Source organism: Osmia lignaria, chromosome 3 (genome assembly GCF_051020975.1).
Source record: "Osmia lignaria lignaria isolate PbOS001 chromosome 3, iyOsmLign1, whole genome shotgun sequence".
Lineage (NCBI taxonomy): Eukaryota > Metazoa > Arthropoda > Insecta > Hymenoptera > Megachilidae > Osmia > Osmia lignaria.
Genome location: NC_135034.1, coordinates 11,614,987 through 11,824,931, shown reverse-complemented (window position 1 = coordinate 11,824,931; position 209,945 = coordinate 11,614,987). Strand labels below are relative to the sequence as shown.

The following is a 209,945-nucleotide window of genomic DNA, read 5'->3' as shown; positions in this document are numbered from 1 at the left end:
TTTAACATGGTGAAACATTAACGTGACTCGGTTTAATTAAATTTGATATGTTCTCGTGATACCGAGCTATCGTTTCGATTCAACGAGATCGCTAAAGCATACGTCGAAATGTAATACCTATTCATTTACCTCTGTTCAGCTACAGATGATGCGATAATGCAAAATCATACGTTTCGCTAATTACCCCTGTGCGATAGATATCCGATACAAGACCTACAAATGAAAATGATAAACAATAATTTATTCGTAGAAAATAACGTGTATATTAAATGTCAATAGTTTTACTTTTCGTATATGCTGAAAGATAAAAATGAAAATAAAAAAGATCGTATTGCTTTTCAAATAATACATAATGTGTTGTTACGCGTTATCTGATGCTGAAGACACATCAGCGCCATCTGCTTTTATACATTGAACAAATAATCTGGTAATGTCGGTAAAGATATCTTTCTGTGATTACTATACGTTTTATCAGGGCCGGCCCTGAAATTTCGGGGGCCCGAGAAAAAGGGCCCCTTCATATATATGACATAAAAAAAGTAGCTCAAATAAAATTTATAAAATTAACATTAAAGCTTGTATAACTAATTTAGATTTGCATTTACATCGATTAATATTCAAGTAAACATTACTCTTAGACGCAAAATCAGTGACGACTAGTAGCTAAAATTAGTGGGGGTGCTGCTCCAAAAAATTTTTAGCCTTTGTTTAAAAAACTGCAGCTTCTTATGTGCGCATGCGCACACAGTCAAACGCCACGCCGCTGGAACTGTGATGCGCAGTTCCATACAAAGATTTTTGTATCTTTTTCATAAACTGGGGGATGGCTACTGATATTAAGTTTAAGGGTTATATATTGTACAAGTATAAAGAAAAAATTAAATAAAAAATTTTAAGTGGAAAAGGGGGTGCTGCGGTTCTACAGTTCACCATAAGGTGCTGCCTATATGCGAGCCGCCACTGCGCAAAATTGTCCTATATGGGGGCCCTGGACCTTGGGGGCCCTAGGCGGCCGCCTAGTCTCCCTAGGCCCAGGGCCGACCCTGCGTTTTCTACACGTTAAAGAATAAACGATGAGATACATTTAATAAATGTTTAAATATTTTATGCTCAATTAAAAAACTGAAAAGAATATTTAAGATCGAAAAGTGAAAACTGAGCATAGTATACACATATAAGAAATGTACATTAGGATACATTCATTTTTAATTTCCGAGCACGCATAAATCAAGGCAAATGTCAATTCAATGACCTTAAACTCCGATAATTACATTAGCGCAACATGAATAAACAGCATGATATAGCGATCAAAATTAAATGCTCACAAAGATACATCGTTAATGGATCAAATGATTATGATTCATAAATAAGTATAAAGAGTATAAAAACTCGTGACAGATATGTTTAGATAAATCATAGCTATACCGCTGTAAGTGGTTGCATATATTTTTGAAATTCTTTCTAAACGACGAATCACTTTTTCCATACGTGTGTCATTCAGGAAAACTATTGTACAGTATTTATCTAATATTTTATAAATTTTCCAACGAAAAACAATTATTAAATTTTAAAATGTACCTTCATTTCGACAGAAAATCAAGACTCGTTGAACAACACGTGTAACATTTCCGGTTGATTAAGTATGAAGTAAAGATGCACGTCATCTACCATTAAATTCCCTCTCTTGATATTATTCTCGCTATCCTGTCGTTTCATGCTGTTCAAAAAGGAAGGAATGAAGGTATGATGTGCTTGCTTTAAGAGGGAAATTAATTTCAGACGGTAATTCAAAGCCAGGGTATCGACAAACCTAATGTCAATTGCAAAATTAATCGATTCCCTCTCTGTCCCTCTTTCACTCATTTCCCGTAGAAATACGAGTGGGGTTGGCAGGTCGTTGTTCCTAGTCAAGATCATAAGATCCCTATTCCCGGCATTTCGCAATGCTGGCGTAATGCCTGACCTCCGCTTCCAATTCTTCAGAATTCGACGTGTTGCACTCATCACTCAATCACGCATTGACTACGTGAACAAACGCTTTCAAACATACGAGTGACACGTACCATATCTATGCCATATCGATTTCCCATTGTCCTGTACAGGCATTCAACACGCGTCCACCATTGTTGTATTATGACAATTAGTGGTCAAATATTACAATAAAGTATTTAGAATTATATTTACCATCGTTTAGAAAACAAACCATTTACTCGTTATCAATAAAACAAATTGCTCGCAGAGACTCAGAATGCCAGAATGTGATATATTTAAATAATTTGACGAGTAGTTAGTGTCAAAAGAAACTAGTTTTTTTTCAAACACTGTTCTGCCGGTATTCGAAAGAGCCCCATCTCTTGGTTTTCTCTTAACCTAACAAGTTGTACACCTTGAATACATATACATAACGTATATACGTATGTACAAATCGAGTTATAAACTCGCAGAAAAGAAATTCATTGCCCGGTCTGCTTCAGTAATCTCGAGTTTGTGTTATTTTGTGATTGGCAGTATTTGCTATAGTATTACGTAGGTTAAAAAAAAGCTCACACATTAAAAATATCACCTTATCTATTTATTTTACGCATTAATTAGATCTAACGTATCTTCAATTTAAATATTCTTACGAAAGCAATTGAGAACGCTAGTACGCATGCGCCATCATGTCGCCGGTGCTACTTCACTGTTAATCGTTATTCCCCGGTGTTTTATGTTACAAGTGTTATTTATGCGAATAATAAGTTCAAATCAACTGTGATTAACAAAAAAAGAAGTGGAGATCACAAGGCAAGGTATGCATTCAATAAAACGAGAAACAGTTTTTGCATATATGTGCATGATACACACGTTCTCACGTGACAAGAGGTATGAATGCGAAGTTATTACGATCAATTCTTTCATTTCTTTTTCAACGTTTGTTATCGCGTTTACAGTATATCTGATATCGTGTATAATAAGATCGCGAGACATTGTTAATTATTTCAAGATATTTCTGTAGTTTGAAAATATTAAATTTATTAGATATGCGCAGTTAATGAATAATCAATAAACACGTGTCGGATATGACACATCCAATATGATCACCGTGTTATCAAATACATATACTCAAACAACATATCTAGAAAGGAAAAGATAATATCATATTTTTTTGTTAACCTTAAAATACCCATATACGCATTAATACAGATTAATTTTATCAATAAATATGTTTTAGTGCGACGTATTTTTAAAAAGGGTTAGTTGAAGTGCGCATGCGCATGAAGTGTATACATTTTCAAGATTTCTCTTTTGAACCCTTAATTTTTCCTGAGTGAATGAAGCACATAATACACGAATGAAGAGTGAATTATTAAACTAACGAACAGATTGTGCGTTTGTTAATCAACGAGGAAACGAACAGTCAACAACAGGTAAATTTAACTTTTCGAATAAAGAGGTTAGAAAACCTCGGATCAAAACAGATCAGATTTTTGTCACGTTTACTTTTTCTTAACGGATAACGAAGCCGTACATATGTACAAGGAGGGGGATGATGCGTGTACATACAAGGCATACATACTCTAGCACGATCATATGTGAAAACGAAAAAGGAGGGAGAGAAACATAACACCCCGAGGAGACGCGCATCGCAAGCAAATACGACGCAGAAAGAACGAGAGTGCGCGTCAGTAGGTTTTACCCTGACCTCGGTCAGACAGACACGGTTTAATTTAACCGGGTCTCAGCAAACTCACAGTTCAATCTATCTTTGTCCAGTGACACGTACGAAACATCGCGACGCTCGTGATTTAACCTCATTCAGATCTGTGGAAGGAAGGATACACCATTTCCCGTGGTACGTAGAGTAAATTTTCAGTTAATAGGTCGAATTCTAAATACACCGCCGTGAATAGCGGTATTCGCGATTCCGATCAACTCGTACGCAAACCAAAGTTTTGCGGCGAATCGTTGAAATTCTTCACGTTACCGGGACCGCAAATTTTTTATTCAATGAATATTCATCCGACACTGTTCGCTGTGAAGTTCATGTAAACGTGTATTTGCGTTTTTAATACGATTTTCTGCATAGAATTTCCACAGTGCTTCAAGGTTTAACTTCATGAATTGGTAATATTGAAGAGGAACGAAATACACGTATCAAGCATGTAGCGTGATTGTATCATTTTACGAAGAAAGTAAATACGGTAAAGTGCGGCGATTTAAAGTAATAATTACCGAAAGTTTGCTGTTCTATTATCTTTAGCTCCAGCGTCGTTATTTGATTCGTGAAGAGCCATTATCTCATGAGAGATATAAAAGAGATTTGAATCAGGTGATAAAATAATTTATATGTATCCATTGATAAATGAATATATCTGTTGTTCATAAGGAAAAAATGGCTTAATTTAACTTTAACACATTATTTACATTTTTAATCATTCGCACATGATCACAAGATATTTAAACTTCCCTTAGGTAAACATTGAATACATTATATCTATAAAAAGATATACACTTTCCATGCGGATACGACCTGTCTAGAAAGAACTGGAATTACAAGTTGCACGAGGAGTACCGTATCGTCGTTTACATAATCGTGTCTCATGCGAAGAGATTAGAGTGCAAGCATAGCGTATCTTGATCACGGGGTACGTGATCGACGACGTGTTACCGACTCGGCCGGATAAAAAAAAAGATCGTCTTGCGAAACTCCGGCCTTGATGAACTTTTGGCAAAAAGAAGAACCGGATCGTTCCTTTTAAAAGCCAGTCAGATTTTCTCATAGATTCAGCTTCGAAGAGTTCTCTCTCCACCCTCGGTGTTTGAAATACCGAGGGCGAAAGCTGGCGTACATAAAGATGACGATATTTGGAAAAAAGTATGAATGTCTCCGCCCGAAGTCTGAATGCAAATGATTCGATCCCCTCTGCATGCATCGTTGCCATTGGAAATGGGGGGGAGGAAGGTTTTCTGGCTCGAATGGAATATCAAAAACGAAGGATCCGCGGCGCCAAAGGCGAGGAGACAGCGGGAAATACAACGAGGAATCGAAAGGAGAAAAATACTCTTTCGTTCCTTTGGAGGATGGTAATGGACCCAGCCGACGGGGAATCGTACGCGGAAAGGTGAAGAAACGAGAGCAGCGGAGCGTGCGATACGTATCGTTCTGGCGGAAAGCCTTCTCGAAGTTGACTACTGGCCAGAGGCGTCACTTTTCTTTGTACGCGACACCGTTGCCCGGCACGAAAACTTCCACGAATGTTATTCACCGCCGTAATGAAGACAATTGTGCTCGGGATTGAATGCCGTCGAAATTAGTTCCATTAAACCCCCGCGTTTGATCGGTGGTCCGACGATAATGGATTGACATATACGTTTGTAGGAATCACGGCCAGGTTTCCACTATGTTATTGAAAGTTGAAACCTTCGTAGTATAATTCTAATAACGAAATTATATAATGTATTATGATAGATAATCTATTCGGAGTTTGTTTCTTCTTTCAAGAGGAACGTTACCGCTCGAACAGGCGCGCCGTTTAAACTCGTGTCTCGTGCAATGGACAACGAATGCGACGATAATAACAGTTTCAAAAGAAAAGGACATTTTAAATGCCGCTTCGGTCTGTCGTTAGAAAAAGAGAAGATACTTGAAAACAACAGGAGAGAACAGCGAAGAACGCTTTACGGAAACGATTAACGATTCTGGCTCAACGACCTGTGGCGCCGTGTATTGTTGCACAAAATTACCGACCGCCAATTGCGAAGACCGTTCCTAACTGACAATTGCTCCACTTGCTTTAAACCATTAGTACTCGCCAGTTATCTTGTTGGTAATACACTACAATGAGCATCGTCGTCGTCGTAACTGGACGAAGTAAATGCCCGACGGTGGTGTTTTCTCTCATTCGCTGCATCGTATTCAATCGCAATTTGTATACTTCACGTGACGAGGCTACTAAAGCAATTGTTCACCGGCTCGTTTATTCATTAACTACTCGTCGATAATGGTCACGCCGGTGTTCGTAATTTGACCTCCAATTAAATTAGAAAATGAGCGTTTTTGTTCAGGTTCCAGCTGTAACTTGTTTACCTCTGAAATGTCACGTATGCGTTTCTTGTTTCATAAATATGGAGTGACTTTTAGACAGAATGAAAAACATTTTATAGGACAAGTCAAATATAGAATTTGTTAGATATAGGGACTATTCTATCAGTAATTTAGCTAATTAACATTAGATTGCCGGACAAATAGATTCGTCAAAATAGGTATAGTACATTTTGTGAGGGGAACAAATTAGTATTTCTATACATTTCATAATTCAATTAAAAACCAACATATGTTTTAAAAAAAATTATTTCAGTTTTTCTATATATGTATATAGCAATAAAATCGTAAATGGGTCAAATAAACTCGCTCCGGCAATCTAGTGTTAAACATTTGCCGATTGTAAAAGAATCCATATATTCATGAATGATAAGCAGGTCTGTTAATATCTCGCGTAAACTGTTGACGCGACATTTGACATGAGTTTTTTTTATCTTCAAGATAATACGACTAGAGATGGTAAAATAAAAATCTAGAATATACGTACTGCTATTTTTAATCGCACGTGCCGTTTGGTCAGACACTTACGTTGCAATAATCATAAGCTAAGCAATAGTACTGGTGTTAAAGAAATTTGCATACATATACTACTACGCTGCCATCCATGACATACTGGAGCGAAGCGATTGATTTGCAGTAAAAGTAACTTTAACAAAGTTGGGACACAATGTAGTAATTAAAAGTAGTATTTAATTGTTGATAATGTGACCATTCCTCAAGGACACCACTGATCTCTGATTTTATCGGCTTGCAAAGAATGGTCAAAATTGATAATCTAGATTTTCAGTTAAAAAGTCCAAAAAATCCATCGTTTAATAGCGTAGCTTCGCTCTAACAAGCTGTTTCATGATTAATGATTGTAAATAGATTTTTCTATTGTAAAATTAAAATTCTGATCCATGCAATGTTCTTTTCCAGATATCGAACGCAGCCCAAGATGCTAGGGCTGCTGTTACTAGTGGCACTTGGGGCATCGACGCTCGCTTATAACGGCGAACTGGTGGAGCAGGAGTGCCCCGTGGACTGCCATTGCCATTATTTTCGCGTCAACTGGGTGACCGACTGTTCCGAAAGCAATTTGACCAGCATCCCTTACGAGGAGCTTAGCCCTAATGTCTACATTCTCGATATGAATGGTAACAACATCGTGCAGGTCGGTCCGTTTCCCCATGCGATCAAGCTGAGACGTCTCCAGGTGGCGCATAACAGATTGACCGAACTGAAATACGAATCTTTCGCCGGATTAACTTATCTATTGGAAGCGGATTTCTCGTACAACGCGATCACTCATGTCGATCCGGAGGCATTCAGGTGAGGAAGCTCTCGGATATAACTCTGATTGCACTATGATAAATACTGATAAGCAGACTGATAACGTGAAAGGTAGAAAAGAATGGTGGACAAAAAAACTTTAGGAACATATTCTTAATGCTTAGAGAAGAAAAATAAGTTATATTAATATAGGGTTTCTGAGTTATTCAAGCTTTTATGCCACATCGTCCGCGAGCATCTCGATGGAATGTTTCTTGATAAATGGATAGGTAGAGGTGGACCAATTGCTTGGCCTCCACGCTCGCCAGATTTAAACCCATTGGACTTCATTCTGTGGGGTTATGTAAAGTCTTTAGTGTATTCGTCTGCGATAAATTATGTAGAAACTCTCCGCGACTGAATTGTGGCAGCTTTTCAGATACGCGCCACGCCAGGAATTTGGGAGCGTGTTCGAAGCTGAATGAAACGACGAGCTGAGGCTTGCATTGGGACAGTTGGTGGACACAAGAATTGTGGCACAAAAACTTGAATAACTAATTATCTTCTCTATGCATTAGAAAGCTATTCCTAAAATTTTGCCCTCCATTTACGAAACACCCTGTAGAATTTAAAGAATTTTGTAAAATAATCACGTGCTTGATCCTTCAACAGAGATAATCCAGGTTTCATTACCCTGGAACTGCAGCACAACCCGTTGGAAGAGGTGAAGAGTTACTTTTTAAATTCTCGCACCCTGCTCTACCTTGATTTGAATTCCTGCGGTATCCACCAGCTGAATACGCAATTTTTCGACCACACGACGAACCTGAACAAGCTCGACCTGTCCCACAATCCGCTCGGTAGCATAGAACCGGGCCCGTTCGATCATCTCACCAATTTGGAGTACCTCAAGCTGAACGCGTGCAACCTGACCCACATATCCTCGGACGCGTTTGCTCATTTGGAAAATTTACGCGAGCTGGAGATGGCGGAGAACGATCTGCGTTCGTTGAGCTGGACGAACGTGTTGGCCCCGTTGGTCCGACTGGAATACCTGAACATCAGAAACACCGGTATCACAAATTTGCCAGGCGACGCCTTCGCTAAAAACCTGTATCTCCGACAGTTAGTATTGGCAGATAATGAATTATGGCATTTGGACGTGGGAAATACTTTGGGCCACAATCTGCACAGTCTTCAATCGTTGGATCTCTCGAATTGCAACCTGCAGGATCGTTTGTCAGAGGAAGCGTTCAGGAACTCGAGCAAATTGCGCGTGCTGAACCTGAGCGGTAACCCAATGTTCGCTGCTGACCTAACCGTCGTCCTACGCCACTTGCCGAAGCTTCACAAACTTTCATTAAGCAACTGCAGCCTACGACGTCTGCCGAACGCGTTCCACGTGTTCGAGCACCTGGAGGAACTCGATATATCTCACAATCCTCTGTCGGATGCTTTCGTCAGCCTCTTGAACCCGCTCGAGTCGTTGGAATACTTAGACATGTCCTACTGTGACCTGGGTTACGTTGGAAACATGACTTTCTCTCACATGACGTCTCTGAAGAAACTGATCCTCTCAGGAAACAAATTGCATACTCTCGAAGAGGGATTGTTCGCGAATCTGACGAGATTGGAGAGTCTAGAATTGAACAACTGCGATTTGAAGATTCCCGTCGATCCAAAGGTGTTCGGCGATCGTACGAGTACGGATATAATCGAGCTGAAGCTCAGTGGAAATCCATTGGAGGTACCAGAGGATGGCGCTCTCCTTCCTGAACAATTATCCAATCTAGAGATTCTCGATCTTAGCAATTGCAACCTGGTGCATCTGAACGAGAATCTGTTCGAGAGAACGAAGAACATCACCCAGTTGAACCTATCCGGTAACAACATATCCGGCGCTGAGAATCTGGCGTGCTTGAAGAAGCTGCGCGCGTTGGAGCATCTGCAACTCAGCAACAACAATCTCACCAGCGTCGCTCCGAAAGTGTTCAGATCGAATCCACGTCTACTCAGCGTGAATCTCCTAGGGAATCCGTTCGTGTGTAACTGCACGATCGCCGACATGTGGAACTGGGCGGTACAGATCAAGAACGACCTCCACGTGTTGGTAGGCAGCCAACCGGCCAACTTCGAGACCGGTGCGGCGAAATTAAGGAAGAGCCTGACCTGCACTTACGACGAGGAAACCCATCGCAAGGTCTTGGAGAAAGCGCGCGAGAGCGGTGTTCAGCGTAGACTTAGAAAGGGTGACCTCATTCCCACTCGTACCTGGGCGAAATACGTTCGCGAGTCGAATTGCGGTCGTAGTTCATGATATAAGGTATACAGATTTCAACATCCGATACTGAACGTCTATAACGACAAGCCGCGTAGACTGAGAGCAGATCTTTAAACGTGTCTTGTCGATGACGAAGCGTACCACCCCGCATACAAAACACATACAGCACAGGTACACGCGACGAGCTCCGCGATATTGTCGGAGTGTAACTTCATTAAAATATCCCCGGCATTCAAAACATATGTGTATATCCTTCCTTCAATAGCTATACGATTTTATTTTTGTAGTAGAGATTACGATTTGGCGGTAGTACGCGCACGCTAAACATCGGGATGTTGAAATATTTTCTAACTTCGATTAACGGTACACACGTTAAGGACACGCGATCCATCGGGTTCTCTTTCTTTCTATTCTGAGCGAATCATTATCTTCGTAGAATCGATGGCGACGTCGCGCGTCCGTCTATCGTACGTGTTTCATTGTAATCAATCATTTTCATCCGCTTATGTTTATAAAACATTTGTATCATCGTGTAACGAAACGCTTAGATGCTCGAATGAAATTCGAGAATAGAATTTACAGTCTCTCGGATGGTTAACGCGTTGATTGTAACGGAAGGTGCTACGTTTTCAATGCTCGTCGGAACAATCAAAGATTAATGAATGTAAATCAACCTGATTCATACTCCGTCGACGTTTCTACGTTTGAGAATGTTAAAATGATGTTGGAAATGTTTTCGTTCTCTAAACGCAGATTCGATGCAGTCCAGGTTCAAGATTTTTCATTGTTCCGACGACGATAGCTTCGTATTTTCAATTAATCTCGTTAATTTACCTCGTCGACGAAATCAGTGCTATTCTCTTTCGCTCGGGAAAGTGCTCGTTCGTGCAAACATGCGGATACTAAAATTTAACGGAGTATGCAAACAGACGCGACGTTCTTGATTGTAATTGACGACGGTAGAACAAGGCTAGACGAGAGAGAAGAGACTGGGAAATTTACGTTAACGGTTGTCTTTAGATTCGCTGCTTCTCGCGTCCATGACGAAGTTATGAAGTTACCGAAAGTTGGACCTTCGTCGTACCTAACTGAATGTAGATTTAACGTTAAAACGAACACGGAGTCGCGTTAATTCTCAGAAGCGTGTGCTCGTGGTTAACAAAGAAACTTGCTCGCATGCTCGTGTATACATTGTACCCGTTATTTTTGTTATTACATATATACGAGCATGCGTTACATTAAGTTATGGACGTCGCCAGGTATATCCTTCTCTTTAAAAATTCATTAGTTCAAATTATTAATCCTTCACTGAGTAGAGATTAATCCTTCACTTTTTTATTTGTATTTCACAATTTTATTCATGTGATATACTTACATACTCTTTAAGGATCTAATTAATCTCACTCTATTACATTGTTACCAGTTAAGGATAGCTACTCTTATTATATTTACAAATTCTTCATCGTTTATTCGTTGTACTAGGTATATTTATTGGGTTCGAACGTTTATGTATATTTATTAAGTCTAAAGCATTTTTTGTTATTTCACTAATTAGCGATACGAGCCATAAAATTAGGTTTGCCTTTTATGCTCTTAAGAATGAGATTCTGTATCTCCCTCTTTAAACCAGAAAGTGTTCTCTGGCGGTGTTCATGTATAAATTAGGATACCCTTATGGTACTTTGATTTTCATTCTTGGACTATGCCGGGTTAGACAGTTTTTTATTTTTATGTTCGCAGTACATGTACGTTGTGTTTCTTGAAAGTACGGGTAGGTGAATCGGATTTTCAGTTTCGTTGTCACTGTTAGGGGAAACATGAATTAGATCAAGTGCCGATACGATTTCACTACATTCATGAAATGTATAAGACTGTATTTAATAAAGGAGTCATTTTTCTTGGTAAATTGAGCAAAGTGAATAATAAGCTCGATTGAAAAATCGGTTGTTAAAATAATTCATTGTGCCTAGTCGTATGACGTCGGTTTCGCGCCATTTTGATTCAAATAAAATGGAGTGAAACAAGGACAGACATTAAAATGCGAGAAAGAGGCTCTTATGCGGTTTTCCGGTCTGGTGTGGAGCAGTCGCTCTCTCTCGGTCTCTCGGTAGCCAATGCAGAGGGAGCCGTTTTCCATTCGCTTTCGACGTCGTTTCTATTATTATAAGATAACCAAATTGTAATGAAGTATTTAATATGGAAGTGTAAGTGCCTCTTTGTTTTTTTTTTATATTCATAGCAATTTTATTAATTAGAAATTGATTATAAATAATTCAAAATTTTATTTCAGTCTTAAAGAATGTTCAGCATATTTAAGCAATTATGAAGTTTTGGATATTTTGCAAAATATAAAGGCAAATAAAAAACAAAAAATGAAACAAAACCAGCTAGCAACAATAACTTATCAAACTGTAAGATATTTAGAAGAGACTCCGTGCAAGAATCAATCACCTGAGAAAATAAAAAATTTTCTGAAAGCAACGGAGCCTTTTAAGTTAACAAAGTGTGAAAAACTAACTCTTTTAAATTTATGTCCTAAAACACCACTGGAAATTCAATTGGTAATTTACTGATGATAAAAAAGTATAACATTACACGGTATAATTGAATGTATATTGTGCTTTTGTAGATTGTGGAGGACAGCGAAGATCGTTTGACAGAAGAAGAAGTAATGTCCCTGCTTCAGGTAGTGGCAACTTATTTAGGTGACGATCAGTTGGATGATAAAGATGGGTAACATGTTCTTGCACTGTAACTTTACACTTCTTAAAACAATTTATATGATATGTACATATTATATGTTATGTACATTTTATTTGTAATAAACGGAAATAGAAATAGTATAATATTAAATATAGCAGGTAAAATTGGCCCATTATCTTTTCTGATCTCCAAGATCATCTATAGAATCTTCGTCGATCTAAAAACATTAAATGGTGAAAATCATATGCTTTTTTATCCCCATTCAAAACAGCTATTACCCTTACCTGTGGCCACTTATCTGGAATCACTTCAAACAAGTCATCTTTTACATCTCCTTGTATAACTATCTCATCATCCCCTGTTACGCTTGAGCCACATGCAAAGTAATAACCAAAAAATTTGGCAGCTACTTTTAAATCTATATCTGAGAATTAAAAGCAAACTTTTGATTTAACAGCTGTGGGATTCTAGAAAAGGGTTTTAGAAAAATAAATTCTAGTAAATAAGTATTACCAAAAGTACTAAGACCAGTTACAACTGTGACCGATTTCTTTTTTCCTCTAGGTGCTCTAGATACAGTTACTAATTTTGGAACGTCTTCCTTTTTCTTTGTTTTGAGCATACCTTTACCACCACGTTTTTGTCGTTTCTTTTCATCTTCGCCTCCACCTGCCTCCGTGGTATTATCTTCCACTTCTCATTACATGAAATCATATAAAAGATGACAATATCTTGGTTTGTATAAAATTTCTATAAACGAATAATATAATTACCCAATTTAACTTTCTCAAATTCTGTTGGTAAATTTCTTTCTAGCCATTGCTTACATTTTTCATATTCTGGATAATATTCACAGTACTGTGACATAAATGGTGTTGATGATGTTCAAAGAATCCAAATACTTACACATTGTCGTACAACAGAAATTTGAAATATCGATTGTCTGATGTTGTCTTACCTCGATAGGAAGAGAACAATTTCCACAATATTGTACTTGAATCGGATAAGTGACATTAGGATCCGGTCCGAGACGCAAGTCTGGTTGTTCTTCTGCCGACATTCTTAGACGCTTAACCTTACTTTCTTATATATTACCTTATCTTAAAATCTTAATTGTTTCTTTAATTTATTCAACTCAGTCTTACGTCTTTCAGTACAGTATCTCTTTATCGTCCTGTAATATATCTTGATAATGAGATACAAACTGTTACCTATTCAAATGTATACTGCATAGGTTAAAAATTCGTTACCTAGTAAGTTTCGTTCCATCGTGTCCAAAATGTCCCCGATATTTAACAATCGTTACCAACCTGAAGGTGCTGCGATAAGAGCTAACTTCAGAACGAACTTTATCATCTGATACATCGGCATCGACCAATTACAAACGCTCACCGGATAGCAAGGGGTGGATCACGTGAGAAGAAGAACCAATCAAAGGTTCTCGTTTGATAAACTGCTAGAAGGAAAGACCAATCGTGTACATTAGACTTTGCACTTCGTCGAAACGCACGTGCGGTAGAGAAAAGCGGCTCAGAGTGTTTCAGAGTTAGTGTGCTTCCTCGTGAAAGGAGTTGGAACGTCGTTTTCGAACGAAATTCTGAGAGGTGTGCGTGCGGTGTTACTGTGGTTAATAAAGAACTGACGGTTTAAACGGGAGCCTTGTGAAACTTTATAAGGGATTGTCAGAGAAAGATGACATTGGGAGCACAAATCGAGGCCTCCACGGAAAATGGGAGTATGAAAATCCCTCTGTTGAACGGCAACGAGGATCAAACAGCTACTGGTTAGTAACGTAATGTGATTTTATAAACTGAACGCCCTGAATTTTTCATCTCTTTAAAGATTAGACGGTACGGTTGCTGGCGTTATGTAATGATTCGGTCAAGTTACCGTGTGTTTCGTTCATTTTAATCTGTGCCTTAACGATGCCGCCTAGGCTAAAAGCCGGGCCCTCGGTGTTATGTAACGCGCGAATTGCGCGAATCTATGTACCGCAGGGTCATGCGAGCCACGAGCTTCAGACGAGAGAAATTAGCAGAAGACGCAATGTCTATCTAGCAGACGAATTTTCACCCTTCTTACACTAATTATCACGAGCAATCACGCTTTCAATCCTGTCGATATTATTGCCGCGGGTTTTGCAAATAATTGCACAAGAACGCATGAACATATAGTTTGACGTGCTTCTTCTTCTTCTGAAGACGCACCTTCAAATCGATTCGAGTACGATTTCCATTTAATCGTTTTATAATTTTTATTATCTATCTTATACTTCATTTCTTGGAGGCACGTGATCAGTTTCTCATCAGGTGATGAAATCGTGTAACCTGTCCTGTTTAACTACTCGCTTCATTATGCATCTCTTTAGGATGTTAACATTTCATGTGTCTTTAAGATATCGATGCTAAACGTGTGCGTTTATTATTTTGTGTAATTTTTTTAATAGGCAATGTTATAATTGAATTGATAATTAAATTTAGTTGTGCATTATTGTACTGTTTTTTTTTGGATGAAATTGTACAGTATAATAAGAAGTCGATACATAATATCTGCCAACAATAAGAATTATGTAAATTACATTGCACAATCGTGTGTCTGTTTTGTGTAAAACGATAGTTCTGATTCAGTGCTGCTTCTACAGCCCCCTTTTCAAAGTCCAACGGTCGGTGGAAAACAAATATCTTAATTCGAGTGGAACCCGGTCAATTATCGGGGGATGTGTTATTCATCACCGTCAATTCACTAACCCGTCACGTTAATTTGTTCTTCTTTTAGAACTCTTAAAAAAAAAAAAAAAAACGAAATGAAAGAAAACACGTGCATGTTAATGACCCCGCGCGCATAGGCGTAACTACGGAGAACTTGAAAACAAATTTTTCATGACTGAATTATTTTGTAATCTATACATGTAATTTTTGGGGCCGGCCCTGAGATTAAGGGGCTTCGACGCGAGCTCCGAAAAAGGGCCCCTTCACATATATGACATAAAAAAAAGTAGCTCAAATAAAATTTATAAAATTATCATTAAAGCTTGTATAACTAATTTAGATTTGCACTTACATCGATTAATATGAATATTATCCAAATTAGCAATTCTCAAATTAGCAATTTCCCTATTAGAAATTCCCCAATCACCATTTTCCAAATTATTAGTTTCCAAGTGACCAATTTCTCTATTAGCAATTTCTAAACCACCATTTTCCAAATTATCAGCTTCCAAATTACCAATTTCTCTATTAGTAGACATTACTCTTCTTGCATTCTTAGACGTAAAGTCGTCTTATGGGGGGGCCTTGCGGGGCCCTTATGCGGCCGCCTAGACTGCCTATGTCTTGGGCCGGCCCTAATAATTTTTTAAATAATTATTATGATAATTGTTTATTAATTGACATTTTTTAATAATTAGGCTATATATATATAGAAAAAAAAGTGAAAGTAAAAAATAAAAAAGTTTTTGAATTTCATTGAATAAAGAATGGCGTTTTATGAAAGAGTCACGTGTTTCGAAAGAACAATAGTAAATTACAAAGAATTATTGATAACAGGGGTTATCGGTCTTCGTTTTGACGTTATGTTGTGTTCCTTGCGCTTTGCTTTGACTCCGATGTACTAAAAACGATATTTTATACATACTGTAATATCTCGTATGATTTTGAAACACGGTTCGATTTCGTAAGTTAAGCCTCCACGTAAGTTCAATGTTATTAGAAACATATTGTCGTATTGTAAGAAATGTAAAACTATTTTACATAATTTTTTAAATAATTTTTTCGGTTAATGTCTACAATTGGGGCCTCAACGAGAAATCAATTAAAAAGAGGTAAATTCTATGTATTTTTGTCCCTCGAATCCAAAACTGATGATAAAATTTGGGGGTCGCTTGTATTTTTAAAGATATGAGAAAAAATATAAACGACCCCTAAACTTTATCAACAGTTTTGGATTCGAGAGGCAAAAATACATAGAATTTACCTCTTTTCAATTGATTTCTCGTTGGGGCCCTAATTGTAGAAATATACCATTTTTTCTTACACATTTATTACCTTACCTTTGAAAGAATTAAACTAGTTCACCTTGAGTTAATATCTGCCGTGTAGGTTTAGTAAATCGTTAATCAATTTACTAACAGATGGTCATCGTACAAAACGACTTCGTAATTTGTCGAGCTTTCTTACAGAAGGCGTGATAGTGATAATGAGACGAACACATAATTAACATTCAACCCTGCCGGTAAATTCGAATGAACCCATCTGTGCGGTACTGAACTCGGTTATTTGTATTTCGATTCGAATAGTTTGGTTATGTGTACGAAACGCAATATTCAAAAGATCGCACTTCGTTGTTGCGCGATTTTATTTAACCAGTAAATAATAAAACGTTTCTTTACGTTATAGGCTGAAAAATGTCTGTTTTCAACAACAATTCAAAATATATATGATCTATCCTTTTCTAGAATAATTAAGATTTAAAGATTTGAGATAAAATTGATTCATAAATTTTAAAATTTAACACTACGATAGATAAATTTATAAAACAGATTATTGCGTAGATCTAATTAATAGCGTTGAACATTTAAAAACGTTTCCGTCTTATTTCGAGTACTTCCGGGTATTCGTAATTATGACGTTTATTAGTTTTTAAAATTAAAACGTTTTAAAATTAGATAACGATGACTCGAAATGTATTTCTCTTTTATTCTCTTTTTTAACACATTTTTGTCTACTTATCTCTAGGTTATTTTCAGCGTTACTTTTCTTATCTTTCGTTTGGATAAAACTTAGTAGAGAACAGCTTTGAATCGGAATAGTAAGAATGTACAATAAGAACAAGATAAAGCGATTCCTTTACAAGATAAATCGATGTAAATTTTGATGTATGGATGTGAATATACATATATGTATATTCACCGACAAAGGTGCGAAGGGTTTAATTTTATAACCTAAAACCTTTATTATTATTAAGACTAGAAAATTGTTTGTAGATCAGAATCTTTGTAAAAAAGGTAAAAATATAAATAATCTACTGTTTGTTATCATGAAATTTTTCGAATTTCTTTCGATCTTGATACCGCTGGGTGAACGTCCTCTAACAAGTCAATAGAATTTTGATTGGCGACAACTCGGCGATCAATCGATAATCGATACCAACATCAAAGCGGCAAACACTGCGACAATCGAAAGATTCTATTCAATTTAAATCCACTGTTAGTAATATTGCAATTATGCAGTACACAATTCTAGAATTATTTATATATACATTAGGTGTACAAATTAATTCGGTGACTTTAGTATTAAGCCCTCCTAATTAATATTTTTAATTTGAATATTTTCCCGCGGTTTTGAACATTTGAAATATTTATTATAAAGTGTTGTATACACTAGTGGAATTAATTTTGGACACTTAAATTTTTACTAAATTTGTTAAAATTATTTAATATAATAATCATTTATATTTTGTATTCTAATAATTGTTTTCTAATTTTAGAATACTTTTAATATACAATAAAAATTACAAATTCAACACATCAAAGGAGGTAGAAAAAAATTAATATTTCCTTGGATATCCTTTCATCCTGCGACGTTTCGTGTTGCCAAGCGCAAAAACAAAAATAACAACACAGTTTAGATTTTTTTAAATAAAAATTTTAAAACATTTACAAACCAAATCATGTGCAAATAGTAATAGATTATTGTAATATTATAGATTACAATAAAAATACTACAATATCAATTTAGCATAGCAAAATATACATTTTTTGCAAAAATATGAAATAAAGAATATTTTTATTCATAGTGTCCAGAATGAATTTCACCGGTGTACGAAGGCCGCTAAAGATCAAGGTCCCGCAGGTGTGAACTATTTGAAATATGTTCGAGCACTCACCACCATGATAGAAACACAATGAACACTGGTAAACGGTTCGCTAGTTAAACCATAATTAATAACGTAACACGTCGAAGATCGACGTTCACCAGGAATGGATGTATATTGCAAACATGAGATCGATAAAAATAGTACGGCATTTAAGTGCGAACTATTTACATTGCCGTTTATTTATAAATGCATTGGTGGATGCAAGTGGTAGACCCACGGATGTCCATTGCCGTCTCTAGTCAGAAATGCTCCCCATTTCTACAGAAACATCTTTTACTTACATTTCTCCTTATGTAATGAAAGCGATAAATAATATTGATGTTATTACTAAAAGAAAAATACTAAACACAATATAAAATTTCCCTTTTCGTTACGCTTATTGAAATAAAAATAAATAACCTTGATTTGTCTGCTTTATGATAAATATAGAATTGTAATTAAGGTTGTGAATTTAGTTACTTTACTGGTTTAACATCGATCAGTAATTGGCATCATTGTTTAATATTTTCATAAGTGTTTGATGATTTATAATAACTTCTGTCATTAGAACAGTTAAACAATATTGATAATTTAATAATTCACATAAGTAATTAGAAAATTATCTATTTCAATAATTATCGCTCGTTAAATTGCAGGTATGAATTCTTTATATGATAACGAAAATATTTTTACAATTTATCTAAATTATTCGGTAAGGTAATCTTTGTACTTTAGTCGACTTAATGTATACATATATCACTGAAAACGGTTAGATAAAGTTGTAAGAAATCTAAAAAATTTAACGTTTCTGCAGAGTTTAATAAATTTGTCTCTTTAGATATGAAGGAAACCGCGGAGGAGACCGGAAGTACGAGCACAGCCTCGAAAAACGTTGTCGAGAAGGGTGAAGTGGAAGCGACGAAAGAAAAAGGCGACGAGAATGAAAAGGAAAAGGAAAAGGAAAAGGACGAGGAAAAGGATAAGAAGAACGATAAGAGTGAGAAGGATGGAGATGGTGATAAGGATGGTAACAGCGAGCAAGAAATTGTTTTTATTCAAGACATGGGATTCACTGTTAAAATAGTTAGTCCAGGTGCTGAACCCTTTGATATACAAGTTTCCAGTATGGAGCTGGTACAGGTAACTGATTGATATACCTTCAAATACTTCTGATTCTATTCAAATTGAAATAAAACGCAAGGTATGTGATTTTTTTATGGTTTCTTTATTTTAACACAAAGTCTACTGTATGACATTAATTATCAATTACAATATTATTTAAATGTCCTCCTCCTCCTTTTTCATTATATTTTCACACAAGTGGAATTCAATTTCATCCTTAGCTCGTCAATAGTAAACTTCACTTTCCATAAACCCCATAAATCATCCGATCTTGGTGAAAAATTACTCGTTCGTTAAATTTGGTCAAACGCATCAAGCTCGGAAAAAAAGCGGAGAATGATATTGTTTTTCATAATTAATGTCATAAAATAGACTTTGTATTAAAATAAATTAACCATTAGTACTATGCGTTTTATTTCAATTTGAAGATGCGACGCTCAATTTGAATAACCCTATACAAAAGCGATAGAAATAAACATTTATATTATTTTACAGGAGATCCATCAGTTGCTGATGGACCGCGAGGACACCTGCCACCGTACATGTTTCTCCCTACAGCTGGACGGCAACACCTTGGATAACTTTGCCGAATTGAAGAATATCGAAGGTCTGAAAGAAGGTTCGGTGATTAAAGTAGTAGAGGAACCATACACGATGCGGGAAGCTCGTATACACGTGCGACACGTTCGTGATCTGTTGAAGTCTGTGGATCCTGCGGACGCTTACAACGGCGTCGAGTGTGCCAGTTTATCGTTCCTAAACGTCGTCACGAACGGCGACATCCTCGAGAAGAAAAAGAGCAGGGCGGATTCGGTCGACTGTACTCCACCTGATTACATTATACCCGGCTGTAAAGATAGACCGTTACTACCTCTACAACCGCAAGCCAAAGAGCAGAAGTGTCCTCCTTGTTTAAAAGTAAGGGCTCGTTGATTCAAAGTCGTTCCCTATCTTGGTTTATTTTATAAAAACAATTAATTTATTGCAGGTTTTAACGACTTCCGGATGGAATCCACCACCGGGCCACAGAAAGCTTCACGGTGATTTGTTATACTTACACGTTGTAACGTTAGAGGATAAGCAATACTATTTGACTGCGTGCGCCAGAGGATTCTTTGTCAATCAGTCAACAAAAGAGGTGTTTAATCCAAAACCAGCGACCCCGAGTCATCTGTGTCACAGCTTAATTGAACTACTGAATCAGCTTAGCCCGGCATTTAAACGGGGTTTCGCTGCTATGCAAAGGCGAAGAACCCAACGGCATCCATTTGAAAGAGTTGCCACACCGTATCAACTCTATGCGTGGTCCGCGCCTCAGATTGAACACACGATTGACGCGATACGCGCCGAAGATAGTATGCTTCGTTTTTCTAATTATTTATCTAGATTTAAATGTAATAAAATAATACATCGTTTATTTATGTACAGCTTTCTCCTCCAAGTTGGGCTACGAGGAGCACATCCCTGGACAAACTAGAGACTGGAACGAGGAGTTACAGACAACAAGAGAGCTGCCACGTAAAAATTTACCAGAAAGACTGCTTAGGGAACGCGCTATTTTCAAAGTACATCCACCTTATTCGATTTTGTATTAGATGTACAAATTAATTCGGTGCCTTTTCTTTATTTTAATTAAAGATTTATTTTTAAAAAGCCATAGTAATTATTGGAATAATCGTTATTATTATTATGTTGTCATTTGTCAAATATTCAAATTAAATACATTAATTAAGCAGGCGTAATACTAAAGGCACCGAATTAATTTGTACACCTAATATATTATAATACTTGCTTTTTTATTAATTTAATTTATCATTCAGGTTCATAGTGATTTCGTTGCGGCTGCAACTCGAGGAGCAGTAGCCGTGATAGACGGTAATGTGATGGCAATAAATCCAGGGGAAGAGGCAAAAATGCAGATGTTCATTTGGAACAATATCTTCTTCTCGCTTGGATTCGACGTTAGAGATCATTACAAAGAGTTAGGCGGTGATGCTGCTGCTTTTGTCGCGCCTCGTAATGATCTTCAAGGTGTCAGAGTATACGCTGCCGTTGACTTACCTGGTCTTTATACACTCGGTACCGTTGTAATCGATTATAGGTTTGTACGCTATATTAGATACACGCGTTCCTTTCGTCACATTATTTGTACGACGTGGATATTTTGTAGCGGATCATTTATACTTGTTCGATGTTCAATATTGAATGGATGTTAAGTTTTCGTGGTAATCACTCGTAATTCCTCTGCATAGAGGATATCGTGTCACCGCTCAGTCGATCATCCCAGGAATCTTGGAACGCGAGCAGGAGCAATCTGTTGTTTATGGTTCCGTAGATTTTGGTAAAACGGTTCTCACGCATCCCAAGTACCTTGAATTGGTTAGTTCTTCACTATAACAATATTAACCCTTTGCACTCGTATTTATATTTGAGAAGGCTACCGATCAACTCAGAATTTTCTATCATATTCGATCAAAATGAAAACATTTTTATGGGAACATATTAAAATTTAACTAGTTTAATAGAAAAAATTAGAAAAATATATGTATAATAATAAAATGTAGGATGGCGACATAGGAGTGGAAAGGGTTAAACCCTCTATTGCATGAATTTTTATGACGAGTTGTAAAAAATATATATGCCTGTTAGTCTACTTAAAAATGAGTATAGTCATGAAATAAATAACAAAATTTTATTAGAAAATTGTGCAATGTTCCCACTTGGAACCAAGTCAGAGTCTTCAATATTGTTTACTTAATTTACTATAGAACATTTGAAATTTAAATGCAATAGAGGGTTAATTAATATGTAAGAAACATTTGTCAATTATGTTTCATGATCTATTGTATATTTCATAGTTGAACAAAACTGGTCAACAATTAAAAATTCTTCCACATAAAGTAATCAACGATGCCGGTGAAGAAATTGAACTTTGCAGTAGCGTGGAATGCAAAGGAATCATCGGTAATGATTCTCGACATTACGTGCTGGATTTGTTACGGACTTTCCCTCCTGATGTTAATTTCCTTAAATGTAAGTTGATATATTCAACAACATAGTCGAAGTTCATTTTTATTACTACATTTTATTGCACTTATTCTTTATAGTGGAAGGCGTCGAGCTAAGCAAAGAAGCTAGAGCTTTAGGTTTTCCAATCGAGCACAAGCATAAATTAGCTTGCCTTCGTCAGGAACTGATTGATTCCTTTGTTGAAGCTAGATACGTCCAATTCATTAAGCACGCCGCTGTTCATCTTCAACAATTAACGTCTGCGAGAAGAGTGCAGAAGGAGAAGGAAACTATTGTTAAGGCAAGAACAAATTTCTCATCTTCCTTAACATCTTTCAGTAGAAACAATATTATAATTTAATCTCCCATTAATTTTAGGAAGGTAAAAAAGAAGAATCAAATGTCGTTGCAGTGGATAGTAATAAGGAAGATTCTACTCATGCGTTAATTGAAACAGACGAGGCCAAAAAGATTGTGGAGAGTATTACTGATTCCATTACTGGTGGAGAGAAACAAGAATGTACGTGGTATAATTGATATATTATTTTGCCATAAGATGTACATACCTAAATTTATTAATTTCTTTCTATTTCTTATTTCGGGTTTTACGTCGCATTGACCTTCGAATCATTAGCGACAACTAGGACCTGTTTCCTTAGTGGTAGATGTTAATGTCTTTTAGGTAGTTTAGGGTATTTTCTACGTGTTTCTCTATTATTATTAAAACTTCAGTCTTCAGATTCTATATTTTTGTCTTTGGATGTTGTATCTTCTGCATTCAAATAGTAGGTGGTTGATAGTGATGATTTTCTGTTTTTTTAATTAGGTGAGGTCATAAAATAAATAATAAAATTTTATTAGAAAATTGTGCAATGTTCCCACCTAATTAATTAGGTGTGTGAGTTTTTGTACGCTATGTTAGATACACAAAATATTCTACGATATTAGAATAGATTTTGATCTATTTTAAAAATCTATATTTACTATAAAAATATTTTACTATATCAGTGACCTATTCTAAGCCTTAATTTCCTTATTTTAGTGGAAGAGAGTACGAAGGAAATAGTTCGAAGAGCTGCCGCAGCTGTTGGAAGTTTGCGAGAAGCTGAATTCGACGTTAGATTTAATCCAGACGTATTTTCGCCGGGTGTAAAACATCCAGATCCAAATGGTCCTGCGTTAAAGAAACAGAAACAGTTGGTGCAAGATGCTGCCGACTTTTTATTGACTGTACAAATTCCTACTTTTGTAAGTGTTACTAAAGAACATATTTGCTCTGATATATGTATATACACATACTTCAGTGAAATTTTTCTGTTATAGATTCGAGAGTGTTTGGATCACACAGCTGCTGCGATGGACGGTAGTACATTAGTGGAAGCTTTGCACGGTAAAGGTATCAATGTACGGTATCTTGGTAAATTGGCTGCCATGTTAGCTAACGTTCCACAGTTACAGTATCTTAAACGTATCGTTGTTTCGGAACTTATTTTACGTTCAGCAAAACACATCTTCACGTTTTACATGCAGGTGCGTTGATTAAATTAGAACAGCTTTTATTAAGCTCAGGTGCAAGGTAATTTAATATCCTTTTGTTTCAGGGTACAGAATTAATGAGCCTATCTGCAGCAATTAGTCATTTCTTGAATTGCTTATTGTCTTCAGCACAAATCATTCATCCGCAACAGAATCTAGAAGAGGTACGATCGCTACTAGTAGAGGATATTAACCCATTAACTGCCAAATTTTTATTTTTGATATTCTTGTTTAACATTTTATTTAACATAATCCTATTGCTAGTGATAAAAATATGTATATATATACATTAAAATCCTCATCTGGGGATCGTTGTAGCAAATGGGTTAATTCGTTCCATTCGTTGTGTACATTCAATTATCGAAACGAAGGGTATCAATAAAGGAAATAATTTTCTAGGTGAAAATTTATATAATTACCGGTTTCAGCTTCAGAGTAAAACTGCCAAGCGACGCAACAAAAGGAAAGGTAGAAATAATGGTCCGCAGCAGTCCGAGGTGGAATGGGCTTCCTTAACACCAAAGTCTCTCTGGCAACAAATTAAAGCGGATCTGAAAAGTTACTACGATTGGGAAACACCGTGCCCGGAGTCATTGGACGCTACGATAGAGAATTTTCATCTTCAGAAAATCTCTCTGCTGCGCAACTTCTGTATAAAGACTGGTATTCAAATATTGTTACGCGAATACAACTTTGAAAATAAGAACAGAGCGACGTTCTTCGAAGAAGATATCCTCAGTATATTCCCTGTTGTTAAACATATCAATCCTAGGGTAAGTAAAAATACCGCTCTAAAAATTTCTTGTCTTATTATTTCTTTTTATTTATTTTTAATTTTTCTAGGCAAGCGATGCGTACAATTTCTACACGACAGGTCAAAGTAAAATTCAGCAAGGTTATTTGAAAGATGGATATGAATTGATCAGTGAGGCATTAAATCTCTTAAATAATGTTTACGGTGCTATGCATCCTGAAATCGCGCAGTGTCTTAGAATGCTTGCGCGATTAAATTACATAATGGGTGAACATGGAGAAGCTCTTGCTACTCAACAAAAAGCAGTTCTTATGTCGGAAAGAGTTAATGGAATTGATCACCCATATACCATTACAGAATATGTAAGTACCAGATACAACAATTTTGATTGAGCCAGCAACCTGTATCATTATACTAACATTACCCTTAATAATTGTTGAAAGATTCATCTAGCTCTATACTCCTTTGCCAATGGTCAAGTGTCTGTGTCATTGAGGTTACTATACAGGGCACGATATTTGGCGTTATTAGTTTGCGGTGAAGATCATCCAGAAGTAGCGCTTCTTGATGTGAGTATAAGTATACCGGGTGTCTCATAAACACCTTGTCTAACATATAATATATAAATCATTAATGTTTATTATTTATACAGAGTAACATTTCGCTGATACTTCACGCCGTTGGAGAATACGAATTATCGCTCCGCTTTTTGGAGCATGCTTTAGCTCTGAATCTCCGATACCATGGCCCAAGGTCTCTGAAAGTAGCTGTCTCTTATCATCTCGTTGCCAGAACTCAGTCTTGTATGGGTGATTTTCGTGCGGCATTAAACAACGAGAAAGAAACTTACGCTATATACAAGCAACAATTAGGCGAGGATCACGAGAAGACCAAAGAAAGTAGTGACTGTTTGCGACACCTTACCCAGCAGGCCGTTGTTTTACAAAAGAAGATGAACGAAATTTATACCGGTAAATCCGGTGTCAGTCTGCCACCGATTCAGGTACAACCACCCAGTATGGGATCCGTGCTCGACATGTTGAACGTGATCAACGGTATTCTGTTCGTTCAAATCAGTCAACAGGATATTGAAAACTTTAAAGCTGAAATAGAGAAACGACAGAAAGAACAGACGCCTGACGGCGAAACCAAGGCGCTTCAAAATGGAGGCAAGAAAGAAAATAAGAAGGAGGACAAGGATAATAATAAGAAAGAAGAAAAAGAGAATAGAAAAAATGAGAAAGAATGTAAGAAAGATGAGAAAGAGAATAAGAAAATAGAAAAGAAGGTTGATGCGCAGAAAATAGAATTGAAGAAACTTGAAGAAAACAAGACAACGTTAGAACCAGTGGCCGCAGAAAGCTGAGCTCATTCTAAGTCGCTAATGATGATACTTAGTAGTTTTTTTTTTTCTGAATCCTAGTCTTTTCCTGCCCGCGCGTCCAGTCTTTGCAGGAGTAACGCGAGTACGGTATACATAATAAATTGATTGGGATTAAAACGAATATGGCAGTGATTGTTCGATGAGGATCGTTATTTGATGTATCGTATATACATTTATGAAAAAAAAAAAAAAAAGTGCTATCAGAATTGAACTTTTACAGTGTGGCGATTATTGACAATATATGCGTGAAATTTTCGAGAGCTAGATTTTTTAACGCTTACGATGCTCGATTATGATACGCCAAGTTACAGAAATTCATTTGACTGATTTACGACTGCATATATTCACTAATATAAAATTAATTCTTCACTTGTGTAAATAATTCTGAACAAAGAATTCATTGCCTTAGCAGACGTGTTTACCATAACGTTGCTCATAGTTTGATTAATTACAGATTTAACGAACAAACGGGGTATGTTTTTGAAAGGATTAAAAGACAATTTGTGTCGCCTATATCGTCGCATCTTTTTCTAAAGGCTCAATTAATTCTATATCGAGAAAATTATTACACTTCCATCGATCGACGAGATAATTAGCGTTTGTTCCAGCGTATTGCACAAGTGTTGCTAAATTGAAATGGTATGCAACGTACCGACAGAGTTATAATGATCATGAAACGAATAATCGATTTTATTATTATAGAATATAAGTCAATTGTTCTTTTTTTTTTGTACCTCTTTAATAGGCTATTTTGTTAGTACACATATGAGATCATTGTTTGTGCCATCTAAACATTACTGTCACTTTCCCATTCTAGTTGCCATCAGTAAGTCCAGTGGAATTGTTGAAGTACTAAATAATTGGAATTTATAACAAACAATATTAAAATACACGAAGGTCGACATGGAATAACAAGAACAATTCATACAATTTTATTATCATTTTTATATCATATACATCACGTAAAAAGCTTTCTTTCATCTGTCATTATTTTATCGTCATCGTATGCGAGGATCCGAATCTGAAAAAGAATTTAAATTTTACAGATTCTTAATTACCGTTTGTATGAAAAAAAAGAGGATATTTTATAAACAAATGGTGGCAGCAAAAGCATGGTATAATGACAGATGCGTTGTTGCATTCACGAACATAAATAAAGTTATCAAAAGCAGCTCATTAGTCAACATATTATAGAAGTAGCGTCAATTTACTAATTACTAATAGAGAAATACCGCAGTTAGTCTTAGTGTTATACAAATGAAAATCAACTGTTACCGAAATGTTAGTCTACAATTTTTTGTTGTTTAATCATAAAATTTTATTAAATAGCATTTGTTGTACGGAGGATATTAAGGGCAAACACCCCACATCAAGATTTTATTATATAATTGAATGATTGAGTTGAAAACATCAGTGGTTTGTTAATATTTTGTTTTAAATATGAAATTATTTTGTGTTCTAATTGTTATACGTATAACAATAATAGTAATAATGAAAGATGAATAAATGGAAAAGCTGTGTAGTTTCTGTTTAACAAGTTTATATAATTTATAACATGGAAATATCATATTGCACTTGTTAGCCAAAATGTATGATAAAAAAAATGCTAGTTAATAAGGACTATTGATTATAAATAAAGTTAAATACTTGATTTACATATATTTTACCTGTTACATAATTTCATAGAATTTACACATGCAATTAGCCATTTTACATGGAATATTAATAGCCTAAACAGATTCCACACTGCTTTCAAATGATTTTTCGCTTTCTTGCGAATTAGCATCATTACTTGCACCACTTTTTAATCTCTTCCTTTTCTTTTTATTAGGTCTTGCGCACTGCTTTTGAAAATACTCCCTGACGTCTAATTTGTTTATTAAGTACTGTTTAAATGTTTCTAAAGCATTTATTCCACCAGTTCCTTTTTCAAAAATCATAGATATTTTTAGATCATCATTTTCAGGTTCTTCATGCTCTATCGGTTCAACAAAAAAGCTACATATTAACAGAGGTTCTTTCATATCCACGTTTTCTGCTGACAATTGAACCTGTTTTTGTGCAGTGGTATTATCTTTTGTATTATTTTCAATTAATTCTTCTGAACAATTTTTTGTAAGATCATTTGATGTATTTGTATCTTCTCTGTCATGATCTCTAGATTTGTTCATTTGTCTCTGAGCTAATCGACGCTTTCTACGTGCATGCGACCATGTATCATTTTCCGCAATTAACTGACATGACCACCCATTGAAATCGTTAATAGGTAAGTTTAATTCCTTGATTTTTACCTGCATGTTAAACAACATATATTAAGATGTTAAGCTTAGCACAATATATTATATTTAAATATATATGTTACATTTATTTCTTCCATTGTTTCTTCTAAAATGTTGATTACATGGTCAAAGGAAGAAAATTTATGTTGCATAGGGAACTGTATTTCAGTTGGACGCCTCTCTCTTAATAACTTTGCAATGTAATCTCCACTTTTTCTAATAACAGGTGCAGTTGTCAGGTCAATAACATCTTTTGGTAGAAATGACCATGCCAATCCCCATCTATTAACAAACATATTAGTATATATACATTTGTGAACAAGTAGAATATTTGTAATAAGTGTTTACCGTTTTGTGTGACCTTGACAAAATTCCGTCCACGTTGCATTCTCTATATTCTTTTTCTTTAAAAATTTCAACAAAAATAATAAATTGCTTCTTCTTCCAAACATTGTAGTATAAATTTTGATTTTTTCTTTCGTCTCTATACTCTCATTAATCATCTGTGTTACAAATTCTCTTTCGCCACCCTGAACTGTAAGTTCACCACTGTTTCCAGTTGGAGCATTTCTTGGTGGTAATCTTTTTGGCACTTTATCTGGTGCTTCCTCTATTTTGAAAAAAGGTGGATTACACATTGAGAAATGGTATACTTGATCTTTGTCAACTGCACCTTTCAAAATTGTTTTTTCATCTACCTTTAGTACTGTAAAAAATATATTAATTTAAAATTAAAGTATAAGTTGAATAAGTTGTAGATAATCTGTGATATAATTATACTTTTTATTAAATGTTGCAACTTATTATTTTCAATCTGATGATTGGCTGTTTGTATGCTGGTTTCATCTACTTCTGTTCCAATCATTTGATTTCCATACATTTTTGCAAACAACAAAGGGTAAATACAAACTGCTCCTGTACCAATGTCTATTCCTATAATTTCTTCCATGCCATGAAAAGAAGCATGTTTCATTAAATCTTCAATCCATAAAATATAGTTCAAACGCAATGGCAATGTAGGTACTAATTTCTTTGGAGGTATTTTCACTTCTAGATTAAAATCATGTTTTAATAATACTTCTGTGAGTACTCGTAAACTCTCTTCATTCTTGAAGTCAATCTTCACTTTACCTGCTATATCCTAAAAGTTGAATAAACAGATTACATTTGATACTTGATTTTAACAGTATTAATATTGTTATTCAATTTAATATCTTACTATATTTGCAACATTAAGAAATTCAGGATATTGTAATGCAAGTTCTTTGAAGTCTGGTACTTTTTTATATTTATTCCTTGGATGCATAAATTTTCTTAATGACATCTTAAGAATTTATTTGTTTATATTATTGTAACTTTAATAAATAACTTCAGACATTATAAATTGTACAAAATATATTTAAATATATATTGTCATAGTTTTGTTTATTATATCAGCTGATGAGGATAACCACTGGGATTATGCGCATTAAAGAAAATGAATTTTATAATGCGTTATTTACTGATTGTTACAAGTATTTGATTAAAAACTATTTTCACATTATTTTCAATGATACTTTACATTAAAAAACATTCAAAGTTATATTTTTAATGCTAAAATCATATTGATATCTGCTCCTTCGTCAATTCTTATATTTACATATATATAAATACGTGATAATGTAAACATTTGTATATTTAATTGTACAGTACATGGAGCATACGATTAATTTCCAATGTTATCGAATAATATTGCTATTTATTACAAATTGTTTACATAATAATAAAAATATTATTTTTATGGAAATATCCCTAGGATGTAAATGCATTAACTAGTAACTTTTCATTGTAATTTAACGGGTAGGTTCAATGATTATATTTTTAGAATTAACATTAGTTAATGGTTTTTGTTGCAAATTTATTCAACTGTCTAAGGTTCAAAATAAAACAAAATATAATTTCAATATATAAGAAGAGAAAAAAATTTCTTGAAACTGCTGTATAGTAGTGGGAATGTTGGCAGCAGTGCGCGTGCTCAAATCTATCGTGATGACAATTTTAAGTGGTGACAGCCGCGTATGTGCCTCGTTGCCCTCGGAGCAGTGTTATAACCGATTTTGCTCGCACGAAACTGAATTTTTTGACTTAGTGCGTGATTCATTTCGCAAGCAACATATGGAATATTAATCTAACCAAAGGTACGTGGTACACAGTACTTTTAGTAGATTTCAGAAACAGATGGTTGTCGGTGAATCGTTTCGCCTGACAGTTTGTTAATATGCACAAGTAGCCACTCTGACAGTTTTCCTTTTTTCGTCGTCATATTGTTAGGCACCTGTTACTGATCTTTCATTTCTCGTTCTTTTCAATCGAATCTCAACATCTCGTTAACGATTTATGTTTTGTTCACGTGAAAATAGGCGTGATATTAGTAAATTGTGTGCGAAATAAGAATTAATGATGTCACATTGAAAATATTTATTTCTTCTGTTATGAATTCCAATTTGTATAGATGGCATTCTGTTTAGAATCTCTTCATCTTTCGTAAAATTTTTTATAATTTAAAACTGTAAAATAAAATAACATTACTTATGCTTGAAATTAAAAATACTTTTATTGATAAATAGATAAAAGATTAAATAACTTATGATCCTTGATCATATTATAGTACATGTAATTTTTTAGAATTTATAGTATCATGAACCTCCTATTTGCAATATGATCGACAAATACATATTTGTTATGATTATACCATGTTGCGTGCCAGACAAATAGTCTGTAGTATCAATCATACAATTTACATCGTACAATTTAATTATCAATATCAGGCATTTAGGGACCATGTTCGGTTTGTGTTAAGCTAATTAAATAATACCATTTTGTAACGTGTTTCCTTATTTCAAACTCAAAAATTAAGTAGAAATTATATTTCAGACCGTTTGATGAAACAAATGTACAGTTAGCTAGAAAAGAGTAAAAGGTGCAAGGAATTATTTAACACCTTGCTGCTTCTTTCGCAGATTCAATTCAATGTAGCCGCAAACTAGTTCAAAGTAGCAACATTAAAATCTCCATGCTAGACTGAAAGGAAATTTTTCTCATGAAAGTGCAGCTGCATGGACAATGCATTTCACTGAAAATGCTGTTGCTAAAATAGTAGAAAGCATTTTTGAATCATCGCGTTCCATGACAGAGGAATGTGCAGCCCATTAGATTCTTTTTTCGTTTCCCTCGATCGCTTTGTTTCCACATGCATTTGGACGATTGCTTTCCACGTATACGCGCGATATACGTAGTCGCGTATTGTGCAACTGTAACGGTAAAGCGATCCGTCATTCATTCTTACGGAATAATTAAAAAAGCATATTGTTGTAAGCAATACGCGTATGCGCACAGGTCGACGAAGAGTCCAGAAAGCAACGTAACAAATTTTCTTTCGATACAATGTACACCGGTGAAAGGTGTCTAATTTTCGCGATATAATTATTAAAACAGTACACGTTCTTTCACACGTTAATTCAGCATAGAAATGATGACCGTATAACATTTCATCCTATCTAGTTATTTTTCTATTACTCGTTGGAGTTTTTGAAAATTATTCAAAATTTTTTTAATGCACTGTATTACCGACCAATTACCGACCGGCGGTAATCAATACCAATTTATTTTTATTTGATTTAAAAAAAATTAATCATCAAAATGTCACGCTTGATAAAGGGATATGTTTAAAAAAAAAAATTGACAATTTTATTATATATTTATGTGTAATTATTAAAAAAAGATAGAATTGTATTTTGGAATTACATAAATGTACCCAGAGTAACATGTTACGTAGGCGCGTCTAAAAGGGACGAATTCGATGTTATTTATAGTGAAGAGTATGTCATAAATGAAAGACATGTTTTTCTTCTTAAATTAATTAGCGTTTCAATCGTGTAATGAAACGTAACAAGTAGGGGGAACTCTTTACATACTCTTTGCGAATAAACAAATATTTACTGTTTAACCAGCAATCGAAATTTTTCTGTTTGCCTTCATAGAAGTGCTTTATTTACCCCTAGAACTTTTTTATTCAATATAGATAAAATTGTACGCGGAAGGGTCTACAATGAATACTGTTTTCATTCGTTCATCTCGTTCCCATACGATTCGAGACAATTATCAAACGAATATACTGTTTATTATTGATTTGTTCACCTCTATCAGCATATCTGATAAGGTGACTATATAATTCTTATACTCGTTTTATTTTGCATTATTATTTTTTTTGTATTATATTTTTTCCCGAATTTCTTTTTTTTCTTTTACTGTATTATTCTGCTTTGCATTAATCTGCATCAACGTGTTAACAATTTTAGTTGAACAATTGACTGCATTATACAGGGTGTCCCGTAACTAGTGGTACAAGCGAGTAGGGGGTGATTCTACGTGAAAAATTGAATCGAAAATGTAGAATAAAATTTTTTCATATGACGCTTTATTTTCGAAAAAAATAAGTTTGAAAATTTATCGAGTACACGTGTACTTGATTTAGCTTCAGTTCGCCGGATTTTACTATCTTACTGTTCCGAGTCATAAATTAGACGAATTCTGGAAATCTGTCCATCGATCCATTGACAACGTTTACGAATAAGAATGGAGGTGATCTACAATGAAATCCGTCGAGGTGAAGCTGGTTCAAGTGCACGCGTACTCGACAAATTTTCAAACTTATTTTTTTCGAAAATAAAGCGTCATGTGAAAAAATTTTATTCTACATTTTCGATTCAATTTTTCACCCCCTACTCGTTTGTACCACCAGTTATGGGACACCCTGTGTATCCATTCATAAAAAGGGCCATGCCCGTACATACCAATAAATAAATAAATCATACCGAATCAATGATTTCAAATAATTCTCTGTAAAAATTTCATCGCTTCTTCCGTATCGAATCAAGTCGCTGTTTTTTCTTCTTTTTTCTTTATTTACTCGTTACGAAAGAGAGAGGTCGATGCGCATGTGGAGCATCCTAGCCTGCGCGGGCTCCATCGACCCTCAAACCATTCCGTACTTTCCAGTACGCGTTTGGCGATCCTACTGTGCCAGTTAATCGAAAAAGGGAACGATAAAATCAACATCGATTGGCCAATTAACCGGTGGCCCTTGCCGGACGAGACTGTTCGCGATCGATCGGTATATCCGTGATATCTAATTGTATCAGTGAATTGTTCCGGTCCTCCACACCTGTCTCCTACCTTGTGCTTCGACTTAATTTCATCTTTTCATTTCATTCTGTAAGAAACTTCAATTTCAGAACCGTTCCGAACAAGTTCCTTAACCTTTGTGTACCGTTCGCGTACCGGGATCATAGATGAAATATAATTCTGTCGCTTTATCATTGAATAGTAATTGTCGTCAGGTGTATCAATTGATTTCCGGTTGGTAAGGTGTTGATATCTAACCTTTACAACAAAACGAATTATCTAGTATTTTTAACCGACTTCGATAAAGGAGGTTATTCAATTCGATCAGTATTTTTTTTTTTTTTTTTTTTTTTTTGTAAAATTAAATTATTTATTTATTTATTCATTTCTAAATGGGATTTATTTATATTTAATAATATTAAAATTATATTTAATATACAGAAAAATAACTAGATTCTGAATTTTATTCGGTAAGAAGATTGAAATAGAGAATTAGGTGAATAATATTTAATAATATATAAATTGTAATTAATATATAGAAAAATTACTAGATTCTGAATTTTATTCGGTAAGAAGATTGAAATAGAGAATTAGGTGAATAATATTATATTTAATAATATATAAATTATAACTAACCCATTTGCTACCACAATCCCCAGATGAGGATTTGAATATATATATATATATTTTTTTTTATCACTAGCAATAGGATTATGTTAAATAAAATGTTAAACAAGAATATCAAAAATAACAATTTGCCAGTTAATGGGTTAATATACAGAAAAATTGTTAGATTCTGAATTTTATTCGGTAAGAAGATTAAAATAGAGAATTAGGTGAACAGGGGTATGAGAAGATGCATCTTCCCGAGCTCTTTTGGGAAATCGTTCGAGTGCTGCACGGAATGGGGCCATAAATCTAGAGAAATGTAGTACCCAGAGATTCTATTTAAAATTATTTCTCAATATGTAAGTTGTTCAGCAAGTTCGAGTCATCGAGGGGCCGGAAACATTCCCGAGTACTTCTGAAGCGATCTACCATCGATATTTATAACAATCGCATCATTCCAATGTACAGGGTGTACCTTAAATAGTTTTCCATAGATTTCACGAACGGTTGTACTTCGATCCTTCGCATGGGTCACCAATGACCCACGGTATTCGTCAAACTTTCCAGTCGACGAAAAAAAAAATATTTTGCAATTTAATATGTTTACGTGAAATGGTGGAAAGTGAAACGAAAGTGTGGAGAATTGAATGCAATCATTCGAGAATTTTTGATACAAAATAATATGGTAAAAATCGAGTGAAAATTGGAAATGAGAGTCTGAAAGAACCGTTCAACTTTCAAGTATAAACTACGTCGATCTAAAAAGTAGCTGGGTTGAAGTAGCTAAAATAACTTGGAACGACTCAAGTGGAATACACTATCTTCTGAATAATTATGAACGCTATCTATAGTCCAATACCAGTTCTCTTATCACAGAACAAATTTCAGGTGGTGAGACATTTTTCTTGCCAGTGGCATCGCGTTTCCTAGTAATTTTAAAACAGTATGAATTTTTCTAAATAATTTTCAAAATTAACCGAGACGCATACGGTGCGTCACGTATAATGTACACGGGACGCATAAGGTGCGTCGTTGGTTATATAAATACAGGACGCATCCGGTGCGTCTAGTTCCATAATTTATAATTTTCGAGAATCTAATATACATTGTACGAAAATTTCGGGCAGACCCGTAATTTGTACACGTTGCAGGTGAATACGAAATGAAGGAACACCGTGGGTGGGAATCATGGATCGGTGATCACGCGTTTTTAACACTAGATTGCCGGATGTTGGGTATATACCTATTTTGCCTGCATATATGAACTTTTGGAACTAAGGAGTAGGGAGGGGGAAGGAATTGGTATTTGTATACAATATCAATCATAGTGTCCGTACGTCTAGTGAAAAAGCACTGACTTTGGGGTCCAAGTTTAACCGCAGCAAATATCATAAATCTAATTATTTAATAAAAGCGTTAAAATAATTAACATAATCATCTGATAAAAGCTTTAGAATATCCAATAATTTAGAATTTCAATCATTTATTTGAAATTACAAAATACACTAGACGGAACTGGATACTAAAAAATAGTAAGTAGATGGGATTTTTGGGTCATGATCGTGTCTCCTGGTTCGAAATTTTATCTCAATTTCAGTAATTTATTTGAAGTTACAAAATACACTAGACGAACGGACACTATGATTGATATTGTACATTTCATAATTCAATTAAAAACAAACATATGTTTTAAAAAAAATTATTAAAATTTTTCTATATATATATAGCAATAAAATCGTAAATGAGTCAAATAGACTCGCTCCGGCAATCTAGTGTTAACCTTTATTATCATTTATGAAATTCTCTTGAAACTATAATATAATTATTTCCTTCCTAAAATTTGCAGGCGGCAAATTCCTATACGAATAAAACAATGGTATCAATTCAATTTTACAGGTATTTATCGAGCGCGTTATCGTTCCCACTTTCGTGTACAGACGTTCGTACATACCTTAAATTCCGCGCTAATTCAGGCTACCGAGAACCGTAAATTATTCTATCCGATCGCTTGTGTATTTTCCTCGGCGCGTTGCGTTCGTTTGCTAATCCATTCGCACGCGCTAATTGCTCGCCTTTCTTCTTCATCTTCCATTATTTCTACGCGTTTCCTACACGAGCACGATGGAACGGTTGTTCGTGGAAAATCCTGGGGAATAAAATTATCTCGAATCTGTTTCAAGCAGAGAAATGAAAAGATGAAAAAACCCAGCGAATCCCATGTTCGAAGAAAGTATTTCCGCCTGAGCATCGAGCCTAGAACTGTTCTGCGAATGATCGTTGAAAAATTGCGCTCCGTGACGAGTGTTTCGCGGAAAAATCGAAAGTGATTACCGTGACTAGGTGTTTAGAAAAAAGAAATAAAAAATAAAAATCGAACTACGTTCTCGATCGTTCGCGACAGAAAAAGGAAAGGGTTTCTCGATGGTTCTTCGTGGTTTGCTGGCACCAGCGGCGGCGCGATGGACACGAAATAAAACATTGAAAAGGTAGTCTGAATACATTAAAATTGCTTTCAAAAAAGAAGAATTACATCTTCTTTTCAGTCCATTGGGAAAAGGTTAAAAAAGAAGAAAAAGGGAGAAATATATTCCTGTAACGAGGATTCGTCGTGGTCTTTCGAATCCATTTAATTGGCGATTCAATGATCACTCGTTCCCTCTAGAATCCATTAATTACATTGATACTTTGCTGAACGGACGGCAGGTTAACGCATCGACTCGTCAAAGTCGGTTCGTTAGTGAAATTTTTCGTTTCTCGCATTAATTATGATTGTTGAAGAGGTGAGAGGAGTGTATACCTTATCGTCGATCTCCCTTACCGCATCAGAAAAAAAAAAACAGTAATTAAATAATGAAATAGAAAATACTCGGTATCGTTCGCTTTCTTGTATCCGGAAACAAAAAAAAAAAAAATAGAATAGGAAAGCAAATTTTCTATTGCAACATTCGAAATTTGCAATTAAAAATTCGCCGTCCTGATTATTTGAAATGGGCTCCAAAAAGGGGGTGAAAAAAATACTCGGTATCGTTCGCTTTCTTCTATCCGGAAATTTGAAAAAATAAAATAAAATAGGAAAGCAAATTTTCGATTGCAACATTCGAATTTTGCAATTAAAAATTCGCCGCCCTGATTATCTGAAATGGGCTCGAAAAAGGGGGTGAAAATTTAATAAATAAATCAGAATTGATGATCTAGCGGTTCTTAGAAGAATCCGGGTATAAAGGTGTTAAAGCATTACTCATCGGTATGGAAGTAATTGATAAGTAACGAATGATTGAAATTGCAGGGGTCAAGAGAAGCAGCAGGCAGCCGGTCAATTAGGATTATCACGTTATGGACCGCAGGTGATGAGCGTGTTGTGTTTATGCACCACGGTACATCAGACCGGTCAGAGCAACAGGCAGGCTAGCAAGACACTTCCGAGCTCTCCGCCGCCGATTCAATCCGAGGAAGAGAGGATAAACTCGTCGCAGGAAATACCCACCGACGAGCTGGCTCTATTAGCTAAGCTGGAGGAAGCCAATAGGTGAATTATCGCTGTTGAGAACCGTTTACTCATCGTCCCTGCATGCGGCTAGTCGATCATGCTTTAGATATGTCCATGCTTTCACTTATGGTTCGTGTAATTCAAAGCTCAAAGTAATCGAGGAAGATTTGTGTTTATAAAATAACAAACTATACTCTTGTATAAGGCTTTAGATGTAAGATCCTTCAATTATTTTGAGCAAGCTGTAATCTATATTCAGTTGGCATTTGCTTGGATTTTTGTATCACAGAGTCGAGTGAAATTATTAATATTCGAGAAGAACAGTAAAGTACTTATTCATTCTAATGTATCTCATACGCTCATATCACTGAAAATAATTGTAACATAGAAATATGTGTCTCAGTAGAGTGATATGATTGATAACAGGCTTATCGAATCGGATGCAAAGTCGTTGAACTCGCTTCATAGCAATCACAGTAGGAAAGGTTCTGACACATCTCAGGTGTCGGTGGCGTCTGGGGGCAGCGGTGGAAACGGTGATGCTGCACCCCGACGCCACAACTCAGCCGATGGCGAGGAGAATACCTGGACCCTATGGGGTCATATCGTCGCTGATTGGGATTATCATTGGAAGAAGAGGAAAGAATTTGTCAAAGAATTAGTACGTCAAGGAATACCTCATCATTTCAGGTAACGAAACAATTTTTGAGAATGAGAATTATATTAATTGGAAACGGTTGTTGGAAAAATTGAAGAATTTCATTTTATAAGCATTGATAATTTCATCGTTGCAGAGGTATTGTTTGGCAACTATTAAGCGGTGCTCACGACTCTCCTGTGAAAAAGCAGTTCGCTGAGTATATCAAAGCCACGTCCGCCTGCGAAAGGATAATCAGGAGGGATATAGCCAGAACGTATCCTGAGCATGATTTCTTTAAGGAGAAAGACGGACTTGGTCAGGAGAGTTTGTTTAACGTTATGAAAGCGTATAGCCTTCACGATCGTGAAGTGGGATACTGTCAAGGTTCGGGATTTATTGTAGGATTACTCCTTATGCAGGTACACTTTAATGTTTGAGGAGAAAGAGAGAGAGAGAGAGATTGATAGAGAAACTGAAAGAATAAAAATGAATATACTTTGAAGACTGGATGTAGGTCACCGGTGTTTCATTTGATCAGACTTAAATAGGTATAAATTTGTTGTTGCAGCAAATGCCAGAGGAAGAAGCTTTCGCTGTACTGGTAGCGCTTATGCAAGAGTATCGTTTGCGAGACATGTTCAAGCCGAGTATGGCTGAATTAGGGGTGTGCATGTATCAGCTAGAACATTTAGTTGCTGACACGCATCCCGAGTTACACGCTCATTTCACGGCTCAAGGTTTTCACACGTCAATGTACGCATCGTCTTGGTTTCTTACGCTTTTTACCACGGCCCTCAGTCTACCGTTGGCCTGTCGCATTTTTGACGTCTTTCTGTCCGAAGGCATGGAAATTATTTTCAAAGTTGCGCTGGCCATGTTGCATTTAGGCAAGGAAGATTTGTTAAGCTTGGACATGGAGGGCATGTTGAAGGTAATTTTTATCAGCTTTACGTATTTTTCAATTCGATAAACAGGAACCTTATCAGATGATAAAAATGAAAAACCTGTGTTTTAATTTAATGTCTATGTTTCTAGAAGACACACTGTGTTTCCTATTCATTAATATTCACCAGTTCTTTCCGCCTGTAGTTCTTCCAGAAACAACTACCTGGAAGAGCCGAAAAAGACCCCGATGGCCTCATGAATCTTGCTTATGGTATGAAAATAAATCCGAAGAGAATGAAGAAGTTGGAGAAAGATTATACCGTGTTGAAAATGAAAGAGCAAGAGGAAATGGTCGAGCTTCGTAGGCTCAGGGCAGAGAATAGGTTACTTAGGCAAAGAACTGAACTTCTTGAAGCTGAATCCGCGGAACTGGCGGACAGATTGGTCAGGGGTCAAGTGTCGCGCGCCGAGGAGGAGGAAACTGCCTTTGTTGTACAAAGGGAATTAGCGGCTCTTCGACATACGCATCTTGAGACGAGTCATCAGCTCGAGCAGGCTCACGAGGAGCTGAGATCGTTGTCGCTTCTGTTAGAGGAAAACGTGACGTCGAAGCAGTCGTCCTTAGAAGAGATTCTATCGAAGCAGGAAGCGTTGTCGCAGAAAGAGGAAATGATTCAGTGTTTGCAAGAGGAATTAGTAAGGGTACGTTTGCACGAGGCGGAGAACGATGCCACGATAAGGGAGCTCAGAGCGAGAATACAAGAATTGGAGCAAGATAAAAAGACATTAAGAGAATCGACACCGGATAATTCTGTTGCTCATTTGCAAGAAGAATTGATTGCTGTGAAACTTAGAGAAGCCGAGGCTAATCTTTCCTTGAAGGTAATTCTTCTTCACACTTCTGTTCATTGTTTCTATCTGAAAATCCTTATTTAACATTCCTCGTTCTTTCCTTTAATTTTTTATTATTATTTGATTGTAGTTAATAAATTGATAATAATGTAAAAAATTTATTAGGATCTTCGGCAACGAGTAGTGGAATTAAGTTCTGCCTGGCAAAGGCATCTGCAAGAGCACCGTTCGGCTCAGAATCAACCAGCGAGCGATTCCACACCGAAGAAGCTATTGTTTTGGGAGAACAGGGGTCACGAGGTTCAGAAGTTTGAAGAGGACTTAATGACGACCCGGATTCGAGAGATGGAAGCTTTGACGGAGGTGAAGGAGCTTAGACTGAAAGTTATGGAGCTTGAAACTCAAGTGCAGGTCGCCACGAATCAGCTCCGTCGACAGGACGAAGGGGGGAAATTGATTAAAGAAGAATTGGAGTCTGCCTTAGCTAGGGAAAAGGAACTTACTGCCAAATTAAGGGAGCAACAGCACAAGTATTCTGATCTCGAGTCGAAGATGAAGGACGAAGCTATGATGGCTAGGATACGCGATGCAGAGCACGCGCAGCAAGTGGCTGAACTCACCCAGAAAATATCTCTTCTTGAATTAAAAGTACTATCTTTCGTTCTTACATAATCGAGTAAAAATCGTTTTGTATGTAAATTCTAATTGTTATTGTTTATTGCAGAACGAAGAGATGCACGCGGAAGGTGAGCTTAGGAATAATTTAGATGACAGTGAGAGAGTTAGGGAACTGCAGGATAAAGTTGCTGAATTAAAAGCTGAGGTATGTGGAAGTTGTATATTATATTTATGCTGCATTAATGAAAGCATTGCTTTGAAAATTGCAGTAAGGGGTGATTGGAAGAAATGTTATTAAATTTAAATGAATTTTTATTTTTTCCTTCATAAATAGAAAACAGGTTCAAATTTATCTTTGATTTTTCACTTCTTGCATGTGAAAATTAATATACTTAGGACAGTTATATTACTTCTGTAAGGTTTAACGCTAAGCTAATCAAACGTGAAATTATTCTAACCGTTCTGTGAAACGAACTGTATAGAAAGAAATGTTTCTTTTGTGTAAATTTGAGAAAATTAAGGTATCACTTTAGTAAATGAAATAATTAAGAATGCTTTCAATTATGCACAAGTATAATTACTTTTATAGACGTTTACAATCGTCAGTGACTTACATTGAATTACTTCAGTTAAAGTTGAAATTCATACATTTGTTTAATATTTAAGAAGGTAGAAGTAATTACGGTAGATCGTAAAAATGTAGCATTGTAAAATGACCATTTTACAGTAGTTCAAATTCCAGTTGTTACTCAATTCGCTATTTGATTGCAAGTTAGTAAATTTCGAGGCTTGTAGATTTACGTAACTATTGAAATTTTCGTATATTTTGAGATAGAAGTAATTCCAGTTGAAAGTTCATTATAGGATCTTGATTTTTTATTGCAATTCCTGCATATTCGTATAAATTGGAGACACAGAACCGCATAAATTCTATACAATTACTATTGTCATTGATACATACATAGGTTTTTCATTATCATATAAAGAGGAATAATTTAATTTATTTGTGAATAGTTATAATCCATCATATATTTTTTTTCTAAACGTATTTACACATTTGTCATAATGCACTTAATATTTTTTTATAACACTGTTTTTTATGAAGTGCTCACTAATTCATCTTAAAGATCATGTTTTAGGAATTCAACACTGTGGTTGCTCTCTTATACTGCACCATTAAGTCACATATCACAGAGGATTACGTTTTTAATGTGTTACTAATACATTTTCTTACCAATTACTTTGAATTATTTCAACAAGCTAAGTACAAAAAAAGGGTGTATATATAATACAAGCTGTTATTGTTCTGTCTGTTGAGTGTACAAAATTGCATCTGTGGTGGTAATATGTAAAATAAGCAAAAGATGTGATTTTTGCTTTTGTATTATTGTGACTCACAAAACTATGCACAAATTGCACCTCTTACTGCAATGTAACGCTAATTGTCACGCTAATGAACAATACTCTTTTTGTTAACAAAATTCGGATAAAAAGAGTTTATTAAGAAATAATTGGGCATAATTATAGCTTCTTCATTTTATAAGATTTTCATAACTAATACATTTCATACTTCTATTGTTTGTCATTAATGATTAATTATTGCGACGGAAAGCAAAACATGGTGGTCTCACTTATCACATGAACAAGTAACATATTCCTACAGAGGTACCTGTACACGTTAAGAATTCATCGCGTTTCATCATCAAAAGTACATTCCTAATTGTTTCTAATTTTATGTGTTCATTGTAATTTATAAAAATGACAAGTTATGTGAAAGATTATTTACATATCAAAGCTTTGAGGATGGCAAATTGAAAATTTGTAATGAAATATTGAATTCGCATCTTGAATAAAAATTCATCTAAATATCTTACAATATTATCAAATTTTCAATGTCTCATCATAAATCAAGCTTGCTATTTATTATACTAATTGTGCTTTAAGATCATTATATTAGATATTGGGAGTTAGCACAGCACGGAGTAATGATTTATTATGAAAAGGAAAATTTTAATTGACACCAAATATACCTTCAAAGATATCATTCGTTTGCCTTACCTACAAGGTGTTCAATAGAAATGCATTGTAATGTATGTTATCGAAGAAGATGTTGTTCAAGCAAAATCAGTTGTATTGAAAGATATGATGATGCAGTACTATTTGTGCTTGATTATAATTACTAATGGAATTCTTATTGTGTAAAGGTACCAAACACTAACACAATGAAACTAATTGTCTTGTAAAACTAACCCTCTATTGCTGTGTTATCTCTGTCTCCTTAGTTCCCTACGCCAATCACCAGCCCGGAGACTGAGCCTTGGCGCTGGCTCGAGTAAGTCTTTACCCATCCGTAAGCATTATTTTTTCCATTTCATTTACGTAGCATGACATCAATGTGGACTGTATCAAAGAATTGTATTTCTTCTCTACAATCTTGTGTCTATCAATAGATGTACTTGAAATATAATTTAGTTAAGTTCAAGTTGAAGAAGGAAAATTTAAATGTCTCTTAATGTCTCTCTTAAATCAGTTTAAATTGTATAATTTGTAAATATAATTGTACATAATCGCAGTTGCACTCAGTGTAAATTGTTACAGGTAGAATCATTCATCAAATTCATTATCCTTCTGAAGAATAATAATTTACGTAGTTCTAGTTGTACCCCATCACTATGTTCAACGTGCTTTATGATCTTACTAATTGTGTGCATTATAATCACTGCTCGCATGTATTGTTTTTGCTTTGTTCGCTTGTTCCATTCATAATATTGAAGGTAATTGAAGGTTTAATCAGTGTCCTGTAAGAAAAATTTTTCAAGATTGATCAAGCACAGTTAAATAGCAACCAATGTGCATGTTGCTGAGTACAATATTCAGGATGATTTTTCATCTGTGCATCATCATCTGGTTCATCGCTTTAAAGAAGAAGAATCAAAGTTTCGTTAAGAAATCTTACAATCCTGCAAGTAGTATTTGCCTGCATAATTGTGAAACTGTTCTCTCATCTCCTAATACTTTCCTTACAGTGAATAGATTAACAAACAGTTCAAATAAGCTACTACGTAGAGTTTCTCCTCAGGTTAGGAAGTAGTTGGACTATTCCGTATTGAACTAACTTAGAAAATTCTAAAGCACATTTCTTCTCTACCTGACAACGTACAAAATTATGAAGCGTTTTGTAGAAATTGTTATTTATGAAATCCACCGGCTATTACTGTATTTTCTATTTGTGTCACAGGTCATGAGATTAGAAAGCTGGAAACAACATTGGACAGGTGGACACGGTGGTCAAAATGTGAGAAGCTTTAGTGTTGAAACTGAAAGCGAGTTGGACGATCGGGATCTCCGAATTTGTTTACAGGATCATATCAATGCGACTACGCAGAATTCACCAGAGGTATAGAATTCCACGTATACCAGAAAATTAGGCAGCTAAGTGTCGTTAAAAAAAGAAAAAAAAAAACATACACACAAACACATACACACAAGTATTCCATTGTCAGACAAGATGGGACCGTTTTACTTTCGTGATCACGCTTTCGCTGTAGAAAGAACGACGAAGTACGCACATAGAATATTATAAATCGACAAACACATAGGGATAAACTAATTATGTTTTAGGTTTCGTGTAATATCACTATAGCTCGTGATGTATTAACAGCATATTAGCGTTTAAACTAGGTGTAATCTGGTGGTCATTAATAATCTACTCGATCTTTCGTTGTAATCAGACTTCGAGCAATTTGTAAAGCTGCTTTTTAACAATTTTTATATATAGAATAACGTCTTTTAAAGTATCTCTTAAAATAATTTTATTTACAATAGATGATCGGTAGTGTTCCAATATTATTTCATATTGAATTTCAAATTCATTACCAGTCTGAATGAATTAATTTTAATCAACGAAATAATTACCTATCGAAGTCTGCTTGCAATCGACAAATGCTAGATTAATTATTAACAATGTGACGCATAAACGACACGTTTTTATACGTATTACGCATTATGTGTATTTTTTGTAATTTAAACCAAATGTAATTCCATTTAAGGAATTGTATATTGAATAGATACTCGTCGTCGGTTAAATCGACGAGGTAGATTTGTCTTTTTCAATTATGAAGTAAAAATGAAGACGAGGAAGAAGTGTAGAAGAGAGTACTGAGTGTGTCTATTCAGACACACGTACATTAGAGTCTCGTTAACGAAATTATATAGTAGCAAGTTGATCCGGTTAGCGTTCTACGTGAAAGAAACTTAACGAACGAAGAGGAAAAAAAAAAATGCCACGCCTCAAGAAATTTCATAGTATTCTTCTTTGCGTAACTTTTAAATGGTCCAAGTAAAACAAAGAACTCGCGCTAGACAATTATTTATTATTTAAAAAGAGAAGAGAAATTTGTAACTCCGTTCTAAAGCTGTGCTAGCGAGAGTGAGGCGGTGTTCTTTAAATAAATTTACTAATTGCAGATTATTGAATGCGAAAGTGAAACCGAACAAGATAATCGGGAGTACTTGTAAAACTTAATAGCCCGGATAGCTCGTTCCTTAATAGTGACTTCCTAGGGACGTGATAATTACTTCCAACGTAAGTAGTTGCGCAGATCCAATCATCATTGCTTTGTTCTCGATTTCGTTCTTTTTTTTTCTCGTTTTTTTTCAGAGCTTACTCGAACCCTTAACGATCCATCCCTTAAACGTGCTCGTTGAGAATTCCAAATAGAATTCCAGGAAGTGTATTTACTTTTGAGATAAAAAGGGAACAGCTGGTTGATAAAAAAGGATGCGTTTCTATTTGCCTTTGACCAGTGCAATTAACACGTTATCTGCGGATCAAAAATGAAAAAACTAAGCACTGATAGAACAAGATAATAAATTTGCACTATTACTAATTCAATGAAACACTCCAAGGATACAGTGTTAATGAGTTGCTTGTTTTATAATGAATAGCAAAGTTCATTTCAATAGCTTTTTAAATTAAAAAAAAGAAATATATTAAAACGTATTGCGCTGAAAATAGATAATTATATGTCGCGAAGGATTAAGTAGGTAATTCTCTTCTTAATGTGAATTTTAAGCTACGCTCAAGCAACCTTTTTGTTTTATATTAAAAAAAGGTTCTCTTCAATAAGTACTTAGAAGTTTGCATATAATATATAGTTTAAAAGAGTTGTATTGTTCATTAGAGGATAGCAAATAAGATTGTGAAGAAGCAATATCTAGTAATACTTAAACATTTGTAAATGTGTGTTTAGCGTTGATTGCTTAATTTTAAATCAATTTTAAATGTAAAATTTTATTTATAAATAATGATTATATACGAAGTTTAGTGAAATGAAGAATCCTGCGTTTTATGATATTAATTTACAATTTTATATGCGACTAGTATACAAATTAATTTAACGTTGGAACGTTAAGGGTTGAATCGCGTACACAGTTATTCGCTTTGGCCTAAATTATGTCGATCTTTCTTTTATTGTAACACAATTGGCTCACGACGTGGCTAAATCGAGGAAACTCATTCTCGCACCAAACACCAGATAATTTTTGACGGTTAAACGAAATCTATTTCGCTTTCGTGCACGTTTGATCGAGAAAACAGCATGTAACACTTTAGTATACAATCGTAGAACTCTGTCGGTTCGGATCACCAGATGATTTTTTATGCTAAATAAGAAGACTAGGCAATTAGATTTTGCACATTCCCAACACGAACGACATTCGTTGTTGCAAAACAATAATTAACGATTCTTTCCATTTTAATGTAAAAGTCTGAATTTGACTTGCTTTCTGAATGAATCATTATTTTTGCGCCGACTCTCGATTTTCTTTGCCTATACATTGGATTGCTGCGTTTTAAAAAAATACAATTAATCAGTATATTGTTTCAATCATTGTAATGCGACTAAAATGAAGAGTAGAATTTATTATTAAACATCATGTAAAGATTGTAGTAGCAATTCAATGGTGTTCAGCAAATTAGTCGACGAGAGAATCAGTAAATGCTTTTACACGTTTTCGCAAGAAAATAAAATAAAATTTTAAGACGTCGTTGCGTAGAAAAATTATCGAAATTTGCCTATATAGAGGCGCGCTAATACAACGCTTACTGGCACAAGCTCAATATTTACTATTAAGAAAGGTTGAGTTTCTAATCTTTTCAGATATTTCTCCAGCGGTCGAAAGAAATATTTTTGTTCCCTCTATAAATAAGAAAAATAATAAGATAATTTCGGTACTGCCTGATAGTATATACACCAGTCGACTGGACTTAAGCGCAATGGCTAAAAGAAATTAAAAATCTGTCTATTGATTTTTAACCAATTATTCTATGTTGCTTCTGCGAATTTACATGTGCAATTTTATGTGCGAAATAAAAAAGAAATCAACGCAAACTATTGCGCTTAACTTAAGATTATTTTAATAATCAATTAAGGAAACATCGTAAAGGAATTAAACATTAATTATGTTTAACTGAAAGATCATTAAGGTGCAGTTTTATGTGTAAAAAAGCACCAAGATACAGCTTCTATATTGCAAATTATAAAATTGTAATATACTCACGTACACGCCAGTATTTTTATTTTAAATAATTGAATAATTATTGTGAAAAAAGAAAGATGTTTTCCTAATGCGAATTTCATTGTTTCTTGCGAACAGCAATCCATTTTAAATCGTTCCTTTTAAATTCTTACTTCAATAATCAGTATTTATAAAAGTGACGAATAGTTTCTTAAGTGAATTTTAATTTTAAGATCATTTTCCACGTATTTTCAGTATTTCTTATTTAAATTTTATTAAAACGAAAAAAAGTACAATGTAGTTTTTGCGTTTCGTGTATTTATTGAATTTGAAATTTTCCCGGGAATTAATCTCGCGCGTTCGATATTATCGTTCGATTGTCATTCGATTGCTTGACGGATGATCGCTAACTTCAGTCGTAAAAAAAACGCGGCACTTGAATGTACGGAATATTTTTCTTAAAATATGTAAATAACGATTATGTGGTATTATCACATTATTTATTTCTTCTTATGTGTTTCCATTTTAAGAAACTAACGTCAGTCTTTTAAGGTACGCCCATTTTTTACATTTTACAACGCTTAACTATATTTTGGTAAGAATCATTTCAAAGTGATTATACGTATTGTATGCATTTGGCGCATTTATTGTATTCGAGAACAAGCGGTCATAAGTGACGCGTTTATTAGTGATTTTTTCCAACTATTGTATACAAGGTTTTTCGATGGATAATGCGCACACTATGGACAACGATATGAATTTGTCACGAACGTTATGGGGAATATTATAACATCAGGAGTAAATAAATTTTTATTCACTTTTAAGGTATCTGTCTTTTTCCTGCATGGGCGAGCACGACAAAACCTACGGAAGGATTATAATGTATTGTATTCTACAAGGATTAACTGACCTGAAAGGATCGTTATTTTCCATTTTTTTTAATACGTAAGGAATAGAAAAATGCGATACAAAAGATTAAATGTATTAAATAATCCTTTTTATTTTGTGAATAATTAAGGTTACTTGAAATTTTCAGTTTTTATTCTTTCGATTATTCGTTTGCGCCTCGGAACAAGGGGACTTGGCCACCTCCTTACGGCTATTGATAGCTCCCAAGCGAAACGGTACCCCACGGGAAAGGTATAATCCCGCATATAAACTTAACAATCTCCGAACGATATTCCAAAGGAGGAAGAAGGACAAAAGGGGAGCAACAGCGTCAAAGAAAGCGATACATGGGTGAGCGCAAAGACAAAAGGAAAGAATAGGGACCATCTAGTGATTCGGGGAGAGTGCGCCCATGGGCGGCGCAACTTGTGGCAGGTAGTTTTCCAAATGGAGTCGATCAGTCAGAGAGTAGAAAAAAGTAATCCGTGAAAAGGGGTTCGTTGTTACGCCGGTCTGCTGCAACGTTGCCAGTTCCGTGCAAGTGAAAAGAGCGGTTGGCCGGGTTGGTTCAGGAGCGAAACTAGAATGCTATAGAGCCCTTTTTATAAACTATTTCGAAAGACAGGACAATTTTAATTAATACAAATTCAAGCATACCCAAAAGTACATCACATCACGCCAAGAACTATGAATAAAGATATTAAGAAAAAGTTAGGCACATACGCATAAAAACTAACATTAACGATTATGAAACATACTTGCTACAAATAACGATTGAAATCGATTAAATTGAAAAATTCATGTTTACTATCAGGGCGTTTCGTAGTTTGTCCTGGGGTACCTAAATACATAGTTGCGAGTTTGTCCGGTCCTCTTGAGGTGGCGGTGGCGGCAGTGTTGCCAAGCGAGACTAACCACGGCGAAGTGGAAGAGTCAGCTTATGGGGGTTCGCGGGAGGAAAGAAGAGAATTCGAAGGGAATTGGAGCGATAAAGAAAGGTTTTAAAGCGAGGAAGAAAGAAAGAGCAACACGCGGTCCGGGCAGGGGTGGCGGACCAATTAAATATGGCGACAACAGTGGGGTGTGGCGCTTACGCATGCGCAGCGTCGCTCTCGACTGGGGGGACAGCGAGCCACAGACAGAACGGGATAGCGGCTAGAAGGAACCGGCCGGCGAGCAGAGGGATTGAGGAGTACCCCGGCGTACGTTTGTGTTGTGCGCGCTCTCTTCGAGGATAATCTCTCAGTGTCGCACGAGAAGTTGTCCATCGACGTTTGTTCTACGCTCGATCGTACGAAACGTTTATTAGTTTTGACTGAGAACCGTAGACGCTGAATAACTTGTGAAAGAAAATAAATCAAGATGACGATGGCTACGGAGACAGAGAATACCGGACCAGAGAGCAAGGAGATTAAGGATGTAAAGGAGATGAAGGAGGCGCTGAAGGACGAAACGCCGCCGGACAATAAGCAAGAAGAGAAAGATGCGGCTAAGAAAGAAGAAAGTGGGAAAAAGGAGGAGGCTACCGACGCCGCGGCTGCTACGGCATCATCGGCACCGACCAAGGCTATCAGCGTGCATAAGACCAACTACGAGAAGGACGTTGTTTATCTCTATCAGTTCTCTCGAACGCCGCTCCTGCCCTCCATCTCGCCGTATTGTCTCAAGGTGGAAACATGGTTGCGACTGACCGGCATCAGATACGAGGTAAGATTTTCATTTGTTATTCGCTCGGTATCGATGCGTTCGAATTTCGAGTTTCTCGCAACAGGGAGAGACGAGAGATCGATGGAGTACAATGCTCCCAAAGTTGTACCCTACGCGTCGTGTTTCTTCCGGGTAAAACTGACAACGCGTCCTTTTAGTTCTACTCTTTTGCTGCATTTCAAAGTAAACCTTCGGTTCATTAATTACGCTAAGAATTGTATAGATGAAATTCTGCGTAGTAAACGAACGTATTATGTTAAAAAAAAAAGCTATAGAAGAGGTGGATCCTTTACCGATTATTTCAAAATGGCGACTCTTGTCAACCTCCGTGCGTCCAGAGCAATATTTAAACGTGCATTTAAACGTTTACCAATTACTTTTTGTTTAATTCTATGCATTCTGAATTATATTTTAATCGCTAATTCATTTTACAAACATTTTAATGATAAATGATTTCTGTAAAAATTTGATATAACCCCTCTGTACGATATCGATCTCTTTTCATAAAAACTCGAAGCAGACATTTGCATGTTTTTCTCGAATCATTGCTTTGAATTCGCGCATACGACGCTTTTATATTTTTCTTACATTTATAAGTTCATATTCTATTAAAACCAAGTATATCGTTCTTCCTCGGTTGAATACATCGATTCGGTAGCCTACTTTGAATTTCAGACGCAAATATTTATAGAAACCGTAGTGTTTACATCCGGGCATTTAGACAAGCGGTGATAACGTATCCAGGACTCTTTTGATGAGGGTAAAGCTTAAGCATGTAATCGCGCACGTAATAGCTAAACATACAAGTATCTCATTCCCATTATACACGGAACGTATAATCCGATGAAACATTATACCTAATATAGTACGTGCTTTCGAATCGAACAGTCCTAGTTCCTCCATCGTAGCTCCGTCATTTTTTGCCTAACCTCTAAAATCGTAACTGTACCAATAATTATACTGTACGAAACGATTTCTCCGTATCATAAAAATCATTATATCCGGTGCTAGAGTAAATGCAGCGGGATGACGGGGTACACGCGATCGAAAAGCATGAAAATACATTTTCTCGCGAAAGAGGTGAAAGGCCCGCCGGCATGCATTCCTACGGACTTTTAAAACGGGTTTTAGTGGTTGCGTGGGGGGCAAGGAAGGAGAGGCTATTGGAGGGCTTCCAAGTTGAACAGAGAGGAAAATGCCCCTGTACACACCGGAGCCCCTCGATCCTGCGCGTTCTGTTTTCAAGGGGGATGGAAGGACGCGGGTAGCCCCTTCGAGCTACGCTCACGCATACGTACACGCAGAGCGGGACTCGCGCGTCAACCAAAGGAGTTGGCGTTCCGCTGAACCATGTGTGTTTGTCTCGATGAACACAATGGATCGATCGATATCATGACCGAACAAACGCTCGCCAACCAGAGAACGATTTTTTTTACTCGGCAAATCGGTGCAATGCAGGTTGATAAGTTATGTTTTATCATAAACCTTATATATGAAATACACGCTTCAAAATACATTTGATAAAATTCTGATAGGGTTTATGTGTTCTGTTATAATAAACAATTTCCTCGATATCGATACTATGCTGCTATCGATAAATATCGACAATATCCTTATGGCCAATGGGAGCGATCGTAGCCTTAGATCCTCCGGCGCGCAAATTCAAATCCTCCCGGTGAAATCTTAAACTTATTCTCAATTAGTGTAAAATCAAATATTAGAAAGGTTCTTAAGAAAGTAAAAAAGAGAGGAATTCTTCTTTTACTCCTTTTTTTAAAGAGATATATGCGCCTGTTTACGCGCGTTTTTCCATCAATTTATTTATATCTCTGTTGGCTGCAAAGGGGCGATATTCGTCGCGGGTCGCGTACGTGTGGAATACGCGATAAATAATCAGAGTCGGGGCGCGGTATGAAAAAGCGCGTGCATGGCGTTGTTTTTTCTTTTCAGTGTTTGATGAAATTTATTTTAGAACAATGGATCGATGTCTGTTGATATAAAGGACAAACAAATATTAATTTTATTAAAAGAACGTGCGATAAATCTTTCGAGTTTGAAACTGAAGGAATTTTTTTTCTCAGTTCACGCAAACGTGGCTCGGAACGCATGGAATTTTATCCCATGGTGGTCGCCACTTTCGAAACGCTTTTGGAAGCTCCGTCGAGGTTAGACGCGTCGCCATTGGCGTTCTTTTTCATCTGGCCGCCCCGAACGTGGGGTCATCCACGACATCTGTTGAACATAACCGCTTTTCCCCGAAACGCGGAGTCATTGGGATAATGTTTGCCGAGGGTTCGAAAAGCAGATCTCGAAACGAGTCGATAGTGTTTTCTTATTCTTACTGCTTGTTCTTTCGCGATAACGGTTAGGTTGATGGCGTTTCCGACCGTCGATAACGATCTGTCGAAGAAAAAGTAAAGAACGTGCCTTTTCAACGCGGACCATTTTAGACACGGTCCGGACGAATTCGAACGAGTCCCCGCTCGTTTTCGGGCTATTTTTAGAGGGCCGATGAGCGATTGCACTTTATGTAATTCGTCCGTTGCGATTGTCGAGAGCGTTACCGACGCCTCCACTTCCGGTTCACCGTTCTCGATTACCCGAACGGTATGTAATTGGTTATTTCTTGTACACGCCCTAGGGACAAAATTTGTTTCTAGTAATATTACAATACTATACTCGCGAGTACAACGAGGGCTGCAATTTGTAAGATGGAACGATTGAAAAAGACCTCTCTTTGTACGCCGTGGTTCGTGCGAGCCTCGAACAATTATACGCTGATTGTATTTCCATAGAAAGAATCGCGCTAACCCTTTCGTAATGAGCGCTCGTTCGAATGGTAAAACGACAGAGCTGGAACAAAAGAGGTCACAGGTAATACAGAGGAAGTTCCTATTGAACTAATCATTACCAAGATAGGTATAAATAACGCGCGGAGTGGCCCGAATCAATTGGCCAACTTGACCAATTTCGCCCTCGGCATGCATGCCGAAATTTCCAAGAAATTCTTTTTGACCCTTTCAGATTCGTATTTTTATTTATATTTAGTACTCAAGTATCGGTAAGCGTTGCGTTCATTGGAAATATAAGTAATTATGGTTTTGTCGGGGGCTCGATAATTACAGTGTAGAAATCCAAGATGCAATCTTCGGTTATGATGCATTGTTACTTGTTTGTAGAAAGATTATATAGGGTGTGGCAGGTATTACAAACTAGTTTCTTAATTACTCTGTTAGATGAAGGGAGACAAAAATATAATATGTCATTAAGTGTATTTATTGATATAGGACGCATATGTTGCATCGTTGGTTAGGCCGTATGGATAGTACAAGACGTATATGGTGCGTCATTGGTTAGATCGTATGGATAGTGCAGTGAAAACTCGATAAATGTTTTCATGAGTCTATTTCATAAATACATTTTTATCCCTAAATTTATCGAATAGGGGTAGCTAACGAAACCTTCTATTTCATAAGTGTTTCAGTTTCTGATCATTTACGAAACAGTGGAAGCGTCCCGTTTGAGAATTAGCTACCTCCTATTCGATAAATGCACATCAGTCATAGTGTCCGTTCGTCTAGTGAAAAAGCACTGACTTTGGAGCCCAAGTTTAACCGCAGCAAATATAAATCTAATTATTTAATAAAAGCGTTAAAATAATTAACATGATTATCTGATAAAAGCTTTAGAATATTCAATAATTTATTTGTAATTACAAAATACACTAGACGAATGGACACTATGATTGATATCGTACACTGATGGTGACTTCAGTCACTCGTCCCACTAGACGGTGAATTTCGCATTCATTTTTTAACTTTGGTAAAGCGGAATATTATTACATTGTTATTTCTATAGTTGCCAATTGCTTGTATTTAATTTCTATTTTATTTTATATTACAAGATTATTATTTTATTTTTAATTTTTAAGTGCGTCTACATTACAATTGCCCCGTACCGGGACAGCGCATGCGCGAGCAAGTCCGCCCAGAAAGATTTCCCCCATATGATAATGAAATTTTTAGTAACAAAAAGTATAAAATAAAAAACTATATTCTGTGCATTAGTATGGTCATACTGACACGGGACATTTAAACAAAGACAATAAATTCCAGTTTCAGTTCCTCTTTCGAATTTAGCTACATTTCTACGTTCGACGTCGGCAGACCTTACAATCAAATTCGAAGAACGATTCTCCCATTCCGTAACTGTTGCGTAGCGGACCGGCAATAGTTACATTTATCGAGTTTTCACTGTACAAGGCGCATATGGTGTGTCGATAGATTGAAATACGTATATCGTTTAACGGCGTGTGTACATTACATGAATATTCATGTCGATAATGGCAGTCCTTGAAAGGATACCGGATTAGCATGCCATTGCGAAACAAAAGAAGAAGGAAGAGAGCACTTTCGAAGGTGTAGACACGGTCGCGCGACGAGTCGCTAACACGTAAATGTGGGTTAGGAAAAAATCTGAAACAAGAATTCTCTGTTTCATATATAACTTCTCACGCTTTCTTGCCAAGACGCGCGCTTTTCGGTGCGAAAGTTAGCGGGACACGGGAACGCGTGAAACTGTGCTAATTTATCGGCTGCTTCTCTCTTTTTCACCTCATTTTCTTTTTTTTTTTTTTTTTCGAACGTTCACAAGCGATCGTACGTGAAACGTTTCCGATCCCGAACACACTCGTTACTTTTCTTCTACTTCTTACGATAGAATTATAGTTTCACCCTTTCTCATAGGCCAAGGAAGAACACGTTTGAGCGGAAAGAACGTTTATTCCTTTACACATTTAGGGCACAGAATGATTTTTAAAAAATCTGAGATTCGGGGTTTTAGCCCTAAAACGAAAAAAAACGTTAAAGGGAAAAGGTGCCGAATGACGTCTCCGTGAATCCTGCGACGATGAGTAAGGCTGTGTCTTAAGATTTGGGAATCTAAAGTCAACTGACTTTTGCATAGCCTTACTATCGCCATGACTCATATTAGGGTCTTTCATTTAGAAAATAGTTATGATTCACGGAAACGCGTGTCATCCGACAAGGCATCCCTGGAGGGAATGACAATGTAAGAAAGGAAGCCCCTATATATAGGCCTCCGGCGGACCACCGCCCTCATTTGCGCGGGAAAATTTAAATTAGATGAAAAGTCGCGATTTTCGGAAATTTTAATTAACTATAACTTTTGTCCGATCTCGATGAAATTTTCAGCATACACATAACTTATCTGAATCTACGAAATACATATTTTAAATGTTCATTATAGACTCGATTTTTTTTTTCACGATTTCAACAAATTGCAATTTCTTAAAACGATGAAAACACATATTTTAGTGAATTAATTTTTATAGCTTCTCAAAAATCCTCGACTCAATGTCTACTCACTTTTGCCTCTCACTGTATATGCTAAATTTTATATTTTTAACTAGAAGTTACACTATTTTCTTTTTCACTATTTGTAATAGTAACATAGCAGTGTGATAAATAGGGCTAGTTAAAAACTCGTATACAGTGTTCGGTGAAACTGGAAACATAATTACAAACATTTGAACCGGTGTCGCTTGAAAAGCATCGAACATCGAAACTTTGTCGACGTGATACTTTTTCACTAACACAAGTCGAACAATGAGTATCGTCAATGCGCGAATAGCGGGTAACAACGGCGTGCACCATACGTGGCGCGCATGCCCCCATGAAGTTCGTCGGGCTGTACCATTTGTGCCCGGTACAATCGATTGTTTCCGACGTTTCTCCAGCGCGCTAAACTCGTTTCCGGTCCGATTTACTCGCGAACGGTATCCGCGATACATACCGGGCACGAGAGGTCGGCTATGAAAGCGATACATTATAATTACGTTTCAAACTCGCCCGTTGAATGACGACGGGGGAGATGGGGAAGGGGATGAAGATGAATCGCATTTGCGCTTTTCCAATGAACAGACAACTCGCACCGTGGTTCTTCTGTTCTACGGTGCTCCATCGAGCATATAAGTAGAATTATACTTTCGTGACGGAGCGCGGCGTAATGAGAGAAAGCAGATCTCGTTGGTGAATCCGATCGAGGTCGCGGATCGCGCGTCGGCAACCTTGCGGATTCTTTACGTTTTCAAAGAAAAAATAGGATTATCAGGGAAACTTTCTTTTCTTTTCTTTATAATAAAGTAATGAAGCTTTAAGCCGGTGACGCGCCTCGTGCGTCGTTATTGTTTTAATATCTCTTTTTTAAATTTGAACCACTTTTCTGAAACGGGGATTAAGTCTTTATTCTAAAATTTATTGGAATAAGTTTCCGAATGTTCCCACCAAAATTGAAAACTCAGGTTCGGTATATAACCTGAGTTGACTACCAGGAACCGATTAAAATTGGTTTCAGAGCTGGATGTCTTACCGTTTTTAAGATATCGTGGTAAGAAATTTTTGTACAATTTTGGGACTGCGCATGCGCTATTTGATACTGCGCATGCGCTATTCGATCCTGCGTATACACAGAATCTAACCTACTCAAACCTAACCTTACCATGGTATCTCGAAAACGGTAAGACATCCAGCTCTGAAACCAACTTTAATCGGTTTCTTGTAGTCAATTTAGGTTAATACCGAACCTGAGTTCTCAATTTTGGTGGGGCCATTCGGAAACACAGCCCTAAAATGTATTGTAACCTGGAGAGGTATCGCTTAGCGACCATAGGATGGAAAATGATGGTGTCGAAATTCTTTCTCAGAAGACACTGCAGAGGAAATAATCTAAAGCTCACAGTTATGGCATGGGTTGGGTCAAGATTTAACGAGCCATGGAACGAACCATGAGTCATGGGATCTAACTCTCTCTCTCTCGAGTATACTTTGTAAAGGAAAAAAGACTAAATGCTTTGATGGTATTGAGAGAGATCGCCGTTTGGACACCTTTTGCCGTGTTTATCGTCCGTCTGTGTTCAAGTGATTCTGATTAAGCTATCGTTGCAGTTCGGTTAAGTGCTTAGATTGAATGATTGGTATCGGCCGTTCGAATCGTTGAATCTATTTTGATACTCTGCAAATCATGGGACCGACCTTCGTTGCACCGATCGAATCGCGACCAAACTTGCCTCGAAATTACTGTAAATTCAGCTGGTAAATTGGTCCTTTGATTCCCGTTGGATCGTATTAGACTCGCGTTTGCTGGTATTAGCCAGCTGGGAAAAGCGTGTTAATTCGTCAATTACACCAGGTCTGGAGCGTACGAAATTGCGTTAATAAGACTTTCGTCCCGGGTAGCACGGTTGGCCTACCGTTCCGATCGGTTAACACGACCAGGTAGAGGGGAAAACGTGTGCGGCCACGCTTCACGCTTGAGGCAGGTCGGGCTCTTTAAATCACCGGAAACGCGCAGGTAGAGAAGATGTGGGTAAACCGTTCCCCTCCTTTGCCATCTCAGGCCTTTTAAAACAGTTTCATGGAAGTCACTCGGCACTGAAAACCCCCTGTACACACGTGTTACTAATCTTAACGGTTGTACACCTTGGAGGAAACATTTTGTACCGTTGGAATTTCTAAATGGTTACCCCTTGCTGGGACTAATTTTATAATACCCCTCAGTTATATTGTTATATCGTTACCATTCACTTGGGTAGTTTGAGCATTTTTGAAAAATGAAACGAAAAGCGATTATCTCTGAGCTGAAAAATATTCAGACCGCTTTTATTCGCCGTGGGTGGTATTCAATATATGCTTTCCGGCTGTTTCAACGCGTAACTCGATTCCCTCTATTGAGGCTAGCAAGCTTCAATAAGTAATTGACTTTTTCTTCAATTCACGACAATTATGCTGATAGAAATGTACGCTCGCGATCAAGTCACGCTTCTTTCCTAGGGAAAATAGAAGCTTAGTATAGAGGAAACAGGAATTTTTAAAATATTAATATTAAAAGTAATTTAGAAAAAATTGTAACATAAAATGACAAAATTTAGTATATGATTGAGAACTATGAATTCAAATTTTCGCACGTAAACGCTAAATGATAGGGTGGGACTCCTACTGGTGGAATTAATTCTGGACACTTTGAATAAATATAAAAATATAAAAACTATAATATTTTTATTGTAATCTATAATATTTTCACATGATTTGTAAATTAATTTAAAAAAATCTAAACTGTATAGTTATTTTTGTTTTTGCGCTTGGCAACACGAAACGTCGCAATGTGAAATAGCCAATCACAGGATGAAAGGATATCTAACGAAATATTAATTTAAAATTTTAAATTAGAAAACAATGATTAGAATATTAAATAATATGAATAAATGCGAAATTTAGTAAAAATTTAAAAGTCTCCAGAATTCCACTAGTGTATATTGTCCCTTCCCCTGCATTGTCATTCTCCTTTGGAATGCCTGAGGGAAAGGACGAGAACCCGGGATATAAACATATACGTATCTTAATGAAAAAAACCGAGACTATCGTAAATGTGTCGTGAGAAATACCATTGAAATTCCTCGGATGCTTTCGCGAATTTCATTTCGTTCATTAATACAGTAATCATTAATACAATGCGTAGATGAAAATTTCAGCGAAGCTGGGATGCATTTTAAACAGATATAAATTCAGTTGTGGCGCTTCAAGTATTCTTGGATTGATGAATTTACATGCATTAGGCGAATGCATTTTTCCCATGCCTATGCGTGCAAGACGATTGCCTTGTGCAGAATGCGACGTGCCTCGAACACCACTTTGCCGTTCTACGTCTTAAGTCATTCCTCTTTGTTCTTCGTTCAGGTATGCTTTAATAAGCGTTATAACTGAATTCCAACTCCTTTATCTTCATTACAGTACTTTCACCGGTACAAATTATCATTAACCCATCTATTCTATGCATCAAATGCAATTCTCTTTTTCACTTAATTTTCATAATTTTTATTTATTCAAAAAAGATAGTATTAAATTTTTTTTAATATTATTATACTATACCGTCCTTATCCATATAGAGAATTAAAAAATACAATTTATGATTTGATTAATGATCGATGATCGATGGATACGGATGCGTGCATACAGTCACGTGCGGAATTGATTTTGATACATATAAAGATTCAATCGGCGTAACAGATCGCGTATGGGAACGGTATCACGTTTAACACATGGAAAGTTGTTTTCCATCGTTGGTCGTCAATATCGCATTTATAGACGACGCGACGCGGTTTCCGTTCGAGGACTGTGTCCATTCGAAGACGCAATACACGATACAAACGTTCCTTCCTTTCATTGCTATATAAAGCATTCTCCGTTCAATTCCATTCGATTCGTCGATCGTGGCCGATCCGTTCAATCGAGCTGCTCGTTAGGTGAATACAGATTTACCTGTCGATTGCACCTTCTGCCTCGAATTCACGTAAGACCACGTGCAGGCACGTGCAGTCATTAACGCGTTCGCAAACCGTACTCTCGTCAATGACATACCGAGTGTCTCGTTGAAAATTAATCCTTTTGCTTTTGAAGTATGTTTCATTAACCCTTTGACTCATAGTGTATCAAGTTTTAGACCGGTGCCTATGGTAATAATGAATATTTTAAGATTTTTCATAATTATACACCGTGCACGTAAAGTATGCTCAATTCTTTTATTTTCTTATCGTTTAATGGAATGTAGTAGATCATTTGATGATTTCATCAAGTATAAACGAAGCATTGATCCGAAAATATTGATTGATTATCAAACATGTTATCCTAATGAGGCAGTTACAAATTAGCGAAACGTAACGTAATGCAATTAAACTGGTCGTTACACGAGATTTCTTATCGACTGAAACGATCAGAAAACAGACGGTAATTATTCATGCCGAGTGATTCACCGGAATGGTATATCCTGGAATCGAGACCAATGAAGCCTCGATTGTCGTTTCCCAAAGAGATAACGATAAAATTCCAGGGAAACGGTGTGATTTGATTTCTTAAATTCACGGTTTAAAAATAGATCCCATAAATTCGGAGGATGATAAAACGGAGTTGAATATTTTATATTTAGAGCAAGTTGGAATAAATCACAGATGATAAGAATACTTCTGAAAAACTATTTGGGTTATCGAGCATCGCGAGGCTCATTAGAGCTTCGAATGTTAAAAACAAATTACACTCGCTCGAGATTTATATTGTACAATAATTAAGATACATTTAAAAACCGAAGTCATTCGATATTTTTTATCATCAATAAATTAGAAGCTGTTTCATTGGTTCGTAACGCGATTTCGGAGTGAAAACATCGTCGCACCTGAGAAACAGAGCTGACTCATTCGGTATTTAAATCCAGAAAAAAAAAATGTCGCACCTGGTGGTGCACCATGCCGTCATTATAATTGGTAACATATTAAGTATATTTCCGAACGGAAAACTTGGATACGTGGAACGCAGTTGAAGAAACGGTAGCACACACCGGTCGATCGTTTCAAGTATACAACCTATTTTTATGTTTAAAAAACGATCGATAAATATCGATCGTTACTCGTATCATTCTTGAACCTCGCTCGACCTCGCTTATTAATTCGCGAAAGCATGCGTTCTTACACTTATGTACATAGTTCTTTTCTGCAAGGTTAGTAGCAGGATGATTTAGAATGCTTTTAGTGTAATTTTATATTTTTTAGTGACTTTTTAAAAAAAAAAATTTCTTTTGTTCGACGTGATTTTTTCTTTTGATGTCTTATTGTGTTTTTGTGTAGTAGAACTCTAGTGAATTTTTAGTAATTAGATATTACCGCTAGTTAGAACTCTAGTGAATTTTTAGGAATTAAATATAGCCGGGAGTTAGAACTTTAGTGAATTTTTAGAAATTAGATATTACCGCTAGTAACTTTTCTGTTTTCAGATATATAGGGTTTCTTGAATGTGTTCTTCTATAATTTATCCCCACTGAGTAATTTTTCTCCTCGATGAGTTCTTTTTCACTAGTTGCCTGTAATCCTTATTTCCGATGTCTTCTGAATATTATTTTCATTTGTTCATGTAAATGATACCCACCGAGTACATGAGCAAAAGCGAAGAGCTTTTAGTTATTTGATTTTCCGCGTATCGACGCGTATGAATTATTAAGAGCAGCGAGCATTTAGAATCTTACCGTCTCGCGAATGCTGTTCTAAACTAGAGAAATGCCTTGGATATCAGGCTTAAAAGCACTTACTCCTCAGTGAACGTGATAGAACGTACTGGAAGATATGTCTTTCCCGTTGAAAGAGGATTTCCGTTCTTCTAGCTTGAAACTTTTCCTGCTTTAATGGATGTATGGAGTTCCCTATAAGAATGTTCCGTTTAAGACGGTAAATGAGATAAGGGAGCTAAAAATGGTCGGTTTTAATTTTGAATGATGCAATGCCGGTTTCTTGAATATCGTGTTTGCCCGTACTAATCTTCTTATCGTGAAATTATTTTCCATGGTTATATCAGGGACGTCGGGTGCATGGGATAATGTTTACCAAGTTGATTCATTAATACATTAAATTATTAATGTGATATTCGAACCTGTTATTTTTTTTTTAATATCCATTTTTAGTTACATTTTGCCATATGGGGCATTAGAAACTAGTTATATGCTATGTCATTCATTCGTTCAGTCACTCATACCCGGTTAAGAGGAATCGTAAGTGGAAAAGTAATAGGGATGGTTTTTGCAGAGGGGGTAAAGTGGATGGTTATACTATTATGACGGGCGTGAGTTCAAATCCAAGAGAGGTCAACATTTTTTTCCCGCGATTTTTTCTGATAATTTTAATAATAATCGCGATATTAATATTATCATAAATATTAAATTAATGAAATTCCATTAATTACGAATGTCGCCAAGATGATAGGCGATCCATGACGCAGATCGGAGCAATCCCCCTGGCGAACGCGTCCGGGCGTATCTCGGTGGTTCGTATCGGAGCAGAAATAAAGTCGGTAAGAACGAATGCGGGGGCAACGATTTCTTAAAATAGCACCAAGACCTCTGGAGTCGCGATTGTACGTATCACTCGTAACAGGAACAAAGCGAAGCCGATCATTCTCCATCAGAGGCAGAAGGGAAGGGAAAAAAACGAGAATAGGTCATTTTGTCCAAGAAGGTTGATTAGGGAACGACCAATCGTCTTGCTCCAGAACGTTGTGGAATAATTTCAGTCACTTTTTCTTCGTGAAGAATGCAGGGTCGTTTAACCTTTGACTCGGCCCCTAACCCGGAACCACGTGCACGGAATTCGAAAGATTTTCAGCATCCGCTCGAAGGATGTTCGATCTTTCTTTTATCTGTTTACTCGGTCGATTGCGTAAATGAAAAAACTATGTTGTTTCTCGTCACGAATCAGATACGTGAAGAAAATAACACGAGGGAATGGGTTTATGTTTTTCTTTTTTACCGTTATCCATAATAGTTTTCTATTTTCTTAGCGTACGAATGAAAATAGCAAGGCTTATGATAATACGGATTGCTAAGAACTTTAATGACACTTGAAACGTTTCCATGCATGGAACATTGATCCTCTTTCAAACGAATGAATTAAAATTGTGATTGCTCTGTTAGACAGAAATATTCAGTTTTCTCATTCTCATTTTCCGAGTTAGACCGAGTAGGCCAGTTTGCTGGTACACATGCATCGCGCCGGCATACCACCGCAATGTACCCAATTTATCCCCTTTGCCGCGGGTCCTTAATTAATTAATCTTCCAATTGAACCTCATTACTGCTTATCTTATCGCGGTGGAACGCTTGAAAGACTTCACGGGGCTCGGGCTGACATTCCTCGAGCGCGAGAAATTCGTTTTGTCGTGTGGGTTCATTGCACCGTTTGAAGAATGAACTCTCTCGCAGCAATGTAGGTTTGCGTGCTCGGCTACGGAACGTCGTACGATGTTCTCTTTTTCTTGGAGGCTGCTAGTCGTATCGATCCTCGTACCACCGGTGGAAATGTTTTAGGTCGACGCGAAGTGTGCTTAACCATGTTTCACTACTCCACAGTAAAACGATATTTATTTATATATTTATTTCATTAAATAAATCAGCTCGTGTATATTTCAGAATAATTTACACGATATTAATATGAAAATAATATGATTTTTAATTATTATACATTATAAAATTAAGTATATAATTGAAAAGTACGAGAAACGAAGTAAACGTTGATTCAAATTTTCGCGCGTTAGCGCGAATGGCGGCGGTCCGCCGGGGGCCTATATACAGGGGCCGGTTTCGGTGCAACGCCAGTGCATCCCCGGTTGCCTAAGGGGAAGGATGGTAAGGGGGCCCGTCGTCGTTTTTGCCGGAGAAGCCTGATTCGATTACAAGTGTACATAGTACTTCTTAACTATTTTTCCTAAATTCCTCTAGTATCTAATTACCATGTTCAAGATGAATTGCGTCCGTATTCTCTCGTATTCTTCTTCGACAGCGGTTATCAAGGATACACGATGCCGTAATCGCATCTCGGAGGCGAAGTCGATATCGCGGCAGCCTTCGAACTAGCTTCCTTCGACTCTTCCATTGTCCGTATATCAACGGAGAATTATCTCGCCGTTTCATAAGACGTCTCACGCGGCATGAAGGAAGTTCATTGTTCGATGACTGACTGATCTATCGGACATAGTCAGAAAACTGTCGGCTTTCAGATAATTCTATTAAAGATGGGAGAAAAAAAGGATGCTTATCCGATTGGCCGGAGGAGGTTACTCTCTGGCACGAGCGTACAATTACATGTAAATTAGGGAATGTTTCCATGATAATACCGCCACCGATGATCTCATCCGATGAATGGATCGTTATCTTCTTGTTTGTAATATTCAGGCGGTTGTGAAAAATCGTGGGACGAACGGTATATCGGTTCGATTTTTCCGACGGAACACGGAAATGAAAGGAGGGGTTGGTTTGTGTCGTCGACGCGGAAACGTGCAAGGTGAACGCTATCTGGCCAAGACACGTGTTGAACTGCTGGCCGACATGTGCGCCGGCATCGAGTGTCGATACGTTCCGTTGTTGAGGTAGGCCGGCCACCGACCTCAACCGAGTTCTAGACTCTCGCGATCGACAGGATTTTTATCGCGCGTACGTGACGCTCTTCGAGGCTCCAATCAGAAAACACTGAATTCAAGTGGCCACTGCACGCGACAACAACGTCTTATCTAACCTCCCTTAATCCTTTCGCCGCAGGCTGGCCGTAAATCGGTCGGCAGAGTACATACCTCCTCTGCTACTGTGGTTAAAATTTAATTGTATGATTGTGGGTCGGAATTTCGAGTAGAGGAGAGGAGGGGGGAAGAATATGGTCGGACGAATGCAATCTTCTTCGAAGTTAATTTATGCTGATAGACTTTTCAGATTCGTCGTAAGTGATGCAGAGTGGACCGGCGTCCCACGTCCCCGCGTCTTGCGTAGGATTTTCTTCGTTCCCGATAGAAGGGATAATTGGTATGTAAGTGCAGTTTCGAGATTCACGGTCTTCCGTTCGGTAATGGATTCCGAATGCATTCCACGGGGAACAGCGAGGAATTTCAAAACGAGGAAACATTCCGCGTTATCCTACTTAATCCTGTTATACGAAACGAAGGAATTAACGGGTGCTGGGAGAGATTAAGTATAATAACGAGTTAGAAATTTCTACCTTTGAAACTCAACAAAATTTCATTCGATCATTCCCACTGGTTTATTTAACCTCGGAGGTGTCGGAGCTGGTTTTCAATCGTTCAAAGTATTAAGTGTAATAAGAGAATTGTCGAGTATTATCCTGTAGCCTCGACCTTTCGAAACGCCTGCGATGCTGACAACCGGTCGCACACCTTGTAATGGAGAGGACGATGAAAGTGGTCCCCCATTTCTCGTCATAACTCGTACACTAGGCTGCCTCCGCCTATCTAACCGTTAACAAATGACCCCATCGCTCGATTACGTCCACGGCAGAAGGAAAGAGAGAGATGCGTTTTCTGGACGCGACACGGAATCGTGTACCCCATAAATATTCCTAATGGCCACCCCGTCGAGATGTTCAGAAGCTGTAAAACGAGTGGCCCTTATTATCTCTCTCTCAACGGTGTTCACCCGCTGATTAACTTGATGGGATTAGAAAATTTCTCTTCACCCTGTACTCGGCAATTTAAACTTCAACGATGACTGTATAGTTTGACGAAATTTTCTATTCCATAAAGATATTTTTCTATGTATTTCACCGTCAGAATCGGGACGCATGAAATCAAGGCCACGGCTATTTTGCGCAACAAATTGTTCATTGTTCGCGAAATAGTAAAGAAAAACGGGCATTCTCGGATGGCCTATTGTCAGATACGCTGCGTAATTTCGCGTTTCCTCTTTCTGCCCGCTCCTTCTGGCGAACCAACGGATGGTTAACGAGGGGAACGAGCCTTTCGCGTTAAAACGACGATCTTAGTCTTTGCTCGTTGTTGTTGTTGTCGGTTAATACACCGATTTCCTGCCAGGGTACCCGGTTCAACCAATTTACCAGCAAACTGTGTGGAAATTTCTCCCCCATTGGCAGCCTGTTTGTTAATTTCCATCGATTTTAACAGCTTTAACCCAAGTACTGTTAATTTATTTTAAGTAAATGTTTGCTAATGAATGAAATCATCTATCGCTTTATAGGTAATTGAATATCAAAGTTGATTTGATCATTTCGAACGGTTACTCCCATCGCTAATCCGATAGAGGTCCTCTGGCAAGCTCTAAGTTCGTTGGACTTGGCAGTCACAGCTGCGTTTGCTTTCGTTTTCGGCTGATCGGTTCGCGCCAGCATTCCTTTATGACCACGCGTGTGCTAGCCTTGTAGTGAAACTATTTTCACGTGCAACCATTCACCTCTCGACGGTATTTTCATCGGGCCACCAACGCGTCCGCCATTGATACCGGCGGGAAACGGCGTTGCCCGTGGGCAACGCAACGCGTACGCCGAGGCGTTCGCGAACACGCTTTCCTCGATCAATAGAAATCGAACAATAGAAATATTGCTCCACACCGACATATTTATGCCCCCTTTCTGTTACTCCTTGTTTTGCGATCACGCATCGAATACAATGCCGAGTGCTCTATAGGGATACGTGGGTTACGCTGAAAGTTTTGAGGCTATCAAAATAAAGGGTTGGATAGAGTGAGAAAATCATTGGGAGATCAGGTGAAACGAGCGATAAGTCGGGGATAAAATTGTTCTCGAGATTGCTGCTCTGATATCTACTATTCCAGAGAGATATCTCTTGGGTATTGTACGATTGAACGGCCTAACCATACCTGGCAAGCGGATCGATCGCCGTGTACCGTAAGGTGTTCGACTGTTGATGACCAACCACGCGGAGAAAGTAAATGACAATAGAATATCCTCCCACCTCCTACTATTAAGATAAGCGTTTAAGTTGCGAAGGGTTAACGATCCCTCAGTGCAGCCTCTTTCCAATATCCTGTCCAAACATATTTGTTACTCGGACTGCGAAAAAGGAAACGGCAAGTGCTAGGAGAGATTGGTCCTCCGCGCTTAGGGCTGTGGCCAAAGCTCTCGGCCGCAGTTGAGGCCGGCGATGGAACAGTGAGCCAGCAGCAGCAGTAGCAGAGTAGCGCATCCCGTGTACGATCAATACGCAGCGCAAGCTGCGAGAGAGGCCACGACTACGTGAAAATACAGCAACGACTACCATGATCGTCACCGACGAAGACGATGACACGACTACTACCTCCATGACGAGCACTGCCTACGTACGATACCCCACGACATAACGGCGTGAAGCCTCAGGGAGAGGAGGAGGAGGAGGAGGAGGAATACGTTGCCAGGCGACGGAAGCTGCCTACCGCCAGAGTTCATCGTCCTCCAGCTTGTTTCTTCTCCCTTCCACCCACCCATTCACCCATCCACCCTCCGTTTATCCTTCTCCTTCTCTGCCTCCAACACTCGACTTTGTCTTGTTCTTGCTATTTCTTTCTCGTTTTTCAATGTTCAATCTTTCTCTCTCTCTCTCTCGTTTTAACCCCACGCGTTTCCCCCCCTCGCCCGTTTGCTGTTTTACCACTCCCGGATTCCCTCTCTGGCTTCTCTTTTTCATTCGCCTTCTCTTTCTCTTTCAATCTGTTCTCCTTTCTCTCTGTCTGTCTGTCTGTCTGCCCCCCCAATGGTTTCTCTCTCTCTCTCTCTCTCTCTCTCTCTCTCTCTCTCTCTCTCTGGGTTTCATGCTCTCCCCTCGTTATTCCCTGCTTCGTTTGGTGTTCTCAGGTTTTTCTAGCTCCTCTCGGTGATCCCTTTTTCTCCCTCGTATTCTGGCCAGCTTACTTGTTTCTTTCGGCTTTTTCGAAGTTTCTTTATACTGGCTTGCTAGATCCTCTGCTATCACTGTTTCATCGTATTGCGTTATGATTAACCTCACTTGTCTCGTGTTGTATTCATTCTACCCTGTTGTATCTATTTTTTAACCCTTGCTATTCGATACTGGCTACCCTTAGAGGAAAAGACGTATTTATTACTGTTATTAGTTATTTCAAAGCGAATTGGGATGAATATCCCTATATCGGCTTTTCTCCCTAGGGAAAGTTAACGTTGCTCGCCCCTGTACTCGTACTCGTACGCGCATGCGCAGAACGACTCAGCGGAAGGAGAGGGGCCAGCTGCCCCGCGGTAATTTGTTCTCCACCTATACCCCTCCGTCTCTGCTCGACTTTTCATCTTTTCGAATTGATACACGCTTCTCCGCGATATTCCGGTTCGCTCTCTTTCTCCCGGTTATTATGCGCTTTTGAATGCGCGTGGACGGACGGTTTTAACGATCGTCAGCGCGGGTTGCGAGCGACCGCGACGACATCTGCTTAAGCGTCACGACGCGGCGAATTAATCAGTAAATACCGACCGCTTCATCGATTTTACGCCACGGGATATTTAATTCTCTGCCATATCGGATTTTCACGCTTTGGTCAAGTCGTTGCACCCTTAGATATAGTACGGCTTCTCCGTTCCATCCACGCTTGATGCCTCTCGCGTTTTTTCCTTCTTTTCGCAACCCCTTTCGTTCTCGACCGGCGCACTATTTAAACACCGTTGTCAATAATATTCCAGTGAACGACTTATCTGTATCTCTTTATCTCTCCGACTTCTGCCCTTCCATACGAGTATCGTTTTTTCTTCGTTCGCTCCTACTTAGGTTAGACTCTTTCTTCTCCATGGAATTCGCATTGGTATACATCCTCTGTACTTCTTCGTCCCTCTCCCACAACTCCCCACCTTCTGTGTACCAGCCGTTCGTTACTTACCACTATCAGGGGGGCCGCTCGCATTGCAAAACAGCCGAGATGCACCTCCATCATCGTCGACGTGGTCGTTTCCATCATCGCTATTACCGCTAACACAGAGATGCATATACCCGTTCTCGGACCACCTCCTCGCTTTTCCGATCCTCCTATTCGACTTTACTTTCGTTTATTTCTGATTATGCCGCAACTGCATTCGACACCGCTGATTATTACCAGCGATGATGAGCTCTTTCCGAAGAGGTATTCCCACGTATATCGCGACATTGTTCCCCTTTTCGTGGGACCGGACTCGGTGCTACGCTCTCTTCGTGCATTATTGTTAGGATAATTCAGGTGATTTCTATAGGCGACTAACCGAACTCGACGCCGTTCCACTTGTCGATCGTGATTGACACGAAAAATGTTTCTCGGTACAGTAAAAGCTGGATATGCGCGAGAGAGAATATCCATTCTGCGTCCGTACACATCGTTTATATTCAGCTGAGGAGTCGATTCTATGTTGTTCTTTATTCTATTATTATTGTTAGCTTGTAAATTACTTTAATTTTCAATAGGAAGAAACTGTCCGGTTTGATGGAAATCGCGTGTTTTTCCTAATATTATAAAGCACCTAGTTCTGCAGCATATTCTGAATAAATAAATAAATAGTGTTTGGTACCATTTTAATCAGAAAAATCTCACAAATGCGTTAGGAATAGTTTTATTAGGAAAAGATCAAAAATAAAAAAATTGTATCATTGAATTAGTATTAACCACACCGATTTACGGTTGGGATCATATTACATGGCTTCCTCGTCGAGCGTCTCGGTCAGCCTAGGGTGATCCCCCCACATGGAGGGGATATACACCTTGCACTTATCCAGCCAATCTTTTCTTACACTTATCCAGCTTTTACTATATGTATACTGTTTTAGTTCCTACATTGATTTTCTTTTTGTAATCCTTATAGAAATGATAATTGTATACCATTAAGGTAGGGCTGATTGGACTGAATACTGCCATAAGTAAGCGAACAAGTATTTGACTTAAACTTTGCATAATTATAGAAAAGATCAAAATTAATAATGTTGCAAAGTTATGACGCATAGCTCTTGAAAATAAGGGAGAAATCCATGCTCAATTTTCTTTACAACTCAGCCGGTAATTCGGAACGAAATGTGTTAACAGATGGCTAGAAAGTTGCTTGTTTAATATGCTTTGGAGAAATCACGGTAATATTCTCATTGACAGTGTTTAACTTCGCTGTTGTAAACCGATCTTGAAGAAAGCGTACTACTTCCGGTGCTCCATTAGCCCCCTTATTACGGAACTAACACACATCCGAGAGGTTACAATATTTTATTTTCCTGTTATCTCGTATCATTTTCGTGGTACCTTGATTTCAGACAATTTATTCAACTTCCATGAAATTATATTGCTGCGTATTGACCTGAGATACGCGTGAAATCTTCGCACGCGTATATCGCCTTATCAATATTGCTTTGTAATTTGATGCAGCTGTAAAGGACACCGGATATCTTATTTGACTTATGATGTGCTGCTCGGTGTGTGGCACTGGCGCGTATAAATAGAGCGTGCAGGTGCATTTGTTGCACTCGATGCACCCGGGTTAAATGCTGTTTAACACTAGATTTACGGTCATTTCTTATATACCTGTCTCTACGAACAAGCGTCGCCAATTAATTTCCTGGCGACGCGGTTCTAAAACAAAAATTTGTAAAACGAATCGCGAAAAAAACCCCTGCTTTTTCGAAGCCCAAAAGCAGACTGGCCCCTGCGCGATGCAACTGGCTTCGTCAGGTATGTACACTTGGTCCATTTAACTAGGGGTTAAGTAACAAGCCCTCTGATTGGCGGAGTACGACAAGCGCAGCTATCTGATTGGTCCTAAGTGTTTGATCGGTAGGATTGCTTAAATACTGTAATTTCTGGGTTTTCCAGGAAACAAAGTACAATATCAATCTAGTGTCCGTTCGTCTAGTGAAAAAGCACTGACTTTGGAGTCCAAGTTTAACCCCAGCAAATATCATAAATCTAATTATTTAATAAAAGCGTTAAAATAATTAATATAATCATCATCTGATAAAAGCTTTAGAATATTCAATAATTTATTTGAAATTAGAAAATACACTAGACGGAACTGGACACTAAAAAATAGTAAGTAGATAGATTTTTTGGGGTCATGATCGTGTCTCCTGGTTCGAAATTTTATCTCAATTAGCGTCAGAATGATTAGTCAGAGAAACTGTAATAAAGGAAGGGAGAATTGTTTTTCTTCTATGTAAATTACGTTGTGGGGGGGAGTCGAACTCGAGCCAACTGCGTAGGAAGCGGGCGCCTCCACTACTACGCCATCGAAGCCCTGTCGGTGTTTTTCTACTTTTTCCACCTTTTTCTTTTCTCCCAGACCAGTGTGTATAGCATAGGCTTCGAAATCGAAGCATACAAGCGCGTTTGAGCATTACAGAATGATTTTAAGAAGATTATACCAAGAATGTTGTAGTCTTGCCTTTATCATCCTGAATATTTGTTCAAATAATGTCATTTAACTACATAAACGGTGTTTGTTTTGTTACAGAACGTGGATCACAAGCTGAAATTCCGTTCCAAGAAGGGCGCGCTGCCGTTCGTCGAGCTAAATGGCGAGGAGATCGCGGACAGCATTATCATTCTCCGCGAATTGAGCCAAAAATTCAATAAAGACCTAGACGCTGGCCTTACGTCCGAACAACGAAGCGTTTCCCATGCGATGATATCGATGATCGAGAATCATCTGGTTTGGGTAGTCACGTGTTGGCGCACCAAGAATTTCGATCAGGTCCTTAAGGGATACAAGGTGAACCTTCAGCACGTTCTCGGCAGCCGTATCCCCAATGGTATTCTAAACTTTCTCTTCAAGCTTACATACGGACGTAAGGTAAATCTTGCTTTCGAATTTCGTTTTTCTACAATTATTTACTTCATCGGTAGCATGTGGATCATTTGTAGCCATATCTAACTGAGATTTCTTGCAGGGCGCAAAGAAGGTGAAGGCTCAGGGCATGGGAATGCACACCCCTGAAGAGGTATCCCAATTTGGATGCGCTGATCTCAAGGTTCTTTCCGATATGCTTGCTGATAAACCCTTCTTCTTTGGAGATGAACCAACCACGGTATGCTTTTTGTACCTATCACAATTGTATTTATGTGTGAAAATATGGGATTCTGGTATTAGATTCCATCTAGCCTCTCCTTAGGTTATCTCAAAACCAAAGGCACGCTTATTTTTAGCTAAAGAAAGCCAACATTGCATCCAATTGTACATCCACGTGCAGCGATTCCTTCTATCTATAAGAGGAACTATCAGATGCCTCATAAGCCCTTACCAAACGAACATGTTTCTAATATATTTATTTTTTGAATTAGTTGGACGTCGTGGCGTTCGCGCACCTCGCCCAGATCCTCTACATCGACAAAGACACGCCGTACAGCCTACGGGACTACATGGCGGAGAACTGTCCGAATCTTGTTGGGCACTGTTCGCGCATGAAGGAGCGATGCTTCCCCGATTGGGATCAGATCTGTACGACTCTTGACATGAACACGCATTTACCAAAACCTGAGAAACAGGAAGAGAAGGAAGGTAAAGAGGAGGCGAAGGAGACGAAAGAGTCGAAGGAGGAGAAAGAGGGCGACAAAGAGAAAGCGGACAAGGAGGAGAAAGAGTTAGAGAAGGATAAGGAGGTTGACGAGAACAAAGAAAAGGAAAAAGAAGGGAAATAAGCTGTCTCGAGAGGAAAGGAAAAGTAAATAAGTCGTTCAAAGGGAAAGAAGATTTCAAACTTGTGGAAAATTGTGGGTGTGTGATCTGGTAAGAAACGGAGGGGGGGATAAGGGTGAGACGGAGAGGGTGAGTAAAGCATGAGAGGCGTGTATGAATGAACGTATTGAAAGGAAAAGAGTAAGTGCATAGAACGGATGAGAGTGTGCATGCGAATAGAGTACATGAGAGGCAAGAAGGAGGCGATCGAATGTATGTGTACGTGAAATAAAGAAAGCAAGTGGCGTAGATGCGACAAGCGTTTTTAAGATTAGAGCTCTCTACTTATACGTATAGATATATTAATAGGCTCATAATGTTAAATACTTCGTTTATATACGGTTCGTAACATGTTACGTCGTTTCTCATTGACACACCCGAAGCACACCCGGAATCGAACAATCTTTATCCGACCCATGGGCCCTTCGCCCTCCCTCCCTGGATAAACGAAGAAAAAAAAAAAAAAAAGTAAAAAAATAAACAGAACGGGGCTATCTCATAAGTCATTAGAATATCGTAGGTTTGCAATATATCAAATGCAATAGCCTGATGCGCGCAGGTGGTACGAGATCTTCGACGAGAACAGTGGCCAAAAGGATGAAAGAAAAGGAAAGGAATAAACGCGCCTCGGTGTATATCGGTAACAAAATAAGATGTACACACAGTGCGGTTTAGAAAGGAGCGAGATTATCGTTTATAATTGATGATGAACAAAAGAGCTCTGGACATTGATTCAGGCCTCATTTTGTGGTCGCTTCTTATTACCATTGGCTCTTACTGTGTAAAATGAGTTACGTACCTAGCGTTCCAAGTAACGTGTACCGTATACCACATCATGATCTTCGTTTAGTCGCGTTGCTGTTTAGTTGCATTAGACGAGAGCCCTCTGTTTAATAATTCAAATTACATGCACGTCATTTTCGAGTCACCAAGTTAAACGTGATAGATTAATAGTCACGTCAGAGAGGGAGATTAGTAACTATCTTTTTAATTGTCTCTTGTACATCATAATATCACCTGCTTCGTTCGCGTCAACCTCGAGGCGACACTGTTTTTACACTTGACGCAATGATTCATTAAAAATAATAAGTACACTTGTTCACAATGATAGGCGGGCCCGCGCATCTTCGGGTTGACTGGTTCTTCTGTTCTCTTTTTATTTCTTTTTTACCATTGACAACGTCCCGACGAGCGAAGACTCATCTGTGCGATTGCGGATCGACAGCAAATGATATATTTACGATGATTTGTACATTATTATATAGATATTTGTATTGCGTATACGCGGATGCAATCCGAGTTAGGGTGGCGTTCACCGAATCCGGTTAGGAAGCGATAGCGACGCATTTGAAAAGTCGCAGCCGCTTCGACCGTCTTTGTTTCTTCTTTTTCTTTTCATAAGAGCGAGACGAACCTTGGATTTAAAAGAGGGCGAGAAAAGAGGCACAGGCAAAAAAGCGTAAATCTTCTTGTGTGTCTGGGTTTCCTTTCGATCGTTCGAACCAATATATTCAATGAAATGGAAAAGAGAAAATGAAAAAAACGAACGAAACGCTGTGCTGTCCCGTGTATTAGTTCAACTTTTATTAGATGACTTTATGAAAAATTTTACAATGCGAGGAAAATGCGAAAAAAAAAAAATAAATAAATAAAATACAAAAGTGTCTTTCACGCATCGAAAAGAAAGAAGAAAAGAAAAAGTACATACAACTCAGACATTTTTTTATGTATAATGTTATATAATATCGAACGGGAATTGAACTGTTTTTGTACGAGGCCGCGCGTTTAATTAACAAACCGTGGTCGCAAAATAATTCCACGAGAAAAAAAAAAAATACGAGGATAATATAATTATATTTAAGTAGCTTACTTATAATTAAACGACGATTACGATTACATAAAGGACAAAAGGTAAAAAAAATAATAATAATAACACAAGTAAATAATTAGTGTGTGAAAGCTGTTTATACCTTAGGACAACGCATACGTTTACACCCGTGGTTACATATGATTAATATTATTATTATTGCGGATTATTATTATTATTATGAATTATTACAAGTACTAGTATAGATAATAATAATAATAATTATAATTAGTAAGGAAGGTTGAGAAAAAGAAAAGAAAAACACTTGGACAAGACCATAAACGTTGCAAGCACAGTAGGTAGGCACACATCCAATACAGTAAGGTTTATCGTAAGAGGAATATTAATAATAATAATTATAATATGACTGCTCGTTTTATGCTCGGCGCTATACATTTCATTGTCATTATTATATCACCATTTATTAACGATATACATACGAACAAATAAAATGTGTTTATAAATATAATGTGATCTTTACGAAATTTAATTGATCTTTATTGATTCACCTGGATTTTAAATATTTCTTTTAATTCCGTTAATATCGCACGTATGCGGTTGCATAGAAATTAAGATAGATTAAGAGTGATATTTTATTTTTAAAATATTAAATAAATCACGGTAAGTCATTCCATTTTTACATTATTTGATACTTAATTTTTAAATCATTCGAAGAAAACTATGCGATATTTATATTACCCGAGGATGATTTTTATATTTTATATCGCCGCATATGTTAATTTCATGTTACCTTGCACAAATTCAATCTTTATATTTCGCGGCTAAATTAAAATTTTTTAGCAGCGCCATCTAGCGGGCTGTGCACCTGAAGCTTGCTCCTGATACTAGGGTAGCAGAAAAGTAAAAGAGGTATGCGAAGTTACCGTGGGTCGTGGGTGGGGGACCCCCGCCCCACTCCATCATGGCGTCGCGTCGCTGCATAAATGGCAATACGCAATACATAATAATTAATTTCTCGTTATCTACGAATAATCTGTGTACTTTTATAATTTATTATTACAATATGCCGCTGTATTAATATCCAGTTAGAAGTTTTTAAACATTTGAACTGTAATTAAGTACTTATTGGTAAATTTAGAAAACCGCGTCATGAGGACGGCAACACATGATCGAGATTTTCGATGTTTATCGATTTCTCGTGACTAATTTATGCACATTTATAATTTTAGAATGATAATGGATGTATTAGCTACTTTCTAATATAGGTTTTGTTAATATTTTACTTCAGAATAATAACTTATTAGCAATTTTTGGAGGTAATGTCGCTCAACAATTTCCGGTGCGGCCAATCACCCCTAAGAAATATTAATAACTCAGCAAATACCACACAAATATGAATAAAACTTGCTGCAAATAATACATACAGGTCTAAAGAATGCAATACAAGCTTAAAAGTATGTAGAATTTGCTCGATAGTGTCGAAATATATTAATAAAGTGAACAGGAATGTATGAAGGTTAGCAACGTGCCGCTGTTCGATGTAGCGGTCACCGCAAAATCTATAATAACTCAATATTCCGATGTGAAATATCAGTGAAACCTATATAGGAAGATAGCTGCATGATTATTCTTTAATTTTAAATCATTAATATTCATGAATTAATTACGAGAAGGCAATAAACTGTCAAAAACCTCGGCTATGCACAGACGCCGATCGAGGCGCAGTCTCTAGATTTATTAATAAGTAATTAATTACAACCAAAATGCTTGCAAAAACTATATGTGAAAGTTATTACGGTTGTGTACTTTAAGAATAAATTGCAGAAGTGCAAAAATGGTTCGTATTTAGTGAGAAATTAATCGTTTCTCATGAAATATACAGGTTTCTGTAGGTAGGACGCCATTTTGAATTGGCTGTTTGACCGTATACCTCTTTGCTTTTCTGCTGCCCTGGTACCAGGAGCAAGCTTTGCGGCACCAACCGCTAGATGGTGCTGATAAAAATTAATTTCAGGCGCGAAATTCAAAATGACAAAAGATTGAATCCATGTAATAAGGTATGTTAGCATTTAATTGAATATAAATTATATTATAACTAACGAATAGAAAAAAGGTTCAGGTGAATAAATAAAGTATTTCAATAGAACAAAGATGTGATTGGACCAACTTTCTTTATTATCTAAAATTCTGAAGATGTACATAACAACAAACGATTGAAACGATCTCTGAGGATCATTTACAATGTAACATTTTATTTATAATTTGGCGGACAATGTTAATCTATAGCTGCATTCTTTTTAAAGCGTGACTGATATTTCAAGTGACTTACTTTATAGAAATTTTTTATCTTATTTATAAGAAGAATTTAGAAACATTAAATTTTTGAATGTGAGTTAGTATATATTTAAAGAATACAGCTAATAATACTTTTTTAAAATTATGCCTCCGTTCTTTAATAGTTCTACTCGGCATTTGGATATGTTTTATATTGCTATAATTTAATACTACAATCATATCCAGTCACTCAGTATCATTCAAACAGGCTCTTAATTTTTATTAGAATTACATTCAGAATAAACGTTAACTTACATTCTATGCATAGTTTGAAAGTTTTCTTGAAACAACTTTTTCTGAAATAACATTTGATTTATTAAGAATGTTTCAATAGATTTGTAACTTAATGATAGCAAGTACAGAGCTTGAAAGGAATTTTTAGATAGCAACTCGCTTCCTTTTTACATTCCATTAATCTTATATTTTGTAAGTCACTTTCCAAAATATAGATTTACATCTACACATGTAAAAATAGGCATAAGCAATTAATATAATTGTGCGTGTGGTCCCTACTGATCCAAAAATATTTTCAATTACATTCTCATGTTGCTATGGTGCTATTAATGCTGCAACTATTTTCGCAAGAACTTAAATCTTGTGTTCTATACGAAACCGACAATCTATGTTTAAAATACAACTAAAGTATACCGTTGAATATTTTACAAAATAAAATTACTCAATTGCTTTGTACGAAGTTTCAGCATAAACTATACACATGTATAATTTCAAGTCTCTGGAATTAACTATTATACATTTATTTTGGTAACTTCAATTACTATCAATCTAACTATAACGATGAACTCGATTTCAATATCAAGAACATGTTATTCGAGGTAGTACAATGAAGATCTTCAACTTTGTATACGTTTTAAAGTATCTTAAGTTCTTAAAGAAGTTAGAACTCGTCAAAAATTCATTAAGAGAATATTAAGTATGTTTGATTTTTAGATAAATTACTTCTGATTCTAAGATTCTTTTGAATTACCATTAGAAGTACCATTTCTTTTGATTTCCTTGCATCTCTTTAAAGTACCATATGGTAGAAGTGATTTATCACATTGCATCAACAGTGAAACATAAATATATTCAGGTATCAGCCATGAATCAAATGTCAGCCTCATACACAGGGTTCCAAATTTAGTCAATCGATCATAGCTTCTCGTTTATCACTCTCAAGTGAGAGATAAAAACAGTGAAACACAGATTTCAACATCTCTGTTAAAATGCTGTGCTGGCCGTGGCCGTGACGCTGGATTGCACGCCGGACTCAGAACTTTGACGTCCGGCGTGTGGCTATAGCTACGTGGATGCTGCTAGACTTATGGACGTTGACTCGGTGACAGCTGCCCGTGGCTTCACGTCCAACGAATCGTACAAAGGGAATTCACAGCAGAAGATAAACTTGAGGAATTGTGGCACCTCCATGTAGATTGACGGCGGTATCGGTATCAATGGCGACGTGGACTGCTTGTAAAAACGGTACTCGGCGTTGCTGGAAAACAGTCAATCATCATCAGACGAACGCTTAGTAATCCTTTGAAATAGTTACATGCAACATTTAAAGCAAACTATTTCTGTCAAACAAGACTCAAGCGTCTGAAGAGCGTTCAGTTACCAAGAAATCTGTAAATACATTAAACCAAACACTTACTCGCGATATCTCTCATCGGAAGCTCTTTCCAACAGAGGCATCCCAGACAAGAATAGAATAATAAACGTAGTGAAGATTGGAGAAGCTATAGCGACCCATTCGGCTCCTTCAATTACATTCAAAGATATCACAAAGATACCCCACCATACTATTATCTCCCCAAAGTAATTCGGGTGCCTAGACAATCGCCACAGCCCTAAAATAAAATACAAAGGATCTATTAACGAAAAGTGAACATTTCAATGTGTATATACTTGATAAACAGCTCGAGTATAATACCATCGTTGCACCATTTCCCATTATTTATAGGATCCTGTTTGAAAGAGAATTTTTGTAGATCAGCATATGTTTCAGCTAACAAGCCGGTCACGAAGAGACCTGTACCGGCGCTGTCGTACGGTGTCATAGTTTTAGGGGCAGGTGGAATTTTGTGTCGTGGTGAATTAATGATAATTACCGGGAGACTCACCACGTACACCCAAACAGCCTGAAAATATAATCATATTTAAATATATAGTTTCATCGGTGGAGTTTAATTATACTTAAATTATTATACCTGAAACGTCCAAAATACTGCAAAACGAATTACATTGCTACGACGATCTTCAAACCTTTTATCTCGTCCAATCTTAATAATCCGGTACAAGAGATATCCAGATAGGCGAACTCCCCACAGACAAACAAATACGGTGACCATAAGTTGCCTACTGTCATAAGGCTGACATGAAAAAAGGAAAAATTAATTTTACAGAAACATTAATTGATACCTGATGTTTCACTGTTGGTACTTATGAAACTTTCGTAAATAAACGATCATACGAAAATAAACGTTCACGGTGAAAATAACAGCGTTGCGATGTTTTACAATGAGAATTAGACGATACGCGTGCAGACATTTTTCGTGTGCGGATGCAGTTTATAATTAGAATACCTTGCCCACTTGGCCGAGAAAGAAAGTGAGAAGGGCGAGAATGATGAAGTTTGTGCCACCGGCAAAGTCCGTCAATTTGTCCAGCTGGAAGGTCGCCGCGATCGTGAAGAAGATAATTTGCATACCGACCGTGACGATCGCGCTCACCGCGAAGTGGTCCTCGTCTAAAATATCGACCGCCATTGATCCTCGTTGATTGCCCGCCCCACCGCTCGATGAACTATTTTCGAATCTGGAATCGTTAATTAAGCCGTTAATATTGCCAACGAATAGGAATTTATAATTACTCTTCAAAAATAAAAAAATAAAATTACGTCCTTCGTACGTTCCACAATAATCGATTCTGAAATCTCGAATAGTTTTATCCTCCATTTTGAATTTTTAGAATTTCATGAAAGGGATTTTAAGAACTTCACTTTTAGAAATTTTATATTTCTTTCTTTCTTTTACGATTAGAATAGCTTTCAAATAATCTCGTTGAGTTCTGGTGGTTATTTTCCCAGTAATACGTGCGCACTTTAGAAAATATTTATGGTGCTAGTAGTACAGGAAGAGGTTTAGTCAGGCTTAAGAAGATTGCACGTATGTATATTAATACTGAAACTTGACACCTGATATTTTTACGGTTCTATATTATTTCCCGTATAACAGACACCTTGATACTTCCCGTTTATCGATCATGCTGTACCGTGCATAATATAGTAGCTTTTTAAATAAGAATAATATATGAAAAATATTAACAATCATATTTTTCAATGAAAATCGTCTTCCCTATGTTCAGAAACATAACAAATATAATTTACAAATAAAATCGTGATTTATGAATTAAATCGCGTTAAATAATTTATTTAATTAAAAAATTATAAATTGGAGAAAATTTGCTTGTTAATATTTTTAAATATTTTAATATTTCTATTATTGTACACTTTTTAATTGTTGCTAGTGGAATCCCTTGTTTCCACGACAGAAAGCGTCGCAATGCAGTTCACATAATTCATTATTTTCTCAGGAGAGAGAGAAAATCTCATTTTCCTTTATTATCTATACTCATGTTATTTAAAATCCTTTTTTCGAATATAATCGCGATTATAAAGCACACTTTCAGTCATGAAAATTGAAAAACAAGCAACAAAAGAATTTGTTATTCAATACTTACCGTGTCTTGAAGCTCGCGACACGAAATTTTTGCATCGTACAATCACGAATTTAATTGTCAAACGACAATAAAGTAAACAACGAAGACAAATAAATAAATATTTAAAACATCACGAAATTACGGATTACCAAATTTATTACTGTACTAGAACCAATACTAAGTTGTATGCATTGCTATTGTCATTTTTCAAGATTAACATACAAATGTCAGCACTGTTCACAACTTCGATTCATCAATCAAAACATTAATTAAAATTCAATCAATTTCAAATTCTACATCGAACACGATGGACAGAACGAAAGTTACGTTAATCACAGTTAACAAAGATAGCGCAGAAATTATAACGAGATTGGCGTGTACACGGAGACACCTTGTTAATGCCACCCGAGCTACGCAAAGTGTATTGGTTAAGAAGTAACGATGATTTACCTCGAGAGAGAGGAGTCTCATTGCAGCAATTGACAATGCGGGTGGACTTGCTCGACGTTCCACCCGCGACGACACGCAGCGGCAGGACTACGAGGGGATTCAATGTCGAGTCTAAAACGAGAAACCCATGATCACGTGCTACGAGGTCGAACTGAGAGCGCATCGTCGTACAGACGCTCTTCTACCTCGGTCCTTTTCACGTCGCATTACGCGTCTTTCTCTGGTCCGCTAGTCTATGGTGTCTACCTATTGGATTTCTTGATTCAGACACTGATTAGCGCCTGAAGCAAGGTCCCCAGAGAATTATGATCTTTTATGCCCTTCGTAGCCTGCATAAATGCTGAAGCATTTGATTTTAATTTTCAGTAGGAAGATGTTATGGTATATTTGGGACATTTGTCATTAAAAAAATATGGGGCGTTAGGGATGTAACTTGATTTCATAGAAAAATACATTCTTTATTTAGGTATTGTTTATATTATAATTAGGATAATTGATGTTTATTATAGAGTTTTAATGAAAAGATGCTTTATTGATTTTTCAATGAAACGATCTTCTTCGTTAATTTATCCAGATCAATTCCTTTTCGCAAAGCGTTGCAAGCTGCGCCTTATTCAGCATGAAATCAATACGTATACGCGAGCGCGAATGAGTTTCCAGTTAAATGAAACATGGCGCATTACAAAATTGCTTTTTATTCGCATTGTACTATCGAATACAATGTGTTTCAAAGCTCTTTCAAAGATATTGAAGTTGATTCTCTTCGGGGATAAAGAGATGAACGTGAAAGGAATCAGTTTCATACATTGCTGTTGCTAATTGGGCTAAGAATAATTTATTTTAATATTGTACATTATATTATTGTAATAATTACTTTACAAACAATAATCAGTATGTATTATATTGATCGCATATTATGAACAACTCTTTTTTCGATATCTTTTTACAAATGTTATAAAATTCAGTTCGATGAAAATAAACGATTACAATGGTAATGTTTATGACCGCGCGTTCAATTTCTGCCCTGTTTCGCGATAAAAAGTGCATTGTTCAAGAGATCCATCTTATGAAAATGCAAGATACGAGCGGGGCTCGGATATCCTTAAATCAATTAAGAAACAATATTAAAAATATAGTAAGCCTTCTTGAATTACACTTCCCGTTGGAGTATTATTGGCTTAGGATTCGAATTTTCTTTTAATTATACCACGTGTTCTTCTTAGAATGCTCCAGTTCTTTTCATTAATTAAAAGTCACTTTTAATCTTAAGATCTTGTATATTTGCCCCAGATGTGAAGCATGAACACAGATGCAATGAAAAGCAGGGACATCACGAGCACTGGCACTGGTCCTCTATAAACATATGTATATATGTTATCAATCAAATGCTTTTAGCTTTCATGTCAAATTTGTCAATTTATTTTTATTGTATTTTATATTGTATTGTCTTTATACATAATATTAATGTTCCAAAAACAAAATCTTGTTTACTTACACTTTGATGCCAGGGGAGTCATCTGTATAAAACCTCCACATACCATCAGAACCAGCACCTGTGTTTCTGCTTCTGGTAGCAGTAGTTGTAGTAGTTTTTCTTTGCCTAACAGTACCGCTACCACTTGTTCTAGGTGCTATAACTTTGCTCGGTGATCTACCCGGGTATCCGACCGAGGTAGCACTTGGTGCGGCAGGCTTAGAAAAGTAAACAAAATATAACCATAAATACCAGGAAAGAATTTTTAATTTCAAATTTTACTAAAATACATACCATTGTTTATTATACACTTTGATTTTTAACTTAAATTCGTGAATGAGTACCAGATGATCACGGGAACCTTGCTCTATATTAACCTGTTGTTTCTCTTGAATGACGCGAAATAAAGATTTCGCTTTACTTCACTTTTTTAGTATTAATATGGTTGTATAAATATATTTAATATGAAAGAAGTATTGCAATAAAATCACTGTTAGAAATAGCGTTACGTTCTGACAACGTCTTCGAATTACTTAAAACGTTTACTGGCAGTATGAAGAAGAGTAGGAGGCGACGTGTCATCCATACACCATCCACGTAGTGTGTTCAAGACACGTCACCATGCGCCGTTAAATGCATAGGGAACGTCACATCGCTATGGCGCGTTTCCACGTAGTGTTTGAACATGGAAGAAATAAATACATAATTTCGAAATTAAAAACAATTAAATGAAATTCCATTATTTAAAATTTTTTCATTACTATGTACGTTCTCTCGTTGAACAAATAATCATTTTTAATTTCACTTGAAATATATAAAACTTTGTATAGGATATTGTAGGATATTTATTTAATATTTAACAAACAGAATTTCTTTTTCATATTTCGCTATATGACTCATCTTTTTGATAATAAATAACATAATTTTTTGTATCAGTAGAACTAATGCATGTAATTCGTCACACCGAAATTTTACACAAAAATCTTAAAGTACTAAGTGCATACATATTGGTTGCACACATAATAGTTTATAGTTTACAATTTTATTTAACTTTCCTCCTGTTAGTAGACTAGCTATAAAATTGTGATATATTTTAATATATCACAACTATCTCTTATGAATTGATTTGATATTTCAATTATGATTATGTTAGACATTTCAGGATATAAAAGAAAGTCATACATGTTACAGGAAATACAAATTTGTTTTTCTTATTCATTAGAACTTGTACAAATGCACTGGATAAAGTAAAAAGTTATAAAATACAAAATTTAATACTTCTATTGGTCTTAAAGTGTACAGTCTCAATGACTTTCATTTCACTTTAATAAAACTTCTCAAAATGCCCTTAAATGCAGTAGTTCAATGTATCTCAATACTTATTTGTGTAAATTATGTTTACTTATTAAAAGTATTGAAACAATGTTTATTGTATAATTGTTTCGTACAAATATTTATGATAGCATGCTGATATATTAGCGATAGAAAATTTTGTAAAAAGTATGTCGTGTATCTAAACTAGTGTAACTTCCATTTGCATTTTCATTATATTTTACAATACAGAAATACTTGAAGAATTAAAATATCTTGACTTTTATCCATATAATTATTTCTTTAATTCGAATCAATTAAGAAATACTTCTAAGTTTTTCATGTAAACAGATTTGCTTATGGAACTCGTTTTTTTGTATGTAAATACATACATAATGATGAGAAATATTCATATAGATTCTATGTAGCGTTTGGCACAAGTAATATTGATGAAAATTTTGATATACAACAGACGTTATAGAATTTGCATGTTTTTTAAGCACAATCATACATGGTTATCTGAGTTATTAGTTATCACGAATTATTAAAAAAACACTTACATACATTATCCTTATTAACAATAATGAACCATAACAGGGCTTTTATACACGTATATATTAATTTACTGTTTTAATACTCTATTTCTACTGCGATCAGAAATAGACACTATGTTTGCAAAGTAAATGTACGAGTTAACATTGTGTCTCTATTTCAACTGAAATTTTTAACACCCGTTGCTGACATACTTCATAAAATAAAATCATAAAAATTTTATTTCCTTGCGCGTGTAAAATTAACTGAAAAATACTTTACTATTGATGATAATCTAATACAATATTTGGTAGACATATAGTTAGAATAAATTGACTTTCTTAACATATAGAATGAAATAAATACTTTTCCTTAGACCAAATAGACAACTCATTTGGTAATTAACACGTTAAGCATCACCTTAGACTTTCCGTTTACGCCGCGTCCTTTAGGGTTGACTTGGGCCGTGGACTTTAGGATTATGCGACACCGCCGCGCGTGCATTCTTTAGCATTGTTCAGCATTGTTCAGCCTCGTTTTTCGTTTCCTTATCTTATGTTGTTAGCTCGCGCATCACACATGGCCTTCTCAACTTGACGGCAGAGTGCGGCGTGAACGGAACGCCAAGCAAAATAGGCTTGGCGTTTAACGTGTTAAGTACTGGTTACTCCTTTGCGGGCTACTAATAGATTTAATACTGGATGTTTCATAATATATGCTACTGCCTTTTTATGAGTTACCATTGTAAAGTCATATCCATTGCATTGTAAAATTTTATCATGCATACGGAGACCGCTCTTTGCTGCTGCTGATCCTTCATGTACTTCAGTTATATATATACCCTAAAACAATCCGTATAAATGATGCGAAACACATTTATATTAATATTACATTAACCTTTCTTACATTATCTGTATAGCCTTGCGGGCTTCTCCTGAAATCTTGATCAATTCCACCAGCAATTTTAAAACCACATTTTGTTACTTCCCCACCATTTTCATCAACTTCTGTTTCCTTGTGTAAAGTGATAGGTATCTGAAATGATAATATACATAGAATTAAAAAATTATCAAAGTTCTTCCATAGTAGATATTATCATGTAGATACAGTCACCTAGTTCAGAATAGAATTGTAATTAGGCATTAAGTTATTAAATTAATTATATGTTTCTGTATTTGCAAAACATGAGACTCTTAGAATTTATTTTAATTGAAATATACATACGCTTAAACATTCCATAGCAGTACCAGCCTGATGCTGAAAAGCCATTTTCGCGCACATAATGCTTTATCTCGTGCCTTCAAAGAATTCTGATTGTCAATTACTTCCGATGATTCAACGTGATCATCAATCGTACACACACTACATACGCCGCCTTAAAATAAAACGACTGAATAGGTGAACTTAAAAATTGATCATAAAACTTAATATAGGGTAATAAGAAAAGTTTATGTTCAATTTAAATATTTAATTATCTTATAACGCCATCAAAATCGCTGAGTTCAGCGAATTCAGCGTTCTAGCACGTTCTAGGCAGTTAAAACAATTTCGTTCTCACGTTGACCAATGACTATAGATCCAACAAGGACTTAATTATTTTGACAACCGACTTTCGAATCGAACTCGTTATTCATTTTACTGATTAATTAACGATCCGACTCGCTTTAGCGACTAACTATTCATTTGAGAAAATTTTTCTCGAATACCAAAGTGCCTCCTATGAATTAGGCATAATGCCTGCTGGCTCGAGGCACAGTATAAGCACAGTGGTATAAGCTCGACGGTAAGTACCCCCTGTGGCTCGGGGGAAGTAGAATACGGCCACGGTATCCCCTGCCTGTCGTAAGAGGCGACTAAAAGTGGGATGTAGCGAGTGAACTAAAAGTAATGCAAAGAGTGAGAGAGATATTGTAAAAGACAAAGCGAAAGAAAGAATGTACGGAGAGACATTAAGATTTAAAGAAAAGAGTTTAAAAATGCGCGAGAAAAAGGATTGGCGTAAGTAATTACTGCCAACCTTGTCCAAGCGCGGGGACGAAAGAGTTCGTTGGGCAAAAAGGAATAGTTAAGGTCCCTATAGTCATAGTACGCCGCCCTCGCAGCAATATCCCAAAATGAGGGAAAGGCTAAACTTTACTGTAGCGGATACAAAATTATCCACTTTTTTCTCATCAATCTAATAGTTTTCGATGCGTAGAATCCAAAAATGCAGGTTTTAACTGTCGAAATGCAGCGGTTTAAAAGTTATGAATGTGTAAAGTTTGACACTTTTAGTGCATTTGCTACGTTACTGCGACGCCATATTGGCTTCTGGTCCAATGAACGGTGTCGCTAGCTGCAGACAGCAGGTGCCGACCACTTTAGTGAGTGTAGTCAAACCGTAAATTTGATGTTGCCTGAGTTAGTTAGGTTTATATTTATTTTAGAGAGAGAGAAAGTACAGCCCATGCAGTTGCTTATTGCTTCTACTGTATCAATTTTATGAGTAATTTAAATACAGCTACTGATGGAATCCGTACCCAAAAAAATTTACTGTCCCCAAAAGTAAAGTTTAACTCCCATAATCACGACCCCTCGAGAACAAAGTCATGTATAGTCTTCCTCTATCTGTAGTCTGCTGTAACAGTGACTATAGATAATTGCTGTTTTTAGTCACTGTTGATACGCGTTTGTTTCAGTTGCGTTTGAAATTTAAAATCCACGATGGGTATTTCAGGATTAACTACATTCATAAGCAATGGCTCACATCGTTACTTAGAATATTACGAATTGCATGATACGTATTTGGTAATTGATGGTAACAATATTCGCTGTCAACTATATAATTCGTATGTGAAGTGTAATTGTGCCTTCGGCGGCGATTATGATAAGTATGCACAATGTGTATCAGATTTTTTTGATAATCTATTAAAATGTAATATAACACCATTGGTTTTATTCGATGGGGCTTATGAGAATAAAAAAATGAAAACTACTATAAGTAGAATAAAGCAAAAGATCCATAGAGCATCGTCTTTTTGCCCTCGCAGTCAAGAGAGAATGAAATTTTTCCCTCTATTTTTAACCAAAGTATTCAAAAATGTTTTGGAAGAAAAAAATATTCGTAACATGCAATGTTTATTTGAGGCTGATAATGCTATAGCCTCGGTGGCAAAAATTTTAAATTGTCCTGTACTCAGCTATGATTCTGACTTCTACATATTTGGATCATTATATATACCATTTAATACATTAGATAAATATGCAACCAAAAGTGGAACAGAAAAACGCTATATGATATGCTGTCAAATTTATAGAACTGAGCGCTTATTGAATTCTTTTAAAGGTTTAGATGAATCAATGTTACCACTGGCAGCGATACTCTTGGGTAATGATTATGTAAAACGTGGTACATTTAAAAACTTCTTTCGTCATTTAAAACTACATGGAGTATCAAGGAGTAAACATAACTACCAACAACGTCGTATACAAGAAACCTTCACTTGGTTAAGCAAATATACATTGGGTAAAGCTATTGCAGGAATTTTAAGTAGATTAATCAAGCCTATACGACAAAGAATACTGCACTTGATAGAGACTAGTATAAACAGTTACACAAATGCATCTACCGAAATACTTATTCCATTAGGTTTTTCAAAAGACTATGTTGCCCAAGTAAATAGCCATCATTTAAATAGAATTTTCAAATATGATGGTGATATTGATAGCTTAACATATATAGAAGAAATTGATGAAAAAGATGGCATTGACACAAGCGAAGAAGAGGAAGAAGAAGAAGAAAATGTTATAATGAATGAGTCTGAATCAATGTCCAGTAATGCACTTGTCAGTAATTTACCTGTATGGTTTATAAATGAACTTCTAATGGTTAAACACCCGCCATATTTTCTGGACTTAATACTTCGACGTGTATATATTTGTACTCCACAAATAGAGGACTGCAATTATCCTTCAACCGTTATGATATCTTCAAGAATTATTAACGTTATATTTGCACTTCTAAAATCAGCAGTAAACGATGAAATACGTTATATGAGCTATATAACCAGAGGTAAAAACGATTCGATAGCACGTTATGAATTAGAATGTACAGGAAGTATAGTTTCTTGTGCACTTCTATCTTTGGCTAATCTAAGAAACGTGCCATTAACTATTAGAAAAGAGATTTTTAATGATACATTAGAAGTTGCAGAACATATGGAACATATAAATGAATTTCCATCAGAATGGATATTATATATAATGTGTATAAAATATTGGATGAAACACCATGATCCTTGCACATTATTATACAGTTGTGCATACTCCCTATTTGTTTGTATGTTATTTCATGTAATAGACATAAAAATCGGGAAATGTAGAGTTGCAGCCAATTTTCAACGTAAATATAGTAAAAGGCTTCAGTATATAGAAGAGGAAAGAAAAGCAAATAGTTATAAACCAAATTATTCTATGGATGTTACAATTACTGAAGCCCTTAATGAAGTCGATCCTAATGATTGTATACTGGCAGCGCCTTTTTTCATTTCTCATTTTGAAATGGATACAAAATTGTATTCAAATCCAAAGAAATTTAATAAATTTATAGTTCACATATTTGCAGGGTTTCAAAATTGTTTAAAACACGGTATGGATTTGAATACACTTTTAGGAGAGCCTTATCCACCAACTAATATTGCTAATTTATATAATGGTACCTTACTGTACAATTTATCTACTAATTTTCAATCGCGGGATGATATTGAAAGATATATAAATACTATGTTTCATAAATCACCAAGCCTTTTAAGGGTCTTTAATATATTTTTGGTAAAAATAAAACTCTTGTTTCCGTTAATCCAGGAAGTTAAATCTCGCAAAAAGCACAGAAAGCATAAACGTCAAAAATTAAATGATAACTTGGATAAAGATGATTCGGAGTACTATAGTGCTGAGGAAGACTTAGCTGAAACAGAATTTCGTGATGTAAATAATCGATTTTGTTCATTTACTTCAAACTAAATACTTTTTATAAACTAAATACTTTACTGTAAATACTTTTTATATTTTATATAAAAGTTGAAACCCTACGAGTTGTATGTATATGCATATGTAAAATGTAACAATGCGAGGTACACTCGTAAGAATAAATTAAAGATCTATCGATGTACAAATTTGCATTCGAGTTATTTCATTTTATTATACTATTCCTATTTCTTCTTGGAAATAGAACGTTTCGGATTTTGATTTTTGCTTTGTGAAGCATTTGCTCTAGGATACTGGAAAGAATGTTTAATTAATTTCCATAATTGTAACATGCAATAAAATTTTAAATTACATTTTGATACATTTCCCAAAATGCAGTAAACATTGTTTTAAGTATATTTGCTTCTTCCCTCAGAGTAGGCAGGCAATAATCATCTTCTCCGTGTTTTATTATTAATCCAACATGAACAGCGCAATCCAATTTCTTTTTCAATTCTTCAGTGAATGTTTTCAAATTACTATCAATCGGGTAACGATGACGTAGATATTGACTGATAAGAGTTGAATTAACATAAACTTTGCGTAGTTGTAACTTTTTAACTGCTAAACGAATCATTTGCGGGGTTACTGAGATATGACTTCCTAATAAATTTTTAAATGTTATAGTTTATATAATATTTATGTGTTTCTAAAGAATAACCGTATAATTTTGCACTCATTCTTACGTGATTTGGGCGAATGATCATTATTAATACATTTTTTAGACGAATTAAACTTCTTTCTTTTACAATATTCTGAATCTGAGTACATTATTTTGTTATAAAATTATGAATCTTGAATTAATACTAAAATTTTTAAGTAATTGTTCTGTTAAAATGTATTTTAATTAAGAAAAAAAAAATGAATACTATTAATATGAAACTTTCTTTAAATATAAAATACATTATTTTGCGCAAAGTTCCTTATAATTTATTTGTATACATGCTATTTATTTGTCACAGTGTTACATCTTACAATATTAATAATAATTTGTTAATAAAAATAATGAGCCAAAATAATGCAGACATTCAAAAATACGTATTAAAAGTGCTACAAGGAAATATATTTTTAAAGACTATGTATACAATTCTTTTAAACGTATAAAATAACATTTAGCATTTAACATTTAACATTTGGAATTTATAACAATTTCTATAACCATTTTTTAAATACATATATCTTATTTTAATAGTTTGGTATTGTAATATTAAATCACAAAATATTTCAAATAGTTATAATATGATTTGTAATATAGAAAGAATTTGTGAAGTTAAATAAATTATAGTATAAAAATATCAGGTACTCTACGAAAAATATTTGAAAACGCATTAAACATTGCGGGATGTAATTTATTTCCACGTGTTAAAATTATTCCAAGTTTAAGAACAAATTATATCTATTCATAATAAAGGATAATTTTGCATACACGAAACTAAGTAACAAGAATAATTATAAATTTTTGTGCAAAATATACTTTTGGTACAAATATATCCCAGTAACCAATTAAAATTTGGTTCAAGTTTAGTAAAAAAATTATATAATAGAATTTAATCGTTTAAACTATTTAAAAAGTTTATTAGATTTATAGCTAATTGCAGTGCTCTAGGAAACAGGAATAACTGTATAAGAAAACCTGCTATAGACAATAAAAGAAATAGATCTATATTAATAATAAATGCAACTTTATATAAAAAAGAAATTGCTGTTTTTTGTTCTGTTAAATTATCACATTGTATTTCTCCTAACAAAATTATATTCTAAATATAACACATTAAAATGTTACCAAAACGTTGAATTTTATTATACATAATTCTTTTACTAAAAGCAAATATTGCTTACTATTGTTAAAATGTTAAAATTTTAACATACAAACATAAAAATCCAAATAAAATATTTGAATTGGCATGTCATTGTTGATACAAGTATTTTATACTGTCTATCTTAGTTTGATATGATATATCATAAAATTTGACAACTAAAATTATTTCTTCTTTCAAAGTACTTATTTTAAGATAGAATTATTATAACTTGACATACTTTTATTATAAGAAAAATTTAGAACATCGAATCAACGTATAATAAGTTTTAAAGTTATATGAAACAGCAAATTTTGTATATACAATAAGACATAATCAAACAATTTAAACTATTAAAACACAGAACATTATCAATACAGATCGTTTAAAATGATGCGATTATTATAAAGTATTGCAATCAATGTAAAGGAACAATAAAAATCAAACTAATAGTTTGTACCACAATTTTGGACGAAATTTTAGTTTAGCACTAATGGATAATCTTAATAGGAATTTTTCGTCACTTATAACTGGTTAATAATATTTCCAAGTTACAATCTGATTCTTGGTAACCGCTATAAGATTGATTCTGAAAGTGGAAACTGCAATTAGCTTTTTCTATGCTTGCCATAATTCAAGTATAGTTACTGTGTATAACAATAAATGTTATATTTTTAAAGTAGCCTTATTATTATCAATTACACTTAACTATTGAGCGCCTGTAATAAGGACTACAACATTATTAGAATCTTTGAATAAATATGTAATTATCTTTCGTGCATTAGCATATAAAGTAGTTATATACATGATAAGCTCAAAGAAATTGTAAATACAATCCCTTTACCTTGTATAGTTCATTGCTGTAGTGAGGACCGTTTTAACGAGGATTAAAAGCTTTACACTAATCACTAAAAAATAAATCTTTACATTTATACACTTAAAGAACATATTATATTACAAAGCATTAACTGAATCACTTTAAACTATAAAGATTGCACTGTAATTATGGATAATTCCTTAAAAGCCCTGATTCCTTTTTTTTTTGTATACTATTATTCAGTGATGTTCTACCAAAACAAGATACATCATTGCCCTCACCGAAAATACTTTTAAATTAGGTACTTCTAAGTTTAGGATTCTTTCCCTTAAAAGCTTTTTACATAAAAAAGCCGATAATTGAAATTGAGACAAGATAAATAACATGTACAATTTACACTACAATCTTATTATCGTATTTCTCAACCCCCGTTAGGTTTTTCATTCCATATTTTTACAAAATATTGAACGGAAAAAACAATTACGATAACAAGAATCGTATCTATGAAACTTTTTAGCATACTTATACTATGATGTTGATCACCTTGTTCTCTTTGTTTAATAGCAAGCTGTTCTAGTATATGTTGTATACGATTAAGTTTATCCCCGTATCCCAACATTTGTCTTTCTACGTCTTTAACAACATCCATTATCCTAAATAGAAAGTGATTTTTTTTCTTTACAAAAGAATTTGTCTTTACCACGTTACTATGTAATGTTATAAAATTTACCTTGCAGTAGAACGTTTCCTTTTACCTACTGATTGACTAGAATCTGAATGCACCTCAGCAGACGAACTTCCGGAATCGTGTGCTGTCTCTGTTAATGGTAAGTTACTGGATAATTGTCTTTTAGAAGATTTTAGTACGGAGAGTGAAGAACGAGATTCAGCTTGAAGAAGGGGAACCTTGAATATAAAACGATACATGTTAATCATATACAGTAAAACCTCTGTAAGTCGTCATCCGGATAAGCCGTCATTTTCCTTTTCTCGTCATTTTAAAATTTGCATGGTTTTTACTCCGCTTAAGTCGTCACTCCGTTTAAGTCGTCAAAATTTCTCGGTCCCTTGAGTGACGACTTATCGAGGTTTTACTGTATTTAGTTAATTAATATTTCTACTTCTGTACCTGTGATTGTGGGTCAGCAGACACGATACTACCAGTACGCATGATTGGCGTTTTATGTCTAGTTTTCGTACGAACTATATAATCTTGTTCATACTGAACAACATCATTTCTAGGATCCCATGGCCGAACATCCGCGTGTCGATATACCCAATTACCCGTTATAATATCCTATTGTAAATCCATCTCAATATTAGTTGAAAACTTATCTGTTAACTTGTAAACATAATATTCATTATTCAATACCTGAACAAAATATTTGGGAACCCATTCTAGTCCCTTAAGTTTTCGTTCTTTAGCACGTTCTCTCTGTGCTTCCTCTAATTGAGTTTTTGCTTCGGTAGCAGCTATTTGATCATCACCATTTATTGCTTGCGTAACATCATACCATAACTTCTCACTTTCCCATGGACCTTGATTTTCCAAGGGAACAGTATACTTTTTCAATCTCTTTTTACGCACCTCTGCAGTTGGATTAAAGAATACACTTTCTTGCTGTAAGATCAATTGATGCAGTAACTGATTTATTGCATATGTAATTAGAAATATTTGGATTCAACGTACTCCTGTTCTTTTGTCAGTAATTAGTATCTGACCGTCCCAGTAACCGGATATAGTAGCAAGAGTTTCTTTTCCTAGACGTATCCAACCTGCAACTTGATTCATTTGCTCTGCACCACCAAGAAATGGCTATCAAACAAGTAGCAAGTTATTTTAATATTCATATTCTTAAATTATATAATATAGCATGTTACCTTAAGCTTAAATTCTAATTCACTATGGTAACCCGTCTTCTCGCATTTTATTTGAACTTTTCCACCTAGTTCCATGGATAATGTACCCATTAGGATACCTTTGCAATGAGCATAAGGTATTGTCATTGTGTAATCTTCTCCTCTAGGTAACATTGTTAATATTGCAACGCCATCTAATACTGCTGAAGTTGAATTTCCTAAAGGAAGATTATATATTCTTAATTAATAAGACGGTCCAGTGTGTTTTATTTTCTATGTATTTACCATAAAATTTAGATTTAGCAATGATCGTAGCGCTTATAGTAAATCCATCTTGTCGATTTGTAACATAGAATCCTGATATAGGAGGATGATGAGATAACTGTGAAAGTAAAAGTTTCATAAAATAAATGTATTTATGATTACATAATGATAATAAAAATCTTACTTGTTCAGCTATATAGAAAGTTCTTGAACCATTAGGATGCTGCCAATAACAGCGGAATGTTTCACCTAAAAGTGGATTGTATGGCTTTTTCAAACCCTGAGGTTTCTTGTAAAATCCAGACAAGTACCATTGAACTACTCCCTTCATTCGTGTGAACGCATCGTCTTCTACTACTGCTCTGTAAAAACGAAAAACAAGATGGTAATTGTACTTAAATACATTTTAAAGTCAGTTTATATTTATACCCACTGAGACAATAAATCTGCATGATAATAAGAATCAGCCAACTTTTCCAAAAACGAACGAGGTTCTAAAATAAAGGTAGGTAAGACCACCTTTGATAAATCCATCCCTGGCCGAACTTGTTTCATTAAGAACCATATTAGAGACTTTTGTTCTTCTTGCAATTCTGTAACCACTTCTCCAGCCTGTATATTTCCCATGATCAAATTAAAGTTACACGAATAGAAATATTATAAAAAGAAGATATTGATTATTTTACCACTCCAAGAATTTCTTGTTCATTTGCAACATAAGGCGTTTCATTAATGGTTTCAGGTTGATCTTCTTTAGCCGATCCTTCGGACTCGCTATCCGAGGCACTGATTTCTGCATCAGCTGCTACTCCATTTTCTGGTTGGCTAATATCGTCCAGGTCTGTATGTGAGGATTGCATAGGATCTAGCGTTACTACATGTGCGGTATCATATTCAAGGACATGTATAGAAGGGACAGTCATACGCCGAGTAGAAGATGGAACAGATTTGGAAGTAGACTCAAAATGAGATATGTTAGAGTAAATATCTCTATCACCCAATGCATTTACAGAACTTGAAGATATAATTATTTCAGTATCTGTTGTAGGTGATGGAGATCTATCACGGAACTGTTTATCCCAGTATGCAATAGCGTGGTACAATTGTTGAAACATTGGAGTTGGCGAAGGGCAAACACTTTCAGGATTGTTTGTCGTACAAGGTGTAAGTGGTTGAGGACACGACAACAAACGCCTTTGAAGTATTGTAGGAGAACGCGGTGCATAATTAGATAAGCATACTGTGGATATCAAAAGCAAGTATTTAAGGTGACAAATGTCAGGAAGGGGGCAATAATAATATTGTAATTAATATCAATAGCATTCAAGAACAGAACTTAGCTAAGTAGTTTTGTAACTCTATTAAGGTTGATAATAGAGAAGAATTTAATATTTTACTTATTCAATGTGAAAATCATCTCATCTCTCACACCAACTGTTATTTTATATAGCTTACCATGCTCGTCAAAATGTTTTTCATAATCTGCTTCACTCCATTGAGTTTCATGGGTAGTAGTAGTATCATGTGGCAAAGCACGTGGTAATGCACTTGTCGAACGTACTATTAACGAGGAACAACGCAAGGATAGTTCAAGTGCATCTAACCAACATTTACCAGCAGCCTGCGAAGGAGCTCTAAAGATCAAGTAAGATGTTGGCAATGGTTGTACAACAGCACCTAAAAATATTGCTCGTATAAGGATATATTTCTTACTTAATTCACAAAGAATTTATTATTTACCAATGGATTCTTTTTCTGGGCCTCTTGGAGCCCATATCGATTGTTCTAAAGGATGAAATAATTTAAAACAAAATCCATCCTTTTTGCTTGGACGCTCTATCACTTGACATGTATTAAGCAAAACCGTTCCCACCCAATGATTGCTCTGCAATAATTATGTGGACATAACTTTGAATGAAACAAACAATTATTAAGTTAATAATGGATATAGATGAGCACTTTTGTTTTTGGGCTTTTGTACAGTAGTAGCAGGCCAGGTTTTAAAATACACCACAGTTTTGTCCAACTTTTTAACGTTCCACGAACTTTCAGCCAATCGCTCATAACAATGACAGTTGGATCCTTAAATGAACTTAAGAGTTCATTGGCAACTCTCTTCTTCTCCATTCGATAATTTTTTCTCTGAGCCTTGTAGGATTCTTTTCTTGTTAATTTACAGGAATCTAAAGACTACAAAATAGAATGGAAAATATGTTATAATTAGTAGTTCAAAATAACAAGGTAAATGGTTGAAAGTCATAAATTATGTACCTTATCAGATGCATTATCTGTTTTTTGATTAGTTTCACCCATTGCAGTTAGTCCTATAACACAAATTAATCAAACCATTTGCTTGAGTAACATTCAGGTAAATATTATCATCATACATATTAGCAAAATGGTAATATAACTCTGTTTATTAGAATGATGTTAATGAGAAACTTTATTCAGTCTTTCTTATTGAAATACCTTGTGAGATGATTAAAACAAACTTATTATTATTTAAGAAAGTATACGATAAAACATTGACGAATGAGATGCACCTAACTTTTTACAAGATACCAGTGATAATTTTGTATAATAAATATTCTTAACATAATCCATTATGCAGTTAGCAATTTTTTATATTATGAAAATTATTAACTCTTTCTTTATTACTATATTAAAAAGCTATACTTAATACTATATTATCATTCCTATTTAATGTAATCACAAATGAAATAGAAATCAGTAGACGAAATATATTATATTAATGTAATGTTTATACATTCTATGTATAATTATGGTATAAAAATATTGCTCACTTATGATTTACATTCACAGTATTATATTCAATGCATATATTCAGTAGCTTATCGCTGAAGAAAAACTAAACAATGTACAAAGATTACATTACAAAAATTACAGATTTCAATATTATGTGCATAATATAAGATAATTGTAAGCTGAACAAGAAATCAAAAATGCAGTTCTTTGTAACTAATCAACTACTTTCATAAGTAAAGATTAGTATCGATTCATATAAAAATGGAAAAGCACCTGACAAATTCTTAAATAATGTAATTATATTTATACCTGGAGAAAGTGGAGGCGCAGCAGTTGTTAAATTTACGCATGTTGCTATCGACTCTGTTGATGGAAGATTAGGTAATGCTGCAGATTGAACTTGACCACTGCTTCTTCGAAGTTGTTGATCCACTGGTTCTATATATTTAGTTTCTTTTCAGTCATGGTTATTATTTACTGATTTATTTACAGTTAGTCAAAGAATTATATTTTTCAACTTCATCTACTGTTACAAATTACAAATTTTTAATGTTCCAACTATGTACTATTTAACAGCAAATATACTAAAATTACACCATATTATATTACACCAATTATTAATATTAGTTCTTGATGACCATTATACAACACATAATTATATACAACATAGCTTCAAGTTTCAATTGAATTCATTCATATAATTACAGAAGCAAAGAAATTTTACAGTAAACAAATATGAATACATGCTATACAAATGAAAATATGTAACTTGATTACAAAACTCGCATACATTAGGTAAGATACATTACTGAAATACATGCAGATTACAAGAAATAGCTGTAGTAGTGAATTTATTTGGAAATACAAATACATGCACTAAGTATACTAGAGCGTAATAACTACACTTAGATGCACTAAAGTATTTCGTGCATATTCATACTTTTTATAACCTTCTCTAATTTATATGTACTTTTCTCTGAACACACTTATGGATACACGTAAATGTTGTATAGTACAATATAGTAAAAAGTGAATAATATGCTAACAGCATGAATGTATTATGTTAATCTAATACATCGAATAAAATGGTATTTTAATATATCTGATACTACGGAATATATTTTTGAGATACTGAAATAAGTAATATTGATAAATGTTATTTATAAATTGTTTAATAATGCTGAATGATGATACAACAAATGATTTGAAATAAAGGAATACTAATAGCACGTGTAACATGAAAATAGGATGTTATACATATGTATATACTCGTATCTACCCATTGATACTATAATTCTAATACTGATGCTTACTACTGTATACACATAATTCATGTTAATAAGCCTACCTAGCTTACTTGGTAATGTATCAGATCCACTGTCACTGATACCTTTAAATGGCAATTATTTACAGCATAAATACTTCAACAATTAACAAATTATTAAAATAACATCTTTAGTCAACAACATTTTACAAACATATACATATGTTTAAATATTATAAGTTAAATATAAATATATCAGAAATAATCACTAATACAGAAATAAAATTTCATAAAGGACATTACAAAAGAATTTTTGTGTGGTTGTATAATTAGCATTACATAAGTATGTATTAAACCAAAAATTGATTAACACCTTAGTACAATTGTTTCTGTCATTCACAAATAGCTTTTCCTTCAAAAAATATTAATCTTTAACAACATATAACAATTCAAACTTTAATAAATTGAATTATACTTACGATTACTAAGTGACCTGCTAACATTTGGTGGTGTCATAGTTTTGAAAGAATCAGAAGTACTTCCAACAGACACGGAGTAAGTTTCCGGTTGAGATCGATGTTCACCACCAGGTACCACAATTGGTTGAGAGCTCATTATGGATCTATCCTATTAAAAATGATTAATGAATAAAATGTAGCAAACGGTAATAAATCTCAATGTATTTCTAAGCAAAGAAAATATATATACAACATAAGATAAATTAATACACACAACGTCTGTAATTAATAATCACAATTTCAATACAAATTATATAAATCATGATAAAAGTGGCCTTCAAAATGCAGGTGATCAAAAAATGCTAGGTAATGATAATTAAATATCAAAGTCAATTTATATACACACATCTTTGGAAAACAAGTAACGTATACAGAGGATAGTAAAAATCAGTAAGTAGAAATAAAAATGTATAAATGTTGAATATGCAAACCAAGCCTATAATTTAGCTCTCTTCTAAGCATGCTATCCAAATTATAAAATAGTTTTGTCATCGTGGTAAATTATTTGATACAACGTATATGAGAAATATTATATAAAACATTTATAACTCACTTGATACCGACACAACTGTATACCCAGTCAATACTTGTGTATTACGAAGATTACGCTAAGAGAAATATCTTATAAATTATAGTGATCAAGAGAGCAAACATTGAATTCATTATCGCGTACGAGATCAAAATTTTTCAATCCAATGCACTTTATCAATTAAGCTATTTTTCACTGATGTAATTACAAATATTCGAAGCAAAAAAGCGATTATAGATGGACGTCAGGAGCACGACGGCGCGAGCGCGAAGTCCGATGTTCCATTGATCACTTACTGTTATAGCTTAATTATAAACATATGGATCTGCTAAGTTATTCACAGTGAAAAGGTACGATGAACAAAACTTTGCAAATGCATCTTTTATTACTGATGCATAAACAATGCAATCAATAACGCATAACGAAAGATACGTAGTTTTTGAAACAGCATGACCTTTTTACTATAGTACATAAGTATATAAGAATGCATTAGTGTGATCCAATAATTAATCAATGAAATATTTCATAAAAACAAAATTGTTACATTTTATATAAAAGCTTAAGATATATTTTCTTTCTATATATGCATGTAAGTGCCGAATTTTAGCCAAAATCAATTTTAGAAATTTGCGCGTGATCAAATAACGCCGCGATAGAACAAAATTATTGACGTAAATACGTAATGCATACACGTTGCTGATATTATTTCAAATATAAATAAATATTGTATTATTTTTTAACAGTACAGATTCACAAATTGAATAAATTTTATACTTTTGTTAATTCTTAATTTAAAAATCATAATTGTGAACTTATTTACCAGAACTTATTGATGCCCATGTGTACCTTCACATGTTACGTTGTAGAAATAAATAATGAAGAAATAAATTATGTATAAGTGGAATTAATCGTATTTCTTTTAACTTTGCAGAGAAATTAAAGAGATCGATATTCAAAATGGCACAGTCTCAACATGAAAAAGAAGAATTGTATGATTCTTATACAAAAGCTGCAGCTAGTATCATTTCTTATTATGGTAAGCTTTGTCAGGTTAGGTGATCAAACAGCCAGTGTTTATTACATATATATACATTCATGTATTTTGTGTAATTTTCAATTTTATCTTTATAGAAATGCCAGAGAGAAAGGAAAAATTAAAAGAACTAAGGGATATTGTGCAAAACAACTGTGTTCAAACTGAAAGATTAAAAGCAGCAAAAGATGTGAAAAAACGATTATTAGACTTATATGGTCTTGAGGATGATGACCATGGACAGACCGATACTGAACAAATTATCCAAGTAATTGTATTATCATTAGAATACTACAATGTTATCGCAAAAGTAAGAACATATTTTTTTAAATTTCAGGAATATAAAGAGGCCATATCAAAAATTAATGTGGATGTATCAAATGATAAAAAACTTATAGAATTTGATAAACATGTAGAAGCATTATCAGGTAAGCCACAACTTCCAATAGTATAAATTGATACTTTCATTTATTTTATAAGAAATATTTAATTTGTCTGTATTTCCTAAAAGATAAAGTAGAAGATGATGGTGACACAGATGCAGAAATGCAAATATCAGGAGGGTACATAAATGTAATTGATCCAATTACTAAAAAAAGGATTGTTGACCCTGTAAAAAATACTATATGTGGCCATACTTACGATCGAGATAGCATTACAGAAATATTGAAATGCAACAAGAAAACAAGGTATATATTTTATTTGGAAAATTCGCTATTAACAAATGATATTAATTATGTTGTTTTCATATTTGCAGGTGTCCTGTTGTGGGTTGCAAAAATAACGAATTCGTAAAACTATCGCACCTTCGTGTAGATATTGTAACAAAAACATATCTTGAAAAAAATCCTACATAATATTCACCAAATTAATTATATAAGTAGGCTACTATTGCAACAATATTTTTCTGATTAGACCATTGCAGTATGTTGGTGTTGCTCCAAGTTTAGTTTAAGTCCAAGAGTACAATTAAAAAACGTATCTCTTAAAATGGTATTAATACAATGTGATATGTATTACATAAGAATATTCATATGCATATTAAATAAAGGTATATCTTATTTTCTATCTTATTTCTAATTATACTTGAAATGAAATAAATAATGAAAGTGTATATGAAAACCATTAAAAAACTGAACAACTTCAAGTTATTACAGTTTTGTTTAATTTGTATCATCACCGATCGATGATGCCAACGCTTAGGCTATGTTTATACTCACGTTTGTATGGATAGCTTTAATTATCTCCACTGGAAAAGCTCGCCGTAGCGTTGACGGACTTAATTTGGACATTAGCAGTTGGAGCCCGTTTCTGTTCAAAGAACCAGATGAATTTCCAAATTACGATATAACACGTTGGGTGCGACGATTACATCTGCAACAGTGTGCCATCGTAGAAATCGGCGAAGGATTTTGTGCTGTAAGCAAAAGAAACACTTGTATCCTTGTTTTGGAATGATCGTGATAAAAGCCAAGTCATGGTGTGAAACACGCTTAGCATATGAGACGAATATTATAATCACACAAAGGGAAAGGCAAAAGTTGCGTGCAATACAAGTTCTATTTAATATTTAGTTGTTCGTCGAATTACGTAGCATACCTTCGGAATCAAAGGTTCTGGACAACTCTGGAGTTGGAGAATTCTTCCTGGGTATCTGTCCCTGTTTCACGCTCCACACCTGGAACTTGTGCTCATTTGAGCTGACCAGCCAAAGAAAAGGGGACTGTACTTTCAACGAGGCTACTCCACACTCAAACACTAGTGCAAGAGTTCACCGGCGATTTTGCGACGTGACATTACTTGTCGAAAATGCAACAAACTGTAACTGCTCTATAACGATAGCTGGCCAAGCGTTATATAAGACAAAAGGTTGTGGTCCACGCTTAACCACCGATTTCTATGCCATCGTAGCTGATTAGAAATTCAAATTAACAATATCATTTATAGGATTTCCTACGTGCTTTTTGAATCCGTTGCCGGAATCTCTGTGCTCGCCGCGCAACGTTTGCGGCATTGCTAGATGTTCCGGTACCACGATCAAAGGAATACATACTCCTCAATGCGCCACTAATTGCCATCAGAGACAGCCAGTAATGTTATTTGCTTTTAACATATATTGCTTTGATGGTATATTATCTACTTGGAATAATTCAATATAATTAGCTAGTATAAATTATTTTATTTTATTTTATTCAATTTCTAAGTTAACAAAAATTGTACGAAATTCGTGGGGCTTTCAGTTCTGCGAAGAGATCGGACCATGGACTTCAATTCCGACGGAAATTAACTCCCTATGGTCGCGCTGGTCTTCTCCGAAGTGCAACAACACGTGCGGCAATGGTTTCATGGTAGCCGTAGCATCGTGCCAAGATCAAGTAACGTAAATAAAAACGAAGACATCGACTCTAAAAATAACAATTCATTTATTAATTAAAAAGTATACATAATATTTTTGAATACTATATGATTTATTAAAATCTTATATGTTTCCCAGCGGAAAACCAGCCATAGATTGTATCGGTCCAGGATCATTTTGGTGAGCCACAAGTTATTCAAGGGAGTCTCCTTGAATAGTTTGACCATGACGAAAGGTGTGAACTTTTCCAGTTGCCCGGATAGCATCGGTAAATGTTACTGCGAGGTAAACATCGTCGATGGAATAATGAGAGCGGCCAGGTTCACAGAACCTTGCATTTCTACCGAAGGGTGTACCATAAGCGACGTTGGAACGTTCACTTTCGAAGGAGAACACGATCCTGGTAGCAGCATCGACTTCGAAGAAGCTTATGAAAACGATGATCGTGAAAGGTTTGAAGGTACTAAACTGTTCTGTTTACAGTGTCAAAGTAATCAATAAGAATAAGATTTTTATTTAATTAAGATATTATCAAATGAACTGAATTCTAACAAAATTACTTGAATTTCCAGATACGATTTACTACTCAGAATCGGTACGAGCAGGAAAGCGTCATCTCCTGCAAGCTTACAGTCACCGTTCCATGCTGGAATACGAGTCACGCGAAAATAGACCATCAAACGAAAACTTGAAGAACGAGCGTGGATATCGTTCCCTTCTCAGAAGCCGATTGAACGGTGATGCCGGCTACGACGCCCAAGTGCAAGAGGAGGATAACGAAGAGGACGAGGAGAAAGACGAGGACAACACCGACTACGACGAGAAGGCTGACGACGAGGAAGAGGACGAAGAAGAAGGAGACGAGACGGTGAACGACGATGAGGAGGCAGCTGACCATTACGATTACGGTTAGTACTTTAGGCGTAAATCTTTTCCTGGCTTTTCTAGATCGGCTTCAGAGGCTCCGCGAAGGGTCGTCGGAGCCCGAGGAAACATATTCGCGAGGCGAAGTCCGATTACGGGACGGTTGGCCACGAGGGTAGGCCAGAGGTCGACGAACTCGAGAAAGCGCCAATGGAGATCAGATCCGTTACGGAGGAGTGTGACGATGATACCACGGAACCGCTGCAGTATTACGATTACGGTGAGGAAACCGTCGAGGAGAGTAGCGTCGAAAATTCTTCGCTTCGTTAATGCCTTTCGCTTCTGTTAAACAAGAAAGATTTTAAGAAGTAGATATGAACAATGGAGGAAGGAAACATGATTTTTTTTATTATCATAAATCTGTAAAACTTGTCCAAGTTCAATTAATCTTTGTATACAATCGATATTCCTGTACAATTGTTGTTAAAAAAAGAAATTACCGTGTTCTTTTATAGATGCTGGAGGGAATGCAGTATTAAATATACGAGCTGCGTTTGCCTTGAAACTGGTAACAGTGAACATTTTACTCTGGTTCTCTTGGTATTAATGGAAAAACGTAATGTAGATGAAAGATAGCTATTTCCCTGGCCTTGAAAGAAGTATAATGATCTGGACAGAAGTTTCTTGATACGCTGGAAACTGCATAAATGAAGATACATTTCAATTCATTGGAATTATGAAACACAACGTATTTCTAATAAATACAATTACAAAACTAACGCGTAATTGCGATAAATATTTATGTTACTCAGAGACAATGACAATAGATTTATGTAATTTTTAAACAATGTGAATCAATGAAAATACAAGAAAGGAAAGAACTGTTACGTATAAAAGTCATTGGACTAAGCGATCTTCTAATTATTTTAAGGATCAATGTATAAAATTTCAATTATTAGCTTTCTTATGCTATTCCAGTGGAAAGGAACAATGAACAGGTTAATTGTAACGTTCATTCGTCTCGAGCATCGGAGCTGCACGCTTCAGACGGCTACTTTCACCGTTGATTTAAATTATCCGAGAAAGTGAACCCTTAAGTGTCTTACAATAGCTATTGTTATATGTATTTTTTTTTCTCCTTTGATTCTCGCTGATCGTTGAACGTTTCTTTTAATGTTAATTAACTTATCGCTTCAACAGAAACACGTAGAGAATGTTCGCTTGAATCATTTTTAACGCAGTTGCGCTCCCGTTGGAAAGCAATTATTTCTAAAAAAGTGCTATTCACCTGCAAGATATCGTTTGTCTGTTCAACTGTACGTTATGTACTAAAATATAATTAAAAGAAATGATTGATTACTCGTATACCTGTTTTATTTATTATAAAAACTATAATTTTCTAAATATTAATTCCAATTCTTTATTTTATTGCATTTCGTAGATAAAAATTGAATCAGCTTCATTTGAGATATTCCGTTATCAAAATTCGTTTCTCGATGTTGCAAAACGACTCCTAGTAGCTAGAGAACATGAAAGTAAAGAAGGTATCCGGGAATTAATTGATCAGCGCCATCTAGCGGAATGTGTTCCGAACTATCGATTTCTAATAGGAGACCAAGAGGTATACTAGGCACGCGCAGGGAAAAATCATTAATAACTCATTTTCTAGGAATAATTTATGAACTTTTATAATTTATTCATAAAGTACACGTTCGTAGCAACTTTCACATATAGATTTTGTCAGGATCCAGCGAGTAATTAATTAATTATAACAATTTTAATATCGACCGCTCTATCGACGCTTATTCGACGAAGGGATTTTTCACAGTTTCCTGCTTTCCGGCGATCAACTTCCGCATTTCAATGATCAAAGAATAAAGAATAGCACCGTAGCTTTCTTCTAGTATAGGTGTTATGAACCTCCTGTAAGTAATTAATTTATTATTAGCAAAATTTAGAGCGACCGTTTCTGTAGGATCGAGCCATCGTTTCTATAATTGTTCATAATTTATTAATTACTAGCAGGATCCTGACGAAATCTATATGTGAAAGTTGCTACGGGTATGTATTTTATGAATAAATTATAAAAGTTCATAAATTGTTCCTAGAAAATGAGTTATTAATGATTTTTCCATGCGCGTACATAGCATACCTCTTGGCATACCAACTTTCTTTCCTGCTCTCCTATTAGAAATAGTTAGTTCGCGCCCCGTCCGCTAGATGGCGCTGTTCCCATTTTTTCCTGCGCGCGCAATCCAATAGATTCAAAACTTGAATTCATACTACAGTGTCTTGAAATCAATTATGGTATCATATATTGATTTAAATGTTATTTATTGTTTAAATTACTTCATATTATATTTTTAATTATACACAGTTCAATTTTCAATACAAACAAAGATGAGTTGACCGAGAAAGAACCCAAAGGGCCCTTAATTAGACCTGATCGACTTAATTAAAACAATTTATACGATCATTAAACGTTTATTGGGGAACATACTGTACACATTGGACCATAAATATTTATTTACAATATTAAAAATGTCTAAAACTAATATTAAACGAACAATCTTCATTTAACACGCACTAAAAATCATATAAAGAATGATCTAACGATATTGTCGCAGCATTGTATTACTGTCAACGCGCACGAATGTCACGGTGAATAATGATCAACTCTGACTCGTTCCGATGCTTGAATGACTCGTTGAATATCGAATTAGGTAAAGTTACAAAAAGTCACGACATACTGTAATTTAAACCAGCACTTATTTTTGCGTTTCCTGAAATTGACCTATCGCTTCGAGTCAGGGCCGGCCCTGCTTAGAGTTAATTAAATTTTCTTTGGTGTTTTGCACTTTTGAAAATAAAAAAATGTATAATAAATGAAACACTATTCGATACATTGTTATTCGAATAAAAATTAGTATCTGAATCACAGATAAATTTTTTTACTTCATGAATAATAAACAATGAATATATAATTCGAATAGAAGTACATTAGATAACAAAAAATGCATAATTAATTATCATTCTCATATATCTTCTTCCAGACAATTAACATTCTCTCAGATTCCAATTGCAACGAAGGGAAAAGATTAAATTGCTTTCACTCGTCTGATTTAATTGTACTCTATTGTGTAATGTTCCGACATTTTATTCGATCATGCTACGATTACCAGCACAGGAAGACACGCGTTACCGTGTTCCACATATCAAGATGCAGAATCATTTGCCACATCTATCCGAGTTATCTCGTAATATTTAAAACAGGGGAAAAAAAAATTCAATAGGCGTTCCCCCAAGGTGCTTCGATAATTAATCGATAATTAACCGACATCTTGATAGCAACACCGTTATTTCCGTTCTTATATACCTTAGCAATTCATTCAGATATTTTCCGCTCTGACTCGAAAAGAAGCCGCTAGAAACAGTTTACGTATTTTATATATATCAATTAAAATTTGCAACACACTTAAATTTCAAAATGAAACTTTTGAAATTTTCGGCATCCTCCTGAGGTGGAGCTCGAAAATTCGTCATTGAAAATTAGAACACTTCAAACTGAAACCGTTTGAATTGAGACGGTAAGAGATTCGAGCAGCGTGTTGTTTCGATGAGCGCAGCAAATATTTGAACGAGCACGTAACATTTCCTAGACGGAGAGCGCGATACGACACACGAAAGCCGATTTAATGAATGACAGTGTTTGAGAGGCGTGTAACGTAACCCTGTTGCTCGTAAATTAGAAAATTAAAGTCACTTAGGGAAACTAGTTTCGACGGAATAAATTTCAGATAAGGTATGTACATACTATTTTCAACGACTTAGAACTTTCTAAACCACTCAAAGTTACCGGAACGTTCCTTCAACATTTCTTTGATATTCGCAATATCTGACCGTGCGATCATATTTGAATAAGAAAAATACCCTAACCTAACCTAACTTGAATTTTAACCGAACGACTCTATCGGTAGTATCCGCAGAAATATATGGTCGTTAACAAGTTGACTGGAACAGTGTGAGTATACTTGATTGTAAATGTAAACGGCAGCCAGCAGACGGTTCGAAATACTTTTGCATCCGCTTCATAGTAAACATACATTACGGTTGAATCGTTTGTAACAAGCACCATCGCCGTTCGCACCTTTCGCAACGATTTACGGCCTGCATCGTTCGTTACATAGCCAAAGAGTTGGTTCGGACGATTGATCGTTGTGCCGTAAGTAACGCGATATCCCGCAAGGAATGCTCGACGATACCTTTAAACGCGAAGCATTGCCGACAGTGTACGTAGAACTTGACCCCGCTGCGTCAATCCATCGCTGTTCGGTGTCAGTGACCTGCCTCAAAAAAAGAAACTAATTCCACCAGCCAGTGGCCCGTTACACACTCGTCGCACACACGACGACGACGACGACGACGACGACGACGACGACGACGACGAGACGGATTCTGCGATTTTCTCTCCCGTCTCTCCTACATATCCGTTTCGATCAAACTTGGCTGAAACGTAATCTCCTGTTTAACCCTTTGGCTGAGAAAGGTGTATTTATACGCTCTTACACATTCATCAATGTACAGAGTGTTCCATGCAACTGAGCTAAAGCTATAATAGCTTCAAAATGATGGAAGATGGAAAAAAGTATCGTTAGGTAATATCAGATGGCGCTGAACGGAGTGTCACGTGATGCGGTTGTTGATTCCGGAACTCCCGCCAATTGAAGGGTTAAGATTATGACTAATTGTAAGTAAAATCAGGTTTGATCAGTGATTACTAGTAAACGAGTAATCGATAATCGTGATTAATGAATGACAGAAGTAATCATTAATTTTTTATTATGAAACGATGCTAGAATATTACAAATTGTTTTGTAGGTTGACTGCATCATCGTTCGATATCTTGTTTACATTTGATGACAATATTTATCTCGAGAATTGAATTACACAATGTTTACAACTTATATGTAATCTTTTTGCTGATTGAGTGCTATATGTGAGTATTTTGTTTGGAAATTGATAATTTTGATTAACAAGACCATTACACATTGTGTTGATTACAATTATGTGGTTAAAGAGGATTTAGATACAATTCACTGTTCCCTTTTTTTATTTCCGGTTTATCAATTTATCAAACGGTGATTTTCTATTTTACACTTTGTTATAATAAATAGGAAATTTGTAACGGGTGTGCGAGTAATCTTCCGTTTGATGATATTCCTGGTACAAATCATCAGACGTATCAATTAAGTCAATATTGTAGGCCGTGTATATGGCAACGTTTGTAGTTATCTTTCAATTGCTCACAGATCCATTGAGCCGTGTATGCAAACCTATGTAAGTAAAATAACTGTAGTACGTGTTACTATGTACTAGAGCAAGTGACTACAAAAGTCTACTTGGCGATAACAACGAGGCGTTCGAACAAATAAGCGGCATTACATCAAAGCGGCATAACACGCTAACGGAAATGCAGTTTTTGCGCGTCTCTTTGTGTATCAATTTTAAATAAATCAAATGGAATTGATCATACAGGTGACATCTTTTTATTAGTAACAATAAGGACTAGATGAACGTAACGAAAGAGTTAAATTATCCGCATAGTTGCACCGGTGATTTTTTTCAGTGTTTACTCATCGACGCTAAGATATTTTAGTTGATGATTCGATTTAATCTTGTTGCAATCTCTTCTTCCGAATCATGCGTACCGATTTCCTTGCTCATGCATCAGAGGATCGCTTTGTCCCGGTAGTGAAAGAAACGAAAGTAATTGAAGCAACTACATATATCGATAAAAAGACAAGAGTCCTTCGTCTTTCGTGTTTCTTTGTAACGTTGAAATGTTAAATCGGTACAGGAGAAGAAGAGAAGAAACTGATCGGTAGCACAAGCCGGCTTTACGAACACGTCCGGGGGACCCCGCGTAACCAGCCTGTGATTGGTCGAGCCGTGTACCACGTGGCGTCGTAGCTCGGGTGGGGATTGGCTAGTACGTCTGCGCACCGCGGGCGAAAGCGGCGAGTTTTGTTCTAGTATTTACCCCGCGGTGTAAAGTTGGCTCTCGCGCTCTCCGGTGTCCTTAAGTCACGTTCCATTGTCCGCGTCGTTTGTCCAAGTGCATTTTTCTATCGTACAGTATTCACGGTTGTTCCCGGTCCTCGTGCGTTTCAGTGGTGAACACGCCGTACGAAATAGTGCGCCATGTTCGCGCCGCGAGTGGCGTGCGATGCACCGGCTAGCGTGGCAAGTGATGGGTTTTCATCGTGACGCAGTTAGTGTGTGCATTTAAACACCATCCTGGAGTTTATTCGTCGTGTGAATGTGTGGATAGTGTGTGATTTACGCGTTCCTGTCGTTAGGAAGGCAAAAGTCTAACGGTTGGAAAACAACGAGGCGAAAGCACGCTGTGGGACTGTGGAATGCACGCTGACAGGTATGTACCGCCACGCCGTCACACTTGGAATTCACCGAGCGGTTCTAACCTTCTTTCTCTCTTTCTTCATCCTTTAATATGTTACTTCCTTTCTCGCTTGTAATAACGCAACGCTTGCGTGTGTATTTACGCGATCGTCCACCTCTCTCTCTCGGTTTCTTCCCTTTCTATCCTCCTTTCCCTTCGCTTTTCTCTGTCTTGCTTCTTTCAATGACCTTCCTCGCGCCTGCGTTTGCGTCGTAGACGCTGCGCCACTTTTGACAGCTGTCATGGTCGAAACGCGTACAGTGTCGACTCGTTTCGTTTCATCGTACGTGAACGACCCCGGGGGGAAAGGCAGCATATTGTCGTTCATTGCTCCTCTTTATCCCCTTTTCACATATCGACATTGTTTTTACGTACGCGACCGTTGGATAGATCGCCCGTTGAGAATCGTCAGATATCGGCGTACGTGCCTTGTATAGTCATAATTTTATCGGTGGTCATTTCAAATAATCATAAATACTTTGTATACCACGCTCGAACGGAACAAAAGGTTATGCCAGAGCAATAGGTTTTAATCTATTTGTGACGTAAATCAGATATCTCTATTACTCGGATGGCTTGAACGATTTATCTTTTTTAATAAACGTTAATCACAGGAACGTTACTTCGAACACATCTCGCGGCGTGGTGCGCGTTATGTAAAGTGAAAGTAGCTACGGAAACATGTTAAAGGTTGCGATACGTAATGTAAAATGGTATATACATGTAAATTCAGGTTATTGAACGCTTGATTTCTCGTGCGTTGTCTTATCGAAAAAATTGCAAACTCTGTCACACGTGTGTGTTTAAAGCTGACGTTTTTTGCAAATAAAACTATCGCCGAATCGAATAAAAAAAAAAAAAAAAACAAGGTATTATATCAACAGAAGCAGCCGCTTTTAACGAGTTTGATTTTTTTCAATCTTCAGCTTCTTCATAAGACGTTCATTTAGCGGAAGCTATTGATGTTCCTTCTTTTACGTTTTATTAAATTAAGCGGTAAAAACCATCAGTTGTTTAGAACTGTTAAATAGATCTACTCGACGGTAAGCTTGTATCCTTTTCTTTGAAGTCGCCCGCCAAGGACGCCTGACAAATATGTATCATGAGAATGCCGCTTAACCAGAAATTATTGAAATTGAAACGTTCGTTTAGCCCTTGGACGTTCCTTTAAAAATTACACTCAGAAATAAATTCCCCAAAATGCAGTAATTTTAAAATAGCTGAAAATAGTGGAAAATAATTCCTATTCAAATATTAGATACTGCAATCTTTCCCGCGACAGTGATGCGCTATGTCGTATAATGCAAAGTGAACAATTTGTCGTCGCGCAAGCAATGACAAAGTACGATTAATATATTTGTTTGCGCATATCGAATTAGACCAACCAATCACATGATCGAAAGCACGGGTTCATTGCATAAGTTGTCTGACGCAGGAGCAGCGTCAATTTAAGAAAACGTGTTCCTTCTACCGCGGCACCGTTTTCCCATCACCATTCTAGATTCAGTTCCATTTAACCGCTCTGTGTACGCTTTGGTATCCTTGATCGCCACGCGTATCGCCATATCCGCGGCAACACTTTTCCCATCGGCTCGTCGTTAATTAATGTAATCGCGGTATTCAATTAAGAGATAGTTAACGCGTGTTCTTTACCAAGGAACAGAGAAAGATAGAAACACGATTATTCAAGCGAACAGGATAATAAAACGCAGCGGTAAAACGTAGGATATTTCGATTTCGAGCGGTTTATTGAAATTACGATCGTCCGTGTACCGTTCTTGGGAGCCGAGATAAATACGGCTACGATAAATAAGTATCTTCTTTTATTTTTCAACGGTACGAGGAGGTTTTCAGGAAGAAACGGACCAAGGATTCGTGGCAGGCCGACAACCTCCCGATCCTTATCCAATTACGTATGCGTAACTTCTTCGTAAGAATGCCCGGTCTCGTGTCGTTTAAATTCGCGTCCTCGAACAATATTTAACAAACGCCCCGGGTACTGATCTCTCTTCGTTTCTTCACGATATACTCGCACGGCTCGTATCCTTTCCCTCGTCTGTATATTTACCGGTATCTTCGGATACCCGAGGTCGATCGTTACACCCACGCACGCGTTACCTTCCCAGCCGCGAGTAACGTAAGTTTTTTTAATTAAACCACGGGGAACTGGAATTCAATGGGCGGCGAAAGCAAGTTGTTTCATGGTCGTATTATTGTTTAACGCAGCGACGAATTCGTTATGCAGGATTTCTTGATTGTGTTACTTTTACGAGATCTGATTAAACGTTCCACGCTTTTCTGATATGATTTTAAACGGGGGTTTGGTTATTTATGCGGCTCGCAGTATCAGATTCTATTCAAGGGTTTGGGAAAGATTATTGTCTTTGAAATATTAGGTTGGAATGTGTTGCATAGTCTAGATTGATTTCAGAATTGGAAGCTTGAAGTATGAAGAAAATAATCATATAAATGCTTTATTCGTGTCATTAATATAAAATGGCTGATTGCCAGTTGTAGTGAACACTAATGATATATCAATTTAAGGTGTAATTAAAATTGGGTATACTTTTGAAAGGCCCCATCACCCCAGGACACCCAAACTTCGGATTTATAGTAATTGAGGGACGAGAAATCGAATGAGACCATTTTCAGAACTGGCAAATAAACCGTTCTCGAGATATAAAGGGTATTCTAAAAGTGCGAAAACCCCTTATTATTTTGATAAGAACGCATTTCCACGCAAAATGACTAACCTAACCCTAACCCTAACCTAGGTAACCCTAACCTAGTACGAAAAACCTAGGTTAGGTTAGTCATTTTGCGTGGAAATGCGTTCTTATCAAGATAATAGGGGGTTTCCGCACTTTTAGAATATCCTGTATATCTCGAGAACGGTTTATTTTACATTTCTGAAAATGGTCTCATTCGATTTCTCGCCCCTCTATTACTATAAATCCGAAGTTTGGGTGTCCTGGGGTGATGGAGCCTTTCGGAAATTTCCCCTTAAAATTTGTTCATTGATTTTTCATTGAAACAAGAATAAATGAATCATAGCTTAACAAATGTTTTTTTAAATAACCGTACGTACCAATCCGCGTTTCTTCGCAACAGTTGCGCCATTAAATCCGCTACCAAAGGAGAAATAAACAATTCCAGGATGCGCAACAGTTTCATTCTTTACTGTACAGCAGAAAATTGCATCACTGAAATTACACGCGGCATGCTACCGCTTACGATATTCGTCGTGGAACGGGGTTCCTTTTAACAGTCATTAAATATATCAGCCATAAAACGCAACAGTTCGTTTTCCATAATTATTAACGATTCTCTCTCGGTTGGAATCCGTCTCGTTTACCGTTTGAAAGTACCTCGAAACGTCACGGTTCATAAACTTCTAACAAAGTCTTCGAGGATGCTTTCGATTCCGTACACGCAATCCACCGATTCGGCCTTTGCAAATCATGCGTCTCCTTTCTTACGTAATTTCACGTAACTTCCTTCCCTTTCTTTCTTTATCCGGCTACTTGCTTTTGTTCTTCTGGTAAAAGGAGAGGTCGTTCACCGCGGGTAATTCGAGGATTTGTATAACAAAATACAGTACCATTTCTGATGACAAAATGGTGATCTCTTGAACCAATGAATTCCTGAAGTTAAGACTTGCATTTTCAGATTCTACGGATCAAAAACTATGGATTAAAAGAAAAAAATGTGGAAAATTTGGTGTGCCCTAAAGTAAAGTCCAACCTAAAAATATTGTATTTTACGAATTTTTTGACCTAGGGCACCGTATCGAATGAAATTTGATTTTTAAATGTTATTTAATTTAATTTAGAATAAATTTCAATTTTTGAACCAAGGGGCCCCTCATAAGTCTGGGCCCTAGAAGTCTTAGTCCGTTCCTAAGAATATACAAACTTAAAGGGTGCGATATAATAAGTATGTAGAAGTGAAATGTGGCATGTTACAGAAAGAGGACACTTGGCGGCCGGAAGGGTTCGAGGGTAGAGCGATGAGGGCCATCGTGGAATTACGGAAAGAAGGTTTACAGTTCGGTGAAACGGTTAATGAGTGGAAATCACCGAACACGGCTGGCTACGTCTCTGTCTCCCCTGGCTGGAGATGAGCACGAAGGAGCTGAGCACGATGACAACCACGATGAGTACTACGAGCACTTTACGATCATCACCGAAGCTCGATGTCGCAGCCGAGGACGACGAAGAGCCACCGACCCCGTTCGAATCCCTGGACATGGACCTGGTGAACGGACCGAATCCATGGCTTCCGGCCTACGGTTTCCAGCTACAACATCGTACCCACTTCCAGTCTACACACGAGGATCTACGGGCTAATGGTTCGTACTGTTACCTGTTTCACTTTCTACAACCGTGACGGTGGTTTACACGTCCACTGTGTTAGGCTGGTCAATGATGAATTATTATTATTATACAAAGAACAGTGGAGGAGGATTAACAATCGAGCCGATCACAAATCCACTTTTTAATTCTGTTCAAATTTTAGTGACATAGAAAATTAATACTTCTTTATTGTGGTTCTTTTTCTCGAGTTAATCAATTGTTAATTCATTATTTATGATTCTATACAACAGCCTCCTCGTAACACTAGCAGAACGTCAATTTATTCATAGAACGAATCGTATATGAATCACAGTAGGTGAATATTTATTTCCAATAGTTCCATTCATCTTTTTCAACAACGCAGTTTCAGAATTGTTTTCTAATTTATCTGCAAGAAGATACAATTTATGTTCATGAATTTGAATTGTTAATTATAGGAGTACTTTTTTTGTAACGATTATCGATTGCAAATCAATGAAATATGTTTCTGATCGTTAATCTATTCATTATTAGATTAATTTGTCTGTAGAGCATTTAATTTTACACGGCTATAGGTAATGTGCTAATTGATACTGATTAGCTGAGTTGGTATAATGCATCAAACAGAGAATCTTTGATTGCTAATGACGAATTCCACGTGTCCTGTTCTGCGTCTACGCTCTGAATATCGTCAGCAGGTTGTATCGTTACCGTAATTTTCATCGGATAGAAAATAGCGCGGGTTTGCATACAAATCGCTTGTTAATGAGTGGACTTAATGCGAACTACTTTCTATAAACGTGGACGAGCATGTGAGAGTTAATGAAAAACATAGATTGGATGCACGGCCGTGTAATTTCCATTTGTTAGAAGGACAACTCGTGTAGCTGTTTTTCTGAAAACCATTCCCGGATTATCAGGGAAAATCCATTTAATATAAAGTAATATTAATTAAACCAATTAAAATTGAATTTCCAAATAGAATACTGCTTATTCATCCACTTTGAGATTAAATATTGGTGGGTCGTACACTGTTTCTTTCAGTTGTGTAACCTTTAGATGTAATTAAAAAGAATCCTAGAGTAGATCATCGTGTATTTTTGTGCAAGGTGATGGATTATTCACGTTGTATGGTTAGAGGCAACAGGCGACTGCAACAGGTGGTTTCCCTCCATCATGATGTTGCATAGCAGTGCATGCCTCTGCGCTTGTGCAAGACAAATTGCATTCCCGGAAGACGATTTCTTCTCACAATGACCATTACTGCTAATCTTCTTGTTTTCGTGTAAAATAGGCCAATAGGTGTATGTTAATTTTGTACTCGTAGATAGACTTGTCTCTTACGAAGGATAAAATCACCCTGGAGAAATTCTGGGTAAAATAGTGTTTGAAATAAAAAGAAAAATATTTTTAAAAATTATTTTCTTCGTGTTGAGGTTTTAATTGGCACTACAAATTTGATATAATCCAATGATAGAGAAAGAATTGAAGAATGGAGCAAACACTGAATTTTTCTCACATATTCGTTATTTAAATATTTATTAACATTTTTGCAAATTCTCAGGTATGAGGGGGTAGGGAAAAAAGTATGAGACCAGCTGTGAAATTTTGTAAAAAAATAAAGTAGCATCTGTGCCTAATTAGGCATGTGTTCTTCAAGATCAATTATTAATAAAATATTGGCAGTTCGTAGTATTCCTGTGAAACTGATATTTCTGTTCATTCAGGTTACTAACATTTGGTAGAGCGGATGATTATTGTCGACACTCTTACTTATATAAGTATATGGTACAAAAAAAAAAAAAAAAAACAAAAACACTTTGAGCAGGTAAACGTGTCGAGTGTTTGAGCAAGTTGTTGAAATGTTTCTTCTTCAACATTCTTCCAGGAACGTTGCAAAGATTCGTAATGTTTATGAACGCTTTGGTTTCTTGTAAGTCTCCTGGTAGAATTGATAAAACAAATAGAAATTGATGATTAGGTCCACTATTACTATTCCGGATATTATTTTAACGTCCTTGCAACCAGGAATGAATGCAGTCGTTAAGTATGCTAACAATATGACAAATTGCACCTGTTTGGGAAAGAAAAATAAAATAATTAAATTTCAATTAATAAAAGTCCAAGCATCTGCAATTATAATTAATACGTTATAATTTTTCTTCGATTGATTGAATGTAAATTATCATTTTTTTTGAAGGTTGTAAAAATTAATGATTAATCTTTGCTCTTCCCCCTTTTATTATCAATTATTTCATGCAGATGTTCCCTCTTAATTCTGGTGCAAAGTTCGGTTTAAATTAATTCCAATAATAACATCCAATTAATATAAATTGAAATTATTTTCGATGAGAAATATAAAACATTTTCTAAGTCAGGGGCACAGCCCCTCTTAGCCTCGCTAGAGCTAATCAATATTGTTTAATTACTTACCATTTGAATGATGGTGATGCCAGGTTTAATTACGTTAAGGTATCGTTGCACTCTTGGTCCGAACGTTGCCAAAAAATAATAAGTGTACATTATCACGTGTACTCCGCAATTGACCATCGGAACTGTAATCGCCATTCCATTGGGCGAGTATTTTACAAACACCCATGCAACAAACACTGTCGTTACATGATGATACAGATGTAAAAATGATATCTGTCGTTGTTTCTTCCTCAGCACGAACAACACCGTCTCGGTGTAGTCAAAGACCTTCAGGGCTAGCACGTACCATGATATATGGGCGAACTGTAAGAAAATCATTGGCACTTTCTTTTTGGTGTTCAGGAACAAAGAACGGGGTGCATAGATTAACTTTTTATCGGTGCATACTGTTTAACCTTTTAACTGAGGCCTGATTTAATTATTAGATTGTTGCATAATTAACAGATAGATTTCGAAACACGTCAAATTTGACACGTTTTCGTGACATAGAATTCACGGAAAATAGCACTTACGGTATAGAAATTTCGAGGATTATAGTTTGCTTTCGTTTGATTATATCGTTTGAAAGTATTGTTATTTTAATGAAATTATTCATATTCTTCCGTGGCACGAAAAATTGATAGATCCATTAACGATTTCAGGAAACAAACGATTGGAAATTGGATGTTCGTTAATGACCGATATTAAATTATAATTCGGTTGATTCACTGTTTGTTCCAAGGAATAAGGAAGGAAATTATAGGAGATTATAAAATAAAAATTTTTTAAACGGTTAAAATATAAAAATATACAGTGAATGAAAAAAAAAAAAAAAAGAGTTTGAAATAAAAGATACCATATTGAAAATAATATACTTTCGACCTCTGGCAATTAACGAATTATAATTATAATTATTTCAACAAAGCTAGCAAGGCCAATACTTTTTCGATTCACTGTATTTGTAAAATACGAATAAATAAATAAATACCTTCATAGATGCAGGTGTGATAGCCGGATCTATCGGTCTACAATAGATAAAGTAATCTCTGTACCATCCAGCCTCAAATATGTGATACACGATCATGCTGTTCGTCACAACTTGAAACAAGTTATACAATCTGATGAAGGTTTTAAAAGAGTATGGTTTTCTGTTTTCCATGTATCTTGGTCCACATTTTAGCACAAAGTACAAGTACGCGAATGTGATGAGAATTATAGGCACAGGAGAGCTTACCAAAAACCAGTCATTCGTTTTTATATCTACAAAGCGTTATAGAATTATTAAAGAGAAATAATTTTTTTTTTTATTTACTCTCGATATTATATACACGAAATTTCAAATCACTCACCGGCTTCTTCCGTATTTAAGTAATGGTACCAACTTGCTAAACTCATTTTTGCCCGTAGTCACTGTTAATCAGAAAACAGAAATGTTCACCTGACCGAATCACTGTGTTTATCGATGTGCGTTTGGGGCCAGTGCTGAAAACGATAGAAATACTACGTAAACCATTTACTCTTTATATACGTAGCTGTAATGACGTTGCTCGATGAATTTTGAACACGAATAACGTACATAGGTCGTGGGAATTCTGAGGCAGAAACATTTACTGTTTTATAAAATTGTTATAAGAAAATGTATATGTATTTGTTTCGATATTATACTTTTTATTATTTTTGTTCTTTAAACTTTTGCATCCTCTTGATTATCGGTATTTTTATTTCCTACAACGGCGAAATTGTTTTTGGACATCCAATACCAGTGAAATTATTAATTATTAATCGTAATTAGTAAACAGTAAGGAAATAATTTTGGAATATTTAATACACTTGAATTTATTATAAATTTACAGCAGTATTTATGATTAATTTTAATTAGTGATATCTTAGAATATCTAATGCATATGTATGGACTCAATTAGTCGAATAGTTATTAATTATATGTTATAATTGGTAATTAGTAGCGAGGCAATTATTTTAGAATATTTAATATTTTTAATAACAACTTTACGCGAACAATTTTTATGTATATGCGGTTGTTCGTTAGAAGCAGTTTGATCGTGATAGATCATAAAATAATATTACATGGTAAAAATTTTGTTAAAAATTTCGGTTTTCAGGGAAGAGATCATTGTTTTTCCTGTAACTGTACAACTTACGTCAACTGCACATTTTTTTTCATGTAAAATTAAATTGTTTTTTCGATAACAATTGTTATGCAATGTAATGTGACGAGTTTACAAATCATACTGTCTAATGTGATTTAGGTATTCCGCTTACCTTTGATAGGCATATCCGTCATTAAAGCCACGAAATTAAAATTTGCTACCTTCTTGATACATGAACGTCGCTTTTGAATGTACGTAGTGAGTTTAGGAAGAATATAAAATATTTTTATAACGTATACTAGCAGCTATTTTTTTCTTGAATAACGCTGCCATTAATAATTCATTTAGAAATTGTCCAAATTTTAAACTCGACGCTTTTTAATTTAATATGTTACTTGATTTTAATGTTCTTTTTTTTTTCTTTTGCATAGATTAATTCCTCCGATGATTTCGTATACAAATTATTAGAGAGCAGTATTAAAAAATTTTAAGTACCTCTAAGTAGGGTTTAATCGGTTTCTTTTTTACCAATACTTTTGCCAGGAAATATTGCAAATCTCAATATACGTAAAAGAGGAACATGCAATTTCATTTGTATTTTAAATCTCGTCAAAAGAATAGACGTAAGTAGTACATAATGATGCTCTATGTATAATTTTTCCGATACTATTACTGCATTTCCATATACGGAATTAACGAGTTATACGTGTTCTATATTATCCGATCTATCATCGGTGTGTAATATTTATCATTTATCTGATGTTGTTGTTTTCAAATTACATCTGTTCTGTTTCGATACCTTTGATTACGAGGTCAGTTTACATTGATTTCGGGTGTCGAACACTCATTGTATACATAGTATTCCCATTGTAAACAGATCCAGAGCGTGTCCTATGAATCATTTCGCCAGATATCTGACAGTAGTTTGGAAATGTGTGATAGGATAGTATCTCGTAGTGCGATAAGGTAGCGATATGATTGGAAAACGAAATTCGAAAGCGAAATCGAGTGAGAAAATTTTAATATCATTCGACGACGATGCCTGGGCAAAGTTAAATTTTCACTATCACTAATAGCAAACTGGGTCTGATTTTATATTGTTCTAAGTTCGAAAAAAAATCAGAAAAAATTCGGAGATATTCAGTAAAGCTTTTAATTTAACATACGCGTGACAATGAAGTGAAATCTTGAAACTTTCTTGAAATAAAATGAGAATTTCGCTTGTAACTCGTCGACCCGGTATGCCGATGAGAAAAGTGAACAGAAAGTTAATCAAAATCGTTGGGATAATTAAACTTTTATTGACAAATATGTTCCATCTATTTGCAGATACGGTGCTAGTGCAACAGGTGGATTTTTTAGAGACCATTCTAGAAGAAACATCCGACGATTTGCAAAGCGATTCTGACCGTAGCGGGACCACTTATTGGGTCGGTTCTGATTCCGAGACTGAAAGTGTGATACACATTAGAGCGAAGCAGAAATTAGCAGGTAAGAGATTCGTCTGGTATTAGATCTAATTTAGTTTCATGTGATCGGTTACGTATCTTGAATCGTCTGACAATAGGTCTAAAAATACTTGGTAGCTCTTGGACTAGGCTGTCTAATGTCAATTTGGCAACAAGTCCGAACATGGGCTAGATGCCCATGTGTCAGGTTACGTTATAAACAGCGTTCAATGATTTTTATACCTGCGACCGAGTTTTGACCTTAGGTATATTCAAAATATAGTTAAAGTTCGATAAGTACTCGGTTTGATCCATTGGATCACGGTGATCATCATCACCACTTGGGGGATGGATGAAATTATATTTGATGATACGATTACCATATAGTGACTGTGAGACGCGTGACATTAAAGTCTGGTGAACGGTATTTCGTTTCGGAATGCATCTTGTGAAATCTCATTCTTGCCCCACAACTGGTGTACAGTAGCTGCGAATATTATCCTCGATGGACCACTTTCTTTTTTCAATTTATTCTGCGATTCATTCATTTCTACGGAATCAGATTGTACAGTCAATAATTTATTCAAAATCTGTTCTATTATATAGTTACGGTTGCCACCTTCTTAAGGGAGAAATATACATTTTTTTTTTTGTTAATTTAATTTTATTTATTTTTTCAAGTATATCTGTTGTTAGTTTGTGCTTTTAGTATTAAATAAAATTTGACAACGTGGCTAATCGATCCCTGCAATATTGAATCTGTTAATATTACGGTTTATGTAAGCTTATCCCTTCGAGCACGCGAGCGTCGCGACATCCAAGCGTACACGGTTGCAGTTCTTCAGGCGCCTCTTCATCCTCGTTTCCTCTTTCCGCGATGTTCAATTTCTTAACGCTAGAATTACTAAAGGGGTCAAAATGACTTGTTTCAGGTTTCTTATTTTAAATTATAAAATTTATTAAAGCGATTTTTGATAGGTACAGAAAAATATAGCATATCAAAGAGAAGTGCAAAAAGCTGTTCGTCTTACAATTAGATCGTATACTTGTACTTTGAAGTGGATTTAAACCACTTGCTACGATAATTAGACGGTAACTTTATCCCAGACAATTAATCTTTATACTTGTTCTCGCTGGTTATCTTCTCACGAGTATCACTTCTTACCACTTACAGAATCGTTGATTACAGTTGTTAATCATGTGTTTTTATTTAATAGTAAAATTTTTTTTTTAATTTAACATTAAAATTATTTCATTGTGTTTACGATTCCATATACGATTCTTTTCCGTTTCATCTAATATTAGATCACCTTCAAACGTGATTCATATAGAATTACCATGGACTAGCTGTTGGATTCCACGTGTATATGATGATGCAAAAATAAACTGACAAGACAACAGGTCGTGTAGAGTAAATTCAATTGCTTCTGTTCAATCTGACGAGAATTTCAACTCTGATTGAATCTGAATCGGTTACTTCGTTTGTGAAATAAAGATAAATCGATCGTGACCTCGATCCTTCGTGTTATCGTTTGCCAAAAATTTCTGAAAATATTTCGCTCTTTCTTACACTTTTATTTTCATTGGAAAAACGAAAGAATTATGTATAAACAAAGGAATATTCCATCTAGCGGTAGAAGTTATAAATTTTTCATTAAGATTACCTACTCCTCTACTAATACAATATGTTATTAATAATTCATGTTAACGAAGATTAATGAATTGTACGATAATTTTGTAACGAGTGTTATATTTTCTCCCTTTTTATGATATCAAGTTCGTTTAGTATATCGATGTTGATTAAAAAATTCTCAGTGCATGTTTTTTAACAGCGAGAACGAATTATTGACATTACCATTGAAATTCCATTCTGAATTATACCTTTCCATAAACACACTGACATTAGACGTTGAATTTGTTTTTCTAACGGTTATTGTTGGTTAAGCTATTACAATTATCTAGGCTAAACTAACTTGTCTACTATTATTAGTATTTCAAGGTGAATCGTGGACGAAATGAAGAGAAAAATTGAAACCGTTAGAAAATCGTTAGAAATTCGATCATTGTTTCCTATAATTGATCACCAGCCATTTTATATTACGAAGACTAACGAAGGGTTTATGTGGTCATTTTGATTAAATTTGAAGCTTTAATTTGATACGGCATAAGTGGCATTTTATAATACTTTTCTGTCATGAAATCGTATTAGAATTTCTGTTCCCCCGCCATTTGGTTCTCAATTCTCGGCCCAGTTTACAAAGTCGAATCACGGAAGTGGGTCTTCGACAGAGAGGGGTCGGGCAATCTTCGATTTTACGCTTCCCTCCCCGTATGTTCCAGCCAGGAAGCCATGGTTCATTCAACCGGAAGCGACGTTTACGGCGTTACGCGGTCACCGGTTGTCGACTTCGTGACCGTCGTTCGACACGTGATTGACCACACGGCCCGTAACTGATAACTGCTGCTAATGGAAGCAGAATTTTTTTTTTTCTTCTTTCTGTCTTCAACATGATCTACCTGATACACCTGTCGCGGTTAATGCATTTCAATTTGCATTTTACCTTGGTCACGGTTCTTACTATGGGAATCAATCGCTTCTTATGAATGAAGAATCTCGTTAACCCTTTCGTTTCCAAAGAAATTTCAATTTCAAAGATAAAATTTAGAAAGTATCATAGAGGAAACTTGAATACAATACGGTTTGTCAAGAGTAGTACTTGAATGTTCTACTAGATAGTAGCACATATTCATTTCTTCTAATAGGAGTATCTAAATAAATATAGACTGTTATTTCACAAATTTGAAATTTTAATATTTAAAATTTTTATTTAAAGAACGATACTTTCTGTTACGTTTAAACTGTACTTATTAATCTATAGTTTTTAATTTTAGGAATCCAATGGTTAAACAAAGTTAAACGAAATATTAGGCAAATCGAAAAGAAAGAAAACCAAATATAATTTGATCGATTCGAAAGGATTCCGTGTACCAAACTGCAGGCAGCCTTTCAGAAAGTAGGTTTAGGCCAGCTGATCGTTATCAGCCGCGATCGTCTCGCTTTTACTCTCCCAATAGCGAAGCGAATCAAACACACGCCTACCGATGGATAGTATCCTTTCTGGTTACGCGCTGATCGTTCGTTTCTTGTTCGACTTTTCTCGGAAGACGACCGGCTGGATGGCAGCGGAAGCGACTGCAACTCGGTGGTGCCTAAGAAGAGGCGCCGGAAGTACAATGGTACCAGCGATCGCGATCATCAGGTGAGCTTGGAGGACGATTATCCAGCATCGCCCAGGTCGTCGAGATCATCCGCGTCGTCGAGATCGAGTTCCCTCTTACAATTCGAGTCTTTGGAGAGGACTTGTGCCACCTTGTCACCTTCCAGCTACAGTTTCGACTCTTTGGAATATCCTAACCGTTCGAATCCCTGTCATCCCGAGAACACGTCGCCGGACAGTCTGGAACAGGACTACGATAAGGTTCTGCCGAATGGATTCGGGAGTAGCGTAGATCATTTCTCGAGGATCAGGCCTTATCGTAGTTTCGAGAGTCTGGATACGTGCCAGAAGGAGGAGGGATTCGGCAATGGGGGTCTGACTAATGGATTCACACCGTTGTACCTGAAACGAAATACGGATCTGTCCAGGACCAGAAACAATAGGCATTGTCCAAGGTAAGAAGGATTTTGTTTTCTAACATTCGAAGGTAATTGTGTACAAAAGGATGAAAAATAAAATTTCATTTCATTTAACGCCCCTACACGATGATTAGATTAGAAGAATTTCAGAATAGTTTAAAAACAAGTGGGCGACGTAATAAATAATATTAAAATTATGTAGTTGGATGAACTTTTGAACAGCTTTTATAACTTAAAAGCTGCGTGCAAGCGTAAACAAGGGCGCAGAAGTAAGAGATTGTTTAAAGGTATGTATTATTAACCCCCTGTTATATTTTCAATTTATGTAGTTGTTCGTAATCGTGATTATGGTCACGATAGAAAATCTTTTCGTTGCGTTATTATTGGAACAGCTATGTAAAAGTATAAAGGGGTGCAGAATGCCTAAATTTTCTGAAATTTCTGATAAACAATATACGATGAAACTAGCTAAATTGTCGCCAGACGTTCGCATTGTTCTTATAGAATACTACGTTTGAGAGAAAGAATATTTCGCGATTGTTGTGCGACGAAGGTCTTTGGATTTCCTTGGCAACGACTCTCGGACTTTGAGCTTGCTACATGACCCTCGTTTTTTGGCCAACTTACCGCAATCACGACCCTGAATATAGACCTCCTTGACTTTTACTATTAATCTAGAAAAGATACGAAATTATGCGGATTCATTTTCATCTCTTTCTTTCTTTTTTTTTTATACCTTCGAAAAATTTCTCTGTTCTTCATACGATACAGGGACTTTTGGCACGAAGACGACGACGACGAATACGAGGACGAAGAAGAGCTGGACGAAGATCTGTACGAGAATGATCGAACGTTAAACGAGAATCGAACGAGTTGCGAGATGGACGATCGTCTGACGGTGTTCGGCGATTCGGTATGCAATTACGCCACATCGATGGACTATAGAAACACGATCGATCTGCGCGAGATCGGGATCGAATCGAAGAGGGACGCCCTATTGGATCTGAAGTCTGGCCAGGCAGCCGTGTCGAGTTCCTTTCGTCTGTTGCAGACCAGGTTAAATATAGCCGGTGGTATGGCGCACGCTCGCAACAACATGGTCGCCGATCATCATCCTCGTAATCATCATCATCATCATTATCATCATCAACAGCATCAAGAAGAGGAGCAGGAAGAGGAGCAGCAGCGGTACGGTTACGAGGAGCACGAGCCGCGGCAGCACCAACGTCAAGGGTGGAGCAAGGAGGAGTGCTTTAATTTTAGATTCACGGATAAATCTCAAAGCGCGCCCAGTCTGCCTAGCACCGTCGACCAGTCCGCACACGGTTTCTGCTCGTTAACTGGTTACTCTTCCTCCTCAAGGGTTACATCTTTCGTTTCCACCTCGAATCTATTCGAGAATTACACGAGAGTAGCGAGCGTGCCGGTCGACCTGAATCTCTGCGGTGTTTCCTTGCTGCACGAGGATGATGATAGGCGGCAGTCAGCTCGAGTGAGTCTGCACGATCACGAAATGGCGGAGGTGGAGAAACGGTTGGACAGCGTGGAGGAGGAGGAGGTGGAGACGAAGGGTGGTTCGTTGACCAGTTCGGTGAGGACACAAGCACCTCAGGGTGTGATCGTTGACGGTAAAATGGTCGACGTGAAAGGGGACGCGAAGCTGGTGGATAAGGATGGTACGAAACCGAGGGAGAAGAAACAAATCACATCGACGGTGAAGACGCAGGATCGTGGAAATTGCGTGCTCGACATTGCCATGGCGATCGAGAACGATGTGGATGCCGCGATCGACGATGCGATGAAACAATTCAAGCGAGACGTGATAGAAGCTAACGTATCGAACGGTAATGGCATTCAGAGAACGCCATCGGGTAGACCTCGAAAGGTGAAGAACACAGCCAGCTACGAATTGGCTCAGCAATTTGAGGTCGACGAGCGAAGCTTTCGTGCTAGCATGTTGCGCAAGGAGATCGGTAATGAAAACGAGAAAAGCCCGAAATCGCCTAGGAGCAGCGGCAAGAAACGAGTATTGAACAACGCCAGTTACGAGTTGGCCCAGCAGTGCGATTACATAAAGGCATTGCAGACGTCGAGGGGCGCTTTCCAGAGGATGGACGCATGCGACGAACTGGAGGAATCCGGCCGATCCTCGCGGCTCTGGGTCACCGACATAGTGCAACAGATGAGCAGCCATTCGACGTCGAATTTGACCAATCACTACGTCGAGCCTTCTCCGGACACGAGGAAGTATTCCAAGTCAACGGAGAACCTTACCGCTCAATTTTCCACGGGACCGTTCACCAGGATCCCGATCGATCAGCTGGGCCAACGATTGAAACAGCAGCAGCAGCAGCAGGACGAAACGATCCTGAGTCAGATAAAAAAAAACTCGGATCCATTTTCAGTTTATGGAGAAGATCCTAACGCACGTGCCTTAGTAAACGACGAGATAGATTATCCCTGCTTGGAAACCAAACCCATAGGAACTTTCAGCCCGGAGGGGGGCGTAAAACCTCAGCGATCCACCCAAGTACACGAGAACCTATCCAAAGACGAATCACATCGAATCACCGTATCGAACTCGTTCCACGATCACCGGAAGGATCCGGATCCGAGCAGCGTGGCGGACAATTCAAAGAAATGTTTCATCGGTGACTTTTATCCGGATAAGATCGTGCGGTTGCAGTCGCAACAGGAGGAGGAGGAGGTGGTGGTTGAGAGAAATGGCGGGAAGGATGAAAATTCATGGCCCCCGTGGAACAGGAACACCGGCGAACGTCTATGGAGGGTCATAGTGGAAAAGCAGGTCGCCGAGAAGGAATCTTCCACGGAGAAGGTTTCATACGAGCAAGAGGGGGAGGGTAAAGTGAAAGAAAGAGAATCAGAAGAAGAGGAGAGGAAGAGGAAAGAAGCGAGGGGACAGACTGTCCACGTTGTTCGTTCCCCACCACCCAGCGGTAGCAGCGGTAACAGCGACCGACTGGAACCCAGTGAACGGAGTGGGAATCCAGCTGTGGCCGTGGCAGTTGATACGAATGATCGCGGTGATCGCGACAAACGCGACGAGGAGAACGCTCCGTCAACAACAACCGCGACGCCGGTGGTCAGGGTAGACGAGGCGACCATGTCGACTACCAGCACGACGAAAAGAGGGTTCGTCGCGGCTCCGTCGAAAAAGGAACTACCACCGACGAAATTTCAAAGGAACACGATCGTCGACTCGTCGTCCGCGACCATGGCCAAGGAGGAGAGAAAGAAAGGCGGACTAGGTGGCTTTCTTCAACGTTTCTCCAGGCTACGGTTCAGTGGTAGGTCGAAAGTGCCGCGGTCCGAGGTGCAGAAAAAAAGTGACACACACGGCCAAGTGAATCGCGCGAACGTGATCGAGGAAAATAGTAAAAAGGAGCCGGATTATATCATCATTCCGTTGCATCCACCGGAAGATGAGAAACGGAAGGAGGGTCAGGTGCACGCGGAGAGCAGAACCGATTCGGATAACAACAGGACCGTCGGTGATGTACAGAGAAGTTCTTCCAATATCAGGTGAGTCACGATTATTATCCTCATTATGTAAGATTTAATCATCCTCGGACGGCGGACCATGGAGAGAGCCCATTAATGTATTTCATTAATTCATTATGAAAATAATGAAAAGTGTTCTTTTCAAAATTATTCTTCCAATATATGAAATTCTTTTGTAAGAAAATTATAAATTTAACTTTAGATTAATATCTTTCTTTGACCCAGGCTACGCTGTTCGAGGGTTAACGTACCGGGGTGTCCGTAAAATTCGTAGCGAAATTGAACGATGACATCGAGGTAAAATCTTAATGAAATCGCGTATGGTATTATGCGATGTTTACAGGATATCAGAAATTTTAATTCATAATTATGCAAAATTGCAATTGCACTTTTCTGAGGTTTAATTAAGGATGTGCTTTTGCTGAACACCCGGTCATTAGTAGCGATGCGGCGCTGAAAGTGTTAAAAGGTATGCTAACGCAGATTCGTGAAACGAGCTTAGAGTATAATTACCATTGCTACGCGCCGCATACATTACGAATAATTAAAGACAATTTAACATAGGCTTTAGTTGAAAATAACAAAAACAAAAACGATAATTTACATAAAGGGGATGAAACATCGATCGATTGATCTTATCCTCTTTCTTTATCAGGGAAAACGTTTGTCGGTTTCGTTTTATCGTTGTTTACCGCAGAATATCGTGCTATGCTCCGGTAACGTTGACTTTGACCTTAGTAATTGTTTACACGGTTTCAAGCTACTGTTATAGAACTCTTACCGTGAATCACTCGGTTTACACAGCTTTCTACGGTTTCCTTATAAACATTTGCCTTCCGATCGATGGCGAAAGGCGTTGGTAAAATTTCGAATTTACTATCCCTTCTCCCTCCCTTTTGTTCGATATTTTAAACACCATAGAGAGCAATCGTTGGACGAAGGTCCGCGCTACGAATTCTGTATAATTGACTCGATACATTGATATTACGCAAGGTATGAAAAGAAAGGTTCAATTGAAAAATGGAGCAATCGTATTTTAAATAATTGCAATTATATCGTGTCTTACTACGTATAGTTTTTTTTTTTTTTTTATTATTCAAGGGGGAAATAGATATTCAGGTATATGTGCAACAATAAAGCAAAACCTATTCTATAGATTCATCGAATAAAAAAACAAAAAGGAAGAAAAAAAATGTTGTCTTACATAATTGCCGGATTATGAAAGGCACACAGAGTATGTATCAGTTGTCTGTTTACGCGGTATCGCTCGAGATTATTCGAACGACAGTGAACCCTCTGTTTCATAGTTATTCAACGAACTAAGTATTCCGCTTAAATGAACGAGTCTTTTATTTATCGAATGCTACTGAATTTCATATTTTATACTGCTAGTATTTCATCCATTCTCTGTAAATTCAGCCTACGGTCATTGATGAATCTTGACTAATTAAAAAAACAAATTATAATAAAACAGAAGTATGCCAAAATTATTAAACTATTTTGGAAGCAAATTGAGCCTTTCATAAGGCAAAATAAAAATTTTAAAATTTTAGTGCCAAAACACATAATAAATTTCTTTATTCCGTTTCTTTTCTTTCTTTTTTTTTTTTTTGGAGTTAATTGATTTGACAAATGAGCGGCCCAATTATGCTCGAGGCTGTACGCCGAACGTTCGCCATATTGGTACCGGAAATCGGCCAGTCGTCTTGAATATTCGCGGTTCGTCGATCCGTATGATCGATTTCGTAAACAACTCAGACGATTTTTCGTTGCCCGTGAATTTATTTCAAAACCATCGTTCGTTCGCGCGTCTGAAAGCAACGAGGTCAGTGATACCGAGGAGGAGGCTTTCGTAATGGCGGCCAGAGTCGACCAACAGCTGCCAGTCCCGCGTTTACACCCACTCCTCTCGATCATCCGTTCGTTTCGCTTCGATTTCGTTCCAGCTGCGTTTAATTCTGCTTTCATCGCGTCCTACGTGTAAACACGCGCGTTACAAATCCGTCCGCCTTTTATGGATCGTTTTCTAACGTCCCCTTCTAGCGGAGGGAGTCTTGATCTAAGAATCAGGCTAGGGAGGTGAACAGTTTTTTACTAGGGAAAGAATATTTAGGGAAAATCCATGGAGAGTTTAGGGAAATTTTAGGACCCTAAGAATAGCCTAATCAATTATGATCCATATATATTTAGGAGTTACGTGCCTTTGAGGGGTTAAATAAGAAGGAAAATTTTCTTTTCTCTTTATCAAGGTGATCGAACAACATAGATCCTCGTATCGGTGTTATAGTTAGTTTGGGTTACAGTGTGTCCGTCCCTGTCCTACCCTTTGTACATTCTCTGCATTCCGCGTCTAATTCCATTCTAATCAGGCTTCACGTTCATCCGATCGATAGGATTTCACTCTCGTTCGCATTTGTCCCGATCGTCGGCCCCGTGGATCGTTCTCTTCCCTCGTACATGCACGCTCTCGGGGAACCAGTTCGCCTCTCTTCTTAATTGAATTTCACTCTCGCCCCGTTCCGCATTCGTTTCCACGTAATTCGACCTAATTGCATTCCGTAACGGCAACACGCTGTTGTTTAACGTTTAGCGTACACCTACCTTCGAACCGAAGAACGCTGACTAGGATAGCAATTGATACGTGTATCCTGTCTGATAGTCGGGATGTTGCAAGTAATAGAGCTGGAGATTGAACCCTGAGAGGGAGAAAATTAGAAGAATCTATTTTAGTTTGTAGTATCATAGGTCCTTGATTGTTGTAGGCTTCCTTTAGTTAAAGAGAAATTTAGTTAGAGAAAGGTATATTTCATCCCTTTCCTGTACTTAGAAAAATTCTTAATGGCTACTTACAAGGGAACATCGGAAACGATGAAACTTTGCATAAATATTTATTAGACCTGTTTATGAAGATAATTGTAATTCGTTGGTGCCCGTTTTTCACTTTGAGGGAGATATCAGCCCTTTCTATATACGTGCTTATAAATCGTAAACAACAAAAGATATAAAAAAATAATTGAAATAAAAGTTATACCGTTGACTGCGTGAAGTTTTTCAAAACCGAGGGGGAGGGGGAATTCAATTTTGCAAAAAGGATGATTTAAAAAAAAGAACTTACACACAGCTTTATAGACCTCAAGAAAAGGTATAACTTTTATTTCAATTATTTTTTTATATCTTTTGTTGTTTACGATTTATAAGCAATCGTAAAAAGGGTTGATATCTCCCTCAAAGTGAAAAACGAGCACCAACGAATTACAGTTATGTTTATAAACAGGTCTAATAAATATTTATGCAAAGTTTCATCAAAATCGGAGTGTATCAGTCCCCGATGTTCTCTTGTTAGTAGTTTCGATTTTTGAATTAGAAAACTTAAAACAATAGTAAAGTTTAATAGGTTTTATAAATAGAAAAACATTTAATATAAATCTTGGGGTTGGATTTGACATCGGCGTCAATTAATCTTAATCTCTCCCGCGACCCTTACCAGTTAACGATTCATTTCCTTTTAATTCGACGATCGCTTGTGGCTCGCCTGTACCCTAAAGGATTTTAGAGAACGATTTTAGATTATTTCTTTAGTAAAATTGCTGTGCTGTTTAAGATCGAAAAATTATTAATTTCCAGACGTTTTATTTTTCCACTACTGCCTCTTCACGTTCAAAGATCCCGCTCCATATGGCCGCGTTTTTATTTGCATCCACCCTCGCGCGTTATCCAACGATTCACATTTGGTTTCTTAGAACGACGAACGTATCTGATCCCCCGCGGCCTTACTTTTTATAAACATTCGCGTTTTATCGCATGAAATTTCGTTGAATCAGCTCCGCGTCGGCTCTTCTTTGCCCGAGGAGCAAATCACTGCTTTGATTCCACTGAATTATTTTCAACAGTGAACGCGATTGCAAATAGAAAAATTCATGAATTTAATGCTTAAGATTTACATAAATGTTTCAGTGATATTTTTAATATAACATCGCCGGTGATTTATTACAGCAAACGTTAAAGGAATTATTTCTAATACAGTAGGTTTTTTTTTGGAACTAATTGATTTAGCAAATTAGTGGTGAAACTTCACCCTCTTCGAAGCAACTTACCATGTTTCAGTGATATTCTTAATATAAAATGCCCGGTGATTTATTACAGCAAACGTTAAAGGAATTATTTCTAATACAGTAGATTTTTTTTTGGAACTAATTGATTTAGCAAATTAGCGGTGAAACTTCACCCTCTTCGAAGCAACTTACCATGTTTCAGTGATATTCTTAATATAAAATGCCCGGTGATTTATTACAGCAAACGTTAAAGTAATTATTTCTAATACAGTAGATTATTTTTTGGAACTAATTGATTTAGCAAATTAGCGGTGAAACTTCACCCCCTTCGAAGCAACTTACCATGTTTCAGTGATATTCTTAATATAAAATGCCCGGTGATTTATTACAGCAAACGTTAAAGTAATTATTTCTAATACAGTAGGTTTTTTTTTTTGGAACTAATTGATTTAGCAAATTAGCGGTGAAACTTCACCCCCTTCGGAGCAACTTACCACCGTGCGAATCCATGTCATCCATATCATAGAATTCGTCATTTTCTCGTACGTTCCAAGCTCTATTCTTTGCACGGTTAAAATCTAAAGTTGTACAATAAGTAGTAATAGTACGTTCGTTGTATACGAAACAAGAGGAATCATCCCACGGCTGTTTACTCGCACGAGGGTCGAGGCGTGTTGAAGTTGGATGAATCATCTCGAGCTATGAATCGTAATTTAAGAAGCGACCTTTGCCGCGTTTTATCGTCCTGGAATTGTTCCGATCCACCGCGAGTACTATGAATTTTTCGCTTTTAAAGAGTCAGGGAAAACGGGGTCGTCGTCGCGTTCCAGTAATAGTTCCTCTTCGTTTTCAACGTGGCGAACGAACGTTAGTATATTTAGAGGTGTGACTTCAACGTTGAATTTTATCGTGCTGTTAAGTAATCCTGACGTGTCGCTGTTTTTCTGTTACCGTTGAAGCGAACCTGATGCCACTCTAACGTTGTGTAATGTCTACATTACGGAACGACGTTCAAGATCGTGGAAAAGGGTGGGCCAGTATTATTACCGCCTTGAATTATTTTAGAAACCATAATAATTTGAAGAATATGTTTTTAATAATATCAACATTCACTGTACATTATTTTCGACTTAAAAATAAGTCTATCTCAAACTCAAGAATCGGTAGTTCTAGAGTTAGGGTATACTTCCGAAAGGCCCCATCACCCCGGGACAACCAAACTTCGGATTTATAGTAATTGAGGGACGAGAAATCGAATGAGACCATTTTTAGAAATGGCAAATAAACCGTTCTCGAGATATACAGGGTATTCTAAAAGTGCGGAAACCCCCTATTATCTTGATAAGAACGCATTTTCACGGAAAATGACTAACCTAACCTAGGTTAGGGTTAAGGTTAGGGTTAGGAAAATGACTAACCTAACCTAGGTTAGGGTTAGGCTTAGGGTTAGGTTAGTCATTTTCCGTGAAAATGCGTTCTTATCAAGATAATAGGATGTTTTCGCACTTTTAGAATACCCTGTATATCTCGAGAACGGTTTATTTGCCAGTTCTGAAAATTTCTCGTCCCTCAATTACTATAAATCCGAAGTTTGGTTGTCCTGGGGTGATGATGCCTTTCGAAAGTTTCCCTTAATGTTAATAGTACTTCAAATTCCACTCTTAAATTTCTTAAATTGAAAAGGAAAGAAAAGTGATAAGTGCATAGGAAGATTAAAGGGCCAGAATGTTGTCGATGGTTTTACATAACGAGTAAAAACAGAAGCAAACGGTTTGCTTGAAGAATTGTACGAGCGGTTAGCCGCGTACTCGGACCACCACGAACGACTTCCGGACTGGTGTTGGAATGAAATAAGACTAATAAGGCTACTCAAGCCTACACCTACATACATACGGGGGGTATATTTAACCGTAGGCTTGCGAACCACTGCATGCCTCGAGTTCATGGCATCGTGCAACGCAGAAATATAATTCTCTTCTTGTTTCTCGATCATCGACGATTCGATTCGAGACGATATACAACCTCGCCAACAGCTTCCGATACGAAATTTAATTACCATGTATCGGATTGATCCATAAGCTGCGTCGTTTTCTTATTCTATATTTTTTATTTTTCACCGTTAGATAATTATTCTGATATTTCAGACGATTCCTCATGATTTCTGATCATTTTTGATAATCGTTTTTAGAATTTTTCCAAAATTCGTATGTATTTCTTTAGAAAATTTAACAAAGACTAAATATATTTTTCCTATCAAAGATTATCGCATAGACGGCCTATTTTGAAACAAAAGAGCCTGGTAAAGTTTAGACGAACTGTAATCAACGCTGTCAATTTGAAATGCAGATAATTAGATCAATCGAGCTCGAGTTTGACATAGATTAATGTTATTCGACAAACTCGAGGCGAGGATATGTTTCATCGGTGAAAATACTGATGTTTCACGGTGTCTTCAGGGTATTTCCAGACTTGATGATTTCGAAAGCGTTTCACTCGCGGATAGCCTAATTTTAGAGGAGGTAGCCGACGAATCTCCATCATTGTTCCAACTACGTTTATAAACATGATCTCACGTCTCGTTGCAACGGGAATGAAAATTGCAGCAAACGTTCGCTGAGTTACGCATGCACGCTTTTGCATCGTAATTCAATGTATTCCTCTTTCCTCATCGTTCTTTGTTTTATTTCACTGAATACTTATATATTTTATAAACGATAAATATGCTTTCAAAGTAACTTACTCGATTTCAGTGAACATTCACAACTATCCCAGTGGAAATGTCTACATGTAGCACATCGCGCTATAATTATAATTATTCAGATAACTTCGAGGAGTGTTTTATCGCGCTAGCCATTTTAATCGCGGGGAGGAAACGCCACGATGCAGATAAATCTATGTTTGAACCTTCTCTGATCGTAGGAGTCAGAGATTATCAGATCCCCTTGAACCAGACATTTTTCGTTCTGAAAATATCGAGGTAAAGTTGTATCTCGAAATTTTCATAAGCTATTTTCGCAAGTACTTTTGACAACGACGAGAAATTTCTTATTTCATTTCTGTTTCTAATTTTCATAAAAAAATTCCCCGTTGGAAAATTTTCGATTTCCTCGATTATAATCGCCATAGTATCCAGTGATCGAACGAACATAATCGTCTACAGTAGCTAAAGGGTTTAAGCAATCACGTACTCGTTACGTAAATTTCCTGCTAGTTGAAACATATAAGCCCGGTGTCTAACGTAATAAGATCCATTAGAAGAAACTTACAGTATGTAAATGATCTTTACGAACCTCTTCCTCTTCTCTCAATGAAAACTCTGTGCCTATCCATTGCGATATTTCTATCCATACATATCTATCGACGTAACTGGTAAATCGAAGGAAGTTCGATCGAGCGAGCACCGCCTACGGCTACGAAATCGTCGCTCTTTGATTTTTCTTCGACAGACAGAAAAGGACTAGAAAGACTACACGAGAAGGGACGATTGAGAGCAATTGAGAGGATCGTTCGATTCGGATCTGTCTGACTTGAAGCACCCATTCCATCGTGTACGAGGGCGGTGACCAGCTGCAGATGTTTAAGTGCTTCCTCGGATTCGTCTGTAAAAAATTTACTACCTTCAAAGCATCGCAACACTTGTTGCCGAACTATTCTGAAATGTTCCATTGAAAATGTGTAAAAATTACGGGAGTTGATTATTTTTATTTATGAAATCTCCACTGATTTATGCATCAATGTCGCGTGTTTAACATGTTTATACGATTTCACGGATACCTCGATGCTCATCCTTGGTATAGTTGTATAATCGCGGGGCAAACAAGCACTTAGGAGTTCACTAGCTTCCGCGTTTTCTTCGGGTTGTAACGGGAGCCGCGTGATTGACGATCGAATCGCGTGAAAGCTGCTCCGCAAATTCATCGGCTCGGGAACACTAGCATCTAGAAAAGATTCTTGCAGCTCGGTGAAGTTCAAAGCCGAATAGATAAATGCATCTTGTTGCGTCGATTTGCATTCTGATAAATTATCGGCATTGTTACTTCGTAGGCTAGTGTATACAGTGGTTGATCCCTAAAAATTTGAACGGCGGACCATGGAGAGAGCCTCGATTCTAATTGACTTTTGTACTTCATATTATTAATTTGACAGTGTTTCTTTAAAAATTTGAATTAAAATTAAAAAATATTCTTGTCATGATTGATCCAGGCTCTAAAAGACACCTGCGCCTATTCTTAATTCCCAAACTGAAACATAAAATGAAGTGCAGCTCGGTGAAGTTCAAAGCCGAATAGATAAATGCATCTTGTTGCGTCGATTTGCATTCTGATAAATTATCGGCATTGTTACTTCGTAGGCTAGTGTATACAGTGGTTGATCCCTAAAAATTTGAACGGCGGACCATGGAGAGAGCCTCGATTCTAATTGACTTTTGTACTTCATATTATTAATTTGACAGTGTTTCTTTAAAAATTTGAATTAAAATTAAAAAATATCCTTGTCATGATTGATCCAGGCTCTAATAGACACCTTGCGCCTATTCTTAATTCCCAAATTGAAACATAAAATGAAGTGCAGCTCGGTGAAGTTCAAAGCCGAATAGATAAATGCATCTTGTTGCATCGATTTGCATTCTGATAAATTATCGGCATTGTTACTCCGTAGGCTAGTGTATACAGTGGTTGATCCCTAAAAATTTGAACGGCGGACCATGGAGAGAGCCTCGATTCTAATTGACTTTTGTACTTCATATTATTAATTAGACACTGTTTCTTTAAAAATTTGAATTAAAATTAAAAAATATTCTTGTCATGATTGATCCAGGGTCTAATAAACACCTTGCGCCTATTCTTAATTCCCAAAATGAAGCATTTAGGGCATTGACGAACCCGATTAATCTTTCAATTAATCTATTAACTTATTTAACAACTCTTTTATTGTTCTAATCGTGAGTGACCCAACATCGTCACGAGCGATTAGGACTGGTGGCAGCGGTAATACCGCCCTCAACCGCGTATTATTAACCACAATTTTATTAATTATTAATTTTTTCATTTACTTTGTACGTCGCGCGCCGTATCTCGCTCGCGACGTAACAAAATTTCTGGAGATTTCAAAAAGCCCTCGATATCTTATCGAACAGAATCTCGAGGGAGAAAGATAGTAATAAAATAGGGAAGCTAACGAGTGAATTGGTTTTTGCAGTGCGAACGGGAGGGCGCCAGTGTCCAGCAAACCACCCCTGCCTCCGCAGCCACCCCGCGTCGGGGCGCTGAGTTCGAGAACGTCGACGGGCGCGTCGTCGTCGTCGGCGACGATGTGTTCGTCGCGCCGACGCGCGGCCACGGACCTTGGAAATCCGGCGGCCATCGAGATGGCGAAAGCCCGTACGATGCAGGCCGCCCAGGAGCGCCCGGTCGGCCTGCTCGAGACCGACCTCGACGAGGCCGTGCCGTCGACCACCAGCACCGCCTCCACCAACGCCACCGGCAAGAAGACCAGAAGCCTGCTAAATCTGAATCACAGCTCGACCGTTCCGAGACCGAGGGCAGAGCACGCCCTCCACGTACCCCAGTCGCCTGTCGCCGCTTCGCACAGGAGCCCCCGCGACGACGACCCCGCGTCCACCATAAACCAACGTCCACACAAATCCATGGAGTTCCTCCTCGACAAGGAGAATCTGCATTTCGTCAAGGTAAGTCGTTTTACCAAAGGAAACTATATTCAATATTCTTCAAATGTTTTTCATTTATATACTCGATACAACCGTTTCATCGTCCACCACTGATCGAGGATTAATTAAAGTAGACATTTCAATATCCCCGAGGGTTTCCTTTTAATTCCGTATAGTTATTGAAATTTTATCCTCCGCGTCAAAGTGCTACGCAGCACGGAGTGAACATTCAAAGGGTTAATTTGCGACTCGCAAGCGACACTTGTCGAGGGTCTACGACGGTCGATTGCTACTCTAGGGATCACTTCCTGTAAGAGAAGTTGATTACTTTAAGGGGAATTGGCGTTTTCTTGGCTTACGGGGAGAGAGTGAGTTGCGGCTGCAAGGGTTTCTCGAGTGCAAGGGGTTAATTAACGAATCGTTTGATCGACTTTTAGTCGAACCGTGTTCCGTAGCATATGGTGACGTCGTGACGCAGAGTTTTTCGGTGGACGAGTATAATAGTATGCCGGTGGATTGTTCCTTTTTATTTCGAACGGTGTTTGTCTGCGCACGATACTAATTGTGTATACTGATTTTCGCGGGTTATTTTTGTCGAGAGTGCTAATTGTACCGTACATGTTCATCGAATGGTCGGTTTAATTAAGGCCGAGGAACGAGAGTGTTAATCGATCGAAACACTGTTGTTTTAATAATTTTCAGTTCGATAGATTTGATGCGAGGTTAAAAGTAGATTTTCTAATTAAATAAATAACGAAATTGAAGAATTTATTTTTGAATCGTGATACCTCGTGAAATGGAAAGTGTGCCGAGACCACGTCGAAATATTGATAAACGATATTTATGTTTATTTAATCATCGGGTAACCTTTTAAATAATATAAATCTTGGGTAATACCGTATTAGAAAAGAAAATCGATCTGATTTTATAAATAATTAGAGTCGGTGTAGAAAGTATTTGTACATGGATCACTTTCAAACAACATTTCACGAAATTGCAGCCTATTAACTAACTTCTCTGAGAAAAGTTAGAAGCGTAGTCGTGTTCATCAAACTTTAAGCTTTAAATTGTTACACGATACGTACTGTTTTGCAATACTTTTATGTCATCAAATCCTATTAGACTTTGCACATTTCGAAATCAGTCATTGTCTGCTCTAACTGGCAATCAGCCATTTTATATTAAGAACCCTAATTAAACGTCTACGTAGTCATTTTCATCGAGCTTCAAGCTTCAAATCGATGTATCATGGATGTTATTCTTCGATACTTTTCTGTCATCAAATCATGAAAGACTATACATATTTCCAAAATAACGATCCGATACTTTCCCATAAAATTATATTCAAATTCTGATATATCAATTTGAAGTTTAAATTCAAATAAAAATTGCTACGTAAAAGTTTCATCGATATTCTTCATCCAAATTGATATATTTAAAATCATTTTAACACCTGAATGTACCTGTTTCACATAAAAAATTCGATGGTTCCATTAAATTCAAGTTGGAGGAAGGTGTAATAGCCCAACATACGATAGATTGAATATACACGGATGGTGGAATAAATTATAAAGGACGTTCGGGAAGCCGAATGAGGTCTTCATCGCGATCGCAGCTCGATCGAACGTGTTGCTTTTCAGGTTTCTCTCGTCTCCCTTCAGCTCGCGATTTTCTTTCCTCTTTTGATATATTTTCGATCCGTCCGATTTAATGACCGTCGGTGGTATCTCCTTAAGACATTCATTTGCGTTATAAGCCGATGGCTGCGTAGGAAAATTAATCGGCATTAGATGATTATCGGCTTAAACGTCTCTTAAGCTGATCATCTTAACGAAATTATACCGTGAGATGGAGTATGAATGTATTTTTAATCCACCGTTACTAAGCGCTAAATAACGATAACGAAATGGCACGTTAGATATTTTTGTATCTGAAAGGTTTTCATTCAATTTAATACAAAAGCTTCGATAATAATTTGATCAAAATTAAAATTATTTTTCCCGATTTTTATATCGCTTAAGTTGAAACGTGTATGCACCTGAAAAATGCATGCTTATTTTTCCTTTCCTTTTGCATTGGCCATGCAACGAATATCCGATGCAACAAGGTCAATCGAATGTATAAGTCCCGCGGCTGTATAATTTATCGTTCGGTACGCAGGAACTTTTGAATCGGTCAGACGTTTCGACGAAGTCGTCGCCGTCAGATAATCGGTAGATATCTAACATTTGCATTTTACATACGCCTGCCTACGCTGCAAGTTGAATTTCACATGGATATCGAGCGACAGAGGTAACTCGAATTTCTCTTATCGATGAAAGAACAGTGAGAACTTTCACGATCCCGTCGTTTATCCCGCCGCTTACCATCGATCAATCGTACATCTATTAGAATTAATAGCTACGGGCATGTTCGATGACTTTCGATACCTCTTCCCGCGGTGATCAATTTGAATTGGTGAATCGAAGAACCGTGCAGCCTGAAAACTAGCCATTTTTCGAACAAAGAGACAGAAAATTTGATTTCCAAAAGATTTTCCAAAATTATACAAACTTCTCTTCGTTTCTATAATCATCTGTTTATCGATCGAGAGATGCGTTTCAGAGGACTAAATGAATTTCTTGCTAATGAACAATAATAGCCTGTGATAGGAAACAGAGGCCAATAGTGTCACGCTTTCTCTGCGCGTCGCTTCGTCAGCCAGGAACTCTATTATGCTTGTTCATGAAAAGATAGGTGGATCGATCTAGAGACGATGATGCTGTCGTCGGTATAATTACTGCCACGACCTCGATCTTCTCTTTCTCTCCCTTTCTCAATATTTCTTTTATTTTATTTTTTTTTTTCACGTGTCTTTCTTGCTCTTTTCCTGTCGCTTTACGTTCAGCCGATCTTGCTGGCGTCGTTAAGGTCGGTTGCGTTTAACAAGATCGACCGATCGGCTCGGTCTCGTTTCATTTTCTATTTTCTTCAACTCCGATAAACGGCTATACCTGTGTCTGTGTATCCTATATCTCGTTTCGCGGTAGATAAACACGATTTCCAACTGGTGGGATTCGTTCGACCCGTACCTCGATCCTTTTTTATTTCGTTCGTTTTCTTTCGGGAACAGGGACCAAGCTTCTTTCGAAAGTGTCTTAGCTGGTCGAAGCAATCTAGGTGAATTATTCAAGTTTCGAGTTTCAGAGAAATTGGATGGTATTTTTTTAACTTTACAGAAGTTTCCAACAAATTAGAGTTCACTGCTGTCCTTGCAGTTTCTTTGTTGGATAGTTCTTCTTTCTAACCTGATTCCAATTTTTTTTTTTTTTCTAATTTTCTATGAATTGGGTCATTACTCGACGTAGTGTAAGCGCGAGGTGTGTTTAATAAGGGTCGATAGTTGTAAGGTTACGCTTCACGGGACAGTCCAGTCGATACGATGAGCACCCATCGTGGGAGCGAGTCGAGTCGATCATTCGATTCAAGGCTCTCCCCAGCGGAATCATTGGCCTTTGAAACCTTCTTTTGCATATCCTACACGTCGCGTCTCTTTTTTCATTTTAATTAAAATTTTCTTCGAAAGAATTTTCAAAGTTTCAGTCCGAATAATTTCAATCGATCTGTATAAATATCTGTCGCGTTCTAAATTCATCGTCAGAACGAAATCGACCCACGTGTGCACGCTAGGCAAAACGACGAAGAAAGGAAGCACTTTCATTTCGAATTCATCTGTCGGAGTGGGTCCTCGTTTACCACCGTGTGCTGTCCCTTTCACACGCCTCGATTTATGCTCTTCCTCTTGAAATCCAGCTACCGCGAGCCGGCTTTTGTTCTAATTAGTCCAGCGAAGAATTTCAATTTACTCGTTCGATCGTCGCGCGTAGTACTCTTTGAAAATGCGTCGACGAGACGCGTGTAATTAAAGCGCAGCCCTGATGCATTCTCCTCTGCAACTTTTCCACGTGAATCTGTGATGCACTTTGATTCCTTCTTTTCATCCCTGTCTGTTATCGTCGGACGAAACGTTATCAGTTACGTTACCGAGCTTTTCTCCGTGCTTTCAGAATAGATTCCGAGTCTAACGCGTCTTTTTTTTTTACTTCATCACGCAATTTCTTATCGATCGACGAGGCTCGGCGAACGTTATAAACAGAGCGAGAAGAAATTATCATTCTACCATAAGGATAGATGCATTAGGTGAACGGAGCAGGCACTTCGGTTATGGTCGGTGGTATTTTAAGCGATGATTATAATTACACGCGTCCTCGATATTGAATTCGTGATGGGCGGAAGGGACCTCGAAACTTCACCTTTCCAAGTGCTATGGATAAGGATGGTCATGGATTGTCAAGGTGATTTTATCAATTAGTATTTTTATACAGGAAAATTTTCATCATTTATTCATAGCTATACAGAGGGTGTTTCGTTTAAAACAGTCCACCTAAATATCTCCTCTATCTCTGAAAATACAAAGGATGTTTCTTACGTAATCTAAATGGTATTAAAAGACAAATTAGATGGAAGAACCGTTTTTTATAAATTGTAATTTTTTAATCGTTCTTTTGAGGTCACTCGTGTTTAAATTTTAGAATCCACGGTCACTTCAAGGTCGTGCACAATAATATTTGCTATAACATAGAACAACAAAAAATGTGTGTACATACGTGAAAAAAACACGAGTGACCTAGAAAAAACGATTAAAAAATTACAATTTATAAAAAACGATCCTTCCATCTGATTCCTCTTTTGAAACCATTTAGACTACGTCAGAAACATTTTTTGTATTTTCAGAGATAGAGGGAATATTTAGGTGGCCTGTTTTAAACGAAACACCCTGTATAAGTAAATTCTGTACACATGTCAAACGAAACGAACTTAATTAATAGCGTAAATTTTCTTTCCAAATTAGTCTCGATCGAATAGCTCCGGTTCAGGTGGAAGTGGCTGGCGCGTTTTGCGATGAGCACCGTTCGACACACTTCCGTAGAACGATTCATGAATAAACAATAGAAACTGTTCTTACACGGTAGCCACGAACAGGTCTATGGATACTCTTTCACGTATGTTCTACCGTGAAGGTTTTGTGGTTGATAGAAAACGGAGGGAACGTGAAATGAACAGATAGCGTGGTGGAAAAGCGTTTGAAAATCTGCTGCTCCTCTCGGTCGCTTTACTTTCGTCCATCCGCATCGGTAACCGAGGCATTTCCGACCAGCATTAATTTCTGCTCTATATTTCATCTCTTTCCTTCCGGCTGAAAGTCTTTCTCTACGAGGTTGCCACCCTCTTTCCCCGATTTGGCTGCTCGCCAATCTCTCCCTTCTTTCTTCCTGTTTTTCGATTTCCTCCCTACTGGGCCAACGGGGTCGTTCCTTTCTTATCCTCTCTGTTCCTCTTTCGAATTCTCGTCGATACGATTACGTAAGCTTTTCACGGGCTGCGATCCTTCTTGGGATACTTAATAATCAACCAACCTGTCGTCCGTTTTCCATTCAACTCTTCCATCGTGTTCGCAAACACTCGATCGCATTTCGAATTCTTCTCGAACGTATTTCGAAATATTTCCGAAACTATACGTTTCTCGAAGAAAGAACACCCTTCGTACGGTCGCGTGGATCACAATAGAGGGATCAAGCGAAAGGAGGAAGACGAGACGGGGTTGGTAAGTTGCCGGCGGGATGTTGAAAAGAGCAAAGGGAACCGGGGAATTTGGCTTAGGAGGTTGCAGGTCGATGACCCTTAGGCGTTTCTTGCCAGATCTGGGCTCGGTCCAGGAGAAAAGAAACTAACGATGTAACTCAGGGGTGAGGGACCTTGTCGAGCTAGGAAGAAATCTCTCTTCTCTCCGCCAGCTTCCTATCGATCGATATAATAATATCCACTTCAAAGAGATTCTTTCTTTCGACTTTTCCCTGAATGAACTTGGACGTGTCTAGATTCATCCTGACATACGTAGAAAGCATTTCAAGCTGAAAGTTAAACGCCTGTACCCGTATCCGGGCAATCTCTCTTTTCAAAGGCAGACGATATTTTGGCACTGGTTGGTTAACCGGTGAAAGAGTTGTTGGAAATCGACGATTCTAAGTGTCCGTCGGTTTTAACAATACCATTTCTCTCTCTCTCTTTCTATTCTGATCTCTCTGTTCCTCAGGCATGCCGTATTGATCGACGAACAGCGACGCTCGAGTCGAGGGAAGTTGGTGTTGAAGTTCCCATACACGCGCGTTCGTGTTCCGTTTCGGTATTTCGCAATATAATGCATGCTTCTAGACGGCAATCTTTCATTCCACTTTCGTGCTACTCGCCGGATCCTTTGCACTGTTAGGAAACAACCTTGTGACACAGGGTGCTAGCTAACCGTCTGCTCGGTTAACTGATTCGTGGGCGACTGCGTGAAGGGTTAATTTACTGGCGTAGGCGAATCGGTATAAACAGCTGGATCGTTCATGCTCGTGGGTTGTAAGGTTTAATGGCTTTAAACCCGAGTATTTCTACCGATTACGATTTACTGTAAGGCTACTTACGGGACGTAATAAACTAAAGATAATTGACCGTGAGGTCAACTGATCTGAAAGTGTTTATCCATACAAGTAATTATTCTGAAAGGATTATATATAGAATAATTGCCTGAGGATGACCATCTATAGAGTTAATCTAACGTCATTTATCTATTGGATTAACTAGTTTGGCAATGACTATCTCTAAGGTTTAGTAGTCTAAAGATAACTGTTTATAGGGTCAATCAATCGATGCACAGATATCAGCAAGAGTTGGATATATTTAAAGTAATCTTTTAATAGAAAATAAATTTTTATCTCGAATAATTAAAGTACTGAATAATTAAAAATTCAATTAGGTATTTAATTCATTAGGAGAAAGTTAAGAAATAATGTCTCATGCTATTCTTTTTTTTTTTTTTTCTTCTTATAAAGGATTGTTCCCAATTCAAGGTCTATATAAAAACAGAAGATGGGTTAAATTTAACCTACTAGTCCGTAGTTTGCCAATCAATAAATTCCTAAAAGAAAGTCTCGAATAACTGTAACGTTCCATTATTTTAGTACGAAATTGAACGATTAGCTTCTCAAGCTGAAGGAACAGAAATAAGCGATTATCAAGGTGAAGTGACGTTTAGCATATTTGAATAACGCGTTTCTCGCACGCGTTTACGTTTACGGACGATGACGGCGAGCCGCAAGTATTCGCGTTGCGATTATGTGTGCCGTTAATCTCCGGCTTGATTTTAGTACAAAGCGAAAGTAAAGTGTCGGTTGTTTCGTGCTCGGTTTAGAGTGCTCCTGCTCGCGTTCTTGCATCGTTAAAAAACGCTCTTTTTACCGTGCCTCGTCCCTGCACCGAAGAACTGACACTGATCTCTTTGAACAAGAAATATTCGTCACGAACGACCGAGAAAAAAAACGTGCAATTCGACGTAAATAACCCAATGTGAATAACATTTAAACGATTAGATTGTTGAAAAGTAACGTTTCATTGAACGAAAAGTAGTTTCACGTGAATCGTGTCACGGTTTCGTGTTCTTACAACACGGAGGTTCATTAAATTTCAAATGAATGATCGTTCAAGAATCTGAAAGGAGTGTATAAAAACGTCACGATTCTTGTTTTCTTCTCTCAGCTTTGTATCGGTCTTATTAATTACACAGAGCTGTAGAACCAGTCTTTAATGAACGTCAAACGAATTGTGTTTCTAGACGTTCAATAATTCATGGCTAATAAGTTTCACCAAACCGAATCCGTCCTATCTTTTTATAATTAGAAAAGAAATAAATGTGTTCCATTTGTACGAATCCTAATGTAACGCTTACATTCTTCCTAACGATGTAACTGAAACTCAGAGCTCGGTCAAGAATTCTGCTCTGATGGAAAGCAATATTCGGAGACCGTTTATCCGTGATATCTCATCGACACGAGTGGTAAAGATGTTCAACATTTATTTCCAACGAAACTTTCTCACTTTTTCCGCAAGGAGTTTGGCTAAATCACGCTCGAAAGTTCTCGCCGAGGCAGTAAGCGATGATCGGCTGCCATTTCGAGGAAACTTTCAGCTCTATGAATAGTAGACGAACGTATGTTCGTCCTTCGACGACGTTGCGGAACTGGGAAGGCGGGCCAGCATTTCCGGCTTATTTGCGAAACTCCGTGGCTCTTCGTGCCAGTGGTCATTTATCTATTCCCCTCTAATGCTCAACAGATTTTAGTGAAAATTTATCGTGTCGTACACACACGAGCCTCGAAAGGGTTGCAAAAGACGCCCTACCAAAGCGGCTTACCCGTTCTTCTCTCTTCTATGATATCATGTTAGCGCACGCTCTCGCATTGGCGAGTCATTTTAGCAGGGTAATTCGAATGAAATCCCCTCGACCTAGCCGGGCTGTTCCGGGAAGATTTCATCGTCGAAACATCGGGGTAAAAGTAGGTCGAATATAACCGGCAGAAGAGGGTTGTTTCGAAGGGCAACGCGTCTTTTCGATGCCTCGCAAACGCTGCGAATAAGGGTTTGTCGTTATCTTCGAGTCCTCGTACCGTGGAATTGTTTGGAAAGCGAACGAAATTCCGATGCACGTTCGGCTGCCTTTCTTCTCTTGTTCTAAAGGAGGCCGAGTATAGGAAGCATAGCGTTCTATTTTAATACCGTAGGAAAGGTGTGGAATATTCGGAGGGCTGATTTCGAAGGGTGAATCCTTCCTCGGCATACAGGGTCGGTTTACATTTTTCGAAACTTGGTCGGTGTGAAATTTGAAGGGAACGGTGTCAATTAAAATTGTGCCTCGTTCGAGGGTTAACCCTCCGCCTTCGAGTTTTTATTTTTATTTCAAGAACGGTTCGAACATTTCGCTTAAACGTCAGTCGTATGTTAAATTTCAAGCTTTAGCGAACGTCTCGGAATTTTTGTAAATTTTTTCAAAGCCTAGAATAATATGAAATTAGGTCTGGAAATAAAAGATCAAGTTTCTGAGGGTGGGTTTAGCTTCGTAACGATTCAGTCGATGTTATTTATCAAAATAATGTATCTTTATTATCTGAGAGATGGTTGGTAGAGCTGGTAAAGTGGTTAAAGTGGGTCGAAAGCGTCAAAGTGGATTCTGAACGGTGGTACAGCGTGTATTTGCACCGTTCACGGCCGGAATGATTGCATCGCGCCGTCTATGTGTATACAGAGAGAAGCTAGAGAAAGTGGACGAATCGGAAAGGGTGGAAAGAGATGGAAGAGCGTAAAGTGACAGGAATGAAATATACTCGTAAGGGACAAATACTCGGAGACACATCGAGTGTGAATAGCACGTATGCACCGGCCAGGAAACTCGAAGGCCGACCGAGAATCCGTGATGTGTGGGCGCTCTTCAGCTTTTATGCCCACGTGTAACTACAGCTAACTTTGTCACGTGCCAGTGTCGCGTATACAAGGGGTCTCTAATGTTACCGAGAATTCCCGACCAGAATAGGGGCTGATTTCAACCCCTGATGAAATATTACCTGCAATTATTTCCTTCCCTTAAATTAATATTTCATAAATATTTTTCATTGCAAACAAAATTGTTTCATTTATCTTAGGATATCGAGTCAGATAATGGAACGGTTTGTGTCGGAAATACCCATAACGAAAGGGTTAAGAAGCTTTTTATGGTTATGATACATCGCCTGATCCTTTTCTTCGCTATAGCCCATAAGTTTTCAATGGAGTTCGGTATCTATTACCTGGTCAGAGCAACGTTTGCACATGCTGATGTGCAGAACAGAAACTTACCGACACATATGCCCTTATGACATAGTACTCCGCCATGTGTAAAGATGCAATCTATATTTGGAAAATTTTCGGTGCATTTTAGAATTTATTCCTCGCGTTGTTTTAGAAGGAAAGGAAAAAAGGAAGTTGTAAAAGCAAGTACAAAATTATTCTCGAGCTAGTAGGAGGTCCAATTAACACGAGTAGCATAATGTTTTCATTGCAGTTTAACAGCCGTAAATTCTTCTGGAAACTCGGCAACTGCAGTCCCGCGAAAAATGGCATACCGCCAAGTTTTCAACTCCAGTTTCTCTTTTTTTTTTTTCCTTTCGACGTAAGATGAATAATTTCCATCGAATGACCGGTGGAAGATCGATCTCAGTCGACGGACCATGGAGAGAGCCCCATCATTTCACACTGTTCTTTTAGGAAAATTAAGATTTTAAGAATTCCTGCTTTCCCTGTATCGCCATTTTCCAAAGGGAATCTGATCGCGAGTGTATCTAACGCAAAATTCAATTTTGGGTCAAAAGTGACCCGGAGGAGTAGCTCTGTTCGAGGAACAAAGTGAATTTAGAGCGCACAGCATCTTCGAAACGAAACGTCGTTTAGAAAAGACGCAGACTTCGATGCATCTTGGATGCAGATGCAATTCCCTTGAGAAACAGCGAGAGCCGGGGTCTTTGGCCTACTAATGGCGGATGTAGCCTCCTCTTTGACGCGACTTTCCCCCAATTTGCGTCAATTGACGACACGCGGACGTCGTGGTAGAAAGAAAAGACGGACACACCAGTAGCCAGTAATTGAAATTACTGTCACCGGCTCCGTTTCTCAGACGTTCCACGAGTCGACCAACGATCTTATGCAATTCTCGCTGTTGCACTTGGAACGCATCGTTAAGCCTGTCGCTCTGTTCAGAGACGCGGAAATGCGGGCTCCTTTGTTCCACGCAGAAACTGTGACATTTTCTTATGGCTTTCAATCGGTAAGAAAGCTATACTCCCATAGTATTTCTATAGCTATGTTTCTCTAGGATACTGTTAATATTTCTCAGTTTTCATTAGCAACAAAGTCATCAGCGACTGCAATAATTTCAACTTACAAGGAGAACTACCCAATTGTTACACTCACTTATTAATGAAACTTTGCCTGCTTGTAGAGCTCGTCACGCCTATACCCCCTTTTGGGGGCAGACGGCTAATTGTTTAAAAGATATTAATAATTAAAGTTAGTTACTACTTACATTGAGAAGTATGACAGACTCACACATACAACGCGCAATCTAGAGATCCACGGTTCAAATCCTTGATTCCTAATATTTTTTTTTTTTTAATGATAATTTGTCTCTTTTTGAATAACTATTACACAAAAATTATCGAAAAAAAAAAAAAAAAAAAATATTTGGCAATTAAGGATTTGAACCGAGGACCTTCAGATTGCGAGTCATGTGTTTAACCACGGAGCGGATCCATGACTCGCAATCTGAAGGTCCTCAGTTCAAATCCTTGATTCCCAAAATTCTTTTTTTTTTTTTTTTTTTTGATAATTTTTATGTAATAGTTATTCGGAAAGAAACAAATTATTATTAAAAAAAAAGAAAATATTAGGAATCAAGGATTTGTACCGTGGATCTCTAGATTGCGAGTTTTATGTGTGAGTCTGTCATACTTCTTAATGTAAGTATTGTAGTAACTAACTTTAATTATTAATATCTTTTAAACAATTAGTCGTCTGCCCACAAAACGAGGTATAGGCGTGTTCAGCTCGACGAGCTCTACAAGCTGGCAAAGTTTCATTAATAAGTGAGTGTAACACTTGGATAGTTCCCCTTGTTAGATATAGCAATATAAATACCATAATCGGTGTCTGTAAATCAATCGCGAAGATTACTCGAGTGATTTTTATTGAAATAAATACCTCGAGTTATTTTGCAAAATGTCACGCGTGGGCGTGATGGACACTGCGTTTCTTAACGTCTCTCTAGCTACGATGTAAAACGATCTCGTACATTTTCTAGTCATTGTATCAAGCGTCTTAATGGACGTACATGTGGTTTATAAATGGACGTTTTCTAATGGTACGAGAAATTTCATCAGTGAACCCGAAGTCCCGGTAAAAATCGATCCAATCAACCGATGCAGTAACCCTTTCTATCTACATCATCCGAAAGAGAGCCCTCTTACGTCCACGTAAACTCGTTTCTGTCTTCCTGTCTCGCCTTGACCCTGTTTCTCGAGAACGATGCACTTATCTCGTATTTTCGCGTGAAATTTTTCAAATTCATCTTGTTTAATCATTCGAGAGTTCCGCTGTTTCTTTCGCCCGCATTTCTTGAATTAAGGACTATGATAAGTAGAAATATTTTTATTCCAAAGATACGAATGATAGAAAGTGTAGAAAATTCTTCTGACCGAGGTTTCCACTCGGTTTGGTTTCTTTCGACGACTTTCAGCCTGAACTTTTTGCTATTCGACGAAGCTACGTTCTCATGAACACCGAGCATATGGCGAACCGTTGTTGGAACGTTAATAACCAAAGGAACAGAACGTGCGTAGGCCAAGCCACGCGTTCCTATGTGTCTATCCTTTGTTTTTCCATCGCGTTAGGTACCGTTAGCATCTTTGTATGCCATATGGAAATCTCACGCGAACCTTTGCTGCTCATCGTTATGCATTTCCTCGCGTACAGACAATGGCATCGTGTGGAGTCAGTGCAGGTTCGATCAACTCTCTTCATCGTTTGTCTTTTATACTTTTATACAGGGTGGCCCGCATAACTCTTAACAGCTCAATATCTCGAAAACTGTGACATCGATTTTAAAGTTCTTGGTCTTAAATTTCATGGATCTGAAGGGCCTTTCTAACTACTTAAACATGAAGTGGGCCCCCCCTTCTTCTTTAATGGGGGGCAGGGCTACCTTTATAATCTTAAATGGAACCCCTTATAAAACGTTAGATATTTAGATTTTATAGGAAAAAACAATTAAATTTTGTCTGAAACATTTTTTTGTCAGATATTTCCATGATGAGATTATAACAGTTTAAAGTTTCGACTTGTAGATACTTACTTGAAGCGCTCGGAAATAGCGTCATTGAATTGCGTTTGTGAAATTAGAACCTCATTTTCAAAACACAAAACTTTTAGCAACAGTTCTATTTGCACCCGCAATAGTTCTATAGTTCCTGATAGGTTTCAGAAATAGTTTCGGCGAAATACCTGAAAAAATAGCATTTTGAAAATAGGACGTATAATCTCATCGTGGAAATATCTGACAAAAAAATGTTTCAGACAAAATTACTTGTTTTTTCCTGTAGAATCTAAATATGTAACGTTTTATAGGGGATTCCATTTAAAATTATGAAGGTACCCCCGTCCCCCATTAGAGGAGAAGGGTGGACCACTTCATTATGTTTATGTAGTTAGAAAGGCCCTTCAGATCCATGCAATTTAAGACCAAGAAGTTTAAAATCGATGTCATAGTTTTTAAGATATTGAGCTGTTAAGAGTTATGTGGGTCACCCTGTATATTAGCATGTATACTTTTAATGTTATATTAACATCAATCGATTGCCTCGGTGTAAATGAACATGTTTAAATAAAAATCTGATTTGAAGCAATTAAATGAAATTTCTCACTGAATTATCGTGAATCGAATATTTTCATTCAATTACCACGTACGATTAATCGTATGTCAATTTTCACCGTTAGAATCGAGGTTAGATCGATCGATTTAGATCAATTGCAAATTTATTTGACGCAACGACGAATCATGTTGAAAAAGTGTATCGAAGATTTCGCGTTGCAGGTTTGTACCGTATATCATCGATTATAAATTTCAGATCGTCTCTTGAATTTTAATATAAAAACAGGTATCGGTCGTTTTCAAAAGCTGCGAAAAGATAGTAACCTAGACACTAACGTAAACGAATGTTTGTAGTAAAGGAAAGCTGTTTTTGCAGCTGTATCGCAAACTAACAGAAATCTCCATCCCGTGAACGTAAACCAGCCGCTAAATTTGGACATCCTGTAAAAGATGGACTTCCGTTCGTCGAGCCTCTCCTAGTCGTAATTCATCAACGTAAATACTGACTCTCGTCTGAATTTTTTTTCTTTAATTACTCTTTGTTCTATCATTTACAGTACTTTTTATATAGAGGACTTAGAAAACTACCGATAGTTTACCAATATTATAATTTATTGATGTTATTAATTGGTGATATTATCAGGGACCAATATCACTAATTTCCAATTACCAATTGTCAGTATTATCAGTGACCAGTATCACTAATTTCCAATTACCAAATGTCAGTATTATCAGGGACCAGTATCACTAATTTCCAATTACCAATTGTCAGTATTATCAGTGACCAATATCACTAATTTCCAATTACCAATTGTCAGCATTATCAATGATCAATATCACTAATTTCCAATTACCAATTGTCAGTATTATCAGTGACCAGTATTACTAATTTCCAATTACCAATTGTCAGTATTATCAGTGACCAATATTACTAATTTCCAATTACCAATTGTCAGTATTATCACTGACCAATGTTACTAATTTCCAATTACCAATTGTCAGTATTATCAGTGCCAGTATCACTAATTTCCAATTACCAATTGTCAGCATTATCAGTGACCAATATCACTAATTTCCAATCACCAATTGTCAGTATTATCAGTGACCAGTATCACTAATTTCCAATTACCAATTGTCAGTATTATCAGTGACCAATATCACTAATTTCCAATTACCAATTGTCAGCATTATCAATGACCAATATCACTAATTTCCTATTACCAATTGTCAGTATTATCAGTGACCAATATTACTAATTTCCAATTACCAATTTTCAAGTACCAATATTCCCAATAAAAAATTTTATTTTTAATAATTGGAATTGCAATATATCTTATACCAAAAAATATCCATTTTCACTATAACCATTAACGTCTTGAGTAGTGTACGACAGCAATAAAATTAGGTGATTTGAAACTTTTTACCAGTAGTGTAATATCCCCTCATCAACGAGAGAGGAAAAAAAAAAAAAAGAAAAGTACTGGCTGAACGAGTTAAAATTACTTGACTTTCACGAGCATCCTACACACGGGTACGGTCAATGATTTTCCTGAGGCTTTCATTTAGCCTTCGACACAAGCAATCCGCATCCTACGAGTACCGCCTTCGCGTTTCGACGGGAAAATTGATCGATCATTTTCCGTCTGTTTTACAACGTGCCAGCTCTCTGTGACATTGGAAAACGATTTAAGCGGTTATTGTCTCGGAACGAGCGGTTTCCAATGAGTCCACTTGAAGTATTTCACACGGCCTCGTTATTTCTTTATCGTCATTTGTCCATTGCTATGTTCCGTTCATCTACGTGTTCTACGCGTTTAATATGTTTATTAATTAACGATTTAATATTCTGCCAGCTTGTTTACTCTGATCGTTTGAATATCAATAGGAATATCAGCTCGATGTTAAACCATTTGCCTTTTATTTTTTCATTGATAAGATTATAGACGAAATTTATATATTGTTCACCTAATTAATTACGAGAGAATGGAATCTCATCGATACCCGCTGATTATGCCGTTAAATTTTCCCCGCGAATTGCATAACGTGGAAGTCAGAAGCAGCACAACGCGGTTCTCACGTTTAATGTATGGGATATGTTTAACCGGGTGTTTTGCGAGGAATAATTGAAGAAATTACTGGGAATAATCTACCTTTTCATGATTCTCTCTGGAAAATAAACTTGGGTCGAATATAAATTTTTCAAATCGTGTCAGGCTTAATTAATTGCATTTTTTCTAATGAAATTGATGTTTTCAATGTTACAGCCGCCGGAGAACGAGTTGCAGAAGGTTGGCGAACGAGTGCCGAGTGAACACGAGCTCAGAGTTCAAAGATCTCTTCAGAGACTGAACGTCCCGGATTGGTACAAGAATTCTCCCGCGGCTCGCGATGGTTTCCGGTTAAAGAGGCACTCCGATGCGTCGCAGCACGGAGGCTGGCGTGCTTTGGGCTCGAAAACCACTTCCCTATCCTCCCTTTCGTCGTCTTCCAATAGACAGCCGACTACAGGTAAATTTAATATTATTTATTTCACTTCATTCGAGAGATGGCATAAAAATAATTAAAAAAAAAAGATAATATTCACAATCTTCTCTTAATTGTTTATGAAATTATTCAACCGTTCGGCGTAATATCGAGGCAACTATTACGCCGACGGCTTTCATCCTGGTAAAAAGTGGCGGAGCGTCCGAAATTAGCGCACAGCGTCGGCCAATTTCATTTACGCGCGTCTCCGTTTCTCGGCGTGCGACACAGTCACGGATATTCTCTGGCTACGGCGAGTAATGGCCGGTAGGAAGCGGCTAATAAATTTAGCAGGGCAAGTTAATTCGATTAATTCGCTTCCCTGCGAGCCGCCGTCTCACAGAGAACGCGTCGAACCGATCTACGTCGTCGCATCCTTTGCGAAAGGGTTGTCTCTTAGGGTGGCTCGAAAATGTTCGAGGATGCTTCCAACAAGAGGAGGAACAATCCTAATTTAATCCCCAGTTCGAGGCTTTGTAATCTCGTACGCTACCGCTTAAAACTTTAATTGCCATTTCATTCATTATTGTACAAAATTTTCTGTTAATTAGAACAAATTTGAAGAATAGAAAATATTGATATATCGGAGGAATAATTTACAAGGAATATTGTAAAATATAGAAAGGCGAAATTGAATTAAAATTCCGCCTCTCTCCCTGGTCCGCCATCCTGGGGGTTAACTAAGCTTGGTTAATTCGTTGGAAACTAGGAAAGGGATGCAAGGTCGTAACGAAAAGTAGCTTCCAGTATGTCTGTGTTAATTAAATCTAGAAGGGTTAAGCTTTACTTAACCCTTTAAGTACTCTGCGCCACCGTGGTACTTCACTCTTTACCTCGGATCGAGAGCTGCCGCTGCATATCTTGTCGATGCTTGGAAGTAATATCTTCTTTTTTCTAATGATTTCATAAAGGTGCTCTTCTAAGTCCGAGTCCCACGCCGCCTGTATTTTCGAGATGGAGCACCAGCTTGCTGAACAGTGCCGGAAGTTCGCCAGCGAGTTCGGCGAGGTCGTCGTTCAACCATCGACAGCCGTACTTGGGCTGGCGTTCGCAGGAACGATTGACGAATCCTCGAACACCGGCGGAACGTCTTGCTCAGGGTATTCTTCCTCAGTTGCAAGCAGCAAACAAGGTTCGTATCGTAAAATGAAAAAATTGTAAAATCGTAGAACGCCTTTGATATTTTCATTAATTTGAAGAATAAATTCCGGCCCAGGCTCGCCGTCTTCTTCGACTTCCTCTTTGTTTGAAATTTATTTTTAATTTACGCAGACAGCGCAGAAACGCGGCGACGTTTCTATAATTATACATTCTGGCATAAAACAGCCATGCCGGCGTCTCGTGGCCTTTGGAACCCGAGACAAATTGACTGTTACCCGATGCTCGCCCTTCTCTAAGGTTAAATCGCCCCTCCACAGATTTTTTAATTACCTGCGAGTTACGAAAAAATGTCAACCCTGGCGAAACCCTGTCTCTTCTCGTTTCGCGGTCATTTAATTTGCCAAAACCCCCTCGAGGTTCTTCAAATTAACCCTTTGAAGTTGTTATAGTAATTTATAATATAATTCTGTACTTATTGCGTTAAATTCTTGATTTAAATTAATAATACTCCATGGAAGATTAAGAATCCTCCTGAAAGGGTTAATTTCTGTCCAATGAACGAAATAATCGAATGAGAATATTAAAACTCTGTCGTCTGTTTCAGCAGCAGCAGCAGCAGCAACAGCAACAACAACAGCAGACAACGAATCAGCAGCTAGAGGTAAGGAACTCGATAAAGGAGGTAACCTCGGCCATTGTGCACTACGTGCAAAGCGGTCAGGAGGTTGGTGGAGGTGGCAGGCTGTCGCCTCGACCTCGACCTGAAGACTGGGACGACAGGGGTGGAGCAAGGTCGACCAGCCCCAGAGGTGAGCACTAAACAACCCCTGCCAAAAAAAAGTAAAAAAAAAAAAGTAAAATATTACATCCCACCACCACCACCACTACAACCATCACCACTTTTACTCTTCACGACAAAGGTAATTTTGAGTTTTCCGTCTTGATGTGTTTCTCGTTGCCTCTGCATCTATATTCTGCGACTTAGACACCTCACTCTTCTTCTTCTTCTTCTTATTCTGTCTACCTGCCTGTCTGACTGTCTGTATATGTTTTGTCTGTATCTGGTTCACCGTTAGACCAGAAGGAATGTTTGTAACATTATTTTTCACTCGTCTATGTCACTACCAACTGCTCAGAGCACCACTTCCGTTCGTCTTTTTGTCTACTAACGAGAATCGCTTTGAAAAGCGTGACCCAGCATCCTTGCTCGTTCGTTTCAGCGAACGCAATACTTCAGTATTTGAAACGTCGTTGATTTCTTCTCTTATATCATGGATGAAAATTTGTACAGAGGATGCTGATCTTCTTGCAATCCCTGAAACTCTGTTGGACTATCGTAGATTAGAATTTTCTGAGAATCTGACAGTCGCTGTTAATAAACGTGAGAAGTGTTAGAACGTGGCAGTCGCTCTGGACGGTCGAAAAAAATTCCCCAAATGTATTAGGCAACTGCCTTGGCATTAAATTCTGGAATATGGATTAACAAGGTCGGACAAGAAATGAGAAGAGAAATAATCGTGGTGGTTGAAGGAAGGGCTAGAATCACGAAGGATCTCCGCTAGCAGCCGTGGCCACCTTAGTCCAACGTTGATCTTTAATCACCGAAAAGTCTCGCCGAAAGTATGCAGAGGCGACTGGTTACTATTTCGATAGCCTTGTAGCAGCGTGGACGTGTTGGCCCCGAAATAGATTACCCTGAAGTTTGAATCACCCCTCTCGTGTCTCCGACGCTTTTCGGTGCGAGCGAACTTACCCCGCCACTCGGTTGACCTTAGTGACAAAATTAAAACAAACATCGAGAGAGAAAGAGAAGAACAGTACGCGAGGATAACACGTGGATGTAGTTAGCTGCTCTTACGATCATCCAAAGATCCATCGATCCCGAAGAGAGTAACGATCATCGAACCTGTCTGTCAATAACCGTGTGTGTGTGTGTGTGTGTGTGTGTGTGTGTCGTGTTTGTCAGCTTTGTTTGCGTTGTAATTAATATTTCCGTGTTTAGAGCTTCTCCACTAATCAGAGATTGCGGTCTTGTCAACACAAAAACGCTGCTAACTAAGAACCCGAACGAGAGCACGCGTGTTTAACCAAAAAGCGTTTGTTCCTTTCTTTTTTTATTTTATTTTTTATTTTTATTTTTTTTCTATTTCATTCGCGAACAAACGAGGAGGATCATTATTACATAGATGGAAGTAGAGTTTTGTCCTCGTTAACGCGAAAGATAAGTCAGCGAGCAGTGGCAGCTGCAGCCGGCTTCTTTGCTGATCTCTATCCCCTAATGAAATTCAACTTGTCCTCGAAGGGAGCGTGAAGCTGTGTTGGATGGAGAGCTCGTTCGTCGGCACGAGACCCGTCGACTCGCCGGAGACGCCGATGAGCCTGGCGACGGATACCGAATGCTGTCCCGGATGCAACGCGACCGGTAACGAGTCCTGCACCTGCATCGACTCGGCTACTTCCGGTCTGTTCTTGGATCTGACGCCGACACGCGACGATAACCAGCAACAACAGCAGTTAGGCGGCGGCGGTGGAAGTCTATGTCCATCGCCGTCCTCGTCGCTCGGTTACCATCATCATCACCATCACCATCATCATCATTCGTCTCATCATCGTCAGCTTCATCATCAGCAACAACAGCAACAGCAGCAGCAGCAACAACAACAACAGCGTCAACACCGCGGTGAGTTGCTGCTCGCCTAGCGGAAAAGCAGAACACGTACAAAACGAAACAAGAACACGGTTATAATACCCCTCGCGAAAATTGCAGCAAACACGTTCGCCTCGGGCTTACACGATCACAGCTGACGAAGACGATTCGCGTTACTATCGTGTAGCCGATGATCTTGCAACTTAGAAGCTCCTTCGTTGATCCTGGCAGAGAAGCTCGAGCAGGTGGATAGCTGTTCAGAGTTATTAGGAATTCGTTGCTGAAACGAGGATGGAAGCTTAGGATCCAGTTTAGAGAGGGATAAAGCTTTGTAAAGAATTCTTAGAGAGTAAATGATGATTCTTCTGGTTCGACAGGTGTTCAGAGAGCTGTAAGACATATCAGAAACGTTGTTATCGCTATTTGAGAGCTTCTGGTGCCATTCACTGGCCTGTTGATCATCCTCCAGCTGTAATCCAGTGTACATAGAGTAACCGTAGCATCTGTGGAGGGCAAGTATACAGTGGAGAATCTAGAAAAATTGTGCTTCAGAATTCAACTTGCGTTGCAGTTTCAGAAAATGATGAATATTGACGGATAGAGTACTTGTATCTTCTGACTTCTATTGGTTAAATTCCGAAGTTGGCAGGGAGTAGCGAACGGTTTTCTTGGAAGAGTTTTCTCTGACGTGGTTTCAGAGACTCGTCTGCTCGATTACGTCGACGAATGATCCAACGTGGATCGTGTTTTGGCTCGGATCGTTGCCGAATTCGCAAGTCGTGATCGAACGATCACGCACGTGACTCCTCGGGTCGATTGGAAAATCACAGGCGCGAAGGAATCTCGTTTTATATTTGGGAAAGTAAACGTTCTCTCGTCCTCTTGTAAATAATTTCCCAACGCTCAGATGTTTTCTATTTTTCTACGAGCCACGCGAGAATGTTCCTGGAAGGATTGTCGATGGAAACCATGTGGAAGCACCATATTCCCATTCGTTTTCTCCTTTTACGCCAGCTTCTGCACTATTTTTTACCTTGTCACGCAATTTTTCCACACTCGGTCGCTTCCCTTTCTTGTCACTAAAGATCAGACGACGATAAAATTGAATTGTTTATATTTTTCTGGGTATCGTTAAAGATGTTGGATAATTATTCGTATAACTATCGTGCCTGTTAAGAGTCCGGTGTTTAATGATAGATATTTTTGGATCAATTTTATAGTAGAGGTAGGATCTAGTGATAATTAATTATGCAAGTGCAATTATCGCGTTCGTAGCGTTAAGTCGGACGGTTGTTCGTTTCCCGAGGCTCGATAATGAAGCGATTAATAGTTTAACGAGAAGAAATTGCAATGTTTCTCCAGCAGTTTTGTCGTGGATGAGTAAGAGAGACAACGAACTAGCTTTAACGTGTAAATTGCTCATAGAAAGTTTATAAATTTCTTTGAAACTAATACTCCTAGGACCGAGCTCTGAAACTTCAATTATAAACCATACGAAGCGTAATTTTGCTTCATTTTTTACATATATATTTATGTATAAATTATAGTTAGAAGAGAAGAATTTAATTAGAAATATTATAAGGTCCGAGGGAGTCGAATATCGAAGGGTGCAATGCTTATGAGATTAATCCTTTGAAAAATAGAAAGCAAAAGGGGTAACAGATCTATTAAATATTAAGCAATGAAAAAGCTTGACAGTATACGTGCTTCTGAGGTCATCGACTGTACATTAATTTTCTTGATTGCACTGCTACGCCCACCTGGATTATCATTTCGTATATTTTCTATCTTTCGTTTATCGTTTTCGTCAGCCTGTAAACCCGCGAACGTGTTTTTAAACAACGTGTATTATATCGTTGCTTGAATATCCGAATAAAATGCCACGTTGTTCGTAACCGTGATGAAATTGAAACATTACACGCCTAAAGAAACACACAGATCAGGGTAACTCGAAGCTGGAAGTCCACCCTTTTCGTACACGTTTTGCTATTTTGTGAAATTCACCGAGGTACGTCGACGATGAATCCAACGATAAAATGAAACTAAAGCTTGCGAATACATTGGCAAACATTGTAAAATGAGGAGATGTTAATTAGAGGCAAAATTAATTATAATTTCCCAGTAATTAAGAGATTTCCAGCCTAACATTGTAAATAACTTGGAAGCTCTAATTTCTGTATATTAGATTTGCATTGACTATGGGAAAGCGTTTACTTGGAAGCATTAAAAGAGAAAGTATCGTGTAAAAAGTATGTATTAAATTTCAATGTACAATTCAAATCGTTTTATAAGGAAAGCAGAGTCTCTTGTAACAACCATGTGCAAAGAAATTCGTTTAAGAATAATGTTTATCGATGCATCCGATAGCCTGAGGCTCGCAATTGTAAATCAATGTTATTAATATTAAATTTCAATGGATTCTCGTCGACGTGGTCCGCGTCATTCCACAGGCAACCCCTTCGAGCCGTTTCATCTCGAGGAGATGCGATCGTGTGGACGGGTTCCCTGGCAGACTTTATACGAGCCTCGTTCGTTTTTACGCCAAGATTATTCTCTTCTTTTTATTATTTTGTCACGCGAATAATTTTGTAGTTGACTTTGTTACTTTGTTACGATCGCCCCTCGTCGTTGGAAGAAAAACCACCCCCTCTTATTGCTTCACGAATATACACGTCCCTTATCCTCTCCCACATTTTTTCTTTTTATTTTATTTTTTTTCCCCCTATTTTGCTCTCTACACGATTATCATTGTTATACACAGAGAACTCACACGAACACAAGTGTCTATTTTTTTTTTTTTCTGTGGGGGGAAATGCCCCGTGTCTCAGATTAGTCTCTACCCCTTTACTTTTACCAGTAGCAATTACTTTTCTTGCGTTCATGTATGTTTATTGTAAAGTTGTCCACGTTTACATTGATACCTATTAGCTAGCTCGTTATATACATACACATATATATATTATATATAATTTGATAGGTACATATATGTATACGTACGTATGATTCGTATACGCCGTTCATTATTACTTGCAAAACGCGTTGATATTATTATTATTATTATTAATTACCATTAATTATTATTATGTCATTATTATCGTTACTCTTTTAATTACGAGTGCAGCGTTCGCAGAACCGTCGGTATAAACACAGGCAATTTAAAAAACAAAAAATTTACATCATTATTTCTTTATGCTCCTCCTCTTTGCATTTGTATATTGATATTTTTTTTTTTTTCTTCATCAAATTGTAAGAATCGCATCCACTGTTAATGTATTTAGTTTGCATTGGATTATATTATAATTTTTCTTCTTTTCTCTCTCCCTATTTTTAAGGAAGTTTCTCTGTTTCAATCGTAGCGGATGGTTCTGCGCGCCGGTGCTTTATTATTATTTTTCTTTGCCTTTCTTAAGTGATTCCGTACTTATTGTTCGGAGAAAACGCCAACGATTTATCATTTCTTTGTAGAATTGCGTAATTTACCCTTGACTACAATAAATTATTGTCATTACATTTTGCGTTTGTTGCGTCCATAACCTCTTAAGTTTCTTTGCTATTTTTCTTTATCACTTTTGATTTATCATTCCTTTATTCCCTTTTTCCTGTATCGATGTAGAAATTTATTATGATCCGTACACGCGTAAATGTGCGTAATATTGATTACTTTAATTAATGATGACGCGGTTTCGCTTTTGTCGTCACGGTAAGTGCTGTATTTGTTTCGTCGCTATCGCTTTCGCCTTTTCGTTCATTTTCTTTCTTATTCTTTCTCTTTCTTTAACGGTCTTATTTCGGCCGTTGTTTGTTCTCACATTTCCTACACCATCCTCTCGATCCCCCATGATTTGCGACGCGTCGCTGCTCTAATATTTTCAGCCGGAAATAGAGCGTGAAACGATAAAACTCTTTTTCGCTGTTCCATCCGGCCGGACAGAGAACGAAGGTTGTCGTCTGAACGACCAAAAAGGGCTTTCAAAGAAAGGCTCGTCCTTTTTTTTCCGCTTGGTACTCACCTTTTTCTTTGTTTTTATCTTCTTATTTTTTTTTTTTTTTCTTTTAATTTGCCTCCTTGCGCTTTCCCGAGTCTCGACGAGGAAGAAAGCGCACGCTAGAAGTAGAATAGCATCCGATAGTAGTATCTATGACAGTAGACAGTGCAAGTAGACTGTACACGTAGAATAATCGTAGAAAAGTAGATGAGAGGTGAAGAAAAATCGAGGGCGTCTCTAATTACCTTTCCACATCCTGTTCCTTCAACACTCTTTACTTTTTCTTTCTCCTGTTTTTCTTTTTCTTAGTCTTATTTCTTAGGCATCAACAGAATTAACCCTTTAAGTGGAGATTAGAAATAAATTCAGAATTATTTAAGTATCCGTTGTTTAACATTTACGTAAGTACATGTACATTTATTATTTTGTTTTTAGAGAAAAGGAATTAATGAAATTTAATTAAAAGCAATTACTTGGTTTATACGAAAATATAAACAAAAGATTATTAGATCCAAATTAATTAATATAATTAAAAGAAAAAGGTCTGATAAAGTTTTAAGTATTCTTAATATTGCTTTCATTAACACGTACATGCTACGATGATCATATTTTTAATATAATAAAGATAAATAATAAATAAATAAACGCATAAAATGTTGCTTAGAAGGCATTACAATACAAATTCAAGTTTTAAATCTGCCGGATCTCGCGCCTGAATTAAAAATTAGATCAGCGCCATCTAGCGGAAAGTGCACCGAACTACTGATTTCTAATAGGAGAGCAGAATGTGCGAGGAGGTCTACCAGGAGGTAGACTATGCACACCTATGGAAAAATCATTAATAACTCTTTTTCTAGGAACAATTTATGAACTTTTATGATTGATACTTAAAGTACAGGCTTGTAGCTACTTTCACATATAAGTTTTGTTAAGATCCAGCCAGTAATTAATTAATTATAACAGTTTTAAGATCGTCCACTCGATCCGCGCTTACTTCAGGTAGGTATCTTCCTCGATTTTCTGCTTTCCGGTGATCGATTTCCGCACTTCAACGATTAAAGAATAAAGAATAGTATCCTAGCTTTCTTCTAACATCGGTTTTACCAGCCTCATATGAGTAATTAATTAATTATTAGCAATTTTAGATGCACCGTGCGATAAAAACCGTGACGCGGTATAGGTTTTTCATTATTTTCTCGTTTCTCGTGTTCAATTTCTGCAGTCTAATGTTTAAAGAATCAATTTTAGCGTATTAGCTACTTTCACATATAAGTTTTGTTAAGATCCAGCCAGTAATTAATTAATTATAACAGTTTTAAGATCGACCGCTCGATCCGCGCTTACTTCAGGTAGGGATTTTCCCGATTTTCTGCTTTCCGGTGATCAATTTCCATACTTCAACGATTAAGGAATAAAGAATAGGATCCTAGCTTTCTTCTAACATTGGTTTTACGAGCCTTCTGTAAGTAATTAATTAGTTATTAGCGATTTTTAGAGTGATCGCTCCTGTAGCTCGATGCCGCCATTCATATAATTGCTGATATTCAATCAATTACTGGCAGAATCCTGGCGAAACTTATATGTGAAAATTGCTACGAGTATGTACTTTAAGAATAAATTATAAAAGTTCATAAATTGTTTGCAGAAAATGAGTAATTAATGATATTTCTCTATGCGTGTAGCGACCTAACTTTTTTGGGTAGTTAGTTCCTCCATCGTCCGCTAGATGGCGCTGTTGATCAGGAGAGCAGGAAAGAAAGTTGGTCTTCAAAGTTTCTAGAAAAGAATCATTAATTACTCATTTCCTGCAAACAATTTATGAACTTTTATAATTTATTATTAAAGTACATACCCGTAGCAACTTTCACATATAAGATTCGTTAGGATTTTGTCAGTAATTAATTAAATATGAGCAAATATAGAAACGTCGGTCTCGAACTACAGGGACGCTCACTCGAAAAACTGTTAATAACTAATTATTCTGACGCCAATTGTTAACAAAAGTTATGGTAGAACGTAACTATAACTTCAGGCTTTATTCTCCAATTCTTAAAGTATAAGAATTAGTAACGACAAACGAGAATTTCAATGAAAATCTCTACCGGATGCTGATTATCATCGCGCGGTTGCTCTTAAAACGCTAATAACGAATTAATTAAGCATAGAATATCCACAAAACCTGTACTAGAAAATAGCTAGTACTTCACACTCCATTCTTTAATGGTTAAAACACAGAAATTAATCACCGGAAACTAGAAAACTATCGAAAATCCCGACCGGGAGTACATGCAGTCCTAGCGGTCGACCTTAAAATTGTTATAATTAATTAATTACTGGCTGGATCTTTACAAAACTTGTATGTGAAAGTAGCTAATACACTAAAATTGATTCTTTAATCATTAGACTGCAGAAATTGAACACGAGAAACGAGAAAATAATGAAAAACCTATACCGCGTCACAGTTTTTATCGCACGGTGCATCTAAAATTGCTAATAATTAATTAATTACTTATAGGAGGCTCGTAAAATCGATGCTAGAAGAAAGCTAGGATACTATTCTTTATTCTTTAATCGTTGAAGTACGGAAATCGATCACCGGAAAGCAGAAAATCGAGAAAGATCCCTACCTGAAGTAAGCGCGGATCGAGCGGTCGATCTTAAAACTGTTATAATTAATTAATTACTGGCTGGATCTTAACAAAACTTATATGTGAAAGTAGCTACAAGCCTGTACTTTAAGTATCAATCATAAAAGTTCATAAATTGTTCCTAGAAAAAGAGTTATTAATGATTTTTCCATGAGTGTGCATAGTCTACCTCCTGGTAGACCTCCTTGCACATTCTGCTCTCCTATTAGAAATCGTTAGTTCGGTGTACATTCCGCTAGATGGCGCTGATCTAATTTTTAATTCAGGCGCGAGATCCGGCAGATTTAAAACGTGAATTTGTATTCTAAGTCCTTCTAAGCAACAATTTATGCGTTTATTTATTTACTATTTATTGTTACTACATTAAAAATATGATTATAGTGGCATGTACGTATTAATGAAAGCAATATTAACAACACTTAGAACTTTATCACACCTTTTTTTTCTAATTATATTAATTACTTGGCGCTGATCCAAAATAATTTACCGACCGCTTCCCAGAATGATATGCCGATAGTTTCTACCCCTAAATCTCACTATTCTGACTTACAGAATCAATTTCATGCAACAAAATATTACAAAAAACATTTTTAATTATCAAATAATTAATTCTAAATTTATTAGAATCAATATGTATCCATCCATGGCACTTAAAGGGTTAAGAGTATACCAAAATCGAACACCAAACACGACCACAGAACACCATAAGACGAAATAAATTAAATAAGACCCTGATGACTCTCACATTTGAAATTATCACGGTTAATATTATTCATAAATTAAATCAAATTTATTGCAACAACCCATCCAAAGTGTCTCTCTAAAATAATTATCTATCCTTCTGAATAGCAAAAAGCATATTGAATTTGTTGCCACTTAGAGAATTAATTAATAGTATTAACCATGATGATAAAACTCAACGAAACAAGACGAAACGGACGATTCCTACGATTCCTAAAATGACGATTACACATTGGACGTTTGAAGAGGATGACACAGACGTCTCTGTCTCTTTCTTGACCCCTGCATGAAACCGATTAGGATCGGGCCAGAGCGATACGGACGAGGCAATGGCGACGGCAGCTCTTCTGCGGAACAAACCGAGCCCCGGTTCCACGACCCTGGAGGACGTCCTTGACTCCCTCCTTGGGCTGCCATCCGCGTCGCGTACCCCGAGTCCTGGGCCTGGTCCCGTGGTAACCGGTACATCCGCCACCATGCGACATCGAACTAACGTCGGCCAGGCTAATGCGAAAGCCGGGAAGAGCTGCAGCGACCTACGCCAAGACCTCCAAGGTAGGAGGACTATGTAAGTTTTCGTTCTGAGGCGGATCCTCTCGAGCCACTCGAGAGAGCTTAAACACCCTGTCCAACAAAATTCTATGTATCCATCCGGTTGTATGAGTGTGTGTCTGCGGTCACAGTGTGGTTTTTCTCTATCATTTTAGAAATTCATTTTCTAGCTAATGATGAAAATTCATTTAATTAAACCACACTGTGCGTTTGATTATGACAACCTGGATATCTAAGGCCCGCTTGCGTTTCTCTTCGCCTCGTCGCCACTCACCCCTCACTCACATGCCATCCCTAAATTTTTCTATTTCACTTTCTCCTATAGACATTTCTACGATCTTTCAGTTTTCAATCATTTAAGACAGACCTGTCCAAGTAGGGGAATCCACTCCTGGAAGACATGTTTTTGGTCCCCTTCCAACGCTGATCCTTCAAGTAAAATGGGACCGTTCCGACTACCATCTCTCCGTCTTTCCTAGCGATATTGTCTCCTCGGAAAGATGGTAGTTGGAACCGTCCCATTTTACTTGAAGGAGTGAATTCTCCAAGAGTGAATTCCCCTACTTGGACAGGACTGATTTAAGATACGGTGTTTGCGTTTCGTTCAAGATTTCATTTAGAGAATGAATATTTTTGAATACGTAGGAAAGTTGAGAAATGCCAACACCGTTCGTCAGAGTCATTATCAAGCATACTTCAGACGACGTTGAAAGAGCAAGTCGTCGGGCGACGAAGAAAACGCGACGCGACGCGACGCATCCCTTTTCGTTTCGTTTTCCATTCACATTGTTTTACACCTTTGCAGAGACGAAACGGCGTCTAAAGTTCAGGGAGGAGGAGGCGAAATCGTAACGTGCCGCCTTCCCTGAATTCAGACGTCTCTCGATGCCACAAACTTATCAGATCAGAGACGAGTTAACCGGTGCGGAAAATATGATGATCTGGGAGCCGGAGCTAATTACGTTAACCAAGCCGACCGCCTCAAACGCAGAAGAACGCGAATCGTTAAAAAGCAAAATATCGAAAAAATTCGTAAGACCTCTTTATTTTCCAACATTCTATTCACAAACTTTAATTTTCTTTCTTTCGCCTTGTTTCTATCGTTTATTGGCCAGTTTCGTTCGCATTTCTTCCGTTTATTGCACCGTCTTAAAGGGCTTACTTAAAAAGCACCCTCGGTAGGACACATCCGTTTTCTCTCTCGTTCATGCGTGTACGGTTCACGATAATCAGGCATCTGATCGATCGCCAGATCGGTTTCTAATCATTTTCATTTCATCCACACGAAGTCGCTTACATTGTCACGTTCCACTCTGCTTCGATACGCTCGGTGGTCCCTCTGTCCTCGCCGAATGATGACGACCGAAACGATTCTCCCTAGAGATGAATAATGAAAAAATAGCGTCTAATGATAGCGCATTTCTATGAAAAGCGAAGGAGACTCGTTTGGTCGGCATTCGGGAGACGAACCCGGTACAACCGAGAGCGGGCACACGTTCGAATCGTTGTTGCGTAGGTGTCATTTAATACTGATGGTCGGAAAAATTGGGAAATGTCGTAGAGTCCGCTAGGAGCGTGATGGACGTGCAAGGAGCCTCGTCTGAGGAGCGCAGCTCGTACTACGTCGGCGAGCTGGTGAGACGCAAGAGCGAGGGCAGCGACGCGATACCCTCGAAGACAACGGGCGCGATACAGTCGAAGGGTGGCCCGTTGCGTCAACGAAGAGTCTCGTTCGACAACCACGAGACGAACGGGCTGATCGCCGGTAACGCGACCGAGAAGATGGTCCGATGTCGCAACAACAAGTGCAGCAACCAGGCCACTATGGCCGAGGCGAGGAAGAGTTACAAGAGTTGTCACAACTGCACCTGCCTGTATTGTTCGAGGGAGTGCAGGAGGGCACACTGGCAGCGTCACCGTAAGACCTGCCTGCACTCCCGGGCCGGAAGCCTGTGCAAGCAGGTGCTATCATCCGCGAAGGAGGATCCGATCAGCTTGAAGCACATCTCGGCGTTGGCGAGACGCGGTTACGCGTCCCACGGCCGCGGTGCAGTCAAGTGCTTCTTCTCGAGCCCGGAGACAGCGGAGAAGTTCATCGCGAACGGTTTCGTGGACTTGGCCGAGCCTACGTACGTTAGGTGGTCCGACTTGCTGGCAAGCGAGATGGGCGCGGAATTGTACGCCGAGGTGATCAGGCTCTGCAAGTCTTACAACCCGGAGACCAGGCTGGTATTGTACGTCGCCGTTTGCGTGGTCAGCGAGGTGCCGACCAGCGGGGCGGTCAAATGGGAGCGACAGTTGGTGTCCAGGTGCGCGAAGATCCACTTGGACTCGGTCAACAGACAGCATACCTCCTCGTCGTCAGCCTCGCCCCAAGGCAGGCAACAGTCCACCTCTCCCTGCAACATTACTAGAGAGATGGAGTCCCCGGAGATGCTGGTGCTCACCTCGTTACCCGGCAACAACGGCCAGAACACACCGAAGAAGATCCGAGAGATCAGTTTCACGAACATCCAGAGGCAATTGAAGCTGAGAGGTGTTTCGTTGAGAAGGCACTTCCCTCAGGTGTACAGGAAGCTCCGCGCCTACGTGGACGGCACCGTGGACAAATTCGCGCCGGTCACCATCTACCCGAGGGACCAGGCGTCCGGCAAGAGTTTCATGTGCATCATCATGCTCGACGTGGAGCCGGAACGTCTTCAGCTGCTTCCTACGGACTCTTCGAGGGTCAGGACCGTCGACATCAGCGTCGAGCAGGAATGAACGGTAACCGGGGACGGTTTCTCATTCGATCGAATGATTCTTTTTTTTAATAAATCGGTAAGATTGATCTGCAGAGGCGAGGTGTTCGGAGCTGGGTACGGTGCTCTGTTTATCCTTCGTCCTGTACCGCTAGCGAAACGGCTGAAGAAGATGGAAAACGAAAGTAGAACCGCTCTTCGTAGACGGTTTGCCAAATCGAGGACACGTCGAGTGATGGAATGACATCGCTTCGATGCAATGTAGGGTTTTCTATAAATCTGAGGCTCCATCCCCTATGTCAGGCATGTCCAAGTAGGGGAATCCACTCCTAGAACACATGTTTTGGGTCCCCTTCCAACTCTGCTCCTTCAAGTAAGATGGGACGGTTCCGACTACCGTCCCTCTGTCTTTCCTAGCGGCGGTACTGTCTCCTCGGAGGGGACCCAAAACATGTGTTCCAGGAGTAAATTCCCCTACTTGGACAGGCCTGCCCTATGTTTAAGAGAAGTCTACATTGCCGCGAAGTGTACCGTGCAATTTCATACGAAGCAAGAAACAAAGTATAGATGCTTTCCCTCGGTTGATAGTAGTTAGGGAACTACTCGCTGAAAGTCAGAAAAGTAGTAGTCTTCCTTTACCTTTCGATCTACCCGGGGAAGTCATCTATACCCCGAACAGATTACAGTCTAATCAGACCGTACGTTGCAAAAACGATCTCACCTAAATTCGGGATTGATATAATTCGTGCAACGAGGATCGGTTTCCGTGGGCATTTAACGAGCGTGTTTCTCATCGACAACTGATCGCGTTTATCAGTTTCATTCGCGAGTATTCTTCGTGAATCTTACAAGGAGAACTACCCAAGTATTACACTCACTTATTAATGAAACTTTGCCAGCTTGTAGAGCTCGTCGAGCTGAACATGCCTATACCCCATTTTGGCGGCAGACGGCTAATTGTTTAAAAGATATTAACAATTACAATTACTTACTCCTTACATTCTGAAGTATGACAAACTCACACATACAATTCGCAATCTAGAGATCCACGGTTCAAATCCTTGGTTCCCAACATTTTTTTTTGTAATGATAATTTGTCTCTTTTTGAATAACTATTCCATAAAAATTATCATTAAAAAAAAAAAAAAAAATAAAAAACGGGAACCCAGGATTTGAACCGAAGACCTTAAGATTACGAATCATGTGTTTAACCACGGAGGGGATCCATGACTCGCAATCTGAAGGTCCTCAGTTCAAATCCTTGATTCTCAAAAATATATTTTTTTTTTTTTTTTGATAATTTTTATGTAATAGTTATTCAGAAAGAGACAAATTATCATTAAAATAAAAAAGAAATGTTGGGAATCAAGGATTTGCACCGTGGATCTCTAGATTGCGAGTTGTATGTGTGAGTCTGTCATACTTCTCAATGTAAGTAGTAACTAACTTTACTTATTAATATCTTTTAAACAATTAGTCGTCTGCCCACAAAACGGGGTATAGGCGTGTTCAGCTCGACGAGCTCTACAAGCTGGCAAAGTTTCATTAATAAGTGAGTGTAACACTTGGGTAGTTCCCCTTGTTAGAGGTACTTCTAAAATCGCTTCGATAGATCAAAAGAAATAGAAGAAACTCCTCGATTTGGTTGTTACTGATTGTCAAATGTTTATTAATTACATCGATCGTCGAACGAGTTAACGAGCGATCGTGATAGAACAACGGTTCCTATCGGCATTCAGACACTGAATTGTCCTTCTATCTTTTTACCATGAAAATGAACCCGTCTACCAATCGAATATTTATCAATCGAAACTTTCAATTTACCACCCTAAATATCGATGCTATTGAAAGTATGTTCATTTTCTTTGTTCGTTATTTCTTTAGACAGAATAATGTTATACTTTCAAGGTAACCGCTGCTCTAAAGGGAAAACGTTCGAATCGCTGCAATGTTCGACGAGTCGTTCTCGAAAGTAAACGACGAGGAAAATATCTTGTTGTCCTTTCGTTTGGATTTAACGTAGTTACGGTTGTATTTTTTGAATTTTATCCTATATATTATATACATAAAGATTAATTCGACATTGATCCCGAGACGGTCAGACCGACTCGAGTCGTTCTATTATCTCGAGTTAGCCTGAATCGGTCCGTGAAAAATGGCATACTTAGAACCGGGCGTGTTTGCACCTTTCACAGTTCTCCTCTCGCGGAAAAATTCCTGATGGAAAAATAAGGAGATCTAAAAATGTTCAATCCGTGAACCGACTAGCGGCCGGTGTCCCTTGAAAGTAGACCTTTCTATACCAGAGTAATCGTCGAGCTCAAATCTAATCACTACCGTTCTCCACAGACGCGATTTATTGTGCCAAAAAAAAAAATGTAGAACAGAACGACGATTTTTCTTGAAACGCGAAGAAATGATAATCTGCACGGATCGCGATCGCGACAGGAACGTAGTATTTTCGAATCTCATCTCGTGGACTAACTTCGTGGCAAAGAGGGTGCTCTTGCTTTCGAGGGTGGAATTTTATTATTTCGTTGAAATTAACGAGTTTTCATTTCGTTTATCTAGAAATCGTGTTGGAATTATAATTTATTTTGTAAAAGATTCACTGGCTACGTTACTCGAAATGGGATTAACTTCTCTGTAAGGTAGAACGCGGTTCGCTATTCTGTTCGGTGAATGAAACATTTAACTTTTTCAATTTCTCGATTGTCATCAATATTTCAGAGTCGATTACTCTTGTTACGTGAAATTCTTGACGAGATGTTAAACGTAAAAAGGGAAACAATAATAGTGCCAATGGTGAAGTTCTTAATCTCGCAACGCTCAATTAAAACATCTTCTTTTCACCATGTAAATATCGATTAAAAACTGACACTCGGAAAATTTCAGAAAATGCTTGCAAATAGACCGATGAATAATATTTCAATTATCCTAAATTCTTCATAATTTCATTTTATTCTCCCTTTCTTATCCAAAGAATTGTACAATTGAAAATTGTATCAAGATTTTTATAATCTTCTGAATACATTTGTTATTTACCTTCTATTAACCGATCGTAATCAAAAGACTATGAGATTCACGTTACTTGAACAGAGTAATTTCTAGTGCCAATGGTAGAATCCCTGATAGCTTCTGTCGAGGCCGTCAAGCGAGGCAATTTGATAAAATTTGAACGAATATATTATTCTTGTAACCGTGCAACGCCTTAGTCGAGACGAATCGCAGAAGCTGATTTTTCTACAGTTTCATGTTGCATCTGCTGTACACCTGACAAATTTATCGCTATAAAATATTAATTACACCTGTAACGAACTTGTCACTTTTTCTTTTCGACTAATTATTTTCCATTACAGGCAGATAGCTGTTTTCACCGATAGTTAGCGATTGGAGAATATTTTTAAGAATATCTTTCATTCAGGTTGCAAAATAATGAATATTTCAATTAATAATTTATCAAAATTAAAAGATCCAATTTCTTAAATAATTAAGTAATATTTTAATCAACTTGAATGATAGAATTTCTCCAAATAATTCTTACAAAAATTTGAACATTGTATAAACCTTGGTTGTGATAAACACTTGTGTTTCATTCTGTACAGTAGAAAATGCAAGGCTATACTTTGTACGAAAACAATTGAAAAAATTAGAGTGCTTGTGTAAGAAAAATAAAACTAAATGCAAAGGAATGCTGCCCTGAATATTGAAAGAAATTAGGTACTCTCCAAATAAGAGTATTGTAGATTGTCTCAAAATTGAAATTAAATCTGCAAGTTTTATTTTGTTACAGCTGATCGAATATTTCTTAATTGTCTTTATTCGAATAAACCTAGCATTCTTCGTTTATTTATTAATGAACATTCGTTATCAGGTAATAGGTCAAGTGAACTTTAGAGTAAATGAAAAATTTTGAAGTTCGACGATGTTATATAAAAGTTATACCAACAGATAGAGGGATGAAAGTTCGCTTCACCTGTTACATAGATTTTAATTACAATACTGTTGTGATTTTATAGTTCTATTCTGGTTAGCACCGAGAGAAACGTAAACGAGCAGAAATTGAACAGGTATCATAATTGATAACAGGGGCCACGAAGATTAGTCCGCTAAAGTTCCTGTTACCTGTCTGTATTACGAGATGCAGCGACTGTTTCACTTATACATTGAATATATTTCTAAAAATGTTTTACCGTCGTGTATCGTGAACCAAGAAATTGTAATCATGATTCTTTGTGCGTGACAGGAGAAACTAAAAATGACGACGATAGTTGAAAATTTCTTCTCTTTCTCTTTTTTCTAACAAGTCTGAGAGATTTTGAACGGCAGATCGAAATGCGTATTTATACAGGGTGTTCGACAACAGGTGGGCAATATTTTAAGAGGTGATTCTAGGGATCAAAATAAGACGAAAATTAAGAATAACGAAATAGTGTTTACGGCTTTGTTTTCCAATAATTAATGTTTAAAAATTCGAGTAAAAAGCGCCTGACACCTGCAATCCGCTCAGCACCGACGACCGAACGTCACGTCGGCAGGGGTCGAGTTTTTAAACGTTAATAACTGGAAAACAAAGCCGTAAACGCTATTTCGTTATTCTTGATTTTCGTCTTATTTTGATCTCTAGAATCACCCCTTAAAATATTGCCCACCTGTTGTCGAACACCCTGTATACACTTAATATTACTAATTTTAGATACGTCACCGTAAGACGATTGACAGGGGCAAGGAAACGTGCTCTTGCTCATTCGCTTCCTTGCCTTTTTACAGGAAAATGAAATACCGAGAACGAGACAAGTGCTTTGAACTATTTATCGACAAGCTGTTTGCGATCGAGCGTAGAATTAAAGTGGAAAAGTTGAGCAATGTTCTTTTTTTTTCTTTATTCTTTATCAGGCTGATAAACGAAGAGGTAGTAATATAGATCACCGTCGCTTTGACTCGTATACAATAATAATAATTATGGAAATTTTTATAAAGTCAAGATTAATTAATTTTCGAATTTACATGATATCTTCTAAAGTTGTTCGGTTTTTAATGTTTCGTAGATGAAGAAATAAAATTGGCTATCTATATTATTACCCCTTCCACTAGTTTCTTGTCGTTGGTAATTGGACCGCTCAATCGAAGGTGTAATTAGCCGCGCGTAGTCTCACTTTCAACTTAACCTTATATCGTTTCAACGTCTATTTATCGGTGCTACCAATGTGCTACCATTGTTTTCGCATCTGTGTATGTCTGAATTTTTCAAATAAAATGTTAATTTTATTACAACCTCCTTAGCGCGTCATTCTGTCTCTCGTAAAACTGTAGAATAAGTGGTAATAAAATAAAGATCCGTGGGCGATACAAGGATGTAAGGGATACGGAGATATAAAGAAAGTAGGATAAGCAAGGATGAAAGAAATATAAGGGGTAGTAAGGTAGAGGGATATAGGGATTAGAAGGATATAGGCCCTCACGAGACCAATAAAGAGGAATAAAATAATGGAAGGAAGCCCAAAAATCATGACCTGCCGAAAACAAAGACATGCCCATTCTTTTTGGATCTATTATAATCACTGAACGTTGTTTTCATTAACTTTACAAATTCCATAAAAGGAGCGCTTTAATTCTAATTTTCTCAAATCAAACGAATTCAACCATTAACCTCTACCATTGGCACCATTCAAAAACAATGAAAGAGTACCGGGTGATTCGATGATTTATGAAAGTTTTTGATTTATTTGACTCTGTACAGATTTGCTACAAATTTATTATCGTTAATAATACCGTCGTACATTTGTAATCATCGTATGGGTATTACGCTTGCGTCTTTTCTTTTTTCCTTTCTTCTTCTCACGTCTCGGTTTTATCGTACACGAATGATATCGCTCTTTTATTGCAATTAACTCGAAGTACGTACTGTTTGCTTCTTATTTATCGTTAATGGAAATTCGTTATCTATAGTTTATCGACAGCCGAACGGCTTACAATTAATTTTCACCTGCGTTTAGAAAATTCAAAGATCGGTGAGCGAGTATGAGGTTCGTAATAATAATAATAATAATAATAATAAAAAAACAAAAAAATCCCGGTCTCTCCTTTCACATATCCTAGCGGAGACGTAAAACAGTTCCTTAATTAAGCTTTGGAATAACCGTGTTTAGGTACAACAGCTTTACATCGTTTTGCAAAGCACGGTCGACGATAATAATAATAATATACATTCATACAAAGTTGCACGATATTCAAGCATACGAACGAAACGATTTCATTTTTCTTTCATCTCGTCGTTTCGTGTCGTTTTACAAAATTCTCCATAAATACTGTGTCGTAGTTGGCGAAGTTATCTAGAATGTATATTTTACCCCTAAATCTAGTCGTCTTACCATCTAACGAGTTTTATACCTTGCGAATTATATTATCCATATTTATATTATGTATATATGTATAAACATAGTACAGACGAGAGACTGATCAATTGTTTCGTTACATATTACATTATATAATTACCGTATCTGACTATATAATCTTTAAAATCATGTGAATGTACACGTGTCGTTGCTGATGAATCCGTATTAGCTACAAACTGAAGCGATCCAGCCTCACCCCTCCTCTTCTTAATTCATAATTTCTTCTTTTTTTTTTATACAAGGATAAAACGCTGCTTCGCGACGAACAGCGAAAATTATTTTAAATATAAATTATTTCTTTCTTCTTTTCGCGCTGTTCGAATCAATCGAACGTTATTCGATAAAAGAAAAAGGAAAGGCTAATTCAATGGACCATCCGATAAAAAGTTTATGTACTCGTTATTGGAAAGGTCCTAGCTAATGTTCAGAAAAGAATGCAGTAAGAAACAGATTTTTCTGAACATTTTTAATGTCGCAATTAACACGCAAGATTATACAATAATCTTAACGAGCAATATATATATATATATGTATATATAAAGTTCATGTATACGCATATATATGGAGTATTGTATAGTTGATGGTACAAGGGTTGTAAGTGAAAATATAAAATATAGCATTTTCAATAATCAATTAAATAATTCTTTTATCAGTGAATTAAAAATAAATTATTAAAAAACAAAGAAAACAAGAGTTCTGTATACTATAAAAATTTCAATAATAATAATAAGAGATTAGAAAAAGAAGGATTAAAATAAGAAATTAATCCTTGATACATCCAATAATCCATATTGCCATGTACTACACTAATTAAAATTAAACTGATTCATTATTTCGCTTGTACCATCAATTATACACGTAATACTCTACATGTATACGTATATGCTATACATATTTTATCAATAGTGATCATCGTATTTCACCAACATCGATGCAAAATAAATCACAATCATTTTCTGTTACGCTTAACATTGGCAACCTTAATCCTCATTGCAACAGTTAGTAATTATCTCGCTAGATAGTTTTCTCCCTCTAAATGCTAAAAAATATGAATCCTCTCACTCGTTTCGGTAATTATACACATCGTCCTTACAAGTAATGGAGTATTTTGGTAATGAACGCCTAGCCAAGAAAACGAACTTCGGTTCATCGCGATGTCCCTCCTTGTCGACACGGGAAGATCATTTGGAAACGTAGAAAATGGATTTGGAAAACTCGTGTCGTCGTGACTGAACGCAAACACATGCTATTCGTCGAGCATTACAAAAACATTCAAAGGTACAGGTATTTTTACAGACTTATACAGCGCGAGAAGGAGAACAGAAAAATATTAACTCTGCAGTTTGGTTTCCTTTCATTTTTAATTTCACGTCCATAATATGCGTGTGTATATACACAGAGCACTCGCATGTTTCTTTACCTAAACAGACGTATTACATATTACATCCTCGTAACGTGGACGATCGAGTGTCCAAAAAACAGAAAGTTAGTTTGTTTTATTACAGGGTATTAGTATTAGTATTATCATGGAATGTGTCGAGAAGGAAATGCTTTCCCCTACAATCGACATCGAGCAGACGACAGATAATCGACGCCTAACTGTGCGTACCTTTTTCTTATCATTGTATTTATTATCACTTTACGTTTCTCTTTACCTTCGTTGAAATTTATTTCAAGATCGGAGATTCGAAGAAAGATAAATGTAATTAAATATATACCGTAAACTTTCATTATTTCATTTCTAACAATGAAATAATTTGGAAGTGTCTCCCTTATATAAAAAGAAAAGAGTACGCATGTTCTTTAAAAAAGATTCTAGAGTTGAATAAATTTTTTTTATAAGGATCCCCTTCCTATATTTCAGCCTACCATTCTCAATCGGATCGCAAGAACCTCAATAAATAAAAATACATCTGGCTGACGATTCTTAGAATCGTCTTATGAAACGCTAATTATTATTATCATACTCTTCAATTAAATACACGCTATCGAATTGAGCCTGTGATAAAAATCTTAATAGAAATTCTTCGTTTAATTTGTACAAAAGAAAAAAAAAGAGAGAAAACAAAAAGAAAATTCTTAAATATACTTTGTATCTTAACAAAAATGAAAATAACCCTGTGAAAGGCGATTAAATGATGCGTAATAAAATAATAATCATCGTTAAAATATTACATTTGTATCTTTAATGGTACTACTTATCGATAACGCGTTCTGTATTAACACAGACTTCTGTGTATCAACATAAATATTAACATAAATAATGGAACAACGAAATTCCTTGATTCCTTGTTCGTTTCCACGTTCGATGCCCTTTTCTTTGAACGCATGCCTCAGGATTTGAAACACAATTCTATTGAACAGTTTCGTGCAAAGCGTGTAACATTGTGCGACGAGTAACAGAGGTGGAAGGTTTCGTTGGGAATTAACGAAACGACAGAATCGTCAGCCATTTCTCTAGGAGGCAGTGGCGGTGGATGGAAGGGAATTGGGTCACGCGAGATTCGTTTCCTGTTCGCCCCATCCTTCGCTGTCGCACTCGCTTTCCGATGCTGAATCACTGTCACTAAACTCAACGGCGACGCGTCGAGCAAGTATAGATGCGACGTCGTTCAATGCGTTCACGCGTTCCACTTCCTTCTGTTCGATCTTCTCCACTTTACGCAATTTTATCCCTGAAAAAAAAAATAGAAACATCCCACATTTTTCATATTTCTATTCGCAGAGTAGAAATTCCAAAACTATCAAATCACTGATACACCCACTATCTCATGGTACAAAGTAAAAAATGCAGAAAGTCAATTGTAATTAACCGAATCATAGGATAATTACCGTCTCTGATCGCTTTAAGTAGATCGTTTCGCGGATCGACGAGGGGGATGTTCGGATTAACGGGCTTCCTCAATTGCCCGTCCATATTCTTCAATGGCTTCAAGGGTTTCAGCTTGGGCGGATTGGTCGCTATCATTTTGGCAATGTCGCCGTTGGTTAACGGTACAAGGGGCGATGGTCCATTAGCCACAGGTGGTGGTGGAGGTGGTGGAGGAGGAGGTGGAATATTACAAGGCGGTGAAATGGGTCTTGGTGGTGTGGGATCTGGGGTTGGAGGTGGAGGTGGCAAATCTTGAGGAGCAGCAGGATCAGTTTCATCGGCTCCGATCTGTGTCGAGTGATTTGGTGGAGTAGGCGTGGAGTGATGACTCGGTAATGGACTATTCGGACGACTTCCGCTTCTGTTCAACAAATGCGACGGTATAGAACCTGAAACGATGACAAAACGATTAACTCCCATGTCTTATGATGATTTCAATAGAACAATAGAAATCTTTCATTCTCTATACCAATGATATTTACCGTTCATAGGAGGAGGAGACATAGTTTCACCAGGAGGTGGAGGCGGTGGTGGAAGGGTGTCTCGGCCGGTGCTCATCGATCTTCCTCGTGTCGGAGTGTTGTTGGCGGATGCGACGGTAGGAGTTGAATTGCTAGAAGCGTTGCTCGGAGGAGCTGGCGGTGGTTGCGAGGGTCGCGATCTGCCGCCCCTACTCGGAGTGCTCTGACCACCGGGACTCTGGTAGGTCTCGCTTCCCGCTTGTCCTTGACCCGGCCCGTAATGCGATCCATACAGACTGTCCTCGTATCCCTGAACCGCGTAATTCGCTGCCCTACTTTTTCCAAGAAAAATTATTTTATCCATTTTAATTTCTCCTCGCTCTATAGCATCCCTTACGTTACCGAAACGATAAAATGACAAACCTGTAGTGATCAGAGGAAGGAGGGCTATAAAGATGCTGTTCCTCCGGTGGATAACTTCGTCTAAGTTCGATGCTGTTTGGCCTGGGTGGACGTGGTTCGGTCATCACCATACCCAGCAATGATTCGTCCGGTATATTGTGAGGCGCCCTGTATTGGACACCCTGCGTTGGCATAATGTACTCTCCATGGCCAACGGCCAACTGTCTTTGCCTTTCTCTCGTGTTGTGCGGTTGCCTTATACGCTTCTTGTGTCTGCCACCGCCTCCTCCGCCACCCTCGTTCCGTGGCCTATGCGGCTGTGATGCAGAGATAACTTGTTAAAGAAGCTCGTCTAGCTCGGGCTTAGCGGCGAAAGGTGCAAGACAAGCTTAAATTTATCAATCAAGCATGACTCGACGGTTGATCCAAGGTTTGTTCGTTGCAGGCTTGAAGAAACAGTGTACGGTGTATGAGATTCTATTGTATACCAGATCAACCATCGAACATGAAGGTTTGTAGGAAATAAAAATACTGTTCTTTCAAGTGTTTCATGGATACATTGGTCGTTCTCTCGTTTGACACGTTTAAAGACATTTGTATGTGTACTTAGAACGGTAAAAGACAAAGTTTGCAAAAAGAGAAATTTGATGATATAATATTTCAGGATATATTATTAAATTACTATTACCTTTTCGGTGTCAGCTTCTACCTACGTTAAAATTTCATTTTATTCTACTTTTAGCAAAGCTTCATTATAGAAAATTTGAAATAGATGTAGAACTTTGAGTACCAAATAATGCAACTTTCGAGAACCTCAAGAACTCCGAGTTATCTTCACATACAAATGCCGTTACATCAATTTGATATTCGCAATTTTATTTCCTACGCGTGATACATGACAGATCGGAAACAAAATAATCCTGAAAATGACTCGAGACTATCGTATCGATTGCAATGAATGAATGAATGAATGAATGAATGAATGAATGAATGATGAAATAGAACTTCTATCGAGTACATCCAAAAGTTGCATGGCTGGCACAGAAACGGCAATACAAGTGATCGACAAACGTGACGTGTGATTGTGTGACAAACTATTCGAGTATCGAGATAAAGGGTCGAGGAAGAGGTGTGGTGTTTGCGATTCGAATCAGAAAAAAAAAAGAATGGCTGTTTCAGCGTAGATCGAACATCTCGAGACTTTCCAATGCTATAAAAAAAAAAAGAAAGAAAATGTAAAAACCAAGCAGGAAAATTCGATTTACGCGATGAAACTGATTTTGCCAAGGGCGAGAAACAACATCGATAAGATATTGCGATTTTCATTGGCTTAGCCCTAGCGTGTATAAAACTACAAACTTTGTCAAGCGAGCATCTATAGCGGAATTTTCTATCGAGCGCAAAAAACTGGTATCGGTTAATTGAAAAAACCACAAAATAGGTGAGAGCTTTGATTATGTATGAGTGAGTGGTTGGCGATCGATAATTCATTAAAAACTTGGGTAGAAGGGTAAATGTAAAGAAACAACAGAAAAGAAAAACTACAAAGATCCAAACCATCGACTTGCCTCTCTGAACGGTTCGGCATATTCAGACTCGGTCTATAACGTAAGGGGACAGTTTCAATAGTTAGAATTTTATCATAATCGTAACAAAATTAGTAACATTGTATCGTGTTGTTGCGCACCTCGATAGTGTATTATTGTTACCTCTATTCGTGTATGCAACAGAGTGTGCCTCGCTTATTAATTCGTTATTAACAAATAGAAGAATAATAACAATTTTCATTTAAATTTCTACGTTAATTGAATACGTATGTTTAAAGAAAAAAAAAAAGGCAAAAAAATATGTTCGAGGTGCACGTTTAGAGACCAATGAAGGGGACGATGGATTCCTCACCTTCTTCCCTCGATCGTGTAACTTCTTCTCGGTGTCTTTGAGCATTTCTTGACTCCATAGGTCGAAGAAGTAATTCGGATCTGTGTAGAATTTTAGTCCATCTTTACCGTCCTCCCTAAAATCAGAGAAATTTGGAGAATCAATTTTTATTTTATTAACAAATGATAATGGTAAAAAATTGGCTATTTTAAGATTCATTTAATTAATCTTACCAGACAGGTGTTAAAATAGAACACAAGTTGATTAATGAAAGAATGAAATACCTGTAAACGTTAAGTTTATCAAGAGGAGGTGGTGTATCGCATTGATGGTAGGTCTCCAACATTGCTGTTGGCATTGTATCCCTGGAGACAACCTGCTGGTCGAATACCACCGAACTCTTGAACGCCTTCCTCATATGGATATCTTGCAGCGAGACTGAAACAACGAATACAATGATAAATGAAATGAAATGTGAGTTCGAATTAATTACCGGTGGACCAAGTGCCACCCAACGAGGGAGACGATTGAAAACCATATACACTAGGTATAAAAAATTACAATTTGTCGAAATCGGGAAAGAAATAGTAAAAAGCAATTTTTCAACATATTTATGTCAGCCTATAATAAAAATTTAAAATAGACTAACAGAAATTCTACTCTATGATCTATTGGAAGACATTTTAAGAGCTTCCCTTATTTCAGCACCATTAATGATTCTCCGGTATCGTTAATTAATTAACGAATAAACGTACCTCCTTCGACACTGCTGTCCAGCTGAGTGACCTTCACAGCCAGTCGATCTATCCTAGCCTGCAAGGAATTGGCCCTGTCGCTCAATCCATGTGCCTCCCTTGCAAGTTCGCCGAACAGATCCTCGGCATGCCTGGACAAACTAGATAGTTGCCTAATGGTATTAGCCAAAGTGCCGTTCGTAACAGCTTCTAATTCCGAGGGTAAAGGAAAATCCTCGGGGATGGTACCGCGTGCGACCAGCACCGGTTCCACCAGTCGCTTTGGAAGCGGCATCTTATGTTTTTAGTTAAAGGAACGCCGCTTTCTTCAGATCTGTAACAACAAATTTCCGTGCTACATTAATCGACGAGTAAATGAAAGCTGAATTAAACTCGTGGTAATAAAAAAGAGGTTCTTTTTATACTGGCTCGTAACGAGGCACGTTGTAAATGATCGAAATGAACATTTATCACGTCGGATGAGTAATGGAATTGTTATTGCAGGAAGCTGTTTCTACTGCTGGATAGATGCAACCTACATATTTTCTTTCGCTATCGTGTTTCATTTATTATACGTGCGAGTTTTCGCGATAAATGCGTGGATATTGCATTTCGCTTCCGGTATGATTGATTGAAATTGGATAACGTGTACAGTTATCGACCCCTGTTATCGATCCTTTTCCCAAAAAAAGTAGAAAATTTCACGTAATGAACTGTAATTCTATTTGGAAGAAAAAGTATTCGGGCTATGAAAGATAATTATGTTTTAAATTTAGTAAATGATAATGAGATATGAAGTAGAGAATTAAATTAGAATCGTGGCTCTCTCCGTGGTCCGCCGTCCGAGAGCTAAGAAAAAGTAAAAATACTAAATAATTATAATCATCTGTTTCCGCAGTAATGCTAATTTATTCCATAAACTCATACGCGACGCCTTTTAATCCACTAGTTAAAATAAATATGACGTGTGTGGTATGAATTACGTAAACTCAATGATGCAAAGTATGATACATGCGGATCTTATCGGTGCTGCAGAGAACCGCAGAAACCGCGATTAGTTCCTTCCTTTTTATCTTCCTTATCAAACTATACAAATATACATTTGTAATACCTGTTTTGAAGAGAAGTAATATTAAAAATTATTGATCACAAGCCATTTTGTATTAAAAATATTACCAAAACGTTTGCAAAGTGATACTTTTATGTCATGAAATCGTCACGGTGATTGTTCGAATTTTCTTCTAACGAGTATACAGATCTCACGGCGTTAATCTAGATTCTCCTTATAAAAGAAGGCGCGGTAATTTTCTAACGAGATTTTAAAGAAGAAACGCGTCGGTTTTCTCACGGATTCTCGTTGCAACTGTTTCGTTTCAGCTACAGCTTTCAATCGGTTGAACGAATTCTTCTAACGAGTGCAACGACTGCAGCCTCGCCTTGACTCCTTTCCTTTCCTTACGTTTCCCCCTTGCGATCCCATTGGCCCCGATTAACTTGCCCCGGTTGTTGCCTCTTATCGTTCCCTGCAACTCTCCCAGGGTCAACACGCGACGATAATTAGCGGTTCGAGACGCGGTCGCGCGACCAAAGGGTGCGACTAGCGATGGGTGCGACTAGCGATCACCTACGTTTCATTCAACTCTCGTCTGAACTTCGAAATTTTTCTTAAAATGTTGCCGAGTCTTAGAAAATAATCCAGAGAATGAAATGAACGATTTAAAAAATTGTGCGATAGTGACATTAGCATTTAGAGATTTAAATATCAAACGTTTATCGCTGATTAATATGCACGTCCAACTTTCTTGTATGACAAAAAGCCTCGTTGCAAGCAAGTCTGCGTGTAAATATGCAATAGATCAGAGATACTGCACTCCTTTCCATGGCGTGCAATTAAGGAATCTCGGGGAAAACATGGCATATTTATTGATAACAAATGAGCTTCGTCTTAATAACCGGTTGAAAAAATTAATTTCTTTTTATACGAATTCGATACTTCGTGAAATAATAATATAGAAACACTAATGGAACAGAAAGGAAACTTAATTTTATTCTCGTTCCCCTGTTAAAAGGGAGTGTTTGCATCGCTTATGAATGTGTTACCGAATAAAAGATACTTGGGTTGGTACTTGTAGGGGTTAACCAAACCCTTCCCTTGCTTTCTGATCCCTTTGTTTTTAGGGGTCGTTGCTCGGATACGTTAGAATACTGTGACACATCGAGGTGGTTTTAACGACATCCCTTTTTCTTTACGCTCTCCTGGCTCTCCAGCTTTCCTTTTGATCTGAGGAAAGAAATGCCTCGTGATTTTAATAATAGAACCGAGAAGATGCTTATCCTGCATTCTAATGTAAATTGAAAATCCAAAATAACATTCCTTTCTGAATATTTTCCTCCTCCGATTCTTAATACGACTTTGTCGATATCAGATCGTATGAAACTTTGACAGAAGAATCATGACAGAAAAGTATCTGAAAATGATACATATGGCCCGTCAATTTGAAGCTTAAAGTTTCACGAAAATAACCATATAAAATTTTCGTTGATATTCTTAATACAAAATGGCCGGTGATTACTTATAGCGAACGATGAACATTTAAGGAATGATTATGCAGCAGTAGGTTATATAAAAGGTCTAATGGAATTAGATGACATAAAAGTACTGCAAAATAGCACTTATGGTACATCAATTAAAAGTTCAAAGATCAAAGAAACTGACTACATAAGCGTTTTCATAAATATCCTTAGGAGAAAATATTATTTTCTTTTCAAATAGTTGCCACTCGATGACATAAATTGTGAAATGCTCGATATATCTGGCGACTCTCTTTCAGCTGACACGGAAAGTGTTACGCTTATGCGAATGGCCTAACAGCAGTATCATTACTAAGGTTTATGAAACCTTTCGACGGAGGTCGTGTCGACACGTGGGCTGACATTTACAGTGTAGAATCGTACGTTATGTTTCGCGGGGAAATAGAAAGTCGATTGCAAAGATTTATTTCGCTAGCTTCGATTGCACTCTGACCCCGTAAAATTATGTAAAATTTTTTTATAACATCTAAACTTTCTTCGGGAATCTTAATTTTATAAAAGTATAATTCCTTAAATTTTTTTCAGGTATCTGAATTGAAAAATACTTGCAAAAATTTATATCTGTTTCATAAAATCATTTATTCTTCACAAAAATTAGAATTCTTAATGCTAAATAAATTAAAAAAAAAAAAAAAACATTGCGCAAGGCGTTAATCGAGCCGCGTTCTATGTTTCATTTGCATGAATCGTGCACCTTCCAACAAAGGCAACATCCACACACTATCACCGTACATTATAATTAACACGATACGAAACCAGTTCTTGCTTCACCTTGTTCATTTTTCACCCTTCAGATTAATCTAAAGATTCGAATGTTTGTCGATCTCCCACCCACGCAACACACGTAAGTATACGAGTCTGAAGAATTTCCATTAGAAGAATAAGGTCTCGTACGACGAACGTAAATAAATTCCAAGGAACAACAATCGGGGTCTCCATGGTATGACAGGAACACGAGTAGAATATGAGTCACCTTACACCTAGACCCCTTCGACCCTACGTATCTACGTTTTATCCACGCTCCCACGCAATCGACCAGGAGCCTTTTACTGATTCAGCACGAACTAACCAGAGGAAGAGTTCACCCAGCTGCAAATACATAGTGTAGCAAAGAAAAGGGTTATTTATAGCGTTACCTCTTTAAGTGGCAGGAGTTAAGAGGTCGGGCCACCTTGAGGCTTCAAAAATTAATTTTCAGGAATTTTATTTTTTTGGAGAAACAATGAGATAAATGCAAAATCTATTTTAGATACTCTATTATGCATATTTTGAAGTATAAAAAAAAATTTGATTTTTTTAAGTTTCAAGATGGTCCAAAAGTTTAACTAAGAAAGTAAAAAATTTGGGAAGGTAGTAAATGACTCATTAAGACCCAAATGTTTAAGATATGACGCCTGAAATTCCTACGGTATTACGTTTCTACTTAGTCACGTTTTGCTCTTTCGAAAAGGTAGTTCAGTATTGTGGAATCGATTTCTTGCTGAACACTTTGAAAGGAAATACGGTACGCTAACAATTTACGATGATTCGACGCGTATGAACGGGTAAACGATGAACCGTTCGCGTAAAACTAGCAGCAGCAGCGATTTACTCGTTCCCCTTGTTGTTTCTTGGGTTACGTTTTAGGTTACTTGGCCGTCTTTTTATTCCTCGTAGTAGAGGGATACGCTCTGTTCATTCAGGGACCAGTGAATGGAGCTTTCAGTTAGTTCGTAGTAATTCGCCTTGCGTAAGACAAGGAACATTTAACCCTTGAACACCGGAGTCTGGGTCAATCGTGATCGAAACTTACGAAACGTACCTGAAGTTAATTTTCAAATTACAATTTTCGAGCTTTCTATTTATTAATATTTTTCTATTGTCTTCTTTTAATTATCCAGACACGTGTAATTTACGGTTTCGATCACCGATGATCCCCGTAGCGTTCAACGATTTCAAAAGATACGAAATCAGTTTACCCAACACCTTTTTCAAACAGATCGTAAGGAATTCTTTAGTGGAGTTGCGTGACCACCGTTTCCACGCTGTACCCATCTTATCTTTGATATTAATGGCGGTGATAAGAGCAGTTGCATTTACGACATCTTTAAACGAGTTTCAAAATTCCGAAAGCCTCTCCGTTACGAAACTATCGGCAATTTCATTCGCGACAGGAAAAAAGAAATGTCCAGTTTAAAAGGAACCAGTTTTGATGGATCGACGGAAACGGTCCGTATCAGAATTGGCTATGATAAACGGCCACGAGCGTGTATCTAATTAACCAGAAGTATATTAGCAAATAGGAAAGACTTTGTCCTCGGTTAATCGTGTCCACGTTCGACCGGTCGATCCATTCCGGGCTGCACACGTGTGTGGCTACATGAAAACCAAACCTGCACATGCTGTCCATATGGTCATGTAGCCACGCATGCAAGAACTCGCTTTGGAAACGTGTACACAGAGCCTATGTAATCCTCCTCCGAGAGCATTCAAGTTTGTCTACTCCTCTGCGCCCTGATCTTGATCGCATAATGAACTTACGGTCACTGGTATATACTACTTATGGTGTACTATTAATAGAAACTGAATTTATTGCAATTTAGGATTTTCTTAATTAAAGGGAAATTGAGAAGAAGAATTGTCCTACTAAAATTTTAATTTAGACTCCTGGCTTTTCCAGAAATTATCCCAAAATTAAAAGGCCAATATATGAAAACCATAATAGGAACCATCACCGCCAAATTAATTATGATTTAATTATGCAATTTAGGATTTTCTTAGTTAAAGAGAAATTGAGAAGAATTGTCCTACTAAAATTTTAATTTAGACTCCTGGCTTTTCCAGAAATTATCCCAAAATTAAAAGGCCAATATATGAAAACCATAATAGGAACCATCACCGCCAAATTAATTATTTTTTAATTATGCAATTTAGGATTTTCTTAATTAAAGGGAAATTGAGAAGAAGAATTGTCCTACTAAAATTTTAATTTAGACTCCTGGCTTTTCCAGAAATTATCCCAAAATTAAAAGGCCAACATACGAAAACCATAACAGGAACCATCACCGCCAAATTAATTATGATTTTCCCTCGATTTTCCTGGGAAGTAACATAATAACGGAATGCAACGGAGGCGTTACAATATCATGAGCAATCGAAAGATGCGTCCGGTTAACCGGCGTCACCGGCAACAAAGAGTTTATGCTAATGTCGGTACGTGCTGTGATTTCGCAATATCAGTGGAATGAGACGCGTGATTCGAATCGAATCTACGATTCCACGTGCACTGTACACGTTTCGAATTCCTCGTTTACCTCGAGTGACATTCCTGAATGCCTCAGTTCGCGTTGTCTTCTTCCTCGAACAATCGAATCCCGATGCTATTCGTCGATCCCAGGCATAATCGAACGAGAGAAAGTGACGAATACCTTGCGAAATGCTTAGATAGAAAGTTGGATATCATTGGTAGCTTGAAAATTTAGGAAATTTATTAAAAAGTATGAAATCTCACTGAACGAGAAGCAGACTGGAAATTCCTGTTAATCTAGATCTCTGAAGACGTTGGCAAACAAACGAGATACGTAAGAAGACAATAAACGTAAAGCATTGAATTGCTCGAGTACCGGTGTCCCGGATTACCTGGCCAAGTAGCACGTTGGCAAGTTGGCGCAGTAGCACGACCTGAATTTTCCCGTTCGTTAAATATTTCATGTTGCAGTGATGGTGACCGACGAAAAGCAGATACCATGATGTGTACGTGCGAAGATTCACCTTGCCCCTCGTCGCTTCGATAAAACACGTTATAGTAAAACCTGGATAAATGCACCCGAGATTGGGACCCAGTGGTTGCATTTATCCAAGCAAGGTATCGAATCTGGGCATTTAATGTTTCATTTATCCAGGCGAGGTTTCGATTCTGGGCATTTAATGTTTCATTTACCCAAGTGAGGTGTCGATTCTGGGCATTTAATGTTGCATTTATCCAAGCGAGGTGTCGATTCTGGGCATTTAATGTTGCATTTATCCAGGTGAGGTGTCGATTCTGAGCATTTAATGTTTCATTTACCCAAGTGAGGTGTCGATTCTGGGCATTTAATATTGCATTTATCCAGGCGAGGTGTCGATTCTGGGCATTTAATGTTGCATTTATCCAGGCGAGGTGTCGATTCTGAGTCCGTACACATCTTTTGTATTCAGTCGTAGTGTCAATTCTATGTTGTTTATTCTATTACTATTGTTTATAAATATCATTCAACCTATATTGTGTTTGGTGTCATTTTAATCAGAAAAATGTCATAAATGCGTTAGTAAAAGTTTCATTAAGAAAAAGTTAAAAATGAAAAAATTTTATCGTTCAATTAGTATTAGCTACACCGATATTACTGGTCTAGGGGGATCCCCCCAAGTGGAGGGGATAGCGACGTTGCACTTATCCAAGCATTCTTTCGTTGCATTTATCCAGGTTTTACTGTATTTCAGACGTTTACCAGTGACTACAGATAGTAGAAGAGGTCGTGAATTTGTGCCTTGAGAACGAACGCTATCTGCTTTATCCTAGTATAAAAATCATACAGCAACAAGAGGAGCAGCAAGGAAAGGTTGATACAACCCTTCTTTCACCACCAAAAGCGGACCACTGGCGTCGGGAGCTCCAGACGCCTTTGCCCTGTTTCCTTGTTAAAAATCACGTTAATTAAGGAAACAATGCCAACTGGACGAAAACCAATTTTCCTAAATTCCGTTCACCATTGCCAGCCAAGAAATGTTACATAAGAGAAAGTAGGTTAAGCGATATTATCCAGCAAAGTGATCCACCTTGATCAAAACTGGTGCATCGTGTGCACCTGCCGTGTTTACTTGTAAGCAAAAGTGAATACAGGGATGTAAACTTAGTGAAATTCGTTTATCGATGATGTAATTTTAGCACGATGCGTGCCGATGAACTGCACCATTGCAGGTAACTCCTCCCTCTATTCGGGTCATTGATAAAGGAAGGATATGAGTCGTTGCGGTTACTATATAACGACAGGTTGAATAAATTATAATGATGATTATGGTTTATGGCTTGTGTCATGAAATTCTATTAGACTTCACTGGGCTTGAGCTTGATCATTGTTTGTTATAACTTGGAATCAGTTGTTTTTTATTGAGAACATCGATGAACCATTTATGCAATAATTTTCAGGAAACTTTAAGCTTTAAATTGATATGCAATAAGCGTTCTTTCTCGATAGTTTTGTGTCATGAAATCTAGTCAGAATAAATTGAGGAAGAAAGCACTTATTGCTCGATACTCGGGAAATTAAACAGGATCCGCTTGTAAATGGTCCCGTTACACTAATGATTTTCTAGTATTTAAATAGCAAGTTCATTATCTTGAATTCCAGTGCCCGCAGCAAGTGAAAGTCAACTTGCAGAAACATCTGTACACCCGGGTTAGTGCACCGAGAAGATGTCTGAAGTGCACGGACGCCCTTGAGAACAGCCGGTTCTCATTAGCGGTATTTACTTCATTACCGAACGAAGGCTTAATTAAACTGAACGCTTACAAAACAACGTGACACGTCCCAATGAATCTACGACTATACACGATTTTCTATAATCCTTGAAACCTCTCGATAGTTCACTCGAAATTAGCAGGGTGCAATACCTTTTGTATTTCTACACTATGATACTTAATTACAAATAATTACAATAATCAAAGAAATTCTATCAAAGGAAAGGTCATGCTGTTAGCGTTAAATTAGTATAATTAGTTAACAAACAGAGGTGACTCCAGCTGCTAATTACAGGAAATTCTTTAAACTAATTAACAGCCATTTAACGAGGACAGTGTGTTTTTCCAAAGCAGTAAAGTTCAATTTAAATTAAGGAGCTTAGGAATTTTATTTTCCACGACAGAATTACAAAGATTAATTACAAAATTAGTGGGATATTAATGAAATATTTAATATGCTCGATTAATTTCAATGAACAAACATTCCCTCGACTCTGTAAATTCCGAAAAGACACGATTTTCCAAGCCATCGGGCATGAGTTTCCATTGGCAAAGGATATTTTCGTCCACCCTCGTTGAATCGTCAGAAACGCGGTATCGGGGTGTAATGCTTCCGTTCTTTCGATACCAACTACCCCTCGTACGATAAAAAAGGGGGAGTAAATGACGTCAGGCTGGTATACAGCTAGGAACATAATTCTTTCTCTATGTTTCCCGTAACACGCAACGAACGCCCACCATTCGATGTGGGTACACAGGCAAAAATCGTTGAAGCATGTCGCACGTGCGTGTACGCTGCTGCGTTTATAAATAGGAGTGTTTACAAAAGAGTTGAATGATGAACCGAACCGGGAAAATGGAGCAACCGAGTACAATGTACCAGCAACACTATTATTTCTCGAAGGTGGTCTTACTTTAAGGACCAGGAATCCCGAGGAGATCTACGAGGGAAGTCAAGAACTGTATATTAAGTGTTCCAGATAGAAAAATAAAATTTGTAACAAAGTTTGGGAATAATACAGGCCTGCATAAATGCGTCAGCTTCTTTTCGTTTAGTCATCGTAATTGGCACTAAAGAGATAATTGCACAGGAAGAAGATCGGTACCTAGGGTGTCTAGATAGACCCTCCGACCACTCTACTCAATTATACCAACGTGCATTTAAATATTCTGTTGCTGTATGCTAAACTTGTCTACCAGATTTATTTTCAAAAATAGATTTCACGATATCTCAGTTAACATCCACTTTGTGCATCGCGCTGGTTCGTGCTACATTAATTGAGTTACGTTAGTTAGATACGTTAGGAGACTCATTAGAATGTATACACTCGGCAGGACATAGAGAGTAAATTAATTAAGTATTCAAATAAGGATGGGACAAGCATTTCGTAACGGTAGATAGTACGATAATAAGTTGCTTTAATGACCGACCGGTTGATAAAAAGAATTAGATGTCCAGTTACGTTCGCAATTTTAATTGCCTTGTTTGCTGATTATCTACAGCTTGTTACTCGTTGTACCGTACGTTTTACGTTTTCAATTGATCATTGGGAAGGATTCAGAATACTTATGGAATACTCTAAATACATCAGATTTAATCAGGTCGCTAACCATTAGGAGGATCCAAACGAGCAGGAATGATGAAAGACGATAAAGGGAAGGTAGGTAGAATATTGACCGTGGCAAGACGGATACTTGAGTGTTTAAGTGGCGTTCTTGTACATAGGGTTCGGGCTAACTTGACCCCATACGATTGTACTCCGTCTACCTTTACTAATCCCTCGGTTAAGCGGATCTACCGCGTGCGTGGACGTTTCCGGTCGCTCTTGCGTAACGTATATCACTGACTACAGATCCAACAAGACTAATCATGCCTTTGTTTTCAAGGGGTTTTGAATTTATGCCTTGCAAACGAGCGCCAACGATGTTGCAAATCGCAAAAACGCCCCCGCGAGGTCGCAACAATGTTGCAAAACGATGGATATCTGATAGTTTTTGAAAAAACAGTGACTTTGATATCTGAGCTGGAACGAATGGAAATGAAATAGGTCACACCGTTCTTACAATAGTGTGTTGTAAGTTGTGTCCAACAATACATCGTATGTTTGTCTACGTGTTTTGACGTCGTATGGTCGATACAACAGCACTCAGTTATATTGGTATTGACATAATATCATGGGCGAAAATGTGGTGAAGGAAGGATCGTTTATAGAGTAGCAAATATAGAAGTAGTTTTCTATGTCAGAGCTTAATGGAGTTAAATTTTCATCTAATACCTTTATTTAGTCCTGAGATTAAACTGGTATTCTTGAATTCTACTCGTGAAATAAAGTTCAGCCTAGAATTTTATTAAATTAATTTTTAATTTTCAATTGTATTCAATTTATGATACGATATCAAACGCGATACCTACTAAATAAAGTGATAATGTTGTATCGTAAAAAGGATAGCACGGTCTCGTTTGAACCGTAACATCAGAAATAACGTCACGTATGTACACACGAAGCTTTTAAACATGTTTATCGATCTCCTCTGGTAGATCCGAGGTGTACGATCTTCTATTTGGACACCTCGGTGGTAATGCGTTGGCGACGACAGGTTACCTGACAACGTTAAAACGGGGACAGAGTATTTACTCAGCGGCTAGGTTAAATATACCCGTAACCACCTTATACTTTTACCTTATTTTGTTAGAAAACCGGTCGATTATGCTCGACATTATTGCTCTCGGATCCTGTTGAATTTATTAACTCATATTAACCTTTTAATAGCTGTTATCAAGAATTTCTAACTACCATGTATCATCCAACCCTTCTGTCCAAATTAAAACTAATAATTCTTTGTTCTAAAATCCTCCAAACGATTCCGTTCCAATAAAAATTCCAATCAAGTACATACAGTGCCTCCACTTTACATCTGTCGTTCTAGAACAGCAGCAGACAAAAGCCCCGAAAAGTCAAAGGACTTCGGTGAAGTTAAAAAAAAAAAAGAGAGAGAAATGACAAGAAAACTGGCACGAACGCTTGAAAGCATGAAAAGATTGAAAAATGGAGATGGACCACGGGGAAGGATAGCCGTGAAAAAGCCCGAAGGTACGAATGAAACGGGGAAGAATCGAGAGATGTGAGCATGGTATCGAGTAACATTCGTCATGGTGAATGCGGAGACATCGACCTCGTGGATGCTCCGGTTCGACTAGTTCCTCGTGTACCGCGGTAGCAGAGTGCATACACGCGTTCTAACAAGTCCACGACAAATTTAATCTTCTCGCGAGAGAACAGTCGACTTTCGCGTAACGCTTAGAAACGATGAAACACAATGTCTGAAGCGATTAAAAAAAATTGTCCGAACGACCGTTTCGTTTGTTCTCCAAATAACGTCAGAGATATTTCATCGTAAGCTTTCATGCATCAAAGCTCAGGAAGTGGGTTTTGTTCGGCAGCAGGTCAACGACCCTCTGACTGGTACAAAATTAAACCTTCCGGCTGGTATTCGCGTACAGAATTCGAGCGACGTGACTGATCTTCAGATTTCCATCTGGTACCTATGTTAATTATCATCGGGAAAGGAGGTTTATCGAAGTTGACCGGTTGTCGGCGTGTAACTCGATCAACGTCAAGGTGTCCACCCACGTGGCCAAGTCTACGACCAGTCTAACAGCTTATCGACGTTTGTAAGTGCACCTTGAACGGCTTCACCGACGACTTTATCCGTTCGCAATGATTCAGCACCGCGTGGTTATCAATAAATTATCGTTCCACGCCTCTCTTTCTACGCGAAAATCGTCGAATCGTGGGATGAGTGTGCTGTTACGACGATAACGATAAACGACGATAGCGATTTCGAGGAATACTTCTCGTCGAGGACTTGCTTTTTAAGGATAAGTTTAATTTTCAAATTGAAATTTCGATTATTAATACTGCGGGATTTTGCGACGGCGAGTGATTTTAATTGGGTGAATAATTTGGCATAAATGGTGGTAATGACTAGGCTACTAATGACAAAAATTCGTAAGCTCCTCCATCACTCTCTTGATTTTCATTTCCTTGCGAGGGTTTTTCAGAGAAAGGGCTTTTCACCTGCAGACCCTAATCATAAATTACCTCGACCTAAACTAAACGTAGAGGATGTCCAATATCCTACGATATGAGACGAGGCAATCGCGGGGGCGAAGGTGTTAAGAAATTTGCAGTTTATTAAATTTGCATGAAGAGGATCTTCCGTAAACCTTAATTGCGACTGAGGGTCTTCGACGTAACCCAGACATGGATTTAGGTGCAACCGTACAAGAATTCTTGTTAGAAAATACCGGTCACGAATTAGAAGCCTTTATTAATGTAATAACGCGACACCAGAATGAGGCTGTGCCAGAAGTTGATGAAGTAACGCGTTATCGGAAACCTATACATTGCAAAATGCATAAAGCATGCTGCAGTATCATGGATGTAAAAATAGTATGAATTATGTGTAACGTGTTCAATAAACTCAGAATAAATTCAATAATATTTCAGGAAATAAAGATACAATTAACACGTTGATTGTCACAGTGAAAATGGGGACAGAAATAGTTAATTTTCAAATTTTTTAATTTCAACCTTTCTATTTATTATTTTACATTATTTGTGCAATAGAAATATTAATTAAAATATCTAATTTACAGTGAACCATGTGGCATTCAACGTGTTAAAATATATGATAAATATTAATCAATAAGTTCTAACTAATCAGTTTCGTTATTATAAAACGCAAACGTGTCGAGTAATCGCATTAGAATGTTGAATCAAACGAAACTACATTTACCGATCCCTTTAATGATTCATCGCGACTTCTTTCCGCGATCAATCATAGTCATCCATATCATAGTGCAACGTAAGTGATTACAAGTTAGAAGCGTTTTAATTGAAGTTAGCTGTTTCAGCCGACAAATGATTGATGTAACTTGAATGAAGAGTTCGGTGTCGATTATCGATGATTGACACGGCATCGAATTATAAATCATGCTAATAGAACTCTATCATTTTTACCTCTATTAATATCTCCTCGAAATAAAATCTCCAATCAAATACCTATAAATTTTAACACCTAAAAATTCCTACTCCCATTAAGCGTTAATAATTAAATTAGAGGACTGCAGGTAGTCGAAACAACGGGTTCTTATCTCTGCTAGAAAATTATCTACAATTTAATATTTCCATTGGAAACTCTGATACGTATCGAGTAAAACAACTGTTCCTCGATTAATTGCGTCCTCTTAAATGTCATCAGGTATAAAAACCCGTTGCATCCGCAATCACCGGTATCTTTCAACGACTCTCGCGAAACACTCGCTCGGCATTCTATTCAACGGCAAGGTGTTTCAGCCGCGATTCGTGTCTCCGTACGATTTGAATGAACCATCTTCCATTTACCCGTCCGCGGGATCTGCGTTTCACGTGTAATCGCGATGATTCTTCGCCCGCTAACGCGGTCGAATTGATGGAAAAACGCGAGCAATCTCGCGAGCTGACGGCCGAAGGGGAGCGTCGAGTGCGCCGATGGAAAAACGGGACACGGGAAAATGGATTAAAAGGGGGAAAAACGGGATGCATGAATAATAGAAGAAGGGAGGTTTCAGGGATTGTTTTGTGGAAATTCGTGCTCCATCGTACGACGTTTCAGACGAAAATTTTCGTGGTGAAACGGTTGATAGTTGACGGCGGACCATGGAGAGAGGCCGTATTTTAATTAAACCCTTAGGAACGGAGCATTGTTAATCTTCCACAGAATATTATTACTTTAAATTAAAGATAGTAATAATAAGAAAAAGGAGCAAAACGATGAAAATGAAAATTAAAATACCGGCAAAGAGCAAGCGATAAAGAATTGTACCAGGGAAAGAGAACCGGTTGAAACCTTGAATCAACGTTAAATCCCGAGGAAATGTACAATGATGAGAAGAGGAGAGGTCGAAAAAAGCGATGGAAGGCTGGCTCGCAGCCAGGTCAATGCGAAAGTACCACGCAACAACGTTCGATCAATGATACCCCGATCGAGGCTCACGATTGCAGCTGCATCGCCGATCATACCGAGCTGATGTCAGTGCTGCGATTGCAGTAAAATGGTGAGCACGTAGGAAACGCGTACACGTGAGTGTAGACGAGTACGATTCAGGTCATTGTTACTGGTATATCAAACCCTTCATAAAGTGAAAAGAATGAATTTTCAAAATATATACAATAAATATAATAATTTTGAATCTACAAAGAAATTTTTAATAATGCTTCTTATTTAGCCGCTCGAAAGAACTTTCGCCGAAATGAAAGGGAATTGGAATAGAGAAAGTTCTGCTATGAATAAATTAAACAGAATTTTATTTTAATGATGGAAAGGATTAATTATACGTAACAATGCCCAATACTTTTCAATCGGATTCTGTAGCTACGCGAAAGGGTTAACACGTGTCCAGTCGAGCCACCGACAAAGCGTTTTGTTAATCCAAAACGGTCGCAAGTAATTAAAAGGCAAGGTTAAAACGAGCCGCGTTGATTATCAATTTTACAGAGTTTTTTAATTACACATAGCCGGAGGAGTAGAGCGGTACTTTTACTAATCGTTCGTTCTACTTTCGAGCTGAAAACTCGAATCAGCAGCATGCGCGATACCATCTAAATTAATCCCTCTCGCGTGTAATTAACGTCGAGCACTCGCTACGTCAAGTACCAATAAAATTGAAAGCGAGAACGCGGCGCCCGTTACGAATAGCACGACTATTTTCTTGTAAACGAATATCTACTTTTTCCAGCAACTTTTCAACGGTTCGCAGCTGCGAGCCGCTGATTACAGGGACAAAGATTAGCGGAATGAACGGGGTGAGCGTGCAATACGCGGCTGGATAAGCTGATCGTTGTAACAAACCTGAGCTCGAAACCATTTAATGCTCCATTTAACCAGAGATTGCCGATGATAAAAGGTGGTCGCGTTTCGCCATTGTGGCAGCCGTGTTCTCTTACTTTTCATTTTCAACAATGTTGCTTAATCTTTTGTCCCATGGAATTGGTAATTTTAATTACCTCATAGGAAAATAATTTTCAATTGCGACAAGTTTGGAAAAATTTAATTTAACGCTGAATAAAATCGCAAATCTCGATCTTATCTTTCTCGAAGGAAGATATTGAAACAAATAGGATACAGAAGCGACTCCTGGTCTATTATAAGAGATCCCAATCAAGTATCTATCCGAGATGACTAACAACGGGTAATCGTGTAATACTGGCACGCAGAGGGAAATCGAGGTGCAATTTTCTTCCATGCCGTGAGGCACTTGCCTTGATATCAAAATTGGTTTCAATGCCACTCGGGCAAGGCTTGCAAACGGGAGCAAAGTGACGGGCAATTTATCACCACTTTTCACTTTCGAGAAATGACAACCAGTAAACGAATCGTTTTGCCTCAATCAACTTATTTTAATCCCGATCTGATAACGTGAGAATGAAATTTCCTTATAAGTTCAAACGTTTAATTAAGTTGGTGCAATTAAGCTGTCACAATAAATTTTATAATTAGAATAATTCTGTTTCTTTTATTCCTCTATCGTTATAAATTCATTTCTTTTTTTCTTAATGAAAATGCATCTAAATGCACCCAAATGCAGCTGCATCTCTATTTCATGTAAAATACCAATCATTGTATAATTTATCTTATAATCTATCGTATATACACACTCGCTAACAATAAGTGCATCAGAATGCATCTGGATGCATCAGAATGCAGCTGCGCTTAGATATGAAATGCAGTTTCAGTTTAAGACGGCAATCACTGTACACTGAAATACTCTTTCGACAATCATGCCTGCACTTCTTTGGACAGTAAAAGCAGAAGAGGAGACGGTATGCAACTCGAAAATCGTGCTTGCTGAATGAAAAAGTTGTCGGTCTGCTGCGACAGAGGATTCAAGCGTACGCATTGAACGGGACGGAAGAGGAACGCGCAAGAACGAAACGAGAGAAGAAGAAATGGAAGAAAATAGTAGATCTTTCAGCTACGGTGAATGCAATTCCGACAATACGTCGTAACCGCTCGACTGTGTTTTTCTCGAAAAATAGAAAGTAGCAAAGCCACCGCGAATTCCACCAAGCAATCGCTCAAGCGTGTTTCAACGACTATGCTTGTCCATACCATTTCCCAGTACACCGTTACGTCGTAAACATACTACCAAGGGTCAACATTCGCATCCGACCATCCACCTGTTCCACTCCTCTCATTAACATGGACGACGTTTAATTAGAATTCATGATTTCCTATAAATTCTAGCCGAGGTAAGATCAACACTTTAATTACTGAAAATTTTCTGAAATATATTTTTATTTTAATCCAACAGAAGATTATTTATCAAATTTTATTTGAAAGATTCAACTTTGTTTCAAAGGACATGAAATTATTAAATTTCTTTTTGTCTGTCATTGAATAGAATCCTTTGGATCTTTAGAAAACCAAGATAAAAGAAAATCGATTGAACTCAAAACAGAATCGAAGACGAATCGAAGCGAAAGGTTAATTATTTTCTAATTATAAACCATGAACGTGCAGTCGCATAGCGATGCTCCGTTTGACCGAATGGTAGAAAGTAACAGTTACATCATCAGAAAAATACCAAATGTCACGGTGAGATACCTTTTATTCCATTCTTTAGACTATCGAATTATTAGCGGCACAGTATGAAAAGTATCTGTGTTTGTTTCGTCAATCAGCCATTTTGTACTAAGAATATTGATCAAACGTTTACATAGTAATTTTCGTTAAACCTTGAGCTTGAAATCAGTATACCGCAAGTATTATTCCGTAATACTTTTATATCATGATTTTATTATTATTTCTGAATCTCGATTATCTGATGGATATCGATGTAACCGCCTTGCCTTAATTCTAATTAAGTCAGTTAATCAAATACCCATCGTATAATTACACGATAAATATATCATTATAGCAAGAGAAAATGTTATTATAATTGAAGACGGCGTAAAAAAAATTCAATTTTCAAATTCATTTTCCTCGACAAAAATGCAACGCGTAAATCACAGACAGCTATTGCGCTAATTGTATGATTCTATACCTTTGCTACGTTAATTGCTAAGAAAAGAAACCACAACCGCGAACGATAAATTACATTCGTAAGAACAGTGCAAAGAATAGGATTCCGTATCGCGCTAACAGGACGATTTTACTGTCTCTAATTTCACGTTGCAGGGTTCAACCCTTTACTCTTAAAACACTAATTAGATTGACCTAGTAACTTTTAAAATTAGATTTCTGTTGTAGATAAAAATACATGTAAATAGATAGTTGAAATAAATATTTACTTATAATGCTATGATTATGAATAAATACTATAAGTATTTATTTACTTAAAAAAAAAAAAAAATTGCAAGTATTTAATTATTATTATTAACCATTGTGTACTTATATTTTATTAAAGAACGATTGAGCATTGAATTTCCATTTGGAGTTAGGTTAACTGAACGCGGCACGAGGGTTAATGGGTTAAAACGCAACGCAGTGTGAACGCGGCTTTAACACGCTTGAACGAGATGAATTTGCGGAATGACAGCGGTGACACGCATGGGAAGACCTATCGGAAAAAGATGATCCAAGATTAGCGAGCTAACCGTTGAAAGTACGGGAGAAATTGGCTATCGGATTTCTTGGGGGGTAGAAAACGTTTAAAATGTCAGCAAGGTCGAAAGGCCGGTCGAGTTAATTGCCGCATGAATGTCACGGCGAATTTTAATCACCGACCGCCATGCAACGTAAAGTTGGCTGTAAGACATCACCGCGAGATAAATTCGATTTATATTCGAATTTTCGTATCGATCGAACGTTTATACGAACGATAATATTATTTACAGCTGCATAAACCGCCATCGATCGGTTAAATTATATAGCCATTGAAACTTTATGCCTGTGCGAAGGAATAAAGTGTCGGAAGAATTGCAACGTGTTTTTGAAAAGGAAAAGAAGAGTGGCAGGTCTGAAATATGTCAACAACCGTAAATCGATAATGCTGACGCATACACGCTCCGTACGAGGTAACGGTCCATTGATAAATCACTGGTAGGAAGGTGAAATTAAACGGTTCGCAGGGGCATAAGATTTACAAAAGCAAAATGTGAAAGGAAGGTTACGTTACCCGTTACGTTGTCTCTGGGAGTTCGGTAGCGCAATGATCGCCGGTTATTTGTCCAGAAATCGTCCCTGTTGTCCTTTAGTCGGATCTTTACGTGCACGGAATAAAGATTGTCAGCGGCACACGGTATACACGCGTAATCCGCGATAGGCGAAAAGCTTTGCCAGCTCCTCCTCTTCGGCAAGAAAATCGAGACATATAACGGAGTACTTCTCTTTCCACTGTCACTGTGAACTTGTTATTCGAACCGTGACCGGCCACGATCACAAACGATCCCGATCGAGAGACACGTACGCACAGAGTATAATAGGATGACTGGACAGAGAGATTGATGAATTTTCGTCAGTTCGAGCTAGCGTCGGGAAAACCACCCCCTGCACAGCCGGCGCCCCAACAGCCATGTGCCGCCCTAAACCTCCGCCCATTGGCCCGAACGAATCATTCTACGGGTCCCGGTTTTTTTCCACGAACAGTTTTAATTACACGCGAAATCGTGATCGGTGAGAATTTTCGTTGCGGCCGGAGATTACACTCGTTTTAGTCTCTGTTACGTTATCATGAACGATAACTCTGCACGACCCATCCCTGCGGGAGCTCACCAAGAAGGGGAAATGGGAAAAGGCCGACTGACAAGACGTCACGTCTCCCGGGAGCGCTTCGATCTCTCGAAACTCGCTATATCCATCGTACAACTGGCCGCGTGTTTAAGCATAACACTGGTCAACGCGCCACGACCGATCGACAGCCCTTAATATCGTTGTCGTACAGCACAAAACCCGAAAATCCGTCGCGAAATGATGCACGCACTCGCACACTGACTTCACCCGCGAATTGAGAAAATGGCGTTGCCTGCTCTCTCACGCTAGTCCACTCTAGCAATACCTCAAGCTACGTTGATTTTTTGTCGTTGACCACTAGCGCCGGTTCCTCGATACGGTCGAATCGAATACCAATGCGCGGGAAAATTAAACTGTTCTTTTTTAGTTTCAATTAATTATCTAATGCGTATCCCCACATTCCTGCATCCCTTTAATCCCTCTATCCCTTACATCTCTGCATCCCCTAACATATTTATTTTCTGCAACCCTTATAAATTTGGCATAAAATTTGGGCCCTTTAGCGGCAAAAATTTCAACTACATTTCGCACGTCGAAATAGCGCCCCCGCGCAATGTTTTAATTGTGTGACAAGTAAACGTTTCGTTTATTGTTGCGCACATTTCAAATCCTTACTTTACGGTTACTGATAAATTAGAAATAATTTTATAAACGATTAGGAATTTAGGTATACAATGGGTGATGAAAGTGAGCAGGTAATTTTTTATTTGAAGCTCCGAAAATAAACCTAACCTATCATAACCTAACACATAATTCGTTTTAGGTGCCAGCAATAAATGTTAAGGAACCATTGGATCTTATAAGATTAAGTCTCGATGAAAGAATATATGTTAAAATGAGAAATGAACGAGAATTACGAGGCAGATTACATGTAAATATTTTTTTTAGAACCATGGAGTATAAATGTTTATCATATTTTTCAGCCTTCAGATCTATTAACTATGTAAAAAACTTTTACTTTAGGCTTATGATCAGCACTTAAATATGGTATTAGGGGAAGCAGAAGAGACTGTAACTACAGTAGAAATAGATGAAGAAACATATGAAGAAGTTTACCGTACTACCAAGAGAAATATTTCTATGCTCTTTGTTCGTGGTGATGGAGTGATTTTAGTCTCTCCACCTAGTATGAGAGCACCAATATAAGATTTATGTTCATGTACAATGGATTTCAATGAATTTAAAAAGTCTGAAGAAAAAAGATAGAATTGAGTTATTGACAATGTGATATAAAAGTCAGCAAGATAATAGACTCAAGTCTAATCAGCTACAAACTTTAAAACATTTATGAGTATATGAATTTCATTGATATATCATATTAAGTTAAATACACTAATGAAAAGTTTTGGGGTATATTACTGTTTATAATATTCTTTCGACGTTAATTTATCCATTACACTTTGTTTCGATACTTGGAATTTGTAACGCTTATATTTGCGGATGACGAATTATAGTCGCTGGATTTTATTATCTGCGACGTAAGATCGGAAATCCGTTGATCTTTGAGCTTTATCAGAGACTGTAGATGAGAGAGTTTCTGATGAAGTGAATTAATAACTTCATTTTTATCTTCTAGTTCTTGTTTAAGTCGGACAAATACATGGCGAGGTACTGTTTTATTTGCTATTTCCTCCGGATTGAGCACCGACTTAACTTCGTCTTAAACAGCAATATTTTGTTCAAAGTTTTTCAACGATTTACCATAACATTTCACTTACCATTCTTCGCGGTTTCGTCGAATTCAGAATACAAAGAGTTCCTATCAGCGTTGCAGTCCTTCAGAATTTTAGCCCGCAAGTCGATCAAGACCTTTTCGATCACTCCAGGTTGCGAATTAGCCAACTGTTTAATTAAATCCTTTCCTAATTTCATATCAAGTTTCGAAAATACCTTGCGATTTAATGTACACCAATTATCTATTTTCTTTGCAACACTATTCCCAGGGATATAATTATGTATGTCCACATATTTCGGATAATATCGTTTTAACAATTCTGCCATGAAAACTAAAATTTATTAAACTAAGCCTTAATAGGTGTTAACAGCTTAACGATTGTATAATAATCAACTTTCTTTCATTACCACCGTCAGAAAAATCTCGAGCCAAATTTTTCTTCGGCTTGGAGAATGTTATTTGTTCGATCCAAGTATAGATCTCTCCCAGTTTATCAGATGATTCTGATTCCACGCTCATGTTTCTATATCATCTGCAACAGGAAAAATCCGAAAATGACTTCTTTATACATTGAAATTTATGAACGTCATCGTTCTTTGTCTGCTGACGTTCTGTCAGTCCGAAAATTTTTATTGAATGGTAAATTGCACGACACGTTCCTCGTGAATGCAACTTCACTTTTGTCCACCGTTTTGAGATGCTTTTGTTATAATCATCTTGTATGCATATATTATATCTTTTACAGGAAAGAAATTAAATACAATCATAGAACATTGTAAAAAAAATTAATGAGAGAAATAATATTCACCTGGACTTTTCTCTCTTTTTTTTTTTAAATAAAATACAATTCATACAATAACAATCCATCTACTAAAGTTAAGAATACCTCGTGCTAACCATCGGAATGAAAGAATTTTTCTTTTTCGTTCATTTCAAAATTTTATCTCCTCCTACTACCGGCGTTTTACGATACACGGCGTACGTGCTTGCCGTCGAAAGTCGAATTCCTCGGAAATGCTTCTGGGAGAATCGATGATCGGCTTCAACGTAAATACGAAGTATGTGACACAGGGAAGGTGTTCGAGCCGGTAAATTCGAGCCTGCGTTCGTGCGGGTTAGGGCATTTATAGAAGGAGCGCACGCCCGGTGTTCCTTCGAAAGCCTTGGAGGACCTGAAGCATCGCATTCGCTTTCAGAGTACCACGCTCCACGGACGAGACGTCGTATCTTAACAAATCTTAGCATTTTCATCATTTTCCTTGATACACTCGGTCGACATTCCCTGAAATTCAATAATTATCAAAGTTACAACATATTTCAAATTTAATTGTCTCATCAAATTAAAGCAACTGAAAGTGATTATAGTCAGTGGTCAACAGGTGATTGTATACTTATTGCATCGCATTTTAAAACTGCATTGGAAAGTGCATTACGAAATTTCATCGGTTTAAAATCGTAAAATTATTGTGCCATCGACTCGAGGGAGAAATCATGACTGGGAAGAGTAATTATAAGGGTAAGTAATTATATTCAGTCATCTTAAATGTGTTTTGAATTATAAATTGTGTGTCTCTTTTTTAAAAAAGAAAAATCTGTAGCGGATAATTCAATCGATTTTTCCTTACACGGAAATATCCTCGTGACCTTCAAATGTCCTCTGATCCAGATCCGTAGGGAACAAGTGTTCTTTTGGATGCTTTAGTTAAATTTGGTTCATGTATTTTCATTTCTAATGTTAGAATTAATCAGTTCTAAAATTAGACTTAAGAGAATGCGTTGCGTGTGTTTCATTTTTCCTGATAACTGAAAGACCAAACGCATGATGCAATTTGGAAAGGTATAATGTACTCGCGAAGTGTTTCCATCGTGCGATGCAACTTGATGCAATTCCGTTCAATTGCATAGTCGATGTTGTTTGCATCCTGAAATGCATTTATACTAATTTACGTTTCAATTCACGCAAATATCTAGGGCATCGTGCACTTGGTGGACCAACCGTGAAAATTCTTCCTCTTTTATTAAATATTTATAAATATTTTCCTCGTTGATATATATTGTCCTAGCTATTTCAGATGTTATCATTATTTTTTCTTTTAATTTCAAAAAATAGAGTGGCGATGGATTTAGAGACCTAAGCATCTGGTCCTAATATTTCATTCACAATTTTCCCGTTAATGATTCACCACATAATTATGTTAATCATAAATTTTGTTAATGGATCGATCTTGAAATAATTTTTCGTCGCTTTAATCGCTGTATATTGGCTGGTATTTATTTGACAGCGAGCGAACAGAGGATATTCTGGAACCACGTTTTATGTGTTTGTTGACCTATATTACGACTGGAAATAAACGTATTCGAAAAATTGTATTTGAATATTGAAAACGATGATTGAGTACACTCGATTCCTCCTGTATAACAACAAATATTAAATACTTTCAATTACAAATTTGTTCATAGTTTAATTATCCACATTTTTATTCGATGATAGTTAAAATAGTCAAATTCAAATTAATTCACTGTAGGAGAAGATAAAATATTTTACAAGTACTTAATATTAATAAGAAAAATTTTCAAAATTGTACATAGGGTTTTTCCCTGTAAAAAAGTATACATACCATGAAGAACATTTTCTAAAGGCACGAACTTTTAAGATGACCTAATAAATGATCCGCCCCTGGCTGTTGGCCTCACGAAGAAGTCGAGGACCTGAAAGCACGTTCACCTGTGCTTCATGTCGATCGACACGTCCTCCACCATTCATACCTTGTGGCACCATTTCCCTTCGGATACATGACCCTTTGGAATGATGATTCTACTTCCAGACGAACGTCCCTATTCTATTTATAGACGAATGGAACTTATGTATTTACAGAAACAGGAGGGATAGTCTTTCCGATACGATACCTAATGGCAATCATGGGTTCTATCGGACTTGCTATCATTTATGGATTCAAAGTCAACGTAAGCGTGGCAATCGTTGCGATGGTGAATCATACTGCTGTTAAATTATCATCCACATTGCACCAGCTGGAATCGAACGATACAAATACAATTATCAATTCAATGGAAGAATGTCATCACGATGATAATTCTTCCAACGTGACGAAAATCGTTGACGAGGTACATAATAAATTTTCATCTGGACCAACCCTTAATTATTGCAAATTATAATGTATCATTGTGACTATGTGAAATTTATTTATTTATAGGATGGCCCTTTTATATGGAACGAACCTTTGCAAGGTCTTATCTTATCTTCGTACTTTTGGGGGTACATGGCATCCTTGCTTCCGGGTGGAAGAATGGCCGAATTGTTATCTGCAAAATGGGTGATGAATGGATCTGTACTCCTTAACGTAATAGCATCTATTTTATCACCTGTTGCGGCCCAACTACATTATTCTCTTTTCATCGTGATGAGAGTTATTCAAGGAATCGGTGGAGTCAGTATCTCAAATCATAATTATTTTATACTGCCATGTATAATATTGCTATAATAGTTTTTCATATAGGGGGTAACATTTCCTGCGATGCACGTTATGATTGCTAAATGGGCACCGCCTAATGAAAGAAGTGTACTTGCTTCCATTGTTTATGCAGGTAAAATAATCCCTTTATTTTCAATATTTAACATTTCCATGTCTTAGATTCTATTACACTTGTACAGTGAACGTGGATATTTTAATTACCTTAGATATATTATTTTTCTATCAATAGGAACTGCACTTGGTACCGTGATTTCCATCCTTCTAACGGGTATACTAGCTGCGAATTTCGAATGGAAATGGATATTTTACATCGAAGGATTACTCTGCTTGATCTGGTGTACAGCTTGGTGGATAATGATCGCGGATACTCCTGAAGAACAGACCAGATTTATTAGCCAAGAAGAGAAGGATTACATTCTTGAATCCCAAGGTCACCATGGACATAACGGCGAACACAATGAGGTTCGTTAAACCTCGGCAATCATCTTTCAATATGTCACATTTGTTTCTTAATTTTGCAGAAATTACCAGTCCCATGGGGTCAGGTATTGAGATCTAAACCATTCATGGCAATTTTGATCGCCCATTTCTGCAGTAATTTTGGGTGGTACATGTTGCTTATAGAATTGCCTACCTTCATGAATCAGATATTGAAATTTGACATGAGCTCGGTGAATATTATTATTTAAGATTTGGTATTAATTTTTTTTTTTCATACGATATTAAATAATTTTTCCATTTGCAGAATGCTGGCCTCTCTTCCATGCCATTCTTATGCATGTGGTTCTTCACTATGATTCTAAGCAAGTCGTTAGCCATTATGCAGGATAAAGGGTTGATCACGGTAACAGGTTCTCGAAAAATTGCAACGCTACTCTGTAAGCTTATCTATCACCCCTGCGTGTGCTGCAACATGAAATATATTTAACTGGAGATTATTTAATGCATTTTTATTTCAGCATCTGTGATCCCTATGATATGCTTAATAGGAGTATCATATGTTGGATGCAATAGAACACTAGCTGTTGTACTAATGACCATTGGAGTAACTTGCATCGGTGGAATGTATAGCGGTTTCTTGGCTAATCACATCGATATTGCCCCAAATTTTGCAGGAACTCTCGTTGCTATTACAAACTGTGTTGCCACTATACCTGGATTTGTAGTGCCGATATTTGTGGGAAAACTGACACATGGAAACGTGAGTATTTATAAAAATTCATTGTTAATTATTTCAGGATTAACTATACAGAACTGTAGAGAACTGTTTAATATTTTTTGTTTTTAATAGCAAACTATAGGAGCATGGAGAATCATATTTTTCGTAACTGTTGGTTTATACATTATTGAAATAATAGTTTACACTATTTTCGGAAGCGGAGAAGAACAACCCTGGAATAAAACTAAACTAACCGATGAAGAAGCAAGCGATCAGACGTTACCGCTAAAAGAGGACATTAAAAAATAAGTATGATTTTAATACTCAAACTGATTAGCTTCTTGTACATAATAGAATTATGATATTATTAAATCTAAAACTAGTTTCGATTTTAACTATTTTCATAAAAAATTCTTAAATATTTTGTTATTTATTCTAATGACAGGAACAAGTACAAATATTTATATTACGAAATTATATTAAATATTATTATTATTTAAAATACTATAAACTTATACATATATACAATAATGTTTATATTATAAACGCGGAGACAGTTCTAATTACTTACCTTTACCGTACTTTTACCATTTTACAAAAATACATCGGACCCCAATTATTGTTTAAACTGGGAACAACAATATGGCCATATTTTAAATCGATTTTACCGAAATTATATACACACTGAAACGGTAACAACGGCTCGGACATATCCCTGCAAATATTATACAATATATCAGGAGAAAATACGATATTATACCAAACGTAATAATTACTTGGAAAAATATATTGTGTACCTACTTTACGACCATAACACATCCAGCCTCTTCCCACGCTTTTTTCAATGCAACTTGTACGACGCCATCATTTTGTATAGGGCTAAGAGTACACGTTGAATACACAACTGTACCTCCTACTGTCACCAATTTCAATGCATTTCTATAAAAATAAAGTCCGTAATTGAATATTATCAAATGAAAAAAAAAGTCGCAATTTTATGCACCCACGTTAATATGTCAGTCTGAATCTGCGGTAGCTGTAATCTCTCTTTTATTCTTGATGGTTTAAAAATATTGTTGTCATTAGAATGCAAAGAATGCCTGTCCGTTGTGCACGGCACATCAACTAAAATCTAAACAGATTGATGAATCTAGATGTTAAATATTAAACAAATAATGTGAAATATTACAATTCGCACCTTATTATATACATTCTTTTCATCGATAATTCTACCATCCCTTTCTGTTACAACTACCATTTTTTGAGATTCAGCCATATCTGAAAGAAATTGCGCTATAGCTTCTTCTATCCTTTTTACTCTAGCGCGCTTATTGTCATTAGCGACTATTAGACGAGGGTAGAGTGTCTGGATAATAGCTAAGGCTTTTCCACCAGGTGCAGCGCACATATCGAGTACAACATCGCCTGGCTGTATATCTAGAGCTAGTACGGGAAGTATAGATGCACCATCGAATAAATAGTAATCTAAATAAAAAAGGAATTTCTATTAGTGATATTTACACACATATAATTTGAAAATTATATGCACATTTTTAACCCTTTGCATGGTTATTCTACCGATTGCGATATATCTCTCCTGCCTCCCTTATCCTAAATATTGTATATTTTGACTTACAACCACAAAGGGTTAATTTATTATAATAATTCAAAGAAACTATTATCGACCTCGCACACCAGTAGGTCCTAAGGGAGGATGCGGAAATTTGGTGAAGTTTCCTCCTTCAAAAGTATATACATGTAAATGTTCTGGAAATGATATGGTAGATTCTTTGACCACTTCTATTTTGAAATCCTGAGCTTGGGTGTAAAATTTGAACTGATCTGATTCCAGAACCCAGTCATCCAAACCTGTAACACAAATTTATATAAGTATACCATTTTAGTTTTGATTTCAAAAACCAATCAAACTGACCCTTTATTTTTGTTGCAGGAACATATTCTTGGAGTAGAGACAAATTTACATTTGAATCAATAATACGACTGTGATCAATCTGAACATCATTTAATTCTTGCTCTATAGAATGCAATTTTATTTCCTGTGGTCCACTGTCTTTTGTATCAGATTTTGTATCTTCTGATTTTAACAGTTCATGTAAATGCGGATGATCCTCAGGATAAACTGATTCAAGTTTTGCTAAATGAGCTTTAGTTACTAAATCGCTCACTGATTCATTGAAATTGTCAGATTCATTCAAGTTTTGCGATTTTTTAATAATTTTATAGCGCTCAGTATTTTCTTTATGAACTTCATACAGAGATTTTAAGTGTACTGCACCAAGTAACTAAAATAAGTTTTTGTTATTAGGTATTATTAATTTTTTGGCTGTTTTTACGGAAATAACATACCTCCAACTCAGATCGTATTATATCCGTATCACTGAAATTATTTACAACAGCTACGTATTTATGCCTTTCATTCAACAATGCAGCACGTATGTGTTCCCAATTATTTCCATAAACAGTACTATAGAATTCATCGAAATGTTTTAACGCTTTATCGGTGTGTGATTTCTTCTTTTTAAGTACAGACTAGAAAAATAAAATGATGTTTACTATTTCAAAGGATAAAATTAAATTGTAGTTAAAAGGTTAGGGAAGTACAAACCCAGTGGTGGTCTGGATTTTTATATCGAACGGGAATTTTTAACAACTGTCTTAATTTTATTTTGTCAACTAGCAGCACCATTTTTTTAAACATCTAAACAATTCATTTAAGACTTGAATTTTAATTTATTTCAATATTTCAGGCTACGTATTTTGCGAGTGGTTCGGAATCATTCATTCGAAACGGCGTGGCGTGAGCGGGGAAGAACCGCGCGAAGCGAGATTAGTTGCCAGCTACTTCCGGTAGATGGTGATAGCAGTGCAGTTGATTTTCTTTGAAACGGCAAAAGAAGTGGTCGACGTCGATTAACCGTTAGTGAGAGCGGTGCAAAAGAAGAAGGGCGTGAACCGGCGTGAACTGCAGGCACAGGTGAAACAGGACAACCGACGAATCCACGAGTTACGGTACTACCGCTACCACTTGACTAACACTGGACGTCACACCTTTTTTTTATCAGTCAAGCGTTTTATTTTTGCGCAACCCGTTCTTTTCCTACTTTGCCGACTTTCTTTATCACGACCTACAACACGGCTTCAGGAAACAAACCAAACAGGTACATATATGCATGTACGTACATACGGTACGTATCAAAACTATATATTATCAGATGCGGACGACAAGGAAGCGACGTATTTGTCGTGACATCGAGATGAGAAACGTGCCGAGCAAGATAGAGCGAATGGGGATGGTGGGGATGGGGACGAGAACATCTTTGTACTCCCCTCTTGTGAAGGCGCTCGTGTGCTGTGAAACGTGGCTGTTTCGAAAGTTCCTACTCGAAGAGCCTATTTTAGATGCTATAAACCATTTCGACTTGTAAATCATTTTCGAAGGTGTACAGATCTTTATACCTGAACAATGATATCGGAACGTACCCCAAAGACCTCGGTATCTTCGTCATGATTTACAATCGTCTAACGAACCTTTTTTTTTCTTCCGCCGTAGAGCATTTAAACGCGTTTACAAGTTTTATGGTTGATACTTGAACCCAATTATAAGTGTAAGGCGGTACGGATACAGTTACTATAAAGAGCCTCGGCGTGTGTTTTGGACGGAGTAGCGTAAATTGAGAATCGAGTGAGGCCAACGTGATAATCTTGTTACCCTCGAAACGCGTACAACATACCGGTGAAAGTCTCCACTGTACGGTAGACGCGAGTTCAGTGTTCTCGAGGGGAACGAAAGGAGAACGTGGTCGCGCAGGAGATCAGCGCTCTTTTGCTCCGTGAAGATCGGCTAAGTCCATGGGGTGCGGTATACCCTGTACGGTCTCGCACACGTATCCGCTACTTTCGTGTGTTCATTGTCACGCATACAGAAACTCTTCCTCTCGATGAATCTCGACGACCCGAATCGCTCGACGGCGAAGCTGGTTTCGTGGATCTCTTCATGAGAGGCACGTCGTACGCGATTTGTCGGGGCACGGGGTGTGACGGGGACTCGAGGGATCGTAAAGGCAATGCACTGTAAGGAGCTCACGACGACTATACCCTCCTCCCTCCCCTCGCGGCGTCCTCCCTCTCGTTCTCTCGCCACCGTCCCTTTCTCTCCCTTCTTTCTTTCCTCCCTCTCTCCCTCCCTCCTTCTATCTTTCTTTCCCTCTCCCTTTCTCTCTGTCCCTCTTATCAGAGAACCTCGACTGTACGACCTCACTCGTACTCTCTCTCTCTCTCTCTCTCTCTCTCTCTCTCTCTCTCTCTCTCTCTCTCTCTCTCTCTCTCTCTCTCTCTCTCACTCATTTTCCCTCTCTATCCCTCTCTCGTTCTATTACTCGGTCGGCTGATCTCTCGAGGAGGGCGCGTTAGGGCGCTCGCCAGCCAGCCAGCCAACCAGCCGAGCCACTCGTGCATCTTAAACGCTTCTGATTCGTGCGCGTTTCAAAATTTCGTACGATAGGAAATCTGCCCCCGGTGGAAATGGTCTCCAACGTCGGACGAGTATCGTACAGAAGGGAAACACCGAGGCCAAAGGACTCGGAAGTTACGACATCCGGTACACGATACTACCGTTTCCTGTCTCTCGTGACCCTTGGTCCCGCTTCGTCTAGCCCACGTGACCCCGCCGCTTCGCCTGACGCAATTTCGATTGAACACGCGCGCTCTCACGTCAAACCCGTGGCATCGCGCCCACGTAACCGTCGAACGAGTTTATCGGCGCGGGACTTTTGAAATTCTCCCCGAGTCGAACCCTTTCTAGTTTCACCTCTCGGCTCACGCCGAGTCGAGGGAAACTGGCGCGAGCCATTTCTACAAGCATTATGCTCGATTTATCCTCGTGAGAATTCCATGATCCACGGATCGTTGCGAATACACTCGTCATAATAGGTGGTTGATTTCTCTTTTTAAAATCGCTGCATTTCCTCGCGGCGTTATTCGGATACACGGAGAGGGTATGCGCAAACCCTACGATAATCGAAGAGGGATTCACTCTGATTCGAAGGTTCTTTTTTTTTTTTTTTTTTTTTCATTGTCACCAACCTACGCCTCGCGCCTCGCCGTGCCGAGCCTCCCGTCACGTGCATGCATGCGTGCACGCGTGCACCGCGAGGAGAGTACGTACATGCGGGGTCGTTGTACGGGCAGGGGGTACCGAGGACAACAGTAACGACTGCACCAACCCACTTGTCTCGACCCTATACAAGTCACGTGCACGTACAGTGCTCGGCAATAATGGTCCCCAGAGGGTGTGACCTATTCTATACGCTGGATTCTCGTCGCCGCGATCGGCCAGCTTGCTGGTACCAACATGCTTCTGGTATCTCGACGCCCTCTATGGTAATCTGCCAGCACGTGTAACTTCAATCTTTTTCGTTTCACTGATATATCGTTAAAAATCAATTCCAAAATTAAACGACCCACTTATCCCAGTTATCTTCAACTTCAAATCAACCTTAATACCAGGGGTAATATTTTTAATAAAAATAAAAAAAAAATAGCAAACTTCGCTACAGCAAGCGACGTCAATTTGCCGCAATATTTCATCGCCCCCTTGCGCCATTAGTCGTCGAACGAATTTAGAGTGGTGGGTGGTCGAGACTGGTTCAAATATTTTGAGCCCCTGACTCGAGATATTCTCTCTCCTCGTGGATTGCGAAATACGCGGCTCGGACGGTGCCGGACGATGTACGAGGACGAAAGTAGGTAGGTAGGTAGGTAGGTGG

General features: G+C 37.3%; 22 protein-coding genes across 57 annotated transcripts; 11 read left to right on the top strand and 11 right to left on the bottom strand.

Annotated features, from left to right (window-relative positions):
* The first annotated feature begins 2,647 nt into the window (after window positions 1-2,647).
* Window positions 2,648-10,748, top strand: LOC117608072 (podocan). 4 transcript variants are annotated; one of them, XM_034332615.2, is made up of 6 exons: window positions 2,648-2,789; window positions 3,212-3,407; window positions 3,503-3,661; window positions 3,754-3,832; window positions 7,001-7,393; window positions 8,006-10,748. In XM_034332615.2, exons 5-6 carry the CDS (start codon window positions 7,020-7,022, stop codon window positions 9,648-9,650), a joined length of 2,019 nt encoding a protein of 672 aa, XP_034188506.1. In that variant the 5' UTR covers window positions 2,648-2,789; window positions 3,212-3,407; window positions 3,503-3,661; window positions 3,754-3,832; window positions 7,001-7,019; the 3' UTR covers window positions 9,651-10,748. The 4 variants fall into 4 exon arrangements, with proteins under 4 accessions (XP_034188506.1, XP_034188507.1, XP_034188508.1 ...); XM_034332616.2 differs by having other exon boundaries at window positions 3,503-3,665; XM_034332617.2 differs by lacking the exons at window positions 3,212-3,407; window positions 3,503-3,661; window positions 3,754-3,832 and having other exon boundaries at window positions 2,651-2,789.
* Window positions 10,749-11,668: 920 nt separating this feature from the next.
* crcp (CGRP receptor component) lies at window positions 11,669-13,559 on the top strand. The gene is made up of 3 exons (XM_034332626.2): window positions 11,669-11,818; window positions 11,905-12,175; window positions 12,244-13,559. Exons 1-3 carry the CDS (start codon window positions 11,811-11,813, stop codon window positions 12,349-12,351), a joined length of 387 nt encoding a protein of 128 aa, XP_034188517.1. The 5' UTR covers window positions 11,669-11,810; the 3' UTR covers window positions 12,352-13,559.
* Window positions 12,395-13,418, bottom strand: DENR (density-regulated protein). 2 transcript variants are annotated; one of them, XM_034332622.2, is made up of 5 exons: window positions 13,276-13,418; window positions 13,091-13,175; window positions 12,831-13,013; window positions 12,602-12,741; window positions 12,395-12,534 (listed from the first exon to the last, which is right to left on the bottom strand). In XM_034332622.2, the coding sequence occupies exons 1-5, from the start codon at window positions 13,375-13,377 to the stop codon at window positions 12,490-12,492; spliced, it is 555 nt and encodes a 184-aa protein (XP_034188513.1). In that variant the 5' UTR covers window positions 13,378-13,418; the 3' UTR covers window positions 12,395-12,489. The 2 variants fall into 2 exon arrangements, with proteins under 2 accessions (XP_034188513.1, XP_034188516.1); XM_034332625.2 differs by having other exon boundaries at window positions 12,831-13,010.
* Window positions 13,560-13,795: 236 nt separating the features above from the next.
* Window positions 13,796-26,002, top strand: clu (clustered mitochondria protein homolog). Of its 3 annotated transcripts, none has more exons than XM_034332609.2 (17): window positions 13,796-14,100; window positions 19,009-19,310; window positions 19,788-20,210; window positions 20,281-20,647; window positions 20,721-20,857; window positions 21,113-21,393; window positions 21,545-21,671; window positions 22,151-22,325; window positions 22,400-22,602; window positions 22,680-22,821; window positions 23,344-23,549; window positions 23,625-23,831; window positions 23,903-24,001; window positions 24,266-24,610; window positions 24,681-24,953; window positions 25,035-25,160; window positions 25,244-26,002. In XM_034332609.2, the coding sequence occupies exons 1-17, from the start codon at window positions 14,010-14,012 to the stop codon at window positions 25,955-25,957; spliced, it is 4,218 nt and encodes a 1,405-aa protein (XP_034188500.2). In that variant the 5' UTR covers window positions 13,796-14,009; the 3' UTR covers window positions 25,958-26,002. The 3 variants fall into 3 exon arrangements, with proteins under 3 accessions (XP_034188500.2, XP_034188501.2, XP_034188502.2); XM_034332610.2 differs by lacking the exon at window positions 13,796-14,100 and adding an exon at window positions 18,209-18,228; XM_034332611.2 differs by lacking the exon at window positions 13,796-14,100 and adding an exon at window positions 18,693-18,826.
* A 687-nt stretch (window positions 26,003-26,689) lies between these two features.
* Window positions 26,690-29,990, bottom strand: LOC117608074 (U6 small nuclear RNA (adenine-(43)-N(6))-methyltransferase). Its single transcript, XM_034332620.2, has 6 exons — window positions 29,474-29,990; window positions 29,035-29,395; window positions 28,603-28,960; window positions 28,338-28,536; window positions 27,643-28,266; window positions 26,690-26,996 (listed from the first exon to the last, which is right to left on the bottom strand). Exons 1-5 carry the CDS (start codon window positions 29,576-29,578, stop codon window positions 27,706-27,708), a joined length of 1,584 nt encoding a protein of 527 aa, XP_034188511.2. The 5' UTR covers window positions 29,579-29,990; the 3' UTR covers window positions 26,690-26,996; window positions 27,643-27,705.
* A 277-nt stretch (window positions 29,991-30,267) lies between these two features.
* Window positions 30,268-48,202, top strand: Evi5 (ecotropic viral integration site 5). Of its 8 annotated transcripts, none has more exons than XM_076693417.1 (12): window positions 30,907-33,406; window positions 36,210-36,512; window positions 37,313-37,552; window positions 37,940-38,203; window positions 38,308-38,572; window positions 38,722-39,084; window positions 39,243-39,920; window positions 40,056-40,538; window positions 40,615-40,713; window positions 43,747-43,905; window positions 44,976-47,972; window positions 48,064-48,202. In XM_076693417.1, the coding sequence occupies exons 2-11, from the start codon at window positions 36,448-36,450 to the stop codon at window positions 45,024-45,026; spliced, it is 2,667 nt and encodes an 888-aa protein (XP_076549532.1). In that variant the 5' UTR covers window positions 30,907-33,406; window positions 36,210-36,447; the 3' UTR covers window positions 45,027-47,972; window positions 48,064-48,202. The 8 variants fall into 8 exon arrangements, with proteins under 8 accessions (XP_076549536.1, XP_076549532.1, XP_076549533.1 ...); XM_076693418.1 differs by having other exon boundaries at window positions 36,207-36,512; XM_076693419.1 differs by lacking the exon at window positions 30,907-33,406 and having other exon boundaries at window positions 34,884-36,512; window positions 44,976-45,093; window positions 45,169-47,972.
* An 895-nt stretch (window positions 48,203-49,097) lies between these two features.
* Window positions 49,098-73,304, top strand: fax (failed axon connections). Its single transcript, XM_034332723.2, has 4 exons — window positions 49,098-49,622; window positions 70,423-70,761; window positions 70,859-70,996; window positions 71,250-73,304. The coding sequence occupies exons 1-4, from the start codon at window positions 49,278-49,280 to the stop codon at window positions 71,604-71,606; spliced, it is 1,179 nt and encodes a 392-aa protein (XP_034188614.1). The 5' UTR covers window positions 49,098-49,277; the 3' UTR covers window positions 71,607-73,304.
* Window positions 73,305-75,632: 2,328 nt separating this feature from the next.
* Window positions 75,633-79,919, bottom strand: LOC117608116 (uncharacterized). Its single transcript, XM_034332724.2, has 6 exons — window positions 79,544-79,919; window positions 78,388-78,619; window positions 78,013-78,174; window positions 77,736-77,943; window positions 77,457-77,652; window positions 75,633-77,297 (listed from the first exon to the last, which is right to left on the bottom strand). Exons 1-6 carry the CDS (start codon window positions 79,576-79,578, stop codon window positions 77,105-77,107), a joined length of 1,026 nt encoding a protein of 341 aa, XP_034188615.1. The 5' UTR covers window positions 79,579-79,919; the 3' UTR covers window positions 75,633-77,104.
* A 1,283-nt stretch (window positions 79,920-81,202) lies between these two features.
* Sec61beta (Sec61 translocon subunit beta) lies at window positions 81,203-82,063 on the bottom strand. The gene is made up of 3 exons (XM_034332725.2): window positions 81,741-82,063; window positions 81,468-81,664; window positions 81,203-81,325 (listed from the first exon to the last, which is right to left on the bottom strand). Exons 1-3 carry the CDS (start codon window positions 81,741-81,743, stop codon window positions 81,238-81,240), a joined length of 288 nt encoding a protein of 95 aa, XP_034188616.1. The 5' UTR covers window positions 81,744-82,063; the 3' UTR covers window positions 81,203-81,237.
* Window positions 82,064-82,631: 568 nt separating this feature from the next.
* On the bottom strand, window positions 82,632-84,991 carry LOC117608055 (tax1-binding protein 3 homolog). The gene is made up of 3 exons (XM_034332571.2): window positions 84,513-84,991; window positions 84,195-84,323; window positions 82,632-84,130 (listed from the first exon to the last, which is right to left on the bottom strand). The coding sequence occupies exons 1-3, from the start codon at window positions 84,567-84,569 to the stop codon at window positions 83,942-83,944; spliced, it is 375 nt and encodes a 124-aa protein (XP_034188462.1). The 5' UTR covers window positions 84,570-84,991; the 3' UTR covers window positions 82,632-83,941.
* Window positions 84,992-85,084: 93 nt separating this feature from the next.
* Window positions 85,085-88,435, top strand: ast (single-strand DNA endonuclease protein asteroid). The gene has a single exon (XM_034332559.2). The coding sequence runs from the start codon at window positions 85,992-85,994 to the stop codon at window positions 88,287-88,289; it is 2,298 nt and encodes a 765-aa protein (XP_034188450.2). The 5' UTR covers window positions 85,085-85,991; the 3' UTR covers window positions 88,290-88,435.
* On the bottom strand, window positions 88,283-89,341 carry LOC117608054 (uncharacterized). Its single transcript, XM_034332570.2, has 3 exons — window positions 88,979-89,341; window positions 88,606-88,895; window positions 88,283-88,546 (listed from the first exon to the last, which is right to left on the bottom strand). The coding sequence occupies exons 1-3, from the start codon at window positions 89,061-89,063 to the stop codon at window positions 88,478-88,480; spliced, it is 444 nt and encodes a 147-aa protein (XP_034188461.2). The 5' UTR covers window positions 89,064-89,341; the 3' UTR covers window positions 88,283-88,477.
* Window positions 89,342-90,993: 1,652 nt separating this feature from the next.
* Window positions 90,994-99,080, bottom strand: Orp8 (Oxysterol-binding protein-related protein 8). Of its 5 annotated transcripts, none has more exons than XM_076692785.1 (17): window positions 98,927-99,080; window positions 97,539-97,686; window positions 96,105-96,233; window positions 95,301-95,353; window positions 94,989-95,219; window positions 94,770-94,914; window positions 94,485-94,706; window positions 93,716-93,870; window positions 93,463-93,641; window positions 93,214-93,391; window positions 93,051-93,147; window positions 92,787-92,983; window positions 92,596-92,721; window positions 92,278-92,526; window positions 92,035-92,202; window positions 91,636-91,811; window positions 90,994-91,558 (listed from the first exon to the last, which is right to left on the bottom strand). In XM_076692785.1, the coding sequence occupies exons 2-17, from the start codon at window positions 97,672-97,674 to the stop codon at window positions 91,327-91,329; spliced, it is 2,673 nt and encodes an 890-aa protein (XP_076548900.1). In that variant the 5' UTR covers window positions 97,675-97,686; window positions 98,927-99,080; the 3' UTR covers window positions 90,994-91,326. The 5 variants fall into 5 exon arrangements, with proteins under 5 accessions (XP_076548900.1, XP_034188448.1, XP_076548902.1 ...); XM_034332557.2 differs by lacking the exon at window positions 98,927-99,080 and adding an exon at window positions 98,131-98,272; XM_076692787.1 differs by lacking the exon at window positions 98,927-99,080 and adding an exon at window positions 98,131-98,266 and having other exon boundaries at window positions 97,539-97,681.
* On the top strand, window positions 99,044-100,207 carry LOC117608053 (E3 SUMO-protein ligase NSE2). Its single transcript, XM_034332567.2, has 5 exons — window positions 99,044-99,142; window positions 99,238-99,407; window positions 99,477-99,567; window positions 99,651-99,828; window positions 99,897-100,207. The coding sequence occupies exons 1-5, from the start codon at window positions 99,064-99,066 to the stop codon at window positions 99,994-99,996; spliced, it is 618 nt and encodes a 205-aa protein (XP_034188458.1). The 5' UTR covers window positions 99,044-99,063; the 3' UTR covers window positions 99,997-100,207.
* Window positions 100,208-100,345: 138 nt separating this feature from the next.
* LOC117608051 (uncharacterized) lies at window positions 100,346-103,014 on the top strand. Of its 5 annotated transcripts, XM_034332563.2 has the most exons (9): window positions 100,346-100,558; window positions 100,714-101,008; window positions 101,087-101,229; window positions 101,380-101,519; window positions 101,634-101,675; window positions 101,747-101,955; window positions 102,068-102,363; window positions 102,444-102,639; window positions 102,875-103,014. In XM_034332563.2, exons 1-9 carry the CDS (start codon window positions 100,346-100,348, stop codon window positions 102,964-102,966), a joined length of 1,626 nt encoding a protein of 541 aa, XP_034188454.2. In that variant the 3' UTR covers window positions 102,967-103,014. The 5 variants fall into 5 exon arrangements, with proteins under 5 accessions (XP_034188454.2, XP_034188453.2, XP_034188452.2 ...); XM_034332562.2 differs by having other exon boundaries at window positions 100,753-101,008; window positions 101,380-101,514; window positions 101,634-101,955; XM_034332561.2 differs by having other exon boundaries at window positions 101,380-101,514; window positions 101,634-101,955.
* A 5,635-nt stretch (window positions 103,015-108,649) lies between these two features.
* LOC117608047 (uncharacterized) lies at window positions 108,650-171,526 on the top strand. Of its 11 annotated transcripts, none has more exons than XM_076693380.1 (12): window positions 108,650-108,792; window positions 112,787-113,170; window positions 119,003-119,164; window positions 122,287-122,794; window positions 123,530-126,301; window positions 135,532-136,021; window positions 151,574-151,817; window positions 152,744-152,964; window positions 153,544-153,742; window positions 155,236-155,613; window positions 163,256-163,510; window positions 165,069-171,526. In XM_076693380.1, exons 2-12 carry the CDS (start codon window positions 112,939-112,941, stop codon window positions 166,268-166,270), a joined length of 6,663 nt encoding a protein of 2,220 aa, XP_076549495.1. In that variant the 5' UTR covers window positions 108,650-108,792; window positions 112,787-112,938; the 3' UTR covers window positions 166,271-171,526. The 11 variants fall into 11 exon arrangements, with proteins under 11 accessions (XP_076549495.1, XP_076549494.1, XP_076549492.1 ...); XM_076693379.1 differs by having other exon boundaries at window positions 153,541-153,742; XM_076693377.1 differs by having other exon boundaries at window positions 153,538-153,742.
* Window positions 114,947-117,074, bottom strand: LOC117608052 (very long chain fatty acid elongase AAEL008004-like). The gene is made up of 4 exons (XM_034332566.2): window positions 116,915-117,074; window positions 116,554-116,825; window positions 115,587-115,889; window positions 114,947-115,227 (listed from the first exon to the last, which is right to left on the bottom strand). Exons 1-4 carry the CDS (start codon window positions 116,958-116,960, stop codon window positions 115,066-115,068), a joined length of 783 nt encoding a protein of 260 aa, XP_034188457.2. The 5' UTR covers window positions 116,961-117,074; the 3' UTR covers window positions 114,947-115,065.
* Window positions 171,527-174,262: 2,736 nt separating the features above from the next.
* Window positions 174,263-198,113, bottom strand: SCAR (wiskott-Aldrich syndrome protein family member 3 SCAR). 4 transcript variants are annotated; one of them, XM_034332518.2, is made up of 9 exons: window positions 197,221-198,113; window positions 179,012-179,324; window positions 178,541-178,694; window positions 178,278-178,392; window positions 177,947-177,979; window positions 176,400-176,695; window positions 175,998-176,311; window positions 175,476-175,904; window positions 174,263-175,318 (listed from the first exon to the last, which is right to left on the bottom strand). In XM_034332518.2, exons 2-9 carry the CDS (start codon window positions 179,283-179,285, stop codon window positions 175,137-175,139), a joined length of 1,797 nt encoding a protein of 598 aa, XP_034188409.2. In that variant the 5' UTR covers window positions 179,286-179,324; window positions 197,221-198,113; the 3' UTR covers window positions 174,263-175,136. The 4 variants fall into 4 exon arrangements, with proteins under 4 accessions (XP_034188409.2, XP_034188411.2, XP_034188412.2 ...); XM_034332520.2 differs by having other exon boundaries at window positions 175,998-176,308; XM_034332521.2 differs by lacking the exon at window positions 177,947-177,979.
* A 236-nt stretch (window positions 198,114-198,349) lies between these two features.
* On the top strand, window positions 198,350-198,980 carry LSm3 (U6 snRNA-associated Sm-like protein LSm3). 2 transcript variants are annotated; one of them, XM_034332542.2, is made up of 3 exons: window positions 198,350-198,529; window positions 198,598-198,705; window positions 198,798-198,980. In XM_034332542.2, the coding sequence occupies exons 1-3, from the start codon at window positions 198,509-198,511 to the stop codon at window positions 198,978-198,980; spliced, it is 312 nt and encodes a 103-aa protein (XP_034188433.1). In that variant the 5' UTR covers window positions 198,350-198,508. The 2 variants fall into 2 exon arrangements, with proteins under 2 accessions (XP_034188433.1, XP_034188434.1); XM_034332543.2 differs by having other exon boundaries at window positions 198,351-198,521.
* Window positions 198,981-199,227: 247 nt separating this feature from the next.
* LOC117608043 (sperm flagellar protein 1) lies at window positions 199,228-200,058 on the bottom strand. The gene is made up of 3 exons (XM_034332539.2): window positions 199,917-200,058; window positions 199,553-199,840; window positions 199,228-199,493 (listed from the first exon to the last, which is right to left on the bottom strand). The coding sequence occupies exons 1-3, from the start codon at window positions 200,026-200,028 to the stop codon at window positions 199,228-199,230; spliced, it is 666 nt and encodes a 221-aa protein (XP_034188430.1). The 5' UTR covers window positions 200,029-200,058.
* A 729-nt stretch (window positions 200,059-200,787) lies between these two features.
* Window positions 200,788-204,735, top strand: MFS3 (major facilitator superfamily transporter 3). Its single transcript, XM_034332533.2, has 10 exons — window positions 200,788-201,025; window positions 202,385-202,632; window positions 202,722-202,955; window positions 203,025-203,112; window positions 203,230-203,462; window positions 203,522-203,671; window positions 203,746-203,878; window positions 203,960-204,201; window positions 204,292-204,468; window positions 204,605-204,735. The coding sequence occupies exons 1-9, from the start codon at window positions 201,001-201,003 to the stop codon at window positions 204,466-204,468; spliced, it is 1,530 nt and encodes a 509-aa protein (XP_034188424.2). The 5' UTR covers window positions 200,788-201,000; the 3' UTR covers window positions 204,605-204,735.
* On the bottom strand, window positions 203,767-207,444 carry l(2)10685 (5-methylcytosine rRNA methyltransferase l(2)10685). The gene is made up of 9 exons (XM_034332534.2): window positions 206,786-207,444; window positions 206,527-206,709; window positions 206,093-206,462; window positions 205,846-206,028; window positions 205,358-205,644; window positions 205,167-205,291; window positions 204,961-205,098; window positions 204,731-204,874; window positions 203,767-203,906 (listed from the first exon to the last, which is right to left on the bottom strand). Exons 1-8 carry the CDS (start codon window positions 206,876-206,878, stop codon window positions 204,733-204,735), a joined length of 1,521 nt encoding a protein of 506 aa, XP_034188425.1. The 5' UTR covers window positions 206,879-207,444; the 3' UTR covers window positions 203,767-203,906; window positions 204,731-204,732.
* Between the last annotated feature and the right edge of the window lie 2,501 nt (window positions 207,445-209,945).

Bases quoted from the DNA above. Each gene is read 5' to 3' on its own strand.
- LOC117608055 (XM_034332571.2), bottom strand. From the start codon at position 84,569: ATGTGCGCGAAAATGGCTTTTCAGCATCAGGCTGGTACTGCTATGGAA. The intron at 84,324-84,512 runs GTATGTATATTT...TTATCATTTCAG, and splicing joins CTGCTATGGAATGTTTAAGC to ATACCTATCACTTTACACAA. The intron at 84,131-84,194 runs GTAAGAAAGGTT...GGATTGTTTTAG, and splicing joins CGCAAGGCTATACAGATAAT to GGTATATATATAACTGAAGT.
- LOC117608047 (XM_076693377.1), top strand. From the start codon at position 112,939: ATGAGCACGAAGGAGCTGAGCACGATGACAACCACGATGAGTACTACG. The intron at 113,171-119,002 runs GTTCGTACTGTT...ATCTATTTGCAG, and splicing joins CGAGGATCTACGGGCTAATG to ATACGGTGCTAGTGCAACAG. The intron at 119,165-122,286 runs GTAAGAGATTCG...TTTTCTCGGAAG, and splicing joins AGCGAAGCAGAAATTAGCAG to ACGACCGGCTGGATGGCAGC.
- Orp8 (XM_076692785.1), bottom strand. From the start codon at position 97,674: ATGAGCTCTCAACCAATTGTGGTACCTGGTGGTGAACATCGATCTCAA. The intron at 92,203-92,277 runs GTATTGAATAAT...GATTTACAATAG, and splicing joins TTCCCAAATATTTTGTTCAG to GATATTATAACGGGTAATTG. The intron at 91,559-91,635 runs GTAAATTTTATA...CTTTCTATTTAG, and splicing joins AGGAAACGTTCTACTGCAAG to GATAATGGATGTTGTTAAAG.
- LOC117608072 (XM_034332612.2), top strand. From the start codon at position 4,858: ATGAATGTCTCCGCCCGAAGTCTGAATGCAAATGATTCGATCCCCTCT. The intron at 5,103-7,000 runs GTGAAGAAACGA...GTTCTTTTCCAG, and splicing joins GGGGAATCGTACGCGGAAAG to ATATCGAACGCAGCCCAAGA. The intron at 7,394-8,005 runs GTGAGGAAGCTC...ATCCTTCAACAG, and splicing joins GTCGATCCGGAGGCATTCAG to AGATAATCCAGGTTTCATTA.
- LOC117608051 (XM_034332561.2), top strand. From the start codon at position 100,346: ATGTTTATACTCACGTTTGTATGGATAGCTTTAATTATCTCCACTGGA. The intron at 101,230-101,379 runs GTAATGTTATTT...TGGGGCTTTCAG, and splicing joins ATTGCCATCAGAGACAGCCA to TTCTGCGAAGAGATCGGACC. The intron at 101,956-102,067 runs GTACTAAACTGT...TTGAATTTCCAG, and splicing joins TGATCGTGAAAGGTTTGAAG to ATACGATTTACTACTCAGAA.
- LOC117608074 (XM_034332620.2), bottom strand. From the start codon at position 29,578: ATGTCATTAAGAAAATTTATGCATCCAAGGAATAAATATAAAAAAGTA. The intron at 28,961-29,034 runs GTATAATTATAT...TATTTTTTACAG, and splicing joins GTTGCAACATTTAATAAAAA to TACTAAAGGTAGATGAAAAA. The intron at 28,267-28,337 runs GTAACATATATA...TTTAACATGCAG, and splicing joins AAACAATGGAAGAAATAAAT to GTAAAAATCAAGGAATTAAA.
- SCAR (XM_034332518.2), bottom strand. From the start codon at position 179,285: ATGCCGCTTCCAAAGCGACTGGTGGAACCGGTGCTGGTCGCACGCGGT. The intron at 178,393-178,540 runs GTATTTCATTCT...CTCTGATTTTAG, and splicing joins GATAAACTTAACGTTTACAG to GGAGGACGGTAAAGATGGAC. The intron at 177,980-178,277 runs GTGAGGAATCCA...CTTACGTTATAG, and splicing joins TACACGATCGAGGGAAGAAG to ACCGAGTCTGAATATGCCGA.
- crcp (XM_034332626.2), top strand. The intron at 12,176-12,243 runs GTAATTTACTGA...GTGCTTTTGTAG, and splicing joins CACCACTGGAAATTCAATTG to ATTGTGGAGGACAGCGAAGA.
- MFS3 (XM_034332533.2), top strand. From the start codon at position 201,001: ATGACTGGGAAGAGTAATTATAAGG. The intron at 203,463-203,521 runs GTTCGTTAAACC...TTAATTTTGCAG, and splicing joins ATAACGGCGAACACAATGAG to AAATTACCAGTCCCATGGGG. The intron at 203,879-203,959 runs GTAAGCTTATCT...TTTTTATTTCAG, and splicing joins AAAAATTGCAACGCTACTCT to CATCTGTGATCCCTATGATA.
- LSm3 (XM_034332542.2), top strand. From the start codon at position 198,509: ATGGGTGATGAAAGTGAGCAG. The intron at 198,530-198,597 runs GTAATTTTTTAT...AATTCGTTTTAG, and splicing joins TGGGTGATGAAAGTGAGCAG to GTGCCAGCAATAAATGTTAA. The intron at 198,706-198,797 runs GTAAATATTTTT...CTTTTACTTTAG, and splicing joins AATTACGAGGCAGATTACAT to GCTTATGATCAGCACTTAAA.
- ast (XM_034332559.2), top strand. From the start codon at position 85,992: ATGGGTATTTCAGGATTAACTACATTCATAAGCAATGGCTCACATCGT.
- LOC117608053 (XM_034332567.2), top strand. From the start codon at position 99,064: ATGGCACAGTCTCAACATGAAAAAGAAGAATTGTATGATTCTTATACA. The intron at 99,143-99,237 runs GTAAGCTTTGTC...TTATCTTTATAG, and splicing joins TAGTATCATTTCTTATTATG to AAATGCCAGAGAGAAAGGAA. The intron at 99,408-99,476 runs GTAATTGTATTA...TTTAAATTTCAG, and splicing joins ATACTGAACAAATTATCCAA to GAATATAAAGAGGCCATATC.
- LOC117608052 (XM_034332566.2), bottom strand. From the start codon at position 116,960: ATGAGTTTAGCAAGTTGGTACCATTACTTAAATACGGAAGAAGCCG. The intron at 115,890-116,553 runs GTATTTATTTAT...ATTTTCTTACAG, and splicing joins TCACACCTGCATCTATGAAG to TTCGCCCATATATCATGGTA. The intron at 115,228-115,586 runs GTAAGTAATTAA...TTTCCCAAACAG, and splicing joins GCATCACCATCATTCAAATG to GTGCAATTTGTCATATTGTT.
- LOC117608116 (XM_034332724.2), bottom strand. From the start codon at position 79,578: ATGCAAAAATTTCGTGTCGCGAGCTTCAAGACACG. The intron at 78,620-79,543 runs GTAAGTATTGAA...TAACGATTCCAG, and splicing joins GTCGCGAGCTTCAAGACACG to ATTCGAAAATAGTTCATCGA. The intron at 78,175-78,387 runs GTATTCTAATTA...TTTTCATGTCAG, and splicing joins TTCTCGGCCAAGTGGGCAAG to CCTTATGACAGTAGGCAACT.
- clu (XM_034332609.2), top strand. From the start codon at position 14,010: ATGACATTGGGAGCACAAATCGAGGCCTCCACGGAAAATGGGAGTATG. The intron at 21,672-22,150 runs GTTAGTTCTTCA...TATATTTCATAG, and splicing joins ATCCCAAGTACCTTGAATTG to TTGAACAAAACTGGTCAACA. The intron at 23,550-23,624 runs GTAAGTGTTACT...TTTCTGTTATAG, and splicing joins CTGTACAAATTCCTACTTTT to ATTCGAGAGTGTTTGGATCA.
- Evi5 (XM_076693417.1), top strand. From the start codon at position 36,448: ATGGTTCTTCGTGGTTTGCTGGCACCAGCGGCGGCGCGATGGACACGA. The intron at 39,085-39,242 runs GTAATTTTTATC...TTCCGCCTGTAG, and splicing joins ACATGGAGGGCATGTTGAAG to TTCTTCCAGAAACAACTACC. The intron at 40,539-40,614 runs GTACTATCTTTC...TGTTTATTGCAG, and splicing joins TATCTCTTCTTGAATTAAAA to AACGAAGAGATGCACGCGGA.
- LOC117608054 (XM_034332570.2), bottom strand. From the start codon at position 89,063: ATGTACTCAGATTCAGAATATTGTAAAAGAAAGAAGTTTAATTCGTCT. The intron at 88,896-88,978 runs GTAAGAATGAGT...AAAATTTATTAG, and splicing joins TGATCATTCGCCCAAATCAC to GAAGTCATATCTCAGTAACC. The intron at 88,547-88,605 runs GTAATTTAAAAT...CATTCTTTCCAG, and splicing joins TTTGGGAAATGTATCAAAAT to TATCCTAGAGCAAATGCTTC.
- DENR (XM_034332622.2), bottom strand. From the start codon at position 13,377: ATGTCGGCAGAAGAACAACCAGACTTGCGTCTCGGACCGGATCCTAAT. The intron at 13,014-13,090 runs GTAATTATATTA...TCATGTAATGAG, and splicing joins ATTTGAGAAAGTTAAATTGG to AAGTGGAAGATAATACCACG. The intron at 12,535-12,601 runs GTAAGGGTAATA...TAATGTTTTTAG, and splicing joins TTCCAGATAAGTGGCCACAG to ATCGACGAAGATTCTATAGA.
- LOC117608043 (XM_034332539.2), bottom strand. From the start codon at position 200,028: ATGAGCGTGGAATCAGAATCATCTGATAAACTGGGAGAGATCTATACT. The intron at 199,841-199,916 runs GTAATGAAAGAA...AATAAATTTTAG, and splicing joins TCGAGATTTTTCTGACGGTG to TTTTCATGGCAGAATTGTTA. The intron at 199,494-199,552 runs GTAAGTGAAATG...TTGCTGTTTAAG, and splicing joins CGACGAAACCGCGAAGAATG to ACGAAGTTAAGTCGGTGCTC.
- Sec61beta (XM_034332725.2), bottom strand. The intron at 81,326-81,467 runs GTAAGTAAACAA...ATATGTTTATAG, and splicing joins GACTCCCCTGGCATCAAAGT to AGGACCAGTGCCAGTGCTCG.
- fax (XM_034332723.2), top strand. From the start codon at position 49,278: ATGACGATGGCTACGGAGACAGAGAATACCGGACCAGAGAGCAAGGAG. The intron at 49,623-70,422 runs GTAAGATTTTCA...GTTTTGTTACAG, and splicing joins TGACCGGCATCAGATACGAG to AACGTGGATCACAAGCTGAA. The intron at 70,997-71,249 runs GTATGCTTTTTG...TTTTTGAATTAG, and splicing joins TTGGAGATGAACCAACCACG to TTGGACGTCGTGGCGTTCGC.